Source organism: Triturus cristatus, chromosome 1_2, assembly GCF_964204655.1.
Source record: "Triturus cristatus chromosome 1_2, aTriCri1.1, whole genome shotgun sequence".
NCBI lineage: Eukaryota > Metazoa > Chordata > Amphibia > Caudata > Salamandridae > Triturus > Triturus cristatus.
This window is the reverse complement of record NC_140580.1, coordinates 56,524,391-56,812,748: the sequence shown is the minus strand read 5'-3', so window position 1 is coordinate 56,812,748 and position 288,358 is coordinate 56,524,391. Positions and strand designations below refer to the sequence as shown.

At 42.5% G+C, this 288,358-nt stretch overlaps 1 protein-coding gene across 4 annotated transcripts; it reads right to left on the bottom strand.

The window, feature by feature from the left end:
* Positions 1-73,018: 73,018 nt before the first annotated feature.
* Positions 73,019-265,849, bottom strand: LOC146866766 (kelch-like protein 33). Of its 4 annotated transcripts, XM_085601244.1 has the most exons (6): positions 265,748-265,788; positions 253,989-254,072; positions 191,722-192,273; positions 88,383-89,328; positions 74,586-74,762; positions 73,019-74,003 (listed from the first exon to the last, which is right to left on the bottom strand). In XM_085601244.1, the coding sequence occupies exons 3-6, from the start codon at positions 192,233-192,235 to the stop codon at positions 73,397-73,399; spliced, it is 2,244 nt and encodes a 747-aa protein (XP_085457370.1). In that variant the 5' UTR covers positions 192,236-192,273; positions 253,989-254,072; positions 265,748-265,788; the 3' UTR covers positions 73,019-73,396. The 4 variants fall into 4 exon arrangements, with proteins under 4 accessions (XP_085457370.1, XP_085457361.1, XP_085457389.1 ...); XM_085601235.1 differs by lacking the exon at positions 253,989-254,072 and having other exon boundaries at positions 265,748-265,849; XM_085601263.1 differs by lacking the exons at positions 253,989-254,072; positions 265,748-265,788 and adding an exon at positions 265,347-265,504.
* Positions 265,850-288,358: the final 22,509 nt, after the last annotated feature.

Here is a 288,358-nt window from a genome sequence, read left to right as displayed (position 1 = left end):
GAGGAGTCTTGTTTGTACAGCCTGCTGCCTTTGTGGTACACGCGGTCCAGCTGAGCTGACAATTCAAATCGGGTCTTGATTGCCAGGATGGCATATCGAGGCCTACGCATCATCGCAGGCTGCACACCTGCTGAGATCTGATGGCACAAACTCAGTGCAGCTCAAATCATCGCCACGTGGCGGGATGCCCATGCCAGCCAAAATGCCTCGACTGCCACTAACTCTGTGCACCTCAAGTCATCGCCACGTTGCGGGAGGCCTGTGTCGGCCAAAGTGCCTTGGCTGCCACCAACTATGCGCACCTCGAGTCATTGGCCTTTTATGATTGAATATCGTGTTGCGGACGCTATCATGTCACCTCCGGCAGTAGGGAATGTGATGTGGTAGGTCCCTAGGCCCTCATGCATAAATAATAACCACACGGTCACACCCAGATAGAGAGTGGAAATGGTGTCGAGCACGTGCGCCTGGCTCTTTTTATTGGCAGGGTCACATGTCCTGTGATGCCTGTGCTGGATGGGTGTGGTGTGGGTGTAAACCAGCCCTGAGGGAGTGGCTGTGTCATGCTGACAACTAGACCTGTGATCAGGAGAGCAGTACACAGTAGACCTGGGATATTTAGGGTTGTCCCCCCTGTAAGCGTAAGCGGAGTGGGCTAGCCGGCATATGTCAGTCCAGCGTGGGGGTGTCAACAATGACACCCTGGGCTCTGGGATTGGTTCTGTCCTGGGCAGGACAAGGAAGTAACTAATGTGTGCGTTTCTGTTGTAGTGTCGGTGCCACCCGGAGCGCAATCGATAATGTTGCATCTTGTGACTCAAGTCCCACAACATGAGCAACATGGACATAAGGGGGAATCACTGACTCTACATTCATCCATACTTCTACACGTGAATGATCATAGACATTTGTGTGAATGTGAACGTTTAATGCACATTTAGTGGAGTGTTGTCTTAAGATGTTTTCTTCTCCTGCTTTTGGTATAGCCAGTATTATGTACTCCTCCAATCACTCCATCAATTCCCAAGCACTTATAACTTCACCATGCACTCTCTTTGCAGTACTCTAATCGTTCAGTCAGTACCCATATACTCATGTAATGACCCAAGCACTAATACATGCACTGCTACAATCCTCTGTACACTACCCATGCAGTGTTCTAACCACCTACACACTACTCATTCGCTCCTTCAATTCCCCAGGTAGTACCCATGCAGTCTAGCAATCATCCTGTCACTTCCCATGCACTCCTCCAATCACCCAGCCAGTACCATGTAATTATCCAATCACTCCAGCAATACCCAAGCAGTTATAAATTCAGTATGCACTCTCCTTGCAGTATTCTAATCAGTTAGTCAGTACCTATGTACTCATGTAATGCCCTAGGCACTAACAAATACACTGGTGCAATCCCCTGTGCACTACCTTTGCTGTCCGCTAACCACCTACACATTCACTCCTTCAATTACCCAGGTAGTACCCATGCAGCCCAGCAATCACCCTTTCACTATCCATGCACTGCTCCAATCACCCAGCCCCCTTTCTCCACCTCTCTGTAAATGTGACTACTAGTTAAAAACCTTTGAAATTCACTGAAAAAAACATAGGTTTCAGGGAGATTATAGTGCGGAATTAGCATTTTTTTTAAAACTTAGAAATTCACTGAAGAAACCATAGGTTTCAGGGACGTTATAGTTAGAAATTAGCATTTAAAAAACCATAGAAATTCACTGAAAAAACCATAGGTTTCAGGGATGTTATAGATACTTTTCACTCGTACAAAACCAGGGAAATTCGGTCCTTATAGTTAGCAGAGCTAACTATAACTCGTGACCCCGCAATGCATTGCTGATGACAACACATATTACATCCTTCATGACATGGTCAGTGATATCACTGATGACATCTTGAATGACATCACTGATGACATCATCCACATGATAATCTGATGCACCTCCTCACAAAGTAATATAACCTTTGATCCACCCACTCTAAAATACAGACTATCATTTTCGAAACCATAGGTGCACAAATTCCAGTTACTACATACCCACTCACTAATTCCTAGGTCTATACACACATCCACTCATTCATTCATACAGTAATTCATACATGCAGTCACTCATCAATACAGCACTATCATTTGCACTCTTACACCTATACAGACACCACTCATCCATAGAGTTACTCACACATCTAGTCAGACATGCAAAGAATCAATCACACTCCCATTTACTCAATGATACAGTTATACATGCACCACCTCACTTATTCACACAGATACTAACACATACTTACTCACAAACACTCACTCGAACATATAGTCATTTGTATACTCCAACACTCACATATACTGTCTTTCACATTTGTAGTTACTCACACATGTACCACTGAGACATCCATTCACTCACCAACACACCAATACACACACTCACCCACCCATACAGTCCATCACAGATGCACTCTTGAACACATACACCCAGTGAATTACCCACTCACACATCTATACACAGAGTCCCACCCCGTCCCACCCACCCACACAGATACTCAGGCACCCATACAGATACTCTGACAACCAATCAATAACCCATATAGATACTTATGTAGCTATTCACCAACCCATGCAACCGCTTACACACCGACTGACAGACTGATACAGACATTTACACAGTTTACTCACTAACCCATACATTCAGTAAGACACGTTTTATTACTCACTTATACAGTCAGTCAAGCACCTACTAAATCCTCTATTCAGACACTCATACATCCACTCATACTTCAATACTCCTTGGCATATATATATATATATAAAACAAACATATATAAACTTTAAAGGAACACACATTTACTGGATGATATCATCAGTGATGTAATTTGAGATGTCATCAGTGATGTCACTGACCACGTCATGAATGATGTAATATGTGACGTCATCAGCAGTGCACTGCGGAGGCGCGAGTTATAGTTAGCTCTACTAACTATAGCGACCGAATTTCTCTGGTTTTGTACCAGTGAAATGTCCAACTAACTATAACGTCCCAGAACCCTATGGATTTTTCAGTGCATTTCTATGGTTTTTTAAATGCTAATTTCTAACTTTAACGTCCCTAAAACCTATGGTTTTTTCAATCGAAAATATATATATATATATATATATATCTCCACAAACTGGCTCTGTGTTATGGACCCCTGGCGCTTCTCTCATCCGGTGCAGCGCCTCAGCAGAGCCACGCTGTAACTAATCAGTTAGTCAGTACCTATGTACTCATGTAATGCCCTAGGCACTAACAAATACACTGGTGCAATCCCCTGTGCACTACATTTGCAGTCCGCTAACCACCTACACATTCACTCCTTCAATTACCCAGGTAGTACCCATGCAGCCCAGCAATCACCCTTTCACTATCCATGCACTGCTCCAATCACCCAGCCCCCTTTCTCCACCTCTCTGCAAATGTGACTACTTGTTAAAAACCTTTGAAATTCACTGAAAAAAACATAGGTTTCAGGGAGATTATAGTGCGGAATTAGCATTTTTTTTAAAACTTAGAAATTCACTGAAGAAACCATAGGTTTCAGGGACGTTATAGTTAGAAATTAGCATTTAAAAAACCATAGAAATTCACCGAAAAAACCATAGGTTTCAGGGATGTTATAGATACTTTTCACTCGCACAAAACCAGGGAAATTCGGTCCTTATAGTTAGCAGAGCTAACTATAACTCGTGACCCCGCAATGCATTGCTGATGACAACACATATTACATCCTTCATGACATGGTCAGTGATATCACTGATGACATCTTGAATGACATCACTCATGACATCATCCACATGATAATCTGATGCACCTCCTCACAAAGTAATATAACCTTTGATCCACCCACTCTAAAATACAGACTATCATTTTCGAAACCATAGGTGCACAAATTCCAGTTACTACATACCCACTCACTAATTCCTAGGTCTATACACACATCCACTCATTCATTCATACAGTAATTCATACATGCAGTCACTCATCAATACAGCACTATCATTTGCACTCTTACACCTATACAGACACCACTCATCCATAGAGTTACTCACACATCTAGTCAGACATGCAAAGAATCAATCACACTCCCATTTACTCAATGATACAGTTATACATGCACCACCTCACTTATTCACACAGATACTAACACATACTTACTCACAAACACTCACTCGAACATATAGTCATTTGTATACTCCACCACTCACATATACTGTCTTTCACATTTGTAGTTACTCACACATGTACCACTGAGACATCCATTCACTAGGCCTGGGTGGCAATTTACGTTCCGCTCGCGGAATTTGCGGAATTTCGGTAATTTCGCGTTCCGCGGAGAACGCGAAATTGCCCAAAATTCTGCTTTCCGCGGCTTCGCGAAATTTTTTCTTGTTCGCGTTCTCAAAATGCGTGTTCGCGAGATATTTCTCCCCGAGCACGCAAACAGCAACTGTGAACAGGAAAAAAGCACCGCGAACAAGCAATTCCGCGCATTCGCGGAATTTCTGCATGTTCGCGGAGATTTTTTACCGTTTCGCGGAGATTTGCGTAACGCGATTACGCAAATTCCGCCCACCCCTACCATTCACTCACCAACACACCAATACACACACTCACCCACCCATACAGTCCGTCACAGATGCACTCTTGAACACATACACCCAGTGAATTACCCACTCACACATCTATGCACAGAGTCACACCCCGTCTCACCCACCCACACAGATACTCAGGCACCCATACAGATACTCTGACAACCAATCAATAACCCATATAGATACTTATGTAGCTATTCACCAACCCATGCAACCGCTTACACACCGACTGACAGACTGATACAGACATTTACACAGTTTACTCACTAACCCATACATTCAGTAAGACACGTTTTATTACTCACTTATACAGTCAGTCAAGCACCTACTAAATCCTCTATTCAGACACTCATACATCCACTCATACTTCAATACTCCTTGGCATATATATATATATATAAAACAAACATATATAAACTTTAAAGGAACACACATTTACTGGATGATATCATCAGTGATGTCATTTGAGATGTCATCAGTGATGTCACTGACCACGTCATGAATGATGTAATATGTGACGTCATCAGCAGTGCACTGCGGAGGCGCGAGTTATAGTTAGCTCTACTAACTATAGCGACCGAATTTCTCTGGTTTTGTACCAGTGAAATGTCCAACTAACTATAACGTCCCAGAACCCTATGGATTTTTCAGTGCATTTCTATGGTTTTTTAAATGCTAATTTCTAACTTTAACGTCCCTAAAACCTATGGTTTTTTCAATCGAAAATATATATATATATATATATCTCCACAAACTGGCTCTGTGTTATGGACCCCTGGCGCTTCTCTCATCCGGTGCAGCGCCTCAGCAGAGCCACGCTGTAACTAATCAGTTAGTCAGTACCTATGTACTCATGTAATGCCCTAGGCACTAACAAATACACTGGTGCAATCCCCTGTGCACTACATTTGCAGTCCGCTAACCACCTACACATTCACTCCTTCAATTACCCAGGTAGTACCCATGCAGCCCAGCAATCACCCTTTCACTATCCATGCACTGCTCCAATCACCCAGCCCCCTTTCTCCACCTCTCTGCAAATGTGACTACTTGTTAAAAACCTTTGAAATTCACTGAAAAAAACATAGGTTTCAGGGAGATTATAGTGCGGAATTAGCATTTTTTTTTAAACTTAGAAATTCACTGAAGAAACCATAGGTTTCAGGGACGTTATAGTTAGAAATTAGCATTTAAAAAACCATAGAAATTCACTGAAAAAACCATAGGTTTCAGGGATGTTATAGATACTTTTCACTCGCACAAAACCAGGGAAATTCGGTCCTTATAGTTAGCAGAGCTAACTATAACTCGTGACCCCGCAATGCATTGCTGATGACAACACATATTACATCCTTCATGACATGGTCAGTGATATCACTGATGACATCTTGAATGACATCACTCATGACATCATCCACATGATAATCTGATGCACCTCCTCACAAAGTAATATAACCTTTGATCCACCCACTCTAAAATACAGACTATCATTTTCGAAACCATAGGTGCACAAATTCCAGTTACTACATACCCACTCACTAATTCCTAGGTCTATATACACATCCACTCATTCATTCATACAGTAATTCATACATGCAGTCACTCATCAATACAGCACTATCATTTGCACTCTTACACCTATACAGACACCACTCATCCATAGAGTTACTCACACATCTAGTCAGACATGCAAAGAATCAATCACACTCCCATTTACTCAATGATACAGTTATACATGCACCACCTCACTTATTCACACAGATACTAACACATACTTACTCACAAACACTCACTCGAACATATAGTCATTTGTATACTCCACCACTCACATATACTGTCTTTCACATTTGTAGTTACTCACACATGTACCACTGAGACATCCATTCACTAGGCCTGGGTGGCAATTTACGTTCCGCTCGCGGAATTTGCGGAATTTCGGTAATTTCGCGTTCCGCGGAGAACGCGAAATTGCCCAAAATTCTGCTTTCCGCGGCTTCGCGAAATTTTTTCTTGTTCGCGTTCTCAAAATGCGTGTTCGCGAGATATTTCTCCCCGAGCACGCAAACAGCAACTGTGAACAGGAAAAAAGCACCGCGAACAAGCAATTCCGCGCATTCGCGGAATTTCTGCATGTTCGCGGAGATTTTTTACCGTTTCGCGGAGATTTGCGTAACGCGATTACGCAAATTCCGCCCACCCCTACCATTCACTCACCAACACACCAATACACACACTCACCCACCCATACAGTCCGTCACAGATGCACTCTTGAACACATACACCCAGTGAATTACCCACTCACACATCTATGCACAGAGTCACACCCCGTCTCACCCACCCACACAGATACTCAGGCACCCATACAGATACTCTGACAACCAATCAATAACCCATATAGATACTTATGTAGCTATTCACCAACCCATGCAACCGCTTACACACCGACTGACAGACTGATACAGACATTTACACAGTTTACTCACTAACCCATACATTCAGTAAGACACGTTTTATTACTCACTTATACAGTCAGTCAAGCACCTACTAAATCCTCTATTCAGACACTCATATATCCACTCATACTTCAATACTCCTTGGCATATATATATATATATATATAAAACAAACATATATAAACTTTAAAGGAACACACATTTACTGGATGATATCATCAGTGATGTCATTTGAGATGTCATCAGTGATGTCACTGACCACGTCATGAATGATGTAATATGTGACGTCATCAGCAGTGCACTGCGGAGGCGCGAGTTATAGTTAGCTCTACTAACTATAGCGACCGAATTTCTCTGGTTTTGTACCAGTGAAATGTCCAACTAACTATAACGTCCCAGAACCCTATGGATTTTTCAGTGCATTTCTATGGTTTTTTAAATGCTAATTTCTAACTTTAACGTCCCTGAAACCTATGGTTTTTTCAATTGAAAATATATATATATATATATATATATCTCCACAAACTGGCTCTGTGTTATGGACCCCTGGCGCTTCTCTCATCCGGTGCAGCGCCTCAGCAGAGCCACGCTGTAACAATTTCAACCTCGTATTCCACTACGGAATAAATGGCACGCACTCATATATATTATCTACTGGCGGTCGCCAGTAGATAGTTATAGTTAGGACCGTGTTTCCATAGGAAATCTGAAAATTCTTTTTTGAATAACTTTGGCGCCGGTTGACGAATCCTCGCGATATTTTCAAAACTAATGGGGCGCTCCGCTCAGCTCCTACACTGAAATTCTCAGGGGAATTCGTCAAGCGGGGGCCGAGAAAAAAGGGGGGTCCCAAAACGCATTTTCCCTATGCATTTTCCCATAGGACCTTTAGTCGAAGGTACAGCCCGAACGGCTGAACAGAATTACTTGAAATTTGGCAGAGAGGTAGTCCTCAGGTCAGGGATGTGCCTTTTGCATCTATGGAGTCAATCTGTTCAGTAGTTCCTGAGTAAATTGCAGTTAAAAGCACAGACATATCTATAGCTGCGCACCGTGCGCGCACCGTGCGAGCACCGTGCGAGCACCCTAACGTGCGTGAGCGTAATTCTGATTGGTGGTTACATGTTAGTCAACGTTCGAATCGGTCGAAATCAGGAAGTGTCGGCCGCCATTTTGTTTGTTTTCAGTGCGAGAGTGAAAAAGGTAGGTGGCGAACGTGAAAAGGGGGCAGGGTAGAGAGTTCCTGACCCCCTAGCCTTTGTCAGGGGGTCCCTGAAGGACCCCAAAGGCAGAAAAGTTTAAAAAAAAAAATAATAATTAAATCGCAGGGGAGCGCGCACCGTGCGCGCATGGTGAAACCCCCCCCCAAATTTTTTTTTAATACGTAGTTTATTGTAAAATAAATTTAGAAAAAAAATAATAATACATACATAACTTAGCATTTAAAAAACCGTACAAATTCACTGAAAAAACCATAGGTTTCACACACGTTATAGTTAGGAATTAGCATTTTAAAAACCTTGCAAATTCACTCGCGCGACCGCCACTCTATCACAAGGATGATGTCATCAGTGATACCACTGACCATGTCATGAGTGATGTAATATGTGACGTCATGAGCAGGATTGCGGGCGCGCGAGTTATAGTTATCTGAACTAACTATAACGGGGGAATTTCATTGGTTTTTTACGAGTGAAATATCCACCTAACTATAACATGTGTGAAACCTATGGTTTTTTAAGTGAATATATATATGTATATATATGTATATATATATATTATATATATATATCAAATAAGAATAAATGTGTGAATAAAATCTATTTATAAAATGGATGTTAGTTAATTGAACCTTTAGGTCAAATCGTAGTACAATTTATATTAAAATTAAATAAAAAGCCAATGGTTATAGGGATGTTACACTTAGGAAATATCATTAAAGAACATAGGAATTCACTGAAAAAAACAAAGGTTACACGGATGTTATAGTTAGGAAATAAAATTGAAAAAACTTACAAATTCACTGAAAAAAACAAAGGTTATAGGGACTTTATAGTTAGGTTCAGATTTTACACACACAAAACCATAGAAATTCAGCAGTTATATTTATAGTTATCTCAAATAACTATAACTCATGCCCCAAGGTACCTATAACTCGCACCCTCACCATGCACTACTAATTACCCCACATATTACATCACTCATGACATCTTCTATGACATCATTGATAATATTACTGCAGCATTTGCAGTGAAACTATTGATAAGAAAACTATGTGTGGTGGGGACACAAGTTATAGTTACCTTAGACACAAGATATAGTTACTTGGGATAACTATAACTGCTGAAGTTCTATGGTTTTGAGTTTGTAAAATTTGAACTTAACTATAACGTCCATGTAAACTCAGTTTTTCCAGTGAATGTATATTATATATATATATATATATATATATATATATATTCACATGTGTGTGAATATATATATATGTGTGTCTGTCACCAAAAAATCTAAATATTCATAAAAAAACAAAGGTTAAAGTTATTTTATAGTTCAGTCTTAAAAGGAGATAAAAACCAATGTTCATAAAACACAATTTCACCAGTTAAATTTCAGTGAGCTAACTATAACTTGCACTGCTCATGACCTCCCATATTACATTTCTGTTTTTTATTTATGGAAGATAAGGCCTCATTACCATAACTAACTATAACATCACCTTAAACTTTGTTATTCTCAGTGACGTTTTGTATTTTTTATTATATTCCACATTTAGGTTGTGCAACTCCTTCTTGCAGTGGGGATGGCACACAGCACTATACAGTAGAGGACTGTACAGAAGGCCTAGTGTCCAACTCTGTGAAATCATTGAACCTGGCTGCGTCTACAAACAGCCTCTAGTTGTATGTATACGAGATTGGATGTAGCTTGACCTTGGGAATTTTTGTGTGATGTATTTTTTCCACATTTATTCTTTTTTTTATATTTGTGTTCACATTTTTTTAAAACTTCTTTACAGGTTTGAACTACTTTGTTTTAACTTTTGTTTTCCTAATATAATGTTATTTTTACATTAATTTTATTTTTCAACAAGTCTTTATGTTCTATGTTAAGATGATCTTCCTTGGCCATTAAAAATATTCTTTAGTTTATTTCCCCAGAGGCCTCAACTTTGAAGCAGTACCTGGAGTACTCTTCTGAATACAGTATGTGTTGTCAGTTTCATCTCAGTATTGACATAACACTTCCTCTGGAGCATTCTGTTGTCCCTCAGCTGCTCAACTCTTCTGCATCTCAGCATGAACTAAGCTGTTGGGATGTATAGTACTTATGTGCTCCCACATCCCAATGATTAATATGCAACATTGTCCAGCATTCCCTCTATGATGCACCAGGTTGCACAAAGTTCATGATGGACACAGTAAATTCTACAGGGTAATCCCAAAACATTTTGCCTTCTTCCTCCAGTTTTCTGAACCTGTTTCTATTTGCTGTTAGGACTCTGCACACTTTACCACTGATAACCAGTGCTAAAGTGTATGTGCTCTCTCCTTTAAACTTGGTGAAATTGGCTTACACTCAAATGCACCTTTAATTTACTTGTAAATCACTAGTAAAGTAGCACTACATGTGTCCAGGGTCTGTAAATGAAATGCTACTAGTGGGTCTGAAGCATTAATTGTGTCACTGACTTAAGTAGCCCTTTATAACATGTCTCAGGCCTACCATTGCAGCCTGTTTGTTCAGTTTTTAAAACTGCCATTTCGACCTGGCAAAATAAAGCTTTTGCCAGGCACAGACTTTTTTAGACTTTTTTAGTATAAGTCACTCCTACGGTAGGCCCAGGACAGCCCAGATGGTACAGTGTATTAAAAAAGCGAGACATGTACTTTGAAGTTTTACTTGTTCTGGTGGTGAAAAAGCCGTCTCTCACTACTGCAAGACATACCTCTCCCATAGGATAACATTAGGTTACCTTATTTCAATTACTATGTGATAACTTCCAATTGGGAGCAGGTGAACAGATTGAGTTTCATGTCTAAAGAGTTGCAATTTAAAACCCTCTTTAACGGTGAAGTCAGATTTTAATCCCAATTCTGAAAATTCCACTTTTAGAAAGTTGGCATTTTCTTGTCCCAACCATTTGGTGTCTGCTCCCTGTATCTTGGTTCACATGAGTAGGTGTAGCCAGCAGTTCGTCTTTATGTTTTGCTCCCAGACAGTGAGACAAAGGTAAGACAGATATTGGCTGGGTGGGGTACTCTGAGTTAATGAGTGGGAGGAATTGTAATCTACCAAATTTGCCCATCACAAAGGCTCTGTCTGAGCACACTCACAAAGCATTTTGATGCCATTCTATTGTGACCCCATACAATTTGGGACCAGGCAGGGAGACAGGAAAATCCAAGCACTTGTGGGGGGTGGAAACCTCTAGAAGTTTCTCCTACTTCCAAGAGGACATCGGGTATAAATATTAGACTTCAGACCCCAACTCTTCAGATCACTTCTGGACCTGTAATCTTTGCTAGGAAGGACTGCTCAGCTGATAGGTCGGCCATGCTGATCTGCTTTACTGTCCAAAGACTGCTGTTACTGCACAAGGACTCTTCTGCTGTGAGCTGCCCTGCTGAAATCAGCCTGCCTGAATGTCCCAGGACTCCAAAATTTCCAAGGGTCAGTCAGCTGACTTCCTGTTCTCAAGCCACAAGGACACAACAGTCTTCTCTGTAACACGCATCTTCGATGCAGGACTGTGAATGGCCTCAACAGCTCGACAAGCTTGATCTAGAGCAATGCATCTCTACACTGATGACGGGCCCAGCACCCTGCAGCTCTGACTGAGGACCCCACATCGCTTCGGCGGCTCAGCCAGCCTGAACCAGCATGATGCATCTCGATGCTGACAACTAGCGCGGCTCGGATCAACACTGTGCATCTTGATAAAATACCTCGTAAGTCCCAGCAGCTTCACCAGTATCTGCCCCACACAACGCACCCTGACTTTAGCACCAGTGCCTCGGTACGCAAGTCTCTGAAAGCCCCAACAGCTTCCTCAATGACGACGCAGGATCTCGCATTTCAACCTCCCATCAACGGTCACTGACTTTGCTGCCTACTCATCTTGGTGAAGTACCTTGCATCGCAAGTTCCATGATGATGGTTACTTGCAAGGACTTTGCATCACTCCGCATCCAGGATTTATGGTACTCTTGTTCAGCCTGCCTAACTAGGTTCCTGTAGCTGGCCCATGATCCATTGCAGTTGGCCTGAACTTCTGACTTTGTCCTGGTCTGGGGAAACTAGATAGTCACAGTTGGTGCTTTGTGCTTTTTGGTGCTATATTCACTGAAACCTTTAAAACTGCATATCTCCTGTTCTACTGTTTGAATTTTTGTCATTTTGGTCTTAAATTATATATTACGTTTTACTCAATTTGTCTAAAGTGGCTTTGGAATTTTCTTGCGCTGCCTTTCACTTTATTACTGTTGATGTACTACATAAATACTCTACATATTGCCTTTTCGTGACAAGCTACCAGAGAATTGAGCACAGGTTAATTTGGGGTTGCTTGTGACTTCACCCTAACAGAGAATTGTCATTGCTGCCTTAGTAGAGTTTCACCTCTTTAACCAGTAACCCAATTTCTTACAGTGCACATTACCTCCTGCTCATTTACCTTTATAGGCCAGTAGGAAGTTCAAAGCACTGTCACACCCTTGATTCTTTCTCAGGCCTTGGTTTTTGTGGTGTTGCAGAATTTGATAGAATGAAAATAATGTGGTCATCTTCCGATGCTGCGCTTGTAATAAGATTGGTGGATGGTTTGCTGCTTGGTGTCTCCTTGTGTCCAGTTTTGTCTGAGGTTATTATGAACTGTGATTCTATTTACCCCAAACATCAAGTAACTTTTCTGCATTTTTTAGCTGCTGAGGTAATGCAGTAGTTGAAAATGGTAGTGCAGTACTTGTGACTCCCAGAGAAATGATATCTCATTGACTGGCTCATTGTATTAAAGTAATTTGAAGGGAGTGCCATGCCTAACAGCCTTCAGGGTGTTGGACTGTCTGTGCATAGCCTCCCACTCTCTTGATACTTTTTTTTGCTGTTTCTCCAATTTTGGGCGGAATTCACCTAACACCCAGTTAAATGGCATCTGGTGAAGAGCATAGAGGAGCTGAAGAGGCCTAGGAACCACAGGAGGAGCCATGACCTATTTACAATCTATTCTGTGAAAACTTTTTTCTATCACTCCAGGCAACAAGAAAGTCTAGGCAAAGGTGGTAACCTGCAGCCTTTGCAACCTAGAGCTTTCTAAGGGTACTAGGGAGATGTACTCCTTCGGAAGGTGTGGTATGATTAAACATTGTAATGCTTGGACCATGCCTTAGTACAATGCAGCAAAGATAAGGCATCATGGAGGTGAAGGAGTTTTAACATCTGCTACTCCAGTCCAGGCTCTTCTGCCTGGCAATAGTCTTTATCCTCAAGTCACACCATATAAACAAGAGATATCAACCCTCTTTACGCAACTATTTTGTTATATAGCATGAATTGGAAGAAATGTATATATGTTGGCGAACAGAGTGCAGCAGCAAGAGACTAAGAATGGGTTGATCACCAACCAAATTGCAGCAAATAATTTTGGGGGCTTTTGATCCAAGTTTAGATGGCTTGTTTTTTGTTGTTTTGTATTGAAACCCCAAAACATTCAAATATTCACTAAAAAAGAAAAAGAAAAGAAAAAAGATTCTTGTTGCAACCACTTTTCTTGGTTCAAAGAATAGAAAACAAATATGACTGTGTTTTAATGTTTAACTGTGTGAGAATATTTTAAAGGGCAAATTTAATATTGTTTGACACAATGTTGTGCAGAACACTAACATAATCACAGATTCACTAACCCATCCCCCCACAGCTGTTCAACCAGCATTCTCCTTTCTAAATTAATTTTGGGTTACTGTGGTACTCCCACAGTACAGGGGAGCTTAATTGGGACTATGGAACATGGAGTGGAAGATTGTACAGTGGCTCCCTCGATACCTCACAGGACGGTCATGTTGGGTCCCTCTGAGGCAACGTAATAATAGTGGCTTAAATTTTCTTTGAGCCTCTGAGGGTGGTCCTTCTGAGACCCCCAAATTAACACAGAAGAGAGCCGGAGGTGAAACTACTGCAAAGATACACACGGAAACGAAGGGGGAGGGTTGCGACACCTTTCCCGTATATAGTGTGGCAGGGACTCATATGGCAAATACAAAAGGTAATTTGCCTAAACTCTAGGATCTGCTAGTAAGCCAAATCTTTTGGATGAGGAAACCTCATCCACATTTTGTTGTACGCTTCATATATGAATAAGATTGGTTTACTAAAAGATCCTAGGGTTTCGGTAATTGCCTAAATAGGACAATTCCCCTATCGCCACTTTTCCATTTGTATTTTTCTTCTGAGACTCTCCTCTAACAGTGATTGAGGTGCAGGTGTCTCTACTCTGCCACGTTATGTTCTTTTTAGAAAACGTTTTCAGGACACTGAGGCCAAGTCCCCATACCATGCAGTGGCTGCTGTAACATTTTCGTCATTGTTGCGTTTAGCAAATAAGATTGCTCAGTACAGTGAAAAACGGGACTAGTCCTGCAGCACCCAAAAGGATGATGGTAGAAAAAGCTATTCAGCTAAACAGAGGTCTACAGGACTCCTGCAGGACCAACCACCTAGATGTACTTAACTTTTTAACCCTTTATGTCCAACCCAAGCCCCTATTTAAATGCTAATTTCTCAAAAAGTCTGAACAAATTTACACCAAATCACAAAAAACACACTTTTGGAGAAAAGTTGTTTGCGCCAAATTTGATGTTGTTGCATTCAGCCTTAATTTTTGTATCAAAGAGCAAAATTTCTAACTTATGATATTAACAAGGGAACCTTACATTATTATATGACCCCCAACCCCCTTTTCTTGGTTCTCACTTTACAGATCAGTGCAAAACTTTGCACCAAGGGGGTGAGGTGGATGAATAGGTTTTTGGGGGGTAAGTTTGGTGCAGATTTGTCAAACTGCAACAAAGTTATTAGCAAGCATGTAACACTCTTCCTATGACAACCCTTACTTAATTGTAACACCACTGTGTCATATATGTATATATTCCCTTGAAAAAGCACAGTTAAAGTGAAATTGAGTAATATCTATAACTTACACGACAGCCTTGCAAACCATAATTCTCACACTAAATGCAAGTCTCATGAACTCACTCCTGATATGATGGATGCAATTACAAATTGATACATGAATAACGAATACATAGATGATTCTACTCATCAGATTACATGTCATATTACAGTAAATACTATAAACAGGACTACTATGAATATAGTATTGTTTATTGACTTCAGTATGTGTTGTTATTTGTAGGTAGTTTCTAGGTGTTGTTACTTATTGGTATAAATACTGCAAGGTCATAAGGCTTACTTATGGTGTGTGAGTAATGAATTGTGGAACTAACCATAACTGTTGAATTCAAGATTTATTTATTTGAACTGTAATTTTTAAGTGAGCTTCAGAGGTTTTGTAAGGTTTGGTAATCTATCCTAACCAAAACTTCACTACAACTGTAGTTTTTTCAGTGAATACCTATTTTATTTTGGTGTGGGTAAGACTGAATTCTGAAGGCTTCAAGGATTTGCCAGATGACTTTACCAAAGTCCATGTTCAGTGATTAATCCACCAGTGGCACAGAAGTATACAAGAAAGTGATGGATGCAATACTTGAATTAATCTCAGCCACTGGTAAATACTCAGGCTGCATCCTAGTTTGCACACCATGCCACCTCAGCTTGGATTGAGCCACATGCAAGTTTTGACCCTGCTCCTCTCCAAACAGTCCAGCCCAAACTGGTCCTTGTCCACCACAAACTGGAGCACAAGCAACCCAAAACCGGTTTTGCCATGATAGGGGCTCTTCATTCAGGTATAGCTTGGTTCCATTGGAACAGTGAGCATGGGACCAAGATTAATAAGTTGAGGGCTCCTTTATAGCCTCCAATTTCACAGCAGGTTTTGGAAACTGGAAGCGTTTGCAAGTCATCAGTCACGGCTTGTCCTAATGGGCGAAGGGGCAACACCCCCTCACCTTTTGCCCAAACAAAAGAATGTCTGTCAGGCTGAGCAAAGGTCAGCCTGACAGATACTCTTTATTGCTTAGCCAGGAACTATACATGTGGCAAATGTGCAGACTCCCAGCTGCCTGAGCTGAACTTTTCTGGGCTGAAGCTTCTGTGGGCGTGACATATTTAGCCTGGTAAAGCACCTCGAGGCCCCCCCAAGATGAGGGGGAGCATCACTAACTGCCTTGAACCTTGGCGCTTCAGTTCTAAGTCCAGGGCTGAGTGTCAATCACTGAAACCTCATCACAGAATTGAATGGGCTCAGCAACTCTGACTGATCCCATCCCATGCTATGATGAGTAGGGACTGCTGTCTACCTTTATTGGCTGACAGTGAGGAGAAGCAGCTGCGCCAACCCTCCTGGAACCTCTGTGGCAGAGCTGCGCTGGTAAGTGTGATTTTTTAAAAAGAATTGGTGTGTGCATGCATGAATATGTGGGAGTGAGTGTTGTGAATGAATATATGTGTGTGCGCACGCATGTGTGTGTATGCATGGGTATCAGTCAGTGTTTATGTGTGTGTTTGTATCGTATCCAGCCCCTCCCTGCTAAAAGTACCAGCTGCCACTGCGAGCCATGGTGTCTTGCTCATATGTCTTTTTATTAAAGCATTTGTTGTGTACAATAATGGCAACATTCAATTTGAAATGCAGAAATATCACTGTTCGCCCCTCATCTGTAGATGGCCCAACAGACCAGTACTCCAACCCATTGCTTATTTCCTCAGTAGACTAGAGTTTCTGCACGCTGTGCCCTCCAATGCCCACATCTTCGCCACGCCTTCCCCCTCTCTATTGCCCCCTGCAGGGGGGACATTTCTCTAGGTCTTTGTGGTCCTGCCATGGGACCCATGCCTTTTCAAATTTCCTCAGGCAGCCATTGGCCTCATGCACGGCCTTTTTGGCCTGCATGCACCAGTCAAGTTTGGCCACCCAGTGTTCAATCGTGGGAGCATTTCGGGGTCCCACATCTGTACATTGTCCCTCCTGTCTACCACGAGGTCTGTATTATGCAACAACAATGTATGTCTAAGTAGTGTCTGGTCTCCCCAGATTTCCAGTGTCACCAGCGGTGGGCTCAGTGATATCGTCTCTCCAGTTAACTCTGACAATCGTCCCCCTATCTGATCCCAGTAGCATTGAAGCCCCCAGCAGTCACATTACATGTGTACCAATGTGCCTGCGAGACAGAATACCCTTCATCACATATCTGTATCTATCCTCCCTATGCGGTGTAGTCTGGTTCTGGTCTAGTAGGCCCTGTGCAGGATTTTCAACTGCTCAAAATCAAATGGGAATGGATCACTTGTACCTGCTACCAGAGTCCACTATGTTCTATCTGTCAGTACTTGAAGAAGTACTTATAAAAAACCCTCATTCACGCAGGCAGACCATGTGGCGGTTTATCTTGATTCTCCGCCTTGTTAGATGCATGACAGCATCATCATCGGGTCTCTTGTTTGTATGCTTCCTCCACCTGGAGGGAACCACTGGTTTTTACAGTAGTGATCAGAAATCGATGGTGAGTGAGAAGTGTTCAGGTGAGGTGTGGTACTCCTTTTAACCCCTTCGGTGCTCATGACGGAATGGTTCCGTCATGACCCACGGTTGAGCTGTGCTCATGACGGAACCATTCCGTCATGACCACGCCCGCGCAAGATTCCGTCAGCACAGCGGCGGAATCTGCGCAGCATCGAAGGGGTTAAGAAGTGATCCTCATACTACCTAAAAATAAAAATATTATTCCGTCTGGTGTATGGGAGGACTGTATAAAAAAATTTGAAGGTCGTGCAGCGACGGACTTGTTATGAGTCCATCGCACTTTCGTGGATGGTCGACATGTTTCAGCTCTCTGTGCGCCCTCAAAGGGTCGTTGGGCTTTCTATAGGACCTAAGAAACGTGTGAGAATTGGGTGTTGTCCAATTCAATTGATCAGAGTGAATACTCTGTAGAGGTCAATAGTATCTAAAGAGAAAGAGACACGCAGTGATAATCATAGGTGTGATAGTTTATGAATAAAATGAAATGTTAAATGATGGTGATGTGTGTCCTTGTTCAACTTGAACATGTAAAATAAGCAAACATGATAAAAATGGCAATTCTTTATCTCCTTAAGCAGACATTGAAAATGGCAAGTTTTTCAATGCTGTTTAAGTTAGTCCAGGATTATAGCGACTTGTTTCTATAATACAGGCTGATACAATTGAATGAGCGCATGTAGAAGTAATTGTTTTGTGTCTAAAGTCATCTTGTTATGTCACAGTGTGTTCCTCAGGATTATCGATGTTACGTATAGTAAAAGAGCGCATCGCTATCGGTGTCTATCTAGTCATACATCTACGAAGACAAGCGCTGACATGATGTAGGGGCAGGGGCTCTGGTCTCTTCTAGGCGGCAATTTGTTTGAAGGCTGTAGCCCGGCGCCTGTTAAAGGTCTCATGGCGTGGACGGAAGCTATTACAGTGTATTATATTATGCCCTTATTAGATTGTATGGTCTATACACACTTCTTGATTTGAAATGGTGTGCATAAAATGGCATCGCGGCGGATTGTCCGCGTGTGAGTGTGAAGCGCCGGTAACAACGGGTTAATGGCAAATCGTACATAAAAGCGGCATCGCGGTGAATTAACTACTAGGTAGTGCGTGTGTGTGAAGTATTAATAACACAGTCTTAATGCAATGTGTGCTCGACTAGCATCTATTAGTTCAGGAGCGCTTTTAGCGTGGATCACTGTAATTCACGGTGCTTTCAAAACATTCATTTTTATTTCGTACCTTTTTGATGTCCCGATTCGGGCTTTAGCGGGGCCAGTGTCAGCACAATAACTGCTATTGGATTGAAAGCGAAGTTTACATTAGTGTCTGTTAAGAGTACATTACGTGTCTTCCAAAGGCGAGGTCCAGCGTTGGTCATACCTCTTTCGCGGTGCTGCACAACTTGTGCTGGTTCTGCTTCCTGGGTCCTGGGTGGTGCGGGATCTCGTGTGCAGTCATCAAGTTACTTCTTCCGTCATGGAGACTAACAAAAGACTAACATAATTCTATGTTCTCGGTAAAAAGACTCAGATATTACTGGTTCGTTTTAATTAAGCACTTATTTGGTTTTATGAAAAAGGTGTCAGGACAATAGAAAAGGTGAAGGTATTTTTCTAGTTATGTGAAAATTAGGTTGTGAGAAGTTGGCCTGGCATATGCTTGTCACTAGTTGTAGTGGCCATCTTGCACCAGTCCAATTCGACTCTTATGGTAGATAGGTTTAAGACAACCTTTTAAAGAAAGCTATCCTAGTGGTAGCTGTGGAGAGCAGCCTTCAGGCTAAGTCTCAGAGGAATGTAAAGCAGCTTGTTTTACCTTATAATCTCTTGAATTACCAAATGAAAGGACACCACACAGGTATATATATCAAATATATATGTATTTATTTCTAGACACACTCTACTAATCTCTTTATGAGATTAGAAGCCAGGAACACATTCAAATATCAACGTTTCACAATAAGTTAAGCACAAATATGGCTGGGGCCCTAGCGGCGTATCAGACCATATACTAAAAAAATGGGTTAGGAAAGTCAACTTGCAAAATGACAAGGCCTAGGTCCTGTAGAATCGCTGGGGCTTCACTACTGCAGTGAAAGCAGGTAAGTAACAGACCCACGGAAGATGCATGCAGTGTGTGAACACAGCCGCGGGTTCCCTATTGATTTCAATGGAGCAAGACGCGGTTTGATTTTGAAGTCTACAAGCAAGCCACTTATAAGGTAAGTAATTTACACTCACTTCCCTTTGTCCAGTTTCACGCCAGAGCAGGGACAGGTAGCCCCTGAACCTGTTTGAGCTGGCATATGCACAGAGGAGCCTACTGCTCCCCCAGTGCAGGACTTCAAAGCACTCTAGAAGTGCACCCACCCAGCCCCAATACACTAAATCCTGTCTGGAAGGTAGTGACACCTCCCTTTGACAGGATGCCTATTGTTTGGCCTCCTCCACTGCGAGTTTCAGTCAGCAGCAGGAGGGCAGCCCAGTGTCTGTGCTGGTGGCATCCATTTTGTGATGCCAGGGCTCTTTCAGATTTCTACTGTGTTACCACAGCAGGTACATGTCATCCCCTCTAGAAGGGTGGGATCATACTCCCACACCAGTTACTGGTGTGGGGATATGATTCCAAGATGTTTGACACCAAACACGACATGTTTTGATGCAGTCATTCCAAAGTTAGCATTAACCGGGAGGTTATAATGCACTTAAGAGTATATGGTTTAACTGCATCCACAAACAGCTACAAGGAATAGACCCTGCTAGCTGCAGAGGGTCCCTGCTCAGGCAGAGGCACCCCCTCACATTGTAAACCAAGCACCCTGCCCTCAGGATTGTTAGGGCCTGCCTTAGGGGTGACTGATAGGTTTATATGTGTGTGTATGGTGAGATATAGGAACCTATACCTCTGTGAGGAGTGCTAACACGACCTCACCCAGGCTGCAGTAGCAGGCCTGTGGTGTCAGATTTAGTCTGCTTCCCAGAGGTGGCATAATACATGCTTCAGCCCCTGGTAGGCCTGTGAAGTGCCTATGCCCTTGGTACCTAGGGTACCATATACTAGGGGATCATAAGGTACCACAGTATTCAATCACTAGTGCATCTAGTATGCACTCAAAGTTGTTTAGAGAGAACAGAGAGACTGGGGCCCTGATTAGCAGGGACCCAGCCAGACTATAGCCAGAAACCAGTGTATACATCAGAAAAAAAGTGGGGGCAACATAAGTGAAGATCCTGCTCTCCTACTCAACACCCTCCCCCCCAAACGCAGGGACATTAAACTAACCTTGACCAGTTGAGTCTTCATGTTCTAAGTGGAAATACCTTGAGAGTCCATCTGCATTGGCATGTTGGGTCCCAGGTCTATGTTTCACTGTATAGTCCATCCCCTGTAGGGAAATAGACCACCTGAGCCGTTTAGGATTTTCACCTTTCATCTGTTTGAGCCATAGGAGGGGCTTGTGGTCAGTCTGAACTATGAGGTGAGTGCCAAACAAGTATGGCCTCAGCTTCTTCAGGTGTCTGGGTTGTTGGAGCTACCTATTCCCTTATGGTCTGGATTTTGCTCTGCAATGGTTGAACCTGGCCTCCACCTACAAGGTGGCCCAGGTACACAACCTGACTCTGCCCTATCTGGCACTTAGTGGCCTTGATAGTGAGGCCTGCTTTTTGAAGGGCCTCTAAAAAATTTCTGAGGTGGACCAGGTGATCCTGCCAGGTGGAACTAAAGCCAGCAATATCATCTACATAAGCAGAGCAATAAGTTTCCATACCAGTCAGAACTTTATTCACCAACCTCTGAAAAGTGGCAGGTGCATTTTTCAAACCAAAGGGCATCACCACAAAGTGATAGTGCCCACCGGGGGTTGAAAAAACTGTTTTGGCCTTGGCATCATCAGCTAACTTGATTTGCCAGCAGGCAGCTGTTAGGTCAAATGTACTGAGGTACTTGGCTGAGGCCAAAGTATCTATTAGTTCATCTGCCCTGGGTATTGGATAGGCATCAGTCCTGGTGACTGCATTGAGGCCTCTGTAGTCAACACAAAACCTAATTTCTTTCTTACCACCCTGGGTATGAGGTTTAGGCACAAGGTCTACTGGGCTAGCCCAAGGGCTATCTGAAGGCTCCATAACACCTAGCTCCAGCATTTTCTGGACTTCAGTCCTGATACAGTCCCTGACATGGTCAAGTTGCCTGTAGATTTTATTCTTGACAGGCAGACTGTCTCCAGTGTCCACCTCATGGGTGCACCAGGAAGTCTGATTTGGGGTCAGGCTAAACATATGTCTGAACTGTTGCAGAACTTGTCTGCATTCAGTTTGCTGATGTTCAGTGGTGAGGCTGCTTGCCAAAACAACACCATCAACTGACCCATCATCAGGGTTCTGTGAGAGCAGGTCAGGGAGAGGGTCACTCTCCTCCTCCTGGTCCTCATCAGTTGCCATGAGCAAGCCCATGTCAACCCTGTCCACATATGGCTTTACTCTGTTGACATGGAGCACCATAAGGGGACTCCTGGGAGTTCCAAGATCCACCAAGTAGGTGACTTCTCCCTTTTTCTCAACAATTGTATGGGGGCCACTCCATTTATCCTGGAGAGCTGCTGGGGCCACAGGCTCCAACACCCACACTTTCTGGCCTGGCTGATAAACAGTCAGGACAGCCTTTTGGTCATGCCAAGCTTTTTTGTAATTCTTGGCTAGCCTCAAGGTTTTTATTTGCCTTCTTCGTGTACTCTGCCATCTGGGAGCGGAGACCAAGTGCATAGTCCATCACATCCTGTTTGGGAGGTTTGAGAGGTAACTCCCAGCCCTCCTTCACCAAACATAATGGGCCTCTGACAGGGTGCCCAAACAGAAGTTCAAAAGGGCTGTAGCCAACCCCCTTCTGTGGGACCTCCCTGTATGCAAACAGAAGGCAGGGAAGTAAAAGGTCTCACTTTCGCCTAAACTTTTCTGGGAGGCCTTTAATCATTCCCTTTAGGGTTTTGTTGAACCTTTCAACGAATCCATTGCACTGCGGGTGATAGGGAGTAGTGAATTTGTAGTTGACACCACACTCCTTCCACATTGCTTTTAGATACCCTGACATAAAGTTTGTATATCTGTCAGATATAACCTCCTTAAGGAAACCCACAGGGGATGTAGTGGTCCTGAGGGGAATTGCTTCTGGGTACCTGGTGGCATGATCCACTACCACCAGGATAAACCTGTGCCCAGATGCTGTTGGAGGGTCAAGGGGACCAACAATGTCAATCCCTACTTTTTCAAAGGGAACCCCCACCACAGGTAGTGGTATCAGGGGGGCCTTTGTTGTGCCACCTGACTTGCCACTGGCTTGGCAAGTGACACAGGAGCTACAAAACTCCTTGGTGTCCTCTGACATGTGTGGCCAATGAAAATGAGGGACAAGCCTGTCCCAGGTTTCGTTTTGGCCCAAGTGTCCTGCTAATGGGATGTCATGTGCTAGGGTTAGGAGGAACCCCCTAAACGTCTGAGGTATTACCAGCCTCCTGGTGGCTCCAGGGGTAGGATCTCTAGCCTCAGAATATAGGAGTCCCTCATCCCAATAAACTTTATGGGACCCACTAGCACTCCCAGCAGCCTTAGCAGCAGCTTGCTGTCTGAGGGGTTCAAGAGAGGGGCAACACTGTTGCTCCTTACTCAGATCTTCCCTGGATGGTCCCCCTGCCCCCAAGAACTCAACCTGACCAGGCTCAAGTTCCTCTGGGGCAGTTCCTTCTTCAGGCTCTGCTTCTCCTCCCTCAGGAGGGGAATCTGAGATCTGAGAAAGAGGGGAAGGCACTGCCTTAACCCTTCTGCTCCTCCTCTTGGGTAGCATCAGGTCCATAGTTTCAGGATCCAGCGCTGGTTCAGCTTTATGCATTTTGGCCTGTGACCTGGTCACAGCAAAGACCTCTGCAGGTATTCCCAACATCTCAGCATGAGTCCACAATTCCACTTCAGACCAGGCTGAAGTCTCCAGATCATTGCCCAACAAACATTCGACAGGGAGGTCTGCACTGACTACTACCTTTTTGAGGCCAGTTACCCCTCCCCAGGAGAAATTCACAACTGCCAGACTATGGTTGGTCCTGACATTGCTTGCATTGGTAACCTGGTACATTTCACCCAGGATGATCTGTACAGAGTCCACTAGATCCTCTGCCACCATGGTGACACTAGCACCTGTGTCCCTGAATGCCAAAGCCTTTTTGCCATTTATTATAGGCTGCTGTTTGTACTTGCCCAGATTACTGGGGCTCACTAGGAAGGACCTATCAAGGTCTTCCTCATAAACTAGCAGTGCCTGTGTTGGTACTCTGACTAGGCCAGAGACCACATCAGAACCCAGGGTCAACCCTACTACACCTTATTCTGATTACCACCTCCACCAATAACTGCAATAGGGGGAACAGGTGCCTTAGGGGCTGGAGTGGTGGTGGTTTGGTCTTTGGACTTGATACAATCAGAAGTCCAGTGCCCTTTCTGTTTACAGAATTTGCACCAGGGCTTCTTTTGGCCTTTTCCCTTTGTAGACTGTGAATCCCCACCAGATGCAGATTTGTGGGGCCCTTGTGAAGACTTCTGGTCTTTTGCCTTATCCCCACCTTTATCTGAGCCTTTAGGATCTTGCTTCTTGGTGTCACCCTTTTGGTTCTGGGTTTTCTGCCTCACCCTGGTCCTGACCCATTTGTCTGCCTTCTTTCCCAATTCTTGGGGAGAGGTCAGATCAGAGTCCACCAGGTACTGATGCAACAACTGGTTTTGGCAATTATTAAGGATCTGTTCTCTCATGATAAGATTATACAATCCCTTAAAATCAGTAACTCTACTACCAACCAGCCAACCTTCTAGAGCCTTGGTTGCACAATCAACAAAGTCAGTCTAATCCTGAGTCTGTGCTTTCTGGGTATCTCTGAACATCAACCTGTACTGTTCAGTGGTTAAGCCAAACCCATCTATTAATGCACTCTTCAGGGCTTCATAATCATTAGCATCCTCTTCTCTAACAGTGAGGAGCTTGTCTCTACCTTTATCAGAAAAGGAGAGCCACAAGATTGCTGCCCACTGTTTCTGGGGGACCTGGTGAACTTTACAGGCCCTCTCCATAGCAGTTATCCATTTGTGGATATCATCCACGCTCTGGTAGGGAGAAAAAACCTTGGACAGGTTCCTATGGTCTGGAATGTAATCTCTGCCCCTAGGGACACTGTTGCTGCCACCAGGGGTATCTAACCTCTCTTTTCTAGAAGCTCTCTGGAGCTCAAAGGCTTCTCTATCTAAGGCCAATTGCTTGGTTGTGAGGGCAAGCCTAGCTTCCTCATACTGGAGCATCTTGTACTTTCTTTCAGAGGAGGTCTCTCTATGGAAGTAGGAGTTCCTCTGATGGACTGAATCCTTGTCAGAGTGATATGAGTGGTTAGATTCCCTTGAAGGGGACCTAGGCCTCTCTCCCACTCTGTCAACTCTCTTAGGGAGAATTCCTCTGTCTTGTTCAGGCCTTTCTGGGCCTGGCCCTTCAATCACAGACTCCAGGTCATCTTGATTTTCATCATCAGACCCAGAGACTATGGCTGACCCACCCCCTGATCCAGATCCACCAGCTTCTAGAGCCAGTCTAAGATCATCTGCTACTAGTAGATTTATCAGGTGTTGTGAGGAGGGACTCTGTCCTAATCCCAAGTGTCTTGCAACACACATGGCCTTCAAGTCAAAGAAGGTCATGTCCTTATACTGGGGTTGGGTGGACCCACTGGCTCCATCCCTTGAGGACATTCTAGTGGTATGCAGTGTTGCACTACCTACACTAGTTTGTGGCCTACTGATCCTAGCTTGAGCTGTAGCAAGGGTGTGCTATCCCTTCACAAACAACTCTAAGTTCAGTAGAACTTATTGATACTAAGCTTGAGTTTATATGTACCTTGAGTACCTTAAGTGGTTTTCAGTTAGTAATTCAAATAGAGATTTTCTGGTAAAACAATGGGAAGCTGGAATCCCACACGCTGCCCACCAATGTGAGAAGTTGGGCTGGCATATGCTGGTCACTAGTTATAGTGGCCACCTTGCACCAGTCCAATTCGACTCTTATGGTAGATAGGTTTAAGACAACCTTTTAAAGAAAGCTACCCTAGTGGTAGCTGTGGAAAGCAGCCTTCAGGCTAAGTCTCAGAGGAATGTAAAGCAGCTTGTTTTACCTTAAAATCTCTTGAATTACCAAATGAAAGGACACCATACAGGTATATATATCAAATATATATGTATTTATTTCTAGACACACTCTACTAATCTCTTTATGAGATTAGAAGCCAGGAACACATTCAAATATCAGCGTTTCACAATAAGTTAAGCACGAATATGGCTGGGGCCCTAGGGGCGTACCAGACCATATACAAAAAAATGGGTTAGGAAAGTCGACTTGCAAAATGACAAGGCCTAGGGCCTGTAGAATCGCTGGGGCTTCACTACTGCAGTGAAAGCAGGTAAGTAACAGACCCACGGGAGACGCATGCAGTGGGTGAACACAGCCGCGCGTTCCCTATTGATTTCAATGGAGCAAGTCGCGGTTTGATTTTTAAAGTTTTAGGGTACTTCGAGGAAGTCTACAAGCAAGCCACTTACAAGGTAAGTAATTCGAGGGCCAACACACACTAGGGCACCGGAGTGCACGAGTTACCTCACCCAGGGAAGCCAGGTGCATAGGTGTCTTTTGGTGTCGGGTCGCGTTGCTGTTTTCTATGGAGACCAAAGAAGATTTGCTGCTTGCGAAGACTTGAGAAGTGTCTGGTGGAATCCAAGGGTGGATTTGAGATGCTGAAGACCTGAAAATTGAAGGGACAGTGTTCACAGTCACTTGCCAGTGACCCGGGCCAGGAAGATGGATGCCCACGGATGTCGGGTGATTTCAGGTGATCAAGGGTGTTTTGACGCTTTGCTCATGAGGTCCAGGAGAGATCGACAATGACCAGCAGCTGGATTCAGAGTGTCCCATGATGTCTGCAGCTGATGGCAGTGTTGGCAACCGGATTGGAGCCAACAAGCCTTGGCAACAGCAAGTCTCGTGGGGACCCACAAGCCAACGGCCAAGGGATCGCGAAGACGCCTCATGAGGAAATGCTTCACAGGAGCCCACGGTCACTCGGGATGGGGTAGGCCCCTGATTTTCACTGCAAAACCTGCTGGAGAATTGGGCCACAAATGGTCCAATGCACAAGTTTGTAGAATGTCGTGAAGGGGTTGCACTCAACAATAGTGCATGGTACCCGGGTATTGCTGTTCCTCATCACTCGTGGGGTCCACTCGCCTCAGCTCTGCTGGGGACTCACAATGGCCGTCGAGAAGTCAGAAAATCCATATCCGGGGCTGCAGGGACTTCGGCCTCCGGCGGGAACGGGAAAGTTTGCGACCGTTGATTCAAGTTTTTGGTGCCTACCAAGCAGGGGAGTCACTCCTTGACTCCAAGGGAGATCCTTCTGTCTTCTAAAGGTAGTGGAATGTTGAACGGCCAGGATTCTTCTTTGTAGAGCGTCGTCCAGGGTTATCTACTTTGCAATGGCAAGGTTGGCTATCTTATACTGAAGATAGGGGAGGGACGAGCTCTATGACCACTCCTCTGGGAGGGTCAGGGTAGGGGGTGGTTACACCCACTTCCCTTTGTCCAGTTTCACGCTAGAGCAGGGACAGGTAGCCCCTGAACCAGTTTGAGCTGGCATATGCACAGAGGAGCCTACTGCTCCCCCAGTGCAGGACTTTAAAGCACTCTAGAAGTGCACCCACCCAGCCCCAATACACTAAATCCTGTCTGGAAGATAGTGACACCTCCCTGTGACAGGATGCCTATTGTTGGGCCTCCTCCACTGTGAGTTTCAGTCAGCAGCAGGAGGGCAGCCCAGTGTCTGTGCTGGTGGCATCCATTTTGTGATGCCAGGGCTCTTTCAGATTTCTACCGTGTTACCACAGTAGGTACATGTCATCCCCTCTAGAAGGGTGGGATCATACTCCCACACCAGTTACTGGTGTGGGTGTATGATTCCAAGATGTTTGACACCAAACACGACATGTTTTGATGCAGTCATTCCAAAGTTAGCATTAACCGGGAGGATATAATGCACTTAAGAGTATATGGTTTAACCGCATCCACAAACAGCCACAAGGAATAGACCCTGCCAGCTGCAGAGGGGCCCTGCTCAGGCAGAGGCACCCCCTCACATTGTAAACCAAGCACCCTGCCCTCAGGATTGATAGGGCCTGCCTTAGCGGTGACTGATAGGTTTATATGTGTGTGTATGGTGAGATATAGGAACCTATACCTCTGTGAGGAGTGCTAACACTACCTCACCCAGGCTGCAGTAGCAGGCCTGTGGTGTCAGATTTAGTCTGCTTCCCAGGGGTGGCATAATACATGCTTCAGCCCCTGGTAGGCCTGTGAAGTGCCTAAGCCCTTGGTACATAGGGTACCATATACTAAGGTACTACAGTATCCAATCACTAGTGCATCTAGTATGCACTCAAAGTTGTTTAGAGAGAACAGAGAGACTGGGGCCCTGAATAGCAGGGACCCAGCCAGACTATAGCCAGAAACCAGTGTATACATCAGAAAAAAAGTGGGGGCAACAGAAGTGCAGATCCTACTCTCCTACATAGGTCAAAACAGAAAAATGGATTTTACCGGATTAAGATACTTCAGCAATCATGTTCAGTAGCGAAGGACTCCTCTATTCCAGAATCGCGTTCATATTGTAGTGGAAGGGGGGTCATTGTATTAACGCTAGACTTTGTAAAATCTATCTTAAGGAGGTAGGGATAACCCAGGGACGTAAGACAAGCCCCCGCGTTGCGGGGGGCCCCCACACTCCAGGGGCCCCCTCGGCTCACTCAGCTGCGGAGCCAGCATGCGGCAAGCCTCTTCATGATGATCATCATGAATCGGTGCGCACGGGCCACACGCCTGCCCCTGCCTCTTAATAAATTAAATGGTACGAACGCCCGGGCCTCAGAGGCTCTTCTTCATTAATTAAATTGTGTGCAAGTTCAACTGCGCACGCGCGGGCCCCTGGCCTGGCCTCAGTCTTCATTAATTAAACATAAAATGGTGGGTGCGGGGCGCGTAGTTGTGTCCTCCACTCTCCGCGGTCTTCAGGGTGGGGCTGGTCGATTGTCATGCGCATTGCGGAGCGCAATTAAAAGTGCGTGTGTCAGAATTGAGGTCAGGCATCCCCAGGTCTCAGACTCAGCCACATGGTGCCAGAGACTGAGAAGGACCGTCCAACAGGACCACGGCATAATTTAAATTATTACTAGCCCCAAGCCCCTGCCTGGCTAGCGCTAGCCTTGCCCTGCCCTGTCTTCTATCTGCTGCCCGCTCGCGCCTGCCTCTGAAGTGGCAGGCCAGGTTTCAGCCCTCAGGTGAGTGAGTCTGTCAGAGGCAGGAGTGATCCGTGGGCTGTGGCGATAATTTGATGAGATCCTAATTTGATGAGATCATAATTTGGAATCAGGGAGGGGAGGGCATCATGGTGGGGTCTGGCAGGGAATAAAGGTAGTAAAACATAATATAGTAGGCCCAGACAGTGAGTAACACAGGCCCCCGCGTTGCGGGAAGGGGTGTTAGCCGCCTCATTAATTAATGGTGCTCACGCCAGGGCCCCGGCCGGGCCTCTGAGGCTTTTTATTTATTAAATGGTGTGTGTGCATTGTAGAGTAACCAGATCATGGAGTGTGTCCTGTATCTTCATCAGGAAGCTTGTGTGTGTGCTGCATACTAATCATACTATGTTATGCGCACTGTATATGCATCTGGCTAGTGGCTACATGATATGTGCTAAACAGTCACCAACCTACCTGGTTGTGCTCAGTTTAGTCTCCACCTGCTGGTGTATTGTCAAGGTTAGCTGGTGTTATAAGGTGCAGTGTCTGCCAGTGCCTTGGCCTCTTAACGCCGAGAGCTGCCAGTTATGTTAGTTTTCGAAGTGGTCTCTTGTGAGTGTGCCATTATGGTCACTAGACAAGCCCTGGACATTAACATGCATTAATGCGTGCATTCTACATTCACCAGAGTTTGCACTTGGTGCCACTACATATTCACCAGTGGCTAGTTATCTTCCTTTGTGTATGCTGTACATTCACGAGTGCATAGCACTAGCACACTGTACTTTCACCAGACAGCACCAGGTTTTTGCCACTAGCTACTGTTTCTGTCTGTGCGTAAGCTGTACATTCACCAGGGTATACGGTAGACAGAGATATTCACTATGCAATTTGTGCAGTGAGTCACCAGTCCATACTGGGTGTATTGTACAGTCAGCACTAGATTGTATGCTTGCTTTACATTCACCAGACCTCAGCCTGTACGTTTCCTAAGTGAGGGTTTACATCGTCTGTTCACCAAACTATAGCTTACTCTCTGTACGTTTCATAGTCTATAGTATATTGTATTTGCAAATGTAATTACATTTATATAGCGCTTGCTACCCTTGATCAGGCGCAGAAGAGCTTTACGGCGAGTAGTACACTACTCTGAATCCAAGGTTAGTCGTTAATTAAGTGGTATTGTTTGTTATTGGGACTAGTAAAGTGCTCTCACGAAAAATATAGAGTACATTCAATATGGTGCCAGACCAGAATGTACACTACATAGCTGGCATTGCACATTTATCAGGCTATATTGAGCATTCACCAAGCTGTAGTCTGTGCACTGCACACTCACCAGATTATAGTACCTCACATTAGTAGTTAGGCATCTGTCTCTGTGTGTAAAGAACATTAACCAGACTATTTATGCTGTGTGTATCTTACATTCAGAAAACGCTATAGTGTATTCCACTTTACATTTCCCAGTTTATGGACAGGGCCACTGGAATTATGTGGCAATGGAAGACCACATTATGCAGCATGGTTGGCTAAATTATAAGGCAAAAAAGGTAAATTGTGCTACACAATGCATCTTATTCTGTGGCAGTATTACTTTGCCAGTTTGTCATTGCAAATCTCGTTAGTGCTGTCTGAGCAAAAGGCTTAACCTCATTCATGCCCGTTTAATACCTGGACACAGCAAGCAGGACTGAAACGTTACTAGTTTCTTTTTCAGCAATCTTTGGTCCATTCCAGCTAGAAATTAAATAAAAGGTTGAAATCAGCTAATTATGCAGCAATTAGTAAATTATGCGGACAGTGAACTAAATACATAATTGTGCAGAAAATGCTGCAGCCGCAGAATCACATGATCCCAGTCGTTCCAACTATGGAGAATGGAGCGTACTGTCACCATTTGCAATATAGACCACACATTGAATTGTGTTTGAAGCTGCAGTAAAAACGGGTATTCCCTAAAATGGTAATCCTTTCATCACATGTGGAAGAATGACATCTTAATCTGTGATCCTCTCCCTTGATAGGGTTCCCCCCTGCCCCCCAGTAGCTGCAGAGTAGAAGCAGGCCCTACCCACTGAAGATGCAGCACACCTCACTTTGGGGGCAGCCTCCCAGCCTTTGTGAATGCTCTGTGCATACATATCCCACTGCCCACAATAACATAACATAACGTGTATTTATAGAGCACTTTCACCTGTAGGCATCTTGGTGCTGAATAACAGGTTTTTTTGGTCCCATCTCAATGGTACTCTTTTTATCGACCTCAGGAGGATGAAAGGCTGAGTGAACCCACCGGGATTTGAACCTGTGACAGTCCACCTCCTTCTCAATGCACAACCACTGCCTGCATTAGTGCTAGTTTAACACATGAATACAGCAATCAGCAACTCAAAGATAACCAGGTATGTGGAAGCATGTGTAGCGACTTTTGTTAAGTGCCCTTAGACTGGTTTGAGCTAGAAACTATTTTTTGGGTGAAATCTGTAAATTATACAGCAGATGCTGGATTTGGGGCAAATCCATGAGTATGAGGAAAACACCATAGACCTGAATAATCTCGGTGACCTTGTTCATTTGTAAAGGTCGTACTCAGATCTTAATTACTTTGGTGGCTCTAGAGCTGAGATGGTGTCTTGACCACAGCCAGGCCTGGAGAACAAATACAGGGGCATATTATCAAGCACGGCGTTAAAATTATCGCCGCTTTAGCGGCAGAAAACTGCCACTAAAGCGGCGATAATGGGCTTGATAATATGCCCTCGAGAAATCCCATAGAAGCCTATGTTGACACCAGAACATAAGCTTCTATGGGAATTCTCGAGGGCATATTATCAAGCCCATTTTCGCCGCTTTAGCGGCAGTTTTTTTACGCTAAAGCGGCGATAATTTTAACGCCGATTCTTGATAATATGCCCCACAGTTTGGTTGTCCGTCCTTGCTGTAAAGCTAAGGCCCCCAGATGGCAGCATGTCAAAAGGGGCACCATGCTCTATCTAGTCTCACGGTTTTGTTTTCCAAACCATTGTTTTCAGTTGTGTCAGTCAAACTAGTTCAGCTAAAATGAAATCAGAGTACAGCCCCCAGAATGCATTAGGTTGTTAAATGAAAAAGACAAGGACTGTGAACATAGTATCCACGATGACGTCATCTGGTAACTTTATGGAAAGTAAAACATTGAAGCAGCATGGTGAGGTTGACATCAACTGAATGTGTAAAGTCAGGTATGATGATGAAGTGACATAATTTGCTGTAAATACTATTTAAATATAGCAATGCAACATTAGTTATATTGATTACACATAGCAAGGTACACATTGATGGCTGTTGCATCTGGCAGAGTATCACAGCAGGATGCGCACGCTGGGTAGAAATATTGTCATACGCCAGACTTCACCTTTGCCCGTGCCCAGCGGGCTCAGATTTAGAGGCACCACTTAAGCTATCTTCAGCTGGCTTCATAAAATATCATTAGAATTTTTAGCATCGCTATATCACCGACCTATATGCAAAAATATCACAATGTTCTTTTATGCCCGGTAAATAAATATGCCACCTCACATTTTTCTGCGAACAGTTGTTGGCATTTTATTCTTGCCGATTTCATTGAATGAAGTTACAGTAAAATAAAACATTGAATTAACAATCTACACGCCCAGATTCATACTAGAACATAAGATTTGGGTTTATCGCAGCATTAACTCCTGCTTTTCCACGTTATTAAAAGGTGCACATGTTTTACTGCATTTCAGAAAAGAACGTTTTGCTGTGTAGAAATCAAACACTTTTACAAGAACTTACCTCCTTTGTCCATAATTTTGATGATTAGAAGGGGAGTGCAAGTTCTTGTTTTACTAAAATTCGCCAATGGCAAGTGTGTGTGGTTGCTAGAAGTGTGTTAGTGGTGGTGTCGTCAACGGATGCAGAGATTGTGACTGTGGCACCCTCACAGTTCCTTTCATTGCTACATTTAGGCGCTACATCTGTGGATGTTAGTGATCACACGAAGGGTGCTCGTATCTCACCCTCATAGACGTGTGAGGCTAAATCGACGTCTGTAGCACATGTTAGTGTCTCACGTGCTGTGTCCATCAACTCCTGAGTGCTCCTTTCCTTAAACACAGCGCCTCCACTGAAACACACCATGTTTGGATCTATGTGTTCATTCAGTGCTAGACACACGGGGACACAGTTGCTGAACATTACAGACCCACTTGTCTGAAGTGTCAGTAATAAACAACTGACCGCATGATGGGATCCAACATACATCAACAACAGTCACACATGGCAATTTGAAACCTTGGCAGCTATGCCCCCAGCAGCAGCCCCGTTTTCCAGCCTCCAGGGGCCCCATCAGCGCTCTAGCGCACACAGGCAGCACTACACTCTCTCGCCGTTGTTGGTTGCACCAGTAAGTTGCCTCATAACAGTCCTACCTCATAAATTAAATGGTGCGTGCCGTATGCGGTGGGTGCAGGTGACTTGAGCTTCCAGGCCCAGAAACAAGGGGTTGAAGGCAACTGCCTCGTGGCCAGAGCTGTAAACTGGTTACAGAGGCTTAGTTTTTTCTGGTTCCAATACCCTCTGGGCCTATTCCTTACATTTGAAATGTACATTTACTGCTGTAGTGTGAGAAGGCATTTCATGAAATGGAATATAAAGTAGGGTTGCCAGAAGAAAAATGCCAGCCATGTGTTGTTTAAAGACACTGAAAGACCTAGTCTTGACACTAAATAGGGTTATAAATAAAAATGTATGTATTCATTTGTAATGTGACTTTCTGTCTTCGTTCCCTTTAATTATCAGTCATGGATCATTCAGGCAGCCCTAAAACACAATTAAAAGTGTTTTCTATTTATATTTGCTGTTCGAAGTATGCACAGATAAGTGCTGAAAATACGGCTTTAGGTGACTGCTTATTTTTGTCCTGTATGGGGCATCAAAATAATGAGCTGCCAACCCTAATCATAAGACTGGAATTTTGTTGCAGGATCAGCACATTATTTCCAAACCCTTGATCACTATTAATGCCAGAATAACAATAGTTTAACTTATACCTGAAACCCTACGCCGCCGTCAATAACATGCTGAGTTACTTCAAGTGTCCGGGAATGAACCCTGCATTCTGGCAACTCACTCATCAATATCGCCCTTCACTTTTACGCTCACCGTGCACTCGCAACAATCACAATGCACTCACACTGACCACCATGCACTCACACATTCACCCGCTCACCCTGCACTCACAGTCATCACTCTGCACTCGCAAAGCACTTGCGCTGTTCACCCTGCACCTCACCCTGCAGTCACACGAGCACATACTCACCCTGCACTCATGTCACACTTCACTCACCTGTCCCCCTCACTGCTCAATCTGCAATCTCACTCAAATAAGCCCATCACTAACCATGCATTCTTTCGTTCAACTCTGCACTTACATATGGTCACCTCACTCACCCTGCAGTCGCTCCTCTTACCCTACTCTCACACTAAGGCATCACTCACCGTACACTCTTTAATCTATGTGTACTCAGGACCATTAACTTTAAACAGTAGGCACAGTATTTTCAGAATGGACTACTGTTGGAGGTTTCAAATCAAAATATACTAGATTTCTGGGTGGTAGGGCAAAGTGGTAGGTGGTGGGCTGGGCCGCGGGGGGCCCTCCCTGTGCTTTGCAGGGAGGCCCCCTCAAGTTTCGTTACGCCACTAGCTGTATGTGATTCTGCCCAGTAGCTTCTGTCAGGTGAGATGGACCTCTTCTGCCCATCATTTCACATTGAGTAATTAATTGTATTGTGGCCATACCAATTATCTATGCTGAGCCCTAACCACACACTGCCACTTGTGCTTTCCTAAAAGAAGTAATTGAAAATAATTGAAACCACTGACCTGCGAGAAAGAGAGTATACTTGGGAGACCGGAAATTGATTCACTGGAGCCTTTCCTGTGCGTCACAGGAGCCGGCTGAGCTGAGACGAGATGCGGCCGGTGGATGACCTCTGAGAGCTCTGGATCCCCTCCGTGTAGAAGACACGTGTGTCTAGCCGGAAGGAACTGAGGGTAGAGCCACTCTCTTGCAATATGAGGATGATTCTTGACACAGGAAGCGGTGCTGAGCAGGTGATGCAGAAGAAAGGGAAAACCCCAGATGACTGGAAGCGGTGGGGTGCCATTAGAGCAGGGTGGGCCACGCAACCGTCGTCTGGCTGTTGTCCAAGAAAGCACCTCTGAGGGGGGTGTCACGTATGTGTTTCATTATTGGCTGGCGTAGAGGAATAATGTTACGAGGCAGTAGTACCTCGAACCAAGTCTTGCACAAAAGGATGCCACCCGGTGGGCATAAGCCTTTAGAATTAAAAGCAATTATAGGTGAAATGTTTAGGCCAATAATCAAGGATGATGTAAGTTTACGCCTAGGTAATAAGAATTATTACTGCCAGGCCCAGCTGCGAGAACCCCTTGAAATATTGGAACATGTCATTGTTTCTCCACAGAACTGTCTTTCGAATATTGACGCCTGATGCATCCAAGGGTTTTCCCGTTCTTTGAGCATGGCAAGATATGTGGAAACGTGTTCTTTTAAGTGAAGCATGAGTGTAAGGCGTCTGCATAATATATAGTGTGTCTGTGAAGGTTCCTCTAACAGTGGAGACCGCATCAGCTCATTTTATAGCTGCACAGTGCAATTGTGCCATGTTTCAGATGGCAGAAACCGGGTCCCTCGTGAGTTACCTTCCTAATGCGCTAAGATGTTTTGCATCCTGCAATTAGTCGATGGTTTACTTATTTGTTTTTTGTCTTTGTTTTGCGTGCCTTGCTTTTGAGTGACATTAGGCAAGTCGCTCGCTGTACATCAAGCAAACATGTATTTATTTATTTAGAAATCTCGTAGGAAAAGTAAAATGCACGCCCTGTCATTGAGTATCAATATACGAATCCTTACTCCTATACATTAAAATTATCCATTACAATCACAACATGAACCTCAAATAGGACTATGGCTGTACAGTTTCTGTTTTTGCATCTGACTAGAGACAACATTTGCTGCCCGTTGAGCACTTGTCATAAATCCCAAAAACATAAGCAGAGTCTAGGTTCGAATTGGCCAGCTTCACCCACTGCTTCTGTCCAAACCTGTCTTTCTGACACCCTCAACTGCTTCCTGGTCATCTGCAGGAGAGCCCCAAAAGCCGCATGCAGACCCCCACCCAAAACAGCCTTTTGCCAAGAAGCCTCGGTGACCCGCTGGCTATCAGTAGAGGACGCCTGGCAGGACAGGCTCACGGTGAGTGTCCTATGGCTTCCAGATTGGATGCGTGGATTCACCTGGGCTTTGCAGCTGGCATTGAGGGCTGAGGCTTGGTGTTCACGAAAGACGGGGGATTTCGGAGACACCGTGGGGAATCCAGGCTCTAGGAGCCATTTTATTGCCACCATTATAAATAACAAATCAATGGTTAGTCAGCTGGCCAGAATATTGGGGACTCTATTGGCTCGCATACTGACCAGCTGCTGAGGCGAGACCTTCTATTCAGCCTAGAAGCCTTGGATTTCAGAAGCGAAGCATCTTTAGGATTGTTAGAGAGTGCAGGAACTGAGGAATAGAACATTACAAAAAGAGCAAGCAAGCGTGTGCATTCATGCAAAAGAAATAATAACCTGGAATACAATCATGACTCCTCTGCAGAACTAACCAAAGTGTGTGGCTAATCAGCACAATAATCCTCAATGACCCAACCCACTGCATGAACTAACCTAAGACTCTGCAGCACATTCTTGGTTGTGGAAAGCAACATGTGTGAAGAAAACACATTTCTGTATATGTGAAGTGACAGCGTACAGTAGAAGTGTTCCAATGTAGAAGCACACAATGAAGGCACGGGAACTCGAGTCGCTAACACGCTGGTCTGGTCACACGTGGTCAATCTGTATGTTATCTCTCGGAATTCATCCTGTAGGCCAGTTAGTAGCGGCTGTATCAGAACATGAAGTTGAGAAGCGGTAACAACGAAGCCGGATTGAGGAGATATATCCAGAGAATGTACTGGGATTGAATATGACAAAAGAAGGTTGTATCAGTTGTGAAGTGTAGTACTGTTGTCTACTCTCCATGTTCTAGGATTCATCGCTACTTGCTAAACAGACTGAAGGCAGAGTGTGTTTTGCTAACATCCAAAGAGATGGACCTTTCTGGTTTTCCTCTTTCTCATCCTCTTCCCCATCTTCTGTGTTTCCACTAACTGCTCATTTGTTGGTTGTGCACTGGAGTAATGGGGCCAGTACTTTGTTTTAAAATAATGTCTGACATAAGGGTTTTAAATATGCTTTACAAAAAATATTGCTACACTGGAGTTATTATTAGTCAAAGTCAAAACAAATCTTTATTGCATTAGTTAATTACAATCACGGCAATGGACATTTAGGGGGCCTATTACGATGTCGGTCAGAGTTTCCTCTGACCGACACCTTGGGGAAACAGGACCGACTGACCGCATTCTCCTATTTCTCTATGGGAGCTTGTGTTACGGCCATAAAACGCCCGCAACACAAGCTCCCATAGAGAAATGGTAGATTGTGTTAATCCCTGCACCCCATGGCAGGCATCTCAGGGTGCCTGCCGCAAGGTGCAGCGAATAACAAGGGGGCACCATAGGGTGCCCCCTCGGCCCCAACTGGAGGCCGCAAGGGAAAGGAGGCCCTGCTAGGGGCCCACAAACATACTTTCCAACAGGGACTCTATGTCGGAAAAGGTCGGCATAGAAACACTCCCACAAACTGTGCATTGTAATCCCAATGGCGTAAACCACCATCCCTATGGATTATGGGATGGTTCCGAGCCCATCAGGAGTCAGCTGTCTGTATCCTTTTCAACCGGTCGAAATTGAAACTGAGGATTTCAGTTATAAAGATTTCGATTGACATCGTAATCGGCCTATTAATGTTCATTAAAGGTCAATCCATTACAGAATGCTGTAAATAGATAGAAAAATCAGAATTCATAGTAGTAAGCCCGAAGTTCCCATCAAACCATTAAGGTCTACCTGACAATCTCTTCATAAACACATCGAGACATTTTCTATTTTTACATAGCACATGGGGGTTGTCACTAGGAAAACAAAGTTCACCTCCTCCATACAAGTAGATACCTTACTGCTGAAGTAGTTGGCATAATTAGTATCTTTTATTCTGTTAAATAGGTTTTACAACTGCACACTATATGCAGCATTGAATCATCCTTGTAAGAGTAAAGCCCAAAGAAACCTGCTATTTGGAAAAGGTTTTCTGAAATGGGCATTGGCACACTTCAGAAGTAAACACATTTTATTTTGTTATATTAAAGAGGAGTGCATAAATACCCTTGTGTTGGCCTTTCATAACAAAACGTTACCATATTAGTAAAGCATTCATTCGTAGACATGTTTTTCAAATCTCTGTCATGAGAGAGCACTTTTATCTTTTTTTAATAAAATTCTTAAAGTAAGTCATTATAATAGAAAATCAACCCCAATGGAGCAATATTTTTGTAAACAATATTCAGAATATATTTCGATGATATTTGTGTGAAGGGTATTCTCACCTACAACTGCATTGGAATGAGGCCAAAGTACATCCCTTTACTCCTGCTGGATTGGAAAAATCATGTTAGTGTTCTTTTGGGAGCAAAGCGGTAACCCAAAACTCAGACACCCCAAATATTTCCCCGAATCAAACCTACCACATCTACTGCATCGAAGACAGTGTTAAACCTCAATTTCACGAGGCAATGTGTCTGCGCATTAAGGGACCTACCCCAGGGGCCTAACACAGGCCCCCGCAGCCCCTGTGGTGCAGGGGGACCCGTGCTCCAGGGGCCCTCTCTGCGGCCGCGCAGCCAACAACCACTTGGCACTATATATATTTGTCTAGGATGGTAGTTACGTAACTTACATTACTCTCGCTGTAGTTGCACGTGTGGCCTTATCATAAAATAAATGGTGCGCGTCTGCGTGATCTTCACCCTTAGGGTGGGGCTGGTCATTCTCATACTCATGCCACTTTAGCGCAATTAAAAGTGCGCATGAGGTGAGGAGGCGGCTGAGAGGGACCGACGGGGACTTGCACGGTGGGGGCAACAGTTTCAAAGTGAGAACAAAAAATATTATTTTACAAGGTTTGTGAATTAAGCTGTAAGTGTACTTTGGGTGTTTGTATCCCTCAGGCCCCAGGTGAGGACAGAAGCCAGCTTGCTGGACTTTGGCAAGTGCCAAGCTTGTCTCATGAGGGCATCCATGCGATGAGGCCTGCACTTCTTGTGGCCTCACTGCGGCACTGTGGGAGTCAGGTGGTAGTCATCCCTCCTCCTGCAGGACTTTAAAGCAAGACGTAAGAAACAAATGTTGTTTAAAGCGGGTCCGATATGACTGTGCGCACTTTAAAAGCATGTATTTAACTGCCCAGGAGGCAAGAAATGCAGTAGTAGCAGGTGGCGCAGATCACTGCTGCACCGTCCTCTGCGTTACAACAAACAAATGATGGACGGAATGCTGACAATGCATACATTCTCCCCCAGTCAAGAGATCTGGGTTAAATCCATCGTTCTTTTGCCCACTACACCACCCCAGTTCAGACATGGCCATATGCAAATCAGTCTTGACCCTGTGCCTCATGGGAACAGTCCAGCCCGAACTGCCAAACCATGTCTTCCCTGGACCGGAATCAAGCATCCTAGGACCGGTTTCTGGCTATCAGCCGTCATCAGCCAGGATAGCTTGACTCCAGTGGCGTAGTGAGCACGGGTCCCACGTCTGGGAATACCCATCCCACTTAGGGCGAAAAGCGTTACAACAAACAAATGATGGACGGAATGCTGACAATGCATACATTCTCCCCCAGTCAAGAGATCTGGGTTAACTCCATCGTTCTTTTGCCCACTACACCACCCCAGTTCAGACATGGCCATATGCAAATCAGTCTTGACCCTGTGCCTCATGGGAACAGTCCAGCCCGAACTGCCAAGTCATGTCTTCCCTGGACCGGAATCAAGCATCCTAGGACCGGTTTCTGGCTATCAGCCGTCATCAGCCAGGATAGCTTGACTCCAGTGGCGTAGTGAGCACGGGTCCCACGTCTGGGAATACCCATCCCACTTAGGGCGAAAAGCGTTACAACAAACAAATGATGGACGGAATGCTGACAATGCATACATTCTCCCCCAGTCAAGAGATCTGGGTTAAATCCATCGTTCTTTTGCCCACTACACCACCCCAGTTCAGACATGGCCATATGCAAATCAGTCTTGACCCTGTGCCTCATGGGAACAGTCCAGCCCGAACTGCCAAGCCATGTCTTCCCTGGACCGGAATCAAGCATCCTAGGACCGGTTTCTGGCTATCAGCCGTCATCAGCCAGGATAGCTTGACTCCAGTGGCGTAGTGAGCACGGGTCCCACGTCTGGGAATACCCATCCCACTTAGGGCGAAAAGCGTTACAACAAACAAATGATGGACGGAATGCTGACAATGCATACATTCTCCCCCAGTCAAGAGATCTGGGTTAAATCCATCGTTCTTTTGCCCACTACACCACCCCAGTTCAGACATGGCCATATGCAAATCAGTCTTGACCCTGTGCCTCATGGGAACAGTCCAGCCTGAACTGCCAAATCATGTCTTCCCTGGACCGGAATCAAGCATCCTAGGACCGGTTTCTGGCTATCAGCCGTCATCAGCCAGGATAGCTTGACTCCAGTGGCGTAGTGAGCACGGGTCCCACGTCTGGGAATACCCATCCCACTTAGGGCGAAAAGCGTTACAACAAACAAATGATGGACGGAATGCTGACAATGCATACATTCTCCCCCAGTCAAGAGATCTGGGTTAAATCCATCGTTCTTTTGCCCACTACACCACCCCAGTTCAGACATGGCCATATGCAAATCAGTCTTGACCCTGTGCCTCATGGGAACAGTCCAGCCCGAACTGCCAAGCCATGTCTTCCCTGGACCGGAATCAAGCATCCTATGACCGGTTTCTGGCTATCAGCCGTCATCAGCCAGGATAGCTTGACTCCAGTGGCGTAGTGAGCACGGGTCCCACGTCTGGGAATACCCATCCCACTTAGGGCGAAAAGCGTTACAACAAACAAATGATGGACGGAATGCTGACAATGCATACATTCTCCCCCAGTCAAGAGATCTGGTTTAAATCCATCGTTCTTTTGCCCACTACACCACCCCAGTTCAGACATGGCCATATGCAAATCAGTCTTGACCCTGTGCCTCATGGGAACAGTCCAGCCCGAACTGCCAAGCCATGTCTTCCCTGGACCAGAATCAAGCATCCTAGGACCGGTTTCTGGCTATCAGCCGTCATCAGCCAGGATAGCTTGACTCCAGTGGCGTAGTGAGCACGGGTCCCACGTCTGGGAATACCCATCCCACTTAGGGCGAAAAGCGTTACAACAAACAAATGATGGACGGAATGCTGACAATGCATACATTCTCCCCCAGTCAAGAGATCTGGGTTAAATCCATAGTTCTTTTGCCCACTACACCACCCCAGTTCAGACATGGCCATATGCAAATCAGTCTTGACCCTGTGCCTCATGGGAACAGTCCAGCCCGAACTGCCAAGCCATGTCTTCCCTGGACCGGAATCAAGCATCCTAGGACCGGTTTCTGGCTATCAGCCGTCATCAGCCAGGATAGCTTGACTCCAGTGGCGTACTGAGCACGGGTCCCACGTCTGGGAATACCCATCCCACTTAGGGCGAAAAGCGTTACAACAAACAAATGATGGACGGAATGCTGACAATGCATACATTCTCCCCCAGTCAAGAGATCTGGGTTAAATCCATCGTTCTTTTGCCCACTACACCACCCCAGTTCAGACATGGCCATATGCAAATCAGTCTTGACCCTGTGCCTCATGGGAACAGTCCAGCCCTAACTGCCAAGCCATGTCTTCCCTGGACCGGAATCAAGCATCCTAGGACCGGTTTCTGGCTATCAGCCGTCATCAGCCAGGATAGCTTGACTCCAGTGGCGTAGTGAGCACGGGTCCCACGTCTGGGAATACCCATCCCACTTAGGGCGAAAAGCGTTACAACAAACAAATGATGGACGGAATGCTGACAATGCATACATTCTCCCCCAGTCAAGAGATCTGGGTTAAATCCATCGTTCTTTTGCCCACTACACCACCCCAGTTCAGACATGGCCATATGCAAATCAGTCTTGACCCTTTGCCTCATGGGAACAGTCCAGCCCGAACTGCCAAGCCATGTCTTCCCTGGACCGGAATCAAGCATCCTAGGACCGGTTTCTGGCTATCAGCGGTCATCAGCCAGGATAGCTTGACTCCAGTGACGTAGTGAGGACGGGTCCCACGTCTGGGAATACCCATCCCACTTAGGGCGAAAAGCGTTACAACAAACAAATGATGGACGGAATGCTGACAATGCATACATTCTCCCCCAGTCAAGAGATCTGGGTTAAATCCATCGTTCTTTTGCCCACTACACCACCCCAGTTCAGACATGGCCATATGCAAATCAGTCTTGACCCTGTGCCTCATGGGAACAGTCCAGCCCGAACTGCCAAGCCATGTCTTCCCTGGACCGGAATCAAGCATCCTAGGACCGGTTTCTGGCTATCAGCCGTCATCAGCCAGGATAGCTTGACTCCAGTGGCGTAGTGAGCACGGGTCCCACGTCTGGGAATACCCATCCCACTTAGGGCGAAAAGCGTTACAACAAACAGATGATGGACGGAATGCTGACAATGCATACATTCTCCCCCAGTCAAGAGATCTGGGTTAAATCCATCGTTCTTTTGCCCACTACACCACCCCAGTTCAGACATGGCCATATGCAAATCAGTCTTGACCCTGTGCCTCATGGGAACAGTCCAGCCCGAACTGCCAAGCCATGTCTTCCCTGGACCGGAATCAAGCATCCTAGGACCGGTTTCTGGCTATCAGCCGTCATCAGCCAGGATAGCTTGACTCCAGTGGCGTAGTGAGCACGGGTCCCACGTCTGGGAATACCCATCCCACTTAGGGCGAAAAGCGTTACAACAAACAAATGATGGACGGAATGCTGACAATGCATACATTCTCCCCCAGTCAAGAGATCTGGGTTAAATCCATCGTTCTTTTGCCCACTACACCACCCCAGTTCAGACATGGCCATATGCAAATCAGTCTTGACCCTGTGCCTCATGGGAACAGTCCAGCCCGAACTGCCAAGCCATGTCTTCCCTGGACCGGAATCAAGCATCCTAGGACCGGTTTCTGGCTATCAGTCGTCATCAGCCAGGATAGCTTGACTCCAGTGGCGTAGTGAGCACGGGTCCCACGTCTGGGAATACCCATCCCACTTAGGGCGAAAAGCGTTACAACAAACAAATGATGGACGGAATGCTGACAATGCATACATTCTCCCCCAGTCAAGAGATCTGGGTTAAATCCATCGTTCTTATGCCCACTACACCACGCCAGTTCAGACCGGTCCTAGGATGCTTGTTTCCAGTCCAGGGAGAACCTGGCTTGGCAGTTCGGGCTGGACTGTTCCCATGAGGCACAGGGTCAAGACTGATTTGCATATGGCTGGGTTCAAACTGGAACGGCATGGTGAGCAAAAAAACGATGGATTTAGGCCCAGATCTCTGTACTGGGGTGAATGTATGACATTGTTCTGCATTCTGTCCATCAATTGTTGTTTTTGCATTTGTCACCCCGAGTGGGAAGGGTATGCCCAGACGTGGGTCCCTTGCTCTCCGTGCCGGGGAACAACCTTTACAACGCAACTTTTACAACGCACTACACTTACAACGCATTTTTTACAACGCACAATCCATTACAACGCATGACATTACAACGCATGACACTACAACGCATTTTTAAAAACTACCTTTACAACGCATTCCATTACAACGCATACTACCATTACAACGCATACCATTACAACGCATAATATAGTATTTTTACCCCTATACTATCCAACACTTACCCTACTGTTGCACCCCCTGGAGTTAGAATAGTAATTTTTACCCCTATACTATCCAACACTTACCCTACTGTAGCACCCCCTGGAGTTAGAATAGTAATTTTTACCCCTATACTATCCAACACTTACCCTACTGTTGCACCCCCTGGAGTTAGAATAGTAATTTTTACCCCTATACTATCCAACACTTTCCCTACTGTTGCACCCCCTGGAGTTAGAATAGTAATTTTTACCCCTATACTATCCAACACTTACCCTACTGTTGCACCCCCTGGAGTTAGAATAGTAATTTTTACCCCTATACTATCCAACACTTACCCTACTGTTGCACCCCCTGGAGTTAGAATAGTAATTTTTACCCCTATACTATCCAACACTTACCCTACTGTTGCACCCCCTGGAGTTAGAATAGTAATTTTTACCCCTATACTATCCAACACTTACTCTATTGTTGCACCCCCTGGAGTTAGAATAGTAATTTTTACCCCTATACTATCCAACACTTTCCCTACTGTTGCACCCCCTGGAGTTAGAATAGTAATTTTTACCCCTATACTCTCCAACATTTACCCTACTGTTGCACCTCTTGGAGTTAGAATAGTAATTTTTAACCCTATACTATCCAACACTTACCCTACTGTTGCACCCCCTGGAGTTAGAATAGTAATTTTTACCCCTATACTATCTAATACTTACCTTAAATGCAATTTAATATTATGCGTTGTAATGGTATGCGTTGTAAAGGTAGTATGCGTTGTAATGGAAATGCGTTGTAAAGGTAGTTTTTAAAAATGCGTTGTAGTGTCCTGCGTTGTAATGTCATGCGTTGTAATGGATTGTGCGTTGTAACAAATGCGTTGTAAGTGCATGCGTTGTAAAAGTGTGCGTTGTAACGACATACATCCCTCCGTGCCGCTGGAAATCAAGCAAGCCTGGCTGAAGATGGCTGAAATGCCAGAAACCGGTCCTAGGATGCTTGTTTCCAGTCCAGGGAGAACCTGGCTTGGCAGTTCGGGCTGGACTGTTCCCATGAGGCACAGGGTCAAGACTGATTTGCATATGGCTGGGTTCAAACTGGAACGGCATGGTGAGCAAAAAAACGATGGATTTAGGCCCAGATCTCTGTACTGGGGTGAATGTATGACATTGTTCTGCATTCTGTCCATCAATTGTTGTTTTTGCATTTGTCACCCCGAGTGGGAAGGGTATGCCCAGACGTGGGTCCCTTGCTCTCCATGCCGCTGGAAATCAAGCAAGCCTGGCTGAAGACGGCTGAAATGCCAGAAACCGGTCCTAGGATGCTTGTTTCCAGTCCAGGGAGAACCTGGCTTGGCAGTTCGGGCTGGACTGTTCCCATGAGGCACAGGGTCAAGACTGATTTGCACATGGCTGGGTTCAAACTGGAACGGCATGGTGAGCAAAAAAACGATGGATTTAGGCCCAGATCTCTGTACTGGGGTGAATGTATGACATTGTTCTGCATTCTGTCCATCAATTGTTGTTTTTGCATTTGTCACCCCGAGTGGGAAGGGTATGCCCTGACGTGGGTCCCTTGCTCTCCATGCCGCTGGAAATCAAGCAAGCCTGGCTGAAGACGGCTGAAATGCCAGAAACCGGTCCTAGGATGCTTGTTTCCAGTCCAGGGAAAACCTGGCTTGGCAGTTCGGGCTGGACTGTTCCCATGAGGCACAGGGTCAAGACTGATTTGCATATGGCTGGGTTCAAACTGGAACGGCATGGTGAGCAAAAAAACGATGGATTTAGGCCCAGATCTCTGTACTGGGGTGAATGTATGACATTGTTCTGCATTCTGTCCATCAATTGTTGTTTTTGCATTTGTCACCCCGAGTGGGAAGGGTATGCCCAGACGTGGGTCCCTTGTTCTCCATGCCGCTGGAAATCAAGCAAGCCTGGCTGAAGACGGCTGAAATGCCAGAAACCGGTCCTAGGATGCTTGCTTCAAGTCCAGGGAGAACCTGGCTTGGCAGTTCGGGCTGGACTGTTCCCATGAGGCACAGGGTCAAGACTGATTTGCATATGGCAGGGTTCAAACTGGAACGGCATGGTGAGCAAAAAAACAATGGATTTAGGCCCAGATCTCTGTACTGGGGTGAATGTATGACATTGTTCTGCATTCTGTCCATCAATTGTTGTTTTTGCATTTGGCACCGTCCTCTGCAGCGCAGGCAGGCACACACCCTGGCCACAACCTGAAAGCCTCTGCAGCGAGTACTCTGCCTGGTGCTGTAGCACACCGCAGACTGGCTTCAGAGCTTTCCCCCCTGACAACAGCCAACAGGCCTAACTGTCGCATGTGGGCTTCTGTAAGCAGGGGACGCGACACCTCCAGGCCACCCCAGTTCCCAGTCAACAAATGCCACTGGGGAATGCTGAGAGGGTGGGGGGCTTGCTGTAGTCATAGCAGAAGCTGCCCCGCTCCCCAGCATTAAAACAAGCCCACACCTTTCCAGCCTCTCGGGAAAATGCCCAGTGCCCAATAGGGCCAGTAAGGGCATGATAACAGTTTAAAAAGTTGAAAACAGATTGCATTTTTTTTTTCCGGGTGACAAACAGTGAGTGATCTAGACTGCAGCCCCTGATATGCGGGTACGTTTCAAAGCACTCAAAAGCCAGGGTTTGACCACTGATAAACTATGACAAGGTAACTGGCCAGGTCACCCTCAGCAAAGAGCTGTCAGCCAAAAGGACCACCACTGTGGGTAATGACCAGAAGCAGTACGTCATTTAGTGCAGCAAAGGTCCTTGGGCTGGCCCTGCTCACCTGCTTCATCCTTTGACACCTGAAAGCGCTAAACTAACCTTCCATGTGCATTTCACCACAATTGGCTGAACCAGTTGAGATTAAAAATGGAAGGTTTTAACTGACCCCCCCGAAAGGCAATTTATTCTGCCAGCACTAGCAAATAGCTCAAGCAGATAGTCTCCCTCCTGTGAATGATCTATTGATGCCCTGTTGGTAAGGGAACCCTGTACCCTCCTCCTAAAGCTATGGCTGTAATGTGTGCCTGCCTGGTCGCATCTCAGAAATGATGTGAAAGGGTTTGAAAACAAGAGAGAGGAATATTGAACTTTGCCTAGGTTCTGTTGGGTCGGGTTCCTCCCTTTCACTCAGGTGGATCTTGGCAGCATGTTGGCCTGTTATGCTCACATGTAAATGAAATACTCCTCAATGGCATCACATGCAATGCACCTTAATGGCACCTTTTTGGTACAGTGCGTTTTAATGGTAATCTCTTGCATTTATATATCAGGCATGTCAGGAGCTACTGAGGGACCTGGGACAACAAAAACAATAAAAATAATCCATATTTGTAAAACGCAAATATGTCACCTTCTTATGGGGTTCAAGGCACTGGGGGCCATCAGGGAGAGTAAGTGAGCTATTGCCCAGAGTCACATGATGCTGAGCTGAGCTGCCGCTGGCGATCCCCATGCTCTGGAGTCTGACGCTCTGGCCGGCTACGCCACACCTCTCCCTGGAATGGGGCCCCAGTGACATAAACTCCTGTTTCAATCTTAAAGCAAAATGTTCTGAAGGGAAAGATAAAGCGCAACAGATCCAGCATGGGGTGCCATCCTGTAGTGTTAGACATGGCGCCATCATGTGGTGTTACACATGGCGCAATCCTGTAGTGATAGACATGGTGCCATCCTGTGCTGTAAGATATGTTAGCACCCTCAACATTAAATAGGGCAGGCTATCTGTAAAACTTTATAATTAATTGTTGCAAATGATCATGGGGCCCCTAAATTGGGGCCTGATGGATGAGGATCCCTACAGCCCCCTTATGGATGGCCTGGTATATATGTATTTATTTGCTGTTTGCGTAGCACCAACCTAGCTGAAAGGCAACACAGGTTTGTTCAGAAAGTTTTATTTTGCATATTAACTATAAAATGTCCATAAAGCCATCACATACATTTTAAGATAAATGTAATATCATCTCTCTTTACAAAAACTCAGATCTCTCTTAAATTATTTTAAAAACGAAATCTAATTTGAAAGAAGTACTTATTCTGGATAGCAGCTTTGCTATATTCTCGCAGCCTGAAATAAAAATCAACCCTGAAGAAGAAAAACCTATAAAAGGATTTTCCAATATAAAGAAAGTAATCATTGTGAGTGTACAAGTGCTAAATGCAAATTTTAGGTACAAATATGAGACATATTGTTGGCTAAATCTCACCTAAAAGGGACAGAAAAATAGATGTGTATTTCTATTTCTAGTGCTTAATATGAACCTATGGGGCCCACAGGTATACATTTTTGGGGACCAGCGCTTATATTTCTCCATCAGACTTTGATCCAGAGCAAAAGAGAGAAAAACACAAAAGGGAGCGAGAAGGAGAAAGGAAAAAGACAAAAAAACAGTGACAAAAAAGATAGCAGATACGAAATAGAACCTGAAATAGTAAGATAGATGTGCAGGGAGTTTCTGTGGGTGAATGAAAGAGGCATGGGGTTGGAATAAAGATTATAAAGCACTGGAATTCATGCCCCCCAACCAGGGACTTAATGCAGGCCCCTGCAGCACAGGGGGGCCCCAAACCCCTGAAGGGCCTGTCCAGTGGCGTAACATAGGCCCAGCAGCCCTTGCTGTGAGGGGGCCACCCTCAGCAGAGTACCGTGGCCGGAGAGCTCCTGATTGAGTTCCGAGGGGGCCCCTCCACGTACCTTGCAGGTGGGACCCCTCAAGTTTGTTACGCCACTGACCACTCCATACATCAAATCAGCAGAATAAAACAATTCATTAAGTAATGAGGTTCACTCTATACCTTAGATTTTGATCAGTGAAAAGTTAAAGGTTTTTATAACAAAAAATTACAAATCAAGCAGTGCAAAATAAATGCCATGAAGGGTCTCAACGGCAGAGGTATACAGAGTATGCCAAGGTCATAAACATATTCAAAGTCACAATGGGCAGTAAAATCAAAAAGGAATGGACAGCATCCCTAGTAGAATAGGAAAAACTCCTCTAAAATCTGGCGTTTTTTTATATGCAATTCTTGCATAATAAATCAACAGCTCTGCATTTGATCATGGTGTGAGCAAATGTATGATATCTTCAGCAAATTACAGCAGATACAAAATAAACATCATATTGCCTTACCACCTAAACACTCAGGGCCTGATTACAACTTTGGTGGTCCTGGAGTGAAGAAACACCTGCTTGGAAGGACCACAGCAGCCAACCAAGCATATTACAGCCTTACACTGCCACATCCCTGCCAGGGATCACAGATCCCTGGTGTTTGCTGCAGTCCCACGGCAGTCCAACCGCAAAAGTTGTAATTCGGGAGTCGGACATCAAAAATGCATTGGGAATTTCACACAAGTTGTCTTGTACCTATTGTATAATGATTTTAATGCATTCTGTACAAGCAATGTGATGTAACATTGCAGGAAGTTTATGTATGCAAAAGAACAATGAATTTATGATATGTAATCATTATTACATAACAAATTTGGACAAATGTTAACGGTATATGTATGCAATAGACAGATTTGAATTGTTTTGAGTAAACATACATATGTGGTATCACAAAGGAGCGCCCAGGCCAATAAAGTTATGTGCATCGTGTTCAGTGCACCAAATGGTGCACTTTTATGGTAGACAGACTGTAATGGAGACGAGCAGGCTGCGTAATGGGGCAGAATATGGTTTTGAGAAACTAGTAAATAGGATTATTTGTGAGTGCAGGATAACACCTAGATTTAAAATAGTAAACTCTGGGCCAGTTGTATGACCCTTGATGAGTGAGAATTGCAAATTGCAGTAAATTGCGAGTCGCAATTTGTAAGTCGCAAACATCAATGTACAACAGTGTCAAACACACTGTTAGCAATTCCTAATGGGGTGGCATATTATTAATGAGGCACTCGCAATTTGCGACCCCATTAGGAATGGCTGGTTCTCCCAGGTATAATGGCCTGCTGGTCTCAGCAGACCTCCATGACTGGGACTGCTTTTAAATAAAGCAGTTTTCTTTTTTAAATGCAGCTCGTTTCCCTTAAAGGAAAACGGGATGCATTAAAAAAAAAAAATTAAACGTTTTTGTTTCATTTTTTAAGGGCAGGTAGTGGTAAACTGCGACTGTTTTCAGTCTTAGATAGGGCTCAGACTTGCTATGAGGAAGGGATGCCCTTGGAAAGCCCCTTCCTAATAGCGAGTCGCTGATCCTATTTAGCTAGTCGCAAATCATTTGCAAGTCAAATGGGTCGCAATCCCAGTAACTGAACCAACTCTTCATGTGGCTCATTTCCACAGCTGTCTTCCCTCTAATATCTGCAAATTCCTTCCTTAAGCCTGCTATCTGGCTTGGGCACAGGGGACTGTGGGTAGGTAGGCCTGACATTCCATGCCTGTCCTGTCCTCTTTTGAAGCCTCATGCTTTACAACCCCTTTGCCCTGAAATTCCTGTGTAGCTGCAGAGCTCTCTCCAGTAGATAGCCTCTCCCCTGGTAGCCACTTAGCACCTAATCACAACAGCCTTGTTAAGCCTGTTAGCTCTAACCAATCAGGGAAGGCTGCAGGAAGTCTGGATTTTGGCTTACAGACAAGAAAGTCTTATAACTTTGTTTTTGTACAAGTTATGATAAATTCAACAAGATCAACTGTTGGATTTATCAATACGATTCTGTTAAGTCTTTGAATGATATTTATACTTTCCTAGCAATAGTTATGCGTCCATAACAAATTGTCATGTTAGCCTATGAGGCCAAGTATCTACAATGAGGAAATTGAAATGTGGAATTCCTCCCTCACCAGGTTTTATGGAATATATTTTATAAGGGGCCTGCTCGCTCATAATTACAGGACCTCCCCCTCCCAGCCCCCCTAGGACACCTAGGGGAGACCTGGGGGTTGTCTAATGTGTAAAAATGATGTAGTATAATACTTCACAGTGCCCATAGTAGCAAAATCGACTTTGCACTGGGTTTCCTACAGTGGGGAAAATAAATTGGGCAGTTTTCCCTCACCAGGATTTAATAAACATCTGTTATAGGGACCCTGCTTATAGTTACCTGACCCCCCACCCCTGGAACAACTAGGGGAGACCTTGGGGGTACCTGATATGTAACAATTATGTAAATTAGCACTTTTGAAAAGCAGTGCTGCCTCAGGTTCTCAGCAGTGCACACATGCAAGTGCCAAAAAGGATGCTGGCCTTTAAACTGCCAGGCCGTATTATGTACTAGGGACTTATAGGTAGGTTTCACCCCCTTGTCCTATTATCTACTATTGACCTCTAGGGTAGGTCATGCTAGTTATAAGTGTACCTCAATGCATGTGTGTGTGTTTAACATAGGACTGGCCACAGGCCTAACTAGCAGGCTCAGGACACAGAGTCAGCTACCATTAGTACCAGTCAGCACACAAAATAAGAGGCTGAACAAGCCAAAAGGGTGACTTTTTAACATGCAGGCATGTCTATGCAGCGCTGTTGTTTTTATTCCTATAGGTATTAAAACACACGCTGATAAGGAAGACCACTGTGTCATGGTCGAAAGTATGTTGAGCATGTGGATACACTGTTAGTAAGGCACCAGCCCTTAAATTCGTTTTTGTCTGTTATGGCATAGTAATCACATATGAGGGATTATAATAATGGTGTGATGTGATGAGTACATGTTTCCAAAACGCTCTGACTCCTCGACGACTAGCTGATTATTGGAGATTATGTTACTATGCTGATAGGGACTATTCATATTTATCTTAAGTACATGATTTTCATGTAAGCTTAGTTAAATGTTCTGCACTGAACATTTAAATACATTGTCATTTTTGCAGAAAATGAGTGTAAAAGCATTTCAGATCACAGTTGGACGTGGCTCTCTCTGCAGGGCAACCCTCAGACATTTTTTTTTTTTTTGGTACATCTACTTCTTTTACCTTTAGGAAAGTGGTCGGATACCGGTTACTGGGCACACACGGGGAAATGCAAATTATAGAGTTCCCTAACACATCGAGGGGCAGATTACGATGAGGCCCAGAAAGGCTCCAACCACTGGTCGGAGCCTTCCGGGCTGTATTGTAATCGGCCCCTTTGGTTTACTTTCCGACTGCTGCATTACAATGCTGGCGGTCGGAAACTAAACAGGCTCAATTAGCTCGGAATCCCAAAGGGCGGGCCTTTCTGCCCTTGGGATTGCGATTCATGGTTTCCAGCATGGTTTCCATGCCAGCCTGTAAGCGTTTTTAGGGGCCGCCAGCAGGCCCCCCTTGTGTGTGCTGCCACAGATTTGGGCCCGAGGGGGCACCTATTTAGCCCCACTGTTGATCACTGCACCCTGTGGCAGGCACCTTTTTGCAGGGATTAACAGCACCTCCCATTTCCCTATGGGGACATGTATTATGGCTTGTTCACTGCCTTAATGCATGCTCCCATAGGGAAATGTAGGAATGCGACCGAACAGTGTTCAGTCGCATCCTAATTAGGCGGTCAGGACGGCCGACCAGAGGTCGGTTGGTCCCAGGACGGAGGCGGGGTCGGGCGGACTGACATCGTAATTAGGTCCTTAATGTTTATATATGAAACTAAATTATTTATTTTTATTGTTTTCCAAATCAAAGTTTATTACACTGCAGAGTTTAGTAAAGCATTATGGTAAAAAATTGCTTTCAGTGTGAGGTAAGTGTTGAGCGCTTTAAAATGTTTGCACGGTATTACCTTAAAATCCATTACTGTTAAAGATATGTGGCTAATATCTGTGCTTTTACATTTTCATGATGTCAAGCAATGTCTTAAAAAAATATTATAATTGTGTCTTCAGGTTGATGGTATAAATAGTTTTTTGTGAGGGAGTCATTTTTGTATTAGAATAGCAGGCTTTGGAGCTTGTCAGACGTACTGTTCATGTATTAATTGTGTGCAACAGCTATTTGTTGAATTAAACGTCTTTTCAAAATATCACTAAAACGTTCAATGCAATGTATTAAATAGAACATATTAAGGCATGATATCTGGGTAGGTAAGTCAAGATCTAATTTAGTTTCACTATTGGAACTTTCAATAAGATACGTTGACAAACACTGTATAGCTTCTGCAGTCAGTAGGATATTGAAGGCAGACAACAATACGTGGGCCTGTATTTCAATATAGGAGGCGCCATTTAAATAAGCCTCTGTATTTTGGATAGTAGGCTTTTGGGGCACAATAGAAGCATTCTAAATGTATTCGCTGTGTGTGATAGACTTTCGAGCAAGTATTTAGCTTTTGCAAAATAGCATTCAAACAGTCAATGCAATGTATTGAATAGAGGATGATATGGCCTGCTTCCTGTGCCACGACGACAGAGTTGTAATTTTGTCTCGCTGTTGGGGCTTTCATTAAAATAGAATGACGCCTAATGTTGCCGCTACGGTCAGCAAGATCTTGAAGCAAGATTTCATTCTTTGGGCCTGTGCTTCCAAAATGGAGCACTAGCATGTTCCAGATGGACTCTCCACATATTTATTGCGTTGGGCAGTTTTGTTTGTTTCCTCCTAGACTCCTTTACAATGCAAGAAGTGTTGGAATAAATTGTCTGTCATCAGGTAGAAAATAAGATGCATAAGTGAAAATAAAATGCAGAATACGATTGATAACAAAGATGTGGAAACATGGTTTTTACACCATTTGTGCATTGGCAGTATATAATTTGTGCCCCTGCAGCAAGCGTTTCTAGGTGCCTCTTTAATTTTGAATTACATTTTTAAAATAGGTTAAATGTTAAATATAAGTTTGAAAAATGAAGCTCAAAAGGCACTTTGTATGTTAGTGGATCACTTGTTTGAAAAATCTCATAGTTTTTGCAATTAGGGGTGGGTGATATATTCTGCTGTGAGTTTTTGCCACTCCACGTTACACTTATAATGCGAAGTTTTGGCCACATACTGCCAACAACCACGTGGCAGAGTTTATTCATGCCGCTGCTCGCTGACAAAAAGTTAGTGAGTATGCGTGAGATTTTGTGTCACAAAGCATGATTTTTGGTCAGTCGGAGAGCATCCGGTGAGATTTCTCCATCCTGGGCAGTCACAGGATATCATGACTGTTCGTGGTGAGAAAGCTGCGACTTGAGTCAATATTCAACTCGAGCGGCAACAAAGTCAACTTGAGAAGATGAGGCTTCTGGTACCGTCCACACAGATTTTTCATTGTGGAATGAGCTGCCAGCACTAAAGCCCAGTTCAAGCAGCACAACGTACCTATTTCGGCCCATTCGTGGAATTCCGCAGAATCTTACAGAGTTTTAGGAATTCAAGAAAATCTGCAGAATCTCACAAAGTTTTGGGGAATTCGCGGTATTCAACAGACCGAAACTTCATGAGTTCCACCCAGGACTAGATGCGTTTCTGTTTGCAAACCCTCGATGACTGAAAAGTGTTAGAATCTGTATGCATCTCATTCTGTACATTGAACTATTGGATGAAAACTATGAGAGATCCTAGCAAGCAGGTGATGCAAATTCCTCTATTTATTTACGCAGTATTCTACAGACAAAACATAAGGCATTGTTACATGGCCTCAATTTCAAGATTAGCAAACTGATTAGTGAACGTGACTCTCAAACCAATCAGTTGGCCTTATTTCACAAGGGTAAAGCTACAAGACTAAATTTACTCATGTATATATTTGCCCTTGCACCCTTGCACCTAGATGGGCGCAACTTAACTATCTGACAGACAGTGAGATATTATCCATCCTGTCTACATATGACCCTATTCCCACGTCGATAGGTGAGAGCTTTATCCAAACTATCCTAACGAATGCTGGTAGAACTTCAAAGTCAAACAATAGAAGGATAAACGCTAGCAACCTAAAGAATGTACCATTACTGCCAGGAAAGATTATTTTGCCTACGATCAGTTCCCAAAAACACATCCGGGCCATACTACTCAACTGTCGTTCAGCGAATAAAAACGCAGCTGACATAGCTGACCTCATACTAAACCAGGAAATTGACGTAACCATTTTAACAGAAACATGGCTTTCTGACTCGTCATCACCATGCTTAGACCTATTAGTTCCACCGAACTACCGGATTTTGAGACAGGACAGATGTCACAGAATGGGAGGAGGCATTGCCTGTATACACAGATCAGACATAACCATCACAAAAATACAGGCTGACCCCTTAGAATCGTGTGAATATCTGGGCATGTCGCTTAGATCGGCAGATAACCAAACCTGTAAACTACATGCAATCTACCACCCACCTGGTACTAAGAACATGTTCATAGACCAGATGATAGAAATCATAACCACCAACTCTAATCTGCAATCCAATGATATCTTCCTAGGAGACTTCAACATTCACCGGGAGGATCACTCTGATAGTCAGATCGCACTGTTTAAAGCATTCCTGGAAGAGCAAGCGTTAGTTCAAGGATGTCAACTCCCTACCCACTCTAAAGGCTCCACCTTAGATTAGATATTAGCAAAAGAGAAAGCGATCGAGAAAATTGTAATCACCCCTTGTGATTGGTCTGACCACCACATAATTTCGTTCGTAATTCCCTTCAGAAAAACCAAATCGACCGCACGATCTATTAAACCAAAAAAATGGACCCGGGACACCAGAAGAATTAACTTGGAAAATGCAGCAGCGCGCTGTGAAATAGACTTGCAGCCTCCTAAGAGCATGGTTGACGTCAATGACCTCACGCTGCACTATAACAAGACAATGTCAAGCATTATCGAGGACATAGCCCCACTTAAACTAAAAAGAATCTCTGACAAAGACAAAAACCCGTGGTTCAATGGCGCCCTTAATGAACAAAGAAGGTCACTAAGACTCTCAGAACGTAAATGGCGACAACATCCTTCGTCGCCCCACTTAACCCAACTGAGACAATCCAGGAAAGCTTACAATAAAAGCATTCTAAAATCTAAGAAAGACTTTTTCAGGAAAGAACTGGATAATGCAGTAAACAGACGAAGGAAATTATTTGATCTACTAAAAGATCAATCAAATAAATCTGCCAAATCGACACCAACCATCACAAATACAACCTTGAATAGTGAAGACTTCTCCGTTTTCTTTACAGACAAAGCAAACGCACTGGAGAGGGAGCTCAAAAAAGCAGCCGAAAACATTGAAAGAAATAAGGACTTCTCAATGGAACAGCAGAATCAACAAGAATTAGAAAAAACAAAAAACAATGCTCAGTGGTCCGGATTTAAGCCGGTCAACGAACTAGACATTGCGAAGATCTTGTCAACCACTAAACCTAACAATCACTACAATGATCCCATACCGGCAAAGTGCTGGTCTGCCATAAACCACCTGCTAATCCCATCATGGACAAAGGTCATAAACGCTTCATTGTCACAAGGCCAAATACCGGCCTGCCTAAAAACTGGTCAAGTCATTCCCCTCTTAAAAAAACCTACAGAGAACCCTTCTGATCCTAACAACTTCAGACTAGTAACAAATATTCCCATGCTAGCCAAAGTACTGGAAAAATGTGTCCAACAACAACTGAGTCTTCATATTTCGAAATTCAATCTTTTAAATGATTTCCAATCCGGTTTCAGACCAAACCATAGTACAGAAACAGCAATTCTGCAGATAGTAGATGACGCTTTACTGGCACTCGACCATAACAAAACATGTCTCCTTATCCTGTTGGACCTGTCGTCGTCTTTCGACACGGTGAACCATGAAAAAATAGTCGATCGGTTGAAAAACAGAATGGGTCTAGAGGGAACTGTCCTTAAATGGTTTAGTTCCTTTCTCGAGAATAGATCGCAAAAATTCATAGTCAACCAAACCCTCTCAGGCCCAACCAGCAACAATATCGGAGTTCCGCAAGGGTCAACACTATCTCCGGCACTATTCAACCTATACGTAGAACCACTAACGGATATACTACAAAAAGCGAACATTTCTTTCCACATGTACGCCGATGACACCCAGCTGTACATCAAGGTCACATCATCTGAAGAGATAAAGGCCATGAACCATGCACTATCGAGAACCATCCAATGGTTAACGGCTAACCACCTGAAGCTAAACCCCCAGAAAACAGAATTCCTATTGATTACACCCCAAAAAAGCAAATCAAATATAGTAGAATGGACCAACACTATCACTGCTCTAAAATGTACTCCGAAGATTGTCGACTCTCCTAAATCTCTGGGAATTACTCTGGACAAAAACCTGAACATGTTAGCACACATTAACTCAATGGCAAAAAACGCCCGTTTCCATTTAAGTTACCTGCTGAAACTGAAACCATTTCTAAATAAAACAGATCTCAAAACAGCAGTTCAGGTCATATCAAGGATTGAGTATGGTTGCACAACTTTGGCCGGGCTCCCCAAGATCTCAACAGCACCACTGAAAGCATGTCTGAATGCTGCCACAAGACTTATATCTGGAACCAACAAATTCGACCATATCACCCCTCACTTGAAAGCCCTTAACTGGCTGCCCCTCGAAGCAAGAATTCTATTCAAGTTGGCATGCATCACGCACAAAGCATTACACCACAAAACTCCAGTTTACCTCGCAAAAAAACTCACGCTATCAGGAGGGTGCCGATTTTCCAGGAGCCATGCAGACCTTCTATTGAAACCGGCTCACTTTTGTAAGAAAAGAACTTATGATAGAGCATTCTCCGGGGCAGCTCCAAGAATCTGGAACACTATCCCCCCTAACATTAGAAGAATTCCTTCCATCACGGCATTCAAAAAGGAAGCAAAAGCATTCTATATGAGGAAATTTCTCCCATAAGTACATAGAGCAAAATCTTTGTCACTGTCTACAAACCTATCATGACTACTCCATGTGCCCGCTAGCTGCTCACTAACCTTATATGGGCCTGTATATACATGTTCAAAATGTAGTCTTTTACTTTAAACTACTCATGGTAATTCAATATGTGTATATATTATCTTTTGCTGCCTAATGCTCTGTTCTAAACTTGGTAGGCATCGAATGACTTGTAACGTATTCGGTTCTGTTTCACCGAAATTCAGCTGTATAGCGCTCTGATACCCTACGCAGGGTCATGTTCGCGCTATAGAAAACACTAAATAAATAAATAAGATGCCTTTCACTATTTCTCAGTGTACATTTACACATCTAAGAGTAAAAATTACTCTTAGTAACTATTCACACATAGGTGAAGATTTCAACTACTGTGGTGGAGCCCTCCCTGTGGGAAAGTACAGGGACAATTATTAAAGGTACTGTTCTTTAATAGCACGTTAACAGCTTGTTACCTCATTAAACGTTAACTCATTAAATTAAATACATTTGGTACTAAAACATTAGTATTTAAATGTGTTCAATATTTAAATACTATTTCTTAAAGGATAATTAAAGAAATCCCAACAAGTAACATTTTTTATTTTTATAGACTGCATATTAATGTTTTTTAAAAGTTGTGCTGAATTAATTCACCGTTTTAAAAATGTTCTCAACAGTTTGATTTTATTTTTGAATTAGTTTGAGTGCATTTTAAAATAATTAAATAATTGTTTGCTCAATAATTGTGTAGCTTTACAGATTATCATTAAACTATATATTAGATAGATAGATAGATAGATAGATAGATAGATAGATAGATAGATAGATAGATAGATAGATAGATAGATAGATAGATAGATAGATAGATAGATAGATAGATAATTCATCATGTTTTATAACACATTATTTTACATCGCATGCCAATACATTGCATTTTCAGAAACTACCTTTGCAACGCATTCCATTACATCGCATCATACCTTTACAATGCATACCATTACAATGCATACCATTACACCGCATTTAAGGTAAGCGTTAGATAGTATAGGGGCAAACATTACTATTCTAACTCCAGTGAGTGCAACAGTAGGGTAAGTGTTGGATAGTGTAGGAAATTACTATTCTAACTCCTGTGAATGCAACTGTATGGTAAGTGTTGGATAGTGTAAGGGTACTATGCGTTGTAATGGTATGCATTGTAATGACTTGTGATGTAATGCCTGCGTTGTAATGACATGCGTTGTAATGACATGCGATGTAATGGCTGCGTTGTAATGACATGCGACGTAAAGGATGTTGCAATATAATGACTGCTATGTAAAGGTAGTGCGATGTAATGACTGCATTGTGAAGGTTGTTTCCCCTGTAATAAATTTGGAAGTGTAGTTTGTGACTAACACTGTACTTGTTTGCAGGTAGGTGACTGTTGTAGCCTGCCCGTCCACAAACCCCTTCTTTCTCCTCCCATTTAGTAGTAAGTAAGCCTAATTTTCCCACCCAGAGCCCCTCCTACATTTACTACAAAGAAGTAAACTTACATGTGCGGAGATCCCCCCCATAGAAAAGGTAGGAGAGGTAGAGGAGACAATTTCCACTCATATGTTTGAGAATTGCTTTTTTGCAGTAAGTAGTATTACTGTTATGCTACTTATTGCCCTAGAATTTGCAGTATGTATTTTGGGGCCTGTGTGTCTATGTGCTTGTCCACCCCAAGGACCCTTAATCACTGTCTTAATCACGGTCTCCGTTCCTGCACGTAAACAATCTAGAAATGGTGTTTTGTAACTTTTATATGTGCTGCTTAATGCAGCACTTGTAGAAGTTACAAAATGCAATTTTTCTAATGATTGTTTATGTGTAGGAAGGGAGACCTTCCGGCACATAAACAATCATTGGCGTTTTACTGCTTCCATGTGAGCTGCACAAAGCAGCACACATGGAAACACCAAAACAGGAGAAATAAAGCATTTCTCCTCGTTTCGCCTGTTTAAAACCAGATATTCCCTAGTCTTAATTTTGGCACTGCCTCCTATTTACACCACCCTTGTAAAAAGGGGGCAGCGTCAAAATCAATGGGTGTTGCGGTGGAATGCCCACCACAACACCCATTGCCCACCCTTTCACACTAAGTACAGCGTGCCTGCCTTCTCTACAAGACAGCGTTAGCCACATTAAGTGACTTAATGCTGTCTTGTAAATAAGGCAAAGTCCCTATCCCCACCACAAAGTCACTACAAGCTACTTTGTGGCGGTGATAGGGGCATGTAAATATGCCCCTGAGTTTTGATATAGCCCTCTAAAATTACTCAGAATCATTCACTCTCTTAACATGTACATTAAATCAGATGGTTCTAATGAATCTCTTGCTTTTGCTTCTATGTTTGGAGCCACTGTTTTTCTTGATGATCTAGGTGTGGTCGCAGCAATATCTTGAGATTATCTTGAGAAATTCCCATAAATCCAGCTTTTGATGTAGATCTCGAAGATCTCCCGGAACAGACCCTGACCCAAAACCCTCTGATTCTTCTTCTCTTTTAGCTTAGCAGATAATGTGTGCTAGAAGCAATATCGGCTCATGCCCCATACATTCTTCCCCATAATTTCAACTTCTGATGTAGATTTAAAGACTTTACCTTAACCACACAACAACACCACTGTGATATCTAAGAGCAAAACCATATGAAATCTCGGCCTTAAGCCACATTTACAAACAGAATGTCCCAAAAGGGTTAGCTTGCAAATTGGAGAAAGCACCTCAGATGCTTCTTCAACAGGTTCAGGACAAGATGACTAGCCTTTAGATGGGCCCCAGAATGATAATATTGCAGATGTGATGAGAGCAGCTCTCAGTTAGGTGGTAGCCCATATACACCCAACTCCGTTCCCTAGTCACAATGTCCAATAAGGTATTACTAAATCTGTAAAACTGTGCAAGCAGTTTGGAAATAAGCAAACGTGTTAGCTTCTCATGTTTTAGCCTTCTGATGCTTAGAGGCATCAGGAAGCTAGAATCAAACCACATACCTGAACTCTTAAAACTGGAAAATAAACATAGTAATGAGAACTTCCCCTTTACCACAAAAAGTCGATTTTAAAAGCTGCCTTATCATCAGCAGCAGCTTGGAATAATATTGCAGACTGTTTCCAAAAAAGCAGTCCCCTCTTAAGCAGGGACAAGTGATATAAAAAGACTGTTCTTCAGGACCTGGCTATGCCTTTCCAATATGACCGTTTCTTTTTTTGTGTCGTAATTCTTTATTAGGTTTTCACAACATGTGCACAGAAGGGGTGTATACATACATAATAATAGGTTTCAGCCATCAGTGCATTATCTCCAATCTGCATTAGTGAGGGGAAGCCTCAGATGTTTGGTGATTAGCTCATGTGAGCAACAAACAGTGCTAACCTGGTGTGAGGGAGAGGGGGAGAAAAGAGGTGGGGGAGGGGCATTAGTACACCCAGGGGGGTATGCAAAGGGTGCTCTTGTACCTTCCACACTGCGCTTTGTGGGTCCTTCATCTGTGGGGCTAACCTCTGCAGGTGTAGGGGCACGTGTCGGAGTCTTTGAGTGCTTCTTCTTGCCTTTGGTGCCCTGGTATCAAATCAAAGAACAACAATTGATGGACAGAATGCAGAACAATGTCATACATTCACCCCAGTACAGAGATCTGGGCCTATATCCATCGACTTTTTGCTCACCATGCCGTTCCAGTATGAACCCAGCCATATGCAAATCAATCTTGACCCTGTGCCTCATGGGAACAGTCCAGCCCGAACTGCCAAGCCAGGTCCTCCCTGGACTGGAAACAAGCATCCTAGGACCGGTTTCGGGGTTTCACCCCTCTTCAGCCAGGATAGCTTGATTCCAGTGGCATGGAGAGCACGGGACTCACGTCTGAGCATACCCGTCCCACTCGGGGTGACAAATGCAAGAACAACAATTGATGGACAGAATGCAGAACAATGTCATACATTCACCCCAGTACAGAGATCTGGGCTTAAATCCATCGTTTTTTTGCTCACCATGCCATTCCAGTTTGAACACAGCCATATGCAAATCAGTCTTGACCCTGTGCCTCATGGGAACAGTCCAGCCCGAACTGCCAAGCCAGGTCCTCCCTGGACTGGAAACAAGCATCCTAGGACCGGTTTCGGGGTTTCACCCCTCTTCAGCCAGGATAGCTTGATTCCAGTGGCATGGAGAGCAAAGACTCACGTCTGAGCATACCCGTCCCACTCGGGGTGACAAATGCAAGAACAACAATTGATGGACAGAATGCAGACCAATGTCATACATTCACCCCAGTACAGAGATCTGGGCGTAAATCCATCGTTTTTTTGCTCACCATGCCATTCCAGTTTGAACACAGCCATATGCAAATCAGTCTTGACCCTGTGCCTCATGGGAACCGTCCAGCCCGAACTGCCAAGCCAGGTCCTCCCTGGACTGGAAACAAGCATTCTAGGACCGGTTTCGGGGTTTCACCCCTCTTCAGCCAGGAGAGCTTGATTCCAGTGGCATGGAGAGCACGGGACACACGTCTGAGCATACCCGTCCCACTCGGGGTGACAAATGCAAGAACAACAATTGATGGACAGAATGCAGAACAATGTCATACATTCACCCCAGTACAGATATCTGGGCCTAAATCCATCGTCTTTTTGCTCACCATGCCATTCCAGTTTGAACCCAGCCATATGCAAATCAGTCTTGACCCTGTGCCTCATGGGAACAGTCCAGCCCGAACTGCCAAGCCAGGTCCTCCCTGGACTGGAAACAAGCATCCTAGGACTGGTTTCGGGGTTTCACCCCTCTTCAGCCAGGATAGCTTGATTCCAGTGGCATGGAGAGCACGGGACTCACGTCTGTGCATACCCGTCCCACTCGGGGTGACAAATGCAAGAACAACAATCGATGGACAGAATGTAGAACAATGTCATACATTCACCCCAGTACAGAGATCTGGGCCTAAATCCATCGTTTTTTTGCTCACCATGCCATTCCAGTTTGAACCCAGCCATATGCAAATCAGTCTGGACCCTGTGCCTCATGGGAACAGTCCAGCCCGAACTGCCAAGCCAGGTCCTCTCTGGACTGGAAACAAGCATCCTAGGACCGGTTTCGGGGTTTCACCCATCCTCAGCCAGGATAGCTTGATTCCAGTGGCATGGAGAGCAAAGACTCACGTCTGAGCATACCCGTCCCACTCGGGTTGACAAATGCAAGAACAACAATTGATGGACAGAATGCAGACCAATGTCATACATTCACCCCAGTACAGAGATCTGGGCGTAAATCCATCGTTTTTTTGCTCACCATGCCATTCCAGTTTGAACACAGCCATATGCAAATCAGTCTTGACCCTGTGCCTCATGCGAACAGTCCAGCCCGAACTGCCAAGCCAGGTCCTCCCTGGACTGGAAACAAGCATTCTAGGACCGGTTTCGGGGTTTCACCCCTCTTCAGCCAGGATAGCTTGATTCCAGTGGCATGGAGAGCACGGGACACACATCTGAGCATACCCGTCCCACTCGGGGTGACAAATGCAAGAACAACAATTGATGGACAGAATGCAGAACAATGTCATACATTCACCCCAGTACAGAGATCTGGGCCTAAATCCATCGTCTTTTTGCTCACCATGCCATTCCAGTTTGAACCCAGCCATATGCAAATCAGTCTTGACCCTGTGCCTCATGGGAACAGTCCAGCCCGAACTGCCAAGCCAGGTCCTCCCTGGACTGGAAACAAGCATCCTAGGACCAGTTTCGGGGTTTCACCCCTCTTCAGCCAGGATAGCTTGATTCCAGTGGCATGGAGAGCACGGGACTCACGTCTGTGCATACCCGTCCCACTCGGGGTGACAAATGCAAGAACAACAATTGATGGACAGAATGCAGAACAATGTCATACATTCACCCCAGTACAGAGATCTGGGCCTAAATCCATCGTTTTTTTGCTCACCATGCCATTCCAGTTTGAACCCAGCCATATGCAAATCAGTCTTGACCCTGTGCCTCATGGGAACAGTCCAGCCCGAACTGCCAAGCCAGGTCCTCCCTGGACTGGAAACAAGCATCCTAGGACCGGTTTCGGGGATTCACCCCTCTTCAGCCAGGATAGCTTGATTCCAGTGGCATGGAGAGCACGGGACTCACGTCTGAGCATACTCGTCCCACTCGGGGTGACAAATGCAAGATCAACAATTGATGGACAGAATGCAGAACAATGTCATACATTCACCCCATTTCACCCTGGCTGAAGACGGCTGAAATGCCAGAAACCGGTCCTAGGAAGCTTGTTTCCGGTCAAGGGAAGGCATGGCTTGGCAGTTCGGGCTGGACTGTTCCCATGAGGCACAGGGTCAGACTGATTTGCATATGGCCATGTTTGAACTGGGGTGGCAGAGTGGGCTAAAGAACGGTGATGGATCAAACCCAGATCTGTTGACTGGGTGTGAGTGTTTGATTGGTTCTGATGCTCCGTCCATCACCACCCCCTTTTGTACTGCTTTGCTCGCCATAAGTTGGCAGGGTATGCTCAGACGTGAGTCCCTTGCTCACTTTGCCACTGGATTCAAGCAAGCCTGGCTGAAGACGGCTGAAATGCCAGAAACCGGTCCTAGGAAGCTTGTTTCCAGTCCAGGAAAGGCATGGCTTGGCAGTTCGGGCTGGACTGTTCCCATGAGGCACAGGGTCAGACTGATTTGCATATGGCCATGTCTGAACTGGGGTGGCAGAGTGGGCTAAAGAATGGTGATGGATCAAACCCAGATCTGTTGACTGGGTGTGAGTGTTTGATTGGTTCTGATGCTCCGTCCATCACCACCCCCTTTTGTACCGCTTTGCTCGCCATAAGTTGGCAGGGTATGCTCAGACGTGAGTCCCTTGCTCACTTTGCCACTGGATTCAAGCAAGCCTGGCTGAAGACGGCTGAAATGCCAGAAACCGGTCCTAGGAAGCTTGTTTCCGGTCCAGGGAAGGCACGGCTTGGCAGTTCGGGCTGGACTGTTCCCATGAGGCACAGGGTCAGACTGATTTGCATATGGCCATGTCTGAACTGGGGTGGCAGAGTGGGCTAAAGAACGGTGATGGATCAAACCCAGATCTGTTGACTGGGTGTGAGTGTTTGATTGGTTCTGATGCTCCATCCATCACCACCCTCTTTTGTACCGCTTTGCTCGCCATAAGTTGGCAGGGTATGCTCAATCGTGAGTCCCTTGCTCACTTTGCCACTGGATTTAAGCAAGCCTGGCTGAAGACGGCTGAAATGCCAGAAACCGGTCCTAGGAAGCTTGTTTACGGTCCAGGGAAGGCATGGCTTGGCAGTTCGGGCTGGACTGTTCCCATGAGGCACAGGGTCAGACTGATTTGCATATGGCCATGTCTGAACTGGGGTGGCAGAGTGGGCTAAAGAACGGTGATGGATCAAACCGAGATCTGTTGACTGAGTGTGAGTGTTTGATTGGTTCTGATGCTCCGTCCATCACCACCCCCTTTTGTACCGCTTTGCTCGCCATAAGTTGGCAGGGTATGCTCAGACATGAGTCCCTTGCTCACTTTGCCACTGGATTCAAGCAAGCCTGGCTGAAGACGGCTGAAATGCCAGAAACCGGTCCTAGGAAGCTTGTTTCTGGTCCAGGGAAGGCATGGCTTGGCAGTTCGGGCTAGACTGTTCCCATGAGACACAGGGTCAGACTGATTTGCATATGGCCATGTCTGAACTGGGGTGGCAGAGTGGGCTAAAGAACGGTGATGGATCAAACCCAGATCTGTTGACTGGGTGTGAGTGTTTGATTGGTTCTGATGCTCCGTCCATCACCACCCCCTTTTGTACCGCTGGTATCAAATCAGGCGGTTTGTTCACGTGAGTCCTATCCAGGCCATTGGCATCTTATCGGGATCCAAGAAGAGAGGGGCCGACATCCCAGAAGAGGTGAGTATAGCATGGGGGAGCTTCTCTGGGTATGGTATCTTGCAAATATTACAGGGGCTGTTATAAGCAGATCTGGGATTTGGCTGCTGCAGAAAAGGCTAAATGTCAAGGGACTGGTTTGAGTCGGATTTTGTCCACCTGAAGAAGGGTCATCGAGAATGGAGGGGGGGGAGAGTGGGCTCCCTGTCTCTGCCACTGTTTCTCTACTATCCCTAGATATGCACATCCCCCATATTGCCATAGTAGTCTCTCTGCCCTCAGCAGTCTCCCTCCCTTTTTGGAGGTGGGTGAGAGCCATATGTTCAGCATCCAAAGTAGAGTAACTGTGAGTGAGGGAGAGGCAGAAGCCTGCAAGGTCCTGTCAGTGTGGGGAGGGGATGGGGTATCTGTGGGGGGGTGGAGAGGGACAGGGGAGGGTGGGGGTGGTAATAGGAAAGAGGGAGGGGAGAGAAGTGGGAGGAGGGGAAGGGAGAGATAGTAAAAAGGTGTAGTTGGAGGAGTAGGAGTAGTGTCCGAGATTGTCATGTCTCCCAGTATCTCCGGTTACTGTGGAGGGGAGGGATGGGTGCATGTGAAGGAGCTGCAGAGTCAATATTCGTGAAGAGTGAGGGCTGCATATTGAAGAGGGTGTGGAAGTGGGGACCATGATTCCACTGCTGTGCAAGATGTTGTGCTGTTGTGGTTGTGCGTGGGGGGGCAGAAGGAGTAGAAGAGCTGAAGCAAAATAAATGCTTAATTAACTGAGGTGCTACTTTGCGGATGATGGCGATAGGAGGCAGCTATGGTGCAGGGCCTGAGCCTAAGGCAGAAGGAGGCTCTGGCCTCTGTGAGGTGTTGAGGGTGTTCCTCGGTCACCTCTGTGTGCAAAAAGAGAGTCCAGATCTGTAGTAATAGATCAAATTGGTCCTGCAGATTGTAGATGACTCGTTCATTAGATCATGGCTACCAACCATGACTCCTGTGTCGGTGGGGTCAGAGCCCTCCATTGGTGCAATATGTAGAGTTTGCCTGTGGCCACTGCCGTATGGAAGAGGCGTCGTTGAGGTCTCAATAATTCTGGCGATTGCCGCAGATCATGCAGGAGGATCTCGGGGGGTAGAGCTGCAAGTGAAGAGGCATGGAGGCGCTCAAGATCTGGCCCACATACTCCCAGAAGGGCTGTACTGAGGGGCATTCACATGTGACGTGTTGTATCACAGCGGGTGTTCGTGCATCTCCAACGGTTGGCATGCTCTAGAATACCTGCTCTGTGGAGTTTCGTGGGAGACCAGTACCAGTCCTGTAGGACTTTGAAAAGGCAAAATTTGTCTATGGCTTCTAAAATGTCCACCCATTTGTCTTCCTCATATGAGACCGATAACCGTGATTGCCACCTGGTACATAGCGTCTGCGACAGAGGTTTCGAGAAAAGATGGGACAAGAGTACTCCATACAGGCCAGACATTACCCCTTTGTACTTTCCCCATGTGGAGAGATATGTTATCACCAACGATGTGGGTAAAGACCACGGGTGGGGCCTCAGGCAGTGCTGCAGTGGGGTATGTTTCTAGTACTGCGCTGTGGGGAGACCAAACTCCTCCCCCAGTTGCACCATTGTTTTCAGGGAGCCATTGCTGATAAGTTGATCGAGCGTGTGGATGCCCGCCGCCTGCCATGCAGGCCACACAGGTCTCTTCTACCTATGCATATGGCGGCATTCACCCATAGGGGAGCTTTCTCGTGTAGCAAGGGTGTGCGAACCCAGTAGTCCTTGCTCTCGATACCTAGCCTTTCACATAGCGGATAGTATCGGGTGGTTGGTGTGTCGTGTCTGGGGCCCTGTCACGTATGGGGCAGATAACCTGATCTCGGCTGAAAGCAAGTGGCTCTCCAATGGCACCCATTGTGGCGCGTACGGAGTGTCTGCCAGTAAGTACATGAGCGGGGAGAGGTGCAGAGCCGGGGCATAATGTTCTTCTGAGGGGAGACTCAGTCCCCCGTTAGTGCGGCGGGCTTGCAGCTTGGACGCGGCTTTGCGGGGTTTCAAGGAGCCCCATACAAATGATCTAATCCCGGAGTCTATCTGTCGCAGGGTGGTAAGGGGTATCTGCTTAGGGAGCATCCCCGGTGTGTAGTTGAAGCAAAGGAGCATTACCATGTGGACGGCCTGTACTCTGCCCCACATAGAGAGTCCCAATGTCTTCCATTTCTCAAAATCATGGTACATCTGAGTGATCAGTGGGTTGATGTTGTCCTGAACCATTTCTGCTAGGCCTTTGTTCACTAGGATGCCCAGATATTTTAGGCGCAAGTTTTGCCAGTGGAATGGAAAACCATTACTCAAAGAGGGAGGCAAAGTCTTCAATGATTTGGAACAGAGACAGTAGGGTGCAGGTCAGGTCTGTGAGGGTGAGCTGGATATCGTCCGCATAGAGGTACAGTTTGGATTCGCCAACGGAAGGCGTGAGCCCGTGATGTTAGCCGAGTTACGCATGGTGGCAGACAGGGTCTCCATGGCCAGCAGAAAGAGGAGTGGCAAGAGGGGGCAACCCTGATGCGTTCTTCAGCAAATTAGGAAAGGATTGGACAAGAATTCCCCAGAGTTCCCCTGTGCAGTGGGATTCCCGTATAGTAGGCGCACTTTAGGGATAAATTTGTCGACGACACCCAAGTGTTCCATCACTCTGAATAGGTGGTCCCACTCAATATGATCGAATGCCTTATCCGCATCGAGTGAAAGGGCAAGTGCATCCAAGGAGAGGTCTTTAGCTATTCAGAGTGTGTGTACGAGAGTGCATAAATGGTTTCTAGAGGATTGGCCCAGCATGAAACCCACTTGCAAGACGTGCAGAAAGGATGGGAGAACTTTTCGGTGGCGAGATACCAGGATGCTGGCCAAGATTTTATTATCGCAGTTTACCAGCGAGATGGGTCGGTAACCACCACACAACAGGGGGTCTTTCCTGGGTTTAGGTCTGAAAGCGTTTACTGCGCTTTTGGAAAGGAGGCCAAGAGAATGCTGCCTGTAGTGTGTTAACCACCTCTTCCCCAGCCCAGCGTTAGAATTCTGCGGGGAAGCCATCCTCCCCAGGGGCCTTATGATAGGGTAGTTTCGCTATCGCCAAAGCTATCTCCCTGTCCAGTAATTCTCTACCCTTATCTGAGAGGCGGCGGAGTTAGAAAGATGTCCAGTTTGTCCGCCTCAGCAGGCTGCCCTGGGGTGTATAGAGGCAAGTAAAATGAAGTGAATTCATTTGTCATTTGTAATGTCTTGGGGGCGTGTGAGGGTCTCGCCAGATGCCGACTTTATGGCTGGTATGGCCATGGCCGCTTCGCGTTGGCAGAGTTGTGCTGCAAGCAGCCTCCCTGCCTTCTCTCCCTGCTCATAATGTCTCCCCTTCATCCTCTGCAAGGCATACTCCACTTTTGTTGTCATCAGACTATTTAGAGCCATCTTGGCCTGCTCGAGTGATTTGCGGTGTTGTGGGGAAGGATGTGCAGAATATAAGCAAGTATATGCCCCAATGTCGGCTTCCAGCTCCTTTTTCTTATATATATTATGCTTGTTAGCTTGTGCCGAGTCTCACATGAGTCGGCTGTATAAGGTTGCCTTTGCCCCGGGCCATAGGGTCCAACCAGATTCACCGGATCCGCGGTTATTGGAGATATATTCATTAACATGTGTCTGCAATTGAGATTTACCAGTAGGGGCCCTGTATTGCTGGATGTTCATCTGCCAGGGCTTGTGACCAGGACTGCCCAGTCCCAGTTCCAGGGAGAGGAGAACCAGGGAGTGATTGGAGAGGGACACCTCCTGGATTTGGGATTCCTGGGTGAGCTGCACCACTCTGTGGGAAATGAGGAAATAGTCCAACCGATGGAGCTTGCCATGTGTTGGGGAGGTAAAGGTGTAGTCTGTATCTGTGGGGTGGCTCAGATGCCAGTGGTCCACCAGGCCGTTATCCTGCATCACGTCCTCCATCAGAACCGGTCTGCTGCATTGTTCTTGTCCAGTGGCCGTTTTTGTCCAAAACTGGATCCCTTGCTAGGTTCCAGTTCCCTCCTATGAGAAATTGTGAGGCCCCTATTTCGGTCAGAACCCAATTGAGCTGTAATAAGAACAATGTTTTTGCTCCTGTCGGAGCGTAGACCAACCCCACACATATATGATCATCACCTAGTTTTAGTTTTGTGAATACATAGAGTCTCTCGGGGTCCGCCCAAGTTTTAGTCACTGGGAGTGATTTTCAGAGGAGGATTAGTACTCCACATTTACGAGTAGGTCCTGCATTCCCGGTTCCCCCGTCCTGTACACTACTGTGTATAACCCTCCCCACCCAGTTCTTGTGCAGCTTGTCCAACTCCATGGCGTCAAGGTGGGTTTCCTGCAGTAGTGCCACGTCCGCACATTTGGATAGTATTTTCTTCTGCTTTATGTAATGTGTGAGACCATGAATGTTCCAGGTTATAGCATGCAGTGGGTGTGAGGGTCTCATGGTATGGAGTCGTAGCAAGTGAGGGGCAGGGGGGTCCGATGGTGTTTTGTGAGGGTTCTTGTGGGGGAAAGGTGTGATATCTGGGTCCTGAGGGAGACCCTGATCCTGAAAAGGGGGGGGGGCTGCCGGGGCTTATATGTCAGGGCCAATGGGGGGGTGCACAATTAGAGTATAAGTTGTCCTGATAGAAAAGGTGCGCGAGTCCACAGGGGTGGAGGGAGAGGAAGAATATAAAGAATTTATGCCGGGGAAGGGGCACTGGGGTTAGGGGAAGAGAAGAGGTACAGGGTCTGGGAGAAAGGGTACAGGGGGAGGGGGAGGGTGCTGATATTGCATTACCCCCTGGCACTTCCCAAGCAGGGTAGAGTTCCGTTACGTTGTCAAGACCTCCGGTGGTCCGAGGGGGCCTTGTTATGGTAAAAGTGCTGTGCTGCCAAATAAGGCAGTAGGAAGGAAAGGGGGGATGAGTGTACTGGGTCAGCGCAGTAGAAATGTGCGGTGTCCGAGCAAAATAGGCTGAAGTGAGCGGGGGACAGCTTCCTGCATATAAACAATCTTTACAGGCGATTTGCTTTATCTATGTGTGCTGAAGAATGCAGAACACTTGGAAAACAGCAAAATACTAGGAGAACTAAAATATTTCTCCTCGTATCGCCTGCTTAAGACCAGGTATTCCCTGACGGTATTATGGGTGCTGCCCCATACCTATTAAATATGGGGTATCATAAAAAAGAAATGGGTGTTGGGTCAGAACACCCATTGCACGCCCTTTCCACTATAAGTGCTGCGTGAATAGGGACATTATTAAGAAGGCGCCGTTAAGCCACTTAACGTGGCTAACACCGGCTTGTAAATATGGCTAAGGAGTTAACGCCACCAGAACGTTGGAAAAAGTGATGTTCTGGTGGCACAAACTCCTTTCAAATATTCCCGAGAATTTGTCCCGCTCCCAGTGTGTGGGGCCCTCAAGTTTTAGGTAGTAGGGTATTGGTCCCCTGCCAATATATGCACCTATAGAGTTAATGACTGTGGGATTCTGGAGTACTCTTATGGTCTAGAGCTCTAAAGACGTATTGCGAATTCACGCCCCAGGAGGAATCAAATCCCCATGAACCCAGTGGCTGCAGTGATACTCCAGAGGCTGTGGGAGTTACTAGATGGAATGGCAATGAAGCAAGTTGCCGGCCAGACTTCCAGTCAAGCCCAGCCCTAGAATTTTTCAAACACAAACTGGTGAGGCTGTAAGCAATATTGCTGTCAGCCCCATGACGTGTTTCTTATACAAAATGTGAGCCAGAGCACTTATTTTTTCAGAAATTAAGCTCTAACAAAAAGTTAGAGGCAAGGTATTTTGATCAGGATTCGGATTTGTAAATATAACAGAAGTGCAAATTTGAAATGAAAAGAAGAATAAACTTTACATTGAAAAAATATCTTCTAACGTGTACTGCTCTTATCTTTTCAAGCCTGTATCTAATCCTGCCCTGTTCGTATGTGCAAGCTGTTGCTGGAGCAGCTTCATGAACCGTTTCCATAGTTGAGGTAATCTAATCGATATTTAGGCTCTGACTGTCTGTAGAGTCTCCTACTCCCACCCAGGTTTGTTTGTTCTCTGCAAAGAAAAACCACTTGCATTTCTTTACAAATAATTTCTCATACAGACTGAAAACGAGCTTGCGTGAGGCATGGCTCCTTTGACATCTGATGATTTTTAATGACTTATCAAGTGAAACTCTAGGGAGGGTTGTAAATAAGGCATATACGTGCTGCAAAGGGACGCCATGGGGTGATACCTCCAAAGGTGCTGAAAAAAATGGAAGGATTTAGTGGCATATCAACAACAACCAGCGATAATTATCGCTGAGCGCACTTAGCGCTCGGATATTTATCGCCGGCTAGCGCCGATTTTTATCGCTGAGATAGCGTGCTATTAGCAACGCTATCTCAATAGTGATAAAAATCCTGGTGCTAAGTGGCTAACGTGAGATTATTGCTGGAAACCCAGCGATAATCTCACGTTAGCTTGTTGATAGGGACAGACAAACGTAGCCATGATATCCTCCTTCCATAGGATATCATGGCTAAGTCAGAAAAATACCAGACGTAAAAAAGCAGCGTTAACCGCGGTTAGCGCTGCTTTTTTTGTCTCTAACAGGGTTAGCGATATTCTTGATAATAGGAGAAATGTCGCTTAGCGACATTTCTCCTATTATTTTACTCTGGAACGCTCCCTTTGCATCTCATTAGAGATGCAAGCGGAAGCGTAGAGTAAAAGGGTGCTAACATGCGAATTTTCATGTTAGCACCCTGTTGTTGATAGGGTGCTAGTTTTATCTCTGCTTTTTTGGCTTTTAAAGCCAAAAAAGCAGAGATAAAGCCCTTGTTGATATGCCCCTTAGAAACATTGTGTGAAGATAGAGCTTAATATCGCCAACCTACAGAGGCATACAGTATATTATCACAGAATCGTAGGGCTAAGAAACTCAGGAAGGAAGGTTATGTCTAAAGGGAGACAAGATAGGAGCTGGATCTTCGCATTATGACATAAAAAATCCTCAAAATGGCTTCAATCATGGTGAGACCGCAAACTGAGCAAGACGAGTTTGTTGTCACTACTGCACTTCACTGGTAAGTTTTCATCTGAAGTAATGCACTGCAGGTCTTTTCCTAAGGGTTTATCACAAATCTAAAAGCATAAAGACAGATGGAGACAAGAAAAAGGCAACATGGTTTATTGTAGAATCCATTTAAAAAGAAATGCTAGAATGAAAGTATTCATACAGTAGAAGAACAGAGGCATAGACTGCATATGATAGAGGCAGTCACATACTACAAGATGCAAGACATTTTCTGTGGCACAGAACTCCTGTACTGGTAGTTCATCTGTGACCACAGGAGGAAGTGCGCAGAAGTTCAATCCATACATTAAGAATTTTTTGCACACAAAAAATTACAGTAAATGCACAGAACTGACTCCCAAGAAAAGTGATGAACCAAAATATGTATGACGAAATGAAGAAACAGATGGAAAAGTCCCGGCTCCCCGTGCCCAGAGTAGGCTTTTGTGTAGGCAGACATGATGGCCATTTATGTTTCTATGGAGGCCCTTGCTGAACAAGAGTTTGAAGCAACTGCTGGATCTGCTCGTGCAGTAATTGGTGGGTGGACAGTGCTAATCTGCCTCTGGTGAGAAGGAACGGAGAGGACACAGGCTTTGATGTCAGCAGAGGCATATGGCATTGTGCCCAGGTTGACCCACCTGTCAGTCAGAGGGTTATAACAGTGGACCAAGTGGGAATCTTGGTAGGTTTCATAAGAGTAGCCACCAAGGATATACAGCTCGTCATGTAACACAGCTGAAGCAGAAACAACATGAGCCTGTGTGAGCCGTGCAAACTGGGTCCAGCAGTCTGTAGCGGGGCTGTACACTTCACACATGTACTGATCTTCGAAACCCTGCACACCGTGTCCAAGCCCCCCTGCCACATATAACTTCTCTCTGATGGTTTCCATTACGTGGCCAGCTCTGATGGCATTCATTGCTGAGAGATTTGTTGCATTCTTCACCGGGTCATAGAGGAAGAAGGAATTAAGGCATTGGTAGCTGCTGTCACAGCCTCCAGAAACATAAATCTTGCCATCACAAATGGCTGCAGCATGCCCACATAGAGGCTGGGGAAGTGAGTGTGCATACCTGCAATCATAAAAAAGTAGTTAGTGACAAGAGTCAAGTGTAGACAAACAATCACACCAAAGACTGCTGCAATGGTATGCTCCGGCTTCAGATGGCATGTAGTGGCACCATTTCATTTAGCTTTGGTTGATATTTGACTTTCTGGTGGTAGAGGCCTTCCTCAGATAGAATACAACTGCCTTCTTATTTTATCACGTTTAGGTTTGGCTTTAATTGCATAATTATAACAAGTGCTACATTAAGGTGGCTGTAGGCACCATGATTGAAAAAAAGGCCTTCAAATAGCCTACTGCTGAGGTGGGGCAGACTAAAACCTAAAAATGTTACTTTGATAGGTGCTCCGAGAATCCCTGCCCTGGACTTGGGTACACTAGTGCCATTCACGGCAAATTGGTTCTCTTTTAAAGTAAATCACGCATGGGCCTCTCAGAAATGGAAAATAGATGCAATCCTCTTTCTGTTCAGATCGGTTTATTGCATGGTGGCTTTTTGTCTGGTGGACTTAGATAGTGGACATGCAACTAACAGAAATTTCCCATGTCTACAGGTCACTAATTGAGAGGAAGAGTCTCCATAACTTACTTCCAGGTGTTATTGGCTGGATTGTAGCACTCCACAGAATCCAGGCACTCTGTGTTAGTGATGTCTGTATTTCCCCCAAGAATGTATATCAGGCCATCTAGACACACTAAAGGGAAGTAGCTGTGGCTTTCTTTCATTTCCGCTAAAGTGTCCCAAGTATTTTCCTGAGGGTTGTACCTGGAGGGAGAAGAAAAAAACAACTCAAAGTCGAGTAATACAGACAGTGCCAAGATCCACAGTTCTACTAACATGCACTATTTTCTGCTAATGATGCCCTTCTAACACTCCAGCTGGCTATTTTGTAAACCTTCTAAAATATTGGATTCCCAAGTTCATTGCAAGTCTATTATCTCGTCTCTGATGAGACCGAGAAATGCATTGCTAGAATTACAACTGCTTGACGAGCTTTTGGTGACTGATTTTCCTAGTCACATAAGTAAACCAAATTTACTCTTTTTTTGTATGCCAGGAATTCACAAAAGGGATTTCTGGTAGGCACAAGCCCATTTATGAAGGCTGAAATCTCAGTCATGATTGAAGAGAACTCTGTACTTGTGATCCCACTCAAGGGTTAGGAACACAACATTTAAGTGATGTGGTTTGTCAAGGACGTTTGGGAACACCCACCCACATAAGTCTATAGGCATTCCAAAACTCTGTTTCCTCCCCTTTCCTAGAAAAGTTTGTGAATGTACAACTGAACAAGGCTTCCAGGGAGTGTAGTGGGACACAAGATCCTATATCCTCTGTTCAGAGTTTGAACTATGGAGAACATCACAGAGCGCAAACAGTATTTTCTGCAGATTTGTCCGCAAACTTTTTGCCTTCCTCCTGTATTTTTCTGACCCTATTTTTGTTGTTAGCTTTAGGAGTCTGAGCACTTTACCACTGATATTCAGTGCTAAAGTGCATGTTCTCTCCCCTTTAAACATGGTATGATTAGTCTTAACCCGTGTGGCATATTTAATTTACTTGTAAGCTCCTTGTGAGCCTGCAGAGCTGCTTAAACCTCCAGCAGAACTAGCCTTTCAACCCTCTCTCAGGGCTGCCACTGCAAGGCCTGCATGCTTAGTTTACTGCCACATTGACTTGGCATTTACATTTACTTACCAAGCCTGAAACTCCCCTTTTACTACAAATAGCTCATCCCTAAAGTAGGCCCTAGGCAGCCCTATGGTATGTTTGGAATAGTGGTGATAAATCCTGCTTATTGGTGTGTGTAGATTTTTCATTAATAGTGTGGAAATACCATTTTTAGAAAGTGGAAATTTCTTTGTGCTTATGACGTTTTGTGCTTTGTATCCTGACTCCAATCCACATCTAGTGTAGAATGACAGCTGCGATTTGTGCATAGTTTCCAGACAGTCATCACACAGGGATTTTTGGGGTGCAACAGGGTTACATCTGCATGCTGAAAGGTCTTCCTGGGAGAGAGGGAGGCGGGGCGCACTTACATTTGTTTAGGCTGTGTCTGGCCCTCACACAAATAGCTCGTTTACCCCTTCTGTACTCCTGGAGCCAGGGCTGAGTTGAAAGGGGGTGTTGTGCACTTCTAAGGCTCCACATCAAAGACATTTTGAGAGTAAGTACAGAAGCTCTGACCCCACATCTTGAGACACTGCATGTGACTTGTAACCAGACGCTGATGGCTCTGCATGCTGCACCAGAGGACTGCTGTGCTGGCAGAGAAGATCACCACTTTGACTATTTTTGTTCTGTTGTGCTGACCTGCTTCCCTGCTTGGCTGCTAGAGACTCTTCCACTTTGCTAAACCCAGTGTGGTGGTCTGTTGCCTACCTGCTTGTGCCTCGTGCTCCTCAGTGTTCTCAAGGGTTCCAGTAGCAGCCCTGAACTGGCCATGGATCGTGGAGGCCAGCCGCCTAAAATCTTCAAGCTCAGCATGTGGAAAGTGCTGCGTGAGGCCCTGTGCTTTCCCCCGGCGTGTGGGTAGTGCCTTGCTAAGGAATACCAGCACTTGCTGCTGAACTGCGCCATTAGGACATGTCAAGCGCTTTCCCTTTGTTGCCCCAGGTTTTTTGATGTACTTGTCGTCTCCATGCATTGCCTCTCCAGTAAGAGAGAGTGGTCGGTAGTGAAGGAAGACCCCAGGGAGGAGCACCTTGGTGAAGGCTGAAGCGCTGTGTAGAAACCCCACCTACCCTGTTAGCTGTTTAGCAGTGCAATTCTTGTTCTAGCAGCACAGGCGTTAAATCAGCGGGTGGCTGATTTCTACCTCAGCACAGTCTGGAGAGACCAAGGCAGATCTCTAGTGGTGGCAGCATGCCCAAATCCTTGCTACCCTGAGTCACGACCGCCCAAGACCAGAAGAGGTTGTGACCTGCACCCTCAAAGACCCAGAGAGGTACCAGACATCTGAGGTGGTCAGAGCAGCTTGAAAGGTCACTCCAGCGTTGCCTTGATTTCGGCAGGAGCACCACATGTTTGTGGGCAGGCACTTTTCCCTGATTTGTGCACTTGGGGTCCAGCGTGGATTCCCTGCTTCAGTCAGCAGTGTTCTACCTTTGTGCCTCCTCCCCACACTAATTACATACCTAGAGCGATTTGTCCACCTTGCTGATGGTCGGAGGGGGTGAGCCCTCGCAGGAGGCCCCCCTAGGGACTTACTCTGATCAGGAACTCGGAGATAACTGTAAGCATTCTCATAGGTGTGCAGGTGTTCCTGCACCCTACGCTTAGGAGGATTTACTGTACCACACCAAAAAGGAGCGCAGATGCGCTGAAGCCTTCGGGTGTATGGTGAGAGCTGGTGATTTCTGAGCTTCCCCCTAACCTGATCTATATTCTATGCCCTAAAATAATTACCCCAGTTATTGAGGTGCTTATAAAGCACAGTATGGATTTATGTGTTTGTTTCATTACTTGCTACATTTCATGTTCACTGTGATATGTTGGTTTATGCCTTGCACTGTCAGGGTAACGAGTAACATAGAATGTGACTATATAATGTGCACAATAATGGATTTTTGGTGACGTGCCACCTGAAAATCTTTCTTACATTGCATGCATTGTGATGTTTTTTCACTTGCTGAGTTGGCAACATAATCACTTATTTATGATGTTTTTGTCTATGGTTTATGTATAATATATTTTATATTTTTATATAACATTGTGTGGAATCTTTTTGATGGTTTATTTATTATGTCAATGGTGTGAATGTGTTGCACAAATGCTTTACACATTCCCTCTGGGTTCATCCTGACTGCTCTGGCCAAGCTACCAAGGGGGTGAGCAGGGGTTAGCTTAGATGTGTAACACCCTTACCCTGATTAGAGTGGTGTTTTCTATCTGGCTTTGGTGCATACCATAGCCAATCAGAAACCCCATTTCGAACTGTATCCTGCTAGGAATGCCTCATCACCTTACCAGAAGAATGCCTGGAATCCTTCACCTACTGCAGCTTTCCATGTGTACCTCTTGAAATGTTTGTGAATTCCAGAAATTTGGAAAATTACATAGAGGAACAGGCAGAGATATCCACCAATAATGTTCGGGCTTTCGTTATGAATTTGTCCCTGAGTGTCCGTCAACCTTCATGCTTCAAATCATGAGTTCTTTCTATAGATCTTTTAGTATTTAAAGCATGTCTGGTCTCTTCATCTTATAGCCAGTACAAGACCTGAGCTGAAGATGAGGTTTAATTCAAAGGTAGAATTAGAGGTGCCCCCCAAGAATCGAGGCACAAAAGCTTAGATAATGGGGCTAATACTGAAAGGAGATGAATTACTATTTTAAAAAGTTCATACCAGTTTTTGTCGGTGCTCAGTACCAGTGCTATTCTTTGTGAGGTTTCAAGTGCAATCAAACTCTGATAATTTCATTCAATCTTTAAATGTTAAAAAAAGGTACCTACTCTGACTGCATTCTACAGTGAGGCCTGGTGAAACACTTTTGGACGGTCTATGCATGTACATGTGCAAAATGCAATCTTTTGGCTTCTCCTCACTGTCCACGATTCAATAGTTGCTGCAGTGATGTCTGGTTTTATCCTGACAGAGCTCAGCTGACACCAACCATTCCCCCCCAACCTTGGAGGTAGAGTACGTCATGCACTACAATAGAGGGGGGCGTGGCTTGATGCCGATCGAGGAGGGCCACTGATTGAGGGAGCTCTGTGGTGGCTGAGAGGAAGTTCGAATACTTCCAGTGGACCCTTCCCTCGTGACTACGTGTCGAAGACGGTTTCCGTGATGTGAAGGTCTCCGGAACAGTTTTGTGCCATTTTTCAGCTCCAGTGAGCTTTTGTATCGTCAAAAAGGCCGGTGCGTTTTTCCTCACGGAGAGCGCTCCTGCCACTTTGTTTTGCCATGCTCACCCAGTTACACCGCATAGCAACGGGAATTCTTAATTAAATTAAGTCTCTGCTCCAAACGAGTTTTCCTTGTTTAAATGCTTGATGTACTTGATGAACCAGGTTTTCCGCATTGCTTCTTTTATCTGAGTGGCTGTGTCAAGAATAATTCTGTTTCATAACGTACATTTCTTCATATGGAGATTTCGGAGATATGTCACAGTGATTCTTGATAATTGCAAGGACTATAATACTATGTGAAACCAATATATAGAAGGTGCTTTTTTCCCACAAGTTTACACCTACCATTGTGGTTATTGTGGCTTCTTGAGACAATATTCTCATTCTCTTATGAAAGAATTGTTGCAATAAGTCTTCATTTTGCTTCTGGATAAGTACTTGCTTTTCCATCATTCCTCTCTCATTTTACACGGAACAATGATAGTTCATAGCCCTCAGCTCAGTACATGTGAGGTACAGTTTTTGAACTGCATATTGTCCAGAGGATTATGAAGTAAATAAATTACCTCAGTCAAAAGAGAGTTCACAGAGTTTCCTCATTTTGCTGGACTTTTAACTATCTCTTCTCCAGAATAGTTTATAATCTCCTCAACAGGAATTCTCTTCTTTGATTGCTACGACTATATTCCCTCATATTATTGCTTTTTGCGGTTCTGGTGTTTTCCTACCATTACTCCTTGCTCAGTATTCATTCTATGGGGAGAACAAAGTCTGCTTGTCGACTCACTAATTCCTCCTTACCGTTTTCATCCTTGGCGGATTATAATCCTCTCTCTGCTCTTTCCGTCAATATGGATCATTCAGAGAGTGTGTCATCTTTTCCCAGCAAAGAAATATTGAGGGCATCATCTAATATTCCGCTCTCTACCAACAGTCTGACTCCTAACGCAACCACTTCATCTACATCGTCTTCTGGAAAATGTGTCAAAAAAGATCCTCCCTCTACTTCTACATCTCTTCCACCAATTACTATGGAAGCACTGCTTGAGGAGATAAGAGCTCTTCGGCCTTACTTTGAGGAATCTAATAAAAGGCTCTAGTATCTGTATGACAAATAGTCCATTATGGAAATTAGGGTTACACAGATTGAACATCAAACGCAGTCTGCCCAGGTTGTGATAAGCCAAGTTCCTTTGATGAATTCTGAGATCTCACTTCTAAAAAGCAAGTTGAAAATTTAGAAAACCGCAATAGGCGTAATAATTTATGCATTTAAGGACTTGTTGAGGGCTTGGAAGGTGCACACACTATTTCTTTTTTCTAATCTCTCCTTCCACAAGTGCTTGGTCTTCCTATTTCTCCGGTCCTAAACAACTAAAGAGCACACTGTTTAGGTCGCACTCCAACTTTGGCGGCCTCTTCAACCAAACCTAGAGGAGTCATAATCTATTTTTTGGAATATACCGATTTATTGAAGGTTTTACAAGCAGCTAAGCTTAAGGGCCGCATTTCCTGGCAGGGCTCCAATCTCTTTTTTGCTCAAGATTACGCTAAGGAAACGGCAGATCGAAGGAAGAAGTTCCTGGACATGAGACCAGCACTCCGGAATCTTAATGCCAGATTTGGTCTCTTCCAAACATGTCTTTTTAAAGTGACATATAAGATCAAGACCACAAACTATGATGATCTTGCATTGCTACAACGGTTCTTGGAACAATGTAGAGAAGAGGAGATGGAACTATCCCGACAAGCTAATGATTGATTTCATGTTGTCATTCATTTGATATGTTCTGTTGTTTAAAATACTGTTGTGATGTACTTGTTTATTGAAGTTTCATGTTTCCCCATATGTTGTTTTCATGTTGTACTCACCTGTGGTGTTTTCCTTTTTTATAAGGTGAGGCATTTCCTATATTCTCTGTTTATCCCTGGTCCGTTTCAATGATGCCCTCCCTCCCCAATCCGCCTTGGGTTTGCCAGGTTAGTTGTGCCATTTTCCTTGTGTGGCTTCACCACCCTCGTTTTGGTTATGTTTTCTGTAGTTACTCATTATGTTTTTATAATATATGTTTTTTATTTGTTGCCTTGGTCGTCTCTTACCTTCTCCACTCTCCTTTCCTTTTTCCAATTTATTTCCCTTTCTTAACTGTAGGCTCCCTTTATTTCCCTATACTATTTTCCTTCAGTCAATTTACGTCATTCCCTCTAATTCTCTTGTTTTTCATAAGTATTCATCTATTCCTACATTGTTTTTCCTCTTTTTATCCAGTTAATTCTTTCATTCTTCTTTAGTGACTTTTTTGACTTTCATCTTGCTCATATTTCTTGCAATGCTTTTTCATATTTCTGGAATGTTTGTTGTATATTTTTTATTTATCATATTTCTTTTCTCTCTCTTTCATTATCTTATTTATCTGTCTTCAGTCTTCAGTCACCTTTTCTTTTTTTGCTAATGTTTTCCATATCCTATTTTCATATCTCTTACTCTTATTCTTTCTTTTTCATAACCACTCATTTCCTCCTTTATGCTTTTCATTTTGTTCAATATGTTATTGCAAAATGTATGCTGATCATTATCACATATAGCTTATTGTTAAATTTTAATTGTTGTAATATTTTTATATTTAGCCTATATTTAATTGTTTATTGTAGATGACTTTAAGAGTTGTTTCATGGAATGTTAAAGGTTTGGGTTCTCCTATAAAACGTCAATGGATACTTTCTCATTTATCTAATTTAAAGTGTGATATAGCGTTATTACAAGAAATACTTGTTCTAGAAAAATAAATAGCTAAACTTAAACGTCAATTGGTTGGCCATGTCTTTGCTTCTCCAGGTACAGGTAATCTTAATGGTGTAGTCATTTAATGTCATAAACGTCTTGATTTGAAAATTCTTTCGCATGATTCTGATAATACGGGTAGATGGGTCTCTTTTTCATTGTTATTAAATATTATTCCCTTGACTTTTCTTAATTTATATGCACCTACTGCCCCAGATGTTACTTTTTGGCCTACAATACTATCTAAATTATTGTCTTTTCATGATGATTATTTGTTGGTTGGTGTGGATTGTAATTTGGTTATGGACCCTATTATTGACCGCAATTTCCGTTCTAGATTCACCCCCTCTCCTATGCATTCTTATTTCACATCCACTATTCAACAAAGATCTCTAGTAGATCCCTGGCGGTTATGTAATCCTACACTGCGAGAATACACTTTTTTTTTCTCGAGCACACTTTTCTCAATCTCTCTTAGACTACTTATTCACCTCAAAAGCACTTGCCCAACATATTATTCACTCGGATATTGGTTTAATATTGACCTCACTCCCATCTCTTTAGGTCGCGACCTTCTTCCCCCTAATCATGGTACTCGTAGATGGAGATTCAACAATTCTCTTTTACTGGATTCCAATTTTACCCAACAATTTGAAACCTTTATCTCCACTTTTTTCCGTGAAAATGAAACTCCTGATGTGTCTCCACAGATTGTCTGGGATGCCTTTAAAGCAGCCTCTAGAGACTTTATTATCTCCTATGTATCCCAATGAAGGAAATCCTCTTTGCATACCTTACAATTTCTTATGTCACGTATCAAGCAATTAGAGCAAACTCTTTTCCAGACAAATTCTTATTCTTCCTTGGATCAATTCATCAAAGCCAAATTTGAATTTAACAAATTATCGAGAGACAACGCTAACTCATTTTTGCCTAAATCCTCAGCTAAATATTATGGAGGTCAAAGTAAAGCGGGGAAACTTTTAGCCAACTATCTTAAAGTTAAAAAAGAATGCACCAGAATTCCTTCTATTCTGTCCTCTAACAACCACTTAGTTTACAAAAGTGAAGAAATGTTATCAGAATTTACCCAATTCTTCCAAACTCTTTACACTCCTGAAAACTCGGTGTTCCTGGACCTTATATTACAATACTTATCCTCTATCAACCCTCCTTCATCTACTGGTCTAGATTTCTCGGTGTCAGATGAAGAAATTCAGGAATCAGACATTCTTTCTGCTATTCGAGCTATTAAAAGGGGTAAAGCCCCAGGACCTGATGGTTTTGTGACTGAATTTTCGTCTCATTCCTCTTGTCTTCTTATCCCAAAACTACATCTTCTATTTAATTTCTTTACTTCCTACAAAAAGTCTAGTGGCTCCTTTCAAGAAGCACTGATTTGCCTTCTTCCCAAAGAGGGTAAAGATCACAGTCTTTTTAAAGCTATAGGCCCATCTCTCCAATTAACTTGGACTATAACATTTTAGCTTTTCATCTACAGAAATCTTTACCCCAATAAATCGGAAGAGAACAATTTGGTTTTATTAAAGGAAGACATCTTTCTGACAATACTAGACTCTTTTTTAATGTTCTTACTAAAGCTAAATTATGTACGGACTCTTTAGCAGCTATATCTCTTGCTGCTGAAAAAGCTTTCAACAGAGTTGTTTGGTTCTTTATCTTCCATTAAAGAATCCGTTACAATAAATCTAGAGTAATTACAAACATTATTAAAAAAATCTACGTCCAGGTGGAATCCTTTAGTTTTATCCTGGTGGGGCCGACTTGAGACAATAAATATGATGTTAGTTCCTATACTACTCTTTTATATTTCCAATCTTCCCATAAACTTTCCTAATTCACATTTTAAAATAATGTATTCAATACTATCAAGATTTCTGTGGACTAATAAGAAACCGCATATGTCTTTACTTAAACTTAAAAGACCAAAACAATTAGGAGGTGTCAATTTCCCAGATTTTCAGGCCTATCATACCGCATTCTTTCTTAAGCACACTTCTCTTTTACTTCAAGAAAACAATGATGATTCGGTTTTACCATTGTGGACTGTTATCATAAAGCAATTTCTTCATCCATTCTCATTCCAGGAATTCTTATCTTTTACTCATCGTCCTCTCTCCCTTTCTCTTGCTATTTTCAATAATAGTTGCAAAATTCTTCAACCCTTATTTATTGATCACCTCTCTCCTAGAGATCGTTTCATGCAATCCTCTTTATGGTCTAATAATCGTCCTAAAATTAATCATACAGTCATCTTTTGGAAGGAGTTGCATGCTAAAGGACTTCACTGGGTTCATCAACTTTTCCAGAATGATACATGTATCTCTTTTTCAGCTGCTCAAGCACGTTTTTCTCTCCCTTAGTTCTTGTCTATCTAAATATACTTCTCTAACTATGCTGATCCAATCAATGTACAATAATTTACCATTCATTACCCCTTCCTCCTGTTCTCCTCCCACCATCCTTTCACTGTTATCTATAATAGATTATTACTAACCCCTACTTCCTTGCACAGAATAAACCCTACTCTCTCTTCTTCTTGTTGGTCCTGTAACAAGCCCCTTGCTGATTTGCATCACATGTTATTCACTTGCCCCCTTGTATATAATTTGTGGGTGATGGTCTGGAACCAAATTAACATTATTTTTCATTCACAGATACCCTTCACTTTGTTAATATATTTTTAGGTAGTGTATCTTTGGCATGGGAATCCTATCCAAACACTTTTCGTATTTCAGATTTACTTAATGCGGTTGCCTTTCAACAAATTACTAGGGCATGGAAAAACACCACTAACATCTCTTATCAAGCCTGGTGGTATGGGGGCTGTTACAATCATAGGTTAGATAGAGCATATGACCATCCCATATCCTTTGCTATAAAACGAGAATGTTTATGGTCACCTATTGCTCATTTTCTAGATGCTTCTGCAAATGTATCACAAACCCATAACCCTTGTATTGAAGAAGTTCCTAAACCTCCATGAACTGTTTTTACTGTTATTTACTCTTTCTTTCTTTTTTTATGCTTCTTAATTATGTTTTTTCACAATTATTACTATTTATATAAGTGGTTATGCTAAAAGTAATATTTTATATATATAATTTCCCTTCCATTCCCTCCCTTCCCCCTTTCCTCTTCTTTTTCCCCTCTTTTCCTTTTCTTTCAAATTAGTTAACAGATTGTACAGTTAAGATTGTATCCCCTATTTCTATATTTATTGTACTATCTTTTAAAAAAAGAAGTATTCCTCGTGCTGACCTGCCCCCTTTACTCACTCTTTTGCTGTTATTGAACCTATACATTAGAGGGAATAAGAGTGATTATCCCTCCCTCTCCTGTTGTTATTATATACTATCTCATATTACTTCAATACATTTCCTTTTCAAACAAAACAAAAAGAAATGCACTACAAAATAGTTTGAGCCACGATTGGTGCAGCACAGCAACCTGCAGTTTTATACACTGTCCTGCCTCTAACGTGTTAGAAATTTCCTGTTAGCCTCAATTAGTCATTAACCCAAATAAGCACTGGCAAAGCCAATATATCAGGAACTGACTGAAAACATTTGGCTTGATCAGCGCTTTTTTCTCATTTTTTTGTAAAACGTTAAATTGTTGGGGCAGTTTCTCAGTCCTTACTGGTACAAAAAAGATAACATTGACTAAAACCAAACTTTTTTTGGCTCAAATTGACACAGTGCTATAGTAATTCTTGGCACTTAATGGAACTACTTTTTATGTGCGGATGTGCTCCTTGTGAAAGAGCTGAATGCTGTCATTCACAGGGAAGTCTTCCACTGACTGAAGTAGGTTGAAAGATTGCAGAATGCTGAATGTTGTTGTGAGTTCAAAACAATATGATGGATGAAGAGGGCTGGCTGAAAGGGCATGTATGTAAGAAATATACATGTATAAAACGAAAAGGTCTTCTTGGCTAACACTAGACTTACAAATCATGCTGTAAATGTGCTTGTTTGAAGAGCATGGAAAGGAATATTCATCTAGACTGCGTGAATTTTCTGTCTATGTTCCCATTTCACTTTATTTATGTTTCTCTTGTCCAAGAATGACATAGCCAACAAATGGCCACATGTCATGTTTGAAACTTTTACAAAGTAAGGCTTTTCAGACAACATCACTCTAAAATCTAGAATTTGTTTGGTCAATATTTACAATGTTATGTGTTTAAATACAAATCCAATAACATTTTGCTAAAAAGCTAGGATTAGCTGAAGGGAAAACGGAAAGACATCTGGCCAGCCACATAACAACAATGGTGGATCTTACTGTGCCCCTACCCTGCTTTGCCCCTATCATGTTTGGGTGGCACAACACTACCCTTGAGCTATATGCTGAGTAGCTGGCATAAGTATTGTCTCCACAGATATCTCCCTCCACCAGAATAGGTATGGAATTATATGTGATGTCCATAAAGACTCCTGGCAGCATAAGCACTGACAATGGGTTGTGGACTCTTAAGAAAAATGGTGTGTCATGACAAACCTTCTTGAAGATAATTTGAAAATAAGACTTGAGAAGTAAACCTCCAAAGAGATATCTGGATTTCCAGGTCTGATCTTCTAAAACCCCAACTTATCTAAGGTATGCCTGTGCTTGTTCCTCTTTTCATAGCATTGCTTCCTCTATTTAGACACCTCTCACATAAGACATTTCTGAAACAAATAGTACGGAAGTTTGGCTGAACCCTTCTCTTCTGCCGGCCATCTTTAATCAGGTATTTCTAGATTTTTCACAAGAACAGAAGTGTCTTAACTCTAATTTTCTGCGTGGAACCTCTTTACCGACAATTGGCAATCCTACATTTGATGCATTATGCTCGAAGTTCACACTAATCATCAACCACTAATCACAAATGTAACAAGAATGTGCCTCACACCCCCTACACTCTGAGTATGGATTGGGACAGCTGTTGGAAAGAGTACTAGCAAAACCTAAATTTTTGTGGTACCTCAATGGTATGCCGTTCTCCAAAAACTAAGGTGATCCAAGTTCCTGAGTGAGCTAAATGGATTAATATTTGTATGTAAAACTGCCTTAATCATAGCATATTAAGGAGGTGAACATAATTATTTTATCTCAAAGGCGACTCGACCACCTGGCTTGCCTTACACTTTGGGAAATGTGCAAGCTTCTACCGCCTCACTGTTTCACCATCTACCTAATTTCCTATTCACCAGAAGCCTGCAGGTTGCTTGCTACTTGGAGCAGTGGCTAGTAACGTTTGTGTGAAAGTGGGTAAACAACACATCTTTTATCATGAGACAGGATGTAGGATTATGCACCCTCCAGTGATTAGTGTCTAAACCTGCTTTGCATATTTACGTGTTTTTTTCACTTGCTATGTGTAGATGTCTATGAACGTGTTGAACGTGTGCTTATGCTAATATTACTAGAGTATCTTCACAGCTAGCCTCCTCTTTTAAAACCCCTTGGTGCTATGTACAGACAGAGTTTTTTTAGGTCTGGTGAAACTAGTTTCTTGTGTTTAATACAGAGTGGCATTTGGGTTACCCTTTCTTTGAACCTTTTGTCTTGCTTGGGTGTTGGGTGAACCCCAATCAGCTACTGGCTTGCGACATTGTAGACATTGTAAACACAAATAGGCCACTGGAAAGATTCAGCGTGCCCAGCACCTCCACTGCTTCTGCCTCCGGACTGTTGGTGACATACAAACCCAGTGCGCCTAGTGGCTTTGGCAAAGCCTAATGTTTGGCTTGAAACAGAAAATGCAAAGCTAAGTTATTGGCTTTACCAGTGAAGTTATGTTTGTATTGCATGTTGCGGTTAACAATGGCATTGGTGCTACGGTAAGGCAGGCACACACACAAAGCTTCAGATTTGTTGCATACTCACAGAGTGCATCCATTGTTACGCATTATGTCACAGTGCATATTGACGTATGAAAGGTGCACTGAATTGGGCAATAGCAAATGCACTAATGGTGCTATGAATGCAACTAGTTATTACATTAAGGAATATAACCTGATATAACTTCAACTATTAACAAGCCTACACTAGCAGGCAAAGATCTTTTTTTTTTATAAATATAAGATCATAAAAAATATAACGCTGACCAACACATTGATCAGTGTGAGGGGAAAGCACATGATGCTGATCAGATAAATGCTAAAACCCTACCTGTTTCCCATACTAGCTACTTTCATTAAAACCTCCTTGTAAGTGCTATGGAACCTACAGAAAGTTTTGCACACAGTCTAGAAATAGCATTTAGGAAAGAGTATACCTGTGTACATGTTGGAATATCTTGAGCTTACCTCTTTAGAGTGGCAAGTCTATGAGATCTGCTTAGGCGTTTTACTTTTCCCAATAGAAGTTGATTAATTTCAGTCTGAACCACCTGGTTTCAACCCATTTGTGGTAAACTGTTTGTGGCTTTCATGTTTTTAGTACTACAAAGACAGGGTAGCTCTCGTGTCCAATACAATTTCTGAAAACAACCTGTACCCTTTGTAATAAATTCCAGTACTAAAGAAAAGAAAGGAATTGTTTTCCATACATCCAAAGAGACATTGATAACTGATTAGTCACCATAAATGTTCAATCATCTGGCTGATCACAGAGAGAGAGAATTTCTAGACTGTAGCAAAATATATATCACTCTCAGTCAGTGCTACACAGTATGACAGAGACAGGACCTTGGAGGCTGGTGGCCATCTGTAACCGCACAAGTTTGGCTTACCTGATAGCTGTCTTCAGGACATCTTGCTTGCCATAGTAAAAATTGCCCCCAAAAACATAGATATTGTTATCCAGTGTAACCACCCCATGCCGAAAACGTGGCATTTCGGGAAGAGAAATCAGCTTGCGCCATTCAATGTACTTCACAAGACCAATTCCTGTGATGAACTTGTGTGCAAACCACAATTCCTTCTTGGGTTTTCTATTGGAGAGATCATCATTGAGGCTATCCCCTCCAATAATGACCAGAACTTTATCTGGGAACCGTACTCGGCAAGGAAGCTGACTGATCACAGAGGGTCCTCTGGGGACACTCAGAAGGGAGGCCTCCAGGACTCCATAGCATTTTCCTGCTGGGGCCATCAAATCAATAGCTAGTATCTGCTTCAGCTCCTTGTTGGTCATTAGTGGAAACCTCACACACTTCATGACCCTTGCTGCTTGGGACAGGCGCTGCTTGCGGTCTGTGTTGATCCACTGGATGACTGATAAGAAGACCTCCAGCTCTGTGGTTGTGTAGAGAGCATCTTTGCTGAGGAAGGTCACAAGCTGATCAGCTGTAAGGTCCTGGTATTTTGGCACTGCCCCCACCTGTTTGAAGTTCCTCAGGATGAACTCCTCAGTGAAGCACTTGAGATCTTGCAAACCATAGGCATCAGCCAGGGACATCACATCCAAGCTAAACTCAGGACTCATCTCTTCTCGCAGAAATTGGAAGCACAGTGTCAGCATGCTTTGCATCTGGTATTTCATGGCAGCTTCTATAGTTTCAAAGATACTGTCCCAGTTGACCTGAATGATACCAGAATAAATAAAGTCAATGAACAGACGAAGGTCTGCAACAGAGAGAGTCTTCAGATCGATTGTTTCCTGTTTTGCTTCTCTCATTCCACTGGTCAACATGCCATGGAAGAAGTCACTCCCAGCCGCAAGAGCTGCACGGTGCACTGGAAGAATAAAGAAAAAGAGTTAGAAATCATTTAGATCAAACTAAAATGGTAAACTTGAAGTAAGGCTCATACAGCACTTAGATGAAATATGGTTACATGCTTGAGTTGAGGACATTCAGTTTGAAATAATGAAATGAGGAGTGTCAGAGGATTCAATTCATTAATGTCTTGACACTGGATTGAGTGGTAGGCTGTAACAGGGAAAGCTTGTTCAACAGTCTCATTTTAGGAGAGCATATGACAGGATGCCATTTCAAGGTATCACTCTCAGATTTCAGTGGGTAAGTTTTAACTAAGGAATTCCTAATTGTCTTATTTCATCTAAGGGAAAATGAAGGCTTTTGTAATTGAGCTACTGCTCCGTGATTTAAAATTTTCCAATTTTTATTAACTATATTTTTAATTTTATTACTTGCACCTGAAAATTGGCTCACAAATACAACCCTTTCTAATTCCTGCTTTTTCTTATTCTTATTTATTTCTAACAAACAATCTCTGTTGTAGAAACAAGCTCTTTTAAGGGATTTCTTAATAAGCTTCTTAGGATATCCTCTATTACTTAGTTTTATCTTCATTATCTCCGCATGTTTATAAAAATCATCAAGGGTGGTACAATTACGTCTTAACCTCAAAAATTCCCCGAAGGGAATATTGTCCCTTTGAGAACGAGGATGATTGCTGCTATATTGCAGTAGAGTGTTCTTATCAGTGGGCTTGGTGTACAGCTCCACTTGTAGCTCACTCTCCACACTCTTGACACAGATATCTAAGAACTCAACCTTTTCATTGCTGTAATGGGCAGTGAATCTTAAGTTTGGATCGCCCAAATTTAACCATTGGAGAAATGATTCCAAGTCACAGCTGTCACCGTTCCAAATAAATATAATATCATCAATAAAACGGTGCCAGCATGGAACATTTTCAAAGTAGGGTGCCATCTCATTGTATATATGTAGTTGCTCAAAGGCACCAACATATAAACAGGCCGGACTTGGGGCACAGGTGGCCCCAATGCTGGTCCCCTAATCTGTTTGTACAATTCATCTTTGAACAAGAAAACATTATTTTTAAGTACCAGCTCAATACATGCGAGTATAAAATCCTTATTAGCTCCATTGAGTTCCCCATGTTCAAGGATGGAGGCAATAACCCGAATAGTGTCATCATGGGGAATATTAGTATACAGGGCTTCAATAACAAGGGTGACCGAAATTTGGGTCACCCTATTGAAACCCTGACCTTCAAACACAGCAATAGCATGAGCCGTGTCCTTCAAATACGATTTTTGTTTATGAACCAAAGGTTTTAAAAAATGGTCCACGTATTTTCTCAATGGTTCCAGTATCGACCCTAAGCTAGTAACTATTGGACGCAATGGGGGATTACTAACATTCTTATGGACCTTCGGTAGCCCATAGATAGCCGGGGTCACCGGGTGCATGTTAAGTAGGAATTTATATTCATTCTCACAGATCCATCCTTCATTTTTTCCCTGTATTAACAGATCACTCACTTCCCTTTTCAAATCACTTATGGCTGATAACTTAATTCTTTTATAGTGTTCCTCCACATTGAGGAGTTCCCTCATCCTTTAGTGCTTCTTGAATTTCACGGCAACGAAAGGAGACAAGCAGATCTTTAATAAGCGAAGCCAAATATAATGATAGCGCTCAGTACTAGAGGCTGTTTATGAGGTATAATAAAAGGTATGAATCCAATAATATCTTTTCTCCAAATCCAATGTAAGATAAACGTTAGGTGGGGACATGTAATAACGTCATTTTTATTTCTCTTTTTTCCTAAATAGGCGGAATGTCCGCTTTTTAAGATTGGGTCTACTGGATACCAATATAGGATTTCTTCTCGACTTTTTAATTGAAGTTAACCAAAAATGTTTTTTACAAGGTATGTATGTATGGAATAACAAATTCAATGGAATGAGGGGAGTTGCATAAAAGCACTGTTAATACAATAAATCATGTAATGAAATTAGGGAACAGTTTGAAATTTATTGGATAACTCCTGATTGTACACAATAGAAGTGACTAGGTCGAATGCAGATAGATATCTGTACAGAAGCATTCTAGTGGCAATTGAAAAATGATAGTGCATGAGTTTTCTAGCATGTAAAGTAGTAAACAGAAATTATATTGATACTTTAGTGATAAATGTAGCAAACAGCAAATCACAGCTTAAATGGAAAATACCAATTTGTATATATGTTTATTTTCACACAGGATCTCTAATAATGAGGACATAAGAGGTAGAGAAAACCTTATGAAATTACATGTCTTGAAAAAGATGGGAGAATTTTGAGTAAAACCATCGAAACGCGTCTACGCTTTTTGGATGACATAATCTCTAAGGGAATATGGTCGTGGTATTTCTCGAGTAAAAGTTGTACCAGACCTGATCCTCACTGATTTAGATGGTATGTCCTTATAGAAGACTAATTTAGGAGTCTGGAACTGTGTTTTCTCTTGTACATGTGTTTGTTTTTTATGTCCGTATAACGATACAGTATATGTTGTAGAGATTTTTTGGAAGATATGGAATGTTTTAATGTAAAACCTTCTTTTTTCTATTGGATCAATTGTATGGTTTTTTAATGTGATTTTATTAAAGAAATACTGTGTACTGTTGAAGTAGACGTGTAAGATATTTTAAACATTTGCTTGTGATATTTCGTTTTATGAATGCTATATTAGCTCTGTATGGGGCTATAGTGTATATATATTCTTCAGGTGCATTCTAAAGGGAATCTGCTTATAACGTGCTAAGAGTACCTCATCCCTTTGGTTGGTAAAGGGGTCTCTCTCTGTATAATACGTGAATGAGTTTGGTGCAGCGGGGAAAATTGAACACTGTAGGTAAGGATGTGGTATTGAAGGAAAACAGGTGGTGGGAGATTTTAGTGGTAATGGCATTTCTGACGGATCTGGGAAGGAAGAGTGGAAGAATGTCAGGCGAGATAGCAAACCAGTTGTGGAAAATGAATTGCATAACAAGAGAGTGAGCGTCAAGCCTAAATGGATGTCAGATATTGTATGCCACACAGTTGAGCTTTGTAATGCCATTTGGTTGAGCAATTGTAATTTTGTTTTATTCTTTCATGTGTATTCAGTTTTTGTTGTAATTTGTTTTTGTTTTGTTTTATTATACGGGGGTAGATGTGTTATGTATTTTGCCATGCTTTCCTTCCTTTTGTTAACCCTTAAAACCCTTTCCTCCATGAGCTTTCTAATGTAAGGTTCCAGATTCCTTTCTGGAGCCTTGAAAAGGAGTTGTTGCCTGGAGGAGACCTGTACAAGTTGCTTCCTGCTGTCGTTCCCTTCTGTCTTGATGTTTCAACAATAAAGCTTTTAACTTAAAGGTGAAGCCTTCTACTTTACAGAGACCCTTCCCAACAACATCCATTCCTGCTCGGGAACGTCAGCCTGGTTCCACTAATTCTTCCATCTGGCTCTCAGAATGTGAGTGCCTGAAACTTAGGAGCCACTGGGTCTCAGATTGCTGGATGGCAACAACAAAACACAGTTAAAAGAGCATGCTGAGAATTAATCTACTCCTGAAAAAGAGAGAACAGAGCTATCAAGAAACGTTGTGCTATCACCTCCTACTGAACTACTGCACTTTACGTTTTTTATCTTTAAATTTTTTTATTTTATTTTTTGGTCTAACTGTGAGTAATGGTCATACTGATACCTATAGAAAACCTCATTAATTGTTTACTGAGTGCTCTGAATTGCTCCCTCTTCATGCAGTATATGTATTACACTTGTCTGCTTGATCTCCCTCTTCAACAGATAAACTAAACATTTTCCTGATGTATTATCCTTTGTATTGAGTCTTTGTGTGTATGACTTGTATGAGTACATGCCGGGTCGTGTACACAAAGCACCTAGGTGGCATTTCAGGGCCCTAACTGCAGCACTGTTTCTTGAGCCCATAAGAGCATCACTGTTTCTTGGGACCTGTAGTAAACCTCTTACCAGCTGGACTATCTTCTTGTGGCATAATTTATTATTGTAGTTGTTAGCTCACTCCATAAGTTTTGCCTAGTGCAGTGCAGGAACACTGAATCCATCCCATACTGTTGCATTGGTGTCAGTTGAGCCCCAGTTCATGTCAAAATATTCATTGTTTGTTTCTTTAATGGATTTCTGGAACAACTAGCCCTGAAGAAGCAGGAGAGGACATGAGGAATACGTCATAAGGGCAGCAGTCATGGCTGGCTCTTAATGTAATTGAATGTCCTTTCAATAATCTATAACATTGAGTAGACATCCAACTGATTGCGCAGTGCTCCTATCTGGAGGTATATTCAACAAAGGTCGCACTTGGGCTAACATGGTTAAAAATAGTGTGTTAGTTATGGAAAGTAGCATGGCAGCCATCACTAAATTTGACAAGAAGCTGGTCAGAAAACCTATAAAAGTTCTTAAGAGTATATATAATGCTCAGACAATCCCAGCCACCCACCACTTATGGACCAGAGGTTTGGGGGATGTCTCCAATTAAGCTGTTACAGAACCTGGAGGATACATTTTTAAAGCGGTTGGTTTCTCTCCTGGCATCATGTTCCAATTTTAATTGTTATGCAGAAGTGGATCTTCTCTATGTTGGCGATTCAGTAAGGTTTGCCCCAATAGCATTATGGCACTCAATTTGGAGGAGGAACACTGTATTTTTAACCCAATCCATTATAAAGGATTGCCTTAAATTAGAAAATGTGCACAAAATAGAATGGCTGCATCATCTTAGATCAACGTTGAATTCTTTGGGATAGGAGGACTTGTTCGGAAATCAAATCCTAGTGCATGCCTTCAATTATTCAAGAATCATTTAAAGGAAAACATTTTGGCAAAGGCGGCACATGAAAGAATGGAGATAAATAAAGACAAACCAACAGGATATAGCAGAGGGAGAATATGGTTACCTAGAGGAAATTCAGAATTTACAGCATCAATATATTTTAGTAAGGTTTCGCATGAATTTGATCTCTCTGATGGTGGGCTATCTGGTGGGAAAATTTAAGCCCTCTGACTTGACTGTCTGCCCTCGTGACGGTGGCTTGGAATAATCAGAACTTCATATCATCTTATTTTGTGATTTATACAAAGTGGAAAGAGCAAAATATATTTTACCGATTCTAAGACACTATAATTTTAGACAATGTACAGTGGCTTTTTGTTTACTTAAAAACGTAGTAATCCATTTATTAGCTTTGCAATAGCTAGTTTCTTTTGGGCTTGTAAGGAAAAGGAAAATTATTCTCTAGTCACTTTATGCATGCATATGATGAAACTGTGATATTTGTATTTCCCTTCCCTTTCCCCCCTTTTTCCTTCCATACACTTGGAGTTTAGGGAGTTTGTAGAGCATTGTACCGTGTGGTACGGTCGGGTTTTGGTAAGACGCTCCGGTATATGTTTTGTAAGGTATGCAGCCATGTGGGGTAGATAATTGTTTAACATTAGTGATGTAATCTTTTAAGTATTAAATCTTTTTAATATAGGTTGAGTGAAATTACCGCTTGCTTAGCATGCAAATATTAAGGAAATGTTATGCTCTGTGATATTGATGTATGGTATTTTTATGATCTTTTTCATGTAAGATCGAATAAAGTTTTTATGATGATGATGATTGCACAGTGCTGATGTGGTAAATATGTATTAGATTCTAAACATGAATCACCTGAAAGATTAAGTGACTTTTTTTATTGAGCAGAGGAATTAAATACATAGACTAGTTGCCTTAAATTAAAAAAAAAATACATTGATCATATACGTATATTGACTCATGCCAATTGATCTTGATCGTTTAACGATATTGATAAAGAAAGTGCTTTGAGTGCATACAAATTGGAATGATTGTTACAGTGCAATCATACTACTCAAACATATTTAGAAATACTGAATGTTTTCTTAATAAAGTACATTAATTCTTAACGGAAAGTGCCATGTGTATAAAGTGCATTAGTATATAGAAGGTGCACCACAGAGTGCAGAGCAAATAAGATAAAACCAGATTCTGAAATTTTTTTAATATAGCACTACCCCCAATTTTCCTAGACTCTTGTCTGATACTTTTTCATTTATGGTCTAAACTAGTAGCCCGATTTGCTTAATTAAGGGGTCCATGGTAAATGGCAGAGCGTTAACACACACCATGAACTTATTTCAGATATTGCCAAATGGCATTAAACCTTTTGAGTCCCCCCTACACGCTTTGCATATAGCACCTCAAATTACATAGTATGAAACATTTTATTCTTCCAACCCTGGACTGAAGGATGAATGAGCGGGCAATCATCAAAGCTATTGATATAAAGTATTGTTGACCTTTTACTAATTGTCGGCTCCTTTTTGAGGCACCAAATAGTACAAGGGTGGCATCTGGAACTACTGTTCTGCGCCGAATCTCTTGAGGCATTTTTCCTCTTAGGCATGATGTCGGGGAAGAGAGCCTGACCTATTGCCTCAAACAACTCCTGCCAGAAATTAAAAAGATACAGGCATAAATATTATGTGTGAAGGCAGCCTCCTTCGACTTGTTGTTGGCAGCAAAAACAATTATTTGATACCACAGGATACTTTTTATGCAGAGTTTTCGGGGTATAGTATGCCATCCATCTAGACAGGAATTACATTTTTTTTACAGTTTTCCGCCTGAATACATTTGTCTCCTATCTCCACAATACATTGCCAATCTCTCTCTGATAGATGACATTATGTTCTTTCTTCTACTCTGGAAAGAAGACTAGTTAGATCAAACGGCAAGGAAAGATATTTCAGCAATCTGTACCAATTTCGTATTCCATGCTATCTGCTCTTCACCAGAGCTCTACTGAATGAATGAGGGTCATAATTTTCGATTTTTAGTGTGACCTGCAGAAAGTGTTTGATCTGGTTGAAACTTAGGAAATGTTGTGTGCATTGTGGACCACTCGTTACTACTAGGTCTACCTAGGAGATAGATTTGCCTTTAACAAAAAAGTTGCCATAGGTCTTGAAGCCTATGGTGCTCCAGAATCTCACCTCACCATGTGCTAAAAGGAGCCCCAGGAATCTACCCTCCTGCAGCAACAAAGTCAATACAACAAAAGGCATCATAAAGTTTGCTTAGGACACTCATCCGCCCATAAATATCCAGTAAAAATGTGTCTGCTCTTTTTCGGTAGTTTAGCGGCTTTAATAAAAAGTTGTTAACTGATTTCTGATTCTTGAATCATCTTGTTGATAAAAAAGGTATCTAATGATCTGCACCCATTTAAATACCTGGAGAGAATATCCATCAAAGCGGCATGATGATAGCTTTGCATATTGTGCAACTCCAATCCTCCCTGCAACTTCTGAAGTTGTAGAACCCCCAACTTCACCCTAGATGAATTTCTATTCCAGATAAAGCTTCTAAAAAACATGCCTAGTTCCTGAAGAAAACAGTTTGGGACTTTTATTGGAATATTATAAAAAAGAAATGTTATCAATGGTAGCATAAACTTTTTTTGTCATAGAAACACGCCCGATTATTGTCAAGGGGAGCAGTGACCAGCTATCAAGAATTCCCTTTATATATATTTTTTTTTAGACATCTTTTTATTTATTTAATAACGATAGGGCAAAACACATTTATACCTATGCATACATTGTTACAGTCGATACAGTTTCTTATTATCATTGTACATGTCGTTAATACAGTCATTACATGCTGGCTCCCTTCTGACCTCCCTCTTATGCGGCTGCTGCTCCTTCCCCATTCAGCTCAGTTGTTCCTCACATGGCACCTCCGGTGGTTCGCAGATAAAACCTCTGTACTTATTCCAGGCTCCCCACACCCTCCCCCACTTCTGGGGACATCCCCGGTGAACATATACAGCCTTCTCCGCCACCATGGCTTCATCCATGTCCCCACACCAGTCACCAATCGTTGGTAAGCATCTGGCTCCCCACAGTCTGGCTATATTTCTCCTGGAAACCATCATACCCAAAGTCACCCAATCCTGTGCTGGGTGAGTTAAATCGTTAGGTTCCCATATATTTAATAAGCATCTTTTAGGCTCTGGTGTCACCAACACCTCTACTGTCTGTGAAATGGTCCTCATCACTGCCACCCAGTACGTCATGATCTTCGGGCATTGCCATAAAGTGTGGTAAAACGTGCCCTCCTCCCCGCACTCCCTCAGGCAATATGGAGGGAGGGCATTTCCTATCTTATACAGGGTTAGTCTAGTGTAGTATACCCGGTGCAATATCTTCAGTTGTATTAGTCGTAATCTCGAGGGTATCGCCACTTCCCGCGGCGACGAGAGTGCCACCTGCCAGTCTGTGTTGTCAAGTTCCCCTAGTTCGGCGGACCATCTATCCTTCAGTGCCCGCGTTAGATCCAGCAGGTTATTAACTAACTTGCGGTAGGTGAAAGAGGTGGCCTTCTTCATCATGTAATCAGTTAGAAGCCTATCGTCGAAGGGAGATGCCTCTGGTAATTGGGTGTTTGGCGGTATAACCGCGTGTAACGCATGCTTGATCTGCATATACCTAAACCGTTCAGAGGGTGCGAGCTCGTATTGTTCTTGTAGTCGCTCAAACGTAATATTCCCTTTATCTTTTGCAGCATTCTTTCATGGTTCAGATGGATCAGACTTGAGAGATTATTTGTCACTGATATCCTAAAGTATTTTATTGGGGGCTGCATCCTTGCTTGAGGTTGAAATAAGATCGGAAGGTTGGCAGCTGTTAGTATGATTAATCTTATATCTTCCTATTTTAGTAAAGTCTGTTATCGTCTGCATTACACTGCTGATGTTGACCTGATCAGGCTGAAGATACAAGACAATATCGCATGCAAATAATTTGAGCCTAGCCATCCCTTCTATGGGTGCCCTTATAGTGTCTTTGCGGAGTTGTACCGCTAGGGGTTGAATAAAAAATGTAAATGAGATGGGGGAAAGGGTACACCTTTGCCGGGTACCCCTTTTGGTTGTGATTGAACCAGCCATCTTAGAATTGACCATCACCGTAGCTTGCATCCCATTATATAAATTCAAGGGCATTCCAATAAACTGAGAAGGAACACTAAATTTTCGAAGACTATCAAACAATGCATCGCAGTTCACCAGAATGAATTCCTTTTCGGCATTGATCGTCATAATTGGGGCTTTTGTGTTATTCGTAGCGAAGTAATCTATTGCGTGAATTAAAAACCGGGTATTAGCCATCATTAAGCAGCCTGCCACAAAGCCACTTTGATCTTCATGGATTAACTGTTGTGCTGCTGGCTTTATAAGGGTTGCCCAGATTTTCATCTATAATTTATAATCTGTCTATATGAGTGAACCAATTTCAGGTTCTTATCCTTCTTTAAAACTAAAACAACCATGTATCCTTTGAAGGGTAAAGGGATCTCTCCCTCTTCTTAAATATAGTTAAAAAGATGAACTAAAGATCGCATAAGTTTGGTGGAGAAAGTCTTAAAAAGTCTATTGGTAGCCCACCATATCCTCATGCAGTTGCATTTGCCATTTTTAAGTGGCTGTTGACTATCAGTGCGCGTTATAGGCTTCAGTAATGACTGAGAAAGTGAATTAGATAGACTAGGAAGTTGAATGGTAACAGAATATTACCCATCTCAGACCCTATGCGGTGTGGTTTACGGAGGATCTTTAGCAGTCTAAAAAGGCATACAATCGCTTGGAATGCAATTGGCAGAAGAGTTATTGCTCTATAGACAAAGAGATCTACCAGCTTGCGCTAAAAGAATATCATTAGCAGGTCAAGCTTACGCAGACACAATTCTTTACAAAAAAGGCTCCTCGTGAGATTTTTACAGTAGTTAAATCTTTAACATCAGTGGATGCAGTGTCAGCCGTTAGAGTGCCTAGTCAGAGTAGCTGCAATGACATTTCCCACTTTTACTCAAACAAAATCTCATCCCTCTATGCCTGCTTTCCTGAATCAGCTAAGAATAATGGTTTCTCCCAGCCATTTAGGAGACTCCTTCCCTAGTAGGTTCCTTTATAATTAAGAGCATCTCAGTGGATAACCTTTGCTCCCTGGTGGCTAAAATAATCTGGCTCTCTGTTAGACCCGGCACCCCTGACTCTTGTGCAACGTGGTATCGTTGCTCTTTCTCTCACTCTTTGCACCATGCTTCATTTATCTTTTGAAGGTGGTCTACTCCCAAATGAGAGGAAACACACAATAGTGAGTCCCCTCCTAAAAAAAACTACTCTGAACCCTTCTTAACAGGAGAACTTTCACCCAATCACCCTGCTTCCACTCATGGCGAAATTGGCGGAAAAGCATGTTAAATCTCAGTTTATGGAGTTAATTGGGGAGAACAGTGTCCTTCATGAGACTCAATCTGGGTTTAGGCCACATTATTGCACGGAATCTGCCTTGCTTCTAGCCTCTGAGACACTGTGAAGAGTGGCTGATGAAGGGAGAACAGACGCTCTCGTTATGCTGGACCTAAGTGCAGCACTTGACACAGTCTCGTGCTGTGCTGTTCGAACCGCTGTGGCACAGGGCATAGGTGAGAAAGCTCTTGACTGGCTCGCATATTTTCTTCATAAACACTCTTTCCAGTTGTTTCAGAAGCCTTATACCTCTGGCATTATCCCCTTCAGCAGGGAGTGCCACAGGGTTGTGCACTGACTCCTACCCTCTTTAATTTGTATTTGTTTACTTACCTCCAATTATCCATATTCCGGTTTTTAGTACCCCCCACCCTGCCCCACCCCCCGCCCCGCCTTTCTGCACCACGGACCTCCGTCCACGGACCGCGGCTGCTAAGTAGGCAAGCAGGGGTAGGAACGGTCTCCTAACAAGTGAGCTGCTGTCCCAGATATGGGAGATACATGTGTCCAGACGCACACGGTGCTAGAAGGGCGGCAGCTAGTGTGATCAGCAAATAGGTGGGGCATTGTGAGCCAGGGTGTCTGAAACTGCCCCGCCCAGAGTTGGGGCTGGGCTGAGTCATGTGACGCAGTGGAAATTTCCCGCATGGGGTGAATAGTGCTTGGCAAAACTTCACAGGCCAAAAGGGATTTTTGTTTCATCAGACGGTAGCTGATCCAATCTAACATCAAGGGCATACTGCTTAAATCAGACAGATTCTCTAAGCTTGTATGCCTAGGGGTTTCCACCACAGACGGAACTGAATAGGCAAAATTCCCATAAGGAATAAGGGATACATGGCAAGGGCAGAAGGGCCCCTTGCCCATTGTCACACACTTCTAGTTATGCAAAGGGGTACAGAGGGGTACATCTGCGCAGCACCATGGTGGGAGCCAGAGCCAAATCCTAGGAGCCTCATGGGAGGTTCCTGGAAAACCGTGTTGGTGCCCCGCTAGTCCTTTGAGCGGTTGTGGGTCTGAACAACTGGGGGTTTGCTATGCTACGCTCCGCCCTGAAAGGGGCATGAGTAAGAAGGTACCAAGTGTCATGTGAACCGGGAAGAGGATCACCAGTAAGGGCAGCACAGGTGGGGTTCGCCCCAGTGCTGCCTGGCTCATCAGTCGGGTAGGCGGCCCAGTTTGTTGCCTGCCCTTGGATCGCCCGTAAGATAACCCACCTATTACATAACGGTGTATTTAATAAACCTGCAGCAACTTTACCCAAACAAAAAATTGTGTTGTGTGCTTATTTATTGGCATGTATGTTATGTTGGAGGGGTGGGAAAGGATGCCAATGACAATACCATGCGGCTGGCCGAGACCCCCGCAGGGGGCCACTAGAGAGGCCAGCACTCTAGTGTAACCTGGGCACTCCACACTCCCCGCCCCTTCAGGGGCAGGGACTCTGGGTGGAGTCCCTCCAGCCTGGTTGATGGCGCGCGAGGTGCGTCACTTCCTGGGTGCCAGGACTTGAAGAGGGTATATATCCCTCCCCCACCATTTTGGCACCCTATTTTGCACGCCTGACATGCCGTCTCCCTCCATACCGCTTACCCGGCGTGGTTTGTGGCAGGCAGGGGGCAGAGAATATTGTAATGTTTTTCTTTTTCGTTGCAGGCGGAGTTACAGGGCGATCTGGAAGCAAAGGGGTACAGAAGGGTACCTCTGCGCGGCACCACGGTGGGTGCCAGAGCCAAATCCTAGGAGCCTCATGGGAGGTTCCTGGAAAACCATGTCAGCGCCCCACTAGTCCTTTGGGCGGTTGTGGGCCTGAACAACCGGGTGGTTTGCTATGAAAGGGGCGTGAGTAAGAAGGTACCAGTGATCCGGGAAGAGGATCACCAGTAAGGGCAGCACAGGTGGGGTTTGCCCCAGTGCTGCCTGGCTCATCAGGCGGGCACGCGGCCCAGTTGGTTGCCTGCCCTTGGATCACCCGTAAGATAAACCACCTATTACATTACGGTTTATGTAATAAACCTGCAGCAACTTTACCCAAATAAAAAATTGTGTTGTGTGCTTATTTATTGGCATGTATGTTATGTTGGAGGGGTGGGAAAGGATGCCAATGACGATACTAAGCCTCTTGACCTAACAGCTGCTGTGATGATTGATTCCTTCATTCGAAAGTCACCAAAATTAATGTCAGTCAGTCAAAAAGCTTTATTATCGGTTAAAAACCATAAAAGCGAAGAATACATAATTACATAAGACAGCCAACTGATCACCAATGAGCAGCAATACAAAGTGTACATGATTAAACAATACACCTAGAACAATAAATAGTATTTAAAATAATAAAAACAGTTAAAAACAGGCCACTCAGAGTGGTATTAAAATTCCCTAGTAAATGATGAAGGGTACTGACAGTTAAACAGTTAGTGCAGCTTTTTCCTTAAGTTTGGCTCCTCTAGAGCACCACATAGAGAACAAAAATCTGGAGGTCGCAAACACAGTCAACGGGGTAGAGTCATATTTCAGCAATCTAAACACAACCCTGTAATCCCTGAAGCCCCTGGACTTGCATAACTGTAAGATCCATTTGGCTCTAGCCGTGGAGTATGAAGGGCAGAAGAGCACAACATGTAGATCTGTCTCTTCAGCGTATTCACACCCCGGACATAGGCTAGATGCATAAACTAATGAGGAATAGCCCGGTAACACAACTTACTTCAGCCGCTTTTCATTTTCCTTGAGAAGCTTCAGGCACCTCTCATGGTGTTGCTCTCACAGTGACTCCTCCGGCATCTTCTTCGCCATAGCGCCTCCGGCTGCCTCTTTCTTCTAGGCTAGGCTAGGCTAAGGCTAACAAAGCGAGATCCACAGCCACAGAGGGGGAGAAGGCACCCACTGGAAAAAGTCTCTGTGTACATGTGAACAGAACCTCCTACAAGCAGGAGCAGGGTTCCAAAGTGCATATCTCCATCAAATAGCACGGCGGCCCGGAAACGGATGGGACCTCCGAGACGAGGAGCATAAAGGGACCTCCAGATTAAGGTACTTAGGTATAGTTTGGAGAGTGGGCCACCAAACCACCCACAGCCCGCTCGGCAAATCTACCAGTTGCACCTATAGCCTTCATTCATCAAAAGTGGTTCTTCTGGCAATGCAGTAGCACTTTGGGGAAATACCCAGTGCCTTAAAGTCCACTGTGTCATGGCAGCAAATAGCAAAAGCAGGTTTTTTAAAGAATTTAAATCAATATCTCTGTTTCTCTGGTAGTTTCCATTTAGTGTTTGGCAGACACTGATCACATATTCCTGCCTTGGACCGCGCTGTGCACAGTTATCCCTGAAAGGAAAAATCTCTGCATGTATGGTATAGGAGGTGATGATTTAATGCAGATCATAAATGATTTCAGTAAGACGCCTTTGAAGGGCCTATGGGAGGTATCTAGTTCCAAAACCATGTAGGCCCAACAAGATGTCAGTCACATCAGAGAAGGATACAAAAAGGCAGTGGCCAGTCATCTAATGTGTAGGTCTAAAGATTCATATGAATGTGTTGTAACTTTGCCCATTTTACCCTTGCCTCTTTTTCTTTGTTTCCTTCTTCCCTTCTTTTCTTAACCCCCTGCCCTTTTTCCAACCAATGGTTTGACCCTCCTGACTAGAGTAGAAGTTTTGAGAATGTTAAGTTTGTGATGTGAAACCTTTCCTGCTGGGCATTGCAGAGCAATGGGTTCCTGAGGAGCTGCAACTGTGAAATAAAATTCACAAAACTTAATTTAAGATTCCAGTGTGTACTTTACAACAGAATGGTTGGATGAATTTGGCATTATAGATCGATCAAATACTTCAGTTAGGATGCTCACAGGCATTTAAAAGAGATGGAAAGTTGGACTGAGAAGATTTAGTGGCCCGGACTTGAACAACGGTACACAATGGAAGAATGAGACATGGAGTGGATATCCGTGAAGGGACAGTTTTCCTTCACAAGTTAGCAGACATGGAGGCTCTGCAGCACAACAGGTGTACTGCACAGCACAACCTTAGAAACATGATTATTGTTAGAGATGCCAATAAACAGGAATGTGAACACTTGCAGTGAAGTATCCCTAAACCAACAATGTAGTGGCCCCAAGCCTTTCTCACAACTGGGCCTTTCATGCATTTGCCCTAATGAGATGATAATGATAAAATAGTCAGGCTGTCCTTAGGGAGATAGGGCAGAGCAATGGGAGAAAATTTGGTGAGGAATTTATTGCCTGATTTTAACTCAGTTAAAGCCAGAGGAAATACGGTTAAGCACAGTTTGCCCTTGGCCATTTTTGTCAATATTTTGTTACAATGTCCCAGTGCTGACAATTCCTCCCAAAAGTGTGCCATAGCAGAGGCAAAACATAGACTGGTTCATGTGCACATGTTAATACTGTCATTGTACAATTGTCAGTGGGGTACTTTGATTGAAATGTTTTCTTACTTATATATATATTCACTGAAAAAACCATAGGTTTCACACATGTTATAGTTAGCGGAAATTTTACTGATAAAAAACCAGTGAAATTCCCCCGTTATAGTTAGTGTAGGCAACTATAACTCACGCGACCGCAATCCTCTGCTGATGCTAATACTGTATTTAGACACTTATTTGCCCATGTCTTCTTCCATACATTTTTAGCTATACATATATTTCAAATATTTTTTTTTCATAAAGACACATATGTCATCAGCAGAAGATTGCGGTCGCATGAGTTATAGTTGCCTACACTAACTATAACGGGGGAATTTCACTGGTTTTTTATCAGTAAAATTTCCGCTAACTATAACATGTGAAACCTATGGTTTTTTCAGTGAATTTGCAAGGTTTTTTAAATGCTAATTCCTAACTATAACGTGTGTGAAACCTATGGTTTTTTCAGTGAATTTGTACGTTTTTTTAAATGCTAAGTTACTTTACGCCATTCGTGGCGTGCGCGCCCACTTAACGCAGTTCGTTCCGTGCGCGCACGGTGCGCTTCGCGCACCGTGCGCGCACAGTAAGCACGCGGTGCGCTTCGCGCACCGCTCGACCACTTTACGCAGTTAGTGCTGTGCACGCACGGTGGGCACGCGGTGCGCTACGTGCACCGCGTGCCCACGTTACGCTAGATGGGCCATGTACGCACGATGCGCTTCGCGCACCGTGCGCACATGGAGGACATATGATGCACTTCGTTTTGAAAGGTAATATTTTAATTTTTCGTAATTTTTATAAGTGGGGTGGAGAGAGTGTTGTTAATTTTTTCTTTTATTATTTTTGTTTAAAATATTGTGGTTTTTCACACCTCTGATAAGCCCTGCACATTTGGTGGCCTGCGTGAGTGTGGGTAGTGTTTTTTTTTTACATTTTTTACCGTACGCGTACGGTAAGCGTAATCGGCGAAATTAGCGAAAAAATAAAAATTGCATTTTTGGCCTTGGGGGGTCTTTGGGGACTCCCTCAACATAGCTATGTGTGTGGGAGCTGTCTAAACAGCCCCTTTACATGTTTATTGGTTTTATTTAACAACCTAGCTCTCAGTGCGAGAGAGAAAATGGCGGCCGCCGCTTCCTGGTTTCGGCTGTTTGGAATGTTTACTAAGATCTAAGAGCCAATCAGAATCGCGCACGCGCACGCCACCGTACGCGTACGGTAAGCTTACGGTAAGCGTACCGTAAGCTGGCTCAGATATATATATTGATTTAAAGGCTATTTTCTCAGAATCTACTGAACAGATTTACACCAAACCTACAAAAGGCACTTCCTTGACCTGAGGACTACCTCTCTGCCAAATTTCTAGTAATTCTGTTCAGCCGTTCGGGCTGTAGCCCTGTCTAAAGGTCCTATGGAAAAATGCATGGGAAAAACGCGTTTTGGGACCCCCCTTTTATCTCAGCCCCCGCTTGACGAATCCCCCCGAGACTTTCAGGGTAGGAGCGGAGCGTAGCGCCCCACCTATTTTGAGAAATTCGCGAGGATTCGTCGACCGGCGCCAAAGTTCTTCAAAATAGAATGTTGCGGATTTCCTATGGAAAAGGGGTCCTAACTATAACTACCTACTGGCGACCGCCAGTAGGTAATATATATATATATATATATATATATATATATATATATATATATATATATATATTCACTGAAAAAACCATAGGTTTCAGGGGCGATATAGTTAGCTGGACTTTTCACTCGTACAAAACCATAGAAATTCCCCCGTTATAGTTAGTTCAGCTAACTATAACTCGCGCGCCCGCAATGCACTGCTGATGACGTCACATATTACATCACTCATGACATGGTCAGTGACATCACTCATGACATCACTGATGACATCTCAAATGACATCACTGATGACATCATCCAGTGAATGTGTGTTTTTCAGAAAATTATATATGTTTTATATATGTATATCTCAAGGTCGATGGAAGAATAAATGGGTATATAAATGTCTAAATGGATGATTCGTTTTTGAAAAATTGATTGTATTACTGACTGATTAAGTGTATCTTAGTGAGTAATGTTTAACTAAGTAAATATCTGTATCAGTCTCTCACTTTGTGTATAAGTGGCTGCATGGGTTGGTGAGTAGCTACATGAGTGTCTATATAGGTTATTAGTTGATTTTTTGAGTATCAGTATGAGTGTCTGATGTCTGTATGGTTCGGTGGGGGGTATTACGTAGTGCATAGGTGCATGAATGAGTGACTCACTGTTTGTATGTGTTGAAGACAGCATGTGTGCAGGATTGTATGGGTGGATGAGTGTGTGCATGGGTGTGTTAGTGAGTGAATGACTGTCTCAATAGTGTCTCTATGAGTAACTACATATGTTTTAAACTAGTATATGTGACTATTGGTGTATATAAGTGAGTATATGTGAGAGTGAGAGATTGAAAGAGTTCCTGTATGAATAAGTATGTGTTTCTATAAGTGATTGTTTAAAAGACTAAGTATGTGTAAGTTTCTGTAAAAGTAAGTGTGGTGGTGTGTGTATAACTGAATATGCAGGTAAACGGATGTTTGATTCTTTATTAGCATGAGTGACTACGTGTGTGAGTAACTTTATGGATGAGTGGCATTGTGTAACAGAATGTATAGGTGTATGAATACATATGATGAGTGAGTGCATGTATGAGTGACTGTATAGGACTGTGGATGTGTATGTGTATCCGAATAGGTTGTTGTAACTGGTATTGGTATGTCCATTGTTTTGAAAATTTTAATTTCTATTTTTGAATGTGTGTATGAAAGGTTATATTAGGGGGAGAGGAGGTCTGCCACTCTATCACAAGGATGATGTCATCAGTAATGTCATTGACCATGTCATGAGTGATGTAATATGTGACGTCATCAGCAGTGCATTGCGGGCGCGCGAGTTATAGTTAGCTGAACTAACTATAACGGGGGAATGTCTATGGTTTTGTACGAGTAAAAAGTCCAGCTAACTATATCGCCCCTGAAACCTATGGTTTTTTCAGTGAATTTCTAAGGTTTTTTAAATGCTAATTCCTAGCTATAACGTGCCTGAAACCTATGGTTTTTTCAGTGAATTTCAAAGGTTTTTTAAATGCTAATTTCTAACTATGCCTACAGAGATAGGACATGTGAAGAAAGAAGGAAAAACGCACAGAAAGAAAAAAAAGAAATGCAGAAAGAAGCAACAGAAGTCCTCAAAGACGAAGAAAAGTGCAGGAAGAAATATAACGTGCAGAAAGAACAAACAGAAGAGCAGAAAGAAGCCTTGTTGCAAAATCATCCTGTACCCTCAACTTTTTCAGACGGATACTGGTGGTAACTGAGTCTGCCTAAGCAGTCCTAGAGCCTATGCTATGTTAAAAGACACTCAGAATACAGTAAAAACACCTACATACACACCCCTATTCCCTCCTTCCTGGCTTGTCGGTTCCATTGTAATGCCCCTGATCCGTCCCTCCTGCCCTTTATGGTCTGTTATGCTGCAGCTTTCTCTCCTGTCTGTCCATTATGGTCAGCTAGCTACCATTGCCTCTTTCCCCTCTGTTGTCTGTTGTCCATGTACATGGTCCTGTCCCCTCCCTATTGCTTTCTATGGATTGTTGTGCTGCACTCCCGTCCCGCATGCCCTGTGTGGTGTATTGTGCTGCTGCAAACCCTGATGCCTGCCCTGTAGGGTCAGTTTGGTGCACCTCTCAATGTCCCTCCTGTCCTCTGTTATCCAAGTCCATGTCCCTACCCCAATTCCTCCTGCCTACCATGATCCAATGTACCATACTTGCGAACATTTTGAACTTGGTAAGAGGGAGATTTTAAAATAAAACTGGGGTATTGATTTTCCCCTTTGAGTTACATTGAAAAAGAGAAGATTGTAGACAGGAACCAGATCAAGTAAAGCCCATTTGAGCTTAAAAACATTGGACGTTTCCTGGCTGAAACGGGTCTGTTGGCATGTATGGTTGTATGACCACTGCCTCTTCCTTCTGCCCACAATGGTCTATTACATCACCACAGCCTCTCTTGCCAGTCCTGTATTGTTGGTTTGTAGCCCCTGCCCCCCTTTCCACTGCCCTCCATAGTCTGTTGTGCTGCCACTGCCCTCCCTACCTGCCTAGTGTGGTCAAATTGTTGCCTCTGCACTCTCCTACCTGCCTTCAATTTTCAGAGTCCGTGCCCCTGGCCTCTGCATCTCAACAGTATCCCAATGAACAACTAGATTGCTAACATTCTATATTTATTACAAAAGTGTGGAACGCCTGATGTCATCTTGATGTAATAAAAACTGTAATGCCTAGAGCATTTCTTTTAGAAATTACATATATGAGATGGTCTTACTTGCATCAAAATTATGGTTAGTGCTCTAAAAAACTAAAATGAGGACATATTTTCTGAGTTTTCAAATAGCGACAAAGAACTTTTAAATTATTTGTAATCTTAGTTTTTTTATCCAGTTGACCACTTGATTAAATGTTGCATCCAAGGGGAGAGGGTGTGGTGTTACTTCCAGAGCTGCAGACTTTGCAACTGGGGAACCAGGTTAGAGTTTCTGCTTCAGCACAACATTCTGTGATTCTGGTCAAATCACTTAATCTCCCCATGTCTACAACCAAAATGAATTTGATCTTGTGTGATGTAACCAATGCTCATGTAAAGCACTCCAATACCTGACAAGTCTGCACTATATAAAACTGCAAATACACAAAAAATTAGTGTTTTGCACACTTCTGTCATTGGGCTACAGTTGGGCTACATTTGGGTGATATTTGGGCTATATTTGGGCTACATTTGGGCCCTTTTGTCTCTGGTGGCCATTTTAGGAGATTTATTTGATATGAAGTTTCCTAATTTCCTCATTTACTGCAGTCTCCTCAGTAGGAAATGCTTTCAGTTTTTTACTTTGATTCCATCAAGAAGGTATTCAGATATGTCACACATTTGCCATAAATTCTGAATGTTAGCACTCTTGTTGCTCATTAGATCACTGTAATAAAGCTACTGCTCACCACGGAAGTCTGCTGCTAGTATTAGAAGTGCATGTTTCAGTCTGCATATCAGAATTTTTTAATGAAATAGAAGAGGATTTGAGAAGTCACTCAAAATATGCCCTAATTTTTCTTTCTTCAGCACTAATCATAATTTCTATGGCAAAATGAACCCCCTCATTGTGTTCCTTTTTAAATTAAATGTTTTAAGTGTTACCAGTTTATTCCAATCAAGATGGCTTCAGGTATGCCATACTTTTGTCATAAGTAAGACAGTAAGCGCTCTAGTTGATCTTAAGAACACTCTGGGACGTTCTGTCATTGGGCTACATTTGGGCTACGTCTGGGTGATATTTGGGCTACATTTGGGCTACATTTGGGCTCTTTTGTCTCTGGTGGCCATCTTGGGAGATTTATTTGTTATGAAGTTTCCTAATTTCCTCATTTACTGCAGTCTCCTCAGTAGGAAATACTTTCAGTTTTTTACTTTGATTCCATCAAGAAGGCATTCAGATGTGTCACACATTTTCCATAAATTCTGAATGTTAGCACTCTAGTTGCTCATTAGATCACTGTAGTAAAGCTACTGCTCACCAGGCAAATCTGCTGCTGGTATTGAAAGTGCATGTTTCAGTCTGCATGTCAGAATTTTTTTATGAAATAAAAGAGGAATTCAGAAGTCAAAATGTGTTTTTCTTTCTGCAGCACTAATCATAATTTATATGGCAAAATGAACCCCCTCATTTTGTTCCTTTGTAAATTAAATGTTTTAAGTGTTACCACTTTATTCCAATCAAGATGGCTTCAGGTGTGCCATACTTTTGTCATTAGTAAGACTGTTAGCGCTCTAGTTGTTCTTTAGAACACTCTGGGAAGCTGCAGTAGAACACAAAGGAATCAACTGACAGTCTCTGCCCTTGTTGGATGTACATGTTTTACTGAGAATGTCAGACTTCATTCTCACATGACTGAGAAAGATAATGTGAATTTACAGAAAATATGCTCTCAGTTTAGCTTATAGATCACCTTCCAAACCTCTGTGGGAAAAGCATGAGAAAATAGTTTTCTCTAAAACATGGTTCATGATATCACAGCAGAAGGCTTTTTCACATGGTAAAATCACTTTAGAACACACCACAATTCCTTAAATGAGTATGGTACCATCAACAAATGATTTATAATGTAACTAAAGTCTTAAAACCTTCTATTAATTGCAATGCTTTTTAATGAGGTGCTATCATGTATATTGGTCCCAAGATGGCTGCCAACACTTCTTGGATGAAGTGCTGACAGCCAATCAGATCTCAGGATAAGATGTGCGGTTAGGCTCCGCCCAGATATATATATGATTTTACTTTTGATTTTCTCAGGAACTACTGAACAGATTGACTCCATATATGCAAAAGGCACATCCCTGAGCTGAGGACTACCTCTTTGCCAAATTTCAAGTAATTCTGTTCAGCCGTTCGGGCTGTACCTTGGACTAAAGGTCCCTATGGAAAATTGCATGGGGAAAACGCGTTTTGGGACCCCCCTTTTTTCTCAGCCCCCGCTAGACGAATCCCCCCGAGACTTCCAGGGTAAGAGCGGAGCGGAGCGCCCCACCTATTTTGAAAATTTTGCGAGGATTCGTCAACCGGCGCCAAAGTAATTCCAAATAGAATGTTGCGGATTTTCTACGGAAACACGGTCCTGACTATAACTATCTACTGGCGACCACCAGTAGATAATATTTATATATATATATATATATATATATATATATATATATATATATATGTTTTCAAAAAAGAGAGTTGCCCCTGTAGGTGAAATGCTCACAACAGCCGGTTGATCCTCACGAAAGTAGCTTCATAGGAATCCTTTTCCCAGCCAAACATGCCTGACGCAAGCTGCGTTTCGGGCCACCGCCCTCATCAGAGGCATTACGTGGTTAGAATGTCTGCTTATTTGGGCGGACAGGTGTGGCACAACCGGACTCGTATTAAAAGAAAGCTGCCTCTATGGAGTCCTCGCCATTTGATAGTTTACGGGTGAAGTGGCGATGTCGGCCCACTTGGGCTTAATTTATCATAACTTTGCACTACGGTTTCCATGAAGCACTGCACTTGCAGTTTGGATTTCCATATCACCAAAATAAAAGAAGGAATTTCCGTTGGTGCATTTGACATTCTAACCACGTAATGCCTCTGATGAGGGCAGTGGCCCGAAACGCAGCTTGCGTCTTTGGCTGGGAAAAGAATTCCTATGAAGCTACTTTCGTGAGGATCAACCGGCTGTTGTGAGCATTTCACCTACAGGGGCAACTCTCTTTTTTGAAAACATATATATATATACATATATGTATATATTATCTACTGGCGGTCGCCAGTAGATAGTTATAGTTAGGACCGTGTTTCCATAGGAAATCCGCAACATTCTATTTGGAATAACTTTGGCGCCGGTTGACGAATCCTCGTGAACTTTTCAAAATAGGTGGGGCGCTCTGCTCCTACCCTGAAAGTCTCGGGGGGATTCGTCAAGCGGGGGCTGAGAAAAAAGGGGGGTCCCAAAACGCATTTTCCCCATGCAATTTTCCATAGGGTCCTTTAGTCCAAGGTACAGCCCGAACGGCTGAACAGAATTACTTGAAATTTGGCAGAGAGGTAGTCCTCAGGTCACGGAAGTGCCTTTTGCAGGTCTGGTGTCAATCTGTTCAGTAGTTCCTGAGAAAATCAAAAGTAAAATCATATATATATGTGGGCGGAGCCTAACCACACATCTCATCGTGAGATCTGATTGGCTGTCAGCACTTCATCCAAGAAGTGTTGGCAGCCATCTTGGGACCAATATACATGATAGCACCTCATTAAAAAGCATTGCAGTTAATAGAAGGTTTTAAGACTTAAGTTACATTATAAATCATTTGTTGATGGTACCATACTCATTTTAGGAATTGTGGTATGTTCTAAGGTGATTTCACCATGTGAAAAAGCCTTCTGCTGTGATATCATGATTGAGAGAAAAATATTTTCTCATGCTTTTCCCACAGAGGTTTGGAAGGTGATCTATAAGCTAAACTGAGAGCTTATTTTCTGTAAATTCACATTATCTTTCTCAGTCATGTGAGAAGGAAGTCTGACATTCTCAGTAAAACATGTACATCCAACAAGGGCAGAGACTGTCAGTTGATTCCTTTGTGTTCTACTGCAGCTTCCCAGAGTGTTCCAAAGAACAACTAGAGCGCTAACAGTCCTACTTATGATAAACGTATGGCACACCTGAAGCCATCTTGCTTAGATTAAAGTGGTAACTCTTAAAACATTTAATTTAAAAAGGAACAAAATGAGGGGGTTCATTTTTCCATAAAAAGTATGATTAGTGCTGCAGAAAGAAAAATTAGGGCACATTTTGAGTGACTTCTCAAATCCTCTTCTATTTCATTAAAAAATTCTGACATGCAGACTGAAACATGCACTTTCAATACCAGCAGCAGTTTTCCCTGGTGAGCAGTAGCTTTACTACAGTAATCTAATGAGCAAAAAGAGTGCTAACATTCTGAATTTATGGCAAATGTGTGACACATCTGAATGCCTTCTTGATGGAATCAAAGTAAAAAACTGAAAGTATTTCCTACTGAGGACACTGCAGTAAATGAGGAAATTAGGAAACTTCATAACAAATAATTCTCCCAAGATGGCCACCAGAGACAAAAGAGCCCAAATGTAGCCCAAATATCACCCAGATGTAGCCCAAGTATAGCCCAATGACAGAATGTCCCAGAGTGTTCTTAAAAACAACTAGAGCGCTTACTGTCTTCATTATGACAAAAGTATGGCACACCTGAAGCCATCTTGATTGGAATAAACTGGTAACACCTAAAACATTTAATTTAAAAAGGAACACAATGAGGGGGTTCATTTTGCCATAGAAATTATGATTAATGCTGAAGAAAGAAAATGAGGGCACATTTTGAGTGACTTCTCAAATCCTCTTCTATTTCATTAAAAAAATTCTGACATGCAGACTGAAACAGGCATTTTTAATACCAGGAGCAGACTTCCATGGTGAAAAGTAGTTTTACTACAGTGATCTAATGATCAACTAGAGTGCTAACATTCAGAATTTATAGCAAATGTGTGACATATCTGAATACCTTCATGATGGAATCAAAGTAAAAAACTGAAATCATTTCCTACTGAGGAGACTGCAGTACATGAGGAAATTAGGAAACTTCATAACAAATAAATCTCCCAAGATGGCCACCGGAGACAAAAGAGCCCAAATGTAGCCCAAAATCACCCAGATGTAGCCCAAATATAGCCCAATGACAGAAGTGTGCAAAACACTTATTATTTTGTGTTTTTGCAGTGTTATATAGTGCAGACTTGTCAGGTATTGGAGTGCTTTACATGAGCATTGGTTACATCACACAAGAACAAATTAATTTTGGTTGTAGACATGGGGAGACTAAGTGATTTGACCAGAATCACAGAATGTCGAGCTGAAGCAGAAACTCCAACCTGGTTCCCCAGTTGCAAAGTCTGCAGTTCTGGAAGTAACACCACATCCACTCCCCTAAGTGCAACATTTAATCTAGTGGTCAACTTGATAAAAAAACATAAAGATAACAAATAATTTAAAAGTGCTTTGTCGCTATTTGAAAACTCAGAAAATATGTAATTATTTTAGTCTTTTAGAGCACTAACCATAATTTTGATGCCAATAAGACCCTCTCATATATGTAATTTCTAAAGGAAATGCTCTAGGTATTACAGTTTTGATTACATCAAGATGACGTCAGGCGTTCCACACTTTTGTAATAAATATAGAATGTTAGCAATCTAGTTGTTCATTAGGATACAGTTGAGAGGCAGAGGCCAGGGGCACGGACTCTGAAAATTCAAGGCAGGTAGGAGGGTGCAAAGGCAACAATTTAACCACACTGAGCAGGCAGGAAGGGCCGTGGCAGCACAACAGACTATGGAGGGCAGTGGAAAGGGGGGCAGGGGCAACAAACCAACAATACAGGACTTGCAAGAGAGGCTGTGGCAATGTAATAGACCATTGTGGGCAGAAGGAAGAGGCAATGGTAGTACAACCATGCATGCCAACAGACCCGATTCAGCCAGAAAATGTCCAATGTTTTTAAGCTCAAATGGGCTTTATTTGATCTGTCGCCTGTCTACAATCTCCTCTTTTTCAATGTAACTCAAAGGGGAAAATCAATACCCCAGATTTTTTTAAAAACTCTCCCTCTTACCAAGTTCAAAATGTTCACAAGTATGGTACATTGGACCATGGAAGGAAATGGGGTAGGGACATGGACTTGGATAACAGAGGACAGGAGGGACATGGAGAGGTGCACCAAACTGACCCTGCAGGGCAGGCATCAGGGTTTGCAGCAGCACAATACACCACACAGGGCATGCGGGACGGGAGTGCAGCACAACAATCCATAGAAAGCAAGAGGGAGAGGACAGGACCATGCACATGGACAACAGAGAACAGAGGGGCAAGAGGCAATGGTAGCTAGCTGACCGTAATGGACAGACAGGAGAGAAAGCTGCAGCATAACAGACCATAAAGGGCAGGAGGGACGGATCAGGGGCATTACAATGGAACAGACAAGCCAGGAGGGAGGGAGTAGGGGTCTGCACATGTAAACAGAGGGCTGGGGGCAAGGGGGCAGGGCAGGAGCAGCAAGATAGCCATGGAGGTCAGGCAGGATGGGCACTAGAAGCAAGACACACCATGAAGAGCAACAGTGAGACTGTGATGGCATACACACAGACCATGGAGGGAAGGTGGGAGGGGGTCAGGGGCAGCTAACTGACCACACAGGGAAGGTGGGAGGGGCCATGGCAGCACAGAAGACCATGCATGGCAAGTGGGAGGGTTAGTGGCAGCACAATGGCTATGATGGGCAAGAAGGAGGGTGCAGGGGCATGCACAAAGGACGATGGAGGATAGAAGGGAGGGTCAGGACCTGTGCACAGACAAGAAAGTTCAGGGGAAGGGGCCTCACAACAGACCGCACGGGGCAGGCAGGAGGAGCAGTTGCAGCACAACAGACCAGGGAGGGCAGAAGGGTGTGGCAGTACAATGGACCATGTAGGACAGGAGGAAGAGGATAGGGGCATGGCATGTGGACAGGCAGGGAGGAGGTGGCAGGGACAGGTTACAGTCATCTGACAATGCTAGGCAGGTGGGAGGGGAGTGGCAGCTCAACAGAACACTCAGAGTAGATAGGAGTGGCAGGTCCATGGAACATGGTGGGCAAAAAGGATGGAGCAGGGGCATGCACAAAGACATCGGAGGGCAGGGGGAAGGAGAATAGGGGCAGCAAGCTAAGCACAGAGTTTAAGCAGGAGGTCAATGATGGGGCATAGAATTGGGCAATGGAGGGCAGGAGGAGTGGACTGGTACATCATACTAAATTGAGGGCAGTGGCAGCACATCAGACCATGCATGGCAGGAGGGAGGAGGCTAGTCCATGGATTCACACAACAGAGGATAGGGAGGAGGGGGATGGGGATGGGGCAGCAAGCTAACTGTTCAGAGAAGGCGGGTATTAGGAACTTTATTGTTTTTAAAACGTGTGTCTGTGCGAACTACTTAAAATATGAACAAGTATGCAGCATAATCTCACTTTTATTCAGGAAGAAGAGGACGTTTGTGACTGTGACTCCGGGCTCACTTGGCAGAAACACCCCCTGACCCTCCATCCCCTATCGCAAAATGTAATACCCGTGAAAAGGGTAGGTGAACACAGTGTTATATAGAACATAGTCCTGAGAGCACGATTGAAAATGAAAACTAGATATAGTGTATGGTATAAACTATGCACCAAAAAGTGTGATATAAGATGAACCGGGCGTGAAATATAATATGCAATACATTGTGCGCAATGACAGATTCATTGGAGAGCGCGAGATAGCACAGGCACTAGCACGTGCTATGCGATATGCGCCTTGGAGTGCAATATGCACAGGGCAGTGTTGTGTAACCTAACTAGTCTCTAAAGTTGTAATATAAAATATGTGCGGGGAGTGTAACGTTGCATATGCACTGTGACAAAGATATGTATCCCAGATTGTAATATGTATGGCATAGCACTGTGCGTTATAACATAGGCATCGAGTAAGGCACGTTAGATGGGGCAATATAACCTGTGCGAAGACAAGTGTGGCATGACATATTCACGGGGTGGTGTTACAGTGCACATGGGCTAGAGAGTGTCATAGCATATGCACTAGCTAGTGGAATACAACACAGAGGTGTGTGGCACTCAGCAGGCAATGGTGGGTGTAACACAGCATTGGGCTCTGCCAGGAGCGCGCTGTGACTCTCAAGTGATGTTCGTCCCCTTTCCAGAGAGTAAAATAAAAAGTATTACACATCCGGCAGTGGATGTGTGTTTTATTAACCGTGAGGGGGTTTCTTGCATAGTTTTGGTCGAATTTTTGTCGAATCCCCTTTGAATGGCTTGGTGTGCATGTGTATTAAATGTGCCCGTCAATAGCTACCCATGTTTGTATAAATAAACGACAAGGGTGTCTACCGGGATTAGGCACGGTAGGGCATCAGACATGTCAGAGCTTCACCAGTGGTGTAAATACATTCCACGTGGATTCATTTTATGCATAGTCACCTTTTAATGAATATCACGCAAATCGTCATGGTGATAGGTACGTACGGTTTGTCCAGCATGTCCTAGGTGTGTCTATAAATATATATTTTTTAAAAATAATAAAAAACAGTGGCCGGCCCTGGGGATTGGGGTCAAAAAAATATAATTAGGAGACAGGCCCTGGGGGATGGGGTCATCAGGGCCAATAAATTAGAATAAGAAGGGGAACCACACAGCCCCCCTTCCTAAAAAATTAAAATAAATAAAAGACTGGCATCGTGCCGGAGGCCACGCCCCCTCCTTGCAGCACTCTGCAAACGCGCCCCCTGGCGAGTTGTAAGTTGGGGAATTAATTCCTCTTCAATACTGAGGGTCCCTGAGGGCCAACTAGCCCAACAGGCATCTCCAGTATGCGCCAGGGAGCTGCGCTGCAGACAGGTGTTCTGAGGCCAAGCCCCTTTTTACACCTCTCTGCACCGCAGCTCTGTGCCGCTTACTGGAGGTACCTAGTGGTCTATTTTGACCCTAGGGACCCTTAGGATTCAAGGGGACTTAATCTCTCCACTTAGAAAAGCCACAGGGCGCGTTTACAAAGTGGTGAAGGGAGGGGACGGGGCCTGAGGTGACGTGTGCAAACACGCACTATGGCACGTTTTAAATTGGGGATATAATTTCCCTTCAGTACTGAGGGCCCCTGGGGGCTAACTAGCCCACCAAGTGCTTCCAGTAAGCGCCACTGAGCTGCATAGCAGAGAGGTGGTCCAGGCCGTGCCACTTTTTACACCTCTCTGCAACGCAGCTCTGTGGCACTTACTGGAGGTACCTAGTGGGCTAGTTGGACCCTAGGGACCCTCAGGATTCAAATGAACTTAATCTCCCAACTAAAAACGGACACAGGGCGTGTTTACACAGTGGTGAAGGGAGGGGACGGGGCCTGAGTTAATGTGTGCAAAACCGCCCTGTGGACTGTTTTAAGAGGTAGTTTTAATCCCCCTGCCCTATTATATACTAGGGGCTTACAGAGGAGGTCATGCTAATCACAGGGGGACCCCAACGCATAATGTTCCCTAGTGTATGTAGGTGTTTTCACTGTATTCTAAGTGTCTTTTAACATAGCACTGGCTCTAGGACTGGTTAGTCAGACTCAGTTACCACCAGTATCCGTCTGAAAAAGTTGAGGGTACAGGATGATTTTGCAACAAGGCTTCTTTCTGCTCTTCTTTTTGTTCTTTCTGCATGTTATCCTTCTTCCTGCACTTTTCTTCGTCTTTGAGGACTTCTGTTGCTTCTTTCTGCACTTCTTTTTTTTCTTTCTGTGCATTTTTTGTTCTTTCTTCACATGTCCTATCTCTGTAGGCATAGTTAGAAACTACCATTTAAAAAATTCACAGAAATTCACAGAAAAAAACATAGGTTTCAGGCACGTTATAGTTAGGAAATAGCATTTAAAAAACCTCAGAAATTCACTGAAAAAAACCATAGGTTTCAGGGGCGTTATAGTTAGCTGGACTTTTCACTTGTACAAAACCATTGAAATTCCCCCGTTATAGTTAGTTCAGCTAACTATAACTCGCGCGCCCGCAATGCACTGCTGATGACGTCACATATTACATCACTCATGACATGGTCAGTGACATCACTCATGACATCACTGATGACATCTCAAATGACATCACTGATGACATCACTGATGACATCATCCTTGTGATAGAGTGGCAGACCTCCTCTCACCCTAATATAACCTTTGATACACACATTCAAAAATAGAGACTAACATTTTCAAAACAATGGACATACCAATACCAGTTACAACAACCTCTTCAGTAATTCTAAGATCCACATACACATCCACTCATTCACCAACAGTCCTATACAGTCACTCATACATGTACTCACTCATCATATGTACTCATACACCTCTACATCCTGTTACACAATGCCACTCATCCATAGAGTTATTCACACACATAGTCACTCATGCTAATAAGGAATCAAACATACATTTACTTGCATATACAGTTATACACACACCACCACACTTACTTCTACAGAAACTTACACATACTTAGTCTTTTAAACAATCACTTATAGAAACACATACTTATTCATACAGGAACTCTTTCAATCTCTCACTCTCACATATACTCACTTATATACACCAATAGTCACATATACTAGTTTAAAACATATGTAGTTACTCATAAAGACACTATTGAGACAGTCTATCACTCACTAACACACCCATGCACACACTCATCCACCCATACAGTCCTGCACACATGCTGTCTTCAACACATACAAACAGTGAGTTACTCACTCATGCACCTATGCACTACGTAATACCCCCCACCGAACCATGCAGACACTCAGACTGATACTCAAAAAACCAACTAATAACCTATATAGACACCCATGTAGCTACTCACCAACCCATGCAGCCACTTATACACAAAGTGAGAGACTGATACAGATATTTACATATTTAAACATTACTCAGTAAGCCATGTATTCACTATGATACACTTAATCAGTCAGTTACACAATCAATTTTTCAAAAACAAATCATCCATTTAGACACTTATATACCCATTTATTGTTCCATCGACCTTGAGATATACATATATAAAACATATTTAATTTTCAGAAAAACACACATTCACTGGATGATGTCGTCAGTGATGTCATCAGTGATGTCATTTGAGATGTCATCAGTGATGTCATGAGTGATGTCACTGACCATGTCATGAGTGATGTAATATGTGACGTAATCAGCAGTGCATTGCGGGCGCGTGAGTTATAGTTAGCTGAACTAACTATAACGGGGGAATTTCAATGGTTTTGTACAAGTGAAAAGTCCAGCTAACTATAACACCCCTGAAACCTATGGTTTTTTCAGTGAATTTCTGAGGATTTTTAAATGCTAATTCCTAACTATAACGTGCCTGAAACCTATGTTTTTTTCTGTGAATATATATATATATATATATTACCTACTGGCGGTCGCCAGTAGGTAGTTAAAGTTAGGACCGAGTTTCCATAGGAAATCTCAAAATTCTATTTTGAATAACTTTGGCGCCGGTTGACGAATCCTCACGAAATTTTCAAAACTAATGGGGCGCTCAGCTCAGCTCCTACCCTGAAAGTTTCGGGGTGATTCGTCAAGCGGGGGCCGAGAAAAAAGGGGGGTCCCAAAACACGTTTTCCCCATGCATTTTTCCGTAGGGACTTTAGTCGCAGCTACAGCCCGAACGACTGAACAGAATTATGTGAAATTTGGCAGAGAGGTAGCCATAAGGTCCATGAAGTGCCTTTTGCAGGTTTGGTGTAAATCTGTTCAGTATTAGGCCTGGGCGAAGCACTACGCTACGCTCGCGTAGTTTGCGAAGTTCGCGCTACTTCGCACTACGCGAACTGCACGTAGCACAGTGCGAACACGCGTAGCGTAGCGTTGCGTAGTGCTGCGGTCATTTTTTGCTTGCTCGCGACCGCGAGCAAGCAAAATGACATCCTGGCGAGACTTTTTCCTTGTTCGCGATCGCGAGCATGGAAAATAAACCTCCCGGCGATATTCCCAACGCGAGAAGGTCAGGTTTCTCATTGCGAGGGGTCGCGTATGCTCGCGACCGCTCGCGATGAGAAACTACCAGTTCGCGTTGAGAAAGCTGCAGCTCGAGTAAAAATCTACTCGAGCAGCAGAAAACTACAGCTCGCACTGTGCAAGATGCCATTTTCAATGATTGCACAGTGCCGGTTGCTTGCCCGCACTGTGCAATCATTGAAAACAACATCTTGCACAGTGCGAACATGTTACTTCGCAGTTCGCGAAGTGCTACGCGTAGCTCGCGTAGTGCGAACTTCACTTTGCGTAGCTTCGCGAAGTGCTACTTCGCGAACTACGCCCACCCTTATTCAGTATTTCCTGAGAAATTAGCATTTAAATCAATATGTATATCTGTACGCACGCTCGGTGCGCGCACTGAGCAAGTACTGTGCGCGCACCTTGCCGTGCGCAAGCGCACTTCTGATTGGTTCTTAGATGTCAGTAAACATTCGAATCGGTGGAAATCAGGAAGCGGCGGCCGCCATTTTGTCTCTCGCATAAAGAGGGGGTGATAAACAAAGGGGGAGAACTTGAAAAGGGGGCAGAGTGGGGAGATATTGACCCACTAGGCATTGCAAGGGGGTCACAGTAGGACCTTGTAGGGCAAAAAAAAAGATTTATATTTTGAAAAAAAATATCGCCGAGTGCGCGCACCCAGCGCGCACCCGAAAAAAAACTTTTAAAAAAAAATAATAAAAAATCGCATTTAAGTGTTTAGATATAAGGTGGCTCTAAAAAGAGCCCTTGTGTTTATTGTTTGTTTTTTGGTACCTACAAGTAAGTACCGATGCAGAGTCTAAAGTTCAAGAGGAAGACTCTGTTGCCTTCATCAGTGAAGTGTACACCATCTCCTCTATAAATGTCTTGCATGTTGTAACGCAAGTTGTTGTGGTATATAGAACCCATACCATAGTCTCTGAGGAAAGCAGAAATAGATTTGTTGACGTGCTTCCTTGCTTTGCCAATCTGCGGACAAAATTGGTTGGACCAGTTCCACTTTTGCCTTTGGCATACGTTAGAATATACGAAGGCAGATTGAGGAAAAAGCGACATCAATTGCACAAAGGTGTCCTTAATAAGCATTTCCAGACCTACCCCAGTTAAAGTGCCTAGGTCATTTCCACCACAGTGCACAATAATAAGGTTAGGCTGTGGGAGATGTAGAAAGGTTTTCACCAAAGGCATTAATTGGTGCCACTTTAACCCCCTCTGACCAATCCATTTAATGTCTACATTCGGCAAAGCAAGGTCTCTCACCATACCTTTTTTTCTGCAAATGTTTCACTCCAGAAGACATAGCTGTGACCTACAATCCACACTGTGAACATCTTCAAAGGAGATCTGGATGCACTCAGGAGGTGTCTTTCAGTAGAAAGGCAAAAAGAAATGAAAGACAGTTGAAAAATGGGGGCACACATACTTTTTTTTATAAAAAGAACTCATTGGCTGTTTCAAACCATTCTACACTAAAAACTAGGCTGTATGTTTAAATTTTAAAAAGCATGTTTTGTATTGGTTCAGAAAAATGTGTGAACAAAGAACATTAGTTTGGATTTGCTGTTAGGTTTGAAAAGTCAAGCACTCTTGCTCTTTGGAAATGAAACATTGTCTGCTGAACTTCTGACCTCTCTGCTCACACCTGTGTTCCATGACCTGTTGCTATGGTAGCAGGCAGAAGTCAAGTTGGGGGAAGGGTACATTTGGAAAGGGGTTGAAGTTTTCAACCAATAGAAATGTGTGATTTCATTTGAAAAAATGTGGGAAGCACTGAGATTTGAAATTAACATGTATATGTGTGAAAAAAGAGAGGGAAACTGTGCCATTAACTGGTTCTGCTGAGAGGAGAGAGGTGTTCAGCTCAGAGATTCTGGTCTGATAAACTGCTGTGTGACTGCCACATTTCTTTCACAACTAACTAATTTTAAAGGTGAGTTATGAGTTTGAGAGGGGGTGTTTGTGGTTAATTTAGATATAAAAAAAGAATTGTGATTATTTGTTTAAAGTTGTGATTTACATTTTCTGTTTTGGGAGATATTTAACTGTTTTGAATATGTAAAATATTATGGAGTATGTTTTCACCATAAGTTAATGTGTACTGGTAACAATGAGGAATACTGTTTTGTGCCTACCATCAAACCATGAGTCTGTGTGCAGAGAAGAATTGTTGACAGAGATTTAATTTGTGTTGCTGTTGAAAAGTAAGACTTGCAGTTGAAAGAAAAGGACAGCTTCTTTTTAATTGTGATGGTTAGCATTTAGCAGAAATCACTTTGAAAGAAAAGAGAGGAAAATGGCAGCACATTTGAAAAAAGCATTAGTTCTGTAAGAATTGATAACCCAGGAAAGGGGCAGCCTGTGTTTTGTGCCTACTAACACAGCATGAGTCTGTGTGTATATAGGAATTGTTGTCTGAGATTTAATTTGTGAAGTTGTTGTTCAGTAAGAAATGCAGTCCTAGGAAAGGGGCAGCCTGTGTTATGTGCTTAAAATGATGGCATGAGTCTGTGTGCGCACAGGAATTGTGGGCAGAGATTTAATTTGTGAAGATGTTGTTCAGTAAGAAATGCAGTCCTAGGAAAGGGGCAGCCTGTGTTATGTGCCTAAAATGATGGCATGACTCTGTGTGCACACAGGAATTGTGGGCAGAGATTTAATTTATGAATTTGTTGTTCAGTAAGAAATGCAGTCCTAGGAAAGGGGCAGCCTGTGTTATGTGCTTAAAATGATGGCATGAGTCTGTGTGCGCACAGGAATTGTGGGCAGAGATTTAATTTGTGAAGATGTTGTTCAGTAAGAAATGCAGTCCCAGGAAAGGGGCAGCCTGTGTTATGTGCCTAAAATGATGGCATGACTCTGTGTGCACACAGGAATTGTGGGCAGAGATTTAATTTGTGAAGATGTTGTTCAGTAAGAAATGCAGTCCCAGGAAAGGGGCAGCCTGTGTTATGTGCGTAAAATGATGGCATGAGTCTGTGTGCACACAGAAATTGTGGGCAGAGATTTAATTTATGAATTTGTTGTTCAGTAAGAAATGCAGTCCTAGGAAAGGGGCAGCCTGTGTTATGTGCTTAAAATGATGGCATGAGTCTGTGTGCACACAGGAATTGTGGGCAGAGATTTAATTTGTGAAGATGTTGTTCAGTAAGAAATGCAGTCCCAGGAAAGGGGCAGCCTGTGTTATGTGCCTAAAATGATGGCATGACTCTGTGTGCACACAGGAATTGTGGCCAGAGATTTAATTTATGAAGTTGTTGTTCAGTAAGAAATGCAGTCCCAGGAAAGGGGCAGCCTGTGTTATGTGCGTAAAATGATGGCATGAGTCTGTGTGCGCACAGGAATTGTGGGCAGAGATTTAATTTGTGAAGATTTTGTTCAGTAAGAAATGCAGTCCCAGGAAAGGGGCAGCCTGTTGTGTTTACACAAATTATCCCTTAGCACACATGCACTGTTACATATATCCCTGCAGTCTTCATGAAGTTCTGGAAGTCTCTTTGCTCATCTGTCTTGCACCAGACAATACACAGTCTTCAGAAACACACTCTTGGCACACACGCAGCAGCTTTTCCAACACTCTCATGTGTAGTACTCAGCTCTGTCTGCTGTTTCAGATAGCAATGTGTAATGCAAACACATTGAACGTCACCAAGGCCTCATTTAAATTGATCTAGTCTAATCGCTCACCCTGTAACACATGGTCATGGAGTTAAGGAGCTGTTAGGACATGTGCTGTTTTCTGCTTCTGTAAATGATGTGGGAAATGTGTCAGGCAGTAACAGTAATTTGGTACTATTCAGGGACACTGTTTTGTTCCAAAAAACATAGTATGAGTCTGTGTGCGCACAGGAATTGTGGGCAGAGATTTAATTTGTGAAGATGTTGTTCAGTAAGAAATGCAGTCCCAGGAAAGGGGCAGCCTGTTGTGTTTACACAAATTATCCCTTAGCACACATGCACTGTTACATACATCCCTGCAGTCTTCATGCAGTTCTGGAAGTCTCTTTGCTCATCTGTCTTGCACCAGACAATACACAGTCTTCAGAAACACAGTCTTGGCACACATGCAGCAGCTTCTCCAACACTCTCATGTGTAGTATTCAGCTCTGTGTGCTGTTTCAGATAGCACTGTGTAATGCAAACACATTGAACGTCACCAAGGCCTCATTTAAATTGATCTAGTCTAATCACTCACCCTGTAACACATGGACATGGTGTTAAGGAGCTGTTAGGACATGTGCTGTTTTCTGCTTCTGTAAATGATATGGGAAATGTGTCAGGCAGTAACAGTAATTTGGTACTATTCAGGGACACTGTTTTGTTCCAAAAAACATAGCATGAGTCTGTGTGCGCACAGGAATTGTGGGCAGAGATTTAATTTGTGAAGATGTTGTTCAGTAAGAAATGCAGTCCCAGGAAAGGGGCAGCCTGTGTTATGTGCGTAAAATGATGGCATGAGTCTGTGTGCACACAGGAATTGTGGGCAGAGATTTAATTTATGAATTTGTTGTTCAGTAAGAAATGCAGTCCCAGGAAAGGGGCAGCCTGTGTTATGTGTGTAAAATGATGGCATGAGTCTGTGTGCGCACAGGAATTGTGGGCAGAGATTTAATTTGTGAAGATGTTGTTCAGTAAGAAATGCAGTCCCAGGAAAGGGGCAGCCTGTTGTGTTTACACAAATTATCCCTTAGCAAACATGCACTGTTACATATATCCCTGCAGTCTTCATGCAGTTCTGGAAGTCTCTTTGCTCATCTGTCTTGCACCAGACAATACACAGTCTTCAGAAACACACTCTTGGCACACACGCAGCAGCTTGTCCAACACTCTCATGTGTAGTACTCAGCTCTGTGTGCTGTTTCAAATAGCACTGTGTAATGCAAACACATTCAACATCACCAAGGCCTCATTTAAATTGATCTAGTCTAATCACTCACCCTGTAACACATGGTCATGGTCTTAAGGAGCTGTTAGGACATGTGCTCTTTTTTGCTTCTGTAAATGATAAGGGAAATGTGTCAGGCTGTAACAGTAATTTGGTACTATTCAGGGACACTGTTTTGTTCCAAAAAACATAGCATGAGTCTGTGTGCGCACAGGAATTGTGGGCAGAGATTTAGTTTGTGAAGTTGTTGTTCAGTAAGAATTGCAGTCCCAGGAAAGGGGCAGCCTGTTGTGTTTACACAAATTATCCCTTAGCACACATGCACTGTTACGTATATCCCTGCAGTCTTCATGCAGTTCTGGAAATCTCCTTACTCATGTCTCTTGCAGCTGACAATACATACTCTGCAGAAACACACTCTTGGGACACACGCAGCAGCTTCTCCAACACTCCCATGCGTACTACTCAGGACTGTGTGTAATGCAAACACATTCAACGTCCCCAAGGCCTCATTTTCTTTGCTCTACTCTAAACACTCACCCAGGTTGCAGATACTTATGGTATGAAGTAGCTGTTAGGAAATGTGCACTTTTCTGCCTCTGTGATTTACAAGAAAAATGTGTAAGGCTGTAACAGCAATTATCACTTGATCTACCAGAGTAGTAAATGTGCTTTGAATTTGCAAATCAAATTCTGTTTTCTGCTTAGAAGCACACCATGAGGCTGTGTGCGCACAGGAATTGTGGCCACAGATATAATTTGTGTTGCAGTTGTTCTGTTAAAAAATGCACTTGCAGGAAAGGGGCAGCTTGTTTTTTTTCAACTGTGGTGGTTAGCACTGTGCACAAATTAGTAAATCACAAATGAGAGACAAATGGAAAAACATTTGAAATAAATGAAAAGTAAAAAAAAATATTTTAATGAATTATAATTACAAAAAGGATTTTTTTTTAGTTCCTTGCAGGTCTTGCTGAGCAACAGTGAAAAAAAAAATGCCTTTAAGGACAAGAAAGAGGAAAGAAAAGCAACAACAAGTATATCTGGACAAAACTGGGAAAAAAAATAGCAGGAGAAGCTGGTGATGGCAAAAAGAAAAAGTCTACTGGTAAGCAGAGCAGAGATTTCTTAAAAAAGATTTAAAAAAAAAATGGCAAAAATAACTGTAAAACAAAGAGAGTTTTATGTACAAAGCAACAACACAGTCAACAGCAAAAAAAAGCTAATGTACAATCAGAAGTATGTCAAACTGATTTAACACGAAAATTAGATTTTAAAAACATTCGTCGAAAAATGTTTCAGAGAAGAGTGATGTTAAATTTGCTAAAGGATGTGAAAAAATATAAGAAAAAAACAAACATTTTTAAGAAAAAAAAATTTATAGAAAATATTGTAAGTAAGGCTTTGGAAATAAAAAGAAAACTTTTTATTCTAATTTTGAATAGGATGCGTAGATTAGATAAATTAGTCAATGCAATGAAGTCACAAAGCAAAAGGAAAAGAGAAGTGAAAAAAGTAACTTTTGTAAAGTGTTCTTGGGAGAATGGAAACACAGTTCAAGTACAGAACCATTTTTTAATGAAGAGAGTTATCTTCAAAGTAATAGTTTGTTGCATGCAGTTGACACCAATGGTAGAGCATATGAAGTTAAGGATGGTTGTGTGATGCAAAAAGAGAAAATGGTCCCAAGAAATGAGGAAGAAGTAATGGCTGCTGAGGCTATGGGGAGACGTCCAAAAGCCCCAGTGTACACTTGGAACTGTAGTAGTATTTGTACTGTGCGTCAGGAATCTATTGATAAATTACGTGACTTTCTAAGAAAATATAGTAAAAAGAGTGTAAAACAGAAGATGAAGGTGCTTCAAACACTAGATCCATGCAGAGTGAGAGAAAATACTCGTTTGCAGGGACATTCTCTGGCTTGTCTATCTAGAAAAGTGTGTAAAAGTGTTTTTCATCATTTTAGGATGCTGGCTGTTCATCATACTGAAATGAGAAAGTTTGTGAGAACATTGTATTTTGCTAAAAGTCCAGCAGTAAAGTTGAATGAGTTGAATAATGCTCTGTTCCGTGGATCTGTATCAGATGTAGTGAAGGTTACTGATGAGATTCAGTTTTGTTACTTTGGTCCAGAACAAGAAAGTGCAGAAAAGGACACAGTAAATGAGGAAAATGAGGAACAGAATGTAGAACTCATTATTACTAAAAATGTTGAGGATGAAATGACAAAATTTACTATCACCTCTAATGAAAGACCAAATATTACTTGTATTTGTTGCCGCAGAAGTCATTATAAAATTCAAACAAGGAATGTTGATCTGTATAAAAAAGTGAAAATAAAGATAATTATAAGTGGAAGGATTTTGCAACATATATATTTCTTGAAAATTGTTTTGAAATGGGTGAAGATCAGCGTATTTGTAAATACTGTTATAATAAGTTAGAAGAAAATAGAATGCCGACCAGAGCTGTACATAATAATTTAGAATTGGATGCTATTCCTGCCGAACTTTCTGAATTAAATACATATGAGTCTATACTCATTCAATGTGTTCATCCGTTCCAGACCATACTACGTATGGAGCCCAAAACTGGTAAATTACCTCCTTCTGATTTACTGAGAGGTTTAAAAGGAAGAGTGGTGTATTTGCCCTTGGATTTGAAAAAAAAGTATGGAAACTATTGATGCAGATACTTTGGAAACTGAACCATTAGTAATTCTGGTTAATGGTGTACCTACAAAGAATAAGAAGATTTGGCAGGAGCTGGTAGATGTACGGAAAGTACAAAGAGCAAATTTGTATTTGAAAAGGAATAAAAAATGGTATGAATCAATTTATATAGAAGAAGAAGAAGAAGATTTACAAGAAGACACTGAAACACCAACTGGACAAATTGAAAAAGTGGACAAGTCAAAGGAAGAAGAAATTTATGAACATTTTAGCATACATCCTCTTCATTCAAAAGAAGTTATGGGAGACACTATTGATCTGTTTCAGATGAAGAAAGCAAAAGGAACTCCCGTGAGTGTATGGGAGGAGAGCTTGGAAGCTCGATGTTTTCCCCAGCTGTTTCCTACAGGAAAAGGAGGACGATACGATGAACGTCCAGAACAGATTCCAGCTTCTGAGTATCGGACTACAAGACTATATGCAGAAGATCCAAGATTTCATCAAAGTATTCCTTATTTGTTCCATCTTTTATTTGAAAGCGACTTGTCTGCATTATCTTATGCAGTAAATCACATTTTAAAAAGTGGAGTACATTTACAAAATGTGTCTGCTAAGGATTTTATGGAGAAAGTGCAGCAATGATCATTTGGAAACACAACTGATCAATCTGATGGCTTGTCAGCGTGGGACAAATGAATATTGGTACCGACGCCATGGTGAATTAAAATGCATGTTACGGAATTTAGGAACTCCTACATGGTTTCTAACCCTAAGCTGTGCCGAGTACGCTTGGGATGATTTACTGGATTTTCTAAGAGAGGCAAATTCAAACATTAAAAACATTGAATACAAGACAGCTGGAGAACTGTGCTCATTGGATCCAGTTAATGTTTGCAGATATTTCAATCATAGATTTGAGGCTATGATGTCCTTCATCTGCAATAAAAAAAATCAACCTCTTGGAGAAGTAGTGGATTTCTTTTGGAGAAAAGAGTACCAGGCAAGAGGTGCTCCTCATATTCATATGCTGTTGTGGATCAAGGATGCCCCAGAGTTTGGAACAGATACTGATGAAGCAGTGTTATCTTTCATTGAAGAATATGCAACATGTGCTATACCTAAAAGCACAGAAGAGAAAAAGTTAAAAGAGCAAGTTTTACGTTTCCAAAGTCATCGGTGTGGAAAATACTGTCGACGGAAGTACAAGACGAAAGATAAATTCTACACAAAGTGTCGATTTGGATTTCCTAGACCTGTTCTTTCAAAAGGAAGAGTCAACAGTTTTATGTCAGCTGTGCGACATACTATAACCAGAAAATCTCCCAAAAATACCTACAACCTAAAAAGAAATGAAGAGTCAAAATTTATAAATGACTTCAACCCAGTCATTTTATCCATGTGGAATGCTAACATGGATATTCAGTATGTGGCAGACAATTCTATTGCTGTTGCTCGGTATGTGACATCTTACATCACTAAATCTGAGAAAACAGAATTCAAGGAAATGTGGGAAGAGATTTCTCACGAGAAGACTGTCAGTAAGAAGCTGTACAGTTTCAGTTTAAAGATGTTATCGCATCGAGAAATTGGATCCTACGAATGCTCAGATAGGTTATTATCTGCAAGTCTTTACTCGAAATCCAGAAGAATAATTTGGGTAAGCTTAGGCCTTGCAGGAATGAGACATCGGGTACTGAAATCTGTTGGAGAAATTGAATATTTGGCCGAGAATGACCCAGAAAGTACAGATATTTTGAAATCAAACATGTTGGACACATATTACCCAAAGAGAAGTCATCATCTTGAGAACATGTGTCTCTATGAAGTGCTGCAGAACTACATTTATTCACGGAAAGCCACAGAAGACATCAACAATGGAAAATATAAAGTCACTGGTGAGGAAGGATGTTTGGTGAAGCAAACAAAAGGAAGTTTGATAAATCACAGGAAGCTCAGTTGCGAAACTACTGACAAAAAAGAATTTTACTACTTGGCTCTTTTACAGCTGTTTAAACCATGGCGTTCAGAGGACGAACTACTGGGAGAATTTCAAAGCTATGAAGATTCTTTTAATGCTAGCAAAGACAGTATAGAATGCAGTACTTTCACAACTTATGTCCAAATGTTAAATGAAGAAAATGAACAGGAAGCAAAAATTGCAGCTGAAGTAGCTAGAGACAGTTCTCAAGACAGCCAAAGTTCAGGAACACTTAGTCAAGATCCCCTAGGACAACCAATCATAGAAAATAAGGCTGCAGTAGCCATGACTGAAGTAGAAACGGCTATGAATCAAGCACAGGAAGATTCAATCGACTTACTAAATCTGGAACAACAACTGAATGAAGAACAAAAAAGAAATTTATGAAGAAGTCATCAAAAAATTTTATCATGGATTACTACATGAAAAGAAAGAGTGCTCATGCACATCATTTGAACCAATCAGGATGTATGTGAGTGGACAAGCTGGAACTGGTAAAAGTTTCTTAATAAAAGTCATCAGAAGCTACCTACAGCAAAAAACAGCTTCAAATTTGTCTTGTGTGGTAACTGCTCCAACTGGGTTAGCAGCCTATAACATAAAAGGAATTACCTTACATCGCTTGCTAATGTTACCAGTGGAGCATGAGAACAAAATAGAATACCACAAGCTAACTGGAGAAGCATGCCTCGAAGTTTCAAGAGTGTTGAAGAAGATGCAAGTTCTCATTATTGATGAGGTGAGCATGGTTTCAAATTTAATGCTTGCCTTTGTGCATTTAAGAATGCAACAAATTCTTAAGAGAGACTATGACGTGTTATTTGGAGGAAAACATGTCATAGTTTTTGGGGATCTTCTGCAGCTCACTCCAGTTAAAGGACAACCAGTGTTTAATACTGTGACACATGAAGACACGAAGAAGTCATTAGGAAGCATTGGTAATGCGAATATTTGGTCGTTCTTTGAGTACAAAGAACTCACTACCAATATGAGACAAGCAAACGACGAAGATTATGCAAGTATTCTGAAAGATATCAGAATTGGACTACTCACAGAAGTTGGCAAAAAAGCATTACAGAGTCGGTTGCTACATAACTTATTTCCAAATGAAGAAATAGTTGCAGAGAAAATATACCAGAACATTGCAGAAAAAATACTGTAATCTGCTTAATGCCAACACTACGTGAGTGCTCAATATTCAATGAGGAACTTTTGAAATTGGAAAAGAAAGAGATTAAGAAAATGGAAGCAGAGGACAAAATTCAGCATGAAAGAATTACTTTTACATTAACAGGCAAACTGAAAAATAAATTGGATTCACTAGAGAAGAATATTTCCAAAACAGCTGGATTAGAAAAAAATCTATATGTTTGCATGAATTGTCGAGTGATTTTAAGGAGAAATTTGGATGTAGAAAAAGGTTTAGTGAATGGAGCTATGGGAAGAGTTGTGGGTTTTATTAATTACCAGAAAAAAGATGGAATTGAATGTTTAAAAATAAAATTTGATCAGATAGAAGAAGTTAAAGACATTTGTCGTTGTTCAGTTCGTTTCATGCTTGTGAAAGACTTATATGTACGTAGGAAGCAGTTTCCGTTTTCTCTAGCATATGCTGTAACTATTCACAAGTCTCAAGGATTGACTGTAGATAGTGCTTTTGTAAACATTGGTTCTACTGTGTTCAAAGAAGGTATGGCATATGTTGCTTTGTCACGAGTGAAAACATTATCTGGTTTATTTATGATAGACTTTGATGACTCAAAAGTTAGTGCTGATACAAACTGTGTAAAGGAGTATAACAGATTAAGAAGAACCTATGCTCCTCATTTAGGTCAGTATCCTGTGATTGAAAAACATGTTGTTTGTCGGAAAAGGAGATTTGAGAATATCTGTAATGTGGATAAATAGAACAAAACAAAAAAGGACAGTGATGTGATAGCAAGGAAAAAGAAAAAGGACAGTGTTGAAGAGGTTGTTGGTTGCCATTTTGAAAATAGCTCTGGTGTCAACTGCTATGCAAATGTAGTGCTGAATGTTGTATTTTATCTTGAAAAGTTGCTAGAACAGATAATAGTAAATCATGGAAAAAGATTGTGTTCTCTGCTGAGTCTCCTTTATGAGAAGCTGAGTAATGATAAAACTGAAATAGAAAGTGCTACTGATGTTAGAAATCTTTTAGATGTATGTTGTGGTTCTACACAGTTTAAAGAAAATGTCCAGCAAGATGCTCAGGAATTCTTAATATATATTTTGAGTGTACTAGAAGATGAAGGAGTAGAAGTAGAAAACTTATTTGGTGTCTCTTACAAATGGGAACATTGCTGTGAAAACTGTATGAACACATGTAGTAGTAATGTTGATTCAGAAAGGTTCATAATTTTACCATTACCACAAAGTAAATCAGTGACTTTTAGTAAATTAGTTAAAGATGCCAATCACAACATGGAATGTTCTGAATGTAAATCAGACATGTTTTCTACATTATTTTTACAGAAATATGGTCAGTATGTAATTTTAATGATGCAACGTTGTAGAGCTGATGGTTCAAAATTGGACACTTTAATAAAGAAGTTTACAGGACAGCAATTATCAATTTCTGGAAAAACTTTTGTTACAGTTGTAATAATTTTTCATGAAGGACCTACTGTAACTTCTGGGCATTACACAGTTTATCTTAAATGTGAAAAAGGCTGGACACTGTGTAATGATTCCCAATTGATTTTCAAGCAACGTTTGCCTTATGATTTACCCAATTCTTACTTAATTTTTCTGAAACCTAAATTTTGAAAACTAAAAACTGCATCTGAAGAAAGCATTTTTTGTAATTTTAAAGGATTATAATTGAAGATATCACTTAAAAAGGATTTTGAAATTACTATTTGGCCTAAAGGAAAAGTAATAAAAACAATTGTGGACTCCTTTGACAGAAATTATTTTGGCATGTGTGCTTTTGCGACAAGGTTTAAAGACGGTTTGTCTAGAAAATTTTTATTCATCTAGAGAAGTACTTGTAATATATATGTAATATTTCTAACAAGGTATATTTTAGTGAGGAAAGTTTTAGGGCTTTTTTTAAGCAATATTTCAGATTGTTTTTTTTTGCCCGCTGTTAAATGATGAATACAATTGTTTTCACTATTTTAAGTGAAAAATAAAAAATTCTGAAAACAGCAAAAAAAGGGCAAAAAATTGCTTAGTAAAATATGTAAAAACATGTAATGCTTTTTGTAATGTATGATTGAATATTAATACTTTTTTTCTTTTTTTGCAGAACTGGAAAGAAAAAATAAAAAAAAAATTCTGTTCCCTTGCAAAATACTTAAAAAATTTTTTTTTTAGAAAAAATGTATTTTTTTTTTAAAAATAAGTGAAAAATATTAGTATTACTCAATCCTCCCTTTTCATGCTTCCATTTCTTCACCTCTTTATGAACATTAAATTTAAAAAAAAAAAAAAAAAAAATGTTAAAAAAACCCCTGGGTGCGCGCACGGTGCGCGCACCTCAAAAAAAAATTAAAAAAAAATCCCTCCCAATAAATTTTTTGGGGTTTAGTTTATAAGTGGCTCTTAAAAGAGCCCTTGAGTTAATGGAGGAAAACAGGAAGAGAAAAACGAAAAAAAAGAAAAACATCTATGGCCTACTTGCACTCATGGCCATCAAATTTTCTCTGTATGAGATCAAGACTGGTCTCACCCACAGAAATAAGTTTACCGCAATCAGTGCAGCGTGTGGACAACCTAGCAAAACAAGGTGGTCCAAAAAGAGGTGTGGAAGAAGGCAAAGGCACCACTGCAGAAGAAGTGCTCGGCTGAGCTGCCGAAGATGTCGTCGGTAGAGCAGGTGGAGGGTTTGCTCCAGAAGCTCGACGAAAAGTCACTGGATGCATTTTGTCAACATGCCTCAACATAGTGTGAATGCTAAAAGAATATTTCTTGTTAGGATTCCCACGTGACAAGGCTTTTTGACAAAGTACACATGTAACTTTAGGTGCATTTACCTTTTTTTGTCCCTCTGGAAAAGTGAAAAACTGCCATATAAAGCTGTCTTTCTGCTTCCTGTTCCTCTGCCTCTCAAGAGTGTCCTGGTCACTGTCTGAAGATGGTTGCTGTTCAGCCATTGTCTCTCAACAACAGAATAGCTCCTTCTCCAAAGGAATCAGAACTAATAATGAGGGGAGTAGGTGTGGTTTGGGAAGAATCTGGAACTGAAAGTACTTCAAACCAATCAAAAGTGATGATTCTTGATCACATGACTTGCCATGAGGGGATTGGGTGTGGTGTTGAAACAATCAGAAACTGAAAGTAATGATAACCAATAAGAAGTGCTGTTTTATTATGCATATACCCGAGGTGCGCGCACTGCGCAAGCTCCGAGCGCGCACCTCGTGATTACGTATGCGCGAACGCGTAGGAGCGCATGTGCATACGTCATATGCGCGTACGTAGCGCGCATACGTTGAACACGCGTATACGCGACCGTTATTGCGCGTAATTTTAGCGTATGCGGAAGTAAACCGCGTGGAGCGCGTAGGACGCACGCACGCATGCGTACGTACGTACGCATATGTACTGGGTGCGTGCTACCAGCGTGCACTATAACGTATATTTGCGTACGTAAATAACGGACGGCGGTATTCATAAAAAACTTACGAAATTGTACTAGGAGCGCGCTCAGAGCGCGCACTGCAAGAATTTATATATAAAAAAAAAAAAGTGGAGAAAAATTAATTGCAAAAAATAAAAAAACTATTCAACTTTATCCTAATTGAAATTTTTTTAAAAAAGCAAAAAAAAAAAAAAAGATACAGATAATATATAAATGAATACATAGGAATTTTATTTTTAATATACATTTTTTTTTAAATTAAATAATACAAAAATTAGCATTTAAAAAACCGTACAAATTCACTGAAAAAACCAAAGGTTTCACACACGTTATAGTTAGGAATTAGCATTTAAAAAACCTTGCAAATTCACTGAAAAAAACATAGGTTTCACACAGGTTATAGTTAGCTGGACATTTCACTCGTGAAAAACCAATGAAATTCCCCCGTTATAGTTAGTTCAGCTAACTATAACTCGCGCCCCCGCAATGCACTGCTGATGACGTCACATATTACATCACTCATGACATGGTCAGTGACATCACTCATGACATCACTGATGACATCTCAAATGACATGACTGATGACATCATCCTTGTGACAGAGTGGCAGACCTCCTCTCACCCTAATATAACCTTTGATACACACATTCAAAAATAGAGACTAAAATTTTCAAAACAATGGACATACCAATACCAGTTACAACAACCTCTTGAGTAATTCTAAGATCCACATACACATCCACTCATTCACCAACAGTCCTGTACAGTCACTCATACATGTACTCACTCATCATATGTACTCATACACCTATACATCCTGTTACACAATGCCACTCATCCACAGAGTTACTGACACACATTGTCACTCATGAAAATAAAGAAAGAAACATACATTTACTTGCATATACATTTATACACACACCACCACACTTACTTCTACGGGAACTTACACATACTTAGTCTTTTAAACAATCACTTATAGAAACACATACTTATTCATACAGGAACTCTTTCAATCTCTCACTCTCACATATACTCAGTTATATACACCAATAGTCACATATACTAGTTTAAAACATATGTAGTTACTCATAGAGACACTATTGAGACAGTCATTCACTCACTAACACACCCATGCACACACTCATCCACCCACACAGTCCTGCAGACATGCTGTCTTCAACACATACAAACAGTGAGTCACTCATTCATGTACCTATGCAGTACGTAATACCCCCCACCGAACCATACACACACTCACACTGATACTAAAAAAACCAACTAATCACATATATAAACACCCATGTAGCTACTCACCAACCCATGCAGCCACTTATACACAAAGTGAGAGACTGATAAAGATATTTACATATTTAAACATTACTCAGTAAGCCATGTATTCACTAAGATACACTTAATCAGTCAGTTCTACAATCAATTTTTCAAAAACAAATCATCCATTTAGACACTTATATACCCATTTATTCTTCCATCGTCCGTGAGATATACATATATAAAACATATTTAACTTTCAGAAAAACACACATTCACTGGATGATGTCATCAGTGATGTCATTTGAGATGTCATCAGTGATATCATGAGTGATGTCACTGACCATGTCATGAGTAGGCCTGGGCGAAGCACTACGCTACGCTTGCGTAGTTTGCGAAGTTCGCGCTACTTCGCACTACGCGAACTGCACGTAGCACAGTGCGAACACGCGTAGCGTAGTGTTGCGTAGTACTGCGGTCATTTTTTGCTTGCTCGCGGTCCTCAACGTCAAGTTGGCGACCGCGAGCAAGCAAAATGACATCCTGGCGAGACTTTTTCCTTGTTCGCGATCGCGAGCATGGAAAATAAACCTCCCGGCGAGATTCCCAATGCGAGAAGGTCAGGTTTCTCATTGCGAGGGGTCGCGTATGCTCGCGACCGCTCGCGATGAGAAACTACCAGTTCGCGTTGAGAAAGCTGCAGCTCGAGTAAAAATCTACTCAAGCAGCAGAAAACTACCTCGCACTGTGCAAGATGCCATTTTCAATGATTGCACAGTGCCGGTTGCTTGTCCGCACTGTGCAATCATTGAAAACAACATCTTGCACAGTGCAAACATGTTACTTCGCAGTTCGCGAAGTGCTACGCGTAGCTCGCGTAGTGCGAACTTCACTTTGCGTAGCTTCGCGAAGTGCTACTTCGCGAACTACGCCCACCCTTAGTCATGAGTGATGTAATATGTGACGTCATCAGCAGTGCATTGCGGGGGCGCGAGTTATAGTTAGCTGAACTAACTATAACGGGGGAATTTCATTGGTTTTTCACGAGTGAAATGTCCAGCTAACTATAACATGTGTGAAACCTATGGTTTTTTCAGTGAATTTGCAAGGTTTTTTAAATGCTAATTCCTAACTATAACGTGTGTGAAACCTTTGTTTTTTTCAGTGAATATATATATATATATATTTCAACCAAAGTACCCCACTGAATATTATACAATGACAGTATTAACATGTGCACATGAACCAGTCTAAGTTTTGAAGTATTTTCTTACTTATCATATAATATATATATATTAGGTTAGAATTTTACACAAATAAAACATAGATATTGAGTAGTTATAGTTACCTGACTATTGCTAACTATAACTTACGCCCCCTCAATGAACTGCTTTTCACCTCACATACTAAATCACTGATGACATTTCAAATGACATCACAAGTGTTTTCTAAAAGTTATTGAGACTTAAAGATATATACTAAGCTTCAGCATAAGCTAAAATACTATTGTTTCTCTACTAATAATTAGTCCTACTATTTCCAACATATGTCACCTGAATGGCTGTGTGGGTGTGTGACTGTCTGTATCAGTGTGTGAGTAGATGTCTGAGTGCTTGCATGAGTGTGTGAGTAGCTGTATGGATGTGTTAGTGGGTATGTGAATTTTTGAAATTGTATGTATGAGTGAGTGGCAGTGTAAGTGACTGCATTGCAGAGTGAGAGGGTGTGCCAGTAGCTGTCTGGGTGAGTTAGAGGATGTGCGAGTGGCTCTAGGGGTGAGGGAGTGAGTGTCTGTATGTGTGGATGACTATCTCCTTGAATGTGTTCATAGGTAATTGAATGGGTGTGAGTGGCTGTATTGGAGAGTGAGTATGTGTGAGCGGCTAGTTGGATGTGTGAATGGGTATGTAAGTGATTCTGTGGGTGTGTGAATGGGTGTGTGTGTTTGTATGGGTGAGTGAGTGGCAGTGTCAGTGACTATAAGGGTAAGTGAGTGGGTGTATGAGTAGCTGTATGGATAGATAAGTGAGTAGCTTTATTAATGAGTGAGTGGCAGTGACAGTAGTTGTATGAGTTATGTGTGGAAGTTCTTGTATTGGTGAGAGAGTGGTTGTGTGGGTTTCTGTATGGCTGATTTAGTGGGTGTGTGAGTGGATGTAAGGGTGAGTGAGTGGGTATGTGAATCATTGTATGGGTCTGTCAATAAATATGTGAGTGGTTGTGTAGGTATATGAGTTGGTTTATGTGGGGATGTATGGTTGTTTTAGTGGGCATGTGAGTGGGTCAGTGGATAATGTCAAGAATGATGTCATTAGAGCTGTCATGAGTGATGTCACTGACCATATCATGATGCATGTAATATGTGAGGTCATAAGCAGTGCATTGCAGGGGTGTAAATTATAGTTAGCTCAGTTAACTTTAACTGCTGAATTTCTATGGTTTTTACAAGTTAAATTTGTGCAGAACTATAATGTCCCTGTAACCTTTGTTTTTTCAGCGAATTTCTTGTATTTTTAATTCTATTTCCTAACTATATCGTTCCTGTAATCTTTTTTTAACTGAATTTCTAAGGTTTTTTAATGTTATTTCCTAAGTATAAGGTCTCTATAACATTTGTTTTTTTGTGTGAATTTCTAAGGTTTTTATATTTTTTCCTTACTGTAACCTGCAAGGTTTGAGAGTGGGTGTGCTAGTGGCTGTATGAGTCAGTTTGTGTGTGTTTGTGCGTCAGTGGCTGTATGGGTCTTAGAGTGGGTGTGTGAGTGGCCATATAGGTCAGTGAGTGGATGTGTGAGTGGCTATATGGGTCTGTGAGTGGATGGGTGAGTGGCTGCATGGTTCTTTGAGAGTGTGTGAGTGGTTTTGTGAGAGTGTGAGTGGCTGTATGGATCTGTGAGTGGGTCTGTGAGTGTTGTTGTGGGTCTATGAGTGGGTGTGTGTGAGCCGCTAATGGTCTGTGATTGGGTGTGTGAGTGCCATGTGTGGGTCTGTGAGTGGGTGTATGAGTGGCTGTAAGGGTCTATAAGTGGGTATATGAGTAGTTTTGTGGATCTGTGAGTGGGTGTGTGAGTGCATGTGTGGGTCTGTGAGTGGCTATATGGGTCTGTGAGTGGATCTGTGAAGTCCTTTGTGGGTCTGTGAGTGGGTCTGTGAGTGGCACTATAGGCCTGTGATTGGGTGTGTGAGTGCCTGTGTGGGTAAGTGAGTGGCTGTGTGAGTAGTCCAATGGGTCTGTGAGTGGCTATATGGGTCTGTGAGTGGGTATGTGAGTGGGTCTCTGGGTTTGCGACTAGGTATATAAGTGTCTGTGTGGGTCTTTGAGTGACAGCATGAGTACCTGAGTGAGTCAGTGGGTGTGAGTGCATGAGTGGGTCTATGAGTGGGTATGTAAGGGTCTCTGAGTGGGTCTTTGAGTGTCTATGTGGGCTTGTGAGTGAATGTGTGTGTGGGTCTGTCAATGAGTATGTGAGTGTCTCTGTGGGTCAGAGTGGGTATGTGAATGTGAGAGTAGGTCTGTGAGTGCCTGTGTGGGTTTGTGAGTAGGTTTGTGAGCAGGGCTATGGGTCTGTGATCAGGTGTGTGAGTGGATGGGTGGGTCTTTAAGTGGGTATGTGAGTGTATGAATGGGTCTGTGAGTAGGAGTGGGAGTGTCTGAGTGGGTCTGTGAGTGGGTATGAGAGTATTCCAAGTGGATCTGTGATTGCGTATGTGAGTGTCTATGACTAAAAGTGTGAGTCTGTGATTGGGTCTGTGAGTAGGTGTTTGAGTGTGTGAGTGGGTCTGTGAGTGGGTGTGTGAGTGTATGTTTGGGTTTGTAAGTGGTTGTGAGTGTGTGAATGGTCTGTGAGTGGATGTGTGAGTGGGGGAGGGGGTCTCCGAGAGGGTATGTGAATGTCTGAATGGGCCTGAGTGGGTGTGTGAGTGGGAATCTGAGTAGGTGAGTGTGTGAGTAGGTCTGTGAGTGGGTGTATGTCTATGTGGATCTGTGAGTGGTGTGTGTTTGCTTGGATCTGTGAGTAGGTCTGTGAGTGTGTAGATGGATCTGTGACTGGGTCTGTGAATGGGAGTGTGAGTGTCTGAGTGGGTCTGTGAGTATGTGCGTGAGTGTCTGAGTGAGTTAGTGAGTGGGTGTGCGAGTCTCTGAGGGGGTCTGTCAGTGGCTGTGTATGAGACTTCTATGGTTTATAATCTTAGTTATCATAAATTAATCATCTTTATTTTTCTGTTTGTAAACTGTAAATCTTACCCATGGAAATAAACGGAATGTTTTTGTTCCCTTTACGTTCTATCGGATATACTGAATCCCCACAAAGAGGAATATGACACATTAATCATTGCTGGAGCCCTGTCTTCTTGGCTAACATGCGTGACCCCATTAGCGAGAGTAAATGGTGTGCTATGTGACTGCATGACACCCACCCCTCATTATAACCAGCCTCAAAAACTGTGGTGAAAGAAAAGATGAAATGGCAATAAAATGGCTCGTTATTCCCAAGCATTCGTCAGGATATTAATAGCAGCAACCTCTCCCAAACATGAAATACCCTTTCATGAAACCAGGGCTGACTTCTTTGCAAAATAACAATATTATTTTCAGTTCTGTGGCCACAGCTCCCCACCTCCATTCTTTTCAAAGGAAGTGTTTCACATGACTGTAAAATGAGGGAGGGAGAGAGTGAAAGGAATGATGTTCTATTTCTCCTACACAGGTGACCAAATGTAACTCATGTGGAAAACATGCCAAAGGCTCCCATGCATTCAAACAGCGATCTTAATTGGCATATGATAGCTATCAACAATATCAGCAATCTGCAAAGCACAAATGAAGCACACATTTGTTTTGTAATTCTGAAGTGTGATGGAAACAAGGTTGATGGAAAGAAGGTTCCCATAGGATCAAAAGAAATCAAGATATGGAGATGTGCAAGAGCTAAATAATTAAATATACACTGAAACTTGATTTTACACATTCATTTTTGCACAATTCATTTATACCAATAAAACTGTTTGTCTATGCAAATTTAGTGGCCCATTTGAAGGAAAACGCATGGTACTCAAACGACAGTGCACTACCTCTCCATTCCTCAAAAATGCCACAACAGGGGTACGGAATTCTGCCAGTGCATTTACCTGAAACATTTCAAATTGCATAATACATTACCATATATTGGGAGACTCCTCCTGCTTTACTGCAACAAAATGGACATGATATGGTATCCACGCAAGTATAATTGAAATGAGCATAGCGTATATCATGACAAACCCCTTACTGCACCGAAGCAGTAAGATTTAAATTACATGGTATTCGATCATACCATTTACCATTGGCCTAGTTCCGGTTCATGTAAGATGGCAAAACAGTGCCACCCGGTGGCCTAATTATGGCAATTCCAATCAGCAACTCAGTAACATTGTTGATAAACATAATGCAACTGCATTGAGCCCATACAACAGCATTTCATCTGTAGCATTTTGATGTAATATTTAAAGTCCTGTTAACCTGCTGCTCACCAGTGGCATGCTATCATAGTTTCCCTGTTATCATAACACATCGGTATTTACCCAGAGGTAATGCGAGCCTATAGTTATAACAGTTCTAATAATGAGAATGACTGTGTTCTTTGAAATAAATATAACATGGCCGAAAACTGGTGACCGGTGGCATCAGGCAACACTGGCATTTGGAATGCAGTGCTCGGTAATGGTATTTCCTTACACCAGGGGCCATGCCACTCATGCTAGCTAGGGGGAAAGATGGCCAGGCAGTGACTCACATTTGCATTGCTAAAAGCTCTTCAATTAGCATATTTAATACTGGCCTGTTCCATGGGTCCTTCACCCCCAGCGCTGCAACTCCCCGCCTGCCTGTCAGTGGTATAACAAAACTTGAGTGGGGCCCCTAGTCAAAGTACATGGAGGCCCACCCCCTACTACTTTTGCTGAGGGGGCCCCTGGAGCTTGGGGCCCCTTCACACCACAGGGGCTTTTATTACACCATTGCTACCCATCCATGCCCATGTGCTGCGTCCCCAGTATAGGCTGGCAAACAGGATGAATAAGCAACGCTTTTGGTGGACCTGTACAGTTAATCGCAACAACTTTTCACCAAGCCCCCTGCCTAAGCCCATAATATATTTGAAATATGCCCCTGGGACCTGGCCCACCCAGGCGCTTAGTTGAAAACAAGCGCTGAGAGTACGCTGGGTATTATACCCTGCCCCTTTTTCTTTATCTTTAATTTTTTTGTTTGGAACTTGGCTGAGTCCGAATCCCAAAATGGCTGCAAACACTTCCTAGTTGAATTGTTGGCAGCCAATCAGATCAGAAAAATTCACAAATTATTTGCGTCCCTAGATATACACATCTGAATTTCCTTTAATATTTCAAAAACTACTGAATGGATTTATTCCAAATAAAAAGCATGCTTTCTGCTATACATGCTCATATGTAGTGCAGACTAAAGGGAATGAGGATTTTATAAGAACAAGAAATTTACTAACGCCTGGGTGTTATAGATGTAATCAATGTATCTGTTGTAAATATGTTGCAGATAAAGTACAGACATTCCACGACCACACACATAAGAATTCATATAGGATCAACTCCTTCATTAATTGCAATACAAGTTATTGTGTATATACAATAACTTGAATCTGTACCAAAATATATGTGGGCTCATCAGTAAGAAAATTGAAGATCAGATGGATGGAACATCTTAGAGCAATTAAAAATAATGATCTTAAATATCCCATGGCAGTACACTTTAAGGAGACACATAAACAGAATGAAATAGGAAACATCCAACTCATGGGCATTGAACAAGTCAGTATTGATAGAAGGGGTGGAGACTTAGAAGCGAAACTAAGAAGTAGAGAAACTTACTGGATAAATAAATTACAAACGGTACAACATGGGCTAAATATTGATCGTGAAATCTATACACTGTTGGGCTAATTTTGTATCTAAATAAACTCTTTCAATTAGAAAGATACATATACAGTTTATTGTCATGTGTGACATAAGTTGGGTAACCAGATAAATATATGTACATATTTATTGGGGTCAGATTAAATAAAGATAACTAAATGGATCTCACTCTCTGGAACATTCTAGTAGAGAGCAGGAGATAAGGGTACATTGTTTATATTTTAAATAGGGATTAAGAATGACAGCCGGATAATTAATCCAAGATATGATTAATTTAGGAAGTTTGGATATATCACAGGAACATTACAAAAGCATAAGAGCTTGTGATATTAAATATGTGACCCTACATGATCAGACATGTAGACTTGAGAGTATGATTCAATATCAATTATTAAAGAAGTATAACTTAGTAAAATTAAAGATCAATAAACTTTATTAGAAAGAATGGAATATTAATTATTTCTTATGTAGTATTCAAATAAGCTAGCAAGATAGTACAACTCATTAGAACGTGAAAGGTATAAAGATCCGATTTCTGGGGTTCGATTCAGACCAGGAGATAATATTAGCATAATTTTATTATTGGAATTATAAAAAGCTTCTTTGCCTTAAAATCAATTTTTCATTTTCATAAATTTAAATCTCTGCTTTATGTCAATAAACACTGTTCATTGAGCCTATTTAGGCTTATACAAAGTGGAGGCAATGATCAGCACAATGCTTTGCTAGAAATATAGGACGTTAAACTTCTTCACAATGGTGAAAGTAAGATAGCGCTAAGCATAAAACATGAAGATAACAATGAGTAAGTGAGGGGGTTCGATCCTGACCATAGGATGTCAAATAATATTTGTTCTGTGCAGTATTATTATTCTTTTTTAACTATATTTCGTCTTATTTTCTTTGATAAAAATTCAAGTCTTTGCTTTATACTGATATGATTATATATAACAGATAGATATAATAAGAAACTTGAAATAATACGTTTTCCCGTTTAGATTAAGGTTCCAAATTAATTTTTCTGTTAACGGTAGTTCAATTAAGCCTGTTTAGAGGAGGAGTATGATCATTAAATTCTTCAAAATGATGTAAGTAAGATAGGGCTAAACATAAAACATGAGGGTGTTATGATCAAGTGAAGGGGTTTGATCCGGACTATGGGATGTTAAATAACACTTATTCTGTGCAGTATTATTATTATTATTATTCCTTTTGTAATTATATGTCATCTTATCTTTAAAAAAAAAAATTATATCATTGTTTAAATTTTAAAAGTTTAGTATTTTGATGTGATTAAATACAACATATAGGTATAATAAGAAACTTGAAATAAAACGTTCTTCCGTTTAGACAAAGGGTCCTAATTAACTTTCCCGCCAAAGGGAGTTCAATTAAGCCTATTTTGAGGAGGAGTATATAAAGTGGAAGTAGGCGATAGTGCACTACCCACGTAATTTGAAGGTGAAACGATCAGAAGGACGCCATTATGCCTCGCGGTAAGGAGACGGGTTAAGGACCAGGGCGCTTAATTAAGTTAGAAATACAAAGACTAGCTTTATCTTACTTTACCTTACTTCATTGGAAGCGTAACTTATTTGTGTAATAACAGAGACAGATATATCTGTTTTTATGGAGCTCTTGCTATGGGCTGTATTTTGCCAAAGAGCATCAAGATGAAGATTAAGTGTGAAATTAATTGATGTACCCACTCTACAAATCTAGTATCCTTCTAGGTGACACTTACGATTGGCGCTTTTAATTGAAGAGTGTCTAAACTGTGTTTCTCATTATAGTCTGAGGAATTTTGATTGTCAACGCTGCAAAGAGTTTATACAAAGTGAGGAATTGGTGTATAACTTAAATTTTAAGTGTGAGGAAGGAAGATTCAATGGGTTTATTAAATAGGTACTTAGCTATTATTTTAAGATATTGTTTTGTTTTACTATCATTTTTCTGGCTACTTCTCGATCTTATCAAGGAACGCTAGATCATGGACATATTCAAACCATGAAGAATTTTTGCTTCTAGTATTATATTTATTAAGGTGAGAATATGACTCAATTATTAATAGTAAATACCTAAAAATTCATATGTAAGCAATCTGGTTAAACTAGCGTGTGTTATTTTGAAATCTAGAATGACAAAGGAGAAGGAATAAACATACGGAAGATTCTCTATAAGATTATTCAAGAACTGGGACAGGACAATTAGTAGAGGTAAACATTGCTCCGGCAGTAATATTTATTATGATTTCATTATAAGGTTCAAGTGGGATTTACGAAAGGAGGAAAACAATAGATCATCTTTAAATTATAATAATACAGACCCTCCCTGTGCTGAGGAATGGTTTGATTATCTGATTATTTGATCAATGTACAACGAAGATTTGGAAATATGTATAATTTTACTGTTTATGGAATTAAGTAAAGAATGTTGTTTTTTTTGTTTAAAAAAATAGACATCTGTTGAAACAAGTAGATGTGGGAATAGGATTTACTTTTGATGTTAACAAATAGCAATTCAGTAGTATCATGTATATGAGTAGCTATGTTAATTGGTTAATTTATATTGTTTCACTTTTGAATCAAAAAATTAATTAATTTTGTATATATATATATTCACTGAAAAAACCATAGGTTTCAGGGGCGTTAAAGTCAGCTAGACATTTCCCTCATGCAAAACCCTAGAAATTCCCCTGTTAGAGTTAGTTCAGCTAACTATAACTCGCGTCCCCGCAATGCACTGCTGATGACGTCACATATTACATTACTCATGACATGGTCAGTGACATCACTGATGACATCACTGATGACATCTGAAATGACATCACTGATTGGGGTGGGGGGCCACGCAGCCCCCCTCCCGGGCCACTTATGGCCCCGGGGACCCCATCCCCCGGGGCCTGGCCTCCGTTGGGGGCAGTGGGGGGTCCCCAATCCCCACCCCCGCCAGCTCCCCGCGTCCTGCAGTGTCCCGGGGTGGGCACCCCGGGACACTGCAGGAGCCGGCCCTGGGGGGTGGCGGTCCCCAGGGCCATCATTGGCTCCAGGGGGGAAGCCCCCCTACTTAAGTTAAAGCCCCGGGGAGTGGTGGTCCCCGGGGCTTGGGGGTCTGTAATGGACCCCCTATTTTACATATTCAGAGCCCCGGGGAGGTGGCGGTCCCCGGGGCTGTGGGGGGGCCATGAGCCCCCCTGGATACATTAACATAAACCCCGGGGGGTGGTGGTCCCCGGAGCTGGGGGGCTCCTCTGGGCCCCAATTATAAAACCATATTGCCCCCGGGACTTGGCCCCCCCGGGGGCTAAATCTAAACGAAGCACGGGAGCCTGCGCTTCGATTTTTTTTCGTTAGCGGGATGCGCGGACCCTACGCGCATCCTGCGATTTAAAAAAAATCTTTTTTTTTTTGGCCTCGGGTGTCCTTGTGGGTCCTTGTGGGACCCCCTGAGCAGGCCTAGGGGGTCAGGGTGTTTCTACCCTGACCCCTTGTTGCGTTTTGCGTCTTTATTTTTGTGCTTTCTTGTGCCTTGGTTCTACCGAGGTACAAGATGGCTGCAACACTCCCTGATTCAGAGTGTTGGCAGCCAATTAGCATTCAGCTCGTGCTCGGGAGGGTTCGGGGAGGGTGCATGGAGAATCCGCGGATCCTCAGGAACTACTGAACAGATTCACACCATTCATGCAAAAGGCACGAATCTGAACTGAGGACTACCTCTTTGCCAAATTTGGTGTCATTCCCTTCAGCGGTTCGGGCTGTAGCTGCGACAACAGATCCTATGGGAAATTGCATGGGGAAAATGCATTTTGGGACCCCCCTTTTTTCTCGTCCCCCGCTTGACGAATCACAGCGAAACTTTCAGGGTAGGAGCGGAGCGGAGCTGGCCAAAAGTTTGGAAAATTTTGCGAAGATTCGTCAATCGGCGCCAAAGATATTCCGAATAGAATGTTGCGGTTTTCCTATGGAAAATAGGTCCTAACTATAACTATCTACTGGCGACCGCCAGTAGATAATATACGTATATACACAATTCCCTCGTATGAGAATCCTGACCCAGCGCTCCTGGAGGAATGGGCAGCACACACGACAGAGTCCTCAGTAGGCATGTTGAGAATTTTGATTAAATTCGCGTGGAGTGACTGCGACAAATGTCTCAAAGAGATTGAGGAGCTAGAGGCTATTATTGCTACTAATTCAGATACTAAAACCAAAGAAGAACTGAGACAAGCTATGAAGGACCGGTTAATCAGCTACCAGGAAAAAATCAAGACGCGCAAACACACTAAATTTAACAGAGATGCTAGAGACTACGCGCAAGGAAGAATTCTCACTTTCGCACGAAGATTTGATGGACCAAGAAGAGCACTAAAGAGTACTGTCTTTCAAGATCAAGAAACCCGTGATACTTCAGAATCCAATGTAAGTACTGACGCAGAACAATCAGGAGATGACGCTGGTGAAACTCTCATGCCCTCCTCTGTACAGAGCCGTTTTTTAGAAGAGTTCCATTTGATGCGGAATTTGCGACAAAGAGGGGGACGCGGCAGATTCCAAACGACAAGAAGACGAAATGCGGCCGGAAACCAAGACGGGGTGGCCGCACAAAGTCAAGATCCAGGTCAAGGAATCGCGTGGCAAACTCGCAGCAAGAGGGGGTTCAAAAAGTAGGAGTAAATGATGACCTAACTATCGTTAACCTAACTCCGAACAAGCTAACGGAAGATCAACAATCAGTACTCTAAAAGGGATTGACCTTTTGTCCAGCTAAAAGATGTGAATATACACAGACTCGGATTGACTTATACCTTTTTTCTAGGGAGCTAAAATTGAAAAATTCTTCAAACTCAAAGGTATACAGGACAATATCAGTGACTCACCTAATACTATTTCTGTACCATCGAATTTACCTGACTCATCAACTGCCCTCACAGGCGAAGGTTTGAACACATTACGTATTTTATCCAGCCAGCAAGATCCGGCAGTATCTGATGTAACTTATGATGTCTCCTGCATTCAAAGTTTTGGCATAGAACAGCGTGCCCCGAGAACAAATTTTCAACAACCATCTACATTTGTACCAATGTCCTCCTTTGATACCATAGACATTTTTGAGGAATCCGTAAAGAAAGACCTTATGAAATTGAGACTTACAGAATCTAAGAATTTACATAATAATCTTACTATGAGACAAAGGACTGCCCTTTCACAACTAATGAGTGACTCTGATCTAATTTGTAAACCTTCGGACAAGGGAGGAAATGTGGTGTTGATGACTAGAAAATTCTATGTGGATGAGGCTCTGAGACTACTCTCAGATAAGACATGTTATTGTCCAATTTCTAAATCAGAGTATATTGCAAGTATTGACGAATACCATACACTTATTCAAAAATGATTTGATCGACATATGCTCAATTATAATGAATTCAAGTATTTAACATGTCCTTATCCATTCACGGCCACTTTCTATCATTTACCCAAAGTACATAAAAACCCAGTCAGACCACCGGGTCGTCCTATTGTATCCTCTATAGGATGCCTCACAGAACACATGTCTCAATATATTGATTTTTTCCTGGCAGAATTTGTACAGACACTATCTTCGTACATTAAAGATATTACACACTTCATTAAAAATATAATGGATATACCATGGGAATCCTACATGCTCATGATTGTTCTCGACATCACAAGTCTCTACACGAGCATCAAACATGAGCATGGCGTCCATGCGGTTCAGTATTTTCTTAAAGGGAGATCTCTCCAATTTACTGAACATAATGCCATGCTCACTGAATTTATCTTGTTCTGTCTCAATAATAATATCTTCCTATTCGATAAACAACACTATCGACAGATCCAAGGGATGGCCATGGGCACCTGCTTCGCCCCCAGTTACGCGAACTTGTTCGTGCGCTGGTGGGAGAAGCAGGTGGCCTGGGCCGAAACATACAATCACTGGACCAAAAGTATCATCTTATGGTACAGATATATAGACGATCTGTTTATTTTATGGAAGGGTCTTAAAATAGAGGCAGAAAAGTATATTGCAGCATTGAATAACAATACCTTGAATCTCCATCTGAGTGGACAACTCAGTACTCAACAAGTTCCCTTTTTAGATCTTAAAGTTTTTGTTAAAGATGGGAGAATCTGTACAACTCTCTTCTGACAGAAAGGAAACTGCAGGGAACTCTGTACTGGAAGCACACAGTAGCCATCAAAGATCACTAAAAAATAGTATTCCCTACGGAGAACTATTGCGCCTTAAAAGAAACTGTTCTCGTGATGTGGACTTTCAGTATGAGGCTTCTGCTGCAATCGAAAGATTTAAATCACGAGGTTATTGTTCTGATTTGCTAATGAAAACTTTAACTAAAGTCAATAGAATACCGCGGCAATCTCTATTGGGAACCCAACATGTAAGGGATGAGACAGAACAAGATACTTGTAGATTTATTACCACTTTTTCTAATGAGACTGATGCTTTGAGAAAGATTCTTTGTCGGAATTGGCACATTCTTAAATCAGACGGAGTCATTGGCGATTCCTTACCAGCTAATCCACAAATAACATTCAGGAGGAGTAAATCCTTAAAAGATAAACTGGTGCAGAGCCATTATGAACCTACACCGTTCATTCAACGGATCAGTAATCTAACTGGCTTTTTCCCTTGTCTCAAATGCAAGGCATGTAGAAATAGCAAAAAAGTGTTGACATATAATGTTCCAGGAATGAAGAAACCAAGAAATATCAATACATTTTTAACGTGCAACACTCCATTTTGCGTATACTGTCTCACATGTCCTTGCCAGAAGCAATATATTGGCAGCACGATTCACCCTACTAAAAAACGCATCTTAGAACATGCATAAGCCATTGAAAAAACAAGATCCCACCTATCCCGTGGCTAGACACTTTGCTAAATATCACAACAGTGATAGAAACCTACTATCATTTTTTTGTCTAGACCATGTACCAATTAGTGACCGGAAAGGTAATCGGGAACTCAAATTAAGAAGATTAGAATCCCGTTTTTTTATTGACCTTCAAACCACTACTCCCCATGGTCTTAACACCGAAGAAGAATTGGCATGTCATCTAGGGTAGCGTGTAGGTACTCAGTTGTTTAGGGACCCATTAATTACTATCATTGTTATGCTGAAGTTCGATAGGCTGTTCCACCTTTGGCATGAACGTGTTGTTCACCAGGTCTGCGTATCTGAAATTGCCCATACAGGGCCTCTTTTAATACGCTGACTCGGAGTTCACCGTCCTTTGTGCCCTATTCATATGGGGCACAATGATAATTGCCATTGAACGTATTTTGCCTGCCCATACAGGGCTTGATTGATTGGATGCTCATTAATTTATGCATCCTGAATCGCTACCTCACTTATATTATTGTTATGGTCACTTTGAATTCTGAAGGCTGCATATTTATGAAATTACGCAAGATTAATATTCATTGCCTCAAATGTGATTTATTTATTATCGTATGCCTTTTGTTTATGTTGTCACCGGTGAATTAAGCCGGAAGCGATAACATCGATCCGGATGAAATTACATGACATATGTATGCAATTGTGTGAGATTCATGCTCTTTATTATAATTGTAATTCATTTCTTTAAGCAAGTCTTTTGTTTATGTCAATGACCGGTGAACCGGAACTGAAAACAGTGATCCGGATATAATTGTACTAAAAAAAACAGCACTTTGTAAACTAAGTCGAAAAAGGCGCGAATGCCAAAACGCGTCCTGGCGTTTTTCTTGGACATAATGAATTAAAGATTTTTCCGAGAACCTTGCTGAGTGCGGTCCCCTTCATTCGTTGAGTGGAGTTTTTGGAGCTGAATATATATATATATATATACATATATATATATATATATATTTATATTTATATTTATATTTATATTTATTTATTTATAAATATATTGGCGTTGTTGCTGCACTCGGCAAATCACCTTCCAGCAGTGTCAGTGCCTGCCACGTTTTATTTTTAGTGTATGTATGTAGTGTGCAAAATCCCTTGGAAAGGTCCTGCACTTCGTAATAAATATATTGAAAAAGACGCAGTGTGGATTGTGTCAACAATTGCTTGGTACGTACCTCATGGGTGAAGTGTGCTTTAATAATGCAAAACTCATTAATAAAAGTAGTGCTTACAGACTAAACAACGCGATCGGGATCGGAGCATGTGAATCTGAATCCCGGTGTTGAGTAATGCAGTCCACAGTCAAGATGAGTTTCAAGTATTTATTAGCATAAAGGCACCGACAGAGCACACCACCTTCAGTCCTTCTCCCTGGCTAACCGCTGATAAGAATACCGGTTGCCAGGATGAACGACTGAAGAATGGAACATTACTTTGAAAGCAAACATAGTGAAAAACATTCCGTGCGCCTAGGCACGAGGTACACATGTACATCTAACTTCAAGGGACACAACACATCTTCCACCTTAACAAAATACAAAAGAATAAGATACAATGCGAGTAATAATAAAAAAAAAACATTCAATTAGATTGGTCATCACATAAATAATCATCTAACCATTTTGGTTTAGTGCGCGTGCGAGCAGATCGATCACCAACATTATCAGTACAAGTGTCAGTAGTAATTGCTGCAGCACTGTTACCTTCACCAGCAGTTTTAGTTAAGTCATTCATAATTGCTGTGGCATTATTATCATCATCAGTTACATTGGTTGTGTCTGCTAAAATACCATTGTTAAGTACCGTGCCAGAAGCTTCAGGACTAACACTAGTATCAACCATGCTGCTCTCCACAAAAGAAGATTCAACAGTGGGGCAGTCACCAGTGCCAGCGACAGAAGACTCTTCAGCAACATGACAATCAACACTGGTATCAGCCTGAACAATGGACTGAGTAGTATTGGTACTGCTAGATTCACTGCAAATAAGGTCATCATCAATAATAAAATATTGAGACGCCTTTCTTGACAAAGCTGGATCCTCAGTTTTTTTGTATAAATGAATTTCACTTTTAAGAATTGCAATGCGTTTCAAATTCCATACTTTTCCATCATTCAATTTCACAGCATTGCAAAAAAAATCATGACTTTCATAGGTTCAGAATATTGACTCTCTCCTTTCTTTACTTTCCATGGTTTTTGGACTTTAACCCAAGTACCCACGCTAATGTCACATGTTTTGACATTATGTTTGAGGTCATAAACCTCCTTATTTTTAAAATGCTTGTTCTCAATTCTAGACCTTGGAATATCCATGGATACACAAGGTTTGTGAACATCAAACATCCATTCTGGATTACATTTAGTTCAAACTGTTCTTCCTCTCATGACCTCAAATGGTGATACCCCTAAAACATCATGAGGAGAACCCTATACATCCAAATTGTCTTGAATAATTGCAACTCCCAATCACTATTATTACTAATTGCGGATTGTATGGCATTCTTCAATACTCTGTTGAAGCGTTCAATCATGCCATTTCCACTTGGGCTGTACAATGATGTAGTACAATGTCTTATTCCTACTTTATCAAAGTAGCTTTTAGCTATTTTTGAAGTGAATTGGACACCATTGTCACTAACAAGTAGTGCAGGAAGTCCTTCACCAACAAAAACACAGTCCAAAATTTTTATAACTTCTTCAGAGTTAACCTTATCAACAATTTTTAAGACTGGCCATCTTGAGAAAAGGTCAATTACAGCTAACACATATTTGTTTGGAGAACCAATGGGTCCCATTATATCCATAGCGACAGTATGCCATGGTGCTTTAGGAATTATTGGATCGGCCATAAGCGGTCTAAGAGTGACAAGTGTTTTATCAGAATTGGCACACCATACACAATTTCTGATGAACCTCTCAATAGCTAAATCCATGCCCGGCCACCAATACCACTGCGTTATCCTCTGCTTGGTTTTAACTACACCGCCATGCCCTTCATGACACCATATTATAATACCATCTCTGATTTGGGAAGGAGGAATGAATCTGTCTCCTCTTCTGATATTCTCATGCAATATAGAAAGTTCATCACGAACCTCCCAAAATTGTCTAAATTCATCTGACAATCTACTATTGGATGGCCATCCATTAGTAATGAAAATAAACATTTTCTGCAATACATCGTCCTTCTCATAAAGCCTTTTCCATTCACTCTTGTTAATGTTAGGTAAGCCTTGATCATGAACTAATGCAACTTGAATATTTTCCCATTCATGGTCAGAACTGTCTAACAAGTTTGTGGGCATACATGACAAAAACTCTGCCACTACATTCTCCCTACCAGGGACATAAACAATTTTGTAGATGTAGTCTTGCAATCTTAATGACATCCTAGCAATCCTAGGAGAAGCATTGAATAAGCCTTCAGTGGTCAAGAGTTTTACCAAAGGTTTGTGATCTGTGCGAAGAATGCATGGCTACCCCACACAAATGCTCTAAAATGTTCAAGAGATCAGATGCAAGCTAAAGTTTCTTTTTCCATTACCGAAAACTTTTCTTCAGTTGGTGAAAGAGCACGGGAAGCATAAGCAATTATGAATTCCTTTCCCTCCTGATTGACCTGGGAAAGTACACCACCCAAACCTTTGTTGCTTGCATCTACAGTAATACAATTTTTAAGTTGTGGATCAAAAGCACTTAAGGCTGGTGCATCAGAAATTGATTTCTTGATTCCTTCAAATTCTTTATCACACTCAACAGACCACTTGAACTTATTCTTGTTTTTGAGTAATTGGCGTATGTTAAAAATTTTACTTGAGAAATTGTGAACAAATTTGGAGTAGAACTCCACTAACCCAATAAATGAACGTACTTCATCTTTGTTCTTAGGGTGAGGAGCGTTTAATACAGAATCCACCAAAGAAGGCTTTGTGGATACTCCCTCACCACTGATGACATGTCCCAAATAAGTAATGGACTTCACGGCAAATTTACATTTAGTGTGTTCAACAGTTAAACCTTTTTGTTCCAGAACGTTTAACACCTCCTTGAGCATAAAGTCATGTTCCTGTCTGTCTTTTCCAAAAACTAGAATATCGTCTTGGAAACATCGTACCTTGCTAAATTTACTAAAAATCTGATGCATCAATCTTTGAAAAATTGCCGCAGCAGAGGCAAGCCCAAAGGGTAAACGTTTGTACTGAAAGCACCCTGAAGGAGTTATGAAAGCAGTTAATGGTTTACTGTCATTAGTTAGAGGAATCTAATTATATGCAGCAGATAAGTCTATGGTACAAAACCAATTTGCATCCTTAATTAAACTAAGCATCTCAGAAATTTTTGGCAGGGGAAACCATTACTGCGTCGTGCGACAACAATCGGAGAAATACATTGCGAGGATTCAATAGGTTCTATTATGTCAGCTTGAACAAGTTTCTAAAGTTCCAAATCCACCTCTTTTCTTAATAAAATAGATAGGTTCCTAACTTTATGATTTTTTGGACAAGCATCAGGTTTTAAAATTATCCTGTGTTCAAAATCAGTAATTTAGCCAATTTCTTTACTGAATACTTTTGGAAAGGAATTAAAAATGTCCTTACACAAATCTGTATTGTCATCTAACAACATGACAGGATCATCACTAATAGGGTTGAGTATAATGCCTAAACTTCCTTGATCTTTCCAACCAAGTACTGAAAGATCCTTTTTTGACACATATAATTTCCCAAATGCTTCTCTTCCTTTGATTCTAAACAATAACGATAACCTACCATATCTATCTTCTCCCCTGAGAAACCTTCACGCTGGATATCAGGTGGAAGTAAATCATTTCCTAATTTGTCTACAAATTTGCTTACCCAAACCTCTTCATTCACAATAGTGTATGGAGATACCGAATCAGCATATACTTGAACATTCACTCCACCAAAAGATATTAAGCACAATGGTTTCTTTTTGTTATCTATTTTCTTATCAATAATATTTAGCAAAAATAACTCTCTACCTTCATAATCACCGTTACCAGTATTCTAAGTGTCTGTGATTATATGAGAAGAGAGTTTTTTGACTAAATGTTCTTCATCATCAGAATTAGTTTCATTTCCATCAACACATTTCACCTAGGAAAACTTTTTTTTGTGACATACTTTGGCATAATGTCCCTCTACATTACAATTTGAGCATCTTTGTTTCAATGCGGGACAACATTTTACTAGAAGCTAAATGTGAACTACTATCACAGCGATAACATTTACAATTTTCATTCTTTTTAGAAGAGTCATATTTTAACGATTTAGAATTAAACTTTCTATTCTTGTCAGAAGGGTTCTCTTTAATTTTACTGACAGTAACTTCAGTTTTGTCGTCCACTTTAGATTCTTTTTTAAGTACTTTCGCACTGCGGCTGGTTAACTCTGCCTTTCTTACTAGAGCTAAGATATCCTTTAATTCCGCATCACCATTGATCCGTAAACGATCCTGAATGGATGGGTCCCTGGTGTGCATGACCACTTGGTCTCTTATGAATTGATCCTGTAAGAGATCAAATTTGCAGTCATCTGCAATGAGTGTAAGGGCAGATACATAGCCATCGATAGTTTCATTAGGTTCTTGTTTTCTATGAAAAAATGTGTACCTAGTAATGCCAATGTAGACCTTGGGGGCGAAATAATTGTCAAAGTCTTTCAAAATGGCCAAAAATTCATTAGTATCACCACTTACTATCCCCTCCTGCATACGGTCATATGCTTTTATCCCTCCAGGACCAACAGAATGTAAGAAAATAGTTTTTTTCCTGTCTACAGACATTTTGTTGTCTTCCAGTCCAACCATTTCATACAAGGCTCCATTCCTGGAGGCCAGAAAGGTTGAGGAGGCTGAATAGTGTAACTTTGTGAAGCCAAGTTGAAATAGAAATATTATGTTGAGGTAAAAAAATAAAATAAGTAATAGTAAAGGAAAAGAAAGAAAAAATAAATATAACCCAGAAAACACTCAATAGTGAGTTAAATGTACAGTACCAGTCGTGGTGCAGTGAATAAAGATGATGAATTCACTCTGTAACGTGTAGAAAAAGAAATTGCCACTTCCGATTTGCAACATTGGATTATTGACTTCCAGTAAACTCAAAATGGTGTCATGTTTCTGTGCGTGACTCCAATGACGAGGGAACGTTGAAACGTAATGAAGCGTGCTGCCGTTCTCTACACTAAAAGTAAACAAGCTAGTTCAGGCACTCGCTAGGCGCTCGCACCACAATCTTGTGCGCGATGATCGCCGCGAGGAAGGCTTGCCTTACCAACTCGTACGCGATGCACTCCAAACAGGCAACTTCAGAAACTTGACGGAATTTATATAATTAATCCTGGATCGGCAGACCGAGCATTTCCCGGAACACCGCCCATTCAGCGTGCCGTGTCTGTCAGGAACACAACGTCGAAAAAGAAGAGCAAATGGCACTGCCAAAATGGAATCCTTGAAGTGAAGATCCAAAAAACACGGAAATCTTCGATGAACAGGAGAAAAACAGGTCCGTTGAAAGTTACGTGCTTGAAACTAAAAACTTGAATCGAATAAAAATTACGTCGAAAATGTGGGTTCTGTAAGTCAATGCCTTTTCTAATTCGTCGCCAAATTTGTTGAGTAATGCATTCCACAGTCAAGATGAGTTTCAAGTATTTATTAGCATAAAGGCACTGAGAGCACACCACCTTCAGTCCTTCTCCCTGGCTAACCGCTGATAAGAATACCGGTTGCCTAGATGAATGACTGAAGAATGGAACATTACTTTGAAAGTAAACATAGTGAAAAACATTCCTCGCACGTAGGCATGAGGTACACAAGTACATCTGACTTAAAGGGACACAACACCCGGCTTCTCTTTCATTTTCTGGACTATTTGACTTACTAACCTGCGTCTTGGTTATCGCCAAAACACTGGGAGGCAATGAAGTTTGCCAACAGGGCGGGGGCAGCGGGGCTTCGGGGGTACATGAAAATGTATTCATTGCCTAGTTGTCAAAGGTCGCCCGGTGCTTTTAGTTAAAAGAGTGCAGATTTCATTAAGATATGAAGAGTACTTTACTCGCATCTATTAGGAAATCAACATTAACTAAACAAAATGCAGGAATGCGTGTCAGTTTTCACAGTGTTTTAGACAGTACTGGTTGCTTAGTTTCATTGCATTCATTTTTGTATTTACTCTTTTACACAGCATTCAAAGTAAGTTACCTAGCCCCCAAAGCCCCGAGTTGTTAAATAACCCATATAAGGGAGTATTTTACAGTTGAGCAAATGTGTCCAAATGTAGTTTTGGTAGTGCCATGGAATGATCAGCCAATGAGGTACTCGATGAGCAGTTATTTAACTACACGTTCAAAACATACGGTATTGTGGCTGTTGTTTGTTTGTACCCAACCACCTCTTTGAATGTGTTCATTAACACAGAGGTTCATCTACCAGACAGTGCTCACAGAGGGGCGACTAAAGCACAGAACAAAATGTATACATTTATCCTGAGTGTGAAGGCACCCGGAAGGCTTCGGTGCCCGCCCGGAGAGGCTAGGGATCCTAGCGCTTCTACAGACTCTGCCGTGCTCCTCTGCACCAGCAGGGCACTGCTCAGAATCTGCTGCTTCTGCTAAGAATACCTGAGGGGGATGAGGTTGGAGCATGCAGGAGTTGCCGGCAGATTTCCAGGTTATTGGAAGTGATGACTCTGACGTGAGGAAATGGAGACTGACTTTGTCGGTTTGTCTGCACCAGTCTATTTTTCTACTATCTACCGGGCTCACTGTCATGTATCCATTCATCTCTCTTTGTTAAAGGTGTGCAAGCCAATATATTAATTAGTAGGTAGAGCCAACCGGAGAAGAGCCAAGCGTATACGAGCCAGTGGGCGAGACGTGAAAATGATTGGCATGTTAATCATACAGTAAACATGATGTAAATGTGCGATAATGTCTCTTCAGAATTAAAAAAAGTGCATTTCTTTAGCGCGTCACCTCAGTAAACAAGATTACAGCACTGAATTGAGAGGAAGTTATTGAAAGTGCTTGTTTTAAGCATGAGTTAAAACACTGCCACTCCTCCTGCCCAACAACAATACCATTTGTGAACTAAGAGGCGTTAGTTGCCATGCATACCCCGAATGTTGCCTAGAGTCTTATTATATTTAGAGTAACATTAAAATCTAGTTCATTAAGCAAGAGAAGTTTTTGTACAGCACGCATCTTGAAAGCGCATATTTTAAGGTGGCAATAATAAAGATCAAAACGGAAGTGCCGGCAGGCAAGAAAACACGAACAAGAGTGGGGGGAGGGGCAGGGGAGGTTGAAAAGTCACAGACTGAGGGAGGGGGCGATGGGGTGGGGAGACAGGGAAGAAAATAGTGTTAGGAGTAAAGGGGTCAATAGCCATGGAAGGATACAAATGAAGAATGAGGAGGGTCAAACAAGCCTCAAACCAATCGGAAGGCAGCATTTAAGACAAAAGCCAATGGGCAGAGAGTGGGAGGAGCTTCCATGAAGCTTCCACACCACAGTATATACTGCATGCTTTGCAAAGCGATGGCTTATTTGAAAAAAACAAGGGAACCCAGAATATGCAATGCTAGACAAGGCCTAAAAGAAAATAGTGCTAGGAGTAAAGCGGCCAATAGCCGTGGACGAATACAAATGATGAATGAGGAGGGACTAACAAGCCTCAAGCCGATCGGAAGGCAGCATTTAAGACAAAAGCCAATGGGTAGAGAGTGAGTGGAGCTTCCACGAAGCTTTCACACTACAGTATATACTGCATGCCTCGCAAAGCGATTGCAGCGCATTCGCGCTGCAACGCTAGGCGAGACCTAAAAACAAGCGGCACACCTAGGGACTGCACAATATTTTATTGTGCACAAAGACGACGTGTTATGGCGAGAGCCTGTTTCGAGTAAATTGGTGCATTCAAATTCCCACAGACATACAGCCACAGATCCATGAAAAGTGAGAAAATACTACTTTCACCTAATCGTGACCGATATAACTCCAATGAGTTTACCAATATAGGAGTGACATCCTAATAATATACATTATGTAATTTTACAAATCATCTTTGTGTCATCACATTTCATTTGGGACATGTACAATCAAATGTCGGCAATGCCCTTTCTTGTACAGCATATTTATCGTAATCTATTCTACAGAGATAAATTGCTGTCATTAGAATAATGAGGATTGCTGTCATTAAAATAATGAGGTAATGTCCCGAAGTGGCAACAAAAATTGTTGTTATCAATAGTAATGTACTTAAATGATATTTCGATGCATGCTGACCTCTAAGTGTCCATGCTTCGATTTATGAATGTCAACATTGCTATCGCAAATGATCCTGTACAATCAATAACCGATATAGATACTCATGTACCTACTCACCAACTCATGTAGCCACTTACACACCAACTGACAGACTGATATAGACATTCACACAGATTAGTCACTCACCCATATGTTCACTGAGACATGTATAATCATCTCACTTATACAGTCAGTCACACACCCACTAAATCATCCGTACAGACACTCATACACCCACTCATTCTTCAACACAGCTTGGCGTATATATATATATATATATATATATATATATATATATATATATATATATATATATATATTATCTACTGGCGGTCGCCAGTAGATAGTTATAGTTAGGACCGTGTTTCCATAGAAAATCTCAAAATTCTATTTTGAATAACTTTGGCGCCGGTTGACGAATCCTCGTGAAATTTTCAAAACTAGTGGGGCGCTCCGCTCAGCTCCTACCCTTAAAGTCTCGGGGGGATTCGTCATGCGGGGGCCGAGAAATAAGGGGGGTCCCAAAACACGTTTTCCCCATGCATTTTCCCATAGGACCTTTAGTCGAAGGTACAGCCCGAACGGCTGAACAGAATTACTTGAAATTTGGCAAAGAGGTAGTCCTCAGGTCAGGGATGTGACTTTTTCATATATGGAGTCAATCTGTTCAGTAGTTCATGAGAAAATTGCAGTTAAAGTACATAAATATCTATAGCCGCTCACCGTGCGCGCACCGTGCGCGCATGGTGCGCACACCCTAACGTGCGCGAGCTTAATTCTGATTGGTGGTTACATGTCAGTCAACGTTCGAATCGGTCGAAATCAGGAAGTGTCGGCCGCCATTTTGTTTGTTTTGAGTGCGAGAGTGAAAAAGGAAGGTGGCGAACGTGAAAAGGGGGCAGGGTAGAGAGTTCCTGACCCCCTTAGCCTTTGTCAGGGGGTCCCTGAAGGACCCCGAAGGCAAAAAAAAACATTGTAATTTTTTTTTTAAAAATCGCGGGGTGCGCGTACGGTGCACGCACCGTGCGTGCATGGTGAAAAACCATTAAAAAAAACGTAGTTTATTGTAAAATAAATATATAAAAAATATAATAATAAATACATAACTTAGCATTTAAAAAAACGTACAAATTCACTGAAAAAACCATAGGTTTCACACACGTTATAGTTAGGAATTAGCATTTAAAAAACCTTGCAAATTCACTTAAAAAACCATAGGTTTCACACATGTTATAGTTAGGTGGACATTTCACTCGTAAAAAACCAATGAAATTCCCCCGTTATAGTTAGTTCAGATAACTATAACTCGCGCGACCGCCACTCTATCAAAAGGATGATGTCATCAGTGATGTCATGAGTGATGCCACTGACCATGTCATGAGTGATGTAATATGTGACGCCATGAGCAGTGGATTGCGGGCGCGCGAGTTATAGTTATCTGAACTAACTATAACGGGAGTATTTCATTGTTTTTTTACGAATGAAATGTCCACCTAACTATAACATGTGTGAAACCTATGGTTTTTTAAGTGAATATATATATATATATATAATACATTCTTAAACTTCTTGGAAACCCTCACAGTCACTGGATGATGTCATCAGTGATGTCATTTGAGGTGTCATGAGTGATGTCACTGGCCATGTCATGAGTGATGTAATATATGAGGTCATAAGCATTGCATTGCGGGGGTGCGAGTTATAGTTAACTCAACTAACTATAATGACTGAATTTCTCTGTTTTTGTATGAGTGAAATGTCAGCCTAACTATATCGTCCTTGTAACCTTTGTTTGTTTGTGTGCATTCCTAAGGTTTTTATATTCTATTTGATAAATATAATGGCCCTATAAACTTTGTTTTTTGATTGAATTCCTAAGCTTTTTTTAAATTCGATTTGCTAAATATAACGTCCCTATAACCTTTGTGTTTTTTTAGTGAATTTCTAAGGTTTTTTATCTAGCAGTCACGTTTGCAGAGTGATGTAGAAAGGGGGCTGGGCCTCTGACCAGCTCTCATAAATTCCGCTGTGTAGGACTTACAGGGGGTACCAGGAGGGCTTCTTGGGCCCCAATGTCCCACAGGAGTTTATCTGTCAACCAGTATTGTGCCAGGAGGTGCATTTGCAGAGTGGTGGAGAAAGGGGGGGCGTGGCCTCAAAGACCTCTTAGCAATCCCAATGTGTGGGTAACAGAGGTTTGTCTCTTTTTTTGATATCATATGGGAGTTTTTCCACCCTCACGGTTTATGGCACCTGTTGAAAGAGATCGGCATTGGTGGTGGCACCTTTGGAAATGAATATTTATAGATAGATAGATAGATAGATAGATAGATAGATAGATAGATAGATAGATAGATAGATAGATAGATAGATAGATAGATAGATAAGATAATTAGGCAAAATAAAGCTAGCGCTCTATCATTCTATGTAGCCATAGGGGCATAGCCACATCAGACACATAAAATATAAATAATTTAAATATTTTAAAATATATGCTTACATACATGGTCTTTTTATAGCTCAAACCTAGACAAATACCAGCGGAAAAGTATACTTTATTAAAGCAAAAAGACAAAGAGTAATTGGGAAGGAATCTCAGTTTTGGACAGTTAATGCATTGTGATGCAGTGTTCTTTAAAGAGGTGAGTCTCTCTTTCTTCTATTAAAGCAGGTTCGGGCAATGTTGTTTCAGATTCTGGGTGCATAAACGTCTTAGTCTGCAGTGTGATGGTGTCCTGGCTGCAGGTATGCCAAGAACCCCCAGAGATGATGAGCTTGTCTTCAAACAAGTTGGGCAGCTGGCGTGATGGCTTTGTAAATGATGCAGCAGGTTTTGCAGATGGAGCAGGTCAGCAACCAGAAATAAAGTAGTTTCATCAGAATGGGGTGATGTGATTATATTTCTTCAGGCCCTATATGAGATTTGCTAAAACGTGTTGGATGCCCTTAAGAAGGTACCAGTTGGGAGGGTGGAAGACCATGGAGCAGGGCATTACCACCATTCAGATGCGAGAGAATGAGGGCTTTAACAAAAATTCTGAAGTAGCTTTCTTGAATATACCGCTTGACTTTCTTTGGAAGAGACAGCTTGTACCAAGGCATCTTTGTTTTTTGGACAATGTGTAACTTGAGGGTGAGGTTGGTATGCAGGGTAAATCCAAGTGAGTTAGAATTCCATGCAAGTTTTGGCTGGAAGCCATTAAGATTTATGTCTATTATTCACGTTTGCACTGTTTCATGTTTGTTGTGTCTGGGTAAATAACAGGAATTCTGTGTCTATTGGTTGAGCTTCAGGTAGGCGCTGGACATTCAGGTCTGGTTGATGTGCAATCATTGTTTGAATAGTTGAATATCTGAAGCAGAGGAGAATCTCAATGCTGTCTGAGAGGAGTGCACCAAGTTGCTCCATGTAAGGATTGAAGATGACAGAAATACAATATAATTGTGTAAAAGTAAGCAAAGTCATTATAAAAGTACATGTTAAACTCTTTTGAACAACAGGCAGGAAACAGTAAAAGTAGGTGACAGAGGCAGCATCCGTTGATCTGAAGAATAATTGTTACAAGCAATTGCCATGAACAAGTTCATTGTTGGTGACCTTCATGTTAAAAAAAGTTCCATATGAACTCACTCTCAAATTTGATTGGGGTGATGATGCATTTAAAAAAAAAATTAAAAAGTACAAGAACCACATGGGCTACGGGCAAAAGCTTCTCTTCCCCTGTCTATTCGGGTTGTTCTGGTGCTCCTGCAATAGTATTTTTTATCCGAACAACCCTTGATATTGCCTTGAGGCATAATAGCATAATTTCTGGGAATTTGTGATAAAAAGCATAACGTGTAACATGGAAATTACTCAAATTATTTTGGTGTAATTGAAATTTCACGCAATTCTAAAATCACCACGACACAGATGAATGGTGCAAGGGTGCCTGCTATTAGTTTTCCTGGAATGAGGTGAATTAGTGAGCTAGTCACTGTGTCACTATTGTTTACTTAAAAATCCAGAAACGTAATCGTTCGGTAATTAGCAGTTGTGGAAGCCCTGTCTGAGGACATGTTGCCACTCTATGGCTCCCCTCAGTCAGGATCCCCAATGCCCCCATTGTACCTTTAAGCTTCATCCTCGTATGCAGGGCACCCTGGAGACCAAGCACCCCTCCACCTTAAAAGTGTTTCTTTTAAACCGCCGGTCCCTAGCTAAACACTCCACTGAGTTGAAATTACTCCTTGAAGAGGAAAACCCTGACATAATGTTTTTAACTGAAACTTGAAAGAAGTCAGAGCCTGATTTGGTGCAGCCTCTCCCAGTTGGATACAACATTCAACGGAAAGACCAGGAGGGAAAGAAAGGGGGAGGCCTGGCAAATATATATAAAAAAATCATTTAAATGTCCCGTGGAACCCAACATAGTCAGTGACTGTGAAAGTCTTTTTTTCAGCATCGCACTTTCTGCTGTAAAGACCTTTCCCGGAGTACTTATTTATCACCCCCCGGGGTGGACGGGGCTAATTTCTCCAATCTCTACTGGAGGTAGCTGCCACACTTGTAGGTACTACTCCAAACACTACGCTCTTGGGAGACTTCAACCTCCATTTTGACAACCCTGACAGGGCCGACGCAGCAGAACTGATTAAAGACCTATTAGCAGTCCAACTCTTGCAAGGGGTCTCATGCTCCAAACATTAACTGGGACACACGTTGGATCCAATTTTTACCAATAATAACGATCTATCTGTAGGCGACCCTAACCCTTTGCCTGGGACAGATCACCACCTGCTACCCTTCTATGTCAACCTCTTGAATCCCACACAAGATGGCAAACACACCACCAAGAGAGCCAAACCTTGGGCTAAACTAGCAAAATATATTTGGACCACAGCCCTAGAAAATCTAGAGCCGGAAGTCAACTCCGACTTCACTGTAGCTGCTGATAATTTTTCATCTTGGTCCTCCCATTTAAGCCATGCAATAAAGTAAGAGAGAAATCCTCGCCCTGGCACTCACCCACACTTAGAACACATAAACAGGAGTGTAAAAGACCGGAGAGATTTTGGAGGAAGGACTACAATGTCTCCAGCAAACAGAAATACAGAGAAGCCGTAACACACTATCAAAGGGAAATAACAAAAACGCCCAAGCAGCACACTATGAGGAACATATTACATTAGCAGCCAATACCCCCAAAAAAATCATTCGCATTGCAAAAGATGTGCTAGAATTCCCTAGATTAGAAACCTATCCTGTGGCCTCATCTGAGGGATTTAGCCCATTTTTTCCTAAATTCTTTTTATAAAATGTACTCTGCCTTTCCTAGTTCACCGTGCCCTAGTGATATACTTACAAGGGGCACACTCCGGCCCGGCACCAACCAGGAGCTCAACTAACTCCCCCCACTCACTTTAACCAGGCTCTCAGAAATCTTCCACCAGATAAAATCCGGCTCTCCCCTAGATCCAGCACCACCCCATGTTATTCACAAAGCTGGAAAAGTGATCCTTCCCCACATGCTTGAAATTATGAACCTATCCATGGTTAGTGGCTTTGTCCCGACACCTTGGATGCATGCCATGGTGAAGGCTCTATTAAAAAAGCCCAACTTGGAACCAGATGATTTGTGTAATTACCGTCCGATATCTCTGCTTCCAGTGATCATTAAAGCTTTGGAAAAGCATGTTAACTTAACCATCTTGGAATTCTTGGAAACTAATGGTCTCCTGCACGCCACACAAACAGGTTTCCAGCCTTTACACAGTACGGAAACGGCACTACTGGCCGTGGTGGAGGAATCCAAACTGATCCTTGATCAAGGGGGAGCAGTGGCCATCATTCTCCTAGACTTAAGGTCAGCGTTCGATACTGTGAACTTTAGCATATTAGGGGAGGTACTCAGGAGGAGAGGCGTCTCAGATGAGGTGCTCCAATGGATCCAGTCATACCTAGAGAATAGGACCTTCCAGGTTTTCTCAGGGGAAGCCACCTCTAAAGTTTTGGGACTCAGCTGTGGAGTCCCTCAGGGATCCTCCCTGAGCCCCACACTATTCAATGTGTATATGCAGCCACCGGCGGATATCATCTTGCCATACGGGATAGCAATAATCACCTAAGCAGATGATACCCAACTGGTAATCTCCCTTAATGGCACACGTAATCATTCCTTGGACTTGGAAACCTGCCTGGAAGAAGTGGCCTCATAGATGAAACACTCCTGCCTCAAACTAAATGGTGGAAAGACGAAACTAATTCTTCTGGGCAACAACTCTGGCCTGGACCTCAAACAGGTCTGGCCAAATTGCCTAGGACCTGCCCCCCCCCCCCCCCAAAGTCTAAGATAGAAAGCTTGGGTGTTTGGCTGGACTGTTCCTTTAAATTCAAAGACCAAGCGGTAAGAGTATCAGGAGCATGCTTCTGCGCTATGAGACATCTGCGCAAGATTCTTCCCCTCCTGCCATTAAGTGTCAGGCGGATCCTGATTCAGTCCCTGGTCCTATCACATCTGGACTATGGAAACTCCTTATACTTTGGAGCTCCTGTTGCAACATTAAGGAAAATCCCAAGTGGCCCACAACTGTGCGGCCAGGTTACTACTGGGAGTACCGAAAAATAATTCAGCCAAGCCAGCTCTGAGAACACTACACTGGCTACCTGACTCCAACAGAGTTAAATTTACAGCCCTGTGCATAGCACATTGGACATTCTGGGGCAATGGCCCGGAGAGTAATAAACCTCTGATCGCCCACTATCACCCTAAAAAATGTCTCCGTTCTACCTATCTCCACTTAGCAGTCACCCCGAAAAAAAATAGGGGAAGAAGCGGAAGCAGGTCATTTGTCTACAATTGGCTAGACTGTGGAACGCAATGCCCCCCTTCCTCCGAGCTGAATCCCATCTGCTTCCTATCCGGAAACTTCTTAAGACCTGGCTCTTCCAACAACCAGTTGTATAGCTTGTTGTAAACTCCTGTCTAGTCGCGAGTGCTGGGACACCTCCGGGTAGCTACACGCTTTATAAAAACTAATGATAATAATTCACGCAATAAGCATTTTCCAAGGAAATCTAATTTTACCCACTTTTGTTTCTCTTGTTCTTGAACATGTCGATTGTTTATCTGCTTTAATCCATTGGAAAATATTTTAGTTACCAGCACTTTATTTTAACAGCCTCAAAGCATTTCGAGCCATGGCTCTTCCTTAGTAAGTACATAAGTGTATATACTGTATATATGGATAAGTAAAAACAAATGGTTACGCACTTAACAATGGCTTAATTTGATATAAACATACACACATTCAATAACAGTGTCATTATCAGAAAGAGATGGCACTATCAGTACTGAAGTGGCATAGTCTTAATATTCTTTTACTTATCCAATTGGATATGGCGTATATATTCCTACTGACATTTTTTGGGGGAAGTGTAATGTTTTGTGGATTTTTCTTCCTTATTATCGCACCCTTTCAGTAAAAAGTCATTGCAGCTTCCCGGCCGACAGCTGGAAATCACCGTGCAGTTTGGAGTGTGCCCCTGTGTTCGATTCCTACGACACCCCAGTCAATTAGACAATGAAGGTATTATCGAGCACTGAGAGGCATTTCATTATTTCATAACGCACCTGCTGGTTACTACATCACTGGTTCTACAACTCTGTGCCTGATGGTGTCGAGAGATAAAGACTGCATTAAATTGTTGAGCAACCTTCATGCTAATTACTGTTTTTTTTTTTTTTTTTTTTTATTTCTATTACTTTTATTAAGCTTCATATCACAGACAGTAAGAGAAAATCAATGTAGCACATCATACGATACAAACAACATTGGATAAATTCTCTGTCTGGAGGTATGGCTGAGAATACACAGATCAGTATACACATTGCCAGTGAGTCATGTGTAGCCTATCATACTGATCATATAAGGTGAAGTTTCAGTCTAAATAAACAAGGTGCAATCAGGGTTTAAAATGTGGGATAGTTCAGCCTGAGATCAGATCTGTGTCGACCAAGTTATAAATCATACGTCTCATAAGTTTACCGCGCTATATGTCCATTGTTAGAGAGGGTATAAAAGGTGGAGGGTGGGGCTCAGTGAGAACGATTTAGGGATTTAGGTAATCGGACCATTTTGTTGTAGTGGTGGCTTACAGTTGGAGAGGGGCCGGATAGAGTTTTGCATAATTTTCAATGTCATCTGGCCATTTGAGTGCCATGTTAGCAAACGTGAGGCAACACAGGGGCGGACTAGAATGGTTTAAGTTAGACAATTTTACTTTAAGTTTTAAGTTAGGCAGGCTGAATATGGATTGGGGGTCTGCAAAAGAGTGCAGTCTGTTGTTCTTATTGTACAGGTCTTGAATTAGTTTTATACCTTTGAAAGCCCATGAAGGGCCTAGGGTAGTGACTGTTTCGGCATTAATTTTAGAGATATTCCAAATAGAAGGTAGTGATGAAGTGTAAATGAAATGCAGAAATCATTTGTCAAGTAGTTTGAGCACGTTTGCAGTGTCTATAATTATTTGCTGGGAGTGTGTGAGCTCACTGGTTAGAGGCGGCAGACCCGTAAGCAGAGAATCGGCCAGGGACCAGGGTTCAATTCCCGACGCGGCAGGGTCGTGGACCAGGGTCAAAACGGACTTGATAATTCTCGCCTCGGTACCTACTCTAACCAGGAACACACTCGGCAACTCTGGGCATTAAGCTTGCCTCATCTCTACAACGGCCCCCCACAGACGCCGGGGATGCCTGGTTTCACCTTGGAGATACCCAGAAAGGGACCATCTCACAGGGAAAACCAGGACGGGTTCCCCAGCGGTCTTCAGCGCCAGGATACTCCATGGAGTCACAGTGCGCTTTACAAGTACACCTACATTTACATTTTTACATTTAATGTGCTTTCCTTTTCTAACCGGCAGGGATGACCAGTTGTATCCGAGAGCAGCCAATAGGCTTCTTGTGCTGCCAAGACGGCTGACTAGTTCAGGTTCCACTTTGCCAGGTTAAATCTTCGATTTGCGGGGGCGTGGCTTAGCAGCCGCCGGAGATGGCCGCTGGATTGAGGAGCTCCGTGACACTGTAACGCGACGGGCATTCTCCCGGCTCCTGCGTTTCAACTGTGGACCCAGTTTTAGACACAGACGCGTCGGAAGTCCGCCTGCCTCACATGGGACCTTCGTGAGTGACTGGGCTGAGCCAAAGCTATGTTTTTCTGACTTTCTTTGCTGGCCGCGGCTATTTGCGTAGTCACGGCTGCCATTTTGAATTTTGGCTGTTTTCTCCCGTGTGCCGCCTTTTCTCCTGCACAAAACCTAATTTTTGACCTTGCCTCCTTCAAAAATTTGAATCTTTCTCTCTAATTGCATTTACTTGATGCACTGGAGTTCTGGAATTTTACCCATTTGTTTTTCACCTCAGAGACATAGTTTCAGAGCACTAAACGCCTTTATAAGGGTCTGCTTTCTACTATTTTACGCAACATTTTTCTTCTTTGGGAAATCTTTTTGATCTCTGCTCCCATGGCAAAACCTCATCCTCACAATGGGGCTCAGTCTATGGCCCACACACCTGTAGAGCAATATATTCCCTTCAGTGTCCTGCAAGACAACATGGATGATTTACTCTCTGGGAATTCACTTACTAGTGGCATATCTCCTAATACTACTCATTCTAACTCTAAATTAGGAACCAAAATATCCTCTGTGTCCAGCTCTGCGCCAGGCAAACGAGTTAAAAAGGATCCACCTTCCCCTACGTCTCCTTCCTCTTCCATCTCTGTGGAGCTGCTCCTTGAAGAAATACGTGCCCTTAAGCCCTATATGGAGGAGACCAATATCCGCCTCCAGAGCATCGAAGATAATTGGGCAAATACAGAGCAAAAAGTTGAAGATTTGGTGAGACAAGTTGATGTTATTCAAGCAACCACTGACCAAGTTCCTCCCATGAATAAAGAGATAGTTTATCTTAAGCAGCAGGTGGAAAACATAGAAAATCGCAACAGACGCAACTATCTACAAATTTTTGGCTTAGCTGAAGGTCTTGAAGGCTCTGACCCTATCTCCTTTTTCAAATCCTTCTTACCTACTCTTCTTGGCATCCCTGAGTCTCCACCTTTGAATATCCAATGAGCGCACCGTCTGGGTCAGGGCCCTCGTTCTCCTTCTTCCTCGACAAAACATAGAGGTGTCATTTTGTATTTTCTACAATACACTGATCTACTTAAAGTCCTCCTTGCCACCAAACAGAAAGGGAAAATCTCTTGGAATGGCTCTAATCTTTTTTTTGCCCAGGACTATGCCAAAGTGACAGCAGTTCGGCGTAAACAGTTCCTGGATTTGAGACCAGCACTTCGCAACTTGAATGCTCGTTATAGATTGTTCCATCCCTGTATTTTCAAAGTGACTTATAACAATAGAACAACAAATTATGAAGATCCTACACTCCTTCAATGCTTTCTGGACACTTGCAGAAATGAATCTATGTACATCCCTCAGCCATAATTAACTGATGTCTCCTTCATTTTGTTTTTCTCTCCCTTTTATGATGTAATTTTTGTTGTATTGTCATGCTTTTGTAAGTAATCCATTTTTCTCTTCTTTCCTTCCATATCAGATGCAGTCTTTGCGGTCCCCCGATTTGTGTCCCCTTGTGTTTCGCCGGGAGGATGCTTCCCCCTTGACGTCTTCATCCTGGAGTCTTCGGTTCGACGTTCCGTCTCCCTCATGTGGCTTCACCATCCCCACTTTTATTGTCTTTTTGTGGTATGTCTTTTTGTTATCCCATTTTAATATCAAATGTTTGGTTTGTGTTGTCTTATTGTTCCTTGTTCTGTCCTTTCTCTTTTCCTCTTTTCTTCTTCACTTTCCTTCTTCTCACTCCTCATGATCTCTGGCCTATCTTACTATCCCTCATTTTCTTCACCTTACAACGATATTCTCATCTTCACTTGTTCATTCTTTTTTCTTCCTTCAATAATGAATCTGATGGTTTTACTGTTTGCATAGTTATTGCTTATTTTAAGATTTACTTGTCGCATTTAGAGTTATTATGTGGAATGTTAAGGGAAAAAGTAATCCTATAAAAAGACAGCGGGTACTAACCCATTTATCTAACTTAAAAACAGATATTGCTATAATTCAAGAAACACATTTAACTGAATCAGAAGCTTCTAAACTTAAAAGAGGTTGGGTAGGCAATGTATTTTCCTCCTCAGCTCTAGGTAAGAAAAATGGAGTTTCAATCCTTTGTCATAAAAAGTTTCATCGGACTCAGAAGGTCGATAGATAATAGTTAGACTTCTTATTAATCAAATACCGTTAGTTCTTTTTAATGTTTATGGTCCAGTTAATGTTGATAAAGTCGTTTGGACCCAATTTTCTGATAAACTTCTTTTATTTGATGATGATTATATTGTTTTTGGTGGTGACTGTAATCAAGTTTTAGATCCCATATTAGATAGACATTCATCTGTCAAGTTTGTTAACACTAAAATGCACTCACAATTCACTTATGCCATACGTCGTAAATCTTTAGTGGATATTTGGAGACTCTGTAACCCGGACCTCCGAGAGTATAGTTTCTATTCCCCCCCACATCAATCACAATCCCGAATTGATGACCTCTTTTTAAGTAAATCCCTATCTCAACAGGTTCTCCATTTTGAAATAGGTTCTATTTTAATATCTGACCATTCCCCAGTTTATGTTGACTTTCACTTAATACCCTTTACCCCTCATGCTGGTAGATGGCGTTTTAACAACACTCTATTAACTGATCCTAATTTCTCCAACCAATTCAGTTCTTTTATTTCTGAATTTCTTTCTCTCAATTCAACCCGTGACTCTTCTATTGTAATGATCTGGGACTCTTTCAAGGCCGCAGCCCGAGGTTTTATAATACATTTTGACTCACAAAAAAAGAAATCCTTTGAGACCCGGAATGCCCAATTACTCTCAAAGATTAAACAACTGGAAAATATTTATTATCACTCAAACACTGAATCCTCTTTAAAAAATCCTATTGATGCACTTTCAACAAATTATCCACTGAAGCTGCATCCTCCTATCTTTTAAAATGTAATTCTCGTTATTATGGAGGCCAAAATAAAATGGGGAAGTTGTTGGCTAACTATCTGAAAATAAGGCGTGAACGGACTAAAATAGAATCCCTTCGGAATTCTGATGGTATCTCATTATTTAAAGACAGCGATATTTTAAATGAATTTGTCTCCTTTTACAAAGATGTATATACCCCTGAAAAACAGCCATCTTCTATAGATCTTTCCTCTTACTTTCAATTTGTAGACCCCCCTCCAACTCATCACGTTGATCTTGTCCCTCTGGACGATGATATCACTTTAACAGAAATTACTCATGCAGTCTCGGTGTTAAGAAGAGGGAAAGCCCCTGGGCCTGACGGCTTTACTATTGAATTCTATGCACATTTTGCTAAACTTCTTCTCCCTCATCTCTTATCTTTATTTAACTCTTTTATTATATCTGGTTCTTCTCGTGGAACGTTTCAAGAAGCCATGATATGTTTAATCCCTAAGGACAATAAAGATCCACCCCTATGCAAAAACTATAGACCTATCTCTTTAGTAAACACTGACTATAAAATATTTGCAAAAATTCTTGCTCTCCGTATAGATCCTATTTTACCTAAACTCATTGGCCCTGAAGAATCAGTATTTGTAAAGGGCCGACTATCATCAGATAATTCCAGAGTTTTCGTCAACATCTTCAGTAAAGCTTCCTCTCTTGATTATCCCATTGCAGCCATAGCTTTAGATGCAGAAAAAGCTTTTGACAGGATCGGATGGGACTTTATGTTTCAGACCTTAAAATGGATAGGTTTTCCTCCAAAGTTAATATCCTTTAATTCAATATTATACTCGGGTCCCAAAGCTTCTATTTTTGTTAATGGTAAGATCTCAGATTATTTTCCTCTCTATACAGGAGTCAGACAGGGTTGCCCTGTATCGCCGTTATTATTTGTAATAGCGTTAGAACATTTCTTAACCAAAATCCGACAAGACCCTCAGATTACTGGTTTTCAACTTGACTCCAGTCAGGTCAAAATGTCTGTTTATGCAGATGACATTCTTTTATGTTGTTCTAACCCTATAACATGTTTTCCCTCTTTTCTTAAGCAGGTTGATATTTTTTCTCAACTCTCTGGATATCGCCTTAATAGAGATAAATGTGAGATTCTACCTCTTAACGTGACTTGTCTCAAACATTATTTTGCGCAAACTGGTTTTTCTTGGCAACCCTCTAAACTTAAATATTTAGGTCTCTGGTTCTCTTCAAATATTTCAGATACATTGAAAATAAATTTTGATCATATCACTAAAACTCTTAAAAGATACTATCAAACGCTGGTGTCCGCTTTTCCTGTCTTGGTGGGGACGATTAGATTCCATCAAAATGATGCTCTCTCCTTTGATTCTATATTCTTTATCAATGATTCCTGTTCATATTTCTGAGTTTTATTTTTTTTAAATTGACTCTCTCCTAACAAACTTTCTCTGGAAAGATAAACCCCCTTGAATAGCTCTGTCCTCTTGAAAGGCCGACAAATCCAATGGTGGTCTTAAATTCCCTGATTTCAAATCATATCATTATGCTTTTTCTTTAAAACAGTCATCACGCTGGCTCTCTCTTGAATACGATACTTTCCCCCTATATGGGTCTCCATAGAAAAGTCTTTTGTATCTCCCTTTGATTTTAAAGAAACTCTTGCCTTTACTAATAATATCTGATTTTTTCGCTCTCCTGTTATTTCTCATACTCGTAAAATTCTCACTCCTCTTTTACCATCCTCTTATCCTTCTTCCTCTTCTTTGGACCAACAACCCATTTGGCATAATAATTTATTACGCATAGAAAATCGTATTATTTATTGGAAATCTTGAAGGCAAACAGGATTGTTTTGGATTTTGCAATTATTGGCCAATGACATCCCTCTATCTTTCGCTGACCTCCAAACAAAATGTTTACTGCTGTCATCCTGCAAATCTCAATATAATCTCTTACTCCCTGCTCTTACTCAATATCTTTTCTCTCTAACATCTGCCCCTACCCCACCCATGAGAAGCTCAACTCTTTTTCCTTTATTAACTTCCTCCCCTTCAGCTTCTTCTCTACATAAACTCCTATTTCTTTCTTCTGATAGAAACAAATCAAAAACTGAATTGGCATGGGAAAAGGACTTGTCTCAATGCTGGTCGACCCTCATTTGGGATAGTATATGGTCCAAACTCAACAAAACCTCTAGAGCTGCTAACACTTCTCAAACCCTTTATTTTATATATCAACATCTGTTATTCACTCCAGCAAAATTAGCATCCTTCTCTCAAAATACGTCCTCTACTTGTTGGTCCTGCCCCAATACTCCTGCTGACTTAAAACATATGCTTTTTGATTGCCCCATTATTTCACAATGTTGGCATTTAGTCGGGACTCAAATTAATAAAATATTCAAAACTAATGCGCCCTTTTCCCTACCTAATATTTTCTTAGGTTCCTTATCACCTCAATGTCCCCAATCCCCTTCTAACTTTAAATTAATAGATTTACTATTAGCAGTAGCCTTCCATTTGATAACTTCAAATCGGAAACAAACAGACAAGGTCACTTTTAGAGCCTGGTGGAACGCTGTGTGTTTTCATCACAGACTAGACACAAATTATATCACCCCCATTTCTTTATCTATTGAAAGAGATCTTTTATGGCTCCCCTTGAGTACCTTTTTAACTTGTGTTGCATTATCTATGGTTCCACCTGTCACCACATCAGATGAAGTTCGGAAACCACCATGATTTATTACGTTGTCTTTTCATCTTTTGACTTAACATATCAATATCATCCTTTACTTCCTTTTCTTTATCATAGTATAATAGTTTTTCATGATTGATATATGCTTACAGTTCATACTTCTCATATGTTATGTTCCCATTTTATTGATATAAGAATGATATATGCTTTTCCCCATGTTTCCTCCCTTTCCCCCTCTCTTTCCCTCCCTTCTCTCCCTTTATTCCATATTATTAAGTAACATGTTTTGTGATAATAATTGTATTTGATTATTATTTTCTATCTTCTTACATCATATTCATATGTTTATGAGTATACAATTTTTTGTCCCTGCTGTTCTTCAATTGTTTTATTATTTCACTGTTCAATAAACTCAAACTTAAAAAAAAGCTCCAATTCGTGAAATTTAGTCGGAGAGATTTGTCATTGATTCTTGATCTTTTACTGTTCCAAAGGAAGGTTGATATTAGTTTATAGATTGATTTAAAGAAGGTGGTTGAAAGTTTGAGGGGTAGCATTGATGTGACAAAATTTACTATTGGGGTAATCGTCATTTTAATAGTTTGAAGTGTGCCCCACCAGGATATGTGTTTAGGGAACCAGGAGGTCTTTAACTTTAGTTATAGTTTGGGATTCACTATATCTCAATGATTCAATTAAATCACTGGCAAATCAGATACTCAGATATTTGAAGTACTTAGGGGCATATCAACAAGGGCTTTATCTCTGCTTTTTTGGCTTTAAAAGCCAAAAAAGGAGAGATAAAACTAGCGCCCTATTAACAACAGGGTGCTAACATGCAAATGTGCATGTTAGCACCCTTTTACTCTACGCTTCCCCTTGCATCTCTAATGAGATTCAAAGGGGGCATTCCAGAGTAAAATAATAGGAGAAATGTCGCTAAGCGACATTTCTCCTATTATCAAGAATGTCGCTAACCCTGTTAGAGACAAAAAAAGCAGCGCTAACCGCGGTTAACGCTGCTTTTTTTACGTCTGGTATTTTTCTGACTTAGCCAAGATATCCTATGGAAGGAGGATATCATGGCTAAGTTTGGCTGTCCCTATCAACAAGGTAACGTGAGATTATCGCTGGCTTTCCAGCGATAATCTCACGTTAGCGTGATGATTTTTATCGCTAATGAGATAAGCGTTGCTAATAGCACGCTATCTCAGCGATAAAAATTCACGCTAGCCGGCGATAATTATCCTAGCGCTAAGTGCGCTTAGAGATAATTATCGCCGGTTGTTGTTGATATGCCCCCTGGATTGTCATTTGAGTCCTGAATCCCCCGTATGTCTGGGCAAGCAATGTGGTTTGAGAGGCAGCACCACAGTTTTGTCTTTTTTTAAGGCGTATCCAGATATCCGGGAGAGTAATATCAGGGCAATCAACAGTATACCAGAGTCCAATTTAGAGGCACATAAAAAGGCATGGTTTTGACTTTGTTCAGTTCCTGTACATAAGCGATATGCATGTGTGACAATGTGTTGGTCTGTCCCATTATTCACACAAATAACAATTTAAAACCCACTATTTTGTTTCTTTTCTTTTATGTAATGCAGGGTGTCAGTGTGCTTTGCAGCACACATACACATTGTACACTGACAATAAGTCAAAACAAGTGCGTGAATCAATGTACAGGATGTAAAACATTGAGGGTTACAAGGTGTAGGAATCACATTTCACCTTCATAGCTCACTGCACTATATTAAAAGGATTACAAATTATGAACTGCAAGTAACAAAATTATCTGTTTTAAAAGCAGTGACCCACTTAGCTATCTGCATAAAATTAAATCTCTCATCTGCATGTTAGATAACGTGATTTGCAGGAGACACACTAACCCTCTATGCTACTTTGAGTACAAACTGGGGCTAAACAAAACACAGATCTCTCCAACAAATGCGTTAACCACCATTGTTATCTTAGCATTATTATTATTCTAGAGATTTACTGGGCACAAAAAGATCTCTGCAGCATGGGGTATAAGATATTTTAAAATGATGGCTATGCAACCAATTAAGCAGAACAGATTTCTATCACATTTCTCCTTGTTGCTAATTTCTTTGTGGCAGAGTTTAAAAAACATAAATTTAGATGTTGAGGCCCAGATTGTGCATCAGGGTTGATTAACTTTTTGGCACAACCGTGATACAAAATCTATTTTGAGATTTTCAGTGCCACAGAAATCTCATGTGTGTGTCTTTTTAGAACCCAAAATGAATGAAAGGCAGCACATTGTGCTGCCTTGCGTTTGCTTACATGAAGAAGGCACGACTTGGGTGGTGCATGGGCGTTCCTGTGTATAAACCCATATATTTTGTGTATTATTAATATACACAGCCTTCTTAAGGCAAGGCACACTAAATTTCCCTGGGTGAGCTCGTGAGTCCCACTTCCTTGTTTAATGATCATGGTAATTCTCCATTTATGTGAAGCGACATTCCAGCTAGGCCTTGCTATTGAGTTCAAGTCTAAAAAATTCCAGGATTGGCTTCGAAAAAGCCAGTGTCCCCACGCTGTAGGAGGTCAGTCAGAGCAAATTGAACCCAAGACTTGTTCTTTACCCTTCTCACACCTACCTACTACAGTGATGCTGCAAGGTTTGTGATGGACTATATTATAAAACAATAACACAGGGTAGGTTTGTTGTTATGATGCACATAGTCAGACATACTTATGTAATTCAGAGTTATGATATTTATGAGATGACAGATCACGTGTGCTTTCATAGGCTTGCTCCTTTAGGATGAGGTTACAGTGAATAGTCAAGCCCACAGGTCAGTGTTACTGCAAACATGTAGGTCAAATAGGCCTTCTCTAGTGCACCATGTTGTCAGTGTAACATGTCTAGGATGTGCAAAGTTCTTATTAGCGAGCATAGTCTAGTGCAGGTTCTGATTCCTGGACATACTTTGTGGTGTCTCTCGCTGTCCTTACATCTCCCCACTTGTGTTGTTTTTCTCTGCAAACTCGCAGTATTTTCTTGTGAAAGACAAAATTTCCTTGAAAGTGCTAGCTGGGACTGCAACTGCATGAGCCATTTTGTAGTGAGAAACCTTTATTACAATTTCCTTCTCATCCTTGAATACTGGGTTGCTTACACTCATTTTGATGTGGACCTGATACCTCTTACTGGGAAATTCATGGTCCATTCTTTGTGTGGGTATTTTGTTCGTACTGATTCCAGGGTGAGCTCTCAGGTCTCTTTGGTGAATGTGAGGGTGGATTAGATATGTGTGCCAACTATCAGAACATGAGATATGTCTGCTGCTAAATATGAAGAAGACATTCTGGGGGCAGTGTGTAATTTGTATAAAACATAAATTGAGTGCTTGGGGAGAGAATGTGGCCTTACAGCTAGGGCGGTCAACCTCGGAGCTGAGGAACCGGGTTCAAGTCTTGGCCAGGACACTCTACATTCTGGGCAAATCACTTGATCTCCCTGTGCCTAAGAAAAAATGAATGTGTCCATCTGTAACGTAACTGGTGCTCATGTAAAGTGCTCTGACACCTCGGGTCTAGTAGATTCTATATAAAAATCCACACAAAAATAAATAAATAAATGCAGAGCCCAAAGCTTTTTCTTTGGGTCCCATCGCTGAATACGAGGGTTGCCATAACTTTTTTCTTTCACTGCCCTGCACTTGCATTTTCTTGGAGGTTTTTTTTTCGTCCCTGTTTCTACATTCATTATAGTTCACCAATCTTTCTTTCTCCCCTTTCTGTCTTTTTCTCTTTCTTTGGGTCATGGTCTGTTTGTGAAAAATGAGCCGTAATCTCCTAGTGCAGGTGCCCACCACAAACACATTAAGTTATGGGTAGGATTGAATAAGCATATTGCACATAGGAGATTGGTCTTACTTACTTCTGGAGAGCACAGGCAGCTAAAGCAATCACATCTTTAACTAAATTTGCTGTACATGGAATAGTACGCCTTGTGGGGTGGGCTGCCAGTGGAGTTAGTTTCTTCACTGCAGCAGTGTTTTTATGTATCTTCCAAAAGTGTGCATTTTCTCCCTAAATCATAAGTGTTTGCATATATACGTCTTGTCCCATGCTTCATAATCCATTTCACAATCTTTGCAAACATGCCGGATGGTTTTCAAACATAGCAATGATGGAACTCAATTAATGTGCATGCCTTGGCCATTGATATGTCTGACACTTTTCAACATTCTTTAGTTCTTTAGTTATTAGGGTCTCTCTCTACTCAATTTAGCTATCTCATAATTTTAAATGTTCCTAATTCAACACTGCAGTTCTAATTACATCAATTTTCCACAGCGGTGAAAGTTTGAGGTGATGTGCCTATGATTCACATGAGTCTGCATGCTAAACAAAGTTCTCTGTAGTAGTAGACTTTTAACTCAAACTTCAAAATGATCAGTTCACCACTTTGTTCAATAGTTTACAATTAAGCCATTTACAGATTTAAAAAAATCCACCACTGTTTTATATTTTGTCTTTACTGATGTTAACCACTTGATCCTTGGATGCCGAAATGCTCTTTCTGACTCTTTTACTACTTTTTCTTAGGACATTTTAGGGTGTAGGGTTAAAGCTGCCCGCAGACCATACACAGGCAATTTATGTATGCTCGACAAGTGCTGGCTGTCCTTGTGTTTAAGGTCCCTGGCCACACTAATGGCTGCCAACAAGCAGACCTTTCAAGACTCTTTCTTAATTATAAACTCATATCAGAAGGTTTCAAAGTCTATGTTGACAATGGTGGGAATAAATTACAGAACAACTACAACCTATTTTGAGGCCAATGAGCACACTACCAGTGACTTCAAGTGACTATGAAATAGGTTTCAGCAACATGCACTTGATAATGAAAACTTATGAAACTGCTTAGGTATCACACATCTTTCTTCACTAATGTTCATAGATCGCATGGGCCCTCCTCCTCCACTTGAAATCCATTTCCATGTGTTAACATATGGCTGACTGGTCATCACCATGTGTATGATACTTACTCTAGGAAGGTAGATTGTACTTTCCATCATAACAAAAGATAGCAGATGCACTGAATTTATTATAGCGATTTTGTTACCCACATGTTAGGGATTCAATGATGTAAAAGGTCTAACAAATTACTTTTGGTTACACAGCTTGGGAAAAATAGCATGGTCCAGAATGTTTAAATTAATATATGTGCAAAATACCCAGTTCAATGTATCTTTTATAGGGAATTTCATCTGCCATGCTCGGAATACCAGATGCAATGTGCACTAGTGGTTTGTTAGGTAGGTTAATAAATGTGATAGTTTTGTTGTTCATAATTGAGGTTTCCAGTATTTTTAATGCAATGTATGGACTGTGCTTTGCTCTTGGTACCACGTTACGTATGCCTAGCTTTTAGTACCTAGTGACTTGTCTACTGTAGTTAGTCAAACACCATCCTCATTTAGGCTGTTAATTCTTTTAAGCAGGGAACTCAAGCTTGAGTAGTGATCAGCTTTCCTTTGATAATCTAGTAAGGCTCTCGAATGTATTCATGATAGACCTGTTAAACTTATGCGTGACTTCTTAAGATCTGATGTCACTTCTTTTTATGTCACTTCCTGTGATGTCATTGGTTGTATTGTCACTTCCTGTGACGCAACGTGCAATTTAAAACACTGTGATGTCATGGGCCATGATGTCATTTATTGCTACCTAACTTGGTTAGTCCCCTCAGTTCTTTTTGTATGGCTTGTGCCCTGGATAATGGGATGCAGTTTTACTGGCAAAGAGGATTGACTTTCTACTATATGGAGTTGGAGAATCAGGCTGGTGGGCAATGGTGACAAGGTTTGATGTATTGGTCTATTTTGTTCCAGCACAGACCACAGTAGCCACTTTTATTATTTTGCTGGCATAATGACCATGGCATTGAAGTTACCATTACTGCCGTTTTTTATAAAAATGTGGGGGTAGTATTAACTCCATGGGAAGATTAGTATGAGACTTTCATGGCATATGTCTTAGAGGCAGAGGAGTGTGTGACATCAAGGAAAGTAGTCCTGCTAAAACACTGTTTAGGTGGGGGCAAGGCTAAAGAAGTTCAGAACCTAACCTCATTAGAGAATGCTGCAAGACTGGATTCTTTTGAATGCGCAAAAAACATGGGTTTAAGGTATGGAAAGAATGTAGGTGTGAGGTTGGAAAGTGTTACATTTTAAACCAGAAAAGGAACAGGAGAATCGACTGAGAAATGTGTTGCTGCACTAAGGTCCTGATGCCACTCAGTGCACATTAACTATGAGGAAAATTTAAGGGACGATATCCTAATGAACACTAAAACTAAAAATGTTAATAAACACTTATGGGCATGCACTGATTGAACCTTCTGAGCGGTAGTTATTATACCCAAAGGGGAAGAAAATGCAGAAAAATGTATGCCGGATAGTAGTGGAAGAATCTCAGAAATTATGTCATGGTAAAAGAAGAGTGACATAGAAAGTGTAGGAAGGGTGGTGAACTGCTGGCAGACTGAAAAGGGAAAATGCATTTGTAAGAATTTAGATTATATGGGGTGAGTAACTCCCCATATCAAGGAATAATCACAACCCTTGTCAGGATGAACCCTCACAGTGAGTAAATTAACTTGAGCTCAACACCTTTTGTAGCTTTGGCACAGACCAGACAGACTTAATTGAAATGTGTAAAGTATTTATGCAGTACCAAAACAGTAATAAAATCTAAATGCAAAACAATAAAAATGTCAAATGAATTAAAAAAAATAGAGTAAAATTTAACAAGCAAAATGGTCCAGATATTCCATTCTGCCTTAGGGCTGGATTCATTTATTGGCGGAAAGGATACCCAATTACAGTGAGGACTGAGTACCCTTTCTGTCAACCTAAAGGTCTACCCACCTCATTTAGAGTTGGGTAGACTTTCAGTGTATAGACAGCAGAGACTACTCTGTCTCTGCCACCTATATGCACCTCTGATGGCCCGACGAAGTGAGGGACATTGGGTGTTTGGCTATGTGTCATTTTTCACTGCCATGATAAACGTGCTGGTAAGGGGCAGCAAAAATATTTAAATGACCCCCACATCATGGGAAAATGCTCCCATGATGATGGCATCGTTTTTTATCTTCAAAAAGAAAAAATTGCTTTAGGATTTTGTCTTTGAAAATAAAAAAAAGTTTAACGTTGATGTACGGCTCCGTCATTTTGATGGAGCCGTCCTTCAAACTGACAATGAGTTCAAGGAACCACCATGACGGCGGTTCTTGGAAAGGCTAAACAGGCAGGCAGCAGCTGTCTGTAAATATGGTGGACTGAGAACCCTTGCCATAGCAGGAGTAAAGTACTATACCATGGCTGCAGTTTTTACTCCATCCACAAACTTTTAAATCAGCCCCTTGATGTTTTAAGTCAGAATCCACCACAGAAGTACGCTTGTACCCAGGACCCCAGGGGGGCACTAAAGGACTCACAGAGTGCCAGACAGAGACCAGCAGCAGGGTCCAGCCAAGGTTCAGTTGTCACTGTCCAGTTGTAGGAAAGGCCTCTTGTAGTTTGTTGTATCCCTGTAGCTTGACCAAGAGTTCAACTTTATGATCTTTGGAGTTCATTTCTTTGTCCTAGGTACAAGAAGGAACAGGTGAAGAGAGAGCAGGTCCAATCCTTTGGGTGCTCTTTTCAGGTCCCAGACATAACCCTGTCCAAATTCGGAATAAAATGTGTTTAATCCCATAAAATATACCAGCTGATCTTTGGGTTCAAGAGCTGGGGATTTGATTCTGGCTTTTACATGACCAGCCTTTAGTTTTATGCCATTTTGCGAAAATACCTGGATCAAAAACTCCATACAAGAGATACATTTCTCAATCTCATTGTTAAACCAAATTGCATCAGGACAGTTAGACCTTTCTTGAAATTATGGAATGCTCATTGCAATCTTCACCATGTTTTATCCTTTTAAACCCATCCAAAGACTCCTTCATTTGATGTTGGAATAGTAATGAAGCACTGCCAAGCTCAAAAGGCATGCATTTGTATAGTCTTCTGAAGTAGCAATGAATTTAAGGTAAGCAACTATAAAATCCAAATTTAAGAATGTAGTGGTATATTCCGAAGTGTATTTCATTTCATGTATAGTCCATAAAAGATTTTGATCCATGCAGAAAACATTATTTAGGATATGAAGATCGTTGCACAAGAGTAAATCTTCTATACTCTTTAATGAGATTCCCAAGAGAAACCAATGATAATATTTCAATGGGTTCTATGATTTTTCTGTCACACACGTTAAGCAGTATATATCTTGAATTTTCCTAGTAACTGAGGAGGCATATTTCTTAACGTATGCCTAACAGTAATCACTGAAAAAATTGCATTACATTCTTATTCAATTTTCCTCCATAATGTATTTTAGTCACCATCTCCTCTTTCTTCTCAAGAAAATATACTAGGCATTGGTGCGCTTGAATCTAACCCAAATGTTTCCAACGAGTAGCTCATCAGATACTGGTAGATCTCCAGCTATCTGTAAGTAGCTCTCTTAAGAATATTCTAGCCTACTAAAGATTTTCTTTGGCTGAATTAAAATATGGAGAAAAAAAGTGAAAAATGTGTATTCAAGATGAAAATGTATGTGTATTTTCAGAACTCATACGCTGATGTTTGGGGAAGAATGATTGAATTTCCAAAATATATTTGAAGCTGATATTTAGGCGATATATCATTCTGCACTGAGGAGTCCTAATACTAATATTATTAACTTTATGTGAGGGTCATAGACACTAAGGCTGTTATATTTTACTCATCTCGAGGCTTCCCACACTGACAAAACATTTTTTGCATTATTGATGTCAACTGTGCTGATGCCCTCAGGTGATCAGTGCGGGTAAACTTGCAAACAGTGGCTACTAATGTAATGTTGTCAAACGTGGTCACTAGTACTACTCTTAATATTATTAGTAGCTCAGGATGATTTTTATTGAACAAATGTAGTTCTTATTACTGTAGAGTTTGGATACCATTGATCTAACCTGATTATAAGATTTTCCTGGCCAAACGTACCTAAGATCAAGTCTGTTTCTGCAATGTACAGCTTACCTCTAGTATATGTGCCTCTCCAGCTCCGTCCGTATAAATTCTAGTAAGTTTATACGGCAATGTGTATACACTCCTGGTCATGTATCCTATAATGGAATAACTTGCACATGAATATAACATCATGTGTTCTTCAACTCAACCCACTTTAATAATGGTAGATGGAAGTTTGCTTGTTTCCCTATTTGTCCCAAAACCTATTATCACTTGTGAATTTAAAAAATCTTTATTCTCATCCTTAACTTCTAAGTGCACCTTTTTAACACTTCTCCTTGCACCTATTTCAATATTCTGTCAATGGCAGTAAACTCATTGTGGGTTCCGAATAGCTACAACTCACTCATTCATAACAAGGCTATATGAAATCTGCCTTTTCTGTGTGGTCAGTCTTTTTTCCTGCATCAAGAACCTCTATTTTTGCTGGCTTTAGAACTCTCTGAGCTCTAGCCCTGTGAACCCCATTGGTAACGTGCCTGTGCTACACCTTTAAACATGGTCAAATTGCCAAATTCCTGAATAGATATGTAACTTAATTGTAAGCCCTTGGAATATGGAACAAAACGTATAAGTTAAATGTCACTAATGGCCTGCAGCACCTTTTGTGCCATCCCTTACAATGACAGTGGATTCAGACTTAACATTGTAGCCTGACTGTGGTGGTAGTGTAAACACTGCAGTTAGACTTGTCAAAATAACCCCTTTTGACAGGTCAAAACCTACCTTTTAAATAACTATAAATCACCTCTATGTAAGCGTAATTTCCCACAAGGGTGAGGGCATGGTTTTAAAAAGTAGGACATGTAGAAATACAATTTTAACATGTCCTTAAAGTGATTAGTACCCAAAAGTTATTTTTCACTAAGACAGTCTAGATGTCCTTTATAAAAGACCATAGTACACTTTTAAATCCTAATACTGTTCCTTGGAAATAAGACTAGCTAGAAAAATAATTAGCAATCCAATTCAATGGTAAAGTGAGATTTTGAATGAACATTAGGAGAAGTACCTTTTAGAAAGTTCCTGGAGGCTCATTTTCATTTACAAGAAGTGGGGGGGAGAGTTTAAAGTATTCAAAGTGCGGGATGATCTAGTGGGAGAAAATGGTGTGTTGATCGATGGAGATAAGAATATTCAACTATTAAATATGAATATAAAGAATATTCAGCAGTGTCATGAAGGACTCATGGACATTTCTGCCACCAAAAGATACATCACGGATGCATTTTGGTTGCCAGCAATCAATCTGAGTATTGATATTTTGTTTAGAGATTGTGTTTTTTTGCTAGAAGAGTGATAAATTGGTGAAGCCTTGTAGAGTTGAAGCAAGTTGGATTAGCCATCATTGTACCTTTTACAATGGTGCTTAGGGAGACATCATAGAGAATAATTTGTTAATCGAAATGTCAAGAGATAAAAATCTTCAAGAAAGTAATATAAGAGGTGATTATTGAACTTCTGAATCATTTATTTGCAACTGAACATGTTTAGGAAAATATTGACTTGGATAATCGTGCCCAATGATTGATCGTCATTTCAGCTTCTAATGTGATAAACTTCGGGTTCCAAGCTAATTCTTTGGTGGTTGAGAAATAAAGGTGAAATGTTCCAGTCAATGGATCATCATAAGTAGCTTCAGAAAAGTATGGACACTTACATAAATACAATGAAGGTGTAGATTATTCTCAAACAGGGAAAAAACTATTCAATAACTTGTCTAATATTGCATTCCTTTTTGCATATACTAGTTTCTTCTTTATGCCTGCTCTGTGGCTGCAAGATATGGGATTTGAGGCATCTGATGCAGAGGAAGATTTAGCAAGGAGCACACATTTAGTCTAGTAGTGGTGCAGTTATTCAAACCACATCTAAAGAAGATGAAATTCACAGCTAATTTCTGTACATTTTTTGCCTGTAAACACACTACAGGGAGTGAAGAATTGATGAGTTGTATGTAATATTTAGGGGTTAGAGTGGATGTGGCCTTTTTACCTTTGAATATCAATTTTTTCTTTTGAAAAGAAAATCTCTGGGGAGGACCCACAAACTCTATTTGTTAAGTGGCCTTTAAACTACATCCAGTTGCAATATGATGTGATGGGTCGATTGTACTCTAAAATGCACTGTTTACCTCTGTGATGTGCCGCCAAGGGCAGGCCTGCTGGTGGAAATAGGAATATGTCTTCTTGTGATACTATTGTAAAAGTCATGACATTCCCACCAACCAAGAGAACCCTTAAACATTCAGTCAAGTTTAAACATGGGCCTGGAGGTACAGCAGAAACCCCTTCCAACAAATGCTGATGCTGTTGCAGATGGCAGAGTGTGGCTCATCCTAACATGATTGTGGTGGAGCATCAGCCAGGTGAGGTAGAATCAATTTCCAAGAAAATATACCATCCATTCTGTTGGACGGTTCCAGTGTGACAACTGGTGGCAATTCATAAACATTAGGGGACAGTTTTGCTTCTAATATTATAACTTATTCTTTTACCTACAACAATGCAGTGACACAAGGAACCAGTTCCAAGGCCAAACAGTAGCCAAATTTACCACTACTAAACATAGAATCAGTTCCTTCAGTTTTAGAAGGTTGAATTTCTTATCTAAGTGGTGTCAGATCACAAAAGGTCCTTAGGTTCTACAAGCTGCATTAGGATTTCAAGCAGAATTGTTGATTGATATATTCCAATGTTTCTTTCTAAATTTCATACACTTTTCTCAGATAGATTTCCAGTTGATTTCTCAGGAAATCCAATAATTATTTACAAAAGGGGTGACAGAACCTACAGTATTTGAGCATTTTGGATTTTAAGAAATCTATTCCTACTGAAGAAAAAAAACAAAAGCAAAGACTGGTAATAAATATACACCATTTTAATCAGTTTATTGTTTACGGGCCTTTCGGGATTAAACAGTGGGCCGTGAACTCCTCTCTGCCAGTGAAGTTTTGCCCACATCGCTTGGAGTGCAGAGTGCTGCAAAACCTCTGCCTTCCATTGATGCCTCGCGGAGTTTACTAACGTCAGCCCTCCCTCTTGATTGTAACAAACAATGATGGCAAAACCCTTTGGAAACTGCGCACATATGCTGTGAATATTGTTAATGTCACTTGAACCAGGACACTCATCTGCCACTGGCTCTCTTAGAATTAAGTTGCATCTTCATTCAAAAATTAGCTTTTTCACTTTCCCAAAGTTAACTCCATCTCTATTGCTCCATTGACGCAGGCAAGTAGAACGCTCTTGGGGCAAGGCATTAGACACCTAGGGGACAATGCCCAGTGTCTGCTTGTGAGATAGTGCCAGAGGTTTCATCTAATGCTCCCTAACACCAGCAGCTGGATCAGAAATGGGTGGAAGCAGCCCCTGACCCCTGAAGTGGTCTCACACCTGCCTCTCTCTGATGTCTGAAGTCAGCGCCCACACCTCAAGTCGAAACCTATCCACACGTTCCCAACTCACCAAGATCCAGCCTCTTCTTCACCGCTCTCCAGCAGCACCATGGGGGCATGGGGGAAGAAGACTACTATGGAGAATGGGGTGAGGGGCAGTCCTGTGATGGGGAGACCCAAGGGACACTGCCAGAGGTCCCGTCTGACCGGACAGAGCGGCAGTACCTTTCAGCAGCTGCCGAGATGTCAGCAGCCTACGCTACCATGACCCCCGCACTGACAGACATGGCAGTGACAGCTCTTCGCCACACCCCACAAATCAGCAGAGTCACACCATCGGCAAGGGTAACATCACCATAGCTGCAGGGGAAGATGACTGAAAGATACAGTTTTCTATGTTGTTTTTTACAAACGCTTTACTACACCACTCACCTGTAGTTACACGGTTGAAATGTCTTTCAGTCTCTGGTCGTGGGACAGGGTGAGTGGAGCTCCGTAGAATTTCACTGAGTTTTATTGCAACTCAGTGGAATTCCACGTATTCAGGTAGAGATTTTCTCTAGCCTTTTAAATTGATTGTTTCACTGCTTGTATATCAGTTCCCATTTTTCCAATTCATCAAATGTTTCTTCAATTCCAATAGGCGGACAAATTCTGCCACTTCATAGCTCTACCTTTTGGGATCTCTTTAGCTCCACATTTTTTCACAAAAACTTTGATGCCTCTAATATTCCATCTCAGGACTTATGACATATACTTAACAAACTACCTAAAAGATATTTTGATAATGACCCAGGACATAATGTGTTGAACTAATTGCAAAGTTCCATCATTTATTTGGAAAGTTAAGGGTTTGGTATGCCCCAAATTAAATCCTTTTTGTCTTGAGTGCTGTCAATAGAATTCCTAGTTTTCCTGGTGAAATCAGGGTCCAATATTTTGAATTTGTTGTTAGAAAAACTTGGTTCAGAACAGAAATTATGTAATTTGCTAGCTTGTTCTCACATATTTCTTTGCTTATTGGTGAGTATAGTAGGGCTCTTGGCTTCTTCAATGCAAGCAGTTAGTCCTGGAACCCTTCAGAGGGTAACAATCTAACATATTAGGAAAGGTCCAATTTATTCATATTTTGTTTATTTAGATGTGGAGAAGAAGCAAGTTGGTGGTTAGATCATCCCCATGCTTGGAATGGATTATCAAGGTTCAATTCTACTTCAGATATGTGCATAATTATTTAGCATTTCTTGCAGGCTCTTTTGGAATTTAGACTTTAAAAAAAAAGTATGCTTGTTCAGTTCTTCTCAGAATGGACAAACGTACAGTGGTGAGATACATCAATCATCTGGGAGAGACTCGTTCCAAAATTCTTGCCAATATACAGTGAGACAATTTGGAGAATTCTGCCTACAGCACTACATTTCAATCACAGCAGAATATCTCTCTAGTTACCTGAACTCAGTTGAAGATTGGTATTCTCATCATCTCAGAGACTTCAGCCACTGACATCTTCACACTCAGATTTTTCAACTTTGCCAGGCATTGTGGGGCCCATTATTGACAGACTTGTTCATGTCCAGCCTGAATGTCCATCTTCCTCAATTTTAAGGCTCAACAGCAGATCCTGTGGACCTAGCAACAGACACATTCCTGCAACCTTGGACTCAAGGCTTTCCCTACTCCTTTCCCCCATTTCTCCTGACTCCCCATTGTCTCCCCATTGTCTATCCAAAGTCAGACAGGAATTAATTCAGTTAGTTAGCTCCTTTTCCTAAATCTGGTTCATGAACTCCTTCCATCCCAAATCTGGATTTATTTTTTGCTTTCAGATAGGCCTGGGCAAAAATTTCGTTCCGTTCGCGGAAATTGCGATAATTTGACATTTTTGCGTTCCGCGGAGAGCGCGAAAATGTCAAAAATTCCGGTTTCCGCAGCTTGGCGATAATTTGTTTCTTGCTCGCGCTGTAAAATAATACATTCTCGCGCGCGTGCGATCGCCTTACCTGAATCCCTGCGTTCGCCGACAAGTTTTCTTGATCCGGTCGCGTTCTCCATGAGATGTTGTATTGTTTTTAGCCATTTGCGCTGTCTCGCGACAGTTCGCGCCCGCAGTGACGTCATGCGTCGCGCGATCACGTCTTTCTTCTCGCGGTCATGCACCGCGAGAACAACTCAAAACAAGATGGCCGCGCCCGCAAGCAACCACATGGGTAAGTTGGCGACCCGCAACCATGCAGAAAATCTCGCGAACATGCCGGAAAAAAACTTCCGCATCTTCGCGATATTTCTGCTTGTTTGCGATAATTTTAAACATTCTCGCGATAATTTGCGAAGGTTAATTCCGCAAATTCCGCCCACCCCTAATGTACATTTCCCTCAATTGCTACAAGACCAATTGGGTCATATTGAGAATCTGGTTCTATCAAGCAGTCTACAATTATGGGCCAGATTAGAAGATATTCAGAGTGGCTTGTTGCTCTTGAGTCTCCACTTTCAGAGCATTTTTATTGAAAACCCAGTTTGTATGTTTCACTGCCTGTTGCAAATCCCTTTAAACAACTATATTAGTCTCCAGTTTTAACATAAATTATAATTTTCCAAATGTTAATGTAGGAAGGTCCTAATTTTATTAAAGACACGGAGGTATTATCCCACCACTAATGCAAGAAGAATTTTTTTTTATATTTCATATTTATTTTTATTCCCTTCATGATATTAAACATTATTATTTTGGCTTCTCTGTGCCTCCAGCAACAGTTTATTAATCATCCAGAATGACTGTGAGAGGATGAGCAATGGATTGTGGAATTATTCAGATCATTTTCTGCATTTTTCTCATCATTATGCTATTTCTTCATAAGTTGAACTGAGTCTCACCATAAAAATGCAGAAATGCTAGTTGTCTTGGGGGACTATTTATAGATCACTGATAGTACATCTGGGGGCTTACATTTGTAGTTCTTTGGCAAGGTCTCATCTGCAGTGTAGTTTTCTGTCTTTGTTTACTAGTGTTTTCCTGTTGTTGCTAACAGGCTCGTATGTAAAAACTAAACAACAAGAATAAGGCAGAATGCTCGCCTGTGTGTCTTTAATAAAACAAGGGGTTTTCTACATTAACTTTTAGAGAATGTGCATTCCTTTCTAAGATGATGAAAAAGAATGTTTCTGAGCAAAACACACAGGATCCACAACAGTGAGGAACTCTCAGTTAAACACACACAGTCCACCACGCACAGACACTCACAACTTGGTGAGTTCTGTAAATTCCCAAGCCCTCCATTCTGTGATGTGCCAACCCAGATATCCCAGCAAAGCATAACCATTTCTCCATCTCACAAATAGTCTTTCTTCTGCCCTCCTTCCGTTATCCTGTGAATCTTGCTTATGTGGTTAGCAGTTATCCATCTTTCTGCATAAATAAACTAACCCACATGGATGTCATTTAGGGGTCACCAGGGGTTACAGCTGTAACCCCTTGGGTTTCCCTTGTGACCTCTGGCACTTCCTTTGCCATTCTTGGCCTCAGAGGTGGCAAATCAGGGACAAGGATACAGGGCAAGCTCCACATTCATTATTGTCTACCCGTTTTTCATTATATTAATTGTGAATAATATTATATTATTCACTATAATTGTAATAAAACATGGAGCTCATTTAGGACCGTTGGTGGCAGCGGTGGTAAATGTATGTTCTATGCATGCTTACGGGTGACAGTGTGTTTAAGTGATAGAGCAAGCGTATGTGTGAGCAAGTGTGTCTGTGTTTGTAAGCATGTGAGCGTGATAGTCAAGTGACAGTGAGTGAGATTGTGGCCCAGATATTCTATTCTTTGATGCAAGGCAACACTGCACAAATGTTGCTGTGCTGCCCTTCGTCAAAGGGAGAGAGAAAAAATGATGGGATATCTAACAAGATGTGGCAATTTGTTTTCTCTCACCATGCGCTAGTGCACTTTTGGCAGCCATGCACCAATGGCACACACCCATGGACAACAGTGCAATGGAGTGTGCATTCTCTGAAGCACGTTTTGCACTGAAAGTGGTGCCTTGCAGTACAAAAACTATGGTGTAAGGCTTTTCCCACTTTTTATGTGCTGTGCAATGCAGCATACATGAAAAGTTGTAATAATTAAGAGAAATTTGAAAATTCTTCTTGTCACACCTACCTCTAAGATGAGCAAGATTTGTGCACATATTCCTGTCTATCAATGTTTGTAGTTAAGGATTTGCACCAAAAACCATGGGTGTTGCCTGGGAACACCCACACAACACTCATGGTACGGTCCTTGATACAAAATAACGCAAAACAACTCATAGCACAACTCTGTGTTACTTTGGGATATTATCCAATGCAAATCCTTAATTGTTCTGATCTTAGGGTCACGATGTGACACATCTCCCTGGTAAAAGATCGGTGTCAGGGGTTATATGGTATAATTTCCTGGGATGCCATTACGGTCAAAGGGTATGTGATGTCACTTCCACTACCACTGGAAATTTGGTGAATCAACGTCCATGCTAACCCAATAGAAATGTGCTTCTCATATCACCATCTCAAAATAGATAATTAAACCTACCTACGTTAAGTCGGTACTGTTTATCGGTGTCTTATTAGCACACCCCAAAATCTACTTTCCTCTGAATCTAGTCACACATCTCCTTACTCTGAATTATGCATAATTGTGTGAGAAGCCTAATCCAGCATTTAGCGCTATTTTCCTAGTGCAAAATGCACCTGCACATCCAAAATGGGCCAGAAGAGGCATTTTGTGCTAAGAAAATAGAAGTAAATGCTATAGAAAACTAACAGCAGTAGCCAGCAGTCGCTTGCCCTCTTTTAGTTCTTTCTTCTTGTGCTTCTGCTGTAGGATCTTTGCCCCAAATTACTCTTAAATACTCAAGCTGGAATAATCACACAATGTGGGTAATTTCACATCACAAGAGTAATGCATAATTACTGAAATTACTCCAATTACTCTGACTTAATTAAAATTTCAACCAGGCTTAGTATCTGCACAGAGGTATAGATGGTGAGGGAATATTGAATGTCCCATATCTTGACTTCCACCGAAAAGCAATGTTTTCAGTGGAATTTGACTCCACCCATGTGTGTTCTGTCATGACCTTAGGACATTTTTATCTCTGCTTTGAATAATGGCTCATTGACTTTTGGAGACAAATCCGTGAGGTCTTCCCTGCATGTGAAATGTACTTCTTATGCCACACATAGCACCAGTTTCTTGTGAAGAACATGTCTACCTGTTTCCCATATATTGGCCATGTTATGAGATAAAAGTATTTCTTCTTCATTCTGCATGTAAGAAACTTCTCATTATGCTTCACACAGCATAGCCTTGTCTATTATGAAATTACTTTCCAGGCCCTTAAACACTACCATCTGGACCTTATGTATATGACTGACTGAGGTACAGAACAGCCTCCTGTATACCTTTGCTGGACATTTGATGGGTATGGTTTAGTCATAGTTAGAGTTTGTAAGGGGAAAAAAATCACCTACCCCAAAATGTTTTGTCATTCACCTGAAGATGACAATCACAACCAATTCCCTTTTTGTGGAGGTCCTGTATGCAACACAAGGTCTCATATTTCTCATCAACCTCTGTTGTGGTCATGTGCTGTGTCTTCAGAGGTGAAGGATTCTGAAACCTCTTGCATGCAGCTACCAAGCGAGGCACTTGCAGAAACTCAGCTGCCAGAAGGATCTCATCAGTTGATGTCTTGTGCACTTGGACAGTTCCATAGTAAGCAAAGTCTAGAATGGCTTCCCAGCCCCTCACAGTGATTTTGCCATCTAAGTTCACAGTGTACAATGGCTTCTTCTCTTCCATTAGTGAGTAGAAGTATGAACTGACAGCTGCCAGGATGAAGCTGTGGATATCATACAGTGTTCCGCCTACTGTCACAGACAGATCAATTAGGAGCCCATCTTCTCTGAGCCTGGTCATATTGCTGAAGAAGGCATCAGGGTAATCCTTGTTTTGCAGCTTCTTGTCTGCGTCATTGGAGTCCATCTTAGTCGCCTTTGGATTTTTAAGCAATCACATTTGATCTGAAAGCAAATTTCAAAGATTTACATTTATGGCTAAGATACATAAACGTATACACAGGACACATGAACAAGATACAATTCTGGCTAATATATAAAAACGCACAAGCATGACAATCAGGGAAGGAAAGAAACATAGTTACATTTTAAAAGATTTACATATCAGAACATTCTTCAATCTTCACCACTACAACATTTTTGAAAAACAGTGTCTTTATTGCAGTATAAATATCTTCTATTGTTTTTTAAATAGATGTAGGGCTTGATGTAAACATGACAACAGATCACTTGATAAACATCTGTTTGCATGTGCTAGCACATTATAACCAGAATAGCTGGCTTTGCTAATGCTTGTTGTATTAACCATGCTGAGAACACTCATTACTCAATTCGCTCTCAAAGCTCACACTAAAATTGGCAGTGCTGTATAAACATATTGCATGTAAACACACCCCAGCAATTGTTAATGTCTAAGAGTAGCCACCAATTTAGCCATAGATATGTATGTGTGAATACTCCATCCCAAACATAAAACACATACACTCACCCCAAACACCAGCAAGTTATGGAACGCAAAACCAAATAGAAACACACACTAACAAATAGGTTTGAGGAGCCACTTCAAAGGCACAAATCTATATTTGATTCACAATGCAGTCACACAATGCCAGAGATCATCATCACCCCCATTAAATATCTTAAGAGTTTCATTATCATCACCACATCTGCTCCGAACATGCAGCCCACACAGCTCAATTTTCCATGTGCTCCCAAATGATTGGACCTCAAGGGCACCAGGGACATCATTCAAAATGTGCCCAGTGTTATGTCGAGTAGACCTAAACCTAAGAATTTTGCAGTGAGGATGGACCCTACTGCAATGGATGGCTCACATTAGATTGACAGCCTATAAGAGGTCCTGCTCTTAAAGTACCTAAGTACATTGATGTGTGCTCAAATATTTGAATCAATCCCCAACTGCATTTCATATTTGCTAGTGTGGAATCCAGACACTTGTGATCTGTCCCAGTCTCCAGAATTCAACTCTTTTAAACCAGACCACAAACAGCCCAGGAATGTGGATCTAGATATTTCTGGTGAAGATCTGTAATTCCAAGCAGGAGGAATTCCTGAATTACAGCAGCCACCTCGATTTTTGTCAGATATGGTATTTCACTGAATACTGCTAAATGAATGTTGAGTTCCTATTCTGATATCAAATAAATAAATAAATCTAGGATTTGTAAAGCACTGCAAATCGTGTGAGGTTCTCAAGGCACTGAATTGGAGGCATGGTAAATCTGCAGCTCTGGCCATTATGCCACATCCTCTCCCATAATAAAAACAAAAGAATCCTGAGTGTTTGGGTCAGTTTTTTTATCATCGACAGCTACAGACCCTTAAATAGTATATGTCCAGCCCAAAATATTTACTACCACCGTAGCATTTCTTGTCTTCTCTTTTACAAACAGGAAATCTAAGGCAGGTGGTATGACAATAAAATGTCATTGTAAGTTAATGTTTAGTCTTGACCACAGGCCATAGATGGTAGAATGTCTCATGCAGGAGATCTATAAACAACTTGGATGAACCCAATACAGATAACTATGTAAAGCCTATAGTGCCAGGCACCACATAGGTTTGTTAGAAGAATCCTCACCCACCAACCTAGTTGGTGGCATGCTTCATCATTGGGTTCCCAGCTGAGCTGTGATACCTGATTACAGCAGAGCGGGATTTTTTGTTGTGCGGTGGTGTGTAGTGAAGTGGTGAAATTTTAAAAATATCCCTGGGAATTCCTACTGACCAATATTTTTATTCCCAGTTGCCCAGGATATGCTAAAAACAGATGAGGATAATCTGTGAAGATTAATAATTGGACTTCATTATCCTGCTGGTCAACATGTTTCAGCCTCTCTTATACCAATTTTTGAGCCTTTCTTCAGGACCATATTAAAGTGAGAAAGTGAAGTAAGAAAGTGCAGGGGGCAAAGATTACGACACGTGTATAAATATGCAGCACACTCGCTAAGGTGTGCTGTGCATGCTGTGGTTAGACCATACTTACGGACCCACTGCTAGATTTGAACTGTAAGAAAAAATGGCAAATAAAAGACATGCAACAAACAGTTAAAAACTTGAATACTGTTGTTTTTTAGACCAACACCTGCCCTTGTATGTGGTGGTCCAGGGCACTTAGTGTGGTGCAGTCATGTGTGTCAGCATTCATACTTCAAACATGCCACACAATAACAGTACGCCTCTGATCATGCATGTGCTTTTATTGTGTACATGCATGCCTATGACTAGATAGCTTAATAGTGACTAGTTACTTCCTGTGTCACACTGTATGTAAAAATGAGAGTAGCTGCGGGCATTGTGTAACGTGGTTACTCACGTGTACCATCCAACATTTCAGTGATAGTCACCCCCTGTGCGCAAATATAGTTTTGTTGTGTGCATGTAAATCACGTTTTGCCATGTAATTATAATAACATTAACTATGGCTTATGCGTAGCTTGTCAGATCCCGGGAGGAGCGTACACCTTTAGTCAACCACTGTTAAACAAGAAAGGAGGAATTAGGACCAATAAAGCAGTTGTTAGTGTCACAAATGGTTTGGGTAAAAGAGCAGAAGAGAGCAGAGAGAGGTCCATAGCCTCTGTATGGAAGCGTAATGCTTTGGTGCCGGCCCCCGAGTAAAGAACGTAACGAGTAACAAGACCTTACTTCATCAAGGTAGAGTGCCTGCATCAACACCTACTCCGTTATCTCGGGATCGGGATGATACCCATTGTGAGGACAGGTGTGGTTTTAAGGTGTGTATCGCAGGAAACTGAGGGAGGGGCGGAGATCGCTCGTCAGCGTCAACGCATACGCGTCATGGTGCGTGGGCATGCGCAAATACGTATTGCTGCAGTGCAAGTATGTAAAAGGCTGGTACGCTCACTTTGGTCTAGATGGCACCACACAACAAAAAATCTCACTCCGCTGTAATCAGGCATTGCAGCACAGCTGGGTAGCATTCGACTACTTATTAATCTTCACAGATTATCCTCATCTGTTTTTAGCATATCCTGGGCAACTGGGAATAAAAATATTGGTCAGTAGGAATTCCCAGAGATATTTTTAAAATTTCACCACTTCACTGCACACCACCGCACGACAAAAAGTCCCTCTCTGCTGTAATCAGGCATCGCAGCTCAGCTGGGAACCCAATGATGAAGCATGCCACCAACTAGGTTGGTGGATGAGGGTTCTTCTAACAAACCTATGTGGTGCCTGGCACTATTTAGCATTACAGAGTCATCTATATAGGGTTCGTCTAAGTTGTTTATATAATTCATATCTAGGGACAGGGATGGTCCCCCTATTGTGTCCTTGCTCTCTCATTTGTTTTCTCGATATTAGGCAGCGTGCAGCTGTGAGAGCTCACTCTCTACATGAAAAAACAATTGTCATATAATCAAAAGCAACCATGGCAGAAAACCCGGGCCTCACCTTTACAGAGGAAGATGTGAACACAATTCTTTCAGCACCACCACTAATGGCAGATCTCTATGTTGCGAAAACCATAGCCCAACGTGCAGACTGGGAGAACCTGACCGAGGAAAAAAGAAACCATTTCAGAACCATCTTACACAGCGTCATCCTCACGGAATACTTGAGGAGTAACATGGCCCCAAGAGGCCTGATAGTAACAAATGCCCCTCGCATTTTTCTTAATGACGCCGCCTTCATAAAAGATTGGGCACAAATCGCTTGGCATTGTACCAGAGATTGGATCATTCTTATAATACAGACAGCCAAAAGACTATCCCATGCCATCCTGATTCAAAAACAAACAACAGAAAACCAGTTCAGAACCACACTAATACCCTTTAAGAAGAAAATGGACAAAGTCAATGAAGAACTGAATAAATGCACAGAGGAATTGACTCAATCAAAGATCCATAAATTCCAAAAGGATCTTAAAAAGTTCTCATATTTTTTAAACATACCCATATGCAGATGCGGATTATAAACCAACAAAACGCAATGACTTCTCAGGAGGCTCTTCAGATGATGAGTCATCCGTAAGCAGCGGCTCAAGCACAGGGAGCTACCACAACAGACAGAGAGGCAGAGGTAGAAACAATACGTGACAACAACACTGGCAACAAGCACCACCTGCCAGCCAAATACAATACCAGAATCACTATCCACAGAAGACACCACACATGATGTATGGTTGGAACTTACCATTCGTTCCACCCCAGGCACCTTTTAAGAATCCAAATCAAAGGTTTCCTTTGTTAGGGAGTGGCCGACGAGGCCGAGGGAGACCAAGAAGAAAATCCCAGGTGCATCTGGAATATCAGTGGACTCTGCTGGGGACGAGGACTATCGTTGATCTCGGAGTAAGTGTGATGAATAGATCTCGGTCCCACGAAGGTCCCAGGTTCAGCAACTTGCTGTGAAACTCGGTAATTGGCTTCCTCTATGTAAAAGGCATAGAAAGGGAATTGGAGACCATCCTATTTGATTGATTTGGAGACCCAATGAAAGCTAAGACCATTATCGAAAAAGGGATAAACACCCTGACCAAGGCCGCCATGACCCTTTGGGGGCTTTCAAATAGGCCGAAACATGTTGGTATTTGCAAAGTGGATATAGGGGTACTGATCTCCCCGGTATATCCTACACATCTTTTAATCCTGTCGGGGGAGACCAAGACTAAAGGAAAACCGCAGGTGTTCCCTCAGATAGTTTTAATGTTTGAATTTTTCTTTGCACTCAATGATCCCTTCTTGAGGGAACAATTTACCTTTTTTTTTCTTTATTCATCACTTTCCTCACCACTTTATATATTTTCTGAAAAAGAATTTTGAGCGCCGTCCGGTGTGTTGGTCTGCACCTGCATGTTAGATGCGGCCCTGTGATGAAGCATGACACTGCAAAGTGTGTGAGGGCAGTATTAAGAAAATATTCTCTTTTCCTTTTTCTACCCCTTGATTTTAGTCCGACCACTGAATATAGGAATTTATAGTGTTCACTCTGAGCAAGTAGAGCAGGTATTTAGAAGCTCATGAGAGTTGGTGTTTAAGTCCTTCTCTTTATTGTGAGTTAAAATTTGTGGATGGGGAGTCAGAGTAGGCTCACTCCCTAGTCTCTTTTTTGTGATTTCACACTGGGAAAAAGACCAGAACCCAGGAGCCCACACCAGAAGCAAGACCAAGTAACAACAAGTGGGACCCAGCTCCAGCCAAATTTAGTGAGCAACTTCTCTTCCCATGTCCTCACACAGACAGAAGAAGAACTACTTAACAAAGGTTTGGGGTTGGTCTCTACAGCACGCCTTGATAAATTCAGTTTACAATGTGAAATGGCGGGGTTTTCCGTAAATTAAAGCTTAAGGCTTTCTTCCAAAATCAACCATCAGAATCCGGCACAGAAGAACGAGGCGACACTGGACTCAGACTAAAATCTACCTTTATACCGCCACCCAGTGCCATACCAGTGGAAATCACGGCTTTTGAACAAGCAGTGTTTAACGACATAGAAGCCTTGCATGAGGAACCAATATTCAAGAATACCAGTGGAAAAGAATTTGATGCCCTTATTGCTCTAAAAGCCGATGAAAATTAGATTATAAAACCAGCTGACAAAGGCGGGGGCATAGCGATACAGGATAAGGAAGCCTACAAAGAAGAATGCCGATGTCTTATGAATGACACAAGAAACTACAAACCATTGAAAGAAGATCCTACTGCCTCGACGAAAACCAGAATCCATGATATGGTGGAGGTTGCAAAAAATATGGGCCATGTTAGCAAACAAGAAGCTTCCTCACTACAACCACATCCAGGCCGTCCCATAGTATCTGGCATTGGCTCACTGTTAATACCCCTGTCCAGGTTTTGTGATTTCTTTCTTCAACCTGTCGTGCAGACTACTACTACATATTTGAAGGACACAAAGGATTTACTGGGACAAATCAAAACTCTCTCCTTCAACCCCGCTACATCCTTTCTGGTAAGCTTAGACATAGAGAGTCTATATACCAGCTTGCCCCAAGATGAAACACTAAAAGTACTGGAATTATCACTCAACGCCACCAACTGGGAGTACAAGACCACAATATCCTTCATCCTCAAATGTGCAGAACTTGAGCTGAAACACAATTTCTTTGAGTTTGAAGGGATTCTATTTCTAAAGACATACGGAACGTCTATGGGCAGCACTTTTGCCCCCAGTTTAGCCGGACTATACGTCTACAACTTTTACAAGAGGTAAATTGACAATGTTTTCATCATTTGGGAAGGATCAGAGGACTCTCTCCAGACTTTTTTTCACTTGGATTAATGGATGTGACTCCAACCTGAAGTTCACTCACAATGTGAGTAAAAAAAGCCATCACATTTCTTGACCTGGACATAACAACCATCAACGGGAAATTAGAGACCAAAACCCATTTCAAAGTAACAGCAAGAAATTCTCTGCTCCATTACACCAACTTCCGCCCAAGAACACTAAGGGAGAATATACCATATGGACAATACCTGTGATTGCGCAGAAATTGCAGTGATCTACAAGATTACAAAAAGCAAGCAAAAACATTAACCAACAAGCTAAAGGAGCGAGGGTAACCAGACAGGATCATCAACACGGCAAAGAAAAGGGCCCGTAATGAAAATCAAGATGACCTCCTGGAACCGAAACAACTGACAGTGGCAACAATCCCATGAAGATGTGTAACCACCTATGATGCGGTATCCAACCAAGTCTCACAAATCATACCTAAGGAATGGAAAATCCTGAACACTGGAAAAATGCAGTGGGAAAAGCCTCTATTCTCAGACAAAAAAGGCAAAAGCATAAAAGACAGTCTGGTATCAACACGTCCCCAACAACATACCAGGCAGCCTAACATCGTATTAAATGCGTGGGGCCTTCCTAATATGACAGGCCATTTTCTATGTGGAAATTGTAGTGTCTGCCATTTGACAAAACCAACTAAAAGTCTGGATTTGGAACCTGGCAAAATATGTCAAATAAGAAAACATGCAAACTGTAACTCAATAACTGCTATCTACCTCATCATATGCCCGTGTGGGTTGAGGTACAAAGGCATGACAAATCGCAAAATGAAGACGCAAATATTCGAACAAAGGAGCAACGTCCGTTACGAACACAACACTACATGGATGGGCGATCATTTTCTGGAGTCTGGACACACGGCAAACGACATGGATTGGGTGATAATAGAAAAGCTGGAGCCAAACACCACCAATTTGCACCAGCGACTTCTTGAAAAGGAACAAAGTTGGATTTATCATTTATCTACACATACTCACGGATTAAACAATACCATCCCATGGAATAGCCTAAACAAGTGAACATGATACTTAAACTGCCTCACCAGTATCTAAAAAGCAGTTGTATCATTCTACAGCCTAGTCTGTCTTAAGGAACCAATTCCTTACACGATAAAATTTGCACTGTGTATTTACATCATACACAACATCTGTTTCATGCATCATAAATCTAGCCTCACTCTACTGTCATGTTCCAGTAGTTTGATCATTACAGGGCTATGTTTGCCTCTGTAAAAATTATTTTTTACACAACACCTACTTAATTGGTTCTGTATACAAAATAACACCAGGGTTATGCACTCAAGGACTAGCCATCCCTTCCATTGCATCTGCTTTGGGCAAATTACTTTTCAACAATTTTTATCGACAATTTTTATGGACAATTTTTATTGACAATTTGAGTATCTAGATCATTGAATGATGTGGTTTATTTCATGTTTAATCAGATCAAAGATCAATCGGTCTCCAGATAATGTCCCATGGCTTGAGTTACGACCGCTGATAAACAAAAAAAACTTTTTTCAAAAGCTACGGCATTACCATCTAGACCAAAGTGAGCATACCAGCCTTTTACATATGGGCACTGCAGTAATATCTATTTGCGCATGCCCTCGCGCCACGCATGCATTGACGCTGACAAGTGATCTCCGCCCCTTCCTCAGTTTCCCACGATACACACCTTAAAACCACACCGGTCCTCACAACGGGTATCATCATGATCCCGAGGAGACCGGAGTAGGTGTTGATGTGGGTGCTCTACCTTGATGAAGTAAGGTCTTGTTACTCATTTTCTTTCTTTACTTGGGGGCCGGCACTACGCTTCCAGACAGAGGCTATGGACCTCTCTCTGCTCTCTTCTGCTCTCCTACCCAAACCATTTATTGGTCCTAATTCCTTCTTCCTTTTTTAACAGTGTTTGACTGAAGGTGTACGCTCCTTCCGGGATCTGACAAGCTATGCAAAAACCGTAGTTAATGTAATTATAATTATATGGCAAAACGTGATTTACAAGCACGCAACAAAACTATATTTGCGCACAGGGGATGACTTTCACTGAAATGTTTATATAGTCCATGTAAGTAACCGCGTTACACAATTCCCACAGCTACTCTCATTTTTACATATAGTGTGACACAGGCAGTAACTAATCACTATTAAGCTATCTAGTCATAGGCATGCATGTGCACAATAAAAGCACATGCATGATCAGAGGCGTACTGTTATTGTGTGGCATGTTTGAAGTATGAATGCTGACACACATGACTGTGCCACACTAACTGCCCTGGACCACCACATACAAGGGCAAGTGTTGGTCTAAAAAATTACACTATTCAAGTTTCAAACTGTTTGTTGTATGTCCTTTATTTGTCATTTTTTCCTACAGGTCAAATCTAGCAGTGGGTCCGTAAGTACGTTCTAACCACAGCTTGCACAGCACACCTTAGCGATTGTGCTGCATATTTATACATGTGGCGTAATTTTTGCCACCTGCACTTTCTTACTTCACTTTAATATGGTCCTGAAGAAAGCCGAAAATAAAAAATTGGTATAACAGAGGCTGAAACATGTTGACCAGCAAGAAAATGAAGACCAATTATTAATCTTCACGGATTATCCTCATCTCTCTTTTTAGCATATCCTGGGCCACTGGGAATAAAACAATTGGTCAGTAGGAATTCCCAGAGATATTTTTAAGATTTCACCACTTCACACCACCCCACAACAAAAAATCCTGCTCCGCTGTAATCAGGCGTCACAGCACAGCTGGGTAGCATTCGTCTACTCAGCTGGGAACCCGATGATGATGAAGCATGCCACCAACTAGGTTGGTGAGTGAGGGTTCTTCTAACAAACCTATGTGGTGCCTTGGACTATAAGCATTACAGAGTCATCTGTATTGGGTTGGTCCAAGGTGTTTACATAATTCATATCTAGGGACAGAAATGGTCCCACTATTGTGTCCTTGCTCTCTCATTTGTTTTCTTCATGCAGGAGATAGTCAAGACTTGTGGCTTAGATTTGTGGGGAAAGCCCACTCAGCCCTGAAACTTAAGAATCCTCAAACATGTACAAAGAATAGTCTTGCATACTCTGTTTTCGAGCACTCATAGGTAAACCAAAAAATGTGATGTGCTTTTTTTCAAGCACTACACTTTAATAGCAAAGCAATTAAAACAAAGTACTGTTGCTGAGCCTTGCTGCCCACTCTGCAGCGAGAGCATTGCAGAGGTTAACAGGTTTTCATACTGGGCTGGGCATGCACTCGACTTCTGCTAAGACACATGCCCCTGCATTTTTGTGCACAGTCAGGCTCACGTAGCTGCCAAGGTTTCAGATTGCTATATTGCAGAGTCAAGCCATGAGACCGGAGCATCGCTATCGAAGTAGCACTCAGCAGAGTGGGTCATGCACTGGATTATTTGGCAGAGTGTGTGAGTGACTGTGGTAGTACTGGACACTGTGCAGTGCTGCCCTTATGTTGAATTTAGTTTACATATGCCAGGTTATGTTATAGCGTGGAGTGTGGGTCTGGTCGCACCAGCCAGGCCGCCTGGTGCCTCAGCTGCATTCGCTGGTTGCAGAATTCACATCGGCGGCTGCATTCACCTGGCATGGCGTCATATGACTGCAACATTGTGTCTATTTGCCGATAGTGGAGACAGAAAGTAGTCACTAGTGAGGCAGGCCATGGCACGACCGAGCGGCAGTTATGTTTCTGTAGTTTGACAGCCACAGCTCACACTGCTGCCTATACCGCCAGTTAATTAGTACCTCATCAAGCTGCATGACCACACCAATTCAGTGATGAGAGGTTGCACAGGCAGCCTTCATCACAGAGAGGCTGCTGGAAACTCATTATGGCCGTGGCTCAATCAGGTCTGTATTACTTCTTGAAAATATCAATTAGATGTACAACCTGACTGAGCCTGTAGCTCTGCTCACTGGCTGCACTCATCAGGCTGGTGGTACGGTCATTTAAATAGCGCTGGCTACTTCTTGAAAATATAATTTATTTTATATCTCTGACTGAGCCTGTATAGCTCACTGCTCTTGTTCTCCCCAGGCTCGTAAAGAAATTTAAACTGTATTAAAACTGAAAAATCAAACGTAACATGTCTTGATAATGGTTATACATCAGAGGGCGCATAGTGGAAATAGTCGCACTGGTGTTACATGTCCAAGCCATGTTATGTTAATGTGAGGTGCAGCTCGGTGCTGGCTTGGTTCTGTCCCATATCTCTGTTGCTAGCATGTCTGTCTCACTTCATGGTTCTATAATTCATGCTCAGCTGTGTTTGGATTTGAACCCAGATTCTACTAGGATATCACTTATGTCGACAGATGTTAGTTGCTCCTTGGTCCAAGAGATGCAGTCCCTGAAGAGGTGTGTGTGCTGATTTGTTTGGCTGTTTGTGGGTCTGTTGGGTCACAAACCTTCTCTGCAGGAAGCATAAATGCATGTGTCTCCATTACCTTGTTAAAAACCCATACAGCATCTTCACAAGTTCCAATCTGCCCCACTTGCAAATGCGGGCCTCTTTTTTTAACAGTATGATTTGCTAATGGAAGCCATTTTTAATTTGGTACCCAGACTTGCTTTCTGTCCTAGTCTTGTCTTGGAGGGGTGAGTTTCCTCTCCGGTCTAACAAAGTGAGGAGCACAACCAGACGTATTTACGAGAGTCCAAGAAGTTCTCTTACACATCATAATGCCTATAGTCAAATTGTAACACAACTCTTGACAGAAAACAATCATATAATGCACATTAATCTTTCAGATTGCTTTTCATCAATTTTATTCATAATTTTCCAGGTTAAAACAAGATGACATGTCCAAGATGAACAGCCAAGATGAACAGCCTACGCGTTTTGTCCTTATTCACTTGGGACTTCTTCAGGGCGGCGCTCTGTGTTGTGAGAAGCTTTATTCTTAAACACCAGTTGTCTGCACAATACTCCTCATACAATTATTTAGACCTCATACAATTCCTCTATAGGCTCAAGATCTATTGTGCACATCCATAACGCTATCTATTTCTTCTGCTGTGTGGTGTTCCTATCCACAGTCTTTTAGAAAGAGCTCCTCGTCTTATAATTTTAATGGTATTAAAGTGTAGAGGTCCTCTATTTTTCAGGCCTCACTTCTATAGGTCCTATCACACATGCCTGCCACCAGCAGAATGAGTAATGTCTCCAGGTCTGTTTCCGGCAGTGTCCACGTCCAAAAAGACATAACTGATGACATCACTGATGACATCTCAAATGACATCATCTATGAATGTGAGTGTTTTTAAAAAGTGTATGAGTGTTGAATATATATACCAAAGTGTATTGGTGAGTTACTGGGTGTATGAGTGCTTGTATGGACAATTCAGTGGGTGCATGAATGGCTGTATAAGTGAGTGATTATGTGTCTCAGTGAATGTATGGGTGAGTGATTGGTTGTGTGAATGTTTGTATAAGTATGTCAGTTGCTGTCTAAGTGGATGTAGGGGTGTGTGAGTGGATAACTGAGTGGCTGTATGGGTGATTGATTAGTTGTTCAAGTACCTGTATGGGTTTCTGAGTATCTGTGTTGGTGGCTGAAGGGTGTGTGACTGGTTGTATGGATTAGTGAGTGGGTGAGTCAATGGCTGTATGGGTTAGTGAGTGTGTGTGTGTGAGGGTCTGTATGGGTGAGTGAGTATATGTATGGCAGTGTGGGTGAGTGGATGTGTCAGTGGTATATGGATGAGTAACTGGGCATGTGAAAGGCAGTGTAGGTAAATGATGGGATATATGCGTGACTGCATGGTGAGTGAGTGAAGGTGAGAGTGGCTGTATGGGTGAGTATGTGCTTCTGTCAATGACTGTATAGGTGAGTGAGTACATGTTAGTATCTGTATGAGTAAGTAAGGGGGTGTATGTGTATCTGCATGGGTGAATAAGTGGCTATGTGATTGACTGTATAGGTGAGTGAGTAGGTGTGTGAGTAGCTCTATGGGTGACTGACTCAGTGTGTCAGTGGTTATATTAGTGGGTGAGTGGGTGTATAAGTGACTGTATGGGTGAGTGAGTAGATGTGTGTATTAATCTATGAATCATTAGTGACTGGATGTGTAATTACTGATATGGGTCTGTGAATGAGTTTGTGAGTGGTTGTGTGGGAGTGAGTGTATGGAAGGTTCTATGGGGTGTGAGTGGATACGTTATTGATTTTGTGGATGATGTCATCAGTGATATAATTTGAGATGTCATCAGTGATGTCACTGACCATGTCTTGAGTGATATAATATGTGAATTCATAAGCAGTGCATTGCGGGGGTGTGAGTGATGGTTCAGCTAACTATAACCACTAAATTTCACTGGGTTTGTATGAGTGAAACCTGAGCCCAACTATAACGTCCCTATAACCTTTGTTTTTTTCAGTGAATTTATATGGTTTTTTAAAATTCTATTTCCTAACTATAACGTCCCTGTAACCTTTGGGTTTTTTCAGTGAATTTCTCAGGTTTTTAAAATGCTAATTCCTAACTATAACATCCCTGTAACCACTGTTTTATCAGTGAATTTCTATGGCTTTTTAATTAGTAATGATGTTTGCAGAGTGGTGGATAAAGGGGGCAGGACCTCCGACCAGCAGTCAGGAATCCCGCTGTTGAGGAGTTACAGAAAGTACCAGGAGGGCTTATTTGCCCCTGAGGTCCCTCAGCATCTGAGATCAAGATTTAATCCCAATGTCCCCCACGATAATATTGAGGCGTTCAATTCTGTCATGACACACAAAATAATCAAGATGCGGGACAACAATGACATCATGGGGCAAGACAATTTGACTAAGGAACAAAGGATTGCTCTCAAACAACTGACTGGGACTCCTCCATAGTCAAATCATCAGACAAGGGGGGTACTATTGTTTTGATGGACATGGAGGATTATAGAACGGAAGCTCTCAGACAGTTGAGTGACTTTACATGCTATGATAAAATCAATTGGGAAACCTATAGACAATACATTTGCAGATACCATGACATGTTGAAAAACTGGTGGATCACAGGTTTATTGAACCAAGATGAATATTTATTCCTAAGAACTGATCACCCACGTACACCCTGTCTATATTTGCTGCTGAAAATTCTGAAACATCCCACTAGACCACCAGGAAGACCCATTGTATCATCTAATGGGGGTCTTGATTTTTTTCTGTCTCCATTGGTGGTCGATTCAAGTTTTTATTGCCGTGACAACACTGACTTCCTGAGAAGGATTCATAATGTCAAATGGGAAAGTACATACCTAATCATATCATGTGATGTATGTTCATTGTATACCTGTATCAAGCAAAGGAAGGGAGTGGAAGCTTGCATGCACTTCCTCCAAGGCAGACCACTATCCATGTTAGAACACACAAACATGTTGAAAGCAATGATGTTCTACTATCTGGAACAAAATATTTATCTGTTTGAAAAAACATTTTACAGACAGAAGTCAGGCACAGCTATGGGCACCTGCTTCACCCCCAGCCTGGCGAATCTCTTCCTGGGCTGGTGGGAGGAGCAGGTGGTCTGGACGGTCCAAAATGAGAAATACACCGAGCATATCCTGATTTGGGATGTTGAGGAAAAGTACAGCTAGGGAATTCATCAATGTATTAGAGAGAAATGACCTAAATCTAAGCTTTACTTACACAACATGCAGAACCTACTGTGAATTTCCAGATATAGCCATACACATTGAAAAGGACAAACTACATGCATCTCTATTTAGAAAAGAGACAGCTGGTAACAGCACTTTACATGCATTTAGCCACCATCCTGCCCCACTCATCCACAGTATACCCTATGGGGAGTTCCTCAAGGCATGCTGTAACTGCAGCAGGGATTATGTGTTTAACAAAGAACAAGAAAACATGATACATCGATTTATGAAATGGGGTTACTCTCGTAAAATTGAAGGGGGTGAAGCAGAAGGATGTCCTTTTCAAGATCAATGATACTGGTAAAAACAAAATTGAAGATAACAAACACAGACTCATTACCACCTTCAATAGAAGATCCCTTCAGTTAAAAAAACTTTAAAAAAACATTGGAGTCTTTTGGTAACTGATCCCGTAATTGGCAGTTCAATAGGCAATGCCCCCCAGGTCACATACAGGTGACAGCTGTCATTGAGGGACTGCCTGGTATGCAGTTTCCAGACACCTACACCATCGATCAGCTGGCTAGGCAAAGGGGTGGCTTTTATCCATGCAACTCCTGCAAGGCATGTAAAAATAGCCAGATCCGTAGAAATTACACTATGGAAAATGGCAGAACAAGGCAGATTTGGAAGTAGATCACATGCACCACGGAAATTGCATTTATATTTTGGAATGCCCATGCGGTTTAAGATATGTGGGCAGTACTAAACTCCCACTCAATATGAGGATTCTGCAACATCTACAAGCTATTACCAATAATGATTTTAATTATCCAGTAGCTCATCACTTCCAAACAACACAAAACAGTAACAATCACCTGAAAGTTTTTGGGATTGGCTGTATTGTGAAACACATCAGAGGGGGAGACAGAGAAAAGCTGTTGATTTCAGATTGCCTTCTACCCTTTACGTGTTTTTTAAAATCTGTAACGTATATTTCGCTCACACCTTAATTGCACTGACTGGCACTTTTTAATTATTAGCTGCGAACTCGCATGATTAATATTGACATCACTCATGATGATGACATCACTCATGACATCTCAAATGACATCACTGATGACATCACGTTTTAAGTTGGGGGATTACCCCCCTTGAATCCTGAGGGTCCCTGGGGTGTAACTACCCCACCAGCTACCTCCATTAAGGGCAACAGAGCTGCGTTGCAGAGAGGTGTAAAAAGGGGCGTGGCCTCAGAACACCTCTCTGCAACGCAGCCCCCTGGCGCATACTGAAGGTTCCTGGTGGGCTAGTTGGCCCCCAGGGACCACCAGTATTCAAGGGGAATTCGTTACCCATCCACAAACGTGCCAGGGGGCGCGTTTGCAGAGTGCTGAAACGAGGGGGCATGGCCTCCGGAGCGATGCCGGTATTTCTTTTTCCTTTTAAAGGGGGGCCGCGGAGCCTAATCACACCTCTCATCGTGAGATCAGATTGGCTGTCAGTACTTCATCCAAGAAGTGTTGGCAGCCATCTTGGTACCAATATACATGATAGCACCTCATTAAAAAGCATTGCAGTTAATAGAAGGTTTTAAGACTTTAGTTACATTATAAATCATGTGTTGATGGTACCATAAACATTTTAGGAATTGTGGTGTGTTCTAAGGTGATTTTACCATGTGAAAAAGCCTTCTGCTGTGATATCATGAATCATGTTTGAGAGAAAACTATTTTCTCATGGTTTTCCCACAGAGGTTTGGAAGGTGATCTATAAGCTAAACTGAGAGCATATTTTCTGTATATTCACATTATCTTTCTCAGTCATGTGAGAATGAAGTCTGGCATTTTCAGTAAAACATGTACATCCAAAAAGGGCAGAGACTGTCAGTTGATTCCTTTGTGTTCTACTGCAGCTTCCCAGAGTGTTCCAAAGAACAACTAGAGCGCTAACAGTCCTACTTATGATAAACGTATGGCACACCTGAAGCCATCTTGATTGGAATAAAGTGGTAACTCTTAAAACATTTAATTTAAAAAGGAACAAAATGAGGGGGTCATTTTGCCATAGAAAGTATGATTAGTGCTGCAGAAAGAAAAATTAGGGCACATTTTGAGTGACTTCTCAAATCCTCTTCTATTTCATTAAAAAATTCTGACATGCAGACTGAAACATGCACTTTCAATACCAGCAGCAGACTTCCCTGGTGAGCAGTAGGTTTACTACAGTGATCTAATAAGCAACTAAAGTGCTAACATTCTGAATTTGTGGCAAATGTGTGACACATCTGAATGCCTCCTTGATGGAATCAAAGTAAAAAACTGAAAGTATTTCCTACTGAGGAGACTGTAGTAAATGAGGAAATTAGGAAACTTCATGGGAAATAAGTCTCCCAAAATGGCCACCAGAGACAAAAGAGCCCAAATGTAGCCCAAATATCACCCAGATGTAGCCCAAGTATAGCCCAATTTACAAAGGAACAAAATGAGGGGGTTCATTTTGCCATAGAAATTATGATTAGTGCTGCAGAAAGAAAAATGTGGGCACATTTTGATTTCTCAAATCCTCTTCTATTTCATTAAAAAATTCTGATATGCAGACTGAAACATGCACTTTTAATACCAGCAGCAGACTTCCGTGGTGAGCAGTAGCTTTACTACAGTGATCTAATGAGCAACTAGAGTGCTAACATTCAGATTTTATGGCAAATGTGTGACATATCTGAATACCTTCTTGATGGACTCAAAGTAAAAAACTGAAAGCATTTCCTACTGAGGAGACTGCAGTAAAAGAGGAAATTAGGAAACTTCATAACAAATAAATCTCCCAAGATGGCCGCCAGAGACAAAAGAGCCCCAATGCAGCACAAATATCACCCAGATGTAGCCCACATGTAGCCCAATGACAGAAGTGTGCAAAACACTTATTTTTTGTGTATTTGCAGTTTTATATAGTGCAGACTTGTCAGGTATTGGAGTGCTTTACATGAGCATTGGTTACATCACACCAGATCAAATTCACTTTGGTTGTAGACATGGGGAGATTAAGTGATTTGACCAGAATCACAGAATGTTGAGCTGAAGCAGAAACTCCAACCTGGTTCCCCAGTTGCAAAGTCTGCAGCTCTGGAAGTAACACCACATCCTCTCCCCTAGGTGCAACATTTAATCAAGTGGTCAACTGGATAAAAAAAACATAAAGATTACAAATAATTTAAAAGTTCTAGGTCGCTATTTGAAAACTCAGAAAACATGTCCTCATTTTAATTTTTTAGAGCACTGACCATAATTTTGATGTAAATAAGACCCTCTCATATATGTAATTTCTTAAGGAAATGCTCTAGGTATTAAAGTTTTGATTACATCAAGGTGACGTCAGGCGTTCCACACTTTTGTAATAAATATAGAATGTTAGCAATCTAGTTGTTCATTGGGCTACTGTTGAGAGGCAGAGGCCAGGGGCACGGACTCTGAAAATTGAAGGCAGGTAGGAGAGTGCAGAGGCAACAATTTGACCACACTGGGCAGGCAGGAAGGGCAGTGGAAGCACAACAGACTATGGAGAGCAGTGGAAAGGGGGGCAGGGGCAACAAACCAACAATACAGGACTGGCAAGAGAAGCTGTGGCAATATAATAGACCATTGTGGGCAGAAGGAAGAGGCAGTGGTAGTACAACCATACATGCCAACAGACCCGTTTCAGCCAGGAAACATCCAATGTTTTTAAGCTCAAATGGTCTTTATTTGATCTGTCTCCTGTCTACAATCTCCTCTTTTTCAATGTAACTCAAAGCGGAAAATCAATACCCCAGATTTTTTTCAAAATCTCCCTCTTACCAAGTTCAAAATGTTCGCAAGTATGGTACATTGGATCGTGGTAGGCAGGAGGAATTGGGGTAGGGACATGGACTCGGAAAACAGAGGACAGGAGGGACATGGAGAGGTGCACCAAACTGACCCTACAGGGCAGGCATCAGGGTTTGCAGCAGCACAATACACCACACAGGGCATGCGGGACGGGAGTGCAGCATAACAATCCATAGAAAGCAATAGGGAGGGGACAGGATCATGCACATGGACAACAGAGAACAGAGGGGAAAGAGGCAATGGTAGCTAGCTGACCATAATGGACAGACAGGAGAGAAAGCTTCAGCATAACAGACCATAAAGGGCAGGAGGGACGGATCAGGGGCATTACAATGGAACAGACAAGCCAGGAGGGAGGGAATAGGGGTCTGCAGATGGAAACAGAGGGCTGGGGGCAAGGGGGCAGGGCAGGAGCAGCAAGATGACCATGGAGGTCAGGCAGGATGGGCACTAGAAACAAGACACAACATGGAGAGCAACAATGAGACTATGATGGCATACACACAGACCACACAGGGAAGGTGGGAGGGGGTCAGGGGCAGCTAGCTGACCACACAGGTGAGGTGGGAGGGGCCATGGCAGCACAGAAGAGCATGCATGGCAAGCGGGAGGGTTAGTGGCAGCACAATGGCTATGATGGGCAAGAAGGAGGGTGCAGGGGCATGCACAAATGACCATGGAGGATAGAAGGGAGGGTCAGGACCTGGGCACAGACAAGAGAGTTCAGGGGAAGGGGTCGCACAACAGACCCCGTGGGGCAGGCAGGAGGAGCAGTTGCTGCACAACAGACCAGGGAGGGCAGAAGGGTGTGGCAGTAAAATGGACCATGGAGGACAGGAGGAAGGGGATAGGGGCATGGCATGTGGACAGGCAGGGTGGAGGTGGCAGGGACAGGTTACAGTCATCTGACAATGCTAGGCAGGTGGGAGGGAAGTGGCAGTCCAACAGAACACTCAGAGTAGATAGGAATGGCAGGTCCATGGAACATGGTGGGCAAAAAGGATGGAGCAGGGGCATGCACAAAGACATCGGAGGGCAGGGGGAAGGAGAATAGGGGCAGCAAGCTAAGCACAGAGGCTAAGCAGGAGGTCAATGATGGGCCATAGAATTGGGCAATGGAGGGCAGGAGGAGTGGACTGGTACATCATGCTAAATGAAGGGCAGTGGCAGCACATCAGACCATGCATGGCAGGAGGGAGGAGGCTAGTCCATGGATTCAGACAACAGAGGATAGGGAGGAGGTGGATGGGGCAGCAAGCTAACTGTTCAGAGAAGGTGGGTATTAGGAACTTTATTGTTTTTAAAATGTGTGTCTGTGCGAACTACCTAAAATATGAACAAGTATGCAGCATAATCTCACTTTTATTCAGGAAGAAGAGGACGTTTGTGACTGTGACTCCGGGCTCACTTGGCAGAAACACCCCCTGACCCTCCACCCCCCATCGCAAAATGTAATGCCTTTGAAAAGGGTAGGTGGACGCAGTGTTATATAGAACATAGTCCTGAGAGCACGATTGAAAATGAAAACTAAATATAGTATATGGTATAAACTATGCACCAAAAAGCGTGATATAAGATGAACCGGACGTGAAATATAATATGCAATACATTGTGTGCAATGACAGATTCATTGGAGAGCGCGAGATAGCACAGGCACTAGCGCGTGCTATGCGATATGCGCCTTGGAGTGTACTATGCACAGGGCAGTGTTGTGTAACCTAACTAGTCTCTAAAGTTGTGCTGGGGAGTGTAACGTTGCATATGCACTGTGACAGAGATATGGATCCCAGATTGTAATATGTATGGCATAGCGCTGTGCGTTATAACATAGGCATCGAGGAAGGCACGTTAGATGGGGCAATATAACCCGTGCGAAGGCAAGTGTGGCATGACATATTCACGGGGTGGTGTTACAGTGCACATGGGCTAGAGAGTGTCATAGCATACACACTAGCTGGTGGAATACAACACAGTGGTGTGTGGCACTCGGCGGGCACTGGTGGGTGTAACACAGCATTGGGCTCAGCCAGGAGCACGCTGTGACTCTCAAGTGAGGTTCGTCTCCTTTCCAGAGAGTAAAATAAAAAGTATTACACATCCGGCGGAGGATGTGTGTTTTATTAACCGTGAGGGGGGTTTCTTGCAAAGTTTGGTCAAATTTTTGTCGAATCCCCTTTGAATGGCTTGGTGTGCGTGTGTATCAAATGTGCCCATCAATAGCTACCCATGTTTGTATAAATAAACGACAAGTGTGTCTACTTGGAGAGTACCCACCGGCGGGGGCGCCGGGATTAGGCATGGTAGGGTGTCAGACACGTCAGAGCTTCACTAGCGGTGTAAATACATTCCACGTGGATTCATTGTATGCATAGTCACCTTTTAATGAATATCACGCAAATCGTCATGGTGATAGGTACATACGGTTTGTCCAGCATGTCCTAGGTGTTTCTATAAATATATATATTTTTTTAAATAATAAAAAACAAAGGCCAGCCCCGGGGGATGGGGTCCCCGGGGCCATAAGTGGCATGAGGAGGGGGGCAACGCAGCCCCCCGCCTAAAGAATTAAAAAATAAAAAAGGCCATGACCCGGGGGTTGTGGTCCCCGGGGCCGATTAAGGCGTTGGGAGGGCCAAATTTATTTTTTTCAACAAAAGAAATTAGGGTGCAGGCCCTGGGGGATGGGGTCCCCAGGGCCAATAAATTAGAAAAAGAAGGGGGGCCACACAGCCATCCTTCTTAAAAAATGAAAATAAATAAAAGACCTGCATTGCGCTGAAGGCCACGCCTCCTCCTTGCAGCACTCTGCAAACGCGCCCCCTGGCCAGTTATAAGTTGGGGAATTAATTCCCCTTCAATACTGAGGGTCCCTGAGGGCCAACTAGCCCAACAGGTATCTCCAGTATGCGCCAGGGACCTACGTTGCAGACAGGTGTTCTGAGGCCACGCCCTGTTTTACACCCCTATGCAACGCAGCTCTGTGGCACTTACTGGAGGTACCTAGTGGGCTAGTTTGACCCTAGGGACCCTTAGGATCCAAGGGGACTTAATCTCTCAACTTAGAACGGCCACAGGGCGCGTTTACACATTGGTGAAGGGAGGGGACGGGGCCTGAGGTGACGTGTGCAAACACGCCCTGTGGCGCGTTTTAAGTTGGGGAAATAATTCCCTTTCAATCCTGAGGGACCCTGGGGGCCAACTAGCCCACCAGGTGCTTCCAGTAAGCGCCACTGCTCTGCGTTGCAGAGAGGTGGTGCGGGCCGTGCCCCTTTTTACACCTCTCTGCAATGGCGCTGACTGGACGTACCTAGTGGGATATTTTGCCCCTAGGGACCCTCAGGATTCAAGGGGACTTAATCTCCCAACTTAAAAAATGGCCCCAGTGCGTGTTTACACAGTGGGGAAGGGAGGGGACGGGGCCTGAGGTGACGTGTGCAAACACGCCCTGTGGCGCGTTTTAAGTTGGGGAAATAATTCCCCTTCAATCCTGAGGGCCACTGGGGGCTAACTAGCCCACCAGGTGCTTCCAGTAAGCGCCACTGAGCTGCGTTGCAGAGAGGTGGTCCAGGCCATGCCACTTTTTACACCTCTCTGCAACGCAGGTCTGTGGCGCTTACTGGAGGTACCTAGTGGGCTAATTGGACCCTAGGGACCCTCAGGATTCAAATGAACTTAATCTCTCAACTAAAAATGACCACAGGGCGTGTTTACACAGTGGTGAAGGGAGGGGACGGGTCCTGAGTTAACATGTGCAAACAAGCCCTGTGGCACGTTTTAAGTTGGGGAAATAATTCTCCTTCAATCCTGGGGGACCCTGGGGGCCAACTAGCCCACCAGGTGCTTCCAGTAAGCGGCACTGCGCTGCGTTGCAGAGAGATGGTCTAGGCCGCGCCCCTTTTTACATCTCTCTGCAACGCAGCTCTGTGGCGCTTACTGGAGTTACCTAGTGGTCTAGTTGGACCCTAGGGAACCTCAGGATTCAAGGGGACTTAATCTCCCAACTTAAAACGGCCACAGGGTGTGTTTACACAGTGGGGAAGTGAGGGGACGGGGCCTGAGGTGACGTGTGCAAACACGCTCTGTGGCGCGTTTTAATAGGTAGTTTTAATCCCCTGCCCTATTATATACTAGGAGCTTACAAAGGAGGTCATGCTAATCACAGGGGGACCCCAACGCATAGTGTTCTCTAGTGTATGTAGGTGTTTTCACTGTATTCTGAGTGTCTTTTAACATAGCACTGGCTCTAGGACTGGTTAGTCACCAGTATTCGTCTGAAAAAGTTGAGGGTACAGGATGATTTTGCAACAAGGCTTCTTTCTGCTCTTCTGTTTGTTCTTTCTGCACGTTATCCTTCTTCCTGTACTTTTCTTCGTCTTTGAGGTTTTCTCTTGCTTCTTTCTGCATTTCTTTTTTTTCTTTCTGTGCGTTTTTACTTCTTTCTTCACATGTCCTATCTCTGTAGGCATAGTTAGAATTTAGCATTTAAAAAACCTTTGAAATTAACTGAAAAAACCATAGGTTTCAGGCACGTTATAGTTAGGAATTAGCATTTAAAAAACCTTAGAAATTCACTGTAAAACCATAGGTTTCTGGGGCGTTATATTTAGGTAGACTTTTCACTCGTACAAAACCATTGAAATTCCCCCGTTATTGTTAGTTCAGCTAACTATAACTCGCACGCCCGCAATGCACTGCTGATGATGTCACATATTACATCACTGATGACATGGTCAGTGACATCACTGATGAAATCACTGATGACATCTCAAATGACATCACTGATGACATCACTGATGACATCATCCTTGTGATAGAGTGGCAGACCTCCTCTCCCCCTAATATAACCTTTGATACACACATTCAAAAATAGAAACTAAAATTTTCAAAACAATGGACATACCAATACCAGTTACAACAACCCATTCAGTAATTCTAAGATCCACATACACATCCACTCATTCACCAACAGTCCTATACAGTCACTCATACATGTACTCACTCATCATATGTACTCATACACCTATACATCCTGTTACACAACGCCACTCATTCATAGAGTTACTCACACACATAGTCACTCATGCTAATAAAGAATCAAACATCCATTTACTTGCATATACAGTTATACACACACCACCACACTTACTTCTACAGAAACTTACACATACTTAGTTTTTTAAACAATCACTTATAGAAACACATACTTATTCATACAGGAACTCTTTCAATCTCTCACATATACTCACTTATATACACCAATAGTCACATATACTACTTTAAAACATATGTATTTACTCATAAAGACACTATTGAGACAGTCATTCACTCACTAACACACCCATGCACACACTCATCCACCCATACAGTCCTGCACACATGCTGTCTTCAACACATACAAACAGTGAGTCACTCATTCATGCACCTATGCACTACGTAATACCCCCCACCGAACCATACAGACACTCAGACACTCATACTGATACTCAAAAAAACAACTAATAACCTATATAGACACTCATGTAGCTACTCACCAACCCATGCAGCCACTTATACACAAAGTGAGAGACTGATACAGATATTTACATATTTAAACATTACTCACTAAGCCATGTATTCACTAAGATACACTTAATTAGTCAGTTATACAATCAATTTTTCAAAAACAAATCATCCATTTAGACACTTATATACCCATTTATTCTTCCATCGACCTTGAGATATACATATATAAAACATATGTAATTTTCAGAAAAACACACATTCACTGGATGATGTCATCAGTGATGTCATTTGAGATGTCATCAGTGATGTCATGAGTGATGTCACTGACCATGTCATGAGTGATGTAATATGTGATGTCATCAGCAGTGCATTGCGGGCACGCGAGTTATAGTTAGCTGAACTAACTATAACGGGGGAATTTCAATGGTTTTGTATGAGTGAAAAGTCCAGCTAACTATAACGCCCCTGAAACCTATGTTTTTTTTCAGTGAATATATATATATATATATATATATATATATACATATATATATATATATATATATATATATATATATATATATATATATATATATATATATATATATATATATATATATATATATATATATATATATATATGTGTAATGAAAGAAGTTGCCCCCAGGTGCAATGCACTAATTGAGATAGGCAATTTTATTCAAAGAAGGCAGCTTTGGTAAGTCGCACAGCAGCGTAGTGCTGAACGCGTTTCGGATTCTCCTTCCTTTCTCAAAGGCAGCACACTTCATGCACAGCAAACATTGTCCACCAATACTTCCCCTCTCTTTGAAGACTCATTCCTCTCAGGTGAGCAAAAGCCAGTGCTTGGAATCATGGGATTGGTAGTCCAGTATTTCCCATGTGGGTTGCCATAAATGTACATACCCAGATTACTTTCTCCAGCGAGTTCAACTCACGCAAAAGTTGCCCCAAAATCCAGGTGCCTTGTCAATACCCATAGCATAGCCCATATAAGCCAGCAGGGCTACTCGGATTTTGCGGTGGTGCATTTCACGCCCAGGTCAGCCGTATTGATGAAATGAAAGAAGTTCCCCGCAGGTGAAATCCACTCATTGAGAAGGCAATTTTATTCAAAGAAGGCAGCTTTGGTAAGTTGCACAGCAGTCTGAGGACACGCCCCTTTCTACACCACTCTGCAAACGCGCCTCTTGGTGCACTGGTGGTGGGACGATGAGGTCCTCTTGTGTCCTGAAGACCTCAGGACAAAAGTGGACTTCATCCCCCAACAGCAGTGCACCAAGAGGTGTGTTTGCACAGTTGTGTGAAAATGGGGTGTGACCTCGGAGCGCCTCTCTGCAATCCAGCTCTGTGGCACTTACTGGAAGTACCTGGTGGGTAAGTTGGCCCCCAGGGACCCTCAGTATTCAAGGGGAGTTAATTCCCCAACTTACAACACGCCAGGGGGCGCATTTGCAGAGTGATGGAGAAAGGGGGTGTGGCCTAGTATGAGAAGTTAGCAATCCTGCTTTGTGGAACTTACTAGAGGTAATAGGAGGGGTAGTTGGCCCCCAATGTTGACGTTGAGGGCTAACTACCCCTCCTGTTACCTCCAGTAAATCTCACACAGTGGGATTGCCAAGAGGTGTTCGGAGGCCACGCTCGCCTTTCTCCACCACTCTGCAAACACAAGTGCTATGTTATAGTTAGAAATTATCATTTAAAAAACCTTTGAAATTCACTGAAAAAAACATAGGTTTCAGGGACATTATAGTTAGAAATTAGCATTTTAAAAAACCTTTGAAATTCACAGAAAAAAACATAGGTTTCAGGGATGTTATTGTTAGTTGGACATTTCACTCCTACAAAACCAGACAAATTCGGCCGTTATAGTTAGTTGAGCTAACTATAACTCGCGCCCTCGCAATGCACTGCTGATGACGTCACATATTACATCATTCATGACATGGTCAGTGACATCACTGGTGACATCACTGATGACACAAATCTCTCCCTCAGGTAAAGAAAGAGTGCTGCACAGCTCTGGGGTGCAGTTCAAGTGGCTTTATTAGTTGTTCCTGCGCAAGATATTAAAAGTCCATGAAACGCTATGGCAGATGCGTTTCAGTTTTGAATAGCTTTCTTCAGTGCCCATTCCAATGGCTTCTCATTATCCCTTCGGATTAGCTGGTATATGGATGTTACTATGACCACTCCCAGTACAGTGATTACTTGCCCCTCCTCCGCCTTAAAGGTGTAAAGGCACCTCACGCTCTTCTCTCCAAACAGCGGCATGCTGGTAATTGAACTCCTCTCGTGGATATATCAACAACAGTTCACAAGGAACTAAAAGGCACTCTGCGGGTTTTCACAAATCCAGATTTATTATCCAAGAGACGTGTTTCGACAGGCAGTATCTTTTTCAATGTTGGCTATTAGTAAGTGATTTAATTGACAGATTTGTTGGTCCCTGAGCTTGCACCCATTGGTTGGTGAATCATTGTGATCAACAGAGGACTGTTGTAGTCCCAAACATTGCCAGCGTGTATCATTAAGGCTGTTAAGAGGAGTTTTGGCCCCTCTGGGTACAAGTCCTAAAATGCACCATCCTTCTATACATGCATGCTGGCATAGATTACGCATTTTTCTTCAATTGGAGCGATCCCATAATAAACCATCCTGTTTCCCTCATTCGACAGCAATGTCCAAATAAGAGAGAGCGTACCTGTAAGTTCTTTTTAGCAAGTTACAGTTCCCATTGTTGTAGTGGCAACTGAGTGTCCCAGGTATGATTATCTTCTCAGGTAAGGGATGGTTCCAGCAGGATTCATAAAGTTTTAAACACAAAGCCACCTTTCACCAGCTGAACCCTTTTTTTCCGTGCAAGTGACTGCACGCTGATACTTTTCTCAACAACAGTTTACAAGGAATTAAATGGCACTCTACGGGATTTATTATCCAACAGACGCATTTGGAGCAAGCTCAGGGACATAAAAATGTGTCAGTTAAATCACTTAGTAATAGCCAACATTGAAAAAGACACTGCTTGCCGAAACACGTCTGTTGGATTACATCACTTTGAGTGACTGCATTCTGTTCTTTACAAGGTGCACATCCATGCACAAAGAATTCACTTTAGTGCCAGTGTCACCTCATATGATGATAGGATACATTTGAAGAGAGCTGAGGGCAGATCGGGGCCGTGTAATTGCGGTCAGTCAAGCTCTTCTCTCCGGACCTGTTTTGCAGGTTGGATGATGTAGTGGACACGCGACTCCTCTCCCAAACATAATCGCTGGGATTGCGACATCAGCTCATACCAATGTGCTGGTCCGAATGTTTTTGAAGTCACGGCTGCCGCTATCCAGGTTGGGATCCAACTCTCTGAGGAAACTCATCAGTTTAACCTCACTGTGGCTGTTTAAAGGCATTTCCTCTCTCTTGCTCAGAATGGGTCCTAAACCAGCAGGAGCAGCAAAGCCACATTTCTCTAAACCCAGAGCGGCTGAAAGAGAGAAAACCAGGGGGATGATAGAGGCAATGAAGAGTTATGCTCAAGGAGGACGGGCAGCTCTGTTGGTGACAAGGAGAAAAATACATCGGATTTTTTCAAAAAGAAGCAGGAACATGGTCAGAGCCCCAGTAGGAACCTGCAAAGTCTGGGAACAAACAAGTTGCTGGACTCGGTGAGATATGAGTCTGTGAAAGCTGTGGTGGCCACTGTTGCACACGGGCTGTGGTTGTAGCACGTAAAGTCCAACACCCTTAATTAGTGACGCATATTAGCCGGTTGGGCGAACCTGATGTTGTTGAGCACTTCTAATCATTTTCTGTCAGATTGGACTGAGGAGGATTCGGATAGGGGGCTGAGAGATGGTTCAAGATTTAGTCTTGAAGGCTGCCTGAGCGAATCAAGTGAAGAGGAGGAAGGAGGTCATATGAGAGATTCTTTGCAGACTATTAAAAACATCACTCCTCCAAAAGACCTCACAGCAGAACCAGGGCTAAAATGGGACTATACTGGAATGCCAAGGTCTGAGGGAAATATGGCTTATGTTCAAACATGTGGAGCAGGCCAATCTGATCTGCTATCCATGGCGAGAATATATCAAGGGGTTATGTCCCACCGTGAGGAGACCAAGTTGGACAGCAGCAGAGCTCAGGGAGCCAACCAGTAGCTGCAGATGGCAGTGTCACAGGTGGCAAAACTTGTACAGAATTTGCGAGCAGAATGACAGAGATGGAAAACCAGATCACGTCTCTAGAATCCGAAACAAAGGCTATTAGCAAAATTAGGAGAGATCATGAAACATGTCTGGTGGATACCCAGTGGAAGCTCGAAGTATCAATGTTATGGAAGGGGGAGGAAAGATAAAGGTAAAGAAGGGAAAAACAGAAGAAAAAAAAGAAAGGGTGACCAATCTGGTGGTAGGGAGGGAGTAGGGGGGAGGAGAAAATGTATGGGTCACAAAATATCTGACAAACAGCAGATAGTAAATGTGGGTGATGAATATAGGCAGGGTCTAAATGACTCACTTTTGAGAAAAAAGATAGGTTATATAAAGGCCTGGGTGGTGAACTCTTCTCCATTCGTGGAGTTTGTGGAGTTTTCTGCACTTCGTGCTCCGCAGAACTCACGGAGTGCAGAAAACTGCGCTTTACGTAGTGCAGCAGAGTTGTTACACTACTAGCGCACTTCGCACACTGTAAGTTTGCGAGCGCGAGCTGCAGCTCAGGTAGACTTTCTACCCGAGCGGCAGGAAAAGCAGAACAAATGGCAGTTTGCACTGCACTCCGCCACTTGTGGAACTCCTCAGAATTTTTTGTCACTTTGCGAAGTTCCACGTAGCAAAACTACGCCCAGGTTTAGTTATATAGTGAAAGTTGTAATTAGAGGAGTATTCGATGCAGGGTAGAATGTGCATCTGTACAATGAAAGTTTGTGGCTTGAATGATAAGGGTAAAAGGGGCAGAATAGCACTGGGCCTTAGGACGTTGAAAGAGGGGTCGAGGCTATCTGCAATAAACTGGGGAGGGGGACAAATGTCCCGGCCGAGATAGTGGAAATATTCCATAATTACTATTTAGAATAATATGCAGAGGATATTTTTCCACAACCAAATTGCTATAGTGACTTACTGTACCCAGTTAAGGGGAGTATATTGAATGAGGAAGAGGCAGCTTCCCTAGAAAAACTTATGGGCTCTGATGAGGTGGCAATGGCAGTGTAGGCTTTGGTAAGGGGCAAGGCTGCAGGATCAGATCAAATTCCATTGGAATTTTTGCTGTATTTCTCCCTGAGCTCTTAGAAGCCATTTCCTTTACTTTTTTGACTGCACAGTAAGAGGGGGGGATACCCCATCATGGGAAAATACGAATATTGTAGTATTTAAGCCCGGGGTCATATAGGCCCATCTCACTGATAAACGCAGATGCCAAAATGTATGCAAAGATTTTAGCAAGCAAACTGGGGAAGGTTAGAACTAAGCTTCTTTCAACGCGTCAACATGGCTTGATCCCAGACCGGCGCACTACTGATCATGTCCGTAGGGTAATCCTGCTCTTGGATATTGCAGAGGTTACTAAATAACCTATGGGCCAGATGTATGACCCTACCAATTGCGAGTCGTAAATTGTGTTGTTTTGCTACTCCCAAATACGAATGTACAACAGTGTCTCAGACACTGTTGGTGATTCTACTGGGGACGCAAATTGCCTGCCTCAATAATATTCATGAGGCAGGTGCAATTTGAGACCCCGTGAGAATGGCTAACACTCCCAGGGATGGTGGTCAGCATACCACCATGTCTCTGACTGCTTTTTAAATAAAGCAGTTTTTTTTAATTAAATGCTGCCCGTTTTCCTTAAAGGAAAACGGGATTCATTTAAAAAAGAAAAATGAAACATTGCTGTTTCATTTTTAAAAGTAGGCAGTGGTCCGTGGGACCACTGCCTCCCCTTAAAAAATATTTTCAATGCCAGTCACAAAGGGGAAGAGTCCTTTCCCATTTGCGAGTGTGTTACCACCCATTTGAAATGGGTGGTAAACTGCGAGTGTTTTGTGGCCGCAATTTATTCCTGTTTGCAAGTGGGTTACCACCCATTTGAAATGGGTTGTAAACTGCAGCCACAAAACAATCTTACATTGAAGTGCGAGTTGCAATTAGAAAGGGATGCCCTTTGCACGCTTCTTCCTAATAGCGAGTCGCAAACCCTATTTTGCAAGTCGGTATTGGGCTACCAACTCGCGAAATAGAGTTTGTAAATAGGGTAGACCTATTTTGGGGTCGCAAACGGGATGATTTCCCATTTGCGAAAAATGGTCGTACATCTGGCCCTTAGTGTTTTTAGATGCAGAGAAAGCCTTCGACCGAGTCTCCTAGGGTTACCTCTGGGAGATACTGAGGTGGAAGGGCCTTGGTCCATGCTCTATCAAATCCATCAGGGCTCTGACCTAAGGCCAGACTGCAGATAATGGGAAAAGGTTTGAGTCTAATTTATATCACAAGGGGAACAAGGCAAGGATGCCCCCTGCTTGCCCTTGCTATTTGCGCAATATATGGACCCGTTTATTTCATGAATGGAAGTTAATAAGATTCAACTGCTAATTGTAAACCAAGGGCAGTATAAAGTGTTGGCATATGTCGATGACATTGTCGTTATTACACTAGACTCCTGCAAACCGTTAAATATTGTCAAAGAAGAAGCATGTATATTCGGAGCGATTGCGGGATATCTCAATGAGGGCAAGACCCAAGTGATTAGCACAGAACGGTCTAATCTTGGAGACCAACAATAGGTAGTGAAGGCAACCTATCTAGGAGCAATAATTACAGCCCGATATAGCGAAAATAGTAGAACTGAATCTAGCCCCATTATTTTGAAAAAATCAAGCAGGATCTGCATTGAATTAATAATCTGCATCTGATAATGGATAGAAGGTGCAACATACTGAAAATGATTGTTCTCCCGAAAATATTGCTTTCATTTAGGACTATCCCTCTTGAGAAACAAGGGAAGAGGTTAACGAAGTTAGAAAGCTTATGCAATAGTTTTATATGGTAGTTTTGAAAGCCAAGATGGGACTCAAAATGTATGATTCTCCCTTATAAATGGGGCGGATGGGTGGTTCCTAGTTTTGTACTATACTACTGGTCTTGCATGCTGCATCACTTTGCAGTTTTGATAACTGGTAATACAAACAATATAATTTGGGCAGCGGCTCCATCCATCTATCAACTCACATTGGTTACCGATGTAAAGGGCTGTTTTTTAAGGAATATAGAGAGGAGTTACTATAAAAAGACCAAGTTCAAGACAGTCGTTGGGGCCTTTAATGTCTGGTGTCAGAATAGAAGGAGGATATCAATTACTAAAGTGAATCGCTATACTCCTCTCTGGGGCTCCTCTGCTATACCAGGCATCTTTCAAGATGGTATGTGTAAATGATATGAGGGGTGTGGGTTTATGAAGTTGGGGAATCTATATAATAATGATCAGCTCTGTTCATTTGTGCAACTCCAGATGAATTTTGGGTCAACTAAGGAAAAGTTCTAGAAGTATCTACAGTTTCGGGATAACCTTGGTAAACTATATAAAAAAAGGACTATATGGAACTTTAATTGAGGGCTTCCCAGATGATATCGAACTCCAGAATGCAAAATGGGAGTCACGACTGTGAGTGTATAGATCAGTACTTGAGAGGTCGCTGGAGATATTCAAGGAGACACTATTGACTGTCAGACTTAAAAGTCAACATTTTAAAATGGTTTTTGATCTGAATTACACACCGAGGAAATTATTTAAATGAGGTAAGAGATTAGGTTCAAGGTGTCATAGATGTAGGGTTGAAGAAACTGGTTTATTCATATGCTTAGCACTAGTTCTTGGCTGATTAATTAATTTAATTATATTGCAGGTTTTATTGGGCTCATCCTTAAACAACATGTGAATATCACGCCTCAAGCAATCCTCCTGGGGGCGAATACCTGATATTTGTTGCAATGGCTATGGCTCGAATGTGACTTGCATCTGGATGGATTAACCCAGACCCCCCAAACATTCATAGAGTGGAGATCATGGGCCAGATGTAGGTAAGTTCGAAATACCGAGTCCTTAATAGCGATTTTTACCGAATCGCTATTAAGGACTCGGTATTTCCGATGTAGGTAAAAAATATCGATTAGGTAATAATCGCTAAATATTAGCAATTTCCTACATATTACCGAATCGGTAAAACCGATTCTGTAATACCGATTCGGTAATTAACGAATCGGTAATCCAAAAAATCCATAATTGTCGAATGTGCCAATCCTGTGCATCCACATGACCTCACAACCAGGAAGTGGCCACACCCATGCAGGTGCACTGAATCTGTAGCTGTTGGAGAGACAGGGAGCAGGAGCAATAGCAGAGGAGCTGCACAGCCACCACCCAGCTAACACAGAGGAACTGCACCATGGCCTAACAGGAGAAGGGGAAAGATGCTGCCGGAAGGAAAAGGAAGCACAAGTTCAGTGAGGGGGAGTTGGAGGTCCTCATAGAGGAAGTAGTCAAAGACCACGACCAGCTCTTTGGCAAGAGATCACTGAATGTCCCTGAGTCCCAAAAAGGAGCATTTGGCTGGCAATCCAGGAAAAGATCAACGCTATTGGCGTCACACATCGCACAATTGAGGACTTGAAAAAGCGATGGTACGACCTGAGGGCATGTGCGAAGGAGAGGGTGGCTGACCGGCAGAAACAAGCGGGGAAGACAGGCGGGGGAAGCTCCACAGCGCCTGCACCAACTGCCCTAGACCAACTTGTAGAGTCCACCCTCCTGCCAGAGAGCGTCAGTGGCATCGGGGATGTGGATAGCTCAGCAACAGCATCCAAGAGAAATGCGCATGTGCGGGCGCCCGCGCATGCGCATTCGTGAGGAAGAAGCTATCCAGGAAGCAGCGAGATGGAGCCCCGGGACGCGGCAGCTCAGGTAAGTAATTTTCTTTATGTATTGTTTATACGTAATTGTAAAATGAGGGCAGGAGGGAGGCGGGTGGCGCGTAGTGGGGCTACACGAAGTGTGCGGGTGGGCGTAGATTTGCCCCCACTCCGTAATGCTTCACGTAGCCTCACTACGCCCACTACGCCCAGGGCTGGCAACAGGTGATTACTTGAGGGGGTGTCACATGTACTTACCTAGCAGGTAGCCTTCTCCAAAGGAGACGGTTATAGATCCCACTGTTCCTGAATATGTATGAATCATGGGTGCTCCCTGGGCATTTTGCAACTATGTCGGTGATAATGTAAGACACATCGCATATGACCTGGACATTAATCGAATGTGCGGATTTGCAATTGCGGTAAATGTACTCAGTCGCAGCAGGGGGGCAGAGTGGTATATGTGTCCCGTCAATGCAACCAATGACGTGTGGGAACTGGGCCTTCTGATAAAAGTCCAACTTGGTCTTCAGCAGCTCTGCCTGTGTTCTGGGGATTCTGATGTAGTGTGGCATCCTTTGCAACATGGCGTCCAGGAATTTCTTGAGAAAACGCGACAGGCAACTCTGTGAGACTCCACCTACCACAGCTAGTACCCCTTGGTAACTGCCAGATGCCAGAAGGTGCAGGCAACAGAGTACCTGTACATGAGTGGGTATTGCGTGCGCCCTTGGTGTCTGGTGCTCCAGGAGTGGGTGCAGGTCCCGTATCAGGTCCAGGATGGTGTTTGGGTGTAGCCTGTACCTCTCATGGATCTCAGCCTCAGTCAGTTGGAACAGTGTAACGCACACTCTGTACACGCGCTCCTCCCGTCTCCAGGTCCTCAGTCTTGCTGCTCGCAAACATAGACGCCTTGCTATCACGTAAAGGGCCGCCATTGTGTTCACACTGTTGCATTTTGGGGCTGTTTATATGCAGTTCACCTGATTACCACCTGCTTTGAGTGAGTGCTAATTACCGATTCCTAAATACCGATTTTTAGCAAATTCGGTATTACCGATTTTTGGTACATGGCATTTGCAATTTTTTACTGATTCCTTATTTTCCGATTCGGTATTTTTGTCTGCAAACCGGTAAATAAGGAATCGGTAACTGGTTTCCCTTATTTTTACCAATTCCTTATTTTCCGATTCGGTATTTTTGTCTGCAAATCGGTAAATAAGAAATCGGTAAATGGTATCCCTTATTTTTACTGATTCCTTATTACCGATGGTGTTCGGTAATTCCTACATCGCACATGGCTAAACACTGGTCGGTAACGCTGAAATTTACCGAATTTTGGCGTTACCGACCGGTATTTAGCCACCTACATCTGGCCCTACGTTTCTTGGCTAAGTATAGTATGGAGAAAGGCCTCTATGTGCAGAAGAGGTGGAGGGCATGGAATTGGGGTGAATTGATCTGGGATCCTGTGGATAGAGGGATGGAAATGATCAATAGGGATAAAGTGATGCAAGGCTAGCACATGAATAATGATCAAGGATAGGTAAGGGTTACCCTGAGGGTTTTAAATGGCTGGGATTTTTTAACTATATGCACTTTAAAAACACTAAAGCACTTTTATTTCAGATCATTTAATATGCTGCTATGCTATCATTGTACCGTCGATTTACATTGTTTATATATGAACCCTGCAATATTTAATATTCAATAGGTTTTATTATTGATGAAATTTGGTGTTGTCCGTAGATAACGTGTGTATCATATTTATGTCTCGATCAATAGTAATTTGGATCAAATAGTACCCATACCAAAATCAATAAATATATATATATTTTTTAAATGAAGTGAGCAGAGGGCATGTTCCAGCTTTATCAGTTTCTTTCTTATTCCAATGCTTATGAAAATTCCTTTTAAAATGGACTGCTGCTATTTCACAGCATATCATATTGTGTTCCTAGACTCGGTCCCACCAATAGTTCTTTAATAAACTTTGCCCACAAAGAACACCAAACTTTAGCACGTTGAATTTGCAGGACATTTGTAACTGTTTTTTTTAAACATAATTGGGGGTGTAGTATGGATTTAGTATCTAATATTTTATACTGTGAATCCTTCTTCCTTCCTTCATTCCATCTTCTTGCTTTCTTTTTTAATTCTTTAATTTTTACTTCTTTCATTCCTTCCTACCGCCTTTTTTGTTTCCTTCAGTCCTTGTTTTTTTTTGTTTCCTCCTTTCTCTCTTTTTGCCCTCTTTCCTTCTTCCTTTCCTATTTGCATCTGTATTTCTTGCCTTCTTTGTCTTTTATTTCTTTCTTTTTTCCTTCCGTATGTATTCCTTTTGACCTTCTTTATTTCTTACTTTCTTTTTTGTCTTTTTGCATCATACTTTTCTTTAGTCTTCCAGCTTTCCTTCTTTTTACCTTTTTTTTGTTTTACTTTCTTTCGTTCTTTCCTTTTTTCTTTTTTGTCTTCTTTTCTTTCTTCTTTGTTCATTTTTCCTTTTCTTTCTTTCTTTCCCTTTCTTTCTTTCTTTCTTTCTTTCTTTCTTTCTTTCTTTCTTTCTTTCTTTCTTTAATTTTTCTTCTCTTTTATTTATTTATCTGTTTTCTTCTTTCTTTCCTTTCATTTTTCTTCTCTTCTCTTCTCTTTTATTTCGTTCTTTCTTTCTTACTTCCTTCCTTCCTTCCTTCCTTCCTTCCTTCCTTCCTTCCTTCCTTCCTTCCTTCCTTCCTTTTTCTTTCCTTTCCTTTTTCCTTGCTTTTTTTTCTTTTTCTTCTCTTTTCTTTTCTTCCCTTCCTTTTTTGCTTTCTTTCTTCCATTCTTTTTTCCTTTCTTCTTTCCTTTTTTGTTAGTTTTCCTTCCTTTTTTGTCTTCATTCCCTCCTTTTTGCTTTCCTTCCTTACTTTCTTTCTATCTTTCTTGTCTTCTTTCTCAAAGGCAAAGCTTGTATCCAATGCCAGACCAGTAGCTGTTTCAGATGTGTGTTAGCCAAGATATTTTGATTTTACTAAAAGTATGCATAACATAGTTACTTACAGGGGTTTCACCCAGACTTCATCATTAGTCTGTGGCTTTGTCAGTCACATGTTTCTTTCACCTACTCCAGCATGCATCAATGGGCAATGTTGGCCCACTTCAGCCTTTGACTGACTTCACTATGAGTTAAGGCATGCTGCCCTTTTACAAGGAGCACATTCACACACAAGGTAGTTCTCTTCAGTGCTAGGTGCACCAAGGCAACGTGTTTGAGTCCAGAAGAACACCTTTGCCTTTAGGCATTTTTTTTCTTAAGATTGAACGAAGGCCTGGCAGCTTCCCAAACAGGAATGTTTTGCAAAAACCATGACAAAAGAATCGCCTAAAGGCTGGCAGTTATCGCCAGACCTATGGGCTTTGCCAATGCTTTTTTAGTTTAAGGTTTCAAAGAAAAAGCTCAGGGTAATATCACAGATGAATTTGTCCTATATTAGTTTTCTTGGCCTTCGTTTCGGCTCTTTGACATTAGTCATGCTTTTGCAGTTTTGCATTTTCAAATGAAACAAGTGTAACGAAACCAAGAGGTACAACTTGCATGACAGATATACACTGAAGAACACAATGTATGGGATCTCATACACCTACGGAACCCAGAAAAGTGCATACAGACAATTAAATTTCTAGTGACACCAGCTAACACAGGCACCTACACATAGTAAACAGACAAATGGGTAACAGTGGATGCAGACATACGTACACCCATGCAGACAGAACAGCAAACATAAAAAGATAGATGCACATAGATCAACATGCTCTATATAAAATACCACATGGCAGACAGACCAACAGTAAAAGCGCACTATGCACACATATCAACAATGTAATGAATATGTGTCTGTTTGGCCGTATGTTGTGTGCCTCTATAGCCATTTCCTATACAAAGTTAACTATTCCTGGAGCTTGTAGTGGTATTTTAAAATCATCAAAAGTGGTTTTGAAAGTGTAGAGTCAGCTGGCTTATTGGTTAAGGGGTATGTGTGTTTGCAGTACAGGACACTCCGTTCATCAATGGATTTGGATTTCGCAAACACTTAGAGCTAAATTCTCTTCAGGGCTAAGATCTAAGAAATGCCATATATAGTGGGTGCAAATGGTGCTCTCAAGGAGAGGTGGGAATTATGCTTGCTGCTGGTCAACAAACATTCAGGTATTTCTGCTCATGGGAAGAAAAACACAAGTTTCCCTGTGCACAGATCAACACTCATACATACTCTTGTGCTACATAAGTCTCTACATCACCATGTGCTCATCTGCTAATGGACATCATGCATGTGTACATCAGCCGATGTTCACTACTGCATATCACACTATGTCCTCTAATGCACATCAAGTATCCAGCTGATCATCACTCTGTGCCCCTTACTGCACATCACCCTGTCATCCCAGACACTTTTGCTCCTGAGGTGCATCAGCCTGTACTTCTCTGTACTTAACTACATTATCCTGAACTTCCTTCTTCCAAACAGCATGTAGTGCTTTGCTCCATATCATCCTTGAACCTCATGCATCACACCATCCTATGCTCCCCTGATGCACATAATGTTGTGCTCATTGCAGCCTATCAACCGTACTTGGATGCGCTCATGCTATCTAATGATATTATGTGAGTAATTCATCCAGTGTGTTCTTTATTGGAATTCTGTTTCTTATTTCAGGTCCATTTTGAGGCATGGGCAAAGTGAGCAATTAACTAGAGAACCCCCAACATCCAAAGGGCCCTCTGCTAAACCAATCAAGATAGTAAAAAAACGCATAAAAGTCAGATTTTTCTTTTTTCTTTTTGCAAGCTGGGTTTGGGCACGTCACAGAATCTTAGTGTGCATGCCTTAATCATGTATAGCTTTTATGTTTTCAGGCATTTAGTGTCAATTACAATAATGAATACATTTTCTGTTCATGTCTCTCTCCTTAATTCATCTCACCTCTTCTAACTCATAACTCTCACTTTAACTCTACAATCACTACAACTTTATGTACCTATACCAGTTTTCATTCTACGTTGCCTCTCTGTCTCTCTTTCTCTCTACTCCCCTCACCCAGGTATACCTCACTTTCCCATCAATACACCATTCTCTGACCCACTTCTCTCTCTCTCGCTCCCTCCACCATTCTCTGTGTATACCACTACATCTCTACCTCATTATGCCCTCTAGTTTACTCAACTCTCTATCTCTCCCTCTCTCTGCAATTACTGCTCTGTTCTCATCTCACATTCTAAGCCTCTGCTCTATACACTTCAACTTTCTCTCAAACATATCTATTTTTCCCTCACTCCTGTCTCTCTCTCATTCCCTCTATCCCACATTTCCTTAGACCCCACTCTCAAACCTCTTTCTGCCTCAACTCTCTACCTCACCTCTCCCTCTGCCTCATTTCTATCGCACATCTCTATCTAACCACTCAATTCACCTCACCATGTGTTTGCTACCCAATCTCTCTACCACAACCCCCATTTGTAACCCTGTCCCATCAACACTTTACTCCTCTCTCTATACCTTTTTTGTCTTATATTTCTCCTTCTCTCGATGTGCCTCATCTCTTGCTGTGCCTGTTTCTCTATTTCAGCTCACCCTGTCTACCTCGCCTCTTTCTACTGCTCTCTTTGTACTTCTCTCTAACTCACATTTCTGTGTGTACCTCTTTCTCTATCTTACAACTGACTATCTCACCCTATCTCTCTTGCTTTTTCTAAGTCACCTATGTCTACCAACTTCACCTCTTGTATCACCTCATCCAACTTTCTACACTTCACCCTTTCCCTTCCTCCCATCTCTCTCTCTCTCTCTCTCTCTCTCTCTCTCTCTCTCTCTCTCTCTCTCTCTCTCTATGTCTTTCAGTCTCTCTGTGTGTCTCTCTCTCTCTCTCTCTCTCTCTCTCTCTCTCACTGTTGCCATTACCTGACCTGTCTTTTCATAGTGCTCTCTATTTTGCATCTCCCCCTTTTCTCACCACTGTCTATACCTTGCATTTTTGTATTCTTCTCTCAGTACCTCATCTACCAGCCTGCCTTTATCTCAGCCATTATGTCAAACCCACCTTTCTTTCTACCTTTAGTCTTTCTCTATGTAACACCTTGATGAACACCACTCCTGTTTCTCTCTCTGTTTCCTCTTCCCTGTCTCAAGCTCTACTTTAATAATCCACTATCTATGTCTCTTTATCTACCTACCTCTTCTTTTTACCTGTATGTGCCGGTGTGGGCACCTATCTTTTTACCTAACATCCCTACTATCTCACAGTCCTTTCTACCTCATCTCTTCCCTATCTCCCTTCTTTTGCTACTTCACCTCTGTTGCTCCACCATTCTCTCTACCTCACTGTCTCCTGCCCCCTTCCTATTTATCTTACTCACCAGAGTCAGAGGTCGCTGTCCAGCTAGAAAAGTAACACAGAGAAAGAGAAAGTGGACAGATTGGGCAAGGTAGGGAAGAGAATTAAGGAGAACATTATCAGATTTTATCCAATGGTATGGGGAAAATCCTCAGAGCAGTGATTTGATATAATCTGTTGCAGTGAGAATGCCAACGGCAAAGGGGGGTTTAATTATCATTATAAGCAATTTCAACCGCTATAGGCATGTGTCTTATTTTAATAGTGGACATTCGTCCACTAAGTCTCCATCACGTCAATATTTATTGTGTGCTCCCTTTAATGGGAGGAAGAGGCTGGTTTGATACTAAATCCTATTTAAAATGTTGTTGCGAGACAAAAAAAACTAGATCCAAGCGCAAAAAAAGAAATGCCGTTATCAATACCTGTTAAAGCTTTCCTTTGGTACCATTTGGATAGTGGACACCTGGCATCTTCAGTTTTTACTGTGTTTTCCTACTACCTTTCTAAAAGTTAATATATAATTCAATAAGTTTTTGGTTTCTCCAGGCCTTGAGTTATCAGAAATGGGTGATAAATTCAAATTTGTTACAACAGGAGGCTGAAAATATGACGTGCCTGGGGTCCCAACATTTCTTAAGATGGAACTGGGTATGGTCTCCAGGGGCATTCCCTCATTTGTGTCTTCATGCAAAAAAGGAAATGCCTCTACCATTGTTCTCATGCCATATTGCAGACATGGGTGGTAAAGAATCCATAGAGGTGCACTGATTGTGCAGAACATAGGAGATGGGGTTAAATCAGTTCACCCCCAGGCTCCAGGAGATTCACACTTGGTAGGGGGACATGGAGACCCAACTTATCCTAGGCTACCACATTCCCCACACCCACTCCCAGTAGTCAAGTACAGCCATGTAGCTGCAGTGGAAAATCTACCCCTCCTAAACAAAAGGCTGGATCCACTGGCAGTGAAAGAAGCTGCTGTTTTAAACCAAGACTCTCTTCCATTTAAAACAAAATATCTTTTTTTAGAGTTTTATATATCGAGAACTAGATTCGAAGATATCAGGTAGCTTTACATGAGCACCAGTTTTGTTACACAATGACACATACATTTTTTGTTAGGCACAGGGAGATTAAGTAATTTGCCCTGAATCACAGAATGTTGAGCACCATTGCCGAGACTCGAACCCGGTTCCTCTACTTTGAGGACGACCGCTCTAGCCATAAGGCTACATCCTCTCCCCAATGATGATCTCTTCCCAATGCTATGGAAAACTGTCAGAGTGTATGTCTCTGATGAAGAAGGACTGTTTTATTCTGTGATTGGGTTCACTGTCCCAGCCTGTTCTTGGCTCAGGTGTTGGAGTTAGATAGTTAAACAAATATAAAGTTAGACATAAAAATCAGCGAGGCACAATAGCTTGGATAAAGTACAGTGAGAAAAAAATATTGGGACAGGGAATCATGAGGCCAGCACATTGAGACAAAGAAGCATTAAGATTTGCATGCAGATAAAACAGTAGCAGGCGACCAACATACTGAAAAACAAGCTCTTGAGACACAGTGAGGAGCCAGAGCCTGAGGAAAACATAAAACAATAACAAGCACTGGCAACCCCAATAGGTTTGACTAGAAGTGTTGCTTCAGTCATTGATGGCTTTATGCACTCAAAAGACATCGTAGTTGTACTCTGTCACTCATACTTGCACTCATGAATCCATTAATCTACCCTCTGTTCTTGCATTCAACCATCAATAACTTATGCAGGAATACTGAAATGTATAAAAGTGAAAAAAGAAAATATGCTGCTGCGTAAACATGGTGGGCATGTGCTTACAATAACAAATGAAAATAAATATAAGAGCGGAAGGCTGTCTTGCAGTGGTACTGTATATGAGGTATTGTTCTTTTAAACGACCAGCAGTATGACAGCATCATTTAGTACCAACATGTTGGCCATCTTGGAATTTTGAAAATTATGATACTTGATACTTTCCAATACTATTCCATAACGGTTGCCTGCAAATTCTATACCCCCAACGTTTTCCAAAGGGAATAACCAGCACAAAAATCCTTGCGTTCCAGGCAGTATCTGAGATTTGATGTAACTAGATATATGTCTGCATACTAAATGATGAAATAACAATCAGGCCTTAAAAGTCTATTGGTTTAAAGATATACATCTCTTTATAAATAAATCAGGTCTATTGTGTTTGTTGTAACTTTTAATAATAAACAGATCAGACCGATAGCATCTGAAATAACATTTCTCACTTAAAAGGCAGGCCTATAACCTTTATCATCATTTTGACACTCTAACCAACTTAGACCGTCTGTAATGAGCATAAGCTTTCCCACAGGGCAAACATTAGGTATACTCCTAGTAAAAGTGCAAATACGATCACAATTACAGTTACAATATGAAATTGATCCTCACAGGACCTAACACGGATTATTATAGTAGAAAAATCTAACCACACAAGTTATTTGAGTAGATCACCTGCACCAAACCCTAGCCTTCTATTGTAATCTGTGAGAGTCTTATAGCAAAGCACCTACATTAGGCCTGGGCAGAGTTCGCTGAGTTTTACTCTGGGGAACTCTGCGAAGTGCCAGAAAAACTCCGTCGTGCTCCATTGAGTTCCACCAGCAGCTGTCAATTTGTGCTGCTCACACTGATTTTTAACGCCGGACGTTTGTCCTGCACTGTCAAATCAGCGTGAACAGCACTATGCATCCCACCAAAGGGCGCTGCTGCTTGAGTAGACATTCTACTCGAGCAGCAGCTTCCTCAACGTGAGCAGCAGATTTATCAATGCCAGTGGTCATGACCTGCCACGACCACCCGCATAGAGAAATTTCACTGGGATGAGGTCTAGCGTGCAATTTGTGCTCACGAGTACTCGCCAACTTACTGTTTGTTGGTGAGCTGCTCGAGAGAAAAAACACCACTCTCTGGCATGTTGCGGAGTTTTTAGGAATTCAACGAACCACGCAGAGTGGTAATAACCCTGCAAACGTTGCCGGCAGAGTGGAATTCTTCACCCACCCCAACCTACATACATGCTTAAGTGAAGTGTCATAACATTCTATTTTTAAAAGACTATGCCCTTTAGCTCATGCTTTTTACAGGAAGTGGGGACTAATGGCTTTGTCATAATTTTTCATAATAAAAAGATCAAATCTATTGAATCTGTCATAACATTTTCCAATGATCCAATAAGGGCTATAGCCTTTACTATTGGAAAGTTTTCATAACCAACATAGGGCTACTGATGTGTTTCATGCATACAGCTATAACTTCTAAAATATTTACACAATTTCAGTTGGAAAAACAATTTACAGCTCCTCTCAAAAGACCATAACATGGATTATCATAGTGAAAATCGTCTACCCCTGATATAATCTTCATATTTTGACTATTTAGGTCTACCCATTGCATTTCATATATTCATTTATTTTCAAATGCATGCTATTTCCATTATAAATGCACCGTAGTCAGTACTGTTTAATAATTGTGATAATTCAGCTTGTTTGAATTTATTGCTTAATGTGTGTTTCAGTATATTCTGATATCTTGATTTTCCAGTTACTTTTTCTAAACAGTAAGCAAGGATTCACTTGAACATAAGTAGGTGAAATTGCATTAGGGTGCATATGCTGCTGTTTCCATAACACCCAATAAAGGCTAAGTAAAGTATATAAGCTGCATTAGAACATTATTAGAGGAGAGAGGAAACATTACTTTCAGGGCAATACAAGCAGAGGGTCATGTAGATGGAAGCTGTAAACATCTTTCCCTTTCCTAAGGCTAACAGAAAGCATATTGTGTCTTCAGCCAAGTTAATCAGCCTGCCTGAAGCCAGAATTGTTGCTGGGAGCAGAGACAGAAATAGCTGAATTCTTGAGAACAAGTCTGTCTAAGAAACTTTCACAGGCTCCTTTTGGAACTAAGATTAGCTTAGTTAGAGAGAGGAAGGGAGGATTTGGAGAACTGATGGAGGCAAAATTCTGAATTACAGCTTCAAAGTTGCAATATTTTTTTACTTTTCTGTTTGTTTGCCAATAGTAGTACCAACATTGTCTCTGTTTTCATAGTAATCCCTAAACACAATGTGGGGGCTAGGATAGGTTTTTTATTTTAATAAAATCATGAAAAGTATATTCCTAGTGTTAATTCTTGAGTATGTTTATTTATGGTCATAAGAAGTTGGACCCATTAAAGGTAATGACCAAGAATGAGGACTTGGAATCACAATAACGCTGAAACAATATCTACATAGTGAGTCTCCCAGAAACCATTAACATGATTAAGCCTGGACTATTCATTGAATGATTGCTATTGGAACTATATGACAAGGGAAGCTTTTCCGACAGATTAGTCATGGTGAGAGAACACAGATCCTTAGATCACAACCCATACCTCTGCAGTGGATTATCGTAAGTCTATTGAACTATCGCAAATGAGACACTGTCCTACACCTAAAAAGATGGCAAGCTGTCTGACATAACAGGGTTCAGACATTTCCACCTATCCTGACTTCACATTAGTTGAACCGAAGGTGTGCAGGGCATTTGCAGAAACACTAAAGATCCCATGTGCGAAAAATACAAAATACGCTCTACCCAGCCCGGGTAAGGTAAAATTGCTCACTTAGAACACACGGAGGCTAGGAAACCGCAAAAAAGTTCATGTCAAACACTGGCATTTATGGACAAATACATTATTGAGATTTGGTTCCTCCAAGAAATAAATCTGAGCTCCACTGACACTAAAGCATTCGCACATACGTTGGGGGTGAATAACTACTTTTCCTTCTATAGCATATACACCAGAAGAGTAGCTATCCCTATTCAAAAATCCTTGAGATTCCACCCTACATTTCACTATGGAGACACCAAGGGACAATGCCTACACATATAAGGCATATTGAATGGAACACACCTCACTCTCATTAACTCCTATGCCCTTTATAATGAGAAACATGAGTTTTTAGAAGGCATTGTGTTCCTGTGTACTAAATTCTACTTTTTGAATACTTAGTGCCCCTATGCAGAAAGTGCATAGCATATAATATAATATGGGTGAGGGAACTTTAACCTCACCCTAAACCACAATATTGACAGCAGTAAGTCCAATCGTACTGACCACCCAAAGGCTGCAAGGCAACTGATACAGATAATTGGGATGGAATGGCTGAAAGACCTCATGGATTGGTGACATAACACACCAACCTGCACCCTGTCTGACCATTCCCCAATCGCTCTTATACTTAACCTTCCTGGAGATGGCCCAACATACTGCCCATAGCATTTCTCCAATGGGACACTCAGGGGCGTGGCCTTCTTTGAAGACCTTTTTGGGGCAGAGTGGTGATTTGTTTTAAAACATGTAGGCTGAGTGACAAGTTTTGCCACAGCATGGGAATCTTTCAAGGCTTATATATGAGGCTTCACCACGTGCAAATACATGGGAGTCCTAAAAGCATTCAGAACGCAGTTGGCACATTAAGAGGCCAAGCTGACAATTGGAAGTAACATATGAAGTCACTCACAGCCAACAAACAGTGTCAGAGCTGTATAAGGCAGCCCAGGGAGTTAGGGAAATTATAGACAGATATTAACATACCTAGCCAGGGATACTGAGGGCTGCCTAACGAAGAAGGAGACCGCCCAAGTAAAACACTTTTATGTGTGCTACAAAAAGCATGTATGCAAGACACTATACACATGCTCAGACTCAAAACTGGAGTAATACTAGCAGACAGGGCTGACAAAGTTGGTGATTTCTAGACATATTATACTTCCCTGTACACAAGCCCAGCCCAAAAAAGCAGAATCTGACATACAGAGCAACCGAGGTGGCATAGCGCTAATGTGGATTGAAGGGGCCAATAGGGAATACCTCCTTGAGCCCACAGGCACACAAGAGATAGTATTGGACAGCTTGGTAAATGGAAAGCTGAATTTTACAATGTGTTCCAATTGATACTAGCACCGGACCTCGGCACACTCTACTAGGCTCGTAAAAGCTGTGGTTCACTTTAAGCCATTAGTCAAGTAAGCGAGAAAACAAAAAGGGTCTAAGTAAATCCTACAACTAGACACTTATTAGTTCACAAGGATAGGTATAGAAGCAGGCAGATAAAGAATGTAATATCGCAATTAATGTATTAATTGCGTATTTTTGAAGCATATCAAATCTTTTCATAGTGTAAGACAAAATCCAGTGCTCACAATTGAGTGAAAAAACGTGCAGTGATAAGTGAGTGATACAAACGTGCATCAACTAAAAACAAGATGTTTGACTCCTCTAGTTATTTTTATGTAATAAAAGAGGAGTCCGTATGTCTACAGTTGATGGATTTTTGACCTCTATAGATGTGAGGTTATCAGCAGGGCAAGATAGATGTGTGAGCACCTACTATCTGGTAGGCAATTTAAGGTATTAATCCTTTGCCTAGGGTCATACAGATTGGTAGAATACAATAAAAAGGGCATTCAATTTGTCCTGTGTGATGGTAATATAGTTATGGGCGGAAGGGTTGTGTATCAGCCTCTTGGGGAGTAGATCTATGCGATTGGCAGGGGCCCATGTCAAAAAAAGGAGTGTAACAGCTGTTACACAGAAGTTGTGACTAGCAAGTGGTTTTACTCCAGTGGCAACCTGCCTACTGGTGATTCCAGTAAGAATGGTAAGTGCATTGGCGGTAATTAATTTTCATTGCGGGACACGCTGTCAAGGAGGCTAGCGAAACGATGACCTTCAAACCCAGTGGTGGACTGCCTACTGGGGGTATTGTTAAATGGTGAAAGATGTTATCTGCACAACGAGCAAGCACAGATGCCAGTGAATGCAGCAAGCATCTTTTAAGCCTAACAGCGCATCCCACAATCACTGTATTAAAACCACTTGCAAGTCACAACTCCTGTGTAACGACTGTTACACTCCTTTTACTCCAAAATAAAAGCTGCTCTAACCAGATTGATCTGGGCAGGATGCCACCGAGACTCCTCTGAGAGGCAAATAAACAGTGCCTTATGACTGGGAAGGCTTTGCAGTGCCTGACATGGAACGTTACTACCATGCAGCACAATCACAATTTCTTGCATTCTTCTTTCGTCAAACACATTACTCACCATGTACCTACAGAGAAAGACCAGGTACTATCGGGCAAACTCTGTACCTGCATAGCCACTAGAGACTTGAGAATGACCCTGACCATACAAACAGTTCACTTTGCTGCCTTTTCAATCCGGCACATGGCAGCCAAACCGACTCCAAACACTTATATTCATGACACATACCTCGCATCAACAACTCATCCCTCACCAAATGCCAGATAGCAGATTAACACACCAGCTGAGAGAGGCACGCAAACTTAAGATGGGGCAACTATTTAGAGATAGCACCTTTCTTTCCCTTGACAAATTTTGTGTGGATAGAGACACAACACCACTTGACACCTTCGACTATTTGCGACTACAAGATGTGTCTTTATCCACCTGGCCCACCTTTTCTGCTGAGCTGCCTGAATTCCCCCCGCTTGCCTACCTCATTCAAAAATCATATCAGAAAGGTACAGTCTCCTCGCCATATGCGCTATTCATAGAGACATGTACAACCACTGAAAGCAGAGCCCTGGAGCAGTGGAAAACAGATATCGACCAAGATATCGACTTTGATGTATGGAGGTACTGCTGGCCCCAACCTAAACTGATATCTATAAACTGTAGACATAAGCTGCTCAATTGTAAGTTTGTTAACAGGTTAAACTGCTTGCCACAACACTTGTACAGAATAGGCATGGAAAAATGTGCCTAATGCCATAGATGCCCACACGACCACACCAGCTTCTTTCACCTCACCTGGAACTGCTCACTAGTCCAGCAATATTGGAAGGACATCTGCAATGTTATAACAGAAATACTGTAAACTACGAAAGATTGTACCCTGATTGTACCCCTCTGACAACCTTGTCAGGCTATACAAAGCAAATTCTGAAACCAGTCTGGAGGCTGGTGGGAGTGATACTTCTGCTGGCAAAAAACAGTTAGCCTGCTGTTGGATGAGAGCCCCACCCCTCCACCCCCAAACCCTGGGTTGCTGATTGGTTAAATGATGCAGCCTGTTCTAGAAAAATGGCCAAGAATGATACAGAGGTATAACATTCTCAAGTCCATCCACAAGGTTTTCTGGGAAACTTTCCAGCTCCACATAGCTTCAAAAACTGACATTGATAATCCTGTTTAACACTGTCTGGGGCTTGTATTGTCTTTTCCATGGCACAAACTGAACCTACACCTACTGCATGGTTTCTTAACCCCTTGCATGCCCGCCCCTTTCCCCGCCCAGTGCCGCGCCTTCCATTAGCGGGCGGAGTTCATGACGAGCTGGACTCGTCATGGGCACAGCGCCACCGCAGCCCATGACGAGTCCAGCTCGTCATGGGCACTGAAGGGGTTAAACTATTTTACAATGCCCAAATGTCCCATGGTTTTATGTTGTGCTTTCATGACTGGGAATCGATTGCCATTTATCATGTAACACTCGTCATAGATAAACTGCTGAGTCTATAATGTTTGCCCTTGTATGTTGGTTGTATGTGTTTTTAACAGAAAAATCACTTAAAAAAATATCAACCTGAGGTTAACATGTCCAAGACCTCCTATGAATCAACAGAGGAGAAGAAACAATATATTAAATGTGGGACTACTGAGGTGAAGACATGGATGAGCAGAACTGGAGACAAACAGAGTTTGGAACAAGCACCTACAGCCAAAGCAGGGAGAAGGAGATTGAGACAAATACACTGAAGAGCAGGAACCTGAAATGATTATGTGACATGGGTGCCTGACAGCAAGACAATGAGAACTAGTAGCTTAATTATTTAACACTGAGGCGCAGCAGCGTCAGATGAATGCAATAAACAACAAACACTTACAATTAGAAATACAAATCAGAGATCAAAACATTGAACAGATGGAGGCAACTATGGTAAGCAACAACAGCCATAGATCAATCTGCTGGAAAAAAGTCAAAATCAAATTACTAAATAGGAAACTTCTTACCAGCACATGCAGGATTAGGTCATTAAGCCATTATTAGGTGAAAAGCAACAGTTTGAGGATCATAAGCTTTTGACTAAAATAATTAAAAGTGAGAGACCAACATAGTAAGCAGCAAAAACATGAGACCAACATAATGAGGAAACTCAGGTCAGTATATTGAGCAGCAGAATCATGATCCAAGCAAGGGCATTAGATATACACAAGTAAAGAGAGCTGGATCCTGAGATGGACCGATTAATGGACAGGAGACATGCACTAAAAGGAAACAGCAGCATAACCGATTGAAGAGCAGCAGCTGGTGCCAGTCATCAGCGAATTAAAGGGTTGGAAGTATAATTTCAATAAATGCCTCAGTAGGATTCTATGACATATTGTCTGATGAAACTTAGACCAATACACTATTGAAAAAGAGACACAGAAACCAATAGACTGAGGAACAAAAGCTCATAGCAATAATAAGGAGAAGTAGGAAACTTGGGATGACAAATGGAGAATCAAATATCTGAAATTGATGATGTTATGCACAGATATATTACAATTATTATTACTATTCTTATTAGAAATATTTATGAGCGCATAGCTACCTGAAGGCATCACAGCACTAGCAATGGCAGCAGACTGGCAGGCTAGATAGTTAATTGGTAGGGTTTTGAGAAAAATGATTGATCACTGAACGAAGATGAGGAGGGCGAGCATTCCATAGTTTAGCAACATTATAAGAAAAAGAGTGACCACCACATCTTACCCTTTTAATTTTAGGGACTGGGGCTAGGCAGAGGTTGTTTGATCGTAGGCATCTTTTGGGACAGTAAGAGGAAATGATGGTACGGTTGATTGAGGGCTCTCTCTCCCAAAAGGACTTGTGGGCTATGCAAAGAGATTAGAATTTTATTCTCTCCAAAATTGTCAACCAATGTAAAGCATTCAATGAGAGCTTGGCAGATTGGCTATTGGGGATTTTAAGTAGCATTCGCTCTGCACAGATCTGAATGACTTGCAGGTTCTTTGTGGTAGACATAGGGGCCCCTTAGGCAACGGCATTTCCATTGTCCAGGCGAGGAAGAATTAAAGCCTGGACCATGAGTCTCCTTGCCAAAGTGGAATGGAGAGGAAGAACTTTGCGAAGCATCCTGAGAATGCCACAACAGGTCGCTGCAAGTTTCACCGTCAGGTGATGACATTTGAGGGACTTGTCCAGACACATACCTAGACTTTTTAGGTCTCGCTGAGACAGCGCAAGCTGTCTCTTTGAGACATTTTGTAAGTGGGCTTTCAAAAGTGCTACCCACATGATTTGGCAGGCCTAAAGCTTGAGTGCACGATGGCGTGCACGTGCACAGCTGCTGCTCGCACTCCCTCCTCCCTTCTCCCCCTCCCTTTTCGTCAGCTTCAGGCTCCTTTGATGCTGGCATTCCCCCCTCCCTTCTCGCCTAGCCCTTGTCACCTCGGCTTGTTTATTCGCGCGGTCGTGGTACTTTCACGGCCAATGCTTGTTTTCATTTGCTCCCTGCCCCATGCATGCAGAGTCATCGGGTAGTTCACTAACGAAGTGCGCTTTCATGACACTAAGCGGATGGCTTCAGAGGATTCTTTTCAAAGGGGCCGTCCGGCTTTTAGGAGACAATTGCTCCCAACATAAAAACTTTGCAAAGCATGTCAAGAGCATTAATCTACCAGTAACTTCCCCATTCTACAGTCATTCATCTGTTATTTGATGTATTTTACCTACTTGGTTCAGGAGGAAAAATATGAAAACGTCACCAGGAAAGGAAAAATAGGCACAGAGAATTATATTAATAAGTAATTCTCTCTGTCTATTTTTCCTTCCTGGTGACGTTTTCATATGTTTTGCCTGAGCCAATTAACTGACAAAGTAAAACATATTCATGACCGAAAACCCTGTCACGTTGAATGAATCACGTCTCCCTCATCTCCCCTCTCTATGGTCCTTCTGTCTCCCTTGACCCCTCCCTTTCTACCGTTCTCACTCTTCTCCTGTTTCTCCATCAACGTTTCTTTAATCTCTTAACATTCCTGCCCCTCATCTTCCCTCCCTCCCAGATGTGTATCCCCTTCCCATATCTCTTACTGTTGCACCCACGTCTCACTCAGCCCTTCTCTTTGTCCTCATCCTTCCTGTCTCGCACACCCTGCATTTTGTTATGCCCACTCTCTCCTTTTTCCCACCCATCATTTCCCATTACCACCTGGCGCACCTCTCTCCCTCTCTGTCTTCATCTCCTTCTATTCCTCCATCATATCTCCCTCACTGTCTCACCCAGTTACTTTCCTTTGCACTGCTTCTCTGCAGTTACTACCCTGTGTGACAGACTCCGCAGTAGTAGGGTACTTCGTGCTCTCTCTCTCTCTGACACAGGTGTAAGAGGGCCCATGCCACTACCTGTGCAGGGTTGAAATAAGGGCCAAAAGTAAAGAGTACCAAGTCACTGCATCAGTTTACAGAGAAAGCAAAAAAAAACGAGAAAATTCCAAAACAAGCATTTGCAATGCAAAATGTCTTGCATTTGCTTGGACCTGCAGGGCATGTCTCTCTGCATTACCAGCCTGCTTAGGGCACAAGCATTTGCAATAAAATAGGTCTCGAATTTACGCGAGTTTCAGCTATTGGCAATGTAAATGACAATGCCTTTTATTTATATCTAGTTTTTTAAAACATAAACAAAAGGCATTGTCATTTACAATGCCAATAGCTTAAACTCGCGTAAATACGAGACCTATTGCATTGCAAATGCTTGTTATCTGTGTCTTAGGGGCAGGGGCAGGGCCCAGACAATTTGTCCATGCTAATCCAAGGTCAGAGATGGGAGGATTACCCAGGAGCATGAGCTCCGTCTTCTCTCCATTGAGTTTAAGGCAGGAGATTCCATCCAATTAGCCACTTTTTCTAAGCAGGATACCAAACAGGATGGTGAGTTCTCTGAGTAATTTAAAGCAACAACTAGCTGAGGGTCATCAGCATATGTGACTATATTAATGCCATGTGGATGAACAACATCTGCAAGGGGTCTCATATATGTATTAAATAATGTCGGGCTCAGGGAAGAGTCCTGAGGCACTCCACAGCTAAGTGACATACTCTTAGTGGTGTTACCTCCTTCAATGACCTGGAAAGTCCTGCTTTCCAAAGAAGGACTGCAGCAAGACATCGACATTCCTAAGTCCATTAATAAGGATATTATAGTTAACCGTATCGAATGCGGAGCTGAGGTCGAGAAGGATAATAGCCGCTATACCTCCTGTTGGGGTCGGAATCCAGTTTGGGAGGAATGTAGTAGGTTGTGGGATTCTAAAAACATTGATAGAACCATATTAATGTATTTTTCTAGGATCTTGCTTACCCCAGGGAGAAGGGGAATGGGACGATAATTTCCCAAAGAGTCAGGGTTTAAATTAGGCTTCTTTAGCAGTGGCTTCACCATAGCATGTTTCCAGGGTAATGGCACTAGGCCGGTAGAGATAGATAGATTAATCAACTCGAGTATAAATGGGAGGACTACTTCCGCAGCCTTACTCAAGAAGTAAGGAGAAGCAGGGTCAAGAGGAGAGCCAGTTCTTACTTGGGCAAATAATTTTACTAGAGTGTCCAGGCTCATCGTGGAAATTTCTTCCAACAGGTACTCGGTGTGACGGGGGCAACGTCCCTGGAGAGATGGTTACTGGAGCAGGAGGAGTGGGAGAAGGTGTTGCATATATCCTGGGTTTTTTGTGAAAGAACTCTGCCAGTTCATTGCAGCGGTTAGGAGTAGTATTGAGCGAGACATCTGGAGAGGGAAGCTTCAGAAGATTCTTCGCAATACGGAAGATTTCCCAAGGAGAGTTAGAAGCTAAATTGATTTTGTTTCTCATAGTAAGGTGCTTGTGCTGTTTTAACTTCGAAATGATAAAGTTTTCTAGAGTCCCTGTATTTCTGTTTACTTAGTTCATTAAAATCCCTTCTCCATTTCCTTTCCAATCTTTTACAGGTTTGTTTATATTCGCAAACCTTAGAAGAATACCAAGGAGATTAGTTTTCTCTAACTCCTTTGTGACTAAGTTTCTTCGGGATAACTTGGTCCAAAGAATACTCTATCCACTGATTATGATTTTTATTTGAAGATGTAGGGTTAGAGTCTAGCGTAGGCCTTGTATCTTTAAGAGCTGAGATCCAACATTCCAAAGGGAGTTTAGACCAAGAAGAAGGTTGTCACGAAGTATCCCAGGACAGAGGGATCAGGAAGTGATCTGACCAAAGCAGAGGAGTAGGATCGCCCACTAGGAGCTCATTGTTGTTAGTAAAAATAGAGTCTAGTAGGTGACCTTAGCTATGTGTAGCACTGATGACTTTTTGATTTATCTGAATAGCTAATAGAAATTGAACGAGATCAGAGGCTACTGAATTTGACAAGTCATCCAGATGTAAAGCAAAATCCCCTAAGAGAGTGAAATTGGAGGCAGAACTAGCCAAATTGGCTGCAATTTCAGGTAGAGATTTAAAAAGGTTGTCCATAGGCTCCAGGAGGATGATATATTCAGATACCTGAAAAAGTGTGGGTGGGTGGGTGAAAATGTGATTGCGAAAGAGAATTTTTTGCAGTCTGGTAAGGGATCGGGTTCAGTACAGCATTTAAACGAATCTTTAAGTACAATAGCAATACCTCCACCTTTTCCTTTTTTTGTGGTATTTCAGCTGAATATGATATCCAGGAGGAAAAGTATGCACAAGGTCAGGTTCAGACTCCTTGTGAAGCCATGTTTCCGTTAAAAGCAAGGCATCAGGTTGTTCCTCTTCTAAAAGAATGAGGAGTTCGGAGGAGTGTTTAGGTAAGGATCGGCAGTTTAATAAAAACATGTTGTGGGGATATCAGATCTTTGAAGCAGGGGATTTGGGACTGATAGAAGCTTAAAATGGAAGTGGATACAAATGGAATCATCATTGGCTAGGCAAATATAATGTAAACACTTTTCATTGAAGGATCCCAGCAGCATTAAGAGCTGATTAGAAGAGTAAGTGAGTTTACTTACAGAAAAACGGGCAGGGGGCTTGACCCTGGCCTGGGCCGGACGCAGACGGGCGCAGACAGGTTTGCCTTTGGCACGACTTTGGCGTGCTGCTGGCACGTCCGCACAGCTGGTCCCATAAGTAGTGGAGGAGCCCGTGAAACACTGGAGTGCTAACCAAGATGGCATCTCCTTGTGTCACAGCGGGCTGAAAATAAGTGTAATGTTCCTGAAAAGAAGTTAAAAGCAGGTTTTCCCACAGTTAAAAATACTCAAATTCAATTCACAGTTCACAAATAAACTACAGAGGGTTCCCCAACATCAACGTAAATTAGTTCAATGAGCTTACTCGCCCCCCAGTCACAAAAGGACTGTAGTGACGCTAACCGAGCGTCCGCACAGCTGGTCCTATAAGTAGTGGAGGGGTTCGTGAAACACTGGAGCGCTAATAAAGATGGCTTCTCCATGTGTCACAGCAGCCTTAAAATACAAGTGTAATGTGCCCAAAAAGAAGTTAAAGGCAGGTTTGCCCACAGTTAAAAATACTCAGATTCAATTTACAGTTCACAAATAAAATGCAGAGGGTTCCCCAACATCAACGTAAATTAGTTCAAAGAGCTTACTCGCCCCCCCCAGTCACAAACGGTATAAGTGAATAACAATAACACAGAGTGCATGTTCAGAGCAAACAATGCATCAGGATCCAGAGATCAACACATTGAGGCAATAAATCTATACAGTGAAGAGCAGACCCCCAGAGAGCAGTGCACTGAGGAAAGGGCTGTAGAGCAACCGACATGGAAGTCATTGTCTTAATCTATGGACTGTCTCAGTGTCTAATAGAAGCATGAGGTCAACAAGAACCTGAGAGCAGCATACTAAGATGCGGGAGAAAACTATTATGCATAAATTAAGGAAATGAAGGCTTGGATCAGCAGGATTTGGAGTAGAAGCAAGATTGTGGAGCTAAACATTAAGGATCAGAGGCCGGATATCACCACATTAAGGAGCAGGAGCCTCAGATCAACCAACTTAGAAACAATAGTCTTGGAACACTGTTCTGAGAAACATACACTGGCTGGAAGAAATAAGAGAGCAGCACATAAAAAGTCGCTGTAGTCAGAAGCAGTCCATTTACGCATGCACAGTCATGAGCTGGAACTGAGACAAATCAGAAGAAATTGCAGAGCAGGATTATGAGTTCATCTTAGAATGGAGCAGTAGCTTCAGACAAACTCATTGCTAATAACCCAAGATGGTGGAACACAAAACAAAGCCGCAAGAAGCCTGGCATAAACTAATTGAACACATGAAGTCCAATACAACTTAATGAGCAGTCCGAGGCCAATCTACTAATTTGTAGGGCCATTTGTATGAACCTATTTGGCGTTCACAAACAGGCCTAGTCACAGAATCGGCCCGTTTGCGAATGCAAAAAAGGCTTTTCCTATGTGTCAAACCCTATTTTACAACAAACCCTAGGTTGCAATTCCGTAACCGTGCTCAGGGCGTCCCTTCCAAATACCGAATTGCAGCAGTATGTATGAATGTTTTGTGACCGTGAATACAGTTTCAAAACATTTGCATTTTGCCACCAACTTCAAGTTGGTGATAACCCATTCACAAATTGGAAGGGGTCCCGATGGACCCCTTCTCCTTTGGGAATGGTGGCGGAAATGTTTTTTAAGAGCAGGTAGTGGTCCTACGGACTGCCTGCTCTTAAAAAATGAAAAGAAAGCATGACATTTTTTTCTTTTAAACGCAACCCGTTTTCCTTGGAGGAAAACGGGCTGCATAAAAAAAATGATTGCTTTATTGAAAGAAATCATGGACATGGTAGTCTGCGGACCCTAGCAGGCCACCATCCCCATGATTTTAGCGATTCCTGTGGGTTGCAAATTGTGACCTACCTCATTAATCTTAATGAGGTAAGCGGATTTTCGACCCCCTAAGAATCGCCAAATAAAACTCTTGGAGTTTCATACATAAGGAATAGCGATAACCTAATTGCTGTTCATTGAAAATTGCAATTAGGTAATAGCTATAACTAATGTTCATTCATATGGACCTTAGTAACCTGATTAGAAAATTATACTGAGCCTGAAAATTGCACAATCTGTTGGAGCGTAGACCGACCCACACATATATTTGACGATCACCTAACTTCAGCTGTGCGAAAATGTACCGTCTGTGACTATTCGTCCAGGTCTTTGTCACTGTCGCCAGAAGGGATTTCCTGAGGACATTGCTACCCCGCACTGGTGGGTTGAGCCCTCATTTGCAGGAATCCCAGCCTGCACACTACTATGTACCTTCCCTACCCAGTCTCTCCGCAGCTTATCCGATTCTACTGTATCTAGGTGCGTTTCCTGAAGCAAAGCTACATCTGCATGTTTAGATTACAGGTATGCCAAGATCTTGTTCCGCTTTATGTAGTGCGTGAGGCCATGAGCGTTCCATGTGACCGCTCGCAGTGGGCATGGGGAGGTCATGATGCTTAAAGCAGTAAGTGCAGATCAGGGGGGTTGGCGCTGTGCAGTGAATGGTGAACCCTGGGGGGATTGGGTGTAATGTGTAGGTGAAGGCAAGTGGGAGTGAGGGGTAAGCGTCGGTCTTCATGAAAGATTACAAAGTTTGCTGGGTGGAATTACTGGTAGCAGTGTGTTTTAAAACGGAAGGAAGAGATGGTCCGATTAGAGGGACTCACGGGAAAGAGAACGAGAGCGGGAACGAAAGAGAGGAGAAAAGAAAAGAGAGCAAATAGGAGGAAAGACCAGGAAACAGAGAAAGGAAAGGGAGGGAGGGAGAGGGGGGGGCTTGGGGATCGTCTGGTGCTTTCTTGATGGTTTGGGTCTGTTAGGTCGCTAGGGCTGTTGCTGGGCAATAAGGGGTCCTGTATAGTAGAGTGTGCTGTAAGGGCATCTCAGTCAGTGGTGAGGAGTGGTAGAATGGTGCTTAGCTTCTCGCAGTGAGGGTGCACGGTTTCTGACCGGAATGTGTCATAAGGAAGGGGGGGAAAAGGCAGAAGGAGAAGGGTAGGGAAAGAACAATGGGACACCGGAGGTAGGGGTTACCTTCTCAGCCTTCGCTCACTGTGAGCACTAAGCTGTCTACCGCAGGTCTACACTCGGCGGAGTGCCGCTCCGAGGGGGCATGGATCTCCTCTGAACCATTGCTGTGGGGAGTATCCTCAATATATATAGTGAAGGGGTCCAAGAAAAAGAAAGCGATGGGCGGCCCAAGATGGGGGGTAAGGGGGTATGACCCCTGTTTAGCGGACGGACACCACACAGCTCCTGCTTGTGATGGCATCGCAAGGCCTAGAGACTGTCAGACATGAATATGGAAGCTGAGATAAATATGGGTGAATCCCCCTAAGGAAGCGTCAGTATCAGGTGTGGGGCTGCAATCACTCACACTGTGCATAGGAGGGGGAGGAGGTGGAGCGGGCAAAATCATCTGGGGCGGTAAAAAAAATATATGTGGAGGGAGGCGGTCTACTTAACAACGCAATTATACAAACAGTGAAAACTACATTCTGTGAGGTGCAATACAATGACACAGCTACAAGCTTCCGTAACTCACGTATTCAATATGAGTGAGTGAGGTGGAACAATGTAATCTTCCAGGGCCTAAGATGCCCCGCAATACAGAACAGTGTATATAATTCTCAGCTGTCTTTTGCTCAGACATCTTCCCACTGCGCCATTGGCCGCATAACCAGCTGTAGTCGGGATCATCCTCCTAGGCCCTCCAGCACAGGCCCTCTGCGCCCCATATCTTGCTCAGGTCTTGGTTTCAAAGGTGATCAAGATTTGTTTCTCTGAGGCTCATGGGCAAAGGTGGCCACAGGTTGTAGCGCGGAGGCTCTGTCCTCATGCATATTTGCCGCTCTGTCCAGGCCTCTACCATGTTGCCATATGCATCCCTGGGCCCGTCTCCTGTTCTCCGTGGACTGGGATGGGCCAGACGATTGGGAAAGTTCTAAGTCGCCTGTGTGAGTGTCTATGTCCTGACTTGTTGTATTGTCCAGAAACAGGCGGAGGTCCTCTGGGTCGTAAAAGTTCTTGGAATTACTATCCTTGGTAATGCAGAGTCTTGCCGGTTCAAAGAGGCCATAATTAATTTTCAGCTGCCAGAGAAAGGGCCTGAAAGATAGGAAGGTTTTTGGGGCGGTCGCTTGTTTCTTTACAGAAATCAGCGCCCATCCGGATACTGTAACCATCCTGGGTAAACAATCCTTGTGCACACGCTGCTGCTAGGATTTGCCTCGTCTGGTCATGGCGTAAAAGGCAGGCAATAAGCGGCCATGGCCGCATGTTAAAATCATTGTGGAGTGGTCCTATGTGATGGGCTCTATGTATCTACAGGGGAGGATCAAAGGTGGCTCCAATGTGCTTCGGGAGGGTACCCTCGACGGATTACGGAAATCCAAAGAAGTGGACATTATTCCTGCGGCTGCGGTCCTCCAAGTCGACAGGCTTGCTGCGGAGTAAGAGGGTTTCTTGATCCCTGTCCGGTATGGTGTTCAGCCGGCCCTCCACCGCTGTCAGCCTCTGATCCAGTGCCTGCACACGAGAGTGGTACCCAGCCAGGTCTACCCATATTAATTTGGTGTAATCCGCCAGTTTGGAAATATTAGAGTTCATCCCCTCCAATCTGCGACTAACTGAGGAGATCTCTTGTAAATTGTGGTCAATAGTGACTCCCTCTGCCGGGGTCAGTGAGGGGCACTCGCCAGTGTGTCGCCAGCTTTCGAGGCCATTGTACGCAGTTGTTGCTTCAGCGCCTCCAGGAATAAGGGCTACCTGGAGGTCTTGCTCCCTTGTTTTGTCGCGGTCATTCGTGCCCCAGTACCGCGTTTTGCCATCACCAGCCTGACGGGGGGGCAAGACTGGGGTATCCGTCCCCATCCACAGGGATATGCAGGTGCTTCTTAGGGGTCACCCACTCTGGAATGGGGAGCTTTGGTTCTCCCTCCACAAGCTCGTAGGTGCAGCCCCAGTACATCAGGACCACGTTGCCATAGTGGGAATAGAGGCTGGGCAGTCATGTGTTGGGCTGAAACATCGCTCTGGGGGGCTTCCTCTGCTAGAGCCGTCGAGATGTGCCCCTCTTCAGAGAGGTATTCCTGTCCCTTCGGTAGGCCGTCCACTGCCGATCTCCCACCTTCTCTGCCCCACACAACAAAGCACTGCGAAGAGGAGAACCCTGTGACTGTGCCAGGTGGGGACAGGGGACTATGGGGTTCTCTCCTTTGCTGGCGTAGCCGATGTCTGGAAGCGCAGATGGCGCCTGTCACTCGCGCTGGGGGGAGGCAATCCGTGCTGTGGTGTAAGGAAGGTGCTCCTGCATCTCTGTTAGGCGTTTGCCGCCATTCTCCCTCTTCTTCTACCCTCCAGTGCAATGAGAAGAGACCCCCGTACCAGATGGGGAACAGGGGGCGTTGTGGTGCAGACACCGTTTCAGGCAGGAGGGTGCCTCAGATCACAGGTGGCGCCTGTCTCTTGCCGGTGAGGGGGAGGTAATCCATGTATTAGCATGTCATAGAGTGCCAGAAACAGTCTCATCTCAGCAGGGACCTATTGCTGAAATGGGAGGTGGGGCCGGGCGACCACTTAAGGCCAAGGCTGTGGGCCGGCCTCCAGGCCTAGTAATTGTTCGTAGCTCCGCCGCCCCCTCCAAACGCTCCTCAGACATGGTGATGGTACCGGAGCGGAGGGGAGAAAGGCAGTCTCCGTAGCTGTGGAGGGCGTTGCCAGGCTCAGGGAGCAGCTCCTGCCCCTCATGGCCTCAATGCCAAGTCAAGAGGCAGGGCCAGGTAGCAACTCGGGTTTGAGGCTGAGAGCACACCTCGAGGCCTGTGAATCCTCCACAGAGGGGCTGACCCCACCACCCACTCCCCAGACATGGCGATGCTACCAGAGTGGAGGGTGAGACAGTTTTTGCAGCAATGGAGGGGACCTCCAGGCACAGGGAGTAGCCCCGGCTCTTCCAAATCCTGCAGTAAGGACCGGAGGCGGGGTCGGGCAATCACTCGAGGCCGAGGCTAATGACATGCCTCCAGGCCCGAGAGTCTTCCGACGGAGTGCCATCTCAGCTGCGTACTCTTCAGCTGTGATGACAACACCGGAGCATCCGGGAAGGCCCCCACATCTAGAGGCAGTTGGATGGTATCACGGGGCCACCTCCAGAATGCTGCATTCCCCGCCTGGAGTCTCCCTCGGAGCGGAGCTTGTCTCCTAGGCGACCATCTTCCTCCGTGGCCAGACCACGCTCCCTGACACTCCAGCTCAGTTTTTTAAATTGCTTGCCCCCTGGCTCAATGTTCCCCTGAACCAGATCTGGAATTCCTCCCTGACAACTGGTATCTACCCAGCTGCATGTAAACAGGCAAACCTACTGCCGATCCCTAAGAAACCGGATACTGACCCAGCAGAACAAAAGAACTTCAGGCTCATTTGCCTTTTACCTGCACCAGCTAAATTTCTCGAGAAGGAAGTTCAGATACAACTTTCTGAATTCCTTGAATCAAACAATCGGTTCTATGATGCTCAATCTGGGTTTAGAATGGGATATAGCACGGGGACAGCACTTCTGGAATTTGCTGAAACCATGCGAGAGGCTATGGACCAGGAAAGCTCAGCAATGCTGTTGCTGCTGGACCTGTCCGCAGCATTCGACACTGTGGCCCACTCAATTTTCCTGGAGAGACTAAAACACCTGGGAGTGTGGCGTACTACTTTGTCCTGGCTTGATTCGTTCTTGGAGAACTGCTAACAACAAGTGTTTCCATGCCCTTATGTTTCCTCCCAGAAGCCTCTTGTCTGGGGGGTACCTCAGGAGTCGGCACTGAGCCCCTTAATGTTTCATGTATATCTTATTCCCCTTGCGACCTTGGTCGAGACATGTGGAGTGAGAGTGGTCTCCTACACTGATGACACTCAGATGGTGTTCTCGTTCAAAGAACACTCGGAGGCGGCCTTTGCCAACTTTAAGCAATGCCTGAATAACATCTCGGCCTGGAGGACTGAGAATTGCTTAAAACTTAACACTGAGAAAACTGAGGTTTTATTTTTCAACCAACTGACTCCTCCACCTTCTAAGCTTTGGTGTCCCTCAGAGCTGAACCCCCCACCAATTCCTGTGGATTTGGCCAGAAATCTAGGGTTTAAATTTGACGATGACGTCTCCTGCAAGACCGAGATCTGCCAGGTCGCCTCCTCATGCTTTTGGAAGCTGTGAGCTTTGAGGAAATTCCTTCACTTTCTTCCGATGTATTGCAGGAAGACAGTGGTCCACTCATTGGTCACATCCCGCCTGGACTATTCGAATAGTCTCTATCTAGGACTACCAGCCTATCTCGTCCACAGGCTGCAAATAATTCAAAACGCTGCGGCCAGATTAATTAGGAATATGCCATTTCACCATAGCATCTCCCCACATTTGCAGAGCCTCCACTGGCTACCCGTCAGTAGGAGAATTGAGTTAAAGGCACTAACTCTGGCCTACAGAGCCACCAGGGAACGGGGCCCGGGCTATCTGAGACATAGATTGCAAAACTACCAGCAAGACCGGGTCCTGAGATCAAATCACCTGAAATTGCTCAGGGTTCCTTGTGGCCAGGATAGGCGGTAGAGCATTCCCGGTTAGAGCTGCGAAGCTCTGGAATGCTATGCCCCTCCGTCTCCGCATGACAGATTCAGAATCGGCCTTCAGGAGAGCTCTCAAAAACCTGCCTCTTTAACCTCTCATAGTTCTTCTTCTTGTTTTTCTCGCTGTGAATCTGCAACCCAGCACCGGGACACATCCGTTGAAGGTAGCCGTGCGCTTTATAAATGTTATTTATTATTATTATTATGATTATAATGTTGTTTATATGTTTTAATCTAATATTATAAGAGATAAACCCTGTCACTCTTTTGAAGTACATATGATGTCTGTTTATGACGTCCAATTGTTATACAAAGAGATCTTTTTAATTCTTTTCCCAGGTACAGATAAAGAATTTAGTTTTGCTTAACACACAGTTACCAATATAGTACATTTGTTTTCCTATTGTTACAAGGAATCAGATTTTCCAATCCAATTTGAGGCAAACAATGTTCGGGGATGAAAACCAACAGCTAACACGTGTTTTGTCATGGAGTTTACTTTTTCAAGGCTTCAAAGAAACGGGATGTCTCAGCGTTAAAGATATAATGGTGGACGGACCGTATGGTGTGGCCAAAGAAGGGTTTCACCTCACTTTTCTTGATACCAGTCTTGAGTAATTCAACCTATGTGATTCTAATGCTATCCAAAATTTCTTAATTCCCCAAAAATAGTGATGGTAAGGTTGTATGTCCGGCAGTCTGATATGCGTAATACCTCCAAATCCCAGATGTGTAGAAGTTATTTCTCACAAGTCAGAAAATACTGCAGTCTGCGAAAGTGAAGTATTCAGATTCCACGCATCAGGTAGTAGTAGACCGTAATCCATACAAGGTCTCAATTTTTCCTGCTTACACAGGACCATATTAAGTTCCTGTTTTGTGGCTGTCTACAGCGTATGTGATTAAAATTATTATTCTGATCCTATTACTTGGTGAGTTCTAACCACAATTGGCAGACACATCAAATTATATACAAATGCATTGAAATACCACAAAACGAACACAGCTATCAAACCTTAAAAACTCAACAATCAGTATCAAAAACACAAAGAGCAACACTAACCAAGAAAATATTACACATGGATGAAATTCTCTGTAAAAAGGTAAACTACCACACCTAGACCACCTAGACTCCATAGCATAGGTAGGAATAAAAATAAAATTCAACCAATGAACACAATCATTTTTTCCAACTGAGCATCTAAAATATATTGCACTTAACCAAAAAAATACATTTCAACAAATTAAGCACTATACACATATATTTGTAGTCAAATAATTTCATAATCCAAATCCATGTAAACAAAATAGTAAAAAACAACATATGAAAATAAAACATTCACACCCACAAATAAAAATAAATGGAAATAATACTCACAATTCAGTAGCCCAAGGGTGCATTCACAGTTCCATCACACCAATATAATTTCACAAAATATAACAAAGAAAATGCAAAAGTCACCTGAAAAAATGTCAGAAAAATAACTTCACCAAAAATATACCTTAATGCAGTTGTAAAAATCCCCCCAAAAATCCAGAAGAAATTGCAATAAAAAATGCACCAAAGAATGAGTAGCAAAAATATAAAACAAGAGAAATTAAAATGTATCTCTAAAATCTATATCCAAAACATCAACCAAAATAGAAATCCTTAAAGTAAAGCATCTTCTCTCTTGTAAAAGAAAAAGCATACAATTACTACCCACACAATATAACAGCAAAATAAAATTAAATATATAAGTAGCATAAGCATACACATAATCAACATTTTGGGGGCAATTATGATGTTGGTTGGAAAGGCTCCGAATGTCAGTCGTCTACTCCTAAACCGTGTCGGAACCCATGTTTCGACCATCTTGGAAACATTTCTTAACGACGTATTATGCTGGAACGGTAACCGTTGATCAGTCCGAATCAGTTCTGACCGGCATTCGGAGACTCCGAATCAGTCGCGGCCGAATCGTGCAGCTCTGTGGACCGCGTTTCCTTTCCGGATGACGTATTACGATCCCGGATTTGGACAGCCTTTCCGATTCGGTCTGTCTGACACGGAATGGCTGTCGGAGACTGACTTTGGTGGCCTGTAACAGGCCCCACCTTCACCTGGAGCCCTCCAGTTGGGGCCCGTGGGGGTACCCATGGGACACCTCTTTGCAACCATGCACAGTGTGGCAGATACCATGGGGTGCCTGCCATAGGGTGCAAGGTTTTACGCAACCACCCCTTTCTTCAATGGGAGCCTGTGTTGTCGGTTGGAACACAGGTTCATTTGGAGTGCTTTCTGACCGACATCATAATCGGCCCCTTAATACAAATTAAGAATATATTAAATACATGATAGTAACCAGGCCATCAAACAAATCCACAAAACCATTCAAACCTAATGCCTAACCTATTACAAACCAAATAGCAAATAAACATAACATGTTAACCTCACCCATTAAAAACATTTAAACCACTGCAAATTGCATTCACTTCTAACACAACAGATACCTACAACTACTTTTTACACAGTAAATCAAATAAAACTCCCAAAACACAGCTAACTACACTAGAATACACTTACACACTAAATACTAACAATAATCCTTAACAGTGACAGTAAAATTAAACAACTTTAACCTTACACAACAAAACCCTTTGCATGGCTTATTGTGATGATGCTGGAATAGAATGTTCAGGGTATGATGCAATGGAGTTATTGTATTCCAATGTTCTAACTTGAGCCAGTATCAGTGTAATGCTGGAGGTTGTTATGAAGACTGATGCCAGTAAAGATCTCTATCTCTAAACTTGGAACTGGACTTATTTATTACAAATTGGCGACGAGCGAACTTGTGCAGGGAACAAGCAAGCAACCTTCATCCCTGGAACGACACTGATGTGGAAATCAGTGCTAATGAAGCGATTTTAACGAGCCTGAGCTGAGCTGTTGAATTGGAAAAGAAGGAGGTAAACTGACGATTTTAACCCGTCCAGCTTTTAATAGCCAAATTTACTGCATATTTGAACTTGAGCAGTTGTTAATAACCGCGTTACGGTATAAGGTGACAGGATAAGGGACGGTTAATAGTTTGGATGCAAGTTGATGCTTCGTAAACGTGCCTCGAATGGTAAACAAGCCGGTGTAAGGAGGTTGGAGCACGGTAATTTGAGCCGTATTTAACACGACTAAAGCCTACGAAGTAGTCGATTGCTTAAAAGTAAACAAACAAATCGCGTGATGACAGTGCGCGTGTTTCCTGATGTTGGCAATGAAGGAGGATTAGCGCGAGTCAAGCCGTGTCTTTAAAAGTAAACACAGTGCGAGTTAACGCAGCGCGTGTTGACAATATTCTCGGTGAAGGAACTCAGTGCATGGCAACAGTGCGCGCGTTAAGGAATTCATAGCACGATTCATTTACAGAGGAGTTAAAGAATTACCTTAGTAACAGAGCAGGTCAAAGATCGGCGAAATCTCGGGTGAATTAAGCTGGAAACAACAACGCTGGTACGAACAATGAACGTGTAGGTCCGTGGAAACAGCAGAAGGACTAACAGGAGAATCCAGATATATGAAAAACTGAAAAAGGACTTGCGTGCAAAGTGCCAAGAGGAAAGAAAACAGAATTTCAAGTTGCAGTGTATACAGTGACTATCATGATTGGTTGTTTTAGTTAATTATTTTAATTAATTGTTTTAATTAATTATTTCAGTCAATTGTTTTAGTTATATTTTATTCCTATTCATACTTAGAAAATGTCTGATGATTCAATGTCAGCTCCACCAAAATTTTTGCCGGTGCCTGGTGATCCCATTATTCCATGGAAAAGATGGAAAAATATTTTTTTCACTTATTTATTAGCCATTGGTGGAGATAAATATGGGCCTGTTAGGAGGCAAGCCATATTATTACATCATTTGGGTGTTGAAGGGAGGCGCATTTATGATGATTTGCCAGAAATTTCTCTGGGGATGGGTGATGGGCAGCCGGTAAACATTTATGAAATGTCATTGCAGATGCTAGAGAAACACTTCTTGCCAAAAATTAATGTTGTGTTTGAAAGACATAAGTTTTTTTCTAGAGGACAAAAGTCTGATGAGGGCGTTGTATCTTATGTAGCGACTCTTCGAGGGTTAGCTGTCACGTGTGAATTTGGAATATTGTGTGATTCGTTAATAAGAGATCAAATTGTCAGATGCACGAATAATAAGAAGGTTAGAGAAAAGTTACTATCAAAGAATCCTACTTTAGAAGAGGCTATTCAGATCGCTAGAAGCATGGAAGATACAGACCATTGGATCAGAGAGATAGATAGTGAAAAAAAAGTTTCAGAAAGTCCGTCAACAGTGACGGTAAAAGAAATAGCAGCTGAGGTAAAAGACATGAAAAAAGATGTTAAGAAAACAATATATAAGGGGTATGGAAACACATCGATGAAACAGGTAGAGCGAAGGCCAATAATCTGCTATAGGTGTGGATGTCCTGAGCATATAAGTTCAAGCTTTGCATGTGGTGCTAGGAATGCTACGTGCAGGTCTTGTGGAAAAAGGGGTCATTTGTCTAAGGTCTGTACCTTACATGATGAAGGAAGCCTTGCAAAAAGAATTGGAAAAATTATTGCAAGCTAAGATTATTGAACCGATTGAGTCCTCAGAGTGGTTATCTCCGATTGTCGTAGCTCCTAAGGAGGGTAATAATATTCGTTTGTGCATTGACTTACGAGACTTAAACAAAAACATAAGGGTAGTCAGGCAACCTTTGCCCAATATTGGAGAAATGTTAAGTGGGATGGGTGGGGGTTGTGTTTTCAGTGTTCTGGATATGTCATCGGCGTACCATCAGGTAAATTTACACCCAGATTCACGACATTTGACCTCATTTGTCACACCACTAGGGGCATTTCGCTACCGGAGGATGCCATTCGGTTTGGCATCGGCTTCCGCAGTTTTCCAGAGAGTGATGCACAACATATTGAAGGGTTTGGAGAGAGTGATGTGTTTTCAGGACGACATCTTGATAGTGGGGAGGTCACAAAAAGAGCATGATGAGATTATGGAGGAGGTTTTATGTAGGGTTGAGAAGTGTGGATTGACGATAAAGAAAGAGAAATGTCAAATTAGATTGGGAACGGTTAATTATCTGGGTCATCAGATATCGGCGGAAGGTATAAGACCTAAAAATAGTATTGTGAGAGCAGTTAAAGATGCACCTTCTCCGATCAATAAAGAGCAGTTAAAATCTTTTCTGGGATTGGCGGAATATTGTTCAAAGTTTGTTCCCAATTTCAGTGAGATAGTGGAACCTATGAGACTTTTGTTGAAAAAGGGAGTAGTTTTTGATTGGAACTTGGATTGTGAAAGAGCATTTGGAAATTTGAAGTCTTATCTTGCAGGGGCACCCGCGTTGGGGCATTTTGATCATAGGAAAAGAACTATTGTGGTTAGTGATGCAAGTAACGTGGGAATTGGTGCTGTGTTGTTGCAGGTGTCTGATGGGGAAGAGAAAATTATAGGTTTTGCTTCCAGGAGATTGCAGGGTGCAGAGAGGAGTTATTCCACAATTGAGAAAGAAGCCCTTGCATGTTGTTGGGCTGTAGCGCATTATAGGTATTATCTGTGGGGTATACCTTTTGTGCTGAAGACAGACCATAAACCTTTGATTCATTTATTCAAGGGTGGTCGGGGTTTAGATGGTAGTGTGACTCCCCGAATTTCTAGGTGGTTGACATCGGTATTGGATTATAATTTTTTTGTAGAGTATGTGCGGGGAGAAAAAAATGTCTTGGCTGATTGTTTGTCCAGAATGCCAGTGGAAGGAGATTCTGGTGTTCTAGATGTGGAGGAATTGGTCGTGGAAGTTGATGGTCAATTTGCCATAAGTCAAGATGAATGGAAGGAAGCGGTGGAAAAAGATGAGGAATATAAAGGATTGAGAGAAGTCATCATGAATTGCTGGGGTGAGTCTGATGTGTTGCATAAGTACAAACAATATTTACAAGTTAAAGATGAATTGAGTCTACAAAATGATAGAATTTTGCGTAGAAGTAGGATTATTCCACCGAATGTGTTGAGAGTTAAGATATTGAAGATTGTACATGAGGGTCATCTTGGAAGAAGTTTAACCAAGCGGAGATTGAGAGAGTCGTTTTGGTGGCCAGGGATGGACAAGGATGTGGAAAACATGGTGAAAGAGTGCTATGCATGTAGCAATAGTGACAAGATGAATATTACTAGGAATCCTCCTTTGAGGTGCATGGAGCATCCAATGAAACCATGGGAAAAAATAGGTTTGGATATTTTAGGCCCAGTTGATAAATTGGGGAGCAACAACCGATACTTGGTGGTATTGGTAGATTACCATAGTAAGTGGTTCACGTGCAAATCTATGACAGATGTGACTTCAAGGAATGTGATAACATTTTTGAAGGAAGTTTTTCTTGAAGAAGGGGTGCCTAAGACGCTTCTGACTGACAATGGTGTTCAGTTAGTTTCAGTGGAAATGGAGAACTACTTGAAAAATATAGGAGTCTGTCATGAAGAGGTTGCTTTGTTCCATCCTCAGGCTAATGGGTTGGTGGAGAGGGTTAATCGCATGATTATGGAAAATATTCAACTTTCATTAGCAAATGGGTTGTCCTGGAAAGATGAGTTAAGGAGAATGATGTGGGGTCATAGGATTACTCCTCATACAGTGACAGGGGTTTCTCCTTTTGTTGCGTTAAGGGGTAGGGAGCCCGGAACGAAAGAGTCACCAATGTGGTTGCAGGATAAAAAACAGGTTTGGATCGATAGAGAAGGAATGAGGTTAAGAGTGCAAGAAAGTCAAAAGCGGAATAAAATGGAGTATGTTCAAAGGAAGGCAGTTAAGGAATTGGTCTTTAACAAAGGTGATTGGGTGGTGGTAAGGAGGTTTGGCTTTATAAAGAAAGGTGAAAGCAAATTTTCTCAACCATGCAAAATAATATCGGTGGAAGGTTCTGTAGCTCTTCATGAGGATGGAAGGAAGAGGAGTGTGGGAGATTTATGTAAGGTAACTCATTTATGAAATGTTATTAAGAAGAGTTGTGTAAAATATTTCATGTGTGTAATGTCATGAAGGGGATTTATGTAAAGTCTCCATTAATGACTATTTCATGTGTGTAATGTCATGAAGGGGATTTATGTAAGTCTCCATTAATGAAATTTTAATTAAGAAAAAAAAATAGCGAAGGAAAATATGCATGTTTATTTTTAGATTGCATTGTTTAATTGTCTATAGGGGGGAGATGTGTGATGATGCTGGAATAGAATGTTCAGGGTATGATGCAATGGAGTTATTGTATTCCAATGTTCTAACTTGAGCCAGTATCAGTGTAATGCTGGAGGTTGTTATGAAGACTGATGCCAGTAAAGATCTCTATCTCTAAACTTGGAACTGGACTTATTTATTACAAATATACAATATTGTATATCATTTAAAACAGGTGTAGCAAAAGTTTGTAGATATCATAAATGTAAATAAAAATAAAAATGGATTAATAATGTTTGAGTGGTGTGAAAAATATTATTTAAAATAAATGTTTTATAAATGTATTTACATTTCATATGTATGTTTATTTAAATGTAAATGTATAAAAAATAAAAACACATGAAAAAGCAAATTTATCATTGCAAAAACAACTTAACCTACATTAAGGAAGTGTTTGAATCAGAGGAGATCAGAATTACTATTTTCACACAATATTGGGGAATGTGATGGACATTGAGGGGTTTAGATGTACTTTTCCATCTCAAACCTAAGTTACACTGGAGAAAATGTTCAAAATTAAGGGGTTTAGATTTAATATTCCCACACCAACCTAAGGTACATTGGGGAAACATTTATACATTGTGGGGTTTACATTTAATATTCCTACTCCAGCCCAAGGCATAATTACGAGTTTGGCGGTGTTGCAGTGGGCCATTATGCCAGCCTTCCGTTGCAACACTGCAAACTCGTAGTCAGCCCGCCCACCTTATTTCAACTGGAATACAGGTGTGTGGTCCTGTGGCGGCGATCCCACAGCAGTACCTATCTAAGGCTCATAGGAGAGCCTTAGAACGGCACCTCTGTGGGAACACTGAAGCCCGTTCCTGCATGGACTGAGATGCACAATTCATTCTGTGCAGGAACAGGGGTGTATATAGACAGTGTACACCATGTGCCCCCCTGCATGCACCCCCGTGCATAGAGGCAACCTTAGTTTTTTCACCCGTCACCCTTTTCATGGCAGGCTCACCCCACTCCACTCTAAGCAAAATAGGGTGAAGTATTGGCCACTGAGGAGTGTACCTTTATTACCCACTCCAACTTAGATTGGGGAAAGTGTTGCATGCTGAGGGGTTTAGATGTACTATACCCATACCAACCTAATTTACAACGAGGTAAGCACTAGACATAGAGGGGTTACATTTACTATTTTTTATTTCAACCTAATCTATATTGGGGGAAATGTTCCCCCCTGAGGGGGGTTTGGATTTACTCTACCCACTCCAATCCAAGCTACATAGGAGAAGATTCTGGGACACTGAAGAGTTTAGATGTACTATTCCCACTCCAACCTAACCTGCATTGGGGAATGTTTTTGACATTGGAGGGATCTAGATATACTATTCTCACTTCAACCTATTCTACATTGTAGAAAGTGTTTGGACATTGTGGGGTTTAGATTTGCTCTTCCCACTTGAACCCACGCTTCACTCTGGAAAATATCTGAGATTGTGAGGTCTAGATTTACTATTTTCACTCCAACCAAAGCTTCATTGAAGAAAGTGGCTATGGTTAAAGGATTTTAAGGTAGTATTTCCACTCCACCTAAATAATAATTTCATATTTATAAAAACAACATTAAAAAACAAATATCAACATAAATCCATAACAAACAAAGAAATAAAATACAATTTATGAAAATATTCATTAAAGAATTATAATACATTAAATATAACATTAGATATCACAAACAACCTAACATATTTATTATTTCAAATAAAATATCAATTATTATAAATGTGTTTTAATTTGTATTAACCCCTTCAGTGCCCATGACGAGCTGGACTCGTCATGGGCCGCGGTTGTGCTGTGCCCATGACGAGTCCAGCTCGTCATAGACCCCGCCCGCTAATGCAACGGCCGGCACAGGGCGGGGAAAGGGGCGGGCACTGAAGGGGTTAACATATTCACTATTCAATTTATAAAATACAAATATTTCAATATATACATGAATTGAAATTTTAAAACTATAATTTCAAGATAACCGAGTATTTTCTTTTGATTTTACATTCTTAACAAAATTATACATGATAAATGATTAAAATATTAAAAACAATGTAATTGAATATACTCAAACATTGAAATTATTTTAAAATATTTTCAAAGTTAAAATTCAAATTATTCAAATTATTTTTTTAATTTATAAAAAAGGTATGTTTTTTAAATTTAAAATATATAATTAAAAAAGTGTAAATCACACAGAAAATGCAATTTTTAATCAGACAAAATAATTATTAAAGTAAAACCAAAAACCTTAAAAAAAAATACCAGCTATCTATAAAAAATGTTGAAATCAATTTCATTAATAACATTTTTACAACCTACAAAACATTTTACTGATTTACAAACAAAATAAATATTGTAAACATGCATTTTTAAAATAAGAAATGACTACCCAACCTAAACCACTATATTTCACAACAATCTGAGAAAGAAAAAAACACAATGCAAACATCAATAAATCATAATTTTTAATTCTAATAATTTAAAGTAAATAAAAAACATTATTGTTTTAATACAAAACAATTGTAATTTCAAATACTACCCACTCTAAACCGCAGTAATTCCCAACACCCCAATATTATTCAAATATTCACTAATCACATAAATATCAAAAATTTAAATAGATAAACTCTGCGGTTAAAAAAGCACAAAACTTAAAAATAAATCAATAATATAAACATATTAAACTAATGCACCCAAACAAAACACTAATATAGCAAAAATGCAAAAAATGTATCATTAAAAATATATTAAAGGCTATTAAAAACAACAACCTTTCAAACTGTGATATTTTCAACTTCAATGTTAATATGCAAACTTAGGGCCTGATTATGAGTTTGGCGGTCTCCTACCGCCATATTACCATGTTCCCACTGGCCCAGCAGCAGTGTTTCTGACAGCGGTGTATATTTTTTCTCATGTGTTTTGACTGCAAACATTTTGAATTTACGCATATGCATGACATGTGAAATAATAGCTCTTACCAGTACATTACCATTGCTGGAGTATGGACCATATGTGCCCAGTCCAGTCAATGGGTAAATACTATAAAATGGACTTAACTGGATTTTGGAGACAACAGGGTCATTTCTTCGGGGTCAAGATGCTGCAGTGAAGGCGAGACCAGGAGAAATTGATCCATGGGGGAGACTGAAGGGAAGAAAAGGAAATGGGTGAGTATGCACCTCAATTCCTTTGAATCCGCGGACTCGAAGCAGGCGGTCTTCCAGCCATGGTCAGCTCATCGGAAAGCCAACACATAATTCGGCTGGTGGTGAACTTCGCCGTACCATCCTATGATTGCTGCTTTTCCTCAACTGACATCGAGGCGTTCAGAGAATAGCTGGCGGTGGTGGTGGTCCTCCGGCGGTCTTTTGTTCTGCAAATCCCCAACAGTGTAATATGGCAGGCGGAACGCCTAGTAGTGGCAGTGAATCCTATGCTGATGCGGTGGCGGTCTGAAAACTGCCAAAATCGTGATCAGGCACTAAATAATGATATACTTACAAACGATATTACTTACCTCTATTTAATACCACTGACGAGATACTGACTTCAAAATGTAATGCCATCGATATTCCGACTTCGAGATTTAGAGTTACACCCATAAGAACACACTGAGGTGCAGAAGCCTGAAATCAGCATCATGAATAATAAGGGCTTGAGGTAAATAAACAGAGGAGCAGCAAATTGCAAGTAGCACATGTAGGATCCTGGGGCAAAAAGAGTTGGTAGTAGCAATTGGCAAACTTCCAAGATAATTATAGTGCAGAAAGCTACGGCTCTCACTCACGAAATGAAGCTTCAAAAACTGACAGTTGATTGAGGCCTAAAAATAGGAGGGGGATAGGGCCAGAATAAAGAAGGCCTTGAGCCTTAGACCAACACAGTGAGAATCAGGAAGACAGGACAGGAAGAGTGAGGAGTGTCTGAAGCGAACGCATTGGCACTGACTGGTGGCACTTCACGGGGGCACAGTAATTGGCAAAAGTCCGAGGTCAGCTTAGTGAGAATCAGACTAAGACCAAACTACTGAAGGTTGGAGCTTGAGACAATTCATTTAAGGAACAGGACACTTCTGTTAACATACAGATTGCCAAGTAAGTGAGCATATCACACTGCGAAATAATACAAGTTTGTGAGATTTCACTGAATACCTGACCATAACATACCGAGGAGCATGAACACAAATTATTGGGAGGCATGTGTCTGACACCAGCAGTGAAGAGAAGGACATCTGAGTCCAATTGACTGAAATATGGGTGGTTGAGAGTGACCACTGGGTAACAAAAAATCCAACACCTTATAAAATGTGCTACAGCATAACGAAACTGCCAAACCTGAGCTAGTTTAAATGTTGTAACTCCCCTCCCCAATGCCAAAGCAAACCACCACCACCCCTGACAGCACCACAGAGGCTGCAAGGACTTAGATTATGCCCCTGAGACCAACATATTGAGGAGCATGGAGACCACACCAAAACATTGAGAGAGAGAAGCCAGGCTAGCACACTTGGGATCAGGGATGTCTGAGTTGTAAACTGATAGGTAGAAAGATGACATCAACACCCTGGGAAACACGAGTCTCGCGCCAGAAAACTATTGAGTGATTGACTGAGATGAATACATACTGGAGCCAAAGCATGACAGACAGCAGTAAGTACAAGCAATAACTCAAAGCAGAGCTGCAGTAAGTACAAGAGCAGCAATAAGTACAAGCAGTAACTCAAAGCAGAGCAGCAGTAAGTCCAAGCAATAACTCAAAGCAGAGCTGCAGTAAGTACAAGAGCAGCAGTAAGTACAAGCAGTAACTCAAAGCAGAGCAGCAGTAAGTACAAGCAATAACTCAAAGCAGAGCTGCAGTAAGTACAAGAGCAGCAGTAAGTACATGCAGTAACTCAAAGCAGAGCAGCAGTAAGTACAAGCAATAACTCAAAGCAGAGCTGCAGTAAGTACAAGAGCAGCAGTAAGTACAAGCAGTAACTCAAAGCAGAGCAGCAGTAAGTACAAGAGCAGCAGTAAGTACAAGCAGTAACTCAAAGCAGAGCAGCAGTAAGTCCAAGCAATAACTCAAAGCAGAGCTGCAGTAAGTACAAGAGCAGCAGTAAGTACAAGCAGTAACTCAAAGCAGAGCAGCAGTAAGTACAAGCAATAACTCGAAGCAGAGCTGCAGTAAGTACAAGAGCAGCAGTAAGTACAAGCAGTAACTCAAAGCAGAGCAGCAGTAAGTACAAGCAATAACTCAAAGCAGAGCTGCAGTAAATACAAGCAATAACTCAAAACCGCAGCTAGATAGATATACAGCCCTGGGATCAACTCTCTTGGGACGCAGAGACTGAGGCCAGCACAATGAGTACATGATGCTGCCTCTTGCGAGACGTTTCCTCAGGGATCTACACTACTTTCGATCTCTTGCCTGTAACTATAGGGTTGTCGTCCTCTTATTGGCTCCTGTTCGCTGTACCTGTAGGGGTGGTCTTGGTTGGGTGTTCGAAATTCGCCGCTAAATCCGCCCCCCCCCTCTCTCTCTCTCTCTCTCTCTCGCACTCTCTCTCTCTATCTCTTTCTCTCTCTCATCCTCGCGGCAGCTCCTGGGACTCAAAGTTCAGTCCGAACGAGTGTGAGGTTTTACATCTGCATCCCTAATAGTTCTGAAAGCCCGCCCGTGAGAGGTGGTCGCGGGTGTGCACTTTACTTGTGACCTCGTATAGTCCCTTGCGGTATCTGGCAGACAGGGCTCCCCCTCTGGCCTGTAGCCATGTTTGAGCTGCGTGAATAGTAGAAACAATTCTGCTTCTTTGACAAAGATAGACCATGCCAGTGTAGTGTGGGAGCTGGCTTGCATCCATGCTGCGTGTCACTCACCTGCGACAGGTGACCTCCGGACTGCGGCTCACTCTGACGCGTGTCTGACGACTACCTGTGGCAGGTGCGTTGTGTCTGCTGTAACGCCTGGGCGGTCGCTTTTAAAACCCAGCTGTCTTCGTCATCCCTTGGTGTGCGTCCTGACAAAGGTTTTTTGGCTCCCACGCCCTGCATGCAGTTAATTTTAGCGACGGCCCTGAATGCTCCGAGTAATGTGAACATTGAATGTTCTGAAATTACAGATGTATAACCCTGTCGGAAACAGTGCACTTCATAGCTCCTGCAAGTCAATAAACAACAGCTTGACGCAAAACAACAGACGGGGAACAAAACGACAAACCCAGAGATGTGGTCCATAGGCAGCAAGAAAGAGGTTGCCATGCATACGTTTTATATTGTTGTCTAGCCTCCCAGCTCCTCTTACGGCCCCCAGTCTATATTTGTGTCATTAAAGAGTGCCAATACATGACGCTTTCAACGTGAGTTATTCGTGCACTGAACCGTGCTTTCACATTGTTTGCTGTCTCTCAGCGTCACTCATGCGTGCACCTTTGGGTGTAAGATTTCACCTTGAAATGTTTAGAAATATGCAACATAATATATTCGAGGAGAGAATAAAAGACCAGGGGGAAATTCTCTCATGCTCCCGTTGCACCTGAAGCTTTATGATAGTTCGATTTATTTGCCCTGAGTCGCGCACAGGGCTTCATCACTCAAGGGACACTGACTCACTTTAAAACCTATAAATATATATGGGGGAGATGGAAGAATCGGGGACCTCTCATCACTTTCTGCAGAGAGGAGGCCGTCAATTTGCGCTACGTCACTGCCCTGAGTGACAGACAGTCTAGTGCTGGGGACTCTTCTGAATCCCACCATCCGCTCTACAGAGTCAACTCGCCAAACCTGATGGCCAGTCTAGGGAGACAGGTTTACTGGCACTAAAGTGGTTCTCTTTTGTGAAAAACCCTAGTGACATTGAACCCCACTTTTAACAACGCCCAAATCTGCAGGTCGTGTAGGCACACTGCATATAGTGACGTCATATGTTCTCTAGGACACTGAGCCCAAAAGGAGCCTTTGTGCACTGGGTAGCAAGGACAGAAAATTGGATTCATTGTCAATGGTAGTCCGACTAAACGGTGTTCGGAAACATCGTAATCGGTCGGTTGGACTCCTTGAAACCGATTCAGTTGGAAACCATTCCGAGACTGAGTCAGTCGGAAGAGTCATGTAAGGGCTGTAGCCAGCAGTAAATATTTTGGGGGGAACACACTCCGAGCAACGACTAGGAAATGCTCACAGGAGGAGGGGCAGGTTGGAAGTGTAGGAGAGTAGGATCTGCACTTATGTTGCCCCCACTTTTTTTCTGATGTTAACACTTGTTTCTGGCTATAGTCTGGCTGGGTCCCTGCTAATCAGGGCCCCAGTCTCACTGATCTCACTAAACAACTTGGTGTGCATATTAGATGCACTAGTGATTGGATACTGTGGTACCTTATGAGCCCCTAGTATATGGTACCTTAGGAACCTAGGGCATAGGTACTTCACAGGACTACCAGGGGCTGAAGCATGCATTATGCCACCCCTGGGAAGCATTCTCAATCTGACACCACAGGCCTGCTACTGTAGCCTGTGTGAGGTAGTGTTAGCACTCCTCACTGAGGTATAGGTTCCTATATCTCACCATACACACACATATAAACCTATCAGCCACCCCTATTGCAGGCCATATCAATCCTGAGGGGAGGGTGCTTGGTTTACTATGTGAGGGGGTGCTTCTGCATTAGCAGGACCCCTCTGCAGCTGGCAGAGTCTATTCTCTGCTGCTGTTTGTGGATGCGGTTAAACCATATACTCTTAAGTGCATTATAACCTCGCAGTAAATGCTAACTTTGGAATGACTGCATCAAAACATGGCGTGTTTGGTGTCAAACAACTTGGAATCATACCCCCACACCAGTAACTGGTGTGGGAGTATGATCCCACCCTTCTAGAGGGGATGACATGTACCCACTGTACTAAACGGTAGAAATCTTCTAGAGCACTGGCATCACAAAATGGATGCCACCAGCACAGACACTGGGCTGCCCTCCTGCTGCTGACCGAAACTCGCAGTGGAGGAAGCCCAACAAAAGGTATCCTGTCACAGGGAGGTGTCACCACCTCCCAGACAGGATTTAGTGTATTGGAGCTGGGTGGGTGCACTCTTAGAGTGCTGTGAAGTCCTGCACTGGGGGAGCAGTAGGCTCCTCTGTGCATATGCCAGCTCAAACCGGTTCAGGGGCTACCTGCCCCTGCTCTGGCGTGAAACTGGACAAAGGGAAGTGGGTGTAACCACGCATTACCCTGACCCTCCTAGAGGAGTGGTCATAGAGCTAGTCCCTCCCCTATCTTCACTATAAGATAGCAAGCATTGCCAATGCAATTCAGATTACCCTGGATGATGCTCTACAAAGAAGAATCCTGGCCCTTCGACGTTCCACTATCTCTAGAAGACTGAAGAATCTCCCTTGGAGTCAAGGAGTGACTCCCCTGCTTGGCAGGCACCTGTAACTTCAATCGACGGTTGCAAACTTCACCGCTCCCGCCGGAGTCCGAAGTCCCTATGTCCCCTGAGGTGGATTTCCTAACCTCTCGACGGCCAATTTGAGTCCCCAGTGAAGTTGTGGCATCTGGACCCCACGAGTGTTCCAGGAACAGCAATACCAGGGAACCGTGCACTGATTTCGAGTGCAAACCCTAAACAACGTTCTACGAACTTGTGCTTTGGACCATTTATGGCCCAAGTCCCTAGCAGGTCTTGTTCCAAAAATCATCAGCCTACCCCATCCCGAGTGACCGTGGGCTCCTGTGAAACTTTTCCTGTGAAGGCATCTTCACGGTTATTTGCCCGTTGGCTAGTGACTCTCCCGAAGACTTTCTAACCAACTTCAAGGGCTCTCCTGGTTGCTCCAGGCCTCACTTACCTTCGCTGGGTAAGTCCATCAGACCTTGCTGGTCTGCATAACCGACTAACTTCAGTTCACACGAGACTTGCAGTTGCCAAGGCTTGTTGGCTCCAATCCAGTTGCCGACACCGTCATCAGCTGCAGACGTTGTGGGACACTCCGAATCCATCTGCTGGTCATCGTCGATCCCTCCTGGACCTCGTGAGACAAATCACCATCAACAAACTAAAATGACGCAACATCTGTGGTCATCCATCCTGCTGGCCACCGGTCACTGGCAAGTGACTTTGAACACTGTCCCCTCAATTTTCAGGTCCTCTTCATCTTCAATCCACCTTCGGATTCCAGCGGACACCTCTTCAGTCGTCTCAAGCAGCAAGTCTTCATTGGTCTCCATTGAAAACAGCATTGCGACCCAACACCAAAAGACACCTATGCACCCGGCTTCCCTGGGTGAGGTAACTCGTGCACTCCGGTGCCCAAGTGTGTGTTGGCCCTCGAAATACTTACCCTGTAAGTGGCTTGCTTGTTGACTTCTTCGAAGTGCCCTAAAACTTTAAAATACAAACCGCGACTTGCCCCATTGTAACCTATAGGAAACCCGCGGCTGTGTTTAGACACTGCACGCGTCTCCCGTGGGCTTGTTACTTACCTGCTAACACTGCAGTAGTGAAGCCCCAGCGATTCCCAAGGCCCTAGGCTTTGTCATTTTGCAAGTCGACTTTGTTAAACCATTTTCTTAGTATATGGTCTGGTACGCCCCTAGGGCTACAGCCATATTTGTGCTTAATTTATTGAGAACTGTTGACATTTGAATGTGTATCTGGGTTCTAATCTCATAAAGAGATTAGTAGAGTGTATCTAGAAATAAATACATATATATTTGATACATATACCTGTGTGGTGTCCTTTTCATTTGGTAATTCAAGAGATTATAAGGTAAAACAAGCTGCTTTACATTCCTCAGAGACTTAGCCTGAAGGCTGCTCTCCACAGCTACCACTAGGATAGCTTTCTTTAAAAGGTTGTCTTAAACCTATCTACCATAAGAGTCGAATTGGACTGGTGCAAGGTGGCCACTATAACTAGTGACCAGCATATGCCAGGCCAACTTCTCACATTGGTGGGCAGCGTGTGGGATTCCAGCTTGCCATTGTTTTACCAGAAAATCTCTATTTGAATTACTAACTGAAAACCACTAAAGGTACTCAAGGTACATATAAAGTCAAGCTAGTATCAATAAGTTCTACTGAACTTAGAGCTGTTTGTGAAGGGATAAGCACACCCTTGCTACAGCTCAAGCTAGGTTCAGTAAGCCTCAACTAGTGTAGGTAGTACAACACTGTGCAACACTAGTATGTCTCACCAAGGTGGAGCCAGTGGGTCCACCCCATCTCAGTACAAAGACATAGCCTACACTGACCTGAAGGCCTTATGCTTTGAAAGACAACTGAGGGTGGGCAGGAGTCCCTCCTCACAACACCTGATAGATCTGTTAGTAGCAGATGACCTGAAACAAGCTCTAGGAGCTAGTGGGTCTGCATCAGGGAGTGGGTCAATCATAGTCTCTGGGTCTGATGATGAAAATCAGGATGACCTGGAGTGTGTGATTGAAGGGCCAGACTCAGAAGGGTCTGAAAGGAACAGAGGAATTCTCCTTAAGAGAACTGACAAAGTGGGAGAAAGGCCTAGGTCCCCCTCAAGGGACTCTGACCATTCATATCACTCTGGAAGAGAATCTGTTCCACAGAGGAACTCACACTATCCCAGAGAGACCTCCTCTGACAGAAGGTTCAAGATGCTCCAGTATGAGGAAGCTAGGCGAGCCCTCAGAACCAAACAATTGGCCTTCGATAGGGAAGCCTTCGAGCTCCAAAGAGCTTCTAAGAAGGAGGGGTTAGATACCCCTGGTGGCAGCAACAGTGTCCCTAGAGGCAGAGATTACATTCCAGACCATAGGAACCTGTCCAAGGTTGTTCCTCCCTACCAGAGTGGGGATGATATCCACAAATGGATAACTGCTATTGACAGGGCCTATAGAGTTCAACAGGTCCCCCAGACACAGTGGGCAGCAATCTTGTGGCTCTTCTTTTCACATAAAGGTAGAGACAAGCTCCTCACTGTTAGAGAAGAGGATGCTAATGAATATGAAGCCCTGAAGAGTGCTTTGATAGATGGGTTTGGCTTAACCACTGAACAGTACAGGTTGAAGTTCAGAGACACCCAGAAAGCACAGACTCAGGATTGGACTGACTTTGTTGATTGTGCAACCAAGGCTCTAGAAGGTTGGCTAGTTGGTAGTAGAGTAACTGACTTTAAGGGATTGTAGAATCTTATAATGAGAGAACAGATCCTTAATAATTGCCAGAACCAGTTGTTGCATCAGTACCTGGTGGACTCTGATCTGACCTCTCCCCACGAATTGGGAAAGAAGGCAGACAAATGGGTCAGAACCAGGGTGAGGCAGAAAAACCAGAACCAAGGTGGTGACACTAAGAAGCAAGATCCTAAAGGCTCAGATAAAGGTGGGGATAAATCTAAAGACCAGAAGTCTTCACAAGGGCCCCAAACATCTGCATCTGGTGGGGAGTCACAATCTGCAAAGGGAAAAGGCCAAAAGAAGCCCTGGTGCAAATTCCGTAAACAGAAAGGGCACTGGACTTCTGATTATACCAAGTCCAAAGACCAAACCACCACCACTCCAGCCCCTAAGGCAACTGTTCCCCCAAATGCAGTCAGTGGTGGAGGTAATACTCAGAATAAGGGTGTAGTAGGGTTGACCCTGGGTTCTGATGTGGACTCTGGCCTAGTCAGAGTACCAACACAGGCCTTGCTAGTTTGTGAGAGAGACCTTGATATGTCCTTCCTAGTGAGCCCAGTAATCTGGGCAAGTACAAACAGCAGCCTATAATAAATTGCAAACAGGCTTTGGCATTAAGGGACACAGGTGCTAGTGTCACCATGGTGGCAGAGGATCTAGTGGACCCTGCACAGATCATCCTGGGTGAAATGTACCAGGTAACCAATGCAAGCAACACCAGGACCAACCGTAGCCTGGCAGTTGTGAATTTCTCCTGGGGAGGGGTAACTGGCCTCAAACAGGTAGTAGTCAGTGCAGACCTCCCTGTCGAATGTTTGTTGGGCAATGATCTGGAGACTTCAGCCTGGTCTGAAGTAGAATTATGAACTCATGCTGAGATGTTGGGCATACTTGCAGAGGTATTTGCTGTGACCAGGTCACAAGCCAAAATGCATAAAGCTGAACCAGCTCTGTATTCCGAAACTATGGACCAGTTGCTACCCAAGAGGAGGAGCAGTAGGGTTAAGGCTGGGCCTTCCCCTCTGTCTCAGATCTCAGATTCCCCTCCTGAGGGAGGAGAAGCAGATCCTGAAGAAGGAACTGCCCCAGACGAACTTGAGCCTGGTCAGGTTGAGTTCTTGGGGGCAGGGGGACCTTCCAGGGAAGATCTGAGCAAAGAGCAACAGTGCTGCCCCACTCTTGAACCCCTCAGACAGCAGGCTGCTGCTGAGGCTGCTGGGAGTGCTAGTGGGTCCAAGAGGGTTTATTGGGATGAGGGGCTCCTATATTCTGGGGCTAGAGATCCTACCTCTGGAGCCACCAGGTGGTTGGTAATTCCTCAGAAGTTTAGGGGGTTCCTCTTGATCCTAGCACATGACATCCCATTAGCAGGACACTTAGGCCAAAACAATACCTGGGACAAGCTCGTACCACATTTTCATTGGCCACACATGTCTGAGGACACCAAGAAGTTTTGTCGCTCCTGTGTCACTTGCCAAGCCAGTGGCAAGTCAGATGGCACAACAAAGGCCCCCCTGATACCACTACCTGTGGTGGGGGTTCCCTTTGAAAGGGTAGGGATTGACATTGTTGGTCCCCTTGACCCACCAACTGCATCTGGGCACAGATGTATACTGGTGGTAGGTGATCATGTCACCAGGTATCCAGAAGCTATACCCCTAAGGACTATCACAGCTCCTGTGGTAGCTAGAGCCCTCATTGGAGTTTTCTCCAGAGTGGGTTTCCCTAAGGAGGTCATCTCTGACAGAGGTTCTAACTTCATGTCAGGATATCTAACTGCAATGTGGAAGGAGTGTGGTGTCAACTACAAATTCACTACTCCCTATCACCCACAATGCAATGGGTTAGTTGAGAGATTCAACAAAACCCTAAAGGGAATGATTAAAGGCCTCCCAGAAAAGCTTAGGCGAAAATGGGACCTTTTACTTCCCTGCCTTCTGTTTGCATACAGGGAGGTTCCACAGAAGGGGGTTGGCTACAGCCCTTTTGAACTTCTGTTTGGGCACCCTGTTAGAGGACCATTATGTCTGGTGAAGGAGGGATGGGAGTTACCTCTCAAACCTCCCAAACAGGATGTGATGGACTATGTACTTGGTCTCTGCTCCAGGATGGCAGAGTATATGAAGAAGGCCACTAAAAGCCTTGAGGCAAGCCAAGAACTACAAAAAGCTTGGCATGACCAAAAGGCTGTCCTGACTGTTTACCAGCCAGGCCAGAAAGTGTGGGTGTTGGAGCCTGTGGCCCCACCAGCTCTCCAGGACAAATGGAGTGGCCCCATACAATTGTTGAGAAAAAGGGAGAGGTCACCTACTTGGTAGATCTTGGCACTCCCAGGAGCCCCCTAGGGTGCTCCATGTCAAAAGACTTAAGCCATATGTGAACAGGGCTGACATGAGCTTGCTCATGGCAACTGATGAGGACCAGGAGGAGGAGAGTGACCCTCTCCCTAACCTGCTCTCACAGGACCATGATGATGGATCAGTTGATGGTGTTGCTTTTGCAAGCAGCCTCACTGAACATCAACAAACTGAATGTAGACAAGTGCTACATCAGTTTAGACATATGTTTAGCCTGACCCCAAGTCAGACTTCCTGGTGCACCTATGAGGTGGACACTGGAGACAGTCTGCATGTAAAGAGTAAAATCTACAGGCAACCTGACCATGTCAGGGACTGTATCAGGACTGAAGTCCAGAAAATGTTTGAGCTAGGTGTTATTGAGCCCTCAGATAGCCCTTGGGCTAGCCCAGTAGTCCTTGTGCCAAAACCTCACACCCAGGGTGGTAACAAAGAGATGAGGTTTTGTGTTGACTACAGGGGCCTCAATGCAGTCACCAGGACTGATGCCTACCCAATACCAACGGCAGATGAACTAATTGACACTTTGGCCTCATCCAAGTATCTCAGTACATTTGACCTTACAACTGGCAAATCAAGTTAGCTGATGATGCCAAGGCTAAAACAGCATTTTCGACCCCTGGTGGGCACTATCACTTTGTGGTAATGCCCTTTGGTTTGAAGAATGCACCTGCCACATTTCAAAGGTTGGTGAATAAAGTTCTGACTGGTATGGAAACCTATTGCTCAGCCTATCTTGATGATATTGCTGACTTTAGTTCCACCTGGGAGGATCACCTGGTCCACCTCAGGAATGTACTGGAGGCCCTGCAGAAAGCAGGCCTCACTATCAAGGCCACTAAGTGCCAGATAGGGCAGAGTCAGGTTGTGTACCTGGGCCACCTTGTAGGTGGAGGCCAGGTTCAACCATTGCAGAGCAAGATCCAGACCATAATGGAATGGGTAGCTCCAACCGCCCAGACACAGGTGAGAGCCATCTTGGGCCTGACTGGGTATTACAGGAGGTTTGTTAAGGGATATGGATCTATAGTGACCCCCTTAAATGATCTGACCTCCACGAAAATGCCCAAAAAAGGTTCAGTGGACAGCTAGCTGTCAAAAGGCATTTGATGACCTCAAGCAGGCAATGTGCACTGCCCCCATCTTACAGAGTCCAGATTACAAAAAGAAGTTCATTGTCCAAACAGATGCTTCAGAGCTGCGTGTGGGAGCTGTACTGTCTCAACTTAATGATGAAGGTCAAGACCAGCCAGTAGCTTTCATAAGCAGAAGGCTGACCCCTAGAGAGAAACGTTGGTCAGCTATTGAGAGGGAGGCCTTTGCTCTGGTGTGGGCCCTGAAGAAGCTGAGTCCATACTTGTTTGGCACTCACTTCATAGTTCAGACTGACCATAAGCCCCTCCTATGGCTCAAACAGATGAAAGGTGAAAATCCTAAACTGCTCAGGTGGTCTATTTCCCTACAGGGGATGGACGATACAGTGGAACATAGACCTGGGACCCAACATGCCAATGCAGATGGACTCTCAAGGTATTTCCACTTAGAACATGAAGACTCAACTGGTCAAGGTTAGTTTAATGTCCCTGCGTTTGGGGGGGGGTGTGTAGGAGAGTAGGATCTGCACTTATGTTGCCCCCACTTTTTTCTGATGTATACAGTGGTTTCTGGCTATAGTCTGGCTGGGTCCCTGCTAATCAGGGCCCCAGTCTCACTGATCTCTCTAAACAACTTGGTGTGCATATTAGATGCACTAGTGATTGGATACTGTGGTACCTTATGAGCTCCTAGTATATGGTACCTTAGGTACCTAGGGCATTGGTACTTCACAGGACTACCAGGGGCTGCAGCATGTATTATGCCACCCCTGGGAAGCATTCTCAATCTGACACCACAGGCCTGCTACTGTAGCCTGTGTGTGGTAGTGTTAGCACTCCTCACTGAGGTATAGGTTCCTATATCTCACCATACACACACATATAAACCTATCAGCCACCCCTATTGCAGGCCCTATCAATCCTGAGGGCAGGGTGCTTGGTTTACTATGTGAGGGGGTGCTTCTGCATTAGCAGGACCCCTCTGCAGCTGGCAGAGTCTATCCTCTGCTGCTGTTTGTGGATGCGGTTAAACCATATACTCTTAAGTGCATTATAACCTCGCGGTAAATGCTAACTTTGGAATGACTGCATCAAAACATGTCGTGTTTGGTGTCAAACAACTTGGAATCATACCCCCACACCAATAACTGGTGTGGGAGTATGATCCCACCCTTCTAGAGGGGATGACATGTACCCACTGTACTAAAAGGTAGAAATCTTCTAGAGCCCTGACGTCACAAAATGGATGCCACCAGCACAGACACTGGGCTGCCCTCCTGCTGCTGACCGAAACTCGCAGTGGAGGAAGCCCAACAAAAGGTATCCTGTCACAGGGAGGTGTCAGCACCTCCCAGACCGGATTCAGTGTATTGGAGCTGGGTGGGTGCACTCTTAGAGTGCTTTGAAGTCCTGCACTGGGGGAGCAGTAGGCTCCTCTGTGCATATGCCAGCTCAAACCGGTTCAGGGGCTACCTGCCCCTGCTCTGGCGCGAAACTGGACAAAGGGAAGTGGGTGTAACCACCCATTACCCTGACCCTCCTAGATGAGTGGTCATAGAGCTAGTCCCTCCCCTATCTTCACTATAAGATAGCAAGCATTGCCAATGCAATTCAGATTACCCTGGACAACGCTCTACAAAGAAGAATCCTGGCCCTTTGACGTTTCACTATCTCTGGAAGACTGAAGAATCTCCCTTGGAGTCAAGGAGTGACTCCCCTGCTTGGCAGGCACCTGTAACTTCAATCAACGGTTGCAAACTTCACCGCTCCCGCCAGAGTCCGAAGTCCCTACGTCCCCTGATGTAGATTTCCTGACCTCTCAATGGCCATTTTGAGTCCCCAGCGAAGCTGTGGCATCTGGACCCCACGAGTGATGAGGAACAGCAATACCAGGGAACCGTGCACTGATTTCGTGTGCAAACCCTAAACAACGTTCTACGAACTTGTGCTTTGCACCATTTATGGCCCAAGTCCCTAGCAGGTCTTATTCCAAAAATCAGTGGCCTACCCCATCCCAAGTGACCGTGGGCTCTTGTGAAACTTTTCCTGTGAAGGCATCTTTGCGGTTACTTACCCGTTGGCTAGTGACTCTCCCAAAGACTTTCTAACCAACTTCAAGGGCTTTCCTGGTTGCCCTGGGCATGCCCTCACTAACCCTTGCTGGGTAAGTCCATCAGACCTTGCTGGTCTGCATCACTGACTATCTTTGGTTCACACAAGACTTGCATTTGCCAAGGCTTGTTGGCTCCAATCTGGCTGCCAACACCATCATCAGCTGCAGACGTTGTGGGACACTCTGAATCCATTTGCTGGTCATCGTTGATCCCTCCTGGACCTTGTGAGCGAAGAGACAAATCACCATCGATGACCTGAAATGACGCGACATCTGTGGTCATCCATCCTGCTGGCCACCGGTCACTGGCAAGTGACTTTGAACACTGTCCCCTCAATTTTCAGGTCCTCTTCATCTTCAATCCACCTTCGGATTCCAGCGGACACCTCTACAGTCGTCTCAAGCAGCAAGTCTTCATTGGTCTCCATTGAAAACAGCATCGCGACCTGACACCAAAAGACACCTATGCACCCGGCTTCCCTGGATGAGGTAACTGGTGCACTCCGGTGCCCAAGTGTGTCTTGGCCCTCGAAATACTTACCCTGTAAGTGGCTTGCTTGTTGACTTTTTCAAAGTGCCCTAAAACTTTAAAATACAAACCACGACTTTCCCCATTGTAACCTATAGGAAACCCGCGGCTGTGTTTAGACACAGCACACATCTCCCGTGGGCTTGTTACTTACCTTCTAACACTGCAGTAGTGAAGCCCCAGCGATTCCCAAGGCCCTAGGCTGTGTCATTTTGCAAGTCGACTTTGTTAAACTATTTTCTTAGTATATGGTCCGGTACGCCCCTAGGGCTACAGCCATATTTGTGCTTAATTTATTGAGAACTGTTGACATTTGAATGTGTATCTGGGTTCTAATCTCATAAAGAGATTAGTAGAGTGTATCTAGAAATAAATACATATATATTTGATACATACCTGTGTGGTGTCCTTTTCATTTGGTAATTCAAGAGATTATAAGGTAAAACAAGCTGCTTTACATTCCTCAGAGACTTAGCCTGAAGGCTGCTCTCCACAGCTACCACTAGGATAGCTTTCTTTAAAAGGTTGTCTTAAACCTATCTACCATAAGAGTCGAATTGGACTGGTGCAAGGTGGCCACTATAACTAGTGACCAGCATATGCCAGGCCAACTTCTCACAGGAAGTGATAGCATTTGGAAAAGTGCTGCACTAACTTTGATATTCTAAAGCAATTTAAAAATAAATTTTATTTTATTTATTTTTTATGCTGTTCTCCCCAAAGATGAAAGGTGGTCACAACTGTTGTGTTTTACAGCATATAAGTCAAAACTGAACAAAACTTAAATACATATGTGCAAGAGGGATATGAGGTTTTCTCAAGGAGTCGATGGGAACATTAATGCCCGGTGTTGCGCATATATATATTAAGATGGGCAGGTTAACTTGATCAATACTCCCTAAGACGAAGACAGATTTCAAGGGCGTTTGGATTTTTTTGTTGGGCCATATGGAGCATCACAAACCTCAATGGAGTACACAAATTAATTAAAATGGGATACAATTGAAATAAAACTTTAGCGAGGGTTTGAAGGTTCTTCCCTCTAAGAGTGTTTGAAAAGACTGTTGCCCATCCCACATTTCAAAATACAATGGGTCAGTAACATTGATGACAAATTGATAAATTATAGGATAAATATATTGGTCGGAATAGAAGTTAGTGCATCAATAAATGCAAGAACAAACTATATGCCATATGATTTTTTTTATAGTAACTTTAGCCAAAAGACACATTGCACACTGGATATGGATTAATAATGGTTCTTTGGGGGCATGAACGTGATAGAGAAAATATTTTGAACAGACAATAGTACCAGCTCCCTGATGAGGGCTCTAATGTGGATATGCTAGGACCAAATCAGTGACCACCAATAGGTCCAGCAGCATACCCAGTGTTTCATGGGCCCTAGTGCAAGGGAGGTAACTGGCCCCCGGACTGCTGTTTCAATTGATAAATACAGCAATAATAAGGGTTTTGTGGACCCTCCATGTCTCTGGGACTCGGTCCCCTGTGCCACTGCGCAAATGGAAGTGGAGCCCCTGAATCGGACTGTAAAACCCCACACTGACCAATCATTCCCAGCCCTCACTCATCTCCACAAATCCAGTCCCTTGCCCTTCAGCAACTACAGTTAATATTCTGGGGGGGGGAAAGATGTCACTTATCAGTACATTACAGACCAATATATGCAGGTATTTAGAGTATGATATTATATTCATCACCATTGTTGAGGGAGGGGAGGAACGTCATGAACCACTCACAGTGTTACCTCTCTTGAGTCATTAATATTCCCATACTCAACAATTTTAATAAATGGCAAATGCTTTGTTCTCCCTAAGTTGGCAGGGTATGTCCGGATGTAGGTCCCTTGCTCACTTTGCCACTGGATTCAAGCTAGCCTGGCTGATGAGGGGTGTTACGCCGAAACCGGTCCCAGGATGCTTGTTTCCGGTCCAAGGAAGACCTGGCTTGACAGTTCGATCTGGACTGTTCCCACGAAGCACAGGGTTAAGACTGATTTGCATATAGCTGGGTCTGAACTGGGGTGGCGAAGTGAGCTAAAGAACGATGATGGATTCAACAAAGATATGTGACAGGGGGTGAGTGTCTGACATGTTTCAGAGCTCTGTCCATCATCTCCTTGTGTTTGCTAAATTAAACCAAACACGCGCACACACACACACACACACACACACAAACACTCTTTTTCTTTCTTATCAAAAAGAAAGATGCTGGCATTCACAAGCACAAGCAATCTGTGTTCTTATTCCAGTTGATGTGCATTTGAAAATGCAGTAAATTTTAACTCAAAACAACAACATTTTTTAATTTATGTATTAAACAAATTAACACATTTTGCAATCAAATGTAAGCTTTTCATTTTTGAAACATAAACTCAATTTACCAAAGCAAAAGCTTATCAGTACAGGAAAAAAAAATGTACCAAGTTTTTTTTTGTTGAGTAAATGCATGTTTAGTGTCCAAAGATCAGTGTGTGAGTTTAATCAAGTGCACACATGTACTAATACGACCAAGGGCTATATTCTACATTGCAGACCCATTTATCACTGTGTAATGCAATGGATGACCAAAATGTAGCATGGTCAGTATTATGCGCACTAGAGAGATTGTCAGGCCTTGTGTAGCCTTAGTATAGCAAGAATGTTCACCAGCATACCAGGGCCAACAATATATTTTAGGATGGTGCCATCATGTCATGAATGCCCACATTATGACAAGAAGTACCATTGGTATGGCCAACATTATAACATGAGTGGGCACAAACAGGCAGAGGAAGGGTGGACACATCACACAATGTCCTGCATGCATACAGACACACACATATGTACTTATCCGCACACACATAAAAGCAACATTAAAGCTATATTTATATATTTACTCTGCTATCTAGTCCAGTTTTAGCTGCCATTTGGATTGTGCCCCTTTACTTATCTCCTGCTGCTTGTCAAGCGTTCCGTCAGACTTACACTTTGACTGACATTTCAGTGTCTTTAACATGGCCTAATGCCATGTAGCCTGAACCACATGATGGCTGGTTATTATAGGACCTCCACTGTTAGTCACGGTGCATCTGTGATACAAGTCCTGTCATTGGCTGTGCAGCATCATGGAGAGCTGAATCATATGTTTTCTTCCCCTTTGTCCTTTGCAGAGTGCCGGTACATCAATGCTTCAAACAATAAAAACTATGCATGTGTGATAGTCAAATGTTCCTGTGTCACTTTGAAGCAGCTCTGCACAAGTTCCCACTTTTGAAGTGATTGCAAAAAAGCAGGGACAGCACAAACTAATGGCTACCCACTGTGTTATTGATCAGGGCTCTGGTAATTTAACAAGGCAGTCAGGAAAACCATGACAGGACACATGAACCTTTTTAATAGAATTACAAAATGTCTATTTTGTAAAGTGCGTAATCAATGCAAATGACAAGGCAAATGTGAGATATGTACTGTTACCTATCTCAGTGGGGCACCTTTTATTGACGTGAGAAGGATAAACAGCTGCATCAACACTTCACGATATAAACCTGTAACTAGATGGTTAAATACATGTTCTTGTAGTAGACACATCAGGGTACTGAATTACTAGACCAATAAGCCTCTTCAGTGTTATAGGGCCCGATTCACAAAAGTAATCTGAGACAAAATTCTAACTTTACGACTTTCGGTATTCACAAAGGGCATTTAGGAGTAGTAAAGTTGGGAATCCTAACATTTAGGAGTAGTAAAGTTAGGAATCCTAACTTTTTAGGAGTAGTAAAGTTAGGATTTCTAACATTTTAGGAGTAGTAAAGTTAGGATTACTAACTTTACTACTTCTAAATGCCTTTTGTGAGTATTGAAAGTCATAAAGTTAGGATTTTGTCTCAGTTAAACTTAAGTTTTGGTCTTAAATTAAACTTAAGACCAAAGCTTAAGTTTAACTGAAACAAAATCCTAACTTTACAACTTTCAGTATTCACAAAGAGCATTTAGGAGTAGTAAAGTTAGGAATCCTAACTTTACTACTCCTAAAAAGTTAGGATTCCTAACTTTACTACTCCTAAATGCCCCTTGTGAATACCGAAAGTCATAAAGTTAGGATTTTGTCTCAGATTACTTTTGTGAATCGAGCCCTAAAGACTTAGGGCCCGATTCCCAAAAGTAATCTGAGTCACAATCCTAACTTTATGACTTTCTGTATTCACGGAAGGCCTTTAGGAGTACTAAAGTTAGGATTTTGTCTCAGTTAAATTTATGGTACACTTAAGTTTAACTGAGACAAAATCCTAGTCGTAAAGTTAAGATTTTGTCTCAGTTAAACTTTAGTTTGTCTTAAGTTTAATTTAAGACCAAAATTTAAGATTAACTGAGACAAAATCCTAACTTTAGTACTCCTAAATGCCTTCTGTGAATACCAAAAGTCTTAAAGTTAGGAATTTGTCTCAGATTATTTTTGTGAATCGGGCCCTACGGGTCTTATTAAGACTTTGACGGTGTGACAGCGAGCTGCCACGCCAGCGCCCTGCTTCCTCACTGCCAAAGCCATATTGAGACCGCCCTCCAGATTCCGACTGGAATCCAGTTCAGGCGGTCCTGTGGCACTGGCCCACAGCAGTGCAGTGCTAAGGCTCATACGTGAGCTTTAGCAAGGCACTGCAATGGGTATGCCGTTGCACTTTCCTGCAGGTCATTAACTGTCAAGTCCATGTCCTGCAGGAGCGAGGGGTGCATGCATACAGGGGGCACACCATGTGCCCCCCTGAATGCATCCCCTGGTGCAGAGGCAACCCCGGGCCCTGTAGGGCACCCTTTGTTTCCTCACAGCCACACTTTTCCTGGCAGGCTCACCGCCATTAAAACTGTGGCAGTGAAGAAACGACTAATATGTTTGGTGGTGCCGCAATAGCACTGCCACTATATTAGATGTCTCAGACCACTACAAGACTGCCAGGGATCATGGATCTTTGGCGGCAGGAGCGGTCCCATGTTGGCCCGACTGTCTACTTGTAATAGGGTGGTCGGAACACCGATGAGGTGGTGGCTACACAGCCACCATACGTTTGGCGGTCTATTGGACCGCCAAACTCATTATAAGACCCTTAGCCAGAAGGGTGAATCTATCTGTAAATATTATTGGCTAACTTGTAAAAATATGCTTTCATATAGAGCTACTTCCACATTTGGCACTTACACATGGTTGTACATAACAGGTATTACTGTTACTCAATTTGAGGATAGTCATTTTTCAACCTGTAAAGGTTAAACATGTGAGTTGGCAGGAATTCAAACTCATGAAAAACCTTAGAAGACTTGAAGTGCCTCAGGAAATATCTATTTACAGATAGGGCAATTAAGATACAAGATTGCTTTCCTAAGATGTTGTCTTCTCAAATAAAGTAGACCCTATTCACAAATGTAAATTTACATGCATAGGTTTAATCATGTGTAAACTTACTCTTGCAGGTATGTGTAAATATACACTTTTTGCCATTCATCATTTTCAACTGTAAATTTGCATCCAAGTGTGTGGACTTGCAACTCCATCCCCTGAAAACAGTGACTGAGGGCATCTAAGACAAAATTTACAAGTGTAAAATTACTATCATTAACTTTTCACTCATAGGTGGAGGTCTCGACGTCCAGGGCAGGGATCGCCCTATGGAAAATATTAAAATACTAATAATCAAATGTTAAGTACAATTATTATTAATCTAGAACTGTTAATAAAAAGTTGCAGAACATTAACACATCCAAATAAAAGTTCATTAAACAATTTAATACTTAGAAAATATACTTTTAATTTGTGAGTATTTTTAAACAAAAGCAAAATAAAATCCATATGCACTAGTATTTTAATGTTTTACTTACTTAGTAGTGATGTAAAAGCTGTGTTTTTAATTAAAGAAAAAATATTTATATCTTTTCTTCAAAATTGTAATATATTATTCAAAATGTTAATTATTTGATAAATTAAATTTAAATGCAAATATAATACAACTTTTTAACACAAAACCAATTATATTTATAAGATATATATATTTGTTTTTTTAAAGTCATAATATTTCAATTAATTTGACACTATTTCATATGGGGTGTTATTTTAAGTCCCTGCTTCAATTACTAGCTTGTGGCAGTAACTCTGGGTTGCCAGGTGTGGTGCTCAACTTACTCCAAGGTTGGGCTGGAGTACATTTACAAATGCTTTGAGGCCCTTTAGACTGTAGTGGATGTAGTTTGTGAATAGCAGTGGTTTTACTCCTTTCTGGCTGAGTGTATTAACCTGTCCCTCTCAAAATCGCTCATTACTCCTCCCAAAACCCTAACTATTTGGCCATAAGTGTTCCCGTTTTCCAGCAATTCCCTGGTCCCACCCACATTTACATAAATAGTAACCTTATATGTGTGTATATATTCCGATAGAAAAGAGGTGAGATGCAGAGATTTAAACTGGGGCAGTATTGTAAACATGCCCCAGGGCCGCAACGGGCATTGGTACCCGCTTTGCATGCTCCTTGGGGCCATTTGGTATTACAGAAAGGACCGCAGATGCTTGTGCAGCCCTTTCTATAATACAGATAGCGCTGGCACACATATAGAGCCAAGACTATCATCAGAGGGTGTTTCCTTATTTGCAGGGGCATGGCACCATGCAAATGAGGCAATCCATCTACCTCTGTGCCCGCGACGTATTATAGATGTGGTGCAGAGCGAGCTGGATGAATGACATGAGGCCATGCTAACAAGAGTCTGTGCAATGGCCGCTAAGATAACACATCATGTATGTGCTAATAAAAACATCAAGTGTAGTGAGTATTGCATTGAGAATTAACTAATGCTAAGAAATGTTTTCTTTACTTTACTGTAATCAAGGGGAAAATTATAAAACGTGAGTCTTAGTGCTTGTTCATAACAAAATGGCTTGTGGGTGGGAGAGCTTACAGTGGTATGGGGGTTTTCTGTTTTCATTAAACTGTGATTTGTTTGGCAGAGCACAGTTTGATCGAAGTTCATAGGTGCATACTAATGCCTCCCTTCCCTTCCATGCTATCAAAAGACAGCATTAAAGCCTGAGACGGGTTAATTTAAAGCAAGGTTTCCGTACCAGAGATTGGAATTATATATTGTCAAGTGATTTTAAGATGACTTCGAATCCCCGCTACCAGTGTTAAATTTGTAAAAAAAAAAGTGCCTTGTCCCAAACATGTTGGAGCTGCTGAATGTTAGGGTTACCTAATGCTGAGTATGCCCCCTCTTGGTCCACCTCGTACATTTTGCTTCCATCACCCTACACTTTCTGTCCCCTTTTTCCACACTTTCAGTGTTTTTTGTACCCCTGGTTTCTCCCTTTGCCACTTTTGTCCTATCTTTCTTTTCCTTCTTTTTTCTCACTTCTCTGCCTTTCTCTCTTTTACTCTGAGTTGAATTCTGAGGATGAAAAATAAGTTTCTCTTCCCAAAATGAATTCCAGTTCTGTCTACTGGCATAAAGTAGGCATTCTTAATCTGCAGGTGTCTTAAAAGTATCTACAGGTTCAAAAATGCAGATTTGAGAGACACAAACAATGAAATCCTGTTAATTGACTAGTTTGCCAGGCTTACTATTAGGCTAGAACAAATGTAGCTTCAGGGAAATTGTGGGATGGGGGCTAAGATAGATCATAGTCAGACTCACATACAGGCCAAAAGTAGTTGCAAACCAGTGAGACATTACTAAGCGGGCATTTTCTCTAAGCTTCTCATGGGTTGGCTGTGGGCAGTCATTACTGGGTCATATTACTCCCTATTCAGTGGTCCTCAGTCCAGTTTGCGTTTATTGGTGGCTGACAGTGGTTGCCACTACAGTATTAGATGCATGGACTCTGCTGAAAGAAGGGAGGGCAAATCTTGGACCAATTAACCTACTGAATTAACCCACTGTAGGAGGTTGCGGACAATATATGTGAGCAGCTTGACTGCAGGGCCATGGATATCCCCCGCCTGCTGTTCACCTGGAGACAGAGCAAGTAAGTCTCTGACTCTCACTAGTGAACTAAACTTGCCACAGAAATGATGCAGAATCCAGAACATGCTCTGGGATGAGGACAGCTGTCAGCATTAGGTCCCAAGGGCATGTCACACTGGCACAAGCAAGCTTCATGATTGCTTTGTGAGGCACTAGAAGGCGGTGGTGCATGCTGCAACCATGTAGATGAGAGATTACAACATTAGCTGCGGCACTATCATCCTACATCTGCAAACACTGTTAGGGGCAGGGCCTCTAAGGCGGTGAGATCGGTGCCACCGCACCGGGAGTTGACTTGGGGTGGGGGCGTCATTTTTGAAAATGTATATTATCATTTTAAAAGCACTAGGTGCCGCGTTCCTGCCCTCCAGCAATTTTTCAGACATCAATTAAAATGTCAAGATAGCTCTGGTGAATAATCGTCTTTCTGGAACGAGACTGGAGGTTTGTTTAGTGTAAGTTTTGACTCATACTATGGCAGCGCAGAGGGTTAAAATGCCTGCTGCTAAGGACGTGCACCATGCCGATAACAAAGCCCATATAATGTAAATAGGTCAGGAGGTTACTACTTCTGTAAGAGAGCTCCTTTTGTAACTTGCCGTTTATAAGTCAAAATCCTAATTTAGAACATTGAGCTATTAATTGTCATCAAAAAGCTGCATGCAAACTGCAAGGCATATGTTAGCGCTATATATTTGTTTGTCCAGTTTTTCATCATCCTAATCTTGTGAAAAGGGTTCATTTGGGTAGAAAACAATTCTTATTATTAAAGAGAACCCCTAACAAGGATGTTTCGTTTTAAATTCTGAATTTGTGCTTTTTCAGAATAAGGACTCAAATTATATTGCCTACCAGTATCGATGACATGTCACTCTTACACTACCGCTTGTAGTCTTGTCTGTTGTAACATTTCCTATACACTGATTTACACACATATGATTGCCTCTGGGCAATGAGTGTGTGTGATGTAAAGTGTTCTGACACCTTACACTGGTATGCGTGGTGCTATAAAACTAAATGAATCTGAGCGACAGTGGCTATGGAGATTTGAGGGGCAGTGTTAAAGGGTGCTAATTGAGGGAATCCGTGGCAGCGGTGGTCATTGCAGGGGGCGCCAACAGACATGGTCGCACATGGCGCCACCTGTGTTAAAGCCAGCTCTGGTCAGGAGACTATGAGAGCAGAAAGGAAGCTGAGGATAGTTAAGTGTGGAGCACATGTGCCTTAATTATTTGCATAAGCTCCACATTGCTGTGCCAGGGCAGTCAGGGGTGGCCTCTCTGGTGATGAGGATAACAGCCTGCAGAGGCAGAGGCAAGAAGGGGCGCACTCACGGGCCCCTTAGCACTCAGCCTATGCCTCTTCCGCTTCTCAGTTTATTTCGGCCTAAATGGTGTCCCCAGACCCTTGGCTGACTAGATGTGCATAACATCATCACATGGCAGTGAGCGCAGCGAGGGAACCCAATGTCTTTCAGTGTATTTTGGAAGTCACCTCCAAGCTCTGTTAGCTCGTGATCTTTGAAAATGTTGGGAGGTAAATATAGGCCTTGAATTGGACGAAGCGATTAGAACAGCAGTCATAAGTACATGGAAGTATCATTGAACAGCACCAGTATATAATTATAATACCCTCAAACTCCCCACCCTCTCCCAATGAACCCCCAACAACAAAGGTACACTGTAAATGATCCAGTAAGCTCCAGAAAGTAGGATCTGCTAGACCAGCCACCAAACAAGTGGGAAAGACCCCGAGGGATCACCTCCCTCCAAAAGGCCTATCCCAGATGGGACTTCAAAAATTGGAAGAGATGGAGTGCTTGTGTTCACATTGGGCATGCACAGAGAGGAAGCCCCTTTGATGGTTACTCCACCAGAGAACCCCATATATATTCAAAAGTTCTAAAGGAGTCAGAGAGCACGCCTGCCATTTGCTCCATTGTGAGAGCCTGCCAGATGTGGGAGTGCTACAGAGTCATGGATGGCACCACTTTCTGTTTCCAGGCTGCTGCCACTACCATTTCTGCTGCCCCAGGCATAGCCATAGAATAGATCTATCACCTACAGACTGGCGTTTGAGGGCATCAGCCCACAAACCCAGCAAAGCAAAGCCCAGGTCCTGAGGTACAGGGTAGCCCAGGATGTCTTTAATTTGTCCCAATATTTCCAACCGAATGGCTTGATCGTCAGGCAAACCCACCAGATGTGTTTAAAATCTCCCCGAAGCCCGCACCCCCTCAAGCACAGATCTGAAGTCTTAGGAAAGATCAGTTTCAGTTTTGTTGGGTATAGATACCAATCATATAAAACTTGATTGTGGGCCTCCCACATCACCATCAATTGATTGAATTTAGAAATATCTGTGTATAGTTTATCCTACTGCTTATCTTGGATTACCCCACCCCCAAAGTTCACTCCCAGAAGGACCTGTGCTTGGTTAGGAGATGTGTAGAATAGAGAGCAGTAGTGAGTATTGATAGGATATATTACCGTTTGTGTCGCTTTATTCGACAACTTAATGTCATAAAAGAAAACATTACATTCAAAACCACATTTCATTTATAAAAGGAAGCCTTCCTGATGTCAGCTAAGTAGCCAACTCATGAAAATCCATACGAGATAAAAACTTTATGGACAGGATTCAAAGTGCAAATGGGCAAACAATATTAAAATACAAAACTTCAATTATCTTTTCCTATGATCCATCTTTCAATGCGAGAACTTTGCTAAACATACAGTACAAACTTTGTATAAAGTACAAGGTGCAATCGAACAAGCTCATGTATTGGTGTAACACATATTGGTCCTCAAGATAAAAACATATTAAAAACTATTGAGCAAAATTCAGAGTGCAAAAGGGCAGACATATTAAAACACAGAACTTTGATTATCTTTCCCTATGATCCATTTTAAAGTGCAAACTTTTATAAACTGCAAAGTGCTAGAAGGATATACTCCAGACGGGGTAGACTACAGACATATCATTCCTGACAACCATATAGAGTACCAAGTCCTGCTCTACATATAATACAAAAAACATTATATAAAGTGCTACGTGTGATGGGGCAAACTCAGATATAGGATGATCTCTGATTTTGACACATAATGGGCCTCCGAATAAAAACAAATTAGAAACCATAATAACAATTAAAAAACTATTTTTTACTAGCCTAATGGCTCCAGTTAGGAAACTTGCCACCCCAAAACAAACCATAGGGGATGCTAACATCTGAAGGTACAGTAGG

Excerpts from the sequence above, each read along its gene's own strand:
- LOC146866766 (XM_085601235.1), bottom strand. The coding sequence starts at position 192,235 with ATGGACTCCAATGACGCAGACAAGAAGCTGCAAAACAAGGATTACCCT. Across the intron at positions 89,329-191,721 it reads GAATGACAAAACATTTTGGG|TGCACCGTGCAGCTCTTGCG; the intron begins GTAGGTGATTTT and ends TTATTCTTCCAG. Across the intron at positions 74,004-74,585 it reads CCAGCCAATAACACCTGGAA|GTATGCACACTCACTTCCCC; the intron begins GTAAGTTATGGA and ends TTATGATTGCAG.